The sequence below is a fragment of the Ambystoma mexicanum genome, chromosome 1p, assembly GCF_040938575.1.
Source record: "Ambystoma mexicanum isolate Mex_15411 chromosome 1p, UKY_AmexF1_1, whole genome shotgun sequence".
NCBI lineage: Eukaryota > Metazoa > Chordata > Amphibia > Caudata > Ambystomatidae > Ambystoma > Ambystoma mexicanum.
Genome location: NC_090921.1, coordinates 1,517,932,963 through 1,518,221,320, shown reverse-complemented (window position 1 = coordinate 1,518,221,320; position 288,358 = coordinate 1,517,932,963).

Genomic DNA, 288,358 nt, shown 5'->3' with positions numbered 1-288,358 from the left:
TCCTACGGCATGAGATGTCATATTCAACTCCTTCCCATTCCAATCCTGAGACCCTTCCTATAGCATGAGATTTGATATCCAACTCCTTCCCATTCCAATCCTGAGACCCTTCCTATAGCATGAGATGTGATGTCTCAATGCTTCTAATACCAAACCTGAGATCCTTCCTATAACATGAGATGTGATATCCAACTCCTTCCATTCCAATCCTGAGACCCTTCCTATAGCATGAGATGTGATATATCAATGCTTATACCAAACCTGAGACCCTTCCTATAGCATGAGATGTGATATCCAACTCCTTCCCATTCCAATCCTGAGACCCTTCCTATAGCCTGAGATGTGATATCCAATTCCTTCCCATTCCAATCCTGAGACCCTTCCTATAGCATGAGATGTGATATCTCAATGCTTATACCAAACCTGAGAGCCTACCTATAACATGAGATGTGATATCCAAGTCCATCCCATTCCAATCCTTAGACCCTTCCTACAGCATGCGATGTGATATCTCAATGATTCTAATACCAAACCAGAGACTCTTCCTATAACATGAGATGGGATATCCAACTCCTTCCCATTCCAATCCTGAGCCGCTTCCGATAGCAGAGATGTGATATCTCAATGCTTATACCAAACCTGAGACCCTTCCTATAACATGAGATGTGATATCCAACTCCTTCCCGTTCCAAACCTGAGACACTAACTATAGCATATGTGATATCCAACTCCTTCCCATTCCAAACATGAGACCCTTCCTATAGCAAGAAAGTAATATCCAACTCCTACCCATTCCAATCCTGAGACCCTTCCTATAGCAAGAGATGTGATATCCAAATCCTTCCCATTCCAATCCTGAGACCCTTCCTATAACATGAGATGTGATATCCAACTCCTTCCCATTCCAACCTGAGACACTTCCTATAGCATGAGAAGGGATATCCAACTCCTTCCCAATCCAATCCTGAGACCCTTCCGATAGCAGAGATGTGATATCTCAATGCTTATACCAAACCTGAGACCCTTCCTATGGCATGAGATGTGATATCCAACTCCTTGCCATTCAAATCCTGAGACCCTTCCTATAGCATGAGAAGGGATATCCAACTCCTTCCCAATCCAATCCTGAGACCCTTCCGATAGCAGCGACGTGATATCTCAATGCTTCTACCAAACCTGAGACCCTTCCTTTAGCATGAGATGTGATATCCAAATCCTTCACATTCCAATCCTGAGACCCTTCCTATAGCATGAGATGTGATATCTCAATGCTTCTAATACCAAACCTGAGATCCTTCCTATAACATGAGATGTGATATCCAATTCCTTCCCATTCCAAACCTGAGACCCTTCCTATTGGATGAGATGTGATATCCAACTCCTTCCCATTCCAACCCTGAGACCCTTCCTATAGCATGAGATGTGATGTCTCAATGCTTCTAATACCAAACCTGAGATCCTTCCTATAACATGAGATGTGATATCCAACTCCTTCCATTCGAATCCTGAGACCCGTCCTATAGCATGAGATGTGATATCTCAATGCTTATACCAAACCTGAGACCCTTCCTATAGCATGAGATGTGATATCCAACTGCTTCCCATTCCAATCCTGAGACCCTTCCTATAGCATGAGATGTGATATCTCAATGCTTCTAATACCAAACCTGAGATCCTTCCTCTAACATGAAATGTGATATCCAACTCCTTCCCTTTCCAAACCTAAGAGCCTATCTATAGCATGAGATGTGATATCCAAGTCCTTCACATTCCAACCCTTAGACCCTTCCTACAGCATGCAATATGATATCTCAATGATTCTAATAACAAACCTGAGACCCGTCCTATAACATGAGATGGGATATCCAACTCCTTCCCATTCCAATCCTGAGACACTTCCGATAGCAGAGATGTGATATCTCAATGCTTATACCAAACCTGAGACCCTTCCTATAACATGAGATGTGATATCCAAATCCTTCTCGTTCCAAACCTGAGACCCTTCCTTTAGCATGAGATGTGATATCCAGCTCCTTCCCATTCCAATTCTGAGACCCTTCCTATAGCATGAGATGTGATATCTCAATGCTTATACCAAACCTGAGAGCCTACCTATAGCATGAGATGTGATATCCAAGTCCATCCCATTCCAATCCTTAGACCATTCCTACAGCATACGATGTGATATCTCAATGATTCTAATACCAAACCAGAGACTCTTCCTATAACATGAGATGGGATATCCAACTCCTTCCCATTCCAATTCTGAGACCCTTCCTATACTATGAGACTTGATATCTCAATGCTTCTAATACCAAACCTGAGACCCGTAATATAACATGAGATGTGATATCCAAATCCTTCCCCTTCCAAACCTTAGACCCTTCCTTTATCATGAGATGTGATATCCAACTCCTTCCCATTCCAATCCTGAGACCCTTCCGATATCATGAGATGTGATATCTCAAAGCTTCTAATATCAAACTTGAGACCCTCCCTATAGCATGAGATGTGATATCCAAGTCCTTCCCATTCCAATCCTGAGACCCTTCCTATAGCATGAGATGTGATATCTCAATGCTTCTAATACCAAACCTGAGACCCTTCCTATAACATGAGATGGGAATATCCAACTCCTTCCCATTCCAATCTTCAGACCCTTCCGATAGCAGAGATGTGATATCTCAATGCTTATACCACACCTGAGATCCTTCCTATAACATGAGATGTGATATCCAACTCCTTCCCATTCCAATCCTGAGACACTTCCTATAGCATGAGATGTGATATCTCACTGCTTATACCAAACCTGAGACCCTTCCCATAGCAGATGTGATATCCAACTCCTTCCCATTCCAATCCTCAGACCCTTCCTATAGCATGAGATGTGATATCTCAATGCTTCTAATGTCAAACTTGAGACCCTACCTATAGCATGAGATGTGATATCCAAGTCCTTCCCATTCCAATCCTGGGACACTTCCTATAGCATGAGATGTGATATCTCAATGCTTCTAATACCAAACCTGAGACTCTTCCTATAACATGAGATGGGATATCCAACTCCTTCCAATTCCAATCCTGAGACCCTTTTGATAGCAGAGATGTGATATCTCAATGTTTATACCAAACCTGAGACCCTTCCTACGGCATGAGATGTCATATTCAACTCCTTCCCATTCCAATCCTGAGACCCTTCCTATAGCATGAGATTTGATATCCAACTCCTTCCCATTCCAATCCTGAGACCCTTCCTATAGCATGAGATGTGATGTCTCAATGCTTCTAATACCAAACCTGAGATCCTTCCTATAACATGAGATGTGATATCCAACTCCTTCCATTCCAATCCTGAGACCCTTCCTATAGCATGAGATGTGATATATCAATGCTTATACCAAACCTGAGACCCTTCCTATAGCATGAGATGTGATATCCAACTCCTTCCCATTCCAATCCTGAGACCCTTCCTATAGCCTGAGATGTGATATCCAATTCCTTCCCATTCCAATCCTGAGACCCTTCCTATAGCATGAGATGTGATATCTCAATGCTTATACCAAACCTGAGAGCCTACCTATAACATGAGATGTGATATCCAAGTCCATCCCATTCCAATCCTTAGACCCTTCCTACAGCATGCGATGTGATATCTCAATGATTCTAATACCAAACCAGAGACTCTTCCTATAACATGAGATGGGATATCCAACTCCTTCCCATTCCAATCCTGAGCCGCTTCCGATAGCAGAGATGTGATATCTCAATGCTTATACCAAACCTGAGACCCTTCCTATAACATGAGATGTGATATCCAACTCCTTCCAGTTCCAAACCTGAGACACTAACTATAGCATATGTGATATCCAACTCCTTCCCATTCCAAACATGAGACCCTTCCTATAGCAAGAAAGTAATATCCAACTCCTACCCATTCCAATCCTGAGACCCTTCCTATAGCAAGAGATGTGATATCCAAATCCTTCCCATTCCAATCCTGAGACCCTTCCTATAACATGAGATGTGATATCCAACTCCTTCCCATTCCAACCTGAGACACTTCCTATAGCATGAGAAGGGATATCCAACTCCTTCCCAATCCAATCCTGAGACCCTTCCGATAGCAGAGATGTGATATCTCAATGCTTATACCAAACCTGAGACCCTTCCTATGGCATGAGATGTGATATCCAACTCCTTGCCATTCAAATCCTGAGACCCTTCCTATAGCATGAGAAGGGATATCCAACTCCTTCCCAATCCAATCCTGAGACCCTTCCGATAGCAGCGACGTGATATCTCAATGCTTCTACCAAACCTGAGACCCTTCCTTTAGCATGAGATGTGATATCCAAATCCTTCACATTCCAATCCTGAGACCCTTCCTATAGCATGAGATGTGATATCTCAATGCTTCTAATACCAAACCTGAGATCCTTCCTATAACATGAGATGTGATATCCAATTCCTTCCCATTCCAAACCTGAGACCCTTCCTATTGGATGAGATGTGATATCCAACTCCTTCCCATTCCAACCCTGAGACCCTTCCTATAGCATGAGATGTGATGTCTCAATGCTTCTAATACCAAACCTGAGATCCTTCCTATAACATGAGATGTGATATCCAACTCCTTCCATTCGAATCCTGAGACCCGTCCTATAGCATGAGATGTGATATCTCAATGCTTATACCAAACCTGAGACCCTTCCTATAGCATGAGATGTGATATCCAACTGCTTCCCATTCCAATCCTGAGACCCTTCCTATAGCATGAGATGTGATATCTCAATGCTTCTAATACCAAACCTGAGATCCTTCCTCTAACATGAAATGTGATATCCAACTCCTTCCCTTTCCAAACCTAAGAGCCTATCTATAGCATGAGATGTGATATCCAAGTCCTTCACATTCCAACCCTTAGACCCTTCCTACAGCATGCAATATGATATCTCAATGATTCTAATAACAAACCTGAGACCCGTCCTATAACATGAGATGGGATATCCAACTCCTTCCCATTCCAATCCTGAGACACTTCCGATAGCAGAGATGTGATATCTCAATGCTTATACCAAACCTGAGACCCTTCCTATAACATGAGATGTGATATCCAAATCCTTCTCGTTCCAAACCTGAGACCCTTCCTTTAGCATGAGATGTGATATCCAGCTCCTTCCCATTCCAATCCTGAGACACTTCCGATAGCATGAGATGTGATATCTCAATGCTTCTAATATCAAAACTGAGACCCTCCCTATAGCATGATATGTGATATCTAAGTCCTTCCCATTCCAATCCTGAGACCCTCCCTATAGCATGAGATGTGATATCCAACTCCTTCCCATTCCAATCCTGAGACCCTTCCTATAGCATGAGATATGATATCTCAATACTTCTAATACCAAACGTGAGATCCTTCCGATAACATGAGATGTGATATCCAAATCCTTCCCCTTCCAAACCTGAGACCCTCCCTTTAGCATGAAATGTGATATCCAACTCCTTCCTATTCCAATCCTGAGACTCTTCTGATAGCATGAGATGTGATATCTCAATGCTTCTAATACCAAACCTGAGATCCTTCCGATAGCATGAGATGTGATATCTCAATGCTTCTAATACCAAACCTGAGATCCTTCCTATAACATGAGATGTGATATCCAAATCCTTCCCCTTCCAAACCTGAGACCCTCCCTTTAGCATGAGATGTGATATCTAACTCCTTCCCATTCCATTCCTGAGACCCTTCTGATTGCATGAGATGTGATATCTCAATGCCTCTAATACCAAACCTGAGATCCTACCTCTAACATGAAATGAGATATCCAACTCTTTCCCCTTCCAAACCTGAGAGCCTTCCTATAGCATGAGATGTGATATCCAAGTCCTTCCCATTCCAATACTGAGACCCTTCCTATAGCTTGAGATGTGATATCCAACTCCTTCCCATTCCAATTCTGAGACCCTTCCTATAGCATGAGATGTGATATCTCAATGCTTATACCAAACCTGAGAGCCTACCTATAGCATGAGATGTGATATCCAAGTCCATCCCATTCCAATCCTTAGACCCTTCCTACAGCATGCGATGTGAATATCTCAATGATTCTAATACCAAACCAGAGACTCTTCCTATAACATGAGATGGGATATCCAACTCCTTCCCATTCCAATTCTGAGACCCTTCCTATAGTATGAGACTTGATATCTCAATGCTTCTAATACCAAACCTGAGACCCGTAATATAACATGAGATGTGATATCCAAATCCTTCCCCTTCCAAACCTAGACCCTTCCTTTATCATGAGATGTGATATCCAACTCCTTCCCATTCCAATCCTGAGACCCTTCCAAACCTGAGACCCTTCCTATGGCATGAGATGTGATATCCAACTCCTTGCCATTCAAATCCTGAGACCCTTCCTATAGCATGAGAAGGGATATCCAACTCCTTCCCAATCCAATCCTGAGACCCCTCCGATAGCAGAGACGTGATATCTCAATGCTTCTACCAATCCTGAGACCCTTCCTTTAGCATGAGATGTGATATCCAAATCCTTCACATTCCAATCCTGAGACCCTTCCTATAGCATGAGATGTGATATCTCAATGCTTCTAATACCAAACCTGAGATCCTTCCTATAACATGAGATGTGATATCCAACTCCTTCCATTCCAATCCTGAGACCCGTCCTATAGCATGAGATGTGATATCTCAATGCTTATACCAAACCTGAGACCCTTCCTATAGCATGAGATGTGATATCCAACTACTTCCCATTCCAATCCTGAGACCCTTCCTATAGCATGAGATGTGATATCTCAATGCTTCTAATACCAAACCTGAGCTCCTTCCTCTAACATGAAATGTGATATCCAACTCCTTCCCTTTCCAAACCTAAGAGCCTATCTATAGCATGAGATGTGATATCCAAGTCCTTCCCGTTCCAATCCTTAGACCCTTCCTACAGCATGCAATATGATATCTCAATGATTCTAATAACAAACCTGAGACCTGTCCTATAGCATGAGATATGATATCCAAGTCCTTCCCATTCCAATCCTGAGACCCTTCCTATAACAATGAAATGTGATATCCAACTCCTTCCCATTCCAACCTGAGACCCTTCCTATAGCATGAGATGGGATATCCAACTTCTTCCAAATCCAATACTGATACCCTTCCGATAGCATGAGATGTGATATCCCAATGCTTCTACCAAACCTGAGACCCATACTATGGCATGAGATGTGATATCAAACTCCTTCCCATTCCAATCCTGAGACCCTTCCTATAGCTTGAGGTGTGATATCCAACTCCTTCCCATTCCAATTCTGAGACCCTTCTTATACCACGAGACTTGATATCTCAATGCTTCTAATACCAAACCTGAGACCCGTCCTATAACATGAGATGTGATATCCAAATCCTTCCCCTTCCAAACCTTAGACCCTTCCTTTATCATGAGATGTGGTATCCAACTCCTTCCCATTCCAATCCTGAGACCCTTCCGATATCATGAGATTTGTTATCTCAATGCTTCTAATATCAAACTTGAGACCCTCCCTATAGCATGAGATGTGACATCCAAGTCCTTCCCATTCCAATCCTGAGACCCTTCCTATAGCATGAGATGTGATATCTCTATGCTTCTAATACCAAACCTGAGACCCTTCCTATAACATGAGATGGGATATCCAACTCCTTCCCATTCCAATCTTGAGACCCTTCCGATAGCAGAGATGTGATATCTCAATGCTTATACCAAACATGAGACCCTTCCTATGGCCTGAGATGTCATATACAACTCCTTCCCATTCCAATCCTGAGACCCTTCCTTTAGCATGAGATGTGATATCTCAATGCTTATACCAAATCTGAGACCCTTCCTATAGCATGAGATGTGATATCCAAATCCTTCCCATTCCAATCCTGAGACCCTTCCTATAGCATGAGATGTGATATCTCAATGCTTATATCAAACCTGAGAGCCTACCTATAGCATGAGATGTGATATCCAAGTCCATCCTATTCCAATCCTTAGACCCTTCCTACAGCATGCTATGTGATATCTCAATGATTCTAATACCAAACAAGAGACTCTTACTATAACATGAGATGGGATATCCAACTCCTTCCCATTCCAATCCTGAGCCGCTTCCGATAGCAGAGATGTGATATCTCAATGCTTATAACAAACCTGAGACCCTTCCTATAACATGAGATGTGATATCCAACTCCTTCCCGTTCCAAACCTGAGACACTAACTATAGCATATGTGATATCCAACTCATTCCCATTCCAAACATGAGACCCTTCCTATAGCAAGAAAGTAAAATCCAACTCCTACCCATTCCAATCCTGAGACCCTTCCTATAGCAAGAGATGTGATATCCAAATCCTTCCCATTCCAATCCTGAGACCCTTCCTATAACATGAGATGTGATATCCAACTCCTTCCCATTCCAACCTGAGACACTTCCTATAGCATGAGAAGGGATATCCAACTCCTTCCCAATCCAATCCTGAGACCCTTCCGATAGCAGAGATGTGATATGTCAATGCTTATACCAAACCTGAGACCCTTCCTATGGCATGAGATGTGATATCCAACTCCTTGCCATTCAAATCCTGAGACCCTTCCTATAGCATGAGAAGGGATATCCAACTCCTTCCCAATCCAATCCTGAGACCCTTCCGATAGCAGAGACGTGATATCTCAATGCTTCTACCAAACCAGAGACCCTTCCTTTAGCATGAGATGTGATATCCAAATCCTTCACATTCCAATCCTGAGACCCTTCCTATAGCATGAGATGTGATATCTCAATGCTTCTAATACCAAACCTGAGATCCTTCCTATAACATGAGATGTGATATCCAATTCCTTCCCATTCCAAACCTGAGACCCTTCCTATTGGATGAGATGTGATATCCAACTCCTTCCCATTCCAACCCTGAGACCCTTCCTATAGCATGAGATGTGATGTCTCAATGCTTCTAATACCAAACCTGAGATCCTTCCTATAACATGAGATGTGATATCCAACTCCTTCCATTCCAATCCTGAGACCCGTCCTATAGCATGAGATGTGATATCTCAATGCTTATACCAAACCTGAGACACTTCCTATAGCATGAGATGTGATATCCTACTACTTCCCATTCCAATCCTGAGACCCTTCCTATAGCATGAGATGTGATGTCTCAATGCTTCTAATACCAAACCTGAGATCCTTCCTCTAACATGAAATGTGATATCCAACTCCTTCCCTTTCCAAACCTAAGAGCCTATCTATAGCATGAGATGTGATATCCAAGTCCTTCCCATTCCAACCCTTAGGCCCTTCCTACAGCATGCAATATGATATCTCAATGATTCTAATAACAAACCTGAGACCCGTCCTATAACATGAGATGGGATATCCAACTCCTTCCCATTCCAATCCTGAGACACTTCCGATAGCAGAGATGTGATATCTCAATGCTTATACCAAACCTGAGACCCTTCCTATAACATGAGATGTGATATCCAAATCCTTCCCGTTCCAAACCTGAGACCCTTCCTTTAGCATGAGATGTGATATCCAGCTCCTTCCCATTCCAATCCTGAGACACTTCCGATAGCATGAGATGTGATATCTCAATGCTTCTAATATCAAAACTGAGACCCTCCCTATAGCATGATATGTGATATCTAAGTCCTTCCCATTCCAATCCTGAGACCCTTCCTATAGCATGAGATATGATATCTCAATACTTCTAATACCAAACGTGAGATCCTTCCGATAACATGAGATGTGATATCCAAATCCTTCCCCTTCCAAACCTGAGACCCTCCCTTTAGCATGAGATGTGATATCCAACTCCTTCCCATTCCAATCCTGAGACCCTTCTGATAGCATGAGATGTGATATCTCAATGCTTCTAATACCAAACCTGAGATCCTTCCGATAGCATGAGATGTGATATCTCAATGGTTCTAATACCAAACCTGAGATCCTTCCTATAACATGAGATGTGATATCCAAATCCTTCCCCTTCCAAACCTGAGACCCTCCCTTTAGCATGAGATGTGATATCCAACTCCTTCCCATTCCAATCCTGAGACCCTTCCTATAGCATGAGATGTGATATCTCAATGCTTCTAATACCAAACCTGAGATCCTTCCTCTAACATGAAATGTGATATCCAACTCCTTCCCTTTCCAAACCTAAGAGCCTATCTATAGCATGAGATGTGATATCCAAGTCCTTCCCATTCCAACCCTTAGACCCTTCCTACAGCATGCAATATGATATCTCAATGATTCTAATAACAAACCTGAGACCCGTCCTATAACATGAGATGGGATATCCAACTCCTTCCCATTCCAATCCTGAGACACTTCCGATAGCAGAGATGTGATATCTCAATGCTTATACCAAACCTGAGACCCTTCCTATAACATGAGATGTGATATCCAAATCCTTCCCGTTCCAAACCTGAGACCCTTCCTTTAGCATGAGATGTGATATCCAGCTCCTTCCCATTCCAATCCTGAGACACTTCCGATAGCATGATATGTGATATCTCAATGATTCTAATATCAAAACTGAGACCCTCCCTATAGCATGATATGTGATATCTAAGTCCTTCCCATTCCAATCCTGAGACCCTTCCTATAGCATGAGATATGATATATCAATACTTCTAATACCAAACGTGAGATCCTTCCGATAACATGAGATGTGATATCCAAATCCTTCCCCTTCCAAACCTGAGACCCTCCCTTTAGCATGAGATGTGATATCCAACTCCTTCCCATTCCAATCCTGAGACCCTTCTGATAGCATGAGATGTGATATCTCAATGCTTCTAATACCAAACCTGAGATCCTTCCGATAGCATGAGATGTGATATCTCAATGGTTCTAATACCAAACCTGAGATCCTTCCTATAACATGAGATGTGATATCCAAATCCTTCCCCTTCCAAACCTGAGACCCTCCCTTTAGCATGAGATGTGATATCCAACTCCTTCCCATTCCATTCATGAGACCCTTCTGATAGCATGAGATGTGATATCTCAATGCCTCTAATACCAAACCTGAGATCCTACCTCTAACATGAAATGTGATATCCAACTCTTTCCCCTTCCAAACCTGAGAGCCTTCCTATAGCATGAGATGTGATATCCAAGTCCTTCCCATTCCAATCCTGAGACCCTTCCTATAGCTTGAGATGTGATATCCAACTCCTTCCCATTCCAATTCTGAGACCCTTCCTATACTCTGAGACTTGATATCTCAATGCTTCTAATACCAAACCTGAGACCCGTAATATAACATGAGATGTGATATCCAAATCCTTCCCCTTCCAAACCTTAGACCCTTCCTTTATCATGAGATGTGATATCCAACTCCTTCCCATTCCAATCCTGAGACCCTTCCGATATCATGAGATGTGATATCTCAAAGCTTCTAATATCAAACTTGAGACCCTCCCTATAGCATGAGAAGTGATATCCAAGTCCTTCCCATTCCAATCCTGAGACCCTTCCTATAGCATGAGATGTGATATCTCAATGCTTCTAATACCAAACCTGAGACCCTTCCTATAACATGAGATGGGAATATCCAACTCCTTCCCATTCCAATCCTGAGACCCTTCCGATAGCAGAGATGTGATATCTCAATGCTTATACCAAACCTGAGACCCTTCCTATGGCATGAGATGTGATATCCAACTCCTTGCCATTCAAATCCTGAGACCCTTCCTATAGCATGAGAAGGGATATCCAACTCCTTCCCAATCCAATCCTGAGACCCCTCCGATAGCAGAGACGTGATATCCAAATCCTTCACATTCCAATCCTGAGACCCTTCCTATAGCATGAGATGTGATATCTCAATGCTTCTAATACCAAACCTGAGATCCTTCCTATAACATGAGATGTGATATCCAATTCCTTCCCATTCCAAACCTGAGACCCTTCCTATTGGATGAGATGTGATATCCAACTCCTTCCCATTCCAACCCTGAGACCCTTCCTATAGCATGAGATGTGATGTCTCAATGCTTCTAATACCAAACCTGAGATCCTTCCTATAACATGAGATGTGATATCCAACTCCTTCCATTCCAATCCTGAGACCCGTCCTATAGCATGAGATGTGATATCTCAATGCTTATACCAAACCTGAGACCCTTCCTATAGCATGAGATGTGATATCCAACTACTTCCCATTCCAATCCTGAGACCCTTCCTATAGCATGAGATGTGATATCTCAATGCTTCTAATACCAAACCTGAGATCCTTCCTCTAACATGAAATGTGATATCCAACTCCTTCCCTTTCCAAACCTAAGAGCCTATCTATAGCATGAGATGTGATATCCAAGTCCTTCCCGTTCCAATCCTTAGACCCTTCCTACAGCATGCAATATGATATCTCCATGATTCTAATAACAAACCTGAGACCTGTCCTATAGCATGAGATATGATATCCAAGTCCTTCCCATTCCAATCCTGAGACCCTTCCTATAACATGAAATGTGATATCCAACTCCTTCCCATTCCAACCTGAGACCCTTCCTATAGCATGAGATGGGATATCCAACTTCTTCCAAATCCAATACTGATACCCTTCCGATAGCATGAGATGTGATATCCCAATGCTTCTACCAAACCTGAGACCCATACTATGGCATGAGATGTGATATCAAACTCCTTCCCATTCCAATCCTGAGACCCTTCCTATAGCTTGAGGTGTGATATCCAACTCCTTCCCATTCCAATTCTGAGACCCTTCTTATACCATGAGACTTGATATCTCAATGCTTCTAATACCAAACCTGAGACCCGTCCTATAACATGAGATGTGATATCCAAATCCTTCCCCTTCCAAACCCTAGACCCTTCCTTTATCATGAGATGTGGTATCCAACTCCTTCCCATTCCAATCCTGAGACCCTTCCGATATCATGAGATTTGTTATCTCAATGCTTCTAATATCAAACTTGAGACCCTCCCTATAGCATGAGATGTGACATCCAAGTCCTTCCCATTCCAATCCTGAGACCCTTCCTATAGCATGAGATGTGATATCTCTATGCTTCTAATACCAAACCTGAGACCCTTCCTATAACATGAGATGGGATATCCAACTCCTTCCCATTCCAATCCTGAGACCCTTCCGATAGCAGAGATGTGATATCTCAATGCTTATACCAAACATGAGACCCTTCCTATGGCCTGAGATGTCATATACAACTCCTTCCCATTCCAATCCTGAGACCCTTCCTTTAGCATGAGATGTGATATCTCAATGCTTATACCAAATCTGAGACCCTTCCTATAGCATGAGATGTGATATCCAAATCCTTCCCATTCCAATCCTGAGACCCTTCCTATAGCATGAGATGTGATATCTCAATGCTTATATCAAACCTGAGAGCCTACCTATAGCATGAGATGTGATATCCAAGTCCATCCCATTCCAATCCTTAGACCCTTCCTACAGCATGCGATGTGATATCTCAATGATTCTAATACCAAACCAGAGACTCTTACTATAACATGAGATGGGATATCCAACTCCTTCCCATTCCAATCCTGAGCCGCTTCCGATAGCAGAGATGTGATATCTCAATGCTTATACCAAACATGAGACCCTTCCTATAACATGAGATGTGATATCCAACTCCTTCCCGTTCCAAACCTGAGACACTAACTATAGCATATGTGATATCCAACTCCTTCCCATTCCAAACATGAGACCCTTCCTATAGCAAGAAAGTAATATCCAAATCCTTCCCATTCCAATCCTGAGACCCTTCCTATAACATGAGATGTGATATCCAACTCCTTCCCATTCAAATCCTGAGACCCTTCCTATAGCATGAGAAGGGATATCCAACTCCTTCCCAATCCAATCCTGAGACCCTTCCGATAGCAGAGATCTGATATCTCAATGCTTCTACCAAACCTGAGACCCTTCCTTTAGCATGAGATGTGATATCCAAATCCTTCACATTCCAATCCTGAGACCCTTCCTATAGCATGAGATGTGATATCTCAATGCTTCTAATACCAAACCTGAGATCCTTCCTATAACATGAGATGTGATATCCAATTCCTTCCCATTCCAAACCTGAGACCCTTCCTATTGGATGAGATGCGATATCCAACTCCTTCCCATTCCAACCCTGAGACCCTTCCTATAGCATGAGATGTGATGTCTCAATGCTTCTAATACCAAACCTGAGATCCTTCCTATAACATGAGATGTGATATCCAACTATTTCCATTCCAATCCTGAGACCCGTCCTATAGCATGAGATGTGATATCTCAATGCTTATACCAAACCTGAGACCCTTCCTATAGCATGAGATGTGATATCCAACTACTTCCCATTCCAATCCTGAGACCCTTCCTATAGCATGAGATGTGATATCTCAATGCTTCTAATACCAAACCTGAGATCCTACCTCTAACATGAAATGTGATATCCAACTCTTTCCCCTTCCAAACCTGAGAGCCTTCCTATAGCATGAGATGTGATATCCAAGTCCTTCCCATTCCAATCCTGAGACCCTTCCTATAGCTTGAGATGTGATATCCAACTCCTTCCCATTCCAATTCTGAGACCCTTCCTATACTCTGAGACTTGATATCTCAATGCTTCTAATACCAAACCTGAGACCCGTAATATAACATGAGATGTGATATCCAAATCCTTCCCCTTCCAAACCTGAGACCCTCCCTTTAGCATGAGATGTGATATCCAACTCCTTCCCATTCCATTCATGAGACCCTTCTGATAGCATGAGATGTGATATCTCAATGCCTCTAATACCAAACCTGAGATCCTACCTCTAACATGAAATGTGATATCCAACTCTTTCCCCTTCCAAACCTGAGAGCCTTCCTATAGCATGAGATGTGATATCCAAGTCCTTCCCATTCCAATCCTGAGACCCTTCCTATAGCTTGAGATGTGATATCCAACTCCTTCCCATTCCAATTCTGAGACCCTTCCTATACTCTGAGACTTGATATCTCAATGCTTCTAATACCAAACCTGAGACCCGTAATATAACATGAGATGTGATATCCAAATCCTTCCCCTTCCAAACCTTAGACCCTTCCTTTATCATGAGATGTGATATCCAACTCCTTCCCATTCCAATCCTGAGACCCTTCCGATATCATGAGATGTGATATCTCAAAGCTTCTAATATCAAACTTGAGACCCTCCCTATAGCATGAGATGTGATATCCAAGTCCTTCCCATTCCAATCCTGAGACCCTTCCTATAGCATGAGATGTGATATCTCAATGCTTCTAATACCAAACCTGAGACCCTTCCTATAACATGAGATGGGAATATCCAACTCCTTCCCATTCCAATCCTGAGACCCTTCCGATAGCAGAGATGTGATATCTCAATGCTTATACCAAACCTGAGACCCTTCCTATGGCATGAGATGTGATATCCAACTCCTTGCCATTCAAATCCTGAGACCCTTCCTATAGCATGAGAAGGGATATCCAACTCCTTCCCAATCCAATCCTGAGACCCCTCCGATAGCAGAGACGTGATATCCAAATCCTTCACATTCCAATCCTGAGACCCTTCCTATAGCATGAGATGTGATATCTCAATGCTTCTAATACCAAACCTGAGATCCTTCCTATAACATGAGATGTGATATCCAATTCCTTCCCATTCCAAACCTGAGACCCTTCCTATTGGATGAGATGTGATATCCAACTCCTTCCCATTCCAACCCTGAGACCCTTCCTATAGCATGAGATGTGATGTCTCAATGCTTCTAATACCAAACCTGAGATCCTTCCTATAACATGAGATGTGATATCCAACTCCTTCCATTCCAATCCTGAGACCCGTTCTATAGCATGAGATGTGATATCTCAATGCTTATACCAAACCTGAGACCCTTCCTATAGCATGAGATGTGATATCCAACTACTTCCCATTCCAATCCTGAGACCCTTCCTATAGCATGAGATGTGATATCTCAATGCTTCTAATACCAAACCTGAGATCCTTCCTCTAACATGAAATGTGATATCCAACTCCTTCCCTTTCCAAACCTAAGAGCCTATCTATAGCATGAGATGTGATATCCAAGTCCTTCCCGTTCCAATCCTTAGACCCTTCCTACAGCATGCAATATGATATCTCCATGATTCTAATAACAAACCTGAGACCTGTCCTATAGCATGAGATATGATATCCAAGTCCTTCCCATTCCAATCCTGAGACCCTTCCTATAACATGAAATGTGATATCCAACTCCTTCCCATTCCAACCTGAGACCCTTCCTATAGCATGAGATGGGATATCCAACTTCTTCCAAATCCAATACTGATACCCTTCCGATAGCATGAGATGTGATATCCCAATGCTTCTACCAAACCTGAGACCCATACTATGGCATGAGATGTGATATCAAACTCCTTCCCATTCCAATCCTGAGACCCTTCCTATAGCTTGAGGTGTGATATCCAACTCCTTCCCATTCCAATTCTGAGACCCTTCTTATACCATGAGACTTGATATCTCAATGCTTCTAATACCAAACCTGAGACCCGTCCTATAACATGAGATGTGATATCCAAATCCTTCCCCTTCCAAACCCTAGACCCTTCCTTTATCATGAGATGTGGTATCCAACTCCTTCCCATTCCAATCCTGAGACCCTTCCGATATCATGAGATTTGTTATCTCAATGCTTCTAATATCAAACTTGAGACCCTCCCTATAGCATGAGATGTGACATCCAAGTCCTTCCCATTCCAATCCTGAGACCCTTCCTATAGCATGAGATGTGATATCTCTATGCTTCTAATACCAAACCTGAGACCCTTCCTATAACATGAGATGGGATATCCAACTCCTTCCCATTCCAATCCTGAGACCCTTCCGATAGCAGAGATGTGATATCTCAATGCTTATACCAAACATGAGACCCTTCCTATGGCCTGAGATGTCATATACAACTCCTTCCCATTCCAATCCTGAGACCCTTCCTTTAGCATGAGATGTGATATCTCAATGCTTATACCAAATCTGAGACCCTTCCTATAGCATGAGATGTGATATCCAAATCCTTCCCATTCCAATCCTGAGACCCTTCCTATAGCATGAGATGTGATATCTCAATGCTTATATCAAACCTGAGAGCCTACCTATAGCATGAGATGTGATATCCAAGTCCATCCCATTCCAATCCTTAGACCCTTCCTACAGCATGCGATGTGATATCTCAATGATTCTAATACCAAACCAGAGACTCTTACTATAACATGAGATGGGATATCCAACTCCTTCCCATTCCAATCCTGAGCCGCTTCCGATAGCAGAGATGTGATATCTCAATGCTTATACCAAACATGAGACCCTTCCTATAACATGAGATGTGATATCCAACTCCTTCCCGTTCCAAACCTGAGACACTAACTATAGCATATGTGATATCCAACTCCTTCCCATTCCAAACATGAGACCCTTCCTATAGCAAGAAAGTAATATCCAAATCCTTCCCATTCCAATCCTGAGACCCTTCCTATAACATGAGATGTGATATCCAACTCCTTCCCATTCAAATCCTGAGACCCTTCCTATAGCATGAGAAGGGATATCCAACTCCTTCCCAATCCAATCCTGAGACCCTTCCGATAGCAGAGATATGATATCTCAATGCTTCTACCAAACCTGAGACCCTTCCTTTAGCATGAGATGTGATATCCAAATCCTTCACATTCCAATCCTGAGACCCTTCCTATAGCATGAGATGTGATATCTCAATGCTTCTAATACCAAACCTGAGATCCTTCCTATAACATGAGATGTGATATCCAATTCCTTCCCATTCCAAACCTGAGACCCTTCCTATTGGATGAGATGCGATATCCAACTCCTTCCCATTCCAACCCTGAGACCCTTCCTATAGCATGAGATGTGATGTCTCAATGCTTCTAATACCAAACCTGAGATCCTTCCTATAACATGAGATGTGATATCCAACTATTTCCATTCCAATCCTGAGACCCGTCCTATAGCATGAGATGTGATATCTCAATGCTTATACCAAACCTGAGACCCTTCCTATAGCATGAGATGTGATATCCAACTACTTCCCATTCCAATCCTGAGACCCTTCCTATAGCATGAGATGTGATATCTCAATGCTTCTAATACCAAACCTGAGATCCTTCCTCTAACATGAAATGTGATATCCAACTCCTTCCCTTTCCAAACCTTAGACCCTTCCTACAGCATGCAATATGATATCTCAATGATTCTAATAACAAACCTGAGACCCGTCCTATAGCATGAGATATGATATCCAAGTCCTTCCCATTCCAATCCTGAGACCCTTCCTATAACATGAAATGTGATATCCAACTCCTTCCCATTCCAACCTGAGACCCTTCCTATAGCATGAGATGGGATATCCAACTTCTTCCAAATCCAATACTGATACCCTTTCGATAGCATGAGATGTGATGTCCCAATGCTTCTACCAAACCTGAGACCCATACTATGGCATGAGATGTGATATCAAACTCCTTCCCATTCCAATCCTGAGACCCTTCCTATAGCTTGAGGTGTGATATCCAACTCCTTCCCATTCCAATTCTGAGACCCTTCTTATACCATGAGACTTGATAGCTCAATGCTTCTAATACCAAACCTGAGACCCTTCCTTTAGCATGAGATGTGATATCTCAATGCTTATACCAAATCTGAGACCCTTCCTATAGCATGAGATGTGATATCCAAATCCTTCCCATTCCAATCCTGAGACCCTTCCTATAGCATGAGATGTGATATCTCAATGCTTATATCAAACCTGAGAGCCTACCTATAGCATGAGATGTGATATCCAAGTCTATCCCATTCCAATCCTTAGACCCTTCCTACAGCATGCGATGTGATATCTCAATGATTCTAATACCAAACCAGAGACTCTTACTATAACATGAGATGGGATATCCAACTCCTTCCCATTCCAATCCTGAGCCGCTTCCGATAGCAGAGATGTGATATCTCAATGCTTATACCAAACATGAGACCCTTCCTATAACATGAGATGTGATATCCAACTCTTTCCCGTTCCAAACCTGAGACACTAACTATAGCATATGTGATATCCAACTCCTTCCCATTCCAAACATGAGACCCTTCCTATAGCAAGAAAGTAATATCCAAATCCTTCCCATTCCAATCCTGAGACCCTTCCTATAACATGAGATGTGATATCCAACTCCTTCCCATTCAAATCCTGAGACCCTTCCTATAGCATGAGAAGGGATATCCAACTCCTTCCCAATCCAATCCTGAGACCCTTCCGATAGCAGAGATCTGATATCTCAATGCTTCTACCAAACCTGAGACCCTTCCTTTAGCATGAGATGTGATATCCAAATCCTTCACATTCCAATCCTGAGACCCTTCCTATAGCATGAGATGTGATATCTCAATGCTTCTAATACCAAACCTGAGATCCTTCCTATAACATGAGATGTGATATCCAATTCCTTCCCATTCCAAACCTGAGGCCCTTCCTATTGGATGAGATGAGATATCCAACTCCTTCCCATTCCAACCCTGAGACCCTTCCTATAGCATGAGATGTGATGTCTCAATGCTTCTAATACCAAACCTGAGATCCTTCCTATAACATGAGATGTGATATCCAACTCCTTCCATTCCAATCCTGAGACCCGTCCTATAGCATGAGATGTGATATCTCAATGCTTATACCAAACCTGAGACCCTTCCTATAGCATGAGATGTGATATCCAACTACTTCCCATTCCAATCCTGAGACCCTTCCTATAGCATGAGATGTGATATCTCAATGCTTCTAATACCAAACCTGAGATCCTTCCTCTAACATGAAATGTGATATCCAACTCCTTCCCTTTCCAAACCTTAGACCCTTCCTACAGCATGCAATATGATATCTCAATGATTCTAATAACAAACCTGAGACCCGTCCTATAGCATGAGATATGATATCCAAGTCCTTCCCATTCCAATCCTGAGACCCTTCCTATAACATGAAATGTGATATCCAACTCCTTCCCATTCCAACCTGAGACCCTTCCTATAGCATGAGATGGGATATCCAACTTCTTCCAAATCCAATACTGATACCCTTCCGATAGCATGAGATGTGATGTCCCAATGCTTCTACCAAACCTGAGACCCATACTATGGCATGAGATGTGATATCAAACTCCTTCCCATTCCAATCCTGAGACCCTTCCTATAGCTTGAGGTGTGATATCCAACTCCTTCCCATTCCAATTCTGAGACCCTTCTTATACCATGAGACTTGATAGCTCAATGCTTCTTATACCAAACCTGAGACCCGTCCTATAACATGAGATGTGATATCCAAATCCTTCCCCTTCCAAACCTTAGACCGTTCCTTTATCATGAGATGTGGTATCCAACTCCTTCCCATTCCAATCCTGAGACCCTTCCGATATCATGAGATTTGTTATCTCAATGCTTCTAATATCAAACTTGAGACCCTCCCTATAGCATGAGATGTGACATCCAAGTCCTTCCCATTCCAATCCTGAGACCCTTCCTATAGCATGAGATGTGATATCTCTATACTTCTAATACCAAACCTGAGACCCTTCCTATAACATGAGATGGGATATCCAACTCCTTCCCATTCCAATCCTGAGACCCTTCCGATAGCAGAGATGTGATATCTCAATGCTTATACCAAACCTGAGACCCTTCCTATGGCCTGAGATGTCATATACAACTCCTTCCCATTCCAATCCTGAGACCCTTCCTTTAGCATGAGATGTGATATCTCAATGCTTGTACCAAATCTGAGACCCTTCCTATAGCATGAGATGTGATATCCAAATCCTTCCCATTCCAATCCTGAGACCCTTCCTATAGCATGAGATGTGATATCTCAATGCTTATACCAAACCTGAGAGCCTACAATCCTGAGACCCTTCCTTTAGCATGAAATGTGATATCTCAATGCTTATACCAAATCTGAGACCCTTCCTATAGCATGAGATGTGATATCCAAGTCCATCCCATTCCAATCCTTAGACCCTTCCTACAGCATGCGATGTGATATCTCAATGATTCTAATACCAAACCAGAGACTCTTACTATAACATGAGATGGGATATCCAACTCCTTCCCATTCCAATCCTGAGCCGCTTCCGATAGCAGAGATGTGATATCTCAATGCTTATACCAAACCTGAGACCCTTCCTATAACATGAGATGTGATATCCAACTCCTTCCCGTTCCAAACCTGAGACACTAACTATAGCATATGTGATATCCAAATCCTTCCCATTCCAAACATGAGACCCTTCCTATAGCAAGAAAGTAATATCCAACTCCTACCCATTCCAATCCTGAGACCCTTCCTATAGCAAGAGATGTGATATCCAAATCCTTCCCATTCCAATCCTGAGACCCTTCCTATAACATGAGATGTGATATCCAACTCCTTCCCATTCCAACCTGAGACACTTCCTATAGCATGAGAAGGGATATCCAACTCCTTCCCAATCCAATCCTGAGACCCTTCCGATAGCAGAGATGTGATATCTCAATGCTTATACCAAACCTGAGACCCTTCCTATGGCATGAGATGTGATATCCAACTCCTTGCCATTCAAATCCTGAGACCCTTCCTATAGCATGAGAAGGGATATCCAACTCCTTCCCAATCCAATCCTGAGACCCTTCCGATAGCAGAGACGTGATATCTCAATGCTTCTACCAAACCTGAGACCCTTCCTTTAGCATGAGATGTAATATCCAAATCCTTCACATTCCAATCCTGAGACCCTTCCTATAGCATGAGATGTGATATCTCAATGCTTCTAATACCAAACCTGAGACCCTTCCTATAACATGAGATGGGATATCCAACTCCTTCCCATTCCAATCCTGAGACCCTTCCGATAGCAGAGTTGTGATATCTCAATGCTTATACCAAACCTGAGAACCTTCCTATGGCCTGAGATGTCATATACAACTCCTTCCCATTCCAATCCTGAGACCCTTCCTTTAGCATGAGATGTGATATCTCAATGCTTATACCAAATCTGAGACCCTTCCTATAGCATGAGATGTGATATCCAAGTCCATCCCATTCCAAACCTGAGACACTAACTATAGCATATGTGATATCCAACTCCTTCCCATTCCAAACATGAGACCCTTCCTATAGCAAGAAAGTAATATCCAACTCCTACTCATTCCAATCCTGAGACCCTTCCTATAGCAAGAGATGTGATATCCAAATCCTTCCCATTCCAATCCTGAGACCCTTCCTATAACATGAGATGTGATATCCAACTCCTTCCCATTCCAACCTGAGACACTTCCTATAGCATGAGAAGGGATATCCAACTCCTTCCCAATCCAATCCTGAGACCCTTCCGATAGCAGAGATGTGATATCTCAATGCTTATACCAAACCTGAGACCCTTCCTATGGCATGAGATGTGATATCCAACTCCTTGCCATTCAAATCCTGAGACCCTTCCTATAGCATGAGATGTGATATCTCTATGCTTCTAATACCAAACCTGAGACCCTTCCTATAACATGAGATGGGATATCCAACTCCTTCCCATTCCAATCCTGAGACCCTTCCGATAGCAGAGATGTGATATCTCAATGCTTATACCAAACCTGAGAACCTTCCTATGGCCTGAGATGTCATATACAACTCCTTCCCATTCCAATCCTGAGACCCTTCCTTTAGCATGAGATGTGATATCTCAATGCTTATACCAAATCTGAGACCCTTCCTATAGCATGAGATGTGATATCCAATTCCTTCCCATTCCAATCCTGAGACCCTTCCTATAGCATGAGATGTGATATCTCAATGCTTATACCAAACCTGAGAGCCTACCTATAGCATGAGATGTGATGTCCAAGTCCATCCCATTCCAATCCTTAGACCCTTCCTACAGCATGCGATGTGATATCTCAATGATTCTAATACCAAACCAGAGACTCTTCCTATAACATGAGATGGGATATCCAACTCCTTCCCATTCCAATCCTGAGCCGCTTCTGATAGCAGAGATGTGATATCTCAATGCTTATACCAAACCTGAGACCCTTCCTATAACATGAGATGTGATATCCAACTCCTTCCCGTTCCAAACCTGAGACACTAACTATAGCATATGTGATATCCAACTCCTACCCATTCCAATCCTGAGACCCTTCCTATAGCAAGAGATGTGATATCCAAATCCTTCCCATTCCAATCCTGAGACCCTTCCTATAGCATGAGAAGGGATATCCAACTCCTTCCCAATCCAATCCTGAGACCCTTCCGATAGCAGAGATGTGATATCTCAATGCTTATACCAAACCTGAGACCCTTCCTATGGCATGAGATGTGATATCCAACTCCTTGCCATTCAAATCCTGAGACCCTTCCTATAGCATGAGATGTGATATCTCTATGCTTCTAATACCAAACCTGAGACCCTTCCTATAACATGAGATGGGATATCCAACTCCTTCCCATTCCAATCCTGAGACCCTTCCGATAGCAGAGATGTGATATCTCAATGCTTATACCAAACCTGAGAACCTTCCTATGGCCTGAGATGTCATATACAACTCCTTCCCATTCCAATCCTGAGACCCTTCCTTTAGCATGAGATGTGATATCTCAATGCTTATACCAAATCTGAGACCCTTCCTATAGCATGAGATGTGATATCCAATTCCTTCCCATTCCAATCCTGAGACCCTTCCTATAGCATGAGATGTGATATCTCAATGCTTATACCAAACCACCTGAGAGCCTACCTATAGCATGAGATGTGATATCCAAGTCCATCCCATTCCAATCCTTAGACCCTTCCTACAGCATGCGATGTGATATCTCAATGATTCTAATACCAAACCAGAGACTCTTCCTATAACATGAGATGGGATATCCAACTCCTTCCCATTCCAATCCTGAGCCGCTTCCGATAGCAGAGATGTGATATCTCAATGCTTATACCAAACCTGAGACCCTTCCTATAACATGAGATGTGATATCCAACTCCTTCCCGTTGCAAACCTGAGACACTAACTATAGCATATGTGATATCCAACTCCTTCCCATTCCAAACATGAGACCCCTCCTATAGCAAGAAAGTAATATCCAACTCCTACCCATTCCAATCCTGAGACCCTTCCTATAGCAAGAGATGTGATATCCAAATCCTTCCCATTCCAATCCTGAGACCCTTCCTATAACATGAATGAGATGTGCTATCCAACTCCTTCCCATTCCAACCTGAGACACTTCCTATAGCATGAGAAGGGATATCCAACTCCTTCCCAATCCAAACCTGAGACCCTTCCGATAGCAGAGATGTGATATCTCAATGCTTATACCAAACCTGAGACCCTTCCTATGGCATGAGTAATGGGGTTATAAAGCATTCTGAACACTATCTAGTGGAGCTCATTGGAAGGCTGTAGGAAGAGGAGAGAAGGCAGGGAACACGCATCTAAACCAGAGAGCAGGGAAGCGAGCATTTCAGCAGTATAAATTCAGCCTGTGAACAACACATTTTGACCCTCCTTTGTATGGGAGAAGAGTGGTTCAAAAGACCAGGATTCGACTGAACAAACGCACGAACAGAGTACAAAATGGGAATCCACCAGAATTCGCATTTACCAAAACGCGAGAAAAGTACATTTTCGAGCTGTTTCTGCTCGTTTTTAGCACGTTTCAATACGTCTAGCGGGTTACAGCTATATGTTGAATAATGGGGTTATAAAGCATTCTGAACACTATCTTGTGGAGCTCATTGGAAGGCTGTAGGAAGAGGAGAGAAGGCAGGGAACACGCATCTAAACCAGAGAGCTGGGAAGCGAGTACATGCAACGCGGAACGGTGCAGGGAGCAGGGACAGAAAGGATGAACGCCTATGAGGAGGAGCAGCTGGTAGTCAGCCTGCTCTGGAGAGGAGAATGTGATCACCAGGGGAGTGCAGCCTGTGAAGTAGAAGGGACGATGAACACAGGGCGACTGCATTAACAGATGGCAAATACACGTTCCAAAACAGTCAGGAAAGCTGATAATGCCTTGAAGATTTCAGCCGTATACATTCAGCCTGTGAACAGCAGTAGACGTTGACCCCCCCTTGTATGGGAGAACAGTGGTTAAAAACTTCAGGATTCAACAACAAACGCACGGACAGTACATACATGGGAACCCATCAGAATTAGCATTTACAAAAACGCGAGGAAAGTACATTTTCTAGCTGTTTTTGCTAGTTTACAGCACGTTTCAATACGTCTAGCGGGTTACGGCTATATGTTGAATAATGGGTGTTATAGAGCATTCTGAGCACTGTGTATCTTTTGGAGCTCATTTTTTGATTTGAAGACAGCGGGAAGAGGAGAGAAGGCAGGGAACACGCGTCTAAACCAGAGAGCTGGGAAGCGAGTACTTGCAACGCGAAAAGGGCAGAAAGGAAGAAGGCCTCTGAGAAGGAAAAGCGTCTAAGCCAGAGAGCAGGAAAGCGAGTGTTTGCATCGCGAAACTGTGCAGGGAGCAGGGACAGAAAGGGAGAACTCCTCTGAGGAGGAATAGCTGGCAGTTAGCCTTCTTTGGAGATGAGAACTTGATCACCACGGGAGAGGATTGTTGAGAGGGTTACAGAGGGGGAGGTCTGAGATCAGAAAATCCTGAGTATTCCCTGCAGTGTGTAGGGCCAGCGACATGAAGAGTTGCAGATCTCGTAAAAGTCCAGGTCAGGAAGCATACAGGTTCATGTTGAATTCTCCAAGTAGGCGGAGTTGAGTGGTAGGAGGCTAGGATGGAGAAGTCCATCCACTGAGAGAGGAAGGGGGTAGGCAAATAGCCAGGGTGAGCGAATGGCCAGGAGAGAATGCATGCAGACAAGGCATTCGTGACAGGAGTCGGCCTGCAAAGGAAATCAATTTACTACAGGAATCAAGGATAAGCATTGAGATAGCACATCTCATGCTATAGGGTCTCAGGATTGGAATGGGAAGGATTTAGATATCACATATGCTATAGGGAGGGTCTCAGTTTTGATATTAGAAGCATTAAGATATCACATCTCATGCTATCGGAAGTTACTCAGGATTGGAATGGGAAGGAGCTGGATATCACATCTCATGCTAAAGGAAGGGTCTCAGGTTTGGAACGGGAAGGAGTTGGATATCACATCTCATGTTATAGGAAGGGTCTCAGGTTTGGTATAAACATTGAGATATCACATCTCTGCTATCGGAAGTGTCTCAGGATTGGAATGGGAAGGAGTTGTATATCCCATCTCATGTTATAGGACGGGTCTCAGGTTTTTTATTAAAATCATTGAGATATCATATTGCATGCTGTAGGAAGGGTCTAAGGATTGGAATGGAAGGAGTTGGATATCACATCTCATGTTAAAGGAAGGATCTCAGGTTTGGTATTAGAAGCATTGAGACATCACATCTCATGCTATAGGAAGGGTCTCAGGATTGGAATGGGATGGAGTTGGATATCACATCTCATGCTATAGGAAGGGTCTCAGGATTGGAATGGGAAGGAGTTGGATATCACATCTCGTGTTATAGGAAGGGTCTCAGGTTTGGTATAAACATTGAGATATCACATCTCTGCTATCGGAAGTGTCTCAGGATTGGAATGGGAAGGAGTTGGATATCCCATCTCATGTTATAGGACGGGTCTCAGGTTTTTTATTAAAATCATTGAGATATCATATTGCATGCTGTAGGAAGGGTCTAAGGATTGGAATGGGACGGAGTTGGATATTCCCATCTCATGTTATAGGAAGGGTCTCAGGTTTGGTATTAGAAGCATTGAGATATCACATCTCATGCTATAGGAAGGGTCTCAGGATTGGAATGGGAAGGACTTGGATATCACATCTCATGCTATAGGGAGGGTCTCAAGTTTGATAGAAGCATTGAGATATCACATTTCATGATATCGGAAGGGTCTCAAGATTGGAATGGGAAGGAGTTGGATATCACATCTCATGATAAAGGAAGGGTCTAAGGTTTGGAAGGGGAAGGATTTGGATATCACATCTCATGTTATAGGACGGGTCTCAGGTTTGGTATTAGAAGCATTGAGATATCAAGTCTCATGGTATAGGAAGGGTCTCAGAATTGGAATGGGAAGGAGTTGGATATCACATTTCAAGCTATAGGAAGGGTCTCAGGATTAGAATGGGAAGGAGTTTGATATCACATCTCATGCCATAATATGGGTCTCAGGTTTGGTAGAAGCATTGGGTTATCACATCTCATGCTATCGGAAGGGTATCGGGATTGGATTTGGAAGGAGTTGGATATCCCATCTCATGCTATAGGAAGGGTCTCAGGTTGGAATGGGAAGGAGTTGGATATCACATCTCATGTTATAGGAAGGGTCTCAGGATTGGAATGGGAAGGACTTGGATATCACATCTCATGCTATAGGAAGGCTCTCAGGTTTGCAAGGGGAAAGAGTTGGATATTACATTTCATGTTAGAGGTAGGATCTCAGGTTTGGTATTAGAAGCATTGAGATATCACATCTCATGCTATCAGAAGGATCTCAGGTTTGGTATAGAAGCATTGAGATATCATATCTTATGCTATCAGAAGAGTCTCAGGATTGGAATGGGAAGGAGTTGGATATCACATCTCATGGTAAAGGGAGGGTCTCAGGTTTGGAAGATAAGGATTTGGATATCACATCTCATGTTATAGGAAGGATCTCAGGTTTGGTATTAGAAGTATTGAGATATCACATCTCATGCTATCGGAAGGATCTCAGGTTTGGTATAGAAGCATTGAGATATCATATCTTATGCTATCAGAAGGGTCTCAGGATTGGAATGGGAAGGAGTTGGATATCACATCTCATGCTATAGGGAGGGTCTCAAGTTTGATAGAAGCATTGAGATATCACATTTCATGATATCGGAAGGGTCTCAAGATTGGAATGGGAAGGAGTTGGATATCACATCTCATGATAAAGGAAGGGTCTAAGGTTTGGAAGGGGAAGGATTTGGATATCACATCTCATGTTATAGGACGGGTCTCAGGTTTGGTATTAGAAGCATTGAGATATCAAGTCTCATGGTATAGGAAGGGTCTCAGAATTGGAATGGGAAGGAGTTGGATATCACATTTCAAGCTATAGGAAGGGTCTCAGGATTAGAATGGGAAGGAGTTTGATATCACATCTCATGCCATAATATGGGTCTCAGGTTTGGTAGAAGCATTGGGTTATCACATCTCATGCTATCGGAAGGGTATCGGGATTGGATTTGGAAGGAGTTAGATATCCCATCTCATGCTATAGGAAGGGTCTCAGGTTGGAATGGGAAGGAAATGGATATCACATCTCATGTTATAGGAAGGGTCTCAGGATTGGAATGGGAAGGACTTGGATATCACATCTCATGCTATAGGAAGGCTCTCAGGTTTGCAAGGGGAAAGAGTTGGATATCACATTTCATGTTAGAGGTAGGATCTCAGGTTTGGTATTAGAAGCATTGAGATATCACATCTCATGCTATCAGAAGGATCTCAGGTTTGGTATAGAAGCATTGAGATATCATATCTTATGCTATCAGAAGAGTCTCAGGATTGGAATGGGAAGGAGTTGGATATCACATCTCATGGTAAAAGGAGGGTCTCAGGTTTGGAAGATAAGGATTTGGATATCACATCTCATGTTATAGGAAGGATCTCAGGTTTGGTATTAGAAGTATTGAGATATCACATCTCATGCTATCGGAAGGATCTCAGGTTTGGTATAGAAGCATTGAGATATCATATCTTATGCTATCAGAAGGGTCTCAGGATTGGAATGGGAAGGAGTTGGATATCACATCTCATGCTAAAGGGAGGGTCTCAGGTTTGGAAGGGGAAGGATTTGGATATCACATCTCATGTTATAGGATGGATCTCAGGTTTGGTATTAGAAGTATTGAGATATCACATCTCATGTTATCGGAAGGATCTCAGGTTTGGTATTAGAAGTATTTAGATATCACATCTCATGCTATAGGAAGGGTCTCAGGATTGGAATGGGAAGGACTTAGATATCACATATCATGCTATAGGGAGGGTCTCAGTTTTGATATTAGAAGCATTGAGATATCACATCTCATGCTATCGGAAGTGTCTCAGGATTGGAATGGGAAGGAGCTGGATATCACATCTCATGCTAAAGGAAGGGTCTCAGGTTTGGAACGGGAAGGAGTTGGATATCACATCTCATGTTATAGGAAGGGTCTCAGGTTTGGTATAAACATTGAGATATCACATCTCTGCTATCGGAAGTGTCTCAGGATTGGAATGGGAAGGAGTTGGATATCCCATCTCATGTTATAGGACGGGTCTCAGGTTTTTTATTAGAATCATTGAGATATCATATTGCATGCTGTAGGAAGGGTCTAAGGATTGGAATGCGAAGGACTTGGATATCACATCTCATGCTATAGATAGGCTCTCAGGTTTGGAAAGTGAAGGAGTTGGATATCACATTTCATGTTAGAGGAAGGATCTCAGGTTTGGTATTAGAGGCATTGAGATATCACATCTCAGGCTATAGGAAGGGTCTCAGGATTGGAATGGGAAGGAGTTGGATATCACATCTCATGCTATAGGAAGGGTTTCAGGTTTGGTATAAGCATTGAGATATCACATCTCATGCTATAGGAAGGGTCTCAGGATTGGAATGGAAGGAGTTGGATATCACATCTCATGTTATAGGAAGGATCTGAGGTTTGGTATTAGAAGCATTGAGACATCACATCTCATGCTATAGGAAGGGTCTCAGGATTGGAATGGGAAGGAGTTGGATATCAAATCTCATGCTATAGGAAGGGTCTCAGGATTGGAATGGGAAGGAGTTGAATATGACATCTCATGCCGTAGGAAGGGTCTCAGGTTTGGTATAAACATTGAGATATCACATCTCTGCTATCAAAAGGGTCTCAGGATTGGAATTGGAAGGAGTTGGATATCCCATCTCATGTTATAGGAAGAGTCTCAGGTTTGGTATTAGAAGCATTGAGATATCACATCTCATGCTTTAGGAAGTGTCTCAGGATTGGAATGGGAAGGACTTGGATATCACATCTCATGCTATAGGTAGGGTCTCAAGTTTGACATTAGAAGCATTGAGATATCACATCTCATGCTATAGGAAGGGTCTGAGGATTGGAATGGGAAGGAGTTGGATATCACATCTCCTGCTATGGGAAGGGTCTCAGGTTTGGTATAAGCAGTGAGATATCACATCTCATGCTATCGGAAGGGTCTCAAGATTGGAATGGGAAGGAGTTGGATATTCCCATCTCATGTTATAGGAAGGGTCTCAGGTTTGGTATTAGAAGCATTGAGATATCACATCTCATGCTATAGGAAGGGTCTCAGGATTGGAATGGGAAGGACTTGGATATCACATCTCATGCTATAGGGAGGGTCTCAAGTTTGATATTAGAAGCTTTGATATCACATCTCATGATATCGGAAGGGTCTCAGGATTGGAATGGGAAGGAGTTGGATATCACATCTCATGATAAAGGAAGGGTCTAAGGTTTGGAAGGGGAAGGATTTGGATATCACATCTCATGTTATATTACGGGTCTCAGGTTTGGTATTAGAAGCATTGAGATATCAAGTCTCATAGTATAGGAAGGGTCTCAGAATTGGAATGGGAAGGAGTTGGATATCCCATCTCATGTTATAGGAAGAGTCTCTGGTTTGGTATTAGAATCATTGAGATATCACATCGCATGCTGTAGGAAGGGTCTAAGGATTGGAATGGGATGGACTTGGATATCAAATCCCATGCTATAGGTAGGCTCTCAGGTTTGGTATAAGCATTGAGATATCACATCTCATGCTATAGGAAGGGTCTCAGAATTGGAATGGGAAGGAGTTGGATATCACATCTCAAGCTGTAGGAAGGGTCTCAGTATTGGAATGGGAAGGACTTGGATATCACATCTCATGCTATAGGAAGGCTCTCAGGTTTGGAAGGGGAAAGAGTTGGATATCTCATTTCATGTTAGAGGTAGGATCTCAGGTTTGGTATTAGAGGCATTGAGATATCACATCTCATGCTATCAGAAGGGTCTCAAGAATGGAATGGGAAGGAGTTAGATATCACATCTCATGCTAAAGGGAGGGTCTCAGGTTTGGAAGGGGAAGGATTTGGATATCACATCTCATGTTATAGGAAGGATCTCAGGTTTGGTATTAGAAGCATTGAGATATCACATCTCATGCTATCAGAAGAGTCTCAGGATTGGAATAGGAAGGAGTTGGATATCACATTTCATGCTAAAGGGAGGGTCTCAGGTTTGGAAGGGGAAGGATTTGGATATCACATCTCATGTTATCGGAAGGATCTCACGTTTGGTATTAGAAGTATTGAGATATCATATCTCATGCTATAGGAAGGGTCTCAGGATTGGAATGGGAAGGAGTTGGATATCACATCTCATGCTATAGGGAGGGTCTCAGGATTGGAATGGGAAGGACTTAGATATCACATATCATGCTATAGGGAGGGTCTCAGTTTTGATATTAGAAGCATTGAGATATCACATCTCATGCTATCGGAGGTGTCTCAGGATTGGAATGGGAAGGAGCTGGATATCACATCTCATGCTAAAGGAAGGGTCTCAGGTTTGGAACGGGAAGGATTTGGATATCACATCTCATGTTATAGGAAGGGTCTCAGGTTTGGTATAAGCATTGAGATATCACATCTCTGCTATCGGAAGTGTCTCAGGATTGGAATGGGAAGGAGTTGGATATCCCATCTCATGTTATAGGACGGGTCTCAGGTTTGTTATTAGAATCATTGAGATATCATATTGCATGCTGTAGGAAGGGTCTAAGGGTTGGAATGTGAAGGACTTGGATATCACATCTCATGCTATAGATAGGCTCTTAGGTTTGGAAAGGGAAGGAGTTGGATATCACATTTCATGTTAGAGGAAGGATCTCAGGTTTGGTATTAGAAGCATTGAGATATCACATCTCATGCTATAGGAAGGGTCTCAGGATTGGAATGGGAAGCAGTTGGATATCACATCTCATGCTATAGGAAGGGTCTCAGGTTTGGTATAAGCACTGAGATATCACATCTCATGCTATAGGACGGGTCTCAGGATTGGAATGGAAGGAGTTGGATATCACATCTCATGTTATAGGAAGGATCTCAGGTTTGGTATTAGACGCATTGAGACATCACATCTCATGCTATAGGAAGGGTCTCAGGGTTGGAATGGGAAGGAGTTGGATATCACATCTCATCCAATAGGAAGGGTCTCAGGTTTGGAATGGGAAGGAATTGGATATCACATCTCATGTTATAGGAAGGATCTCAGGTTTGGTATTAGAAGCATTGAGATATCACATCTCATGCTATAGGAAGGGTCTCAGGATTGGAATGGGAAGGACTTGGATATCACATCTCATGCTATAGGTAGGGTCTCAAGTTTGACATTAGAAGCATTGAGATATCACATCTCATGCTATAGGAAGGGTCTGAGGATTGGAATGGGAAGGAGTTGGATATCACATCTCCTGCTATGGGAAGGGTCTCAGGTTTGGTATAAGCAGTGAGATATCACATCACATGCTATAGGAAGTGTCTCAGGATTGGAATGGGAAGGAGTTGGATATCACATCTCATGTTATAGGAAGGATCTCAGGTTTGGTATAAGCATTGAGATATCACATCTCTGCTATCGGAAGGGTCTCAAGATTGGAATGGGAAGGAGTTGGATATTCCCATCTCATGTTATAGGAAGGGTCTCAGGTTTGGTATTAGAAGCATTGAGATATCACATCTCATGCTATAGGAAGGGTCTCAGGATTGGAATGGGAAGGACTTGGATATCACATCTCATGCTATAGGGAGGGTCTCAAGTTTGATATTAGAAGCTTTGAGATATCACATCTCATGATATCGGAAGGGTCTCAGGATTGGAATGGGAAGGAGTTGGATATCACATCTCATGATAAAGGAAGGGTCTAAGGTTTGGAAGGGGAAGGATTTGGATATCACATCTCATGTTATATTACGGGTCTCAGGTTTGGTATTAGAAGCATTGAGATATCAAGTCTCATAGTATAGGAAGGGTCTCAGAATTGGAATGGGAGGGAGTTGGATATCCCATCTCATGTTATAGGAAGAGTCTCTGGTTTGGTATTAGAATCATTGAGATATCACATCGCATGCTGTAGGAAGGGTCTAAGGATTGGAATGGGATGGACTTGGATATCACATCTCATGCTATAGGTAGGCTCTCAGGTTTGGTATAAGCATTGAGATATCACATCTCATGCTATAGGAAGGGTCTCAGAATTGGAATGGGAAGGAGTTGGATATCACATCTCAAGCTATAGGAAGGGTCTCAGTATAGGAATGGGAAGGACTTGGATATCACATCTCATGCTATAGGAAGGCTCTCAGGTTTGGAAGGGGAAAGAGTTGGATATCTCATTTCATGTTAGAGGTAGGATCTCAGGTTTGGTATTAGAGGCATTGAGATATCACATCTCATGCTATCAGAAGGGTCTCAGGAATGGAATGGGAAGGAGTTAGATATCACATCTCATGCTAAAGGGAGGGTCTCAGGTTTGGAAGGGGAAGGATTTGGATATCACATCTCATGTTATAGGAAGGATCTCAGGTTTGGTATTAGAAGCATTGAGATATCACATCTCATGCTATCGGAAGGATCTCAGGTTTGGTATTAGAAGCATTGAGATATCACATCTCATGCTATCAGAAGAGTCTCAGGATTGGAATAGGAAGGAGTTGGATATCACATTTCATGCTAAAGGGAGGGTCTCAGGTTTGGAAGGGGAAGGATTTGGATATCACATCTCATGTTATCGGAAGGATCTCACGTTTGGTATTAGAAGTATTGAGATATCATATCTCATGCTATAGGAAGGGTCTCAGGATTGGAATGGGAAGGAGTTGGATATCACATCTCATGCTATAGGGAGGGTCTCAGGATTGGAATGGGAAGGACTTAGATATCACATATCATGCTATAGGGAGGGTCTCAGTTTTGATATTAGAAGCATTGAGATATCACATCTCATGCTATCGGAAGTGTCTCAGGATTGGAATGGGAAGGAGCTGGATATCACATCTCATGCTAAAGGAAGGGTCTCAGGTTTGGAACGGGAAGGATTTGGATATCACATCTCATGTTATAGGAAGGGTCTCAGGTTTGGTATAAGCATTGAGATATCACATCTGTGCTATCGGAAGTGTCTCAGGATTGGAATGGGAAGGAGTTGGATATCCCATCTCATGTTATAGGACGGGTCTCAGGTTTGTTATTAGAATCATTGAGATATCATATTGCATGCTGTAGGAAGGGTCTAAGGGTTGGAATGTGAAGGACTTGGATATCACATCTCATGCTATAGATAGGCTCTTAGGTTTGGAAAGGGAAGGAGTTGGATATCACATTTCATGTTAGAGGAAGGATCTCAGGTTTGGTATTAGAAGCATTGAGATATCACATCTCATGCTATAGGAAGGGTCTCAGGATTGGAATGGGAAGCAGTTGGATATCACATCTCATGCTATAGGAAGGGTCTCAGGTTTGGTATAAGCATTGAGATATCACATCTCATGCTATAGGACGGGTCTCAGGATTGGAATGGAAGTAGTTGGATATCACATCTCATGTTATAGGAAGGATCTCAGGTTTGGTATTAGACGCATTGAGACATCACATCTCATGCTATAGGAAGGGTCTCAGGGTTGGAATGGGAAGGAGTTGGATATCACATCTCATCCAATAGGAAGGGTCTCAGGTTTGGAATGGAAGGAATTGGATATCACATCTCATGTTATAGGAAGGATCTCAGGTTTGGTATTAGAAGCATTGAGATATCACATCTCATGCTATAGGAAGGGTCTCAGGATTGGAATGTGAAGGATTTGGATATCACATCTCATGCTAAAGGAAGGGTCTCAGGTTTGGTAGAAGCATTGAGATATCACGTCGCTGCTATCGGAAGGGTCTCAGGATTGGATTGGGAAGGAGTTGGATATCCCTTCTCATGCTATAGGAAGGGTCTCAGGATTTGAATGGCAAGGAGTTGGATATCACATCTCATGCCATAGGAAGGGTCTCAGGTTTGGTATAAGCATTGAGATATCACATCTCTGCTATCGGAAGGGTCTCAGGCTTGGATTGGGAAGGAGTTGGATATCCCTTCTCATGCTATAGGAAGTGTCTCAGGTTGGAATGGGAAGGAGTTGGATATCACATCTCCTGCTATGGGAAGGGTCTCAGGTTTGGTATAAGCAGTGAGATATCACATCTCATGCTATAGGAAGTGTCTCAGGATTGGAATGGGAAGGAGTTGGATATCACATCTCATGTTATAGGAAGGATCTCAGGTTTGGTATAAGCATTGAGATATCACATCTCTGCTATCGGAAGGGTCTCAAGATTGGAATGGGAAGGAGTTGGATATTCCCATCTCATGTTATAGGAAGGGTCTCAGGTTTGGTATTAGAAGCATTGAGATATCACATCTCATGCTATAGGAAGGGTCTCAGGATTGGAATGGGAAGGACTTGGATATCGCATCTCATGCTATAGGGAGGGTCTCAAGTTTGATATTAGAAGCTTTGAGATATCACATCTCATGATATCGGAAGGGTCTCAGGATTGGAATGGGAAGGAGTTGGATATCACATCTCATGATAAAGGAAGGGTCTAAGGTTTGGAAGGGGAAGGATTTGGATATCACATCTCATGTTATATTACGGGTCTCAGGTTTGGTATTAGAAGCATTGAGATATCAAGTCTCATAGTATAGGAAGGGTCTCAGAATTGGAATGGGAAGGAGTTGGATATCCCATCTCATGTTATAGGAAGAGTCTCTGGTTTGGTATTATAATCATTGAGATATCACATTGCATGCTGTAGGAAGGGTCTAAGGATTGGAATGGGATGGACTTGGATATCACATCTCATGCTATAGGTAGGCTCTCAGGTTTGGTATAAGCATTGAGATATCACATCTCATGCTATAGGAAGGGTCTCAGAATTGGAATGGGAAGGAGTTGGATATCACATCTCAAGCTATAGGAAGGGTCTCAGTATTGGAATGGGAAGGACTTGGATATCACATCTCATGCTATAGGAAGGCTCTCAGGTTTGGAAGGGGAAAGAGTTGGATATCTCATTTCATGTTAGAGGTAGGATCTCAGGTTTGGTATTAGAGGCATTGAGATATCACATCTCATGCTATCAGAAGGGTCTCAGGAATGGAATGGGAAGGATTTGGATATCACATCTCATGTTATAGGAAGGATCTCAGGTTTGGTATTAGAAGCATTGAGATATCACATCTCATGCTATCGGAAGGATCTCAGGTTTGGTATTAGAGGCATTGAGATATCACATCTCATGCTAAAGGGAGGGTCTCAGGTTTGGAAGGGGAAGGATTTGGATATCACATCTCATGTTATAGGAAGGATCTCAGGTTTGGTATTAGAAGCATTGAGATATCACATCTCATGCTATCGGAAGGATCTCAGGTTTGGTATTAGAAGCATTGAGATATCACATCTCATGCCATCAGAAGAGTCTCAGGATTGGAATAGGAAGGAGTTGGATATCACATTTCATGCTAAAGGGAGGGTCTCAGGTTTGGAAGGGGAAGGATTTGGATATCACATCTCATGTTATCGGAAGGATCTCACGTTTGGTATTAGAAGTATTGAGATATCATATCTCATGCTATAGGAAGGGTCTCAGGATTGGAATGGGAAGGAGTTGGATATCACATCTCATGCTATAGGGAGGGTCTCAGGATTGGAATGGGAAGGACTTAGATATCACATATCATGCTATAGGGAGGGTCTCAGTTTTGATATTAGAAGCATTGAGATATCACATCTCATGCTATCGGAAGTGTCTCAGGATTGGAATGGGAAGGAGCTGGATATCACATCTCATGCTAAAGGAAGGGTCTCAGGTTTGGAACGGGAAGGATTTGGATATCACATCTCATGTTATAGGAAGGGTCTCAGGTTTGGTATAAGCATTGAGAAATCACATCTCTGCTATCGGAAGGGTCTCAGGATTGGATTGGGAAGGAGTTGGATATCCCTTCTCATGCTATAGGAAGGGTCTCAGGATTTGAATGGCAAGGAGTTGGATATCACATCTCATGCCATAGGAAGGGTCTCAGGTTTGGTATAAGCATTGAGATATCACATCTCTGCTATCGGAAGGGTCTCAGGCTTGGATTGGGAAGGAGTTGGATATCCCTTCTCATGCTATAGGAAGTGTCTCAGGTTGGAATGGGAAGGAGTTGGATATCACATCTCCTGCTATGGGAAGGGTCTCAGGTTTGGTATAAGCAGTGAGATATCACATCTCATGCTATAGGAAGTGTCTCAGGATTGGAATGGGAAGGAGTTGGATATCACATCTCATGTTATAGGAAGGATCTCAGGTTTGGTATAAGCATTGAGATATCACATCTCTGCTATCGGAAGGGTCTCAAGATTGGAATGGGAAGGAGTTGGATATTCCCATCTCATGTTATAGGAAGGGTCTCAGGTTTGGTATTAGAAGCATTGAGATATCACATCTCATGCTATAGGAAGGGTCTCAGGATTGGAATGGGAAGGACTTGGATATCACATCTCATGCTATAGGGAGGGTCTCAAGTTTGATATTAGAAGCTTTGAGATATCACATCTCATGATATCGGAAGGGTCTCAGGATTGGAATGGGAAGGAGTTGGATATCACATCTCATGATAAAGGAAGGGTCTAAGGTTTGGAAGGGGAAGGATTTGGATATCACATCTCATGTTATATTACGGGTCTCAGGTTTGGTATTAGAAGCATTGAGATATCAAGTCTCATAGTATAGGAAGGGTCTCAGAATTGGAATGGGAAGGAGTTGGATATCCCATCTCATGTTATAGGAAGAGTCTCTGGTTTGGTATTATAATCATTGAGATATCACATCGCATGCTGTAGGAAGGGTCTAAGGATTGGAATGGGATGGACTTGGATATCACATCTCATGCTATAGGTAGGCTCTCAGGTTTGGTATAAGCATTGAGATATCACATCTCATGCTATAGGAAGGGTCTCAGAATTGGAATGGGAAGGAGTTGGATATCACATCTCAAGCTATAGGAAGGGTCTCAGTATTGGAATGGGAAGGACTTGGATATCACATCTCATGCTATAGGAAGGCTCTCAGGTTTGGAATGGGAAAGAGTTGGATATCTCATTTCATGTTAAAGGTAGGATCTCAGGTTTGGTATTAGAGGCATTGAGATATCACATCTCATGCTATCAGAAGGGTCTCAGGAATGGAATGGGAAGGATTTGGATATCACATCTCATGTTATAGGAAGGATCTCAGGTTTGGTATTAGAAGCATTGAGATATCACATCTCATGCTATCGGAAGGATCTCAGGTTTGGTATTAGAGGCATTGAGATATCACATCTCATGCTAAAGGGAGGGTCTCAGGTTTGGAAGGGGAAGGATTTGGATATCACATCTCATGTTATAGGAAGGATCTCAGGTTTGGTATTAGAAGCATTGAGATATCACATCTCATGCTATCGGAAGGATCTCAGGTTTGGTATTAGAAGCATTGAGATATCACATCTCATGCCATCAGAAGAGTCTCAGGATTGGAATAGGAAGGAGTTGGATATCACATTTCATGCTAAAGGGAGGGTCTCAGGTTTGGAAGGGGAAGGATTTGGATATCACATCTCATGTTATCGGAAGGATCTCACGTTTGGTATTAGAAGTATTGAGATATCATATCTCATGCTATAGGAAGGGTCTCAGGATTGGAATAGGAAGTAGTTGGATATCACATCTCATGCTGTAGGTAGGGTCTCAGGATTGGAATGGGAAGGTCTTAGATATCACATATCATGCTATAGGGAGGGTCTCAGTTTTGATATTAGAAGCATTGAGATATCACATCTCATGCTATCGGAAGTGTCTCAGGATTGGAATGGGAAGGAGTTGGATATCACATCTCATGATAAAGGAAGGGTCTAAGGTTTGGAAGGGGAAGGATTTGGATATCACATCTCATGTTATATTACGGGTCTCAGGTTTGGTATTAGAAGCATTGAGATATCAAGTCTCATAGTATAGGAAGGGTCTCAGAATTGGAATGGGAAGGAGTTGGATATCCCATCTCATGTTATAGGAAGAGTCTCTGGTTTGGTATTATAATCATTGAGATATCACATCGCATGCTGTAGGAAGGGTCTAAGGATTGGAATGGGATGGACTTGGATATCACATCTCATGCTATAGGTAGGCTCTCAGGTTTGGTATAAGCATTGAGATATCACATCTCATGCTATAGGAAGGGTCTCAGAATTGGAATGGGAAGGAGTTGGATATCACATCTCAAGCTATAGGAAGGGTCTCAGTATTGGAATGGGAAGGACTTGGATATCACATCTCATGCTATAGGAAGGCTCTCAGGTTTGGAATGGGAAAGAGTTGGATATCTCATTTCATGTTAAAGGTAGGATCTCAGGTTTGGTATTAGAGGCATTGAGATATCACATCTCATGCTATCAGAAGGGTCTCAGGAATGGAATGGGAAGGATTTGGATATCACATCTCATGTTATAGGAAGGATCTCAGGTTTGGTATTAGAAGCATTGAGATATCACATCTCATGCTATCGGAAGGATCTCAGGTTTGGTATTAGAGGCATTGAGATATCACATCTCATGCTAAAGGGAGGGTCTCAGGTTTGGAAGGGGAAGGATTTGGATATCACATCTCATGTTATAGGAAGGATCTCAGGTTTGGTATTAGAAGCATTGAGATATCACATCTCATGCTATCGGAAGGATCTCAGGTTTGGTATTAGAAGCATTGAGATATCACATCTCATGCCATCAGAAGAGTCTCAGGATTGGAATAGGAAGGAGTTGGATATCACATTTCATGCTAAAGGGAGGGTCTCAGGTTTGGAAGGGGAAGGATTTGGATATCACATCTCATGTTATCGGAAGGATCTCACGTTTGGTATTAGAAGTATTGAGATATCATATCTCATGCTATAGGAAGGGTCTCAGGATTGGAATGGGAAGGAGTTGGATATCACATCTCATGCTATAGGGAGGGTCTCAGGATTGGAATGGGAAGGACTTAGATATCACATATCATGCTATAGGGAGGGTCTCAGTTTTGATATTAGAAGCATTGAGATATCACATCTCATGCTATCGGAAGTGTCTCAGGATTGGAATGGGAAGGAGCTGGATATCACATCTCATGCTAAAGGAAGGGTCTCAGGTTTGGAACGGGAAGGATTTGGATATCACATCTCATGTTATAGGAAGGGTCTCAGGTTTGGTATAAGCATTGAGATATCACATCTCTGCTATCGGAAGTGTCTCAGGATTGGAATGGGAAGGAGTTGGATATCCCATCTCATGTTATAGGACGGGTCTCAGGTTTGTTATTAGAATCATTGAGATATCATATTGCATGCTGTAGGAAGGGTCTAAGGGTTGGAATGTGAAGGACTTGGATATCGCATCTCATGCTATAGATAGGCTCTTAGGTTTGGAAAGGGAAGGAGTTGGATATCACATTTCATGTTAGAGGAAGGATCTCAGGTTTGGTATTAGAAGCATTGAGATATCACATCTCATGCTATAGGAAGGGTCTCAGGATTGGAATGGGAAGCAGTTGGATATCACATCTCATGCTATAGGAAGGGTCTCAGGTTTGGTATAAGCATTGAGACATCACATCTCATGCTATAGGAAGGGTCTCAGGGTTGGAATGGGAAGGAGTTGGATATCACATCTCATCCAATAGGAAGGGTCTCAGGTTTGGAATGGGAAGGAATTGGATATCACATCTCATGTTATAGGAAGGATCTCAGGTTTGGTATTAGAAGCATTGAGATATCACATCTCATGCTATAGGAAGGGTCTCAGGATTGGAATGTGAAGGATTTGGATATCACATCTCATGCTAAAGGAAGGGTCTCAGGTTTGGTAGAAGCATTGAGATATCACGTCGCTGCTATCGGAAGGGTCTCAGGATTGGATTGGGAAGGAGTTGGATATCCCTTCTCATGCTATAGGAAGGGTCTCAGGATTTGAATGGCAAGGAGTTGGATATCACATCTCATGCCATAGGAAGGGTCTCAGGTTTGGTATAAGCATTGAGATATCACATCTCTGCTATCGGAAGGTTCTCAGGATTGGATTGGGAAGGAGTTGGATATCCCTTCTCATGCTATAGGAAGTGTCTCAGGTTGGAATGGGAAGGAGTTGGATATCACATCTCATGTTATAGGAAGGGTCTCAGGATTGGAATGGGAAGGATTTGGATATCACATCTCTTGCTATAGGAAGGGTCTCAGGATTGGAATGGGTAGGAGTTGGATATTACTTTCTTGCTATAGGAAGGGTCTCATGTTTGGAATGGGAAGGAGTTGGATATCACATATGCTATAGTTAGTGTCTCAGGTTTGGAACGGGAAGGAGTTGGATATCACATCTCATGTTATAGGAAGGGTCTCAGGTTTGGTATAAGCATTGAGATATCACATCTCTGCTATCGGAAGCGGCTCAGGATTGGAATGGGAAGGAGTTGGATATCCCATCTCATGTTATAGGAAGAGTCTCTGGTTTGGTATTAGAATCATTGAGATATCACATCGCATGCTGTAGGAAGGGTCTAAGGATTGGAATGGGATGGACTTGGATATCACATCTCATGTTATAGGTAGGCTCTCAGGTTTGGTATAAGCATTGAGATATCACATCTCATGCTATAGGAAGGGTCTCAGGATTGGAATGGGAAGGAATTGGATATCACATCTCATGCTATAGGAAGGGTCTCAGATTTGGTATAAGCATTGAGATATCACATCTCATGCTAAAGGAAGGGTCTCAGGATTGGAATGGGAAGGAGTTGGATATCACATCTCATGCTAAAGGAAGGGTCTCAGGTTTGGTAGAAGCATTGAGATATCACATCTCATGCTATAGGAAGGGTCTCAGGATTGGAATGGGAAGGACTTAGATATCATATATCATGCTATAGGGAGGGTCTCAGTTTTGATATTAGAAGCATTGAGATATCACATCTCATGCTATCGGAAGTGTCTCAGGATTGGAATGGGAAGGAGCTGGATATCACATCTCATGCTAAAGGAAGGGTCTCAGGTTTGGAACGGGAAGGAGTTGGATATCACATCTCATGTTATAGGAAGGGTCTCAGGTTTGGTATAAACATTGAGATATCACATCTCTGCTATCGGAAGGGTCTCAGGATTGGAATGGGAAGGAGTTGGATATTCCCATCTCATGTAATAGGAAGGGTCTCAGGTTTGGTATTAGAAGCATTGAGATATCACATCTCATGCTATAGGAAGGGTCTCAGGATTGGAATGGGAAGGACTTGGATATCACATCTCATGCTATAGGGAGGGTCTCAAGTTTGATATTAGAAGCTTTGAGATATCACATCTCATGATATCGGAAGGGTCTCAGGATTGGAATGGGAAGGAGTTGGATATCACATCTCATGATAAAGGAAGGGTCTAAGGTTTGGAAGGGGAAGGATTTGGATATCACATCTCATGTTATATTACGGGTCTCAGGTTTGGTATTAGAAGCATTGAGATATCAAGTCTCAGAGTATAGGAAGGGTCTCAGAATTGGAATGGGAAGGATTTGGATATCACATCTCAAGCTATAGGAAGGGTCTCAGGATTGGAATGGGAAGGACTTGGATAACACATCTCATGCTATAGGAAGGCTCTCAGGTTTGGAAGGGGAAAGAGTTGGATATCACATTTCATGTTAGAGGTAGGATCTCAGGTTTGGTATTAGAGGCATTGAGATATCACATCTCATGCTATCAGAAGGGTCTCGGGAATGGAATGGGAAGGAGTTGGATATCACATCTCATGCTAAAGGGAGGGTCTCAGGTTTGGAAGGGGAAGGATTTGGATATCACATCTCATGTTATAGGAAGGATCTCAGGTTTGGTATTAGAAGCATTGAGATATCACATCTCATGCTATCGGAAGGATCTCAGGTTTGGTATTAGAAGCATTGAGATATCACATCTCATGCTATCAGAAGGGTCTCAGGATTGGAATGGGAAGGAGTTGGATATCACATCTCATGCTAAAGGGAGGGTCTCAGGTTTGGAAGGGGAAGGATTTGGATATCACATCTCATGTTATCGGAAGGATCTCACGTTTGGTATTAGAAGTATTGAGATATCATATCTCATGCTATAGGAAGGGTCTCAGGATTGGAATGGGAAGGAGTTGGATATCACATCTCATGTTATAGGAAGTGTCTCAGGATTGTAATGGGAAGGACTTGGATATCACATCTCATGCTATAGGTAGGGTCTCAAGTTTGATATTAGAAGCATTGAGATATCACATCTCATGCTATAGGAAGGGTCTGAGGATTGGAATGGGAAGGAGTTGGATATCACATCTCATGCTATGGGAAGGGTCTCAGGTTTGGTATAAGCAGTGAGATATCACATCTCATGCTATAGGAAGTGTCTCAGGATTGGAATGGGAAGGAGTTGGATATCACATCTCATGTTATAGGAAGGATCTCAGGTTTGGTATAAGCATTGAGATATCACATCTCTGCTACCGGAAGGGTCTCAGGATTGGAATGGGAAGGAGTTGGATATTCCCATCTCATGTTATAGGAAGGGTCTCAGGTTTGGTATTAGAAGCATTGAGATATCACATCTCATGCTATAGGAAGGGTCTCAGGATTGGAATGGGAAGGACTTGGATATCACATCTCATGCTATAGGGAGGGTCTCAAGTTTGATATTAGAAGCTTTGAGATATCACATCTCATGATATCGGAAGGGTCTCAGGATTGGAATGGGAAGGAGTTGGATATCACATCTCATGATAAAGGAAGGGTCTAAGGTTTGGAAGGGGAAGGATTTGGATATCACATCTCATGTTATATTACGGGTCTCACGTTTGTATTAGAAGCATTGAGATATCAAGTCTCATAGTATAGGAAGGGTCTCAGAATTGGAATGGGAAGGAGTTGGATATCACATCTCAAGCTATAGGAAGGGTCTCAGGATTGGAATGGGAAGGACTTGGATATCACATCTCATGCTATAGGAAGGTTCTCAGGTTTGGAAGGGGAAAGAGTTGGATATCACATTTCATGTTAGAGGTAGGATCTCAGGTTTGGTATTAGAGGCATTGAGATATCACATCTCATGCTATCAGAAGGGTCTCAGGAATGGAATGGGAAGGAGTTGGATATCACATCTCATGCTAAAGGGAGGGTCTCAGGTTTGGAAGGGGAAGGATTTGGATATCACATCTCATGTTATAGGAAGGATCTCAGGTTTGGTATTAGAAGCATTGAGATATCACATCTCATGCTATCGGAAGGATCTCAGGTTTGGTATTAGAAGCATTGAGATATCACATCTCATGCTATCAGAAGAGTCTCAGGATTGGAATAGGAAGGAGTTGGATATCACATCTCATGCTAAAGGGAGGGTCTCAGGATTGGAAGGGGAAGGATTTGGATATCACATCTCATGTTATCGGAAGGATCTCACGTTTGGTATTAGAAGTATTGAGATATCATATCTCATGCTATAGGAAGGGTCTCAGGATTGGAATGGGAAGGAGTTGGATATCACATCTCATGCTATAGGGAGGGTCTCAGGATTGGAATGGGAAGGACTTAGATATCACATATCATGCTATAGGGAGGGTCTCAGTTTTGATATTAGAAGCATTGAGATATCACATCTCATGCTATAGGAAGTGTCTCAGGATTGGAATGGGAAGGTGCTGGATATCACATCTCATGCTAAAGGAAGGGTCTCAGGTTTGGAACGGGAAGGGTTTGGATATCACATCTCATGTTATAGGAAGGGTCTCAGGTTTGGTATAAGCATTGAGATATCACATCTCTGCTATCGGAAGTGTCTCAGGATTGGAATGGGAAGGAGTTGGATATCCCATCTCATGTTATAGGACGGGTCTCAGGTTTGTTATTAGAATCATTGAGATATCATATTGCATGCTGTAGGAAGGGTCTAAGGGTTGGAATGGGAAGGACTTGGATATCACATCTCATGGTATAGATAGGCTCTTAGGTTTGGAAAGGGAAGGAGTTGGATATCACATTTCATGTTAGAGGAAGGATCTCAGGTTTGGTATTAGAAGCATTGAGATATCACATCTCATGCTATAGGAAGGGTCTCAGGATTGGAATGGGAAGCAGTTGGATATCATATCTCATGCTAAAGGGAGGGTCTCAGGTTTGGAAGGGGAAGGATTTGGATATCACATCTAATGTTATAGGAAGGATATCAGGTTTGGTATTAGAAGCATTGAGATATCACATCTCATGCTATCGGAAGGATCTCAGGTTTGGTATTAGAAGCATTGAGATATCACATCTCATGCTATCAGAAGAGTCTCAGGATTGGAATAGGAAGGAGTTGGATATCCCATCTCATGTTATAGGACGGGTCTCAGGATTGGAAGGGGAAGGATTTGGATATCACATCTCATGTTATCGGAAGGATCTCACGTTTGGTATTAGAAGTATTGAGATATCATATCTCATGCTATAGGAAGGGTCTCAGGATTGGAATGGGAAGGAGTTGGATATCACATCTCATGCTATAGGGAGGGTCTCAGGATTGGAATGGGAAGGACTTAGATATCACATTTCATGCTATAGGGAGGGTCTCAGTTTTGATATTAGAAGCATTGAGATATCACATCTCATGCTATAGGAAGTGTCTCAGGATTGGAATGGGAAGGTGCTGGATATCACATCTCATGCTAAAGGAAGGGTCTCAGGTTTGGAACGGGAAGGATTTGGATATCACATCTCATGTTATAGGAAGGGTCTCAGGTTTGGTATAAGCATTGAGATATCACATCTCTGCTATCGGAAGTGTCTCAGGATTGGAATGGGAAGGAGTTGGATATCCCATCTCATGTTATAGGACGGGTCTCAGGTTTGTTATTAGAATCATTGAGATATCATATTGCATGCTGTAGGAAGGGTCTAAGGGTTGGAATGGGAAGGACTTGGATATCACATCTCATGGTATAGATAGGCTCTTAGGTTTGGAAAGGGAAGGAGTTGGATATCACATTTCATGTTAGAGGAAGGATCTCAGGTTTGTTATTAGAATCATTGAGATATCACATCTCATGCTATAGGAAGGGTCTCAGGATTGGAATGGGAAGCAGTTGGATATCACATCTCATGCTATAGGAAGGGTCTCAGGTTTGGTATAAGCATTGAGATATCACATCTCATGCTATAGGACGGGTCTCAGGATTGGAATGGAAGGAGTTGGATATCACATCTCATGTTATAGGAAGGATCTCAGGCTTGGTATTAGAAGCATTGAGACATCACATCTCATGCTATAGGAAGGGTCTCAGGGTTGGAATGGGAAGGAGTTGGATATCACATCGCATCCAATAGGAAGGGTCTCAGGTTTGGAATGGGAAGGAATTGGATATCACATCTCATGTTATAGGAAGGATCTCAGGTTTGGTATTAGAAGCATTGAGATATCACATCTCATGCTATAGGAAGGGTCTCAGGATTGGAATGTGAAGGATTTGAATATCACATCTCATGCTAAAGGAAGGGTCTCAGGTTTGGTAGAAGCATTGAGATATCACGTCTCTGCTATCGGAAGGGTCTCAGGATTGGATTGGGAAGGAGTTGGATATCACATCTCATGCCATAGGAAGGGTCTCAGGTTTGGTATAAGCATTGAGATATCACATCTCTGCTATCGGAAGGGTCTCAGGATTGGATTGGGAAGGAGTTGGATATCCCTTCTCATGCTATAGGAAGTGTCTCAGGTTGGAATGGGAAGGAGTTGGATATCACATCTCATGTTATAGGAAGGGTCTCAGGATTGGAATGGGAAGGATTTGGATATCACATCTCTTGCTATAGGAAGGGTCTCAGGATTGGAATGGGTAGGAGTTGGATATTACTTTCTTGCTATAGGAAGTGTCTCATGTTTGGAATGGGAAGGAGTTGGATATCACATATGCTATAGTTAGTGTCTCAGGTTTGGAACGGGAAGGAGTTGGATATCACATCTCATGTTATAGGAAGGGTCTCAGGTTTGGTATAAGCATTGAGATATCACATCTCTGCTATCGGAAGCGGCTCAGGATTGGAATGGGAAGGAGTTGGATATCACATCTCATCCAATAGGAAGGGTCTCAGGTTTGGAATGGGAAGGAATTGGATATCACATCTCATGTTATAGGAAGGATCTCAGGTTTGGTATTAGAAGCATTGAGATATCACATCTCATGCTATAGGAAGGGTCTCAGGATTGGAATGTGAAGGATTTGGATATCACATCTCATGCTAAAGGAAGGGTCTCAGGTTTGGTAGAAGCATTGAGATATCACGTCTCTGCTATCGGAAGGGTCGCAGGATTGGATTGGGAAGGAGTTGGATATCCCTTCTCATGCTATAGGAAGGGTCTCAGGATTTGAATGGCAAGGAGTTGGATATCACATCTCATGCCATAGGAAGGGTCTCAGGTTTGGTATAAGCATTGAGATATCACATCTCTGCTATCGGAAGGGTCTCAGGATTGGATTGGGAAGGAGTTGGATATCCCTTCTCATGCTATAGGAAGTGTCTTAGGTTGGAATGGGAAGGAGTTGGATATCACATCTCATGTTATAGGAAGGGTCTCAGGATTGGAATGGGAAGGATTTGGATATCACATCTCTTGCTATAGGAAGGGTCTCAGGATTGGAATGGGTAGGAGTTGGATATTACTTTCTTGCTATAGGAAGGGTCTCATGTTTGGAATGGGAAGGAGTTGGATATCACATATGCTATAGTTAGTGTCTCAGGTTTGGAACGGGAAGGAGTTGGATATCACATCTCATGTTATAGGAAGGGTCTCAGGTTTGGTATAAGCATTGAGATATCACATCTCTGCTATCGGAAGCGGCTCAGGATTGGAATGGGAAGGAGTTGGATATCACATCTCATGTTATAGTAAGAGTCTCTGGTTTGGTATTAGAATTATTGAGATATCACATCGCATGCTGTAGGAAGGGTCTAAGGATTGGAATGGGATGGACTTGGATATCACATCTCATGCTATAGGTAGGCTCTCAGGTTTGGTATAAGCATTGAGATATCACATCTCATGCTATAGGAAGGGTCTCAGGATTGGAATGGGAAGGATTTGGATATCACATCTCATGCTATAGGAAGGGTCTCAGATTTGGTATAAGCATTGAGATATCACATCTCTGCTATCGGAAGGGTCTCAGGATTGGAATGGGAAGGAGTTGGATATCCCATCTCATGTTATAGGAAGGGTCTCAGGTTTGGTATTAGAAGCATAGAGATATCACATCTCATGCTATAGGAAGGGTCTCAGGATTGGAATGGGAAGGACTTGGATGTCACATCTCATGCTATAGGGAGGATCTCAAGTTTGATATTAGAAGCATTGAGATAACAAATCTCATGATATCGGAAGGGTCTCAGGATTGGAATGGGAAGGAGTTGGATACCACATCTCATGATAAAGGAAGGGTCTAAGGTTTGGAAGGGGAAGGATTTGGATATCACATCTCATGTTATAGGACGGGTCTCAGGTTTGGTATTAGAAGCATTGAGATATCAAGTCTCATGGTATAAGAAGGGTCTCAGAATTGGAATGGGAAGGAGTTGGATATCACACCTCAAGCTATAGGAAGGGTCTCAGGATTGGAATGGGAAGGAGTTTGATATCACATCTCATGCCATAGTATGGGTCTCAGGTTTGGTAGAAGCATTGGGATATCACATCTCATGCTATCGGAAGGGTATCAGTATTGGATTTTGAAGAAGTTGGATATCCCATCTCATGCTATAGGAAGGGTCTCAGGTTGGAATGGGAAGGAGTTGGATATCACATTTCATGTTATAGGAAGGGTCTCAGGATTGGAATGGGAAGGACTTGGATATCATATCTCATGCTATAGGACGGGTCTCAGGTTTGTTATTAGAATCATTGAGATATCATATTGCATGCTGTAGGAAGGGTCTAAGGATTGGAATAGGAAGGACCTGGATATCACATCTCATGCTATAGATAGGCTCTTAGGTTTGGAAAGGGAAGGAGTTGGATATCACATTTCATGTTAGAGGAAGGATCTCAGGTTTGGTATTAGAAGCATTGAGATATCACATCTCATGCTATAGGAAGGGTCTCAGGATTGGAATGGGAAGTAGTTGGATATCACATCTCATGCTATAGGAAGGGTCTCAGGTTTCGTATAAGCATTGCGATATCACATCTCATGCTATAGGACGGGTCTCAGGATTGGAATGGAAGGAGTTGGATATCACATCTCATGTTATAGGAAGGATCTCAGGTTTGGTATTAGAATCATTGAGACATCACATCTCATGCTATAGGAAGGGTCTCAGGGTTGGAATGGGAAGGAGTTGGATATCACAACTCATCCAATAGGAAGGGTCTCAGGTTTGGAATGGGAAGGAATTGGATATCACATCTCATGTTATAGGAAGGATCTCAGGTTTGGTATTAGAAGCATTGAGATATCACATCCCATGCTATAGGAAGGGTCTCAGGATTGGAATGTGAAGGATTTGGATATCACATCTCATGCTAAAGGAAGGGTCTCAGGTTTGGTAGAAGCATTGAGATATCACGTCTCTGCTATCGGAAGGGTCTCAGGATTGGATTGGGAAGGAGTTGGATATCCCTTCTCATGCTATAGGAAGGGTCTCAGGATTTGAATGGCAAGGAGTTGGATATCACATCTCATGCCATACGAAGGGTCTCAGGTTTGGTATAAGCATTGAGATATCACATCTCTGCTATCGGAAGGGTCTCAGGATTGGAATGGGAAGGAGTTGGATATTCCCATCTCATGTAATAGGAAGGGTCTCAGGTTTGGTATTAGAAGCATTGAGATATCACATCTCATGCTATAGGAAGGGTCTCAGGATTGGAATGGGAAGGACTTGGATATCACATCGCATGCTATAGGGAGGGTCTCAAGTTTGATATTAGAAGCTTTGAGATATCACATCTCATGATATCGGAAGGGTCTCAGGATTGGAATGGGAAGGAGTTGGATATCACATCTCATGATAAAGGAAGGGTCTAAGGTTTGGAAGGGGAAGGATTTGGATATCACATCTCATGTTATATTACGGGTCTCAGGTTTGGTATTAGAAGCATTGAGATATCAAGTCTCAGAGTATAGGAAGGGTCTCAGAATTGGAATGGGAAGGAGTTGGATATCACATCTCAAGCAATAGGAAGGGTATCAGGATTGGAATGGGAAGGACTTGGATATCAGATCTCATGCTATAGGAAGGCTCTCAGGTTTGGAAGGGGAAAGAGTTGGATATCACATTTCATGTTAGAGGTAGGATCTCAGGTTTGGTATTAGAGGCATTGAGATATCACATCTCATGCTATCAGAAGGGTCTCGGGAATGGAATGGGAAGGAGTTGGATATCACATCTCATGCTAAAGGGAGGGTCTCAGGTTTGGAAGGGGAAGGATTTGGATATCACATCTCATGTTATAGGAAGGATCTCAGGTTTGGTATTAGAAGCATTGAGATATCACATCTCATGCTATCGGAAGGATCTCAGGTTTGGTATTAGAAGCATTGAGATATCACATCTCATGCTATCAGAAGGGTCTCAGGATTGGAATGGGAAGGAGTTGGATATCACATCTCATGCTAAAGGGAGGGTCTCAGGTTTGGAAGGGGAAGGATTTGGATATCACATCTCATGTTATCGGAAGGATCTCACGTTTGGTATTAGAAGTATTGAGATATCATATCTCATGCTATAGGAAGGGTCTCAGGATTGGAATGGGAAGGAGTTGGATATCACATCTCATGCTATAGGAAGTGTCTCAGGATTGTAATGGGAAGGACTTGGATATCACATCTCATGCTATAGGTAGGGTCTCAAGTTTGATATTAGAAGCATTGAGATATCACATCTCATGCTATAGGAAGGGTCTGAGGATTGGAATGGGAAGGAGTTGGATATCACATCTCATGCTATGGGAAGGGTCTCAGGTTTGGTATAAGCAGTGAGATATCACATCTCATGCTATAGGAAGTGTCTCAGGATTGGAATGGGAAGGAGTTGGATATCACATCTCATGTTATAGGAAGGATCTCAGGTTTGGTATAAGCATTGAGATGTCACATCTCTGCTATCGGAAGGGTCTCAGGATTGGAATGGGAAGGAGTTGGATATTCCCATCTCATGTTATAGGAAGGGTCTCAGGTTTGGTATTAGAAGCATTGAGATATCACATCTCATGCTATAGGAAGGGTCTCAGGATTGGAATGGGAAGGACTTGGATATCACATCTCATGCTATAGGGAGGGTCTCAAGTTTGATATTAGAAGCTTTGAGATATCACATCTCATGATATCGGAAGGGTCTCAGGATTGGAATGGGAAGGAGTTGGATATCACATCTCATGATAAAGGAAGGGTCTAAGGTTTGGAAGGGGAAGGATTTGGATATCACATCTCATGTTATATTACGGGTCTCACGTTTGTATTAGAAGCATTGAGATATCAAGTCTCATAGTATAGGAAGGGTCTCAGAATTGGAATGGGAAGGAGTTGGATATCACATCTCAAGTTATAGGAAGGGTCTCAGGATTGGAATGGGAAGGACTTGGATATCACATCTCATGCTATAGGAAGGCTCTCAGGTTTGGAAGGGGAAAGAGTTGGATATCACATTTCATGTTAGAGGTAGGATCTCAGGTTTGGTATTAGAGGCATTGAGATATCACATCTCATGCTATCAGAAGGGTCTCAGGAATGGAATGGGAAGGAGTTGGATATCACATCTCATGCTAGAAGGAGGGTCTCAGGTTTGGAAGGGGAAGGATTTGGATATCACATCTCATGTTATAGGAAGGATCTCAGGTTTGGTATTAGAAGCATTGAGATATCACATCTCATGCTATCGGAAGGATCTCAGGTTTGGTATTAGAAGCATTGAGATATCACATCTCATGCTATCAGAAGAGTCTCAGGATTGGAATAGGAAGGAGTTGGATATCACATCTCATGCTAAAGGGAGGGTCTCAGGATTGGAAGGGGAAGGATTTGGATATCACATCTCATGTTATCGGAAGGATCGCACTTTTGGTATTAGAAGTATTGAGATATCATATCTCATGCTATAGGAAGGGTCTCAGGATTGGAATGGGAAGGAGTTGGATATCACATCTCATGCTATAGGAAGGGTCTCAGGATTGGAATGGGAAGGAGTTTGATATCACATCTCATGCCATAGTATGGGTCTCAGGTTTGGTAGAAGCATTGGGATATCACATCTCATGCTATCGGAAGGGTATCAGTATTGGATTTTGAAGAAGTTGGATATCCCATCTCATGCTATAGGAAGGGTCTCAGGTTGGAATGAGAAGGAGTTGGATATCACATTTCATGTTATAGGAAGGGTCTCAGGATTGGAATGGGAAGGACTTGGATATCATATCTCATGCTATAGGACGGGTCTCAGGTTTGTTATTAGAATCATTGAGATATCATATTGCATGCTGTAGGAAGGGTCTAAGGATTGGAATAGGAAGGACCTGGATATCACATCTCATGCTATAGATAGGCTCTTAGGTTTGGAAAGGGAAGGAGTTGGATATCACATTTCATGTTAGAGGAAGGATCTCAGGTTTGGTATTAGAAGCATTGAGATATCACATCTCATGCTATCGGAAGGGTCTCAGGATTGGATTGGGAAGGAGTTGGATATCCCTTCTCATGCTATAGGAAGGGTCTCAGGATTTGAATGGCAAGGAGTTGGATATCACATCTCATGCCATACGAAGGGTCTCAGGTTTGGTATAAGCATTGAGATATCACATCTCTGCTATCGGAAGGGTCTCAGGATTGGAATGGGAAGGAGTTGGATATTCCCATCTCATGTAATAGGAAGGGTCTCAGGTTTGGTATTAGAAGCATTGAGATATCACATCTCATGCTATAGGAAGGGTCTCAGGATTGGAATGGGAAGGACTTGGATATCACATCGCATGCTATAGGGAGGGTCTCAAGTTTGATATTAGAAGCTTTGAGATATCACATCTCATGATATCGGAAGGGTCTCAGGATTGGAATGGGAAGGAGTTGGATATCACATCTCATGATAAAGGAAGGGTCTAAGGTTTGGAAGGGGAAGGATTTGGATATCACATCTCATGTTATATTACGGGTCTCAGGTTTGGTATTAGAAGCATTGAGATATCAAGTCTCAGAGTATAGGAAGGGTCTCAGAATTGGAATGGGAAGGAGTTGGATATCACATCTCAAGCAATAGGAAGGGTATCAGGATTGGAATGGGAAGGACTTGGATATCAGATCTCATGCTATAGGAAGGCTCTCAGGTTTGGAAGGGGAAAGAGTTGGATATCACATTTCATGTTAGAGGTAGGATCTCAGGTTTGGTATTAGAGGCATTGAGATATCACATCTCATGCTATCAGAAGGGTCTCGGGAATGGAATGGGAAGGAGTTGGATATCACATCTCATGCTAAAGGGAGGGTCTCAGGTTTGGAAGGGGAAGGATTTGGATATCACATCTCATGTTATAGGAAGGATCTCAGGTTTGGTATTAGAAGCATTGAGATATCACATCTCATGCTATCGGAAGGATCTCAGGTTTGGTATTAGAAGCATTGAGATATCACATCTCATGCTATCAGAAGGGTCTCAGGATTGGAATGGGAAGGAGTTGGATATCACATCTCATGCTAAAGGGAGGGTCTCAGGTTTGGAAGGGGAAGGATTTGGATATCACATCTCATGTTATCGGAAGGATCTCACGTTTGGTATTAGAAGTATTGAGATATCATATCTCATGCTATAGGAAGGGTCTCAGGATTGGAATGGGAAGGAGTTGGATATCACATCTCATGCTATAGGAAGTGTCTCAGGATTGTAATGGGAAGGACTTGGATATCACATCTCATGCTATAGGTAGGGTCTCAAGTTTGATATTAGAAGCATTGAGATATCACATCTCATGCTATAGGAAGGGTCTGAGGATTGGAATGGGAAGGAGTTGGATATCACATCTCATGCTATGGGAAGGGTCTCAGGTTTGGTATAAGCAGTGAGATATCACATCTCATGCTATAGGAAGTGTCTCAGGATTGGAATGGGAAGGAGTTGGATATCACATCTCATGTTATAGGAAGGATCTCAGGTTTGGTATAAGCATTGAGATATCACATCTCTGCTATTGGAAGGGTCTCAGGATTGGAATGGGAAGGAGTTGGATATTCCCATCTCATGTTATAGGAAGGGTCTCAGGTTTGGTATTAGAAGCATTGAGATATCACATCTCATGCTATAGGAAGGGTCTCAGGATTGGAATGGGAAGGACTTGGATATCACATCTCATGCTATAGGGAGGGTCTCAAGTTTGATATTAGAAGCTTTGAGATATCACATCTCATGATATCGGAAGGGTCTCAGGATTGGAATGGGAAGGAGTTGGATATCACATCTCATGATAAAGGAAGGGTCTAAGGTTTGGAAGGGGAAGGATTTGGATATCACATCTCATGTTATATTACGGGTCTCACGTTTGTATTAGAAGCATTGAGATATCAAGTCTCATAGTATAGGAAGGGTCTCAGAATTGGAATGGGAAGGAGTTGGATATCACATCTCAAGTTATAGGAAGGGTCTCAGGATTGGAATGGGAAGGACTTGGATATCACATCTCATGCTATAGGAAGGCTCTCAGGTTTGGAAGGGGAAAGAGTTGGATATCACATTTCATGTTAGAGGTAGGATCTCAGGTTTGGTATTAGAGGCATTGAGATATCACATCTCATGCTATCAGAAGGGTCTCAGGAATGGAATGGGAAGGAGTTGGATATCACATCTCATGCTAAAAGGAGGGTCTCAGGTTTGGAAGGGGAAGGATTTGGATATCACATCTCATGTTATAGGAAGGATCTCCGGTTTGGTATTAGAAGCATTGAGATATCACATCTCATGCTATCGGAAGGATCTCAGGTTTGGTATTAGAAGCATTGAGATATCACATCTCATGCTATCAGAAGAGTCTCAGGATTGGAATAGGAAGGAGTTGGATATCACATCTCATGCTAAAGGGAGGGTCTCAGGATTGGAAGGGGAAGGATTTGGATATCACATCTCATGTTATCGGAAGGATCGCACGTTTGGTATTAGAAGTATTGAGATATCATATCTCATGCTATAGGAAGGGTCTCAGGATTGGAATGGGAAGGAGTTGGATATCACATCTCATGCTATAGGGAGGGTCTCAGGATTGGAATGGGAAGGACTTAGATATCACATATCATGCTATAGGGAGGGTCTCAGTTTTGATATTAGAAGCATTGAGATATCACATCTCATGCTATAGGAAGTGTCTCAGGATTGGAATGGGAAGGTGCTGGATATCACATCTCATGCTAAAGGAAGGGTCTCAGGTTTGGAACGGGAAGGATTTGGATATCATATCTCATGTTATAGGAAGGGTCTCAGGTTTGGTATAAGCATTGAGATATCACATCTCTGCTATCGGAAGTGTCTCAGGATTGGAATGGGAAGGAGTTGGATATCCCATCTCATGTTATAGGACGGGTCTCAGGTTTGTTATTAGAATCATTGAGATATCACATCTCATGCTATAGGAAGGGTCTCAGGATTGGAATGGGAAGCAGTTGGATATCACATCTCATGCTATAGGAAGGGTCTCAGGTTTGGTATAAGCATTGAGATATCACATCTCATGCTATAGGACGGGTCTCAGGATTGGAATGGAAGGAGTTGGATATCACATCTCATGTTATAGGAAGGATCTCAGGTTTGGTATTAGAAGCATTGAGACATCACATCTCATGCTATAGGAAGGGTCTCAGGGTTGGAATGGGAAGGAGTTGGATATCACATCGCATCCAATAGGTAGGGTCTCAGGTTTGGAATGGGAAGGAATTGGATATCACATCTCATGTTATAGGAAGGATCTCAGGTTTGGTATTAGAAGCATTGAGATATCACATCTCATGCTATAGGAAGGGTCTCAGGATTGGAATGTGAAGGATTTAAATATCACATCTCATGCTAAAGGAAGGGTCTCAGGTTTGGTAGAAGCATTGAGATATCACGTCTCTGCTATCGGAAGGGTCTCAGGATTGGATTGGGAAGGAGTTGGATATCACATCTCATGCCATAGGAAGGGTCTCAGGTTTGGTATAAGCATTGAGATATCACATCTCTGCTATCGGAAGGGTCTCAGGATTGGATTGGGAAGGAGTTGGATATCCCTTCTCATGCTATAGGAAGTGTCTCAGGTTGGAATGGGAAGGAGTTGGATATCACATCTCATGTTATAGGAAGGGTCTCAGGATTGGAATGGGAAGGATTTGGATATCACATCTCTTGCTATAGGAAGGGTCTCAGGATTGGAATGGGTAGGAGTTGGATATTACTTTCTTGCTATAGGAAGTGTCTCATGTTTGGAATGGGAAGGAGTTGGATATCACATATGCTATAGTTAGTGTCTCAGGTTTGGAACGGGAAGGAGTTGGATATCACATCTCATGTTATAGGAAGGGTCTCAGGTTTGGTATAAGCATTGAGATATCACATCTCTGCTATCGGAAGCGGCTCAGGATTGGAATGGGAAGGAGTTGGATATCCCATCTCATGTTATAGGAAGAGTCTCTGGTTTGGTATTAGAATCATTGAGATATCACATTGCATGCTGTAGGAAGGGTCTAAGGATTGGAATGGGATGGACTTGGATATCACATCTCATGCTATAGGTAGGCTCTCAGGTTTGGTATAAGCATTGAGATATCACATCTCATGCTATAGGAAGGGTCTCAGGATTGGAATGGGAAGGAATTGGATATCACATCTCATGCTATAGGAAGGGTCTCAGATTTGGTATAAGCATTGAGATATCACATCTCATGCTAAAGGAAGGGTCTCAGGATTGGAATGGGAAGGAGTTGTATATGACATCTCAGGCCATAGGAAGGTTCTCAGGTTTGGTATAAGCATTGAGATATCACATCTCTGCTATCGGAAGGGTCTCAGGATTGGAATGGGAAGGAGTTGGATTTCCCATCTTATGTTATAGGAAGGGTCTCAGGTTTGGTATTAGAAGCATAGAGATATCACATCTCATGCTATAGGAAGGGTCTCAGGATTTGAATGGCAAGGAGTTGGATATCACATCTCATGCCATAGGAAGGGTCTCAGGTTTGGTATAAGCATTCAGATATCACATCTCTGCTATCGGAAGGGTCTCAGGATTGGATTGGGAAGGAGTTAGATATCCCTTCTCATGCTATAGGAAGTGTCTCAGGTTGGAATGGGAAGGAGTTGGATATCACATCTCATGTTATAGGAATGGTCTCAGGATTGGAATGGGAAGGACTTGGATGTCACATCTCATGCTATAGGGAGGGTCTCAAGTTTGATATTAGAAGCATTGAGATAACAAATCTCATGATATCGGAAGGGTCTCAGGATTGGAATGGGAAGGAGTTGGATATCACATCTCATGATAAAGGAAGGGTCTAAGGTTTGGAAGGGGAAGGATTTGGATATCACATCTCATGTTATAGGACGGGTCTCAGGTTTGGTATTAGAAGCATTGAGATATCACATCTCATGCTAAAGGAAGGGTCTCAGGATTGGAATGGGAAGGAGTTGTATATGACATCTCAGGCCATAGGAAGGTTCTCAGGTTTGGTATAAGCATTGAGATATCACGTCTCTGCTATCGGAAGGGTCTCAGGATTGGATTGGGAAGGAGTTGGATATCACATCTCATGCCATAGGAAGGGTCTCAGGTTTGGTATAAGCATTGAGATATCACATCTCTGCTATCGGAAGGGTCTCAGGATTGGATTGGGAAGGAGTTGGATATCCCTTCTCATGCTATAGGAAGTGTCTCAGGTTGGAATGGGAAGGAGTTGGATATCACATCTCATGTTATAGGAAGGGTCTCAGGATTGGAATGGGAAGGATTTGGATATCACATCTCTTGCTATAGGAAGGGTCTCAGGATTGGAATGGGTAGGAGTTGGATATTACTTTCTTGCTATAGGAAGTGTCTCATGTTTGGAATGGGAAGGAGTTGGATATCACATATGCTATAGTTAGTGTCTCAGGTTTGGAACGGGAAGGAGTTGGATATCACATCTCATGTTATAGGAAGGGTCTCAGGTTTGGTATAAGCATTGAGATATCACATCTCTGCTATCGGAAGCGGCTCAGGATTGGAATGGGAAGGAGTTGGATATCCCATCTCATGTTATAGGAAGAGTCTCTGGTTTGGTATTAGAATCATTGAGATATCACATTGCATGCTGTAGGAAGGGTCTAAGGATTGGAATGGGATGGACTTGGATATCACATCTCATGCTATAGGTAGGCTCTCAGGTTTGGTATAAGCATTGAGATATCACATCTCATGCTATAGGAAGGGTCTCAGGATTGGAATGGGAAGGAATTGGATATCACATCTCATGCTATAGGAAGGGTCTCAGATTTGGTATAAGCATTGAGATATCACATCTCATGCTAAAGGAAGGGTCTCAGGATTGGAATGGGAAGGAGTTGTATATGACATCTCAGGCCATAGGAAGGTTCTCAGGTTTGGTATAAGCATTGAGATATCACATCTCTGCTATCGGAAGGGTCTCAGGATTGGAATGGGAAGGAGTTGGATTTCCCATCTTATGTTATAGGAAGGGTCTCAGGTTTGGTATTAGAAGCATAGAGATATCACATCTCATGCTATAGGAAGGGTCTCAGGATTTGAATGGCAAGGAGTTGGATATCACATCTCATGCCATAGGAAGGGTCTCAGGTTTGGTATAAGCATTCAGATATCACATCTCTGCTATCGGAAGGGTCTCAGGATTGGATTGGCAAGGAGTTAGACATCCCTTCTCATGCTATAGGAAGTGTCTCAGGTTGGAATGGGAAGGAGTTGGATATCACATCTCATGTTATAGGAAGGGTCTCAGGATTGGAATGGGAAGGACTTGGATGTCACATCTCATGCTATAGGGAGGGTCTCAAGTTTGATATTAGAAGCATTGAGATAACAAATCTCATGATATCGGAAGGGTCTCAGGATTGGAATGGGAAGGAGTTGGATATCACATCTCATGATAAAGGAAGGGTCTAAGGTTTGGAAGGGGAAGGATTTGGATATCACATCTCATGTTATAGGACGGGTCTCAGGTTTGGTATTAGAAGCATTGAGATATCAAGTCTCATGGTATAAGAAGGGTCTCAGAATTGGAATGGGAAGGAGTTGGATATCACACCTCAAGCTATAGGAAGGGTCTCAGGATTGGAATGGGAAGGACTTGGATATCACATCTCATGCTATAGGGAGGGTCTCAAGTTTGATATTAGAAGCTTTGAGATATCACATCTCATGATATCGGAAGGGTCTCAGGATTGGAATGGGAAGGAGTTGGATATCACATCTCATGATAAAGGAAGGGTCTAAGGTTTGGAAGGGGAAGCATTTGGATATCACATCTCATGTTATATTACGGGTCTCACGTTTGTATTAGAAGCATTGAGATATCAAGTCTCATAGTATAGGAAGAGTCTCAGAATTGGAATGGGAAGGAGTTGGATATCACATCTCAAGCTATAGGAAGGGTCTCAGGATTGGAATGGGGAGGACTTGGATATCACATCTCATGCTATAGGAAGGCTCTCAGGTTTGGAAGGGGAAATAGTTGGATATCACATTTCATGTTAGAGGTAGGATCTCAGGTTTGGTATTAGAGGCATTGAGATATCACATCTCATGCTATCAGAAGGGTCTCAGGAATGGAATGGGAAGGAGTTGGATATCACATCTCATGCTAAAGGGAGGGTCTCAGGTTTGGAAGGGGAAGGATTTGGATATCACATCTCATGTTATAGGAAGGATCTCAGGTTTGGTATTAGAAGCATTGAGATATCACATCTCATGCTATCGGAAGGATCTCAGGTTTGGTATTAGAAGCATTGAGATATCACATCTCATGCTATCAGAAGAGTCTCAGGATTGGAATAGGAAGGAGTTGGATATCACATCTCATGCTAAAGGGAGGGTCTCAGGATTGGAAGGGGAAGGATTTGGATATCACATCTCATGTTATCGGAAGGATCTCACGTTTGGTATTAGAAGTATTGAGATATCATATCTCATGCTATAGGAAGGGTCTCAGGATTGGAATGGGAAGGAGTTGGATATCACATCTCATGCTATAGGGAGGGTCTCAGGATTGGAATGGGAAGGACTTAGATATCACATATCATGCTATAGGGAGGGTCTCAGTTTTGATATTAGAAGCATTGAGATATCACATCTCATGCTATAGGAAGTGTCTCAGGATTGGAATGGGAAGGTGCTGGATATCACATCTCATGCTAAAGGAAGGGTCTCAGGTTTGGAACGGGAAGGATTTGGATATCACATCTCAGGTTATAGGAAGGGTCTCAGGTTTGGTATAAGCACTGAGATATCACATCTCTGCTATCGGAAGTGTCTCAGGATTGGAATGGGAAGGAGTTGGATATCCCATCTCATGTTATAGGACGGGTCTCAGGTTTGTTATTAGAATCATTGAGATATCATATTGCATGCTGTAGGAAGGGTCTAAGGGTTGGAATGGGAAGGACTTGGATATCACATCTCATGCTATAGATAGGCTCTTAGGTTTGGAAAGGGAAGGAATTGGATATCACATTTCATGTTAGAGGAAGGATCTCAGGTTTGGTATTAGAAGCATTGAGATATCACATCTCATGCTATAGGAAGGGTCTCAGGATTGGAATGGGAAGCAGTTGGATATCACATCTCATGCTATAGGAAGGGTCTCAGGTTTGGTATAAGCATTGAGATATCACATCTCATGCTATAGGACGGGTCTCAGGATTGGAATGGAAGGAGTTGGATATCACATCTCATGTTATAGGAAGGATCTCAGGTTTGGTATTAGAAGCATTGAGACATCACATCTCATGCTATAGGAAGGGTCTCAGGGTTGGAATGGGAAGGAGTTGGATATCACATCTCATCCAATAGGAAGGGTCTCAGGTTTGGAATGGGAAGGAATTGGATATCACATCTCATGTTATAGGAAGGATCTCAGGTTTGGTATTAGAAGCATTGAGATATCACATCTCATGCTATAGGAAGGGTCTCAGGATTGGAATGTGAAGGATTTGGATATCACATCTCATGCTAAAGGAAGGGTCTCAGGTTTGGTAGAAGCATTGAGATATCACGTCTCTGCTATCGGAAGGGTCTCAGGATTGGATTGGGAAGGAGTTGGATATCACATCTCATGCCATAGGAAGGGTCTCAGGTTTGGTATAAGCATTGAGATATCACATCTCTGCTATCGGAAGGGTCTCAGGATTGGATTGGGAAGGAGTTGGATATCCCTTCTTATGCTATAGGAAGTGTCTCAGGTTGGAATGGGAAGGAGTTGGATATCACATCTCATGTTATAGGAAGGGTCTCAGGATTGGAATGGGAAGGATTTGGATATCACATCTCTTGCTATAGGAAGGGTCTCAGGATTGGAATGGGTAGGAGTTGGATATTACTTTCTTGCTATAGGAAGGGTCTCATGTTTGGAATGGGAAGGAGTTGGATATCACATATGCTATAGTTAGTGTCTCAGGTTTGGAACGGGAAGGAGTTGGATATCACATCTCATGTTATAGGAAGGGTCTCAGGTTTGGTATAAGCATTGAGATATCACATCTCTGCTATCGGAAGCGGCTCAGGATTGGAATGGGAAGGAGTTGGATATCCCATCTCATGCTATAGGAAGGGTCTCAGATTTGGTATAAGCATTGAGATATCACATCTCATGCTAAAGGAAGGGTCTCAGGATTGGAATGTGAAGGATTTGGATATCACATCTCATGCTAAAGGAAGGGTCTCAGGTTTGGTAGAAGCATTGAGATATCACGTCGCTGCTATCGGAAGGGTCTCAGGATTGGATTGGGAAGGAGTTGGATATCCCTTCTCATGCTATCGGAAGGGTCTCAGGATTGGATTGGGAAGGAGTTGAATATCCCTTCTCATGCTATAGGAAGTGTCTCAGGTTGGAATGGGAAGGAGTTGGATATCACATCTCATGTTATAGGAAGGGTCTCAGGATTGGAATGGGAAGGATTTGGATATCACATCTCTTGCTATAGGAAGGGTCTCAGGATTGGAATGGGTAGGAGTTGGATATTACTTTCTTGCTATAGGAAGGGTCTCATGTTTGGAATGGGAAGGAGTTGGATATCACATATGCTATAGTTAGTGTCTCAGGTTTGGAACGGGAAGGAGTTGGATATCACATCTCATGTTATAGGAAGGGTCTCAGGTTTGGTATAAGCATTGAGATATCACATCTCTGCTATCGGAAGCGGCTCAGGATTGGAATGGGAAGGAGTTGGATATCCCATCTCATGTTATAGGAAGAGTCTCTGGTTTGGTATTAGAATCATTGAGATATCACATCGCATGCTGTAGGAAGGGTCTAAGGATTGGAATGGGATGGACTTGGATATCACATCTCATGCTATAGGTAGGCTCTCAGGTTTGATATAAGCATTGAGATATCACATCTCATGCTATAGGAAGGGTCTCAGGATTGGAATGGGAAGGATTTGGATATCCCATCTCATGCTATAGGAAGGGTCTCAGATTTGGTATAAGCATTGAGAAATCACATCTCATGCTAAAGGAAGGGTCTCAGGATTGGAATGGGAAGGAGTTGTATATGACATCTCAGGCCATAGGAAGGTTCTCAGGTTTGGTATAAGCATTGAGATATCACATCTCTGCTATCGGAAAGGTCTCAGGATTGGAATGGGAAGGAGTTGGATATCCCATCTCATGTTATAGGAAGGGTCTCAGGTTTGGTATTAGAAGCATAGAGATATCACATCTCATGCTATAGGAAGGGTCTCAGGATTGGAATGGGAAGGACTTGGATGTCACATCTCATGCTATAGGGAGGGCCTCAAGTTTGATATTAGAAGCATTGAGATAACAAATCTCATGATATCGGAAGGGTCTCAGGATTGGAATGGGAAGGAGTTGGATATCACATCTCATGATAAAGGAAGGGTCTAAGGTTTGGAAGGGGAAGGATTTGGATATCACATCTCATGTTATAGGACGGGTCTCAGGTTTGGTATTAGAAGCATTGAGATATCAAGTCTCATGGTATAAGAAGGGTCTCAGAATTGGAATGGGAAGGAGTTGGATATCACACCTCAAGCTATAGGAAGGGTCTCAGGATTGGAATGGGAAGGAGTTTGATATCACATCTCATGCCATAGTATGGGTCTCAGGTTTGGTAGAAGCATTGGGATATCACATCTCATGCTATCGGAAGGGTATCAGTATTGGATTTGGAAGAAGTTGGATATCCCATCTCATGCTATAGGAAGGGTCTCAGGTTGGAATGGGAAGGAGTTGGATATCACATTTCATGTTATAGGAAGGGTCTCAGGATTGGAATGGGAAGGACTTGGATATCATATCTCATGCTATAGGACGGGTCTCAGGTTTGTTATTAGAATCATTGAGATATCATATTGCATGCTGTAGGAAGGGTCTAAGGATTGGAATGGGAAGGACCTGGATATCACATCTCATGCTATAGATAGGCTCTCAGGTTTGGAAAGGGAAGGAGTTGGATATCACATCTCATGTTATAGGATGGATCTCAGGTTTGGTATTAGAAGTATTGAGATATCACATCTCATGTTATCGGAAGGATCTCAGGTTTGGTATTAGAAGTATTGAGATATCACATCTCATGCTATAGGAAGGGTCTCAGGATTGGAATGGGAAGGAGTTGGATATCACATCTCATGCTAAAGGAAGGGTCTCAGGTTTGGTAGAAGCATTGAGATATCACATCTCATGCTATAGGAAGGGTCTCAGGATTGGAATGGGAAGGACTTAGATATCACATATCATGCTATAGGGAGGGTCTCAGTTTTGATATTAGAAGCATTGAGATATCACATCTCATGCTATCGGAAGTGTCTCAGGATTGGAATGGGAAGGAGCTGGATATCACATCTCATGCTAAAGGAAGGGTCTCAGGTTTGGAACGGGAAGGAGTTGGATATCACATCTCATGTTATAGGAAGGGTCTCAGGTTTGGTATAAACATTGAGATATCACATCTCTGCTATCGGAAGTGTCTCAGGATTGGAATGGGAAGGAGTTGGATATCCCATCTCATGTTATAGGACGGGTCTCAGGTTTGTTATTAGAATCATTGAGATATCATATTGCATGCTGTAGGAAGGGTCTAAGGGTTGGAATGTGAAGGACTTGGATATCACATCTCATGCTATAGATAGGCTCTTAGGTTTGGAAAGGGAAGGAGTTGGATATCACATTTCATGTTAGAGGAAGAATCTCAGGTTTGGTATTAGAAGCATTGAGATATCACATCTCATGCTAGTGGAAGGGTCTCAGGATTGGAATGGGGAGGAGTTGGATATCACATCTCATGCTATAGGAAGGGTCTCAGGTTTGGTATAAGCAATGAGATATCACATCTCATGCTATAGGACGGGTCTCAGGATTGGAATGGAAGGAGTTGGATATCACATCTCATGTTATAGGAAGGATCTCAGGTTTGGTATTAGAAGCATTGAGACATCACATCTCATGCTATAGGAAGGGTCTCAGGGTTGGAATGGGAAGGAGTTGGATATCACATCTCATCCAATAGGAAGGGTCTCAGGTTTGGAATGGGAAGGAATTGGATATCACATCTCATGTTATAGGAAGGATCTCAGGTTTGGTATTAGAAGCATTGAGATATCACATCTCATGCTATAGGAAGGGTCTCAGGATTGGAATGTGAAGGATTTGGATATCACATCTCATGCTAAAGGAAGGGTCTCAGGTTTGGTAGAAGCATTGAGATATCACGTCTCTGCTATCGGAAGGGTCTCAGGATTGGATTGGGAAGGAGTTGGATATCCCTTTTCATGCTATAGGAAGGGTCTCAGGATTTGAATGGCAAGGAGTTGGATATCACATCTCATGCCATAGGAAGGGTCTCAGGTTTGGTATAAGCATTGAGATATCACATCTCTGCTATCGGAAGGGTCTCAGGATTGGATTGGGAAGGAGTTGGATATCCCTTCTCATGCTATAGGAAGTGTCTCAGGTTGGAATGGGAAGGAGTTGGATATCACATCTCATGTTATAGGAAGGGTCTCAGGATTCGAATGTGAAGGAGTTGGATACCACATCTCATGATAAAGGAAGGGTCTAAGGTTTGGAAGGGGAAGGATTTGGATATCACATCTCATGTTATAGGACGGTCTCAGGTTTGGTATTAGAAGCATTGAGATATCAAGTCTCATGGTATAAGAAGGGTCTCAGAATTGGAATGGGAAGGAGTTGGATATCACACCTCAAGCTATAGGAAGGGTCTCAGGATTGGAATGGGAAGGAGTTTGATATCATATCTCATGCCATAGTATGGGTCTCAGGTTTGGTAGAAGCATTGGGATATCACATCTCATGCTATCGGAAGGGTATCAGTATTGGATTTGGACGAAGTTGGATATCCCATCTCATGCTACAGGAAGGGTCTCAGGTTGGAATGGGAAGGAGTTGGATATCACATTTCATGTTATAGGAAGGGTCTCAGGATTGGAATGGGAAGGACTTGGATATCATATCTCATGCTATAGGACGGGTCTCAGGTTTGTTATTAGAATCATTGAGATATCATATTGCATGCTGTAGGAAGGGTCTAAGGATTGGAATGGGAAGGACTTGGATATCACATCTCATGCTATAGGTAGGCTCTCAGGTTTGGAAAGGGAAGGAGTTCGATATCACATTTCATGTTAGAGGAAGGATCTCAGGTTTGGTATTAGAAGCATTGAGATATCACATCTCATGCTATAGGAAGGGTCTCAGGATTGGAATGGGAAGTAGTTGGATATCACATCTCATGCTATAGGGAGGGTCTCAGGTTTGGTATAAGCATTGAGATATCACATCTCATGCTATAGGACGGGTCTCAGGATTGGAATGGAAGGAGTTGGATATCACATCTCATGTTATAGGAAGGATCTCAGGTTTGGTATTAGAAGCATTGAGACATCACATCTCATGCTATAGGAAGGGTCTCAGGGTTGGAATGGGAAGGAGTTGGATATCACATCTCATCCAATAGGAAGGGTCTCAGGTTTGGAATGGGAAGGAATTGGATATCACATCTCATGTTATAGGAAGGATCTCAGGTTTGGTATTAGAAGCATTGAGATATCACATCTCATGCTATAGGAAGGGTCTCAGGATTGGAATGTGAAGGATTTGGATATCACATCTCATGCTAAAGGAAGGGTCTCAGGTTTGGTAGAAGCATTGAGATATCACGTCTCTGCTATCGGAAGGGTCTCAATACTTCTAATACCAAACCTGAGATCCTTCCGATAACATGAGATGTGATATCTCAATACTTCTAATACCAAACCTGAGATCCATCCTATAACATGAGATGTGATATCCAACTCCTTCCCTTTCCAAACCTAAGAGCCTATCTATAGCATGAGATGTGATATCCAGGTCCTTCCCATTCCAATCCTTAGACCCTTCCTACAGCATGCAATATGATATCTCAATGATTCTAATAACAAACCTGAGACCCGTCCTATTGCATGAGATATGATATCCAAGTACTTCCCATTCCAATCCTGAGACCCTTCCTATAACATGAAATGTGATATCCAACTCCTTCCCATTCCAACCTGAGACCCTTCCTATAGCATGAGATGGGATATCCAACTTCTTCCAAATCCAATACTGATACCCTTCCGATAGCATGAGATGTGATATCCCAATGCTTCTACCAAACCTGAGACCCATACTCTGGCATGAGATGTGATATCAAACTCCTTCCCATTCCAATCCTGAGACCCTTCGTATAGCTTGAGGTGTGATATCCAACTCCTTCCCATTCCAATTCTGAGACCCTTCTTATACCATGAGACTTGATATCTCAATGCTTCTAATACCAAACCTGAGACCCGTCCTATAACATGAGATGTGATATCCAAATCCTTCCCCTTCCAAACCTTAGACCCTTCCTTTATCATGAGATGTGATATCCAACTCCTTCCCATTCCAATCCTGAGACCCTTCCGATATCATGAGATTTGTTATCTCAATGCTTCTAATATCAAACTTGAGACCCTCCCTATAGCATGAGATGTGACATCCAAGTCCTTCCCATTCCAATCCTGAGACCCTTCCTATAGCATGAGATGTGATATCTCTATGCTTCTAATACCAAACCTGAGACCCTTCCTATAACATGAGATGGGATATCCAACTCCTTCCCATTCCAATCCTGAGACCTTTCCGATAGCAGAGATGTGATATCTCAATGCTTTTACCAAACCTGAGAACCTTCCTATGGCCTGAGATGTCATATACAACTCCTTCCCATTCCAATTCTGAGACCCTTCCTTTAGCATGAGATGTGATATCTCAATGCTTATACCAAATCTGAGACCCTTCCTATAGCATGAGATGTGATATCTCAATGCTTATACCAGACCTGAGAGCCTACCTATAACATGAGATGTGATATCCAAGTCCATCCCATTCCAATCCTTAGACCCTTCCTACAGCATGCGATGTGATATCTCAATGATTCTAATACCAAACCAGAGACTCTTCCTATAACATGAGATGGGATATCCAACTCCTTCCCATTCCAATCCTGAGCCGCTTCCGATAGCAGAGATGTGATATCTCAATGCTTATACCAAACCTGAGACCCTTCCTATAACATGAGATGTGATATCCAACTCCTTCCCGTTCCAAACCTGAGACACTAACTATAGCATATGTGATACCCACCTCCTTCCCATTCCAAACATGAGACCCTTCCTATAGCAAGAAAGTAATATCCAACTCCTACCCATTCCAATCCTGAGATCCTTCCTATAGCAAGAGATGTGATATCCAAATCCTTCCCATTCCAATCCTGAGACCCTTCCTATAACATGAGATGTGATATCCAACTCCTTCCCATTCCAACCTGAGACACTTCCTATAGCATGAGAAGGGATATCCAACTCCTTCCCAATCCAATCCTGAGACCGTTCTGATAGCAGAGATGTGATATCTCAATGCTTATACCAAACCTGAGACCCTTCCTATGGCATGAGATGTGATATCCAACTCCTTGCCATTCAAATCCTGAGACCCTTCCTATAGCATGAGAAGGGATATCCAACTCCTTCCCAATCCAATCCTGAGACCCTTCCGAAAGCAGAGACGTGATATCTCAATGCTTCTACCAAACCTGAGACCCTTCCTTTAGCATGAGATGTGATATCCAAATCCTTCACATTCCAATCCTGAGACCCTTCCTATAGCATGAGATGTGATATCTCAATGCTTCTAATACGAAACCTGAGATCCTTCCTATAACATGAGATGTGATATCCAATTCCTTCCCATTCCAAACCTGAGACTCTTCCTATTGGATGAGATGTGATATCCAACTCCTTCCCATTCCAACCCTGAGACCCTTCCTATAGCATGAGATGTGATGTCTCAATGCTTCTAATACCAAACCTGAGATCCTTCCTATAACATGAGATGTGATATCCAACTCCTTCCATTCCAATCCTGAGACCCGTCCTATAGCATGAGATGTGATATCTCAATGCTTATACCAAACCTGAGACCCTTCCTATAGCATGAGATGTGATATCCAACTGCTTCCCATTCCAATCCTGAGACCCTTCCTATAGCATGAGATGTGATATCTCAATGCTTCTAATACCAAACCTGAGATCCTTCCTCTATTATGAAATGTGATATCCAACTCCTTCCCTTTCCAAACCTAAGAGCCTATCTATAGCATAAGATGTGATATCCAAGTCCTTCACATTCCAACCCTTAGACCCTTCCTACAGCATGCAATATGATATCTCAATGATTCTAATAACAAACCTGAGACCCGTCCTATAACATGAGATGGGATATCCAACTCCTTCCCATTCCAATCCTGAGACACTTCCGATAGCAGAGATGTGATATCTCAATGCTTATACCAAACCTGAGACCCTTCCTATAACATGAGATGTGATATCCAAATCCTTCCCGTTCCAAACCTGAGACCCTTCCTTTAGCATGAGATGTGATATCCAGCTCCTTCCCATTCCAATCCTGAGACACTTCCGATAGCATGAGATGTGATATCTCAATGCTTCTAATATCAAAACTGAGACCCTCCCTATAGCATGATATGTGATATCTAAGTCCTTCCCATTCCAATCCTGAGACCCTCCCTATAGCATGAGATGTGATATCCAACTCCTTCCCATTCCAATCCTGAGCCCCTTCCTATAGCATGAGATATGATATCTCAATACTTCTAATACCAAACGTGAGATCCTTCCGATAACATGAGATGTGATATCCAAATCCTTCCCCTTCCAAACCTGAGACCCTCCCTTTAGCATGAGATGTGATATCCAACTCCTGCCCATTCCATTCCTGAGACCCTTCTGATAGCATGAGATGTGATATCTCAATGCCTCTAATACCAAACCTGAGATCCTACCTCTAACATGAAATGTGATATCCAACTCTTTCCCCTTCCAAACCTGAGAGCCTTCCTATAGCATGAGATGTGATATCCAAGTCCTTCCCATTCCAATCCTGAGACCCTTCCTATAGCTTGAGATGTGATATCCAACTCCTTCCCATTCCAATTCTGAGACCCTTCCTATACTATGAGACTTGATATCTCAATGCTTCTAATACCAAAGGTGAGACCCGTAATATAACATGAGATGTGATATCCAAATCCTTCCCCTTCCAAACCTTAGACCCTTCCTTTATCATGAGATGTGATATCCAACTCCTTCCCATTCCAATCCTGAGACCCTTCCGATATCATGAGATGTGATATCTCAAAGCTTCTAATATCAAACTTGAGACCCTCCCTATAGCATGAGATGTGATATCCAAGTCCTTCCCATTCCAATCCTGAGACCCTTCCTATAGCATGAGATGTGATATCTCAATGCTTCTAATACCAAACCTGAGACCCTTCCTATAACATGAGATGGGAATATCCGACTCCTTCCCATTCCAATCCTGAGACCCTTCCGATAGCAGAGATGTGATATCTCAATGCTTATACCAAACCTGAGATCCTTCCTATAACATGAGATGTGATATCCAACTCCTTCCCATTCCAATCCTGAGACACTTCCTATAGCATGAGATGTGATATCTCACTGCTTATACCAAACCTGAGACCCTTCCCATAGCATGAGATGTGATATCCAAGTCCTTCCCATTACAATCCTGAGACACTTCCTATAGCATGAGATGTGATATCCAACTCCTTCCCATTCCAATCCTGAGACCCTTCCTATAGCATGAGATATGATATCTCAATACTTCTAATACCAAACGTGAGATCCTTCCGATAACATGAGATGTGATATCCAAATCCTTCCCCTTCCAAACCTGAGACCCTCCTCCCAGGGAAACTAAAACTACCTCAGCCTCTATCCCCCTGGGAAATGAGTCTGAGGAGAAGGATGCTCCTGTAATCTCTTCTTCCTCGTAGGAGGAGAAGGCCAGATTAGCGGAGTGGACCCCCAAAGGTCTAACCTTACACCGGGGATCCCCCTTCACGTGGTCAGTTTCTCCACAAGCAAAACAAGATCCATTGGGTCTGTTTACATAGGGAGGCTTATTGTAAGACAGTGTGCTGATCAATAGAGTAGATACTCCAGCTCTTAGGGATAGTGGGTGCAGTCGAACTGTAGTGGATTCTACCTTGGTAGACTCAGAGGAAGTTGCCAGAGCTACTCTGATGCCCACTAAGTTGGCTGACGGCCCACTCCGTATGTTCCCAGTAATACCTGTAAATCTTACTTTAAATGGTACAGCAGTCAGGATTCCAGTGAGCATTCAGAGAAACGTCCCGGGAAAGGTCTTGTTAGGTAATGATCTCAGAGCTTTAGGGCTCATAGGAGACACTGCCGAAAGACCCTACACACGGTCTCAAGCACGGGCAGCATTGGCCAAGACCAATACGCCGCCCCAGCCGAAGGGGAAACCCAAGGCGAAAGGAGTCAACAAGTCAAGACGAGGGAAAGAGAATATTCCCCCGAGCTCGCCTACCACTGCGGTGGAGGAAGTTGGTCAATCGCCCGGGCCTGAGGAGGAGGTGGCGATGCCTGAAGTATTTGACCCCAACGACCATCCTGAACTAAAAGACTTGTTAGTTGAAGGAGGTCCTGATAGGGACGAATTCAGTAAAGGCCAACGTGAGTGCCCATCTCTGGAAGGCCTAAGGAGACAGGCCTGCTCCCAGCTTGAGGGTGAACCTCCTGGGACGCATAGGATTTATTGGGAAGGTGGACTCCTGTATAGTGAGCCCACAGAGTCTACAGAAGGAGACCATAGGAGGTTGGTGGTTCCCCTTGCTGTTAGGCCCTTCCTCCTGCAGTTGGCGCATGAAGTGCTCCTTGCTGGTCACCTTGGTATTAAGAGGACCAAGCAAAGGTTATCCATGCACTTCTACTGGCCCAAGATGGGGGTGCAAGTAGAAAGTCACTGCAGGAGTTGTGCCTCCTGCCAGTTATCTGGTAAGGTTGGCTCGACAATCCAAGCTCCGTTGGTACCGCTCCCAGTTGTGGGGGTACCATTTGAAAGGGTAGGGATCGACATCGTTGGTCCCCTTGACCCGCAAACATCCTCGGGCAATAGGTTTATCCTGGTGCTGGTCGACCATGCAACCAGATATCCTGAGGCCATCCCATTGAAAACTGTAACTGCCAAGTCAGTTGCAAAAGCTTTACTTGGCATATTTACTAGGGTTGGCTTCCCTAAAGAAGTTGTGTCAGATCGTGGCAGCAACTTTATGTCGAAGTATATGCAGGCTATGTGGAAAGAATGTGGGGTCACCTACAAGTTCTCTTCTGCATACCACCCCCAGACCAATGGTCTGGTGGAACGTTTCAACAGAACGTTAAAAAGCATGATTGGGGCTCTGGAGAAGCTTCAGAGAAGACAATGGGATCTTCTTTTACCATGCTTACTGTTTGCCTACCGAGAGGTACCACAGGAGGGTGTTGGCTTCAGCCCCTTCAAACTTCTGTTTGGTCATCCTGTACGGGGACCCTTAGCCATAGTCAAAGAGGGATGGGAGATGCCCACTCCCCCTGTTACTACCAACGTAGTTGATTATGTGCTAGGGCTCAGAAAACGGATGGTACTTCTGATGGGCTTGGCTAGTGATAAATTGAAGGCAGTACAAGCGCTGGTGAAACATTGGTACGACCAGAAAGCTTCCCTCATCAACTTTACACCTGGTCAGCAAGTCCTGATCATGAATCCCATAAGGCCTTGAGCTTTACAGGACAAATGGTCAGGCCCTTACACAGTGGTGGAGCCCCTGGGTGAGGTTAACTATTTAGTGGACCTTGGAAGGCCTGGACAGGCTCCAAAAGTGTTTCACGTGAATAGGCTGAAGGCTTTCGTCCCAAGAGTCGAAATCGCAGCACTGTTACTGGCTTCAGATGTTGAGGAAGAGGAGTCTGAACCTCTCCCCGACCTGTTCCAAAGCGGTCCTTCAGATAGCTCCTTTGAGGGTGTCCGAGTGGCCCCTCACCTGACTTCTGATCAGCAGGCTGAGGTGAAAAGTTTGCTTAGGCAGTTTTCCCCCGTTTTCACAGTCGCCTGGTTTGACACCTTGGTGCAAACATAACATAGACACAGGAGACAGTGTACCTACCAAAAGTAGGGGATACAGGATGTCAGACAAAGTACGGTCTTATATTAAGACCGAGGTCAACAAGATGTTAGACCTTGGGGTGATTGAACCCTCTAGTAGTCCTTGGTCCAGCCCTGTGGTTTTCGTTCCAAAGGCAGGCACTTCTGAATTGAGGTTCTGTGTGGATTACAGGGCTCTGAATGCTGTCACCAAGACAGATGCACACCCCTTGCCTCGAACAGATGAGCTGGTGGATACTTTGGGTGCCTCCAAGTACCTCAGCACGTTTGACCTCACTGCTGGCTATTGGCAAATAGCTTTAGCAGAACATGCCAAGGAGAAGACAGCGTTTTCTACTCCAGACGGCCTTTACCAATTCCGGGTAATGCCGTTCGGGTTGAAGAATGCACCTGCCACTTTCCAGAGGCTTGTGCATCATGTTTTGAATGGGTTGGACGAATTCTGTCTTGCATATCTGGACGATATAGCAGTTTTCAGTGCCACCTGACCATGTGAAACACCTCGGGATTGTGCTCCAGGCTCTTCAGAAAGCACACTTGACCATAAAGGCTAGTAAATGCCAGATTGGACAAGGCTCAGTGTTTTACCTTGGACATGAAGTAGGTGGAGGGAGGATACAGCCTCTACCCAGTAAAGTACAAGCAGTACAAGACTGGCCTACCCCCACTACACAAACCCAAGTGAGAGCCTTCTTAGGACTCACGGGGTATTACCGCAATTTTGTGGCAGACTATGGCACCATAGCTGCCCCTCTGACTGCCCTCACAACTCTGAAGAAACCCAAGAAGGTAACTTGGACCGACGAGTGTGAGAAGGCCTTCAATGGCTTAAAAGACTCCTTGTGCCAGGCCCCTGTCCTCAGGGCCCCTGATTATCAAAGACCTTTTATCGTGCAGACGGACGCCTCTGACACTGGGATAGGAGCTGTACTATCGCAATTAGATGAGAAGGGTAAGGAACACCCTATTGGTTTTATTAGTCGCCAGTTTAAGGACAGAGAGCTCAGATGGTCCACGGTAGAGAAAGAATGTTTCTCTGTTGTGTGGGCCCTAAGGAAGCTGAGGCCCTACCTCTATGGGACCCACTTCACTGTGCAAAATGACCATAAGCCCTTAAAGTGGCTAATAAACATGAAGGGGGAGAATCCAAAGTTGCTTAGGTGGTCCATAAGTCTACAAGGCTTCGACTTCACTATTGAGCATAGGCCAGGTGTCCAACATAGCAATGCTGATGGGTTGTGGAGAATGTTTAACCGACCTGAACAAGAGACTCATCCAGGGGTGGATTAGTTCCCCCTGTCCATAGTCTGGGAGGGGCGAGTGTTAGGAAAGATTTCGTAATTGTAGGTAATTTTCCTTCCATGTGGCAACCCCTAAACTTTTTGCTGTTGTTTTTCACCTTGTTCTCGACTTTGCCCGAGAAGTGCAGCCTTCTGCCGCACTCCTCTGGGCTTTCGCTCCTTTCTTAAGGGGAAACTGTCATGCCCTTAAGACAGTCAGTACCAGGAAACGCTGGTTTCCGTAGTTTCTTGTATCATGTTGCAGCTTTCGTGCAACATGACACAAGAGGGCACTGTAAGCTAAGTTACTGCTCTCTTGGGTCTCTAGCCTTCTACAGGCCCTAGATACTCTTTCAGGATTGTAACTGATCGGTGCAAGTGATTCACGGACGGGAATGGTGGCAGCGATCGTTTCTTGTGTTTTGAGATCCTTTCGGCGTGCTAAGCGCGTTTCTCGCGCTTAACCCAAAATGGTGGCCTAGATCCCAAAATAGCCAGACCACGAGGCTCCTTTGTCCTGTCCGCTGACCGTCTTGCTCCCTTCACCTTCCCCAGGTCGAGCCGACCTGGGGCCTTCCTTATTTGGGCATGTGCTTTCCCGCGAAACACAGATGCTTTCGCAGGCTTCTACATGTCTTGTGTGTGCCTCCAGGATGTGGGCTGGGATGTCTGGTCCCAATACACATCCTGGGTGCCAGAGAGTCTAGGGTGGTGTGAATGCCTGGGACCACCGTGGTCCGTGATAGGTCCACGAATGGTGTGAGTGTTGATGAGCGGATCTCCCATTGGGTCCCCTCCGTTTTGGCGCGAAGGGAACCGTGGATAAGAGGGGGCTGGAAACACCACTACCATGTCGATCTCCTGAGTTCTCACGAACGAAGGAATACAGGAGCCAAGTATTCTGCAACCATGAGGCTGAACCGAGGAATCGCTGGTGACCCGCTGAAGGACTGCTCCTCTGCACTGCTGTCGCCTTGTGAAACCCTTTTCACCTTTGATCGAACCAGAAGGCCTGTACTGGTACTTCGACCCTTGGAATAGCGGGGACAGCTATTCTCGGCATTTTCACCATCTCCTGCTAGTAAGCCTTCGGAAGCGTCTCTGGGCCATCCAGCAGACTGACCAGCCTACACAGGAGTCTTGCTCTGTAACCACCGCCAGGTTGTGTAGTATATCGAGTCCTTGTCACTCTCACATGATTCGTACACTTGGCGTTCCCAGGTCTGAAGTGAGTAGTGTTATTGCATGCTGTAGGAAGGGTCTAAGGATTGGAATGGGAAGGACTTGGATATCACATCTCATGCTATGGATAGGCTCTCAGGTTTGGAAAGGGAAGGAGTTGGATATCACATTTCATGTTAGAGGAAGGATCTCAGGTTTGGTATTAGAGGCATTGAGATATCACATCTCATGCTATAGGAAGGGTCTCAGGATTGGAATGGGAAGGAGTTGGATATCACATCTCATGCTAAAGGAAGGGTCTCAGGTTTAGTATAAGCATTGAGATATCACATCTCATGCTATAGGAAGGGTCTCAGGATTGGAATGGAAGGAGTTGGATTTCACATCTCATGTTATAGGAAGGATCTCAGGTTTGGTATTAGAAGCATTGAGACATCACATCTCATGCTATAGGAAGGGTCTCAGGATTGGAATGGGAAGGAGTTGGATATCACATCTCATGCTATAGGAAGGGTCTCAGGTTTGGTATAAGCATTGAGATATCACATCTCATGCTATAGGAAGGGTCTCACGATTGGAATGGGAAGGAGTTGTATATGACATCTCATGCCGTAGGAAGGGTCTCAGGTTTGGTATAAGCATTGAGATATCACATCTCTGCTATCGGAAGGGTCTCAGGATTGCAATGGGAAGGAGTTGGATATCCCATCTCATGTTATAGGAAGAGTCTCAGGTTTGGTATTAGAAGCATTGAGATATCACATCTCATGCTATAGGAAGTGTCTCAAGATTGGAATGGGAAGGACTTGGATATCACATCTCATGCTATAGGGAGGGTCTCAAGTTTGATATTAGAAGCATTGAGATATCACATCTCATGCTATAGGAAGGGTCTCAGGATTGGAATGGGAAGGAGTTGGATATCACATCTCATGCTATAGGAAGGGTCTCAGGTTTGGTATAAGCAGTGAGATATCACATCTCATGCTATAGGAAGTGTCTCAGGATTGGAATGGGAAGGAGTTGGATATCACATCTCATGTTATAGGAAGGATCTCAGGTTTGGTATAAGCATTGAGATATCACATGTTTGCTATCGGAAGGGTCTCAGGATTGGAATGGGAAGGAGTTGGATATTCCCATCTCATGTTATAGGAAGGGTCTCAGGTTTGGTATTAGAAGCATTGAGACATCACATCTCTTGCTATAGGAAGGGTCTCAGGATTGGAATGGGAAGGACTTGGATATCACATCTCATGCTATAGGGAGGGTCTCGAGTTTGATATTAGAAGCATTGAGATATCACATCTCATGATATCGGAAGGGTCTCAGGATTGGAATGGGAAGGAGTTGGATATCACATCTCATGATAAAGGAAGGGTCTAAGGTTTGGAAGGGGAAGGATTTGGATATCACATCTCATGTTATAGGACGGGTCTCAGGTTTGGTATTAGAAGCATTGAGATATCAAGTCTCATGGTATAGGAAGGGTCTCAGAATTGGAATGGGAAGGAGTTGGATATCACATCTCAAGCTATAGGAAGGGTCTCAGGATTGGAATGGGAAGGAGTTTGATATCACATCTCATGCCATAGTATGGGTCTCAGGTTTGGTATAAGCATTGGGATATCAAATCTCATGCTATCGGAAGGGTATCAGGATTGGAATTCCAAGGAGTTGGATATCCCATCTCATGCTATAGGAAGGGTCTCAGGTTGGAATGGGAAGGAGTTGGATATCACATCTCATGCTAAAGGGAGGGTCTCAGGTTTGGAAGGGGAAGGATTTGGATATCACATCTCATGTTATAGGAAGGATCTCAGGTTTGGTATAAGAAGCATTGAGATATCACATCTCATGCTATCGGAAGAATCTCAGATTTGGTATTAGAGGCATTGAGATATCACATCTCATGCTATCATAAGGGTCTCAGGATTGGAATGGGAAGGAGTTGGATATCACATCTCATGCTATAGGAAGGGTCTCAGGTTTGGAACGGGAAGGAGTTGGATATCACATCTCATGTTATAGGAAGAGTCTCAGGTTTGGTATAAGCATTGAGATATCAAATCTCTGCAATCGGAAGTGTCTCAGGATTGGGATGGGAAGGAGTTGGATATCACATCTCATGCTATAGGAAGGGTCTCAGGTTTGGAACGGGAAGGAGTTGGATATCCCATCTCATGTTATAGGACTGGTCTCAGGTTTGGTATTAGAAGCATTGAGATATCACATCTCTGCTATCGGAAGTGTCTCAGGATTGGAATGGGAAGGAGTTGGATATCATATCTCATGTTATAGGACGGGTCTCAGGTTTGTTATTAGAATCATTGAGATATCATATTGCATGCTGTAGGAAGGGTCTAAGGATTGGAATGGAAGGACTTGGATATCACATCTCATGCTATAGGTAGGCTCTCAGGTTTGGAAAGGGAAGGAGTTGGATATCACATTTAATGTTAGAGGAAGGATCTCAGGTTTGATATTAGAGCCATTGGATATCACATCTCATGCTATAGGAAGGGTCTCAGGATTGGAATGGGAAGGAGTTGGATATCACATCTCATGCTATAGGAAGGGTTTTAGGTTTGGTATAAGCATTGAGATATCACATCTCATGCTATAGGAAGGGTCTCAGGATTGGAATGGGAAGGATCTGTATATGACATCTCATGCCATAGGAAGGGTCTCAGGTTTGGTATTAGAAGCATTGAGATATCACATCTCATGCTATAGGAAGTGTCTCAGGATTGGAATGGGAAGGACTTGGATATCACATCTCATGCTATAGGAAGGGTCTCAGGTTTGGTATAAGCAGTGAGATATCACATCTCATGCTATAGGAAGTGTCTCAGGATTGGAATGGGAAGGAGTTGGATATCACATCCCATGTTATAGGAAGGATCTCAGGTTTGGTATAAGCATTGAGATATCACATGTTTGCTATCGGAAGGGTCTCAGGATTATAATGGGAAGGAGTTGGATATTCCCATCTCATGTTATAGGTAGGGTCTCAGGTTTGGTATTAGAAGCATTGAGACATCACATCTCATGCTGTAGGAAGGGTCTCAGGATTGGAATGGGAAGGACTTGGATATCACATCTCATGCTATAGGGAGGGTCTCGAGTTTGATATTAGAAGCATTGAGATATCACATCTCATGATATCGGAAGGGTCTCAGGATTGGAATGGGAAGGAGTTGGATATCACATCTCATGATAAAGGAAGGGTCTAAGGTTTGGAAGGGGAAGGATTTGGATATCACATCTCATGTTATAGGACAGGTCTCAGGTTTGGTATTAGAAGCATTGAGATATCAAGTCTCATGGTATAGGAAGGGTCTCAGAATTGGAATGGGAAGGAGTTGGATATCACATCTCGTTATAGGAAGGGTCTCAGGATTGGAATGGGAAGGAATTGGATATCATATCTCATGTTATAGGACCGGTCCCAGGTCTGGTATTAGAAGCATTGAGATATCACATCTCATGCTATAGGAGGAGTCTCAGGATTGGAATGGGAAGGAGTTGGATATCACGTTTCATGTTATACGAAGGGTCTCAGGATTGGAATGGGAAGGAGTTGAATATCACATCTCATGCTAAAGGAAGGGTATCAGGTTTGATAGAAGCATTGAGATATCACATCTCATGCTATAGGAAGGAACTCAGGATTGGAATGGGAAGGAGTTGGATATCACATCTAATGCCATAGGAAGGGTCATCAGGTTTGGTATAAGCATTGAGATATCACATCTCTGCTATCGGAAGGGTCTCAGGATAGGAATGGGGAGGACTTAGAATTCACATCTCATACTATAGGGAGGGTCTCAGTTTTGATATTAGAAGCATTGAGCTATCACATCTCATGCTATCGGAAGGGTCTCAGGATTGGAATCGGATGGAGTTGGATATCACATCTCAAGCTATCTCAGGATTGGAATGGGAAGGAGTTTGATATTTCATCTCAAGCTATAGGAAGGGTCTCAGGTTTGGAAAGGGAAGGATTTGGATTTCACATCTCATGTTATAGGATGGTTCTCATGTTTGGTTTTAGAAGCATTGAGATATCACATCTCATGCTATCGGAAGGGTCTCAGGTTTGGAATGGGAAGGAGTTGGATATCACTTCTCTGCTATCTGAAGGGTCTCAGGATTGGAATGGGAAGGAGTTGGATATCCCATCTCGTTATAGGAAGGGTCTCAGGTTTGGTATTAGAAGCAATGAGATATCACATCTCATGCTATAGGAAGGGTCTAAGGTTTGGAAGGGGACGGATTTGGGTATCACATCTCATGTTATAGGACCGGTCTCAGGTTTGGTATTTGAAGCATTGAGATATCAAGTCTCATGGTATAGGACGGGTCTCAGAATTGGAATGAGAAGGAGTTGGATATCACATCTCAAGCTATAGGAAGGGTCTCATGATTGGAATGGGAAGGAGTTGGATATCACATCTCATGTTATAGGAAGGGTCTCAGGATTGGAATGGGAAGGACTTGGATATCACATCTCATTCTATACGAAGGCTCTCAGGGTTGGAAGGGGAAGGAGTTGGATATCACATTTCATGTTAGAGGTAGGATCTCAGGTTTGGTTTTAGAGGCATTGAGATATCACATCTCATGCCATCAGAAGGGTCTCAGGATTGGAATGGGAAGGAGTTGGATATCAAATCTCATGCTAAAGGGATGGTCTAAGGTTTGGAAGGGGAGGGATTTGGACATCATATCTCATGTTATTGGAAGGATCTCAGGTTTGGTATTAGAAGCATTGAGATATCACATCTCATGCTATAGGAAGGGTCTCAGGATTGGAATGGGAAGGACTTGGATATCACATCTCATGCTATAGGAAGGGTCTCAGGAATGGAATGGAAAGGACTTGGATATCACATCTCATGATAAAGGAAGGGTCTAAGGTTTGGAAGGGGAAGGATTTGGATATAACATCTCATGTTATTGGACCGGTCTCAGGTTTGGTATTAGAAGCATTGAGATATCAAGTCTCATGGTATAGGACGGGAGTTTGATATCACATCTCATGCCATGGTATGGGTGTCAGGTTTTGTAGAAGCATTGGGATATCACATCTCATGCTATCGGAAGGGTATCAGGATTGGATTTGGAAGGAGTTGGATATCCCATCTCATGCTATAGGAAGGGTCTCAGGTTGGAATAGAAGGAGTTGGATATCACATCTCATGTTATAGGAAGGGTCTCAGGATTGGAATGGGAAGGACTTGGATATCACATCTTGTTAGGAAAGATTTCGTAATTGTAGGGAATTTTCCTTCCATGTGGCAACCCCTAAACTTTTTGCTATTGTTTTTAACCTTGTTCTTGACTTTGCCAGAGAAGTACAGCCTTCTGCCGCACTTCTCTGGGCTTTCGCTCCTTTTCTTACGGGGAAACTGACATGCCCTTAAGACAGTCAGTACCGGGGAACGCTGTTTCCCGTAGTTTCGTTTATCATGTTGCGGCTTTAGTGCAACATGACACAAGAGGGCACTATAAGCTAAGTTACAGCTCTCTTGGGTCTCTAGCCTTCTACGGGCCCTAGATACTCTTTTAGGATGGTATTTGATCGGTGCAAGTCATTCAGGGACTGGAATGGTGGCAGCGATCGTTTTGTTTATTTTGAGCTCCTTTTGGCGTTCTGAGCACGTTTTTCGCACTGAACCCAAAATGGTGGCCTGGCTCCCAAAATGGCCAGTCCACGAGGCTCCTTTGTCCTGTCCACTGACCGTCTTGCTCCCTTCACCTTCCCCAGGTCGGGCGACCCAGGGCCTTCCTTATTTGGGCATGTACTTTCCCGCGAAACGTGGTTGCTTTCGCGGGCTTCTACATGTCGTTTGTGTGCCTCCAGGGTGTGGGCTGGGATGTCTGGTCCCAATACACATCCTGGGTGCCAGAGAGTCTGGGGTGGTGTGAATGCCTGGGACCACCGTGGTCCGTGATTGGTCCACGTATGGTATGTGTGTTGATGTGCGGATCTCCCATTGGCTCCCCTCCGTTTTGGCGCGAAGGGAACCGTGGATAAGAGGGAGCTGGAAACACCACTACCATGTCGATCTCCTGAGTTCTCACGAACGAAGGAATACAGGAGCCAAGTATCCTGCAACCAAGAGGCTGGACCGAGGAATCGCTGGTGACCCGCTGAAGGAATCCTCCTTTGCACTGCTGTCGTCCTGTGAAACCCTTTCCTCCTTGGATCGAACCAGAAGGCCTGTACTGGTGCTTCGACCTTTGGAATAGCAGGAACAGCTATTCCCCGGCGACTTCATCATCTCCTGCCAAGTAAGCCTTCGGAAGTGTCTCTGGGCCATCCAGTTGACAGACCAGCTTACAAGGGAGTCCTGCTCTGTAACTGCCGCCAGGTTGTGTTGTATTTCGAGTCCTTGTCACTCTCCCACGCTTCGTACACTTGGCGTTCCCAAGTCTGAAGGGAGGAGTGTACATTTGGCTTGAATACACACGGCCGCTCCGTTGTCCTGCTGCGGCAACAAACTGTGCTGGTTTCGTCGATTGGGACGTCTTTTTGCTCTACACGACTTCGAGGCGTTCCCTGCTCTTCTGAACCTGCCAGCTGCTGAAACTAACGTGGAGAAGCCTGGGTCTGCTTGCTTCGGGGACCGGTGAGTAGTTTAGCTAGGATCTGGTTGCCCTCCTGCAGTATCCCATTGCTTTCCCTGCTGTGTAAAAACAGCACCCTTTTGGCCGTACTCGCGCTCTGCTTCTGCCCGCTGTGGAGGCTGCGCTTGAGTTGCGGAACCTGTTCTCCTTCTGCTGTGCACTAACCCGAACTGCCTGACTTCCTCCGAAGAGCTTCCCCTTTTGCCCGTTGGCACCGGCGTGGCAGGTACTTTGAGCACAAGGCTCCACTCTTCGCAGGGCTCGGACTTCCATCTAGTTAGGTGCCTCTGAAGGCGAACTGAGTCTAAAGCGTTATCGCACTGCCTGTTTTCCTTTCCTTTCAGGTGGACTACATATTTCGTGCTTTAAACGCTTGCGACTGTGTATTTGTATATATATTGTGTTGATATGGTATGTGTTGGTTTAATATTGTGATATTGTGATTTTCTCGCTACGGTCATTATTTTAAAGGCCTTAAAATAAATGTGTATCTATTTTTGATATAACAACTGTTTGGAGTAGTTTGTAAGCGCTCTTGCTTTGTGTGCTCATTGCGGGCTTTCAGTCACCCTCACCCCTCTTGAGACCTAGTCTTGACCGCCGCGATCGCTACCTTGATTGGTCTGGCTCGTCCAGAGGTTACCCTGTTCCAAGTAATTAGGTTGGCCTTCTGAACTTCTGCGCCACCAGGACAGAGTTCAGAAATCCGTCTTAACACATCTCATGCTGTAGGAAGGGTCTCAGGTTTGGAAAAGGAAGGAGTTGGATATCACATTTCATGTTAGAGGTAGGATCTCAGGTTTGGTATTAGAGGCATTGAGATATCACATCTCATGCTATCAGAAGGGTATCAGGATTGGAATGGGAAGGAGTTGGATATCACATCTCATGCTAAAGGGAGGGTCTCAGGTTTGGAATGGGAAGGATTTGGATATCACATCTCATGTTATAGGAAGGACCTTAGGTTTGGTATTAGAAGCATTGAGATATCACATCTCATGCTATAGGAAGGGTCTCGGGATTGGAATGGGAAGGAGTTGGATATCACATCTCATGTTATAGGAAGGATCTCAGGTTTGGTATTAGAAACATTGAGATATAACATCTCATGCTATAGGAAGGGTCTCAGGATTGGAATGGGAAGGAGTTGGATATCACATCTCATGCTATGGGAAGGGTCTCAGGTTTGGTATTAGAAGCATTGTGATATCACATCTCATGCTATAGGAAGGGTTTCAGGTTTGGTAGAAGCATTGAGATATCACATCTCATGCTATAGGAAGAGTCTCAGGTTTGGGAAGGGAAGGATTTGGATTTCACATCTCATGTTATAGGATGGTTCTCATGTTTGGTTTTTGAAGCATTGAGATATCACATCTCATGCTATCGGAAGGGTCTCAGGTTTGGAATGGGAAGGAGTTGGATATCACATCTCATGTTATAGGAAGGGTCTCAGGTTTGGAATGGGAAGGAGTTGGATATGACATCTCTTGTTATAGGGAGGGTCTCAGGATTTGAATGGTAAGGAGTTGGATATCACATCTCATGCTATAGGAAGGGTCTCAGGCTGGAATGGGAAGGAGTTGGATATCACATCTCATGTTATATACAGGAAGGGTCTCAGGATTGGAATGGGAAGGATTTGGATATCACATCTCTTGCTATAGGAAGGGTCTCAGGTTTTTTATTAGAAACATTGAGATATCACATCTCATGCTATAGGAAGGGTTTTAGGATTGGAATGGGAAGTATTTGGATATCACATCTCATGCTAAAGGAAGGGTCTCAGGTCTGGAATGGGAAGGAATTGGATATCACATCTCATGTTATAGGAAGGGTCTCAGGTTTTTTATTAGAAACATTGAGATATCACATCTCATGTTATAGGACGGTTCCCAGGTTTGGTATTAGAAGCATTGAGATATCACATCTCATGGTATAGGAAGGGTCTCAGGGTTGGAATGGGAAGGAGTTGGATATCACATCTCATGTTATAGGAAGGATCTCAGGTTTGGTATTAGAAGCATTGAGATATCACATCTCATGCTATAGGAAGGGTCTCAGGATTGGAATGTGAAGGATTTGGATATCACATCTCATGCTAAAGGAAGGGTCTCAGGTTTGGTAGAAGCATTGAGATATCACATCTCATGCTATAGGAAGGGTCTCAGGATTTGAATGGCAAGGAGTTGGATATCACATCTCATGTTATAGGAAGGATCTCAGGTTTGGTATTAGAAGCATTGAGATATCACATCTCATGCTATAGGAAGGGTCTCAGGATTGGAATGTGAAGGATTTGGATATCACATCTCATGCTAAAGGAAGGGTCTCAGGTTTGGTAGAAGCATTGAGATATCACATCTCATGCTATAGGAAGGGTCTCAGGATTTGAATGGCAAGGAGTTGGATATCACATCTCATGCCATAGGAAGGGTCTCAGGTTTGGTATAAGCATTGAGATATCACATCTCTGCTATCGGAAGGTTCTCAGGATTGGATTGGGAAGGAGTTGGATATCCCTTCTCATGCTATAGGAAGTGTCTCAGGTTGGAATGGGAAGGAGTTGAATATCACATCTCATGTTATAGGAAGGGTCTCAGGATTGGAATGGGAAGGATTTGGATATCACATCTCTTGCTATAGGAAGGGTCTCAGGATTGGAATGGGAAGGATTTGGATATTTCCCATTCCAATCCTGAGACCCTTCCTATAACATGAGATGTGATATCCAACTCCTTCCCATTCCAATCTGAGACACTTCCTATAGCATGAGAAGGGATATCCAACTCCTTCCCAATCCAATCCTGAGACCCTTCCGATAGCAGAGATGTGATATCTCAATGCTTATACCAAACCTGAGACCCTTCCTATGGCATGAGATGTGATATCCAACTCCTTGCCATTCAAATCATGAGACCCTTCCTATAGCATGAAAAGGGATATCCAACTCCTTCCCAATCCAATCCTGAGACCCTTCCGATAGCAGAGACGTGAAATCTCAATGCTTCTACCAAACCTGAGACCCTTCCTTTAGCATGAGATGTGATATCCAAATCCTTCACATTCCAATCCTGAGACCCTTCCTATAGCATGAGATTTGATATCTCAATGCTTCTAATACCAAACGTGAGATCCTTCCTATAACATGAGATGTGATATCCAAATCCTCCCCTTCCAAACCTGAGACCCTCCCTTTAGCATGAAATGTGATATCCAACTCCTTCCTATTCCAATCCTGAGACTCTTCTGATAGCATGAGATGTGATATCTCAATGCTTCTAATACCAAACCTGAGATCCTTCCGATAGCATGAGATGTGATATCTCAATGCTTCTAATACCAAACCTGAGATCCTTCCTATAACATGAGATGTCATATCCAAATCCTTCCCCTTCCAAACCTGAGACCCTCCCTTTAGCATGAGATGTGATATCTAACTCCTTCCCATTCCATTCCTGAGACCCTTCTGATAGCATGAGATGTGATATCTCAATGCCTCTAATACCAAACCTGAGATCCTACCTCTAACATGAAATGAGATATCCAACTCTTTCCCCTTCCAAACCTGAGAGCCTTCCTATAGCATGAGATGTGATATCCAAGTCCTTCCCATTTCAATACTGAGACCCTTCCTATAGCTTGAGATGTGATATCCAACTCCTTCCCATTCCAATTCTGAGACCCTTCCTATAGCATGAGATGTGATATCTCAATGCTTATACCAAACCTGAGAGCCTACCTATAACATGAGATGTGATATCCAAGTCCATCCCATTCCAATCCTTAGACCTTTCCTACAGCATGCGATGTGATATCTCAATGATTTTAATACCAAACCAGAGACTCTTCCTATAACATGAGATGGGATATCCAACTCCTTCCCATTCCAATTCTGAGACCCTTCCTATACTATGAGACTTGATATCTCAATGCTTCTAATACCAAACCTGAGACCCGTAATATAACATGAGATGTGATATCCAAATCCTTCCCCTTCCAAACCTTAGACCCTTCCTTTATCATGAGATGTGATATCCAACTCATTCCCATTCCAATCCTGAGACCCTTCCGATATCATGAGATGTGATATCTCAAAGCTTCTAATATCAAACTTGAGACCCTCCCTATAGCATGAGATTTGATATCCAAGTCCTTCCCATTCCAATCCTGAGACCCTTCCTATAGCATGAGATGTGATATCTCAATGCTTCTAATACCAAACCTGAGACCCTTCCTATAACATGAGATGGGAATATCCAACTCCTTCCCATTCCAATCTTGAGACCCTTCCGATAGCAGAGATGTGATATCTCAATGCTTATACCAAACCTGAGATCCTTCCTATAACATGAGATGTGATATCCAACTCCTTCCCATTCCAATCCTGAGACACTTCCTATAGCATGAGATGTGATATCTCACTGCTTATACCAAACCTGAGACCCTTCCCATAGCAGGAGATGTGATATCCAACTCATTCCCATTCCAATCCTCAGACCCTTCCTATAGCATGAGATGTGATATCTCAATGCTTCTAATGTCAAACTTGAGACCCTACCTATAGCATGAGATGTGATATCCAAGTCCTTCCCATTCCAATCCTGAGACACTTCCTATAGCATGAGATGTGATATCTCAATGCTTCTAATACCAAACCTGAGACTCTTCCTATAACATGAGATGGGATATCCAACTCCTTCCCATTCCAATCCCGAGACCCTTTTGATAGCAGAGATGTGATATCTCAATGTTTATACCAAACCTGAGACCCTTCCTACGGCATGAGATGTCATATTCAACTCATTCCCATTCCAATCCTGAGACCCTTCCTATAGCATGAGATTTGATATCCAACTCCTTCCCATTCCAATCCTGAGACCCTTCCTATAGCATGAGATGTGATGTCTCAATGCTTCTAATACCAAACCTGAGATCCTTCCTATAACATGAGATGTGATATCCAACTCCTTCCATTCCAATCCTGAGACCCTTCCTATAGCATGAGATGTGATATCTCAATGCTTATACCAAACCTGAGACCCTTCCTATAGCATGAGATGTGATATCCAACTCCTTCCCATTCCAATCATGAGACCCTTCCTATAGCATGAGATGTGATATCTCAATGCTTCTAATACCAAACCTGAGATCCTTCCTCTAACATGAAATGTGAGATCCAACTCCTTCCCTTTCCAAACCTAAGAGCCTATCTATAGCATGAGATGTGATATCCAAGTCCTTCACATTCCAACCCTTAGACCCTTCCTACAGCATGCAATATGATATCTCAATGATTCTAATAACAATCCTGAGACCCGTCCTATAACATGAGATGGGATATCCAACTCCTTCCCATTCCACTCCTGAGACACTTCCGATAGCAGAGATGTGATATCTCAATGTTTATACCAAACCTGAGACCCTTCGTATAACATGAGATGTGATATCCAACTCCTTCCCGTTCCAAACCTGAGACCCTTCCTTTAGCATGAGATGTGATATCCAGCTCCTTCCCATTCCAATCCTGAGACACTTCCGATCACATGAGATGTGATATCTCAATGCTTCTAATATCAAAACTGAGACCCTCCCTATAGCATGATATGTGATATCTAAGTCCTTCCCATTCCAATCCTGAGACCCTTCCTATAGCATGAGATGTGATATCTCAATGCTTCTACCAAACCTGAGACCCTTCCTTTAGCATGAGATGTAATATCCAACTCCTTCCCATTCCAATCCTGAGACCCTTCCTATAGCATGAGATGTGATATCTCAATACTTCTAATACCAAACCTGAGATCCATCCTATAACATGAGATGTGATATCCAACTCCTTCCCTTTCCAAACCTGAGAGCCGTTCTATAGCATGAGATGTGATATCCAGGTCCTTCCCATTCCAATCCTTAGACCCTTCCTACAGCATGCAATATGATATCTCAATGATTCTAATAACAAACCTGAGACCCGTCCTATAGCATGAGATATGATATCCAAGTCCTTCCCATTCCAATCCTGAGACCCTTCCTATAACATGAAATGTGATATCCAACTCCTTCCCATTCCAACCTGAGACCCTTCCTATAGCATGAGATGGGATATCCAACTTCTTCCAAATCCAATACTGATACCCTTCCGATAGCATGAGATGTGATATCCCAATGCTTCTACCAAACCTGAGACCCATACTATGGCATGAGATGTGATATCAAACTCCTTCCCATTCCAATCCTGAGACCCTTCCTATAGCTTGAGGTGTGATATCCAACTCCTTCCCATTCCAATTCTGAGACCCTTCTTATACCATGAGACTTGATATCTCAATGCTTCTAATATTAAACCTGAGACCCGTCCTATAACATGAGATGTGATATCCAAATCCTTCCCCTTCCAAACCTTAGACCCTTCCTTTATCATGAGATGTGATATCCAACTCCTTCCCATTCCAATCCTGAGACCCTCCGATATCATGAGATTTGTTATCTCAATGCTTCTAATATCAAACTTGAGACCCTCCCTATAGCATGAGATGTGACATCCAAGTCCTTCCCATTCCAATCCTGAGACCCTTCCTATAGCATGAGATGTGATATTTCTATGCTTCTAATACCAAACCTGAGACCCTTCCTATAACATGAGATGGGATATCCAACTCCTTCCCATTCCAATCCTGAGACCTTTCCGATAGCAGAGATGTGATATCTCAATGCTTATACCAAACCTGAGAACCTTCCTATGGCCTGAGATGTCATATACAACTCCTTCCCATTCCAATCCTGAGACCCTTCCTTTAGCATGAGATGTGATATCTCAATGCTTATACCAAATCTGAGACCCTTCCTATAGCATGAGATGTGATATCCAATTCCTTCCCATTCCAATCCTGAGACCCTTCCTATAGCATGAGATGTGATATCTCAATGCTTATACCAAACCTGAGAGCCTACCTATAACATGAGATGTGATATCCAAGTCCATCCCATTCCAATCCTTAGACCCTTCCTACAGCATGCGATGTGATATCTCAATGATTCTAATACCAAACCAGAGACTCTTCCTATAACATGAGATGGGATATCCAACTCCTTCCCATTCCAATCCTGAGCCGCTTCCGATAGCAGAGATGTGATATCTCAATGCTTATACCAAACCTGAGACCCTTCCTATAACATGAGATGTGATATCCAACTCCTTCCCGTTCCAAACCTGAGACACTAACTATAGCATATGTGATATCCAACTCCTTCCCATTCCAAACATGAGACCCTTCCTATAGCAAGAAAGTAATATCCAACTCCTACCCATTCCAATCCTGAGACCCTTCCTATAGCAAGAGATGTGATATCCAAATCCTTCCCATTCCAATCCTGAGACCCTTCCTATAACATGAGATGTGATATCCAACTCCTTCCCATTCCAATCCTGAGACACTTCCTATAGCATGAGATGTGATATCTCAATGCTTCTAATACCAAACCTGAGACTCTTCCTATAACATGAGATGGGATATCCAACTCCTTCCCATTCCAATCCTGAGACCCTTTTGATAGCAGAGATGTGATATCTCAATGTTTATACCAAACCTGAGACCCTTCCTACGTCATGAGATGTCATATTCAACTCCTTCCCATTCCAATCCTGAGACGCTTCCTATAGCATGAGATTTGATATCCAACTCCTTCCCATTCCAATCCTGAGACCCTTCCTATAGCATGAGATGTGATATCTCAATGCTTATACCAAACCTGAGACCCTTCCTATAGCATGAGATGTGATATCCAACTCCTTCCCATTCCAATCCTGAGACCCTTCCTATAGCATGAGATGTGATATCTCAATGCTTCTAATACCAAACCTGAGATCCTTCCTCTAACATGAAATGTGAGATCCAACTCCTTCCCTTTCCAAACCTAAGAGCCTATCTATAGCATGAGATGTGATATCCAAGTCCTTCACATTCCAACCCTTAGACCCTTCCTACAGCATGCAATATGATATCTCAATGATTCTAATAACAAACCTGAGACCCGTCCTATAACATGAGATGGGATATCCAACTCCTTCCCATTCCAATCCTGAGACACTTCCGATAGCAGAGATGTGATATCTCAATGTTTATACCAAACCTGAGACCCTTCCTATAACATGAGATGTGATATCCAACTCCTTCCCGTTCCAAACCTGACACCCTTCCTTTAGCATGAGATGTGATATCCAGCTCCTTCCCATTCCAATCCTGAGACACTTCCGATAGCATGAGATGTGATATCTCAATGCTTCTAATATCAAAACTGAGACCCTCCCTATAGCATGATATGTGATATCTAAGTCCTTCCCATTCCAATCCTGAGACCCTTCCTATAGCATGAGATGTGATATCTCAATGCTTCTACCAAACCTGAGACCCTTCCTTTAGCATGAGATGTGATATCCAACTCCTTCCCATTCCCATCCTGAAACCCTTCCTATAGCATGAGATGTGATATCTCAATACTTCTAATACCAAACCTGAGATCCTTCCGATAACATGAGATGTGATATCTCAATACTTCTAATACCAAACCTGAGATCCATCCTATAACATGAGATGTGATATCCAACACCTTCCCTTTCCAAACCTGAGAGCCGTTCTATAGCATGAGATGTGATATCCAGGTCCTTCCCATTCCAATCCTTAACCCTTCCTACAGCATGCAATATGATAACTCAATGATTCTAATAACAAACCTGAGACCCGTCCTATAGCATGAGATATGATATCCAAGTCCTTCCCATTCCAATCCTGAGACCCTTCCTATAACATGAAATGTGATATCCAACTCCTTCCCATTCCAACCTGAGACCCTTCCTATAGCATGAGATGGGATATCCAACTTCTTCCAAATCCAATACTGATACCCTTCCGATAGCATGAGATGTGATATCCCAATGCTTCTACCAAACCTGAGACCCATACTATGGCATGAGATGTGATATCAAACTCCTTCCCATTCCAATCCTGAGACCCTTCCTATAGCTTGAGGTGTGATATCCAACTCCTTCCCATTCCAATTCTGAGACCCTTCTTATACCATGAGACTTGATATCTCAATGCTTCTAATATTAAACCTGAGACCCGTCCTATAACATGAGATGTGATATCCAAATCCTTCCCCTTCCAAACCTTAGACCCTTCCTTTATCATGAGATGTGATATCCAACTCCTTCCCATTCCAATCCTGAAACCCTTCCTATAGCATGAGATGTGATATCTCAATACTTCTAATACCAAACCTGAGATCCTTCCGATAACATGAGATGTGATATCTCAATACTTCTAATACCAAACCTGAGATCCATCCTATAACATGAGATGTGATATCCAACTCCTTCCCTTTCCAAACCTGAGAGCCGTTCTATAGCATGAGATGTGATATCCAGGTCCTTCCCATTCCAATCCTTAACCCTTCCTACAGCATGCAATATGATATCTCAATGATTCTAATAACAAACCTGAGACCCGTCCTATAGCATGAGATATGATATCCAAGTCCTTCCCATTCCAATCCTGAGACCCTTCCTATAACATGAAATGTGATATCCAACTCCTTCCCATTCCAACCTGAGACCCTTCCTATAGCATGAGATGGGATATCCAACTTCTTCCAAATCCAATACTGATACCCTTCCGATAGCATGAGATGTGATATCCCAATGCTTCTACCAAACCTGAGACCCATACTATGGCATGAGATGTGATATCAAACTCCTTCCCATTCCAATCCTGAGACCCTTCCTATAGCTTGAGGTGTGATATCCAACTCCTTCCCATTCCAATTCTGAGACCCTTCGTATACCATGAGACTTGATATCTCAATGCTTCTAATATTAAACCTGAGACCCGTCCTATAACATGAGATGTGATATCCAAATCCTTCCCCTTCCAAACCTTAGACCCTTCCTTTATCATGAGATGTGATATCCAACTCCTTCCCATTCCAATCCTGAGACCCTTCCGATATCATGAGATTTGTTATCTCAATGCTTCTAATATCAAACTTGAGACCCTCCCTATAGCATGAGATGTGACATCCAAATCCTTCCCATTCCAATCCTGAGACCCTTCCTACAGCATGAGATGTGATATCTCTATGCTTCTAATACCAAACCTGAGACCCTTCCTATAACATGAGATGGGATATCCAACTCCTTCCCATTCCAATCCTGAGACCTTTCCGATAGCAGAGATGTGATATCTCAATGCTTATACCAAACCTGAGAACCTTCCTATGGCCTGAGATGTCATATACAACTCCTTCCCATTCCAATCCTGAGACCCTTCCTTTAGCATGAGATGTGATATCTCAATGCTTATACCAAATCTGAGACCCTTCCTATAGCATGAGATGTGATATCCAATTCCTTCCCATTCCAATCCTGAGACCCTTCCTATAGCATGAGATGTGATATCTCAATGCTTATACCAAACCTGAGAGCCTACCTATAACATGAGATGTGATATCCAAGTCTATCCCATTCCAATCCTTAGACCCTTCCTACAGCATGCGATGTGATATCTCAATAATTCTAATACCAAACCAGAGACTCTTCCTATAACATGAGATGGGATATCCAACTCCTTCCCACTCCAATCCTGAGCCGCTTCCGATAGCAGAGATGTGATATCTCAATGCTTATACCAAACCTGAGACCCTTCCTATAACATGAGATGTGATATCCAACTCCTTCCCGTTCCAAACCTGAGACACTAACTATAGCATATGTGATATCCAACTCCTTCCCATTCCAAACATGAGACCCTTCCTATAGCAAGAAAGTAATATCCAACTCCTACCCATTCCAATCCTGAGACCCTTCCTATAGCAAGAGATGTGATATCCAAATCCTTCCCATTCCAATCCTGAGACCCTTCCTATAACATGAGATGTGATATCCAACTCCTTCCCATTCCAACCTGAGACACTTCCTATAGCATGAGAAGGGATATCCAACTCCTTCCCAATCCAATCCTGAGACCCTTCCGATAGCAGAGATGTGATATCTCAATGCTTATACCAAACCTGAGACCCTTCCTATGGCATGAGATGTGATATCCAACTCCTTGCCATTCAAATCCTGAGACCCTTCCTATAGCATGAGAAGGGATATCCAACTCCTTCCCAATCCAATCCTGAGACCCTTCCGATAGCAGCGACGTGATATCTCAATGCTTCTACCAAACCTGAGACCCTTCCTTTAGCATGAGATGTGATATCCAAATCCTTCACATTCCAATCCTGAGACCCTTCCTATAGCATGAGATGTGATATCTCAATGCTTCTAATACCAAACCTGAGATCCTTCCTATAACATGAGATGTGATATCCAATTCCTTCCCATTCCAAACCTGAGACCCTTCCTATTGGATGAGATGTGATATCCAACTCCTTCCCATTCCAACCTTGAGACCCTTCCTATAGCATGAGATGTGATGTCTCAATGCTTCTAATACCAAACCTGAGATCCTTCCTATAACATGAGATGTGATATCCAACTCCTTCTATTCCAATCCTGAGACCCGTCCTATAGCATGAGATGTGATATCTCAAGGCTTATACCAAACCTGAGACCCTTCCTATAGCATGAGATGTGATATCCAACTGCTTCCCATTCCAATCCTGAGACCCTTCCTATAGCATGCAATATGATATCTCAATGATTCTAATAACAAACCTGAGACCCGTCCTATAGCATGAGATATGATATCCAAGTCCTTCGCATTCCAATCCTGAGACCCTTCCTATAACATGAAATGTGATATCCAACTCCTTCCCATTCCAACCTGAGACCATTCCTATAGCATGAGATGGGATATCCAACTTCTTCCAAATCCAATACTGATACCCTTCCGATAGCATGAGATGTGATATCCCAATGCTTCTACCAAACCTGAGACCCATACTATGGCATGAGATGTGATATCAAACTCCTTCCCATTCCAATCCTGAGACCCTTCCTATAGCTTGAGGTGTGATATCCAACTCCTTCCCATTCCAATTCTGAGACCCTTCTTATACCATGAGACTTGATATCTCAATACTTCTAATATTAAACCTGAGACCCGTCCTATAACATGAGATGTGATATCCAAATCCTTCCCCTTCCAAACCTTAGACCCTTCCTTTATCATGAGATGTGATATCCAACTCCTTCCCATTCCAATCCTGAGACCCTTCCGATATCATGAGATTTGTTATCTCAATGCTTCTAATATCAAACTTGAGACCCTCCCTATAGCATGAGATGTGACATCCAAGTCCTTCCCATTCCAATCCTGAGACACTTCCTATAGCATGAGATGTGATATCTCTATGCTTCTAATACCAAACCTGAGACCCTTCCTATAACATGAGATGGGATATCCAACTCCTTCCCATTCCAATCCTGAGACCTTTCCGATAGCAGAGATGTGATATCTCAATGCTTATACCAAACCTGAGAACCTTCCTATGGCCTGAGATGTCATATACAACTCCTTCCCATTCCAATCCTGAGACCCTTCCTTTAGCATGAGATGTGATATCTCAATGCTTATACCAAATCTGAGACCCTTCCTATAGCATGAGATGTGATATCCAATTCCTTCCCATTCCAATCCTGAGACCCTTCCTATAGCATGAGATGTGATATCTCAATGCTTATACCAAACCTGAGAGCCTACCTATAACATGAGATGTGATATCCAAGTCTATCCCATTCCAATCCTTAGACCCTTCCTACAGCATGCGATGTGATATCTCAATAATTCTAATACCAAACCAGAGACTCTTCCTATAACATGAGATGGGATATCCAACTCCTTCCCATTCCAATCCTGAGCCGCTTCCGATAGCAGAGATGTGATATCTCAATGCTTATACCAAACCTGAGACCCTTCCTATAACATGAGATGTGATATCCAACTCCTTCCCGTTCCAAACCTGAGACACTAACTATAGCATATGTGATATCCAACTCCTTCCCATTCCAAACATGAGACCCTTCCTATAGCAAGAAAGTAATATCCAACTCCTACCCATTCCAATCCTGAGACCCTTCCTATAGCAAGAGATGTGATATCCAAATCCTTCCCATTCCAATCCTGAGACCCTTCCTATAACATGAGATGTGATATCCAACTCCTTCCCATTCCAACCTGAGACACTTCCTATAGCATGAGAAGGGATATCCAACTCCTTCCCAATCCAATCCTGAGACCCTTCCGATAGCAGAGATGTGATATCTCAATGCTTATACCAAACCTGAGTCCCTTCCTATGGCATGAGATGTGATATCCAACTCCTTGCCATTCAAATCCTGAGACCCTTCCTATAGCATGAGAAGGGATATCCAACTCCTTCCCAATCCAATCCTGAGACCCTTCCGATAGCAGCGACGTGATATCTCAATGCTTCTACCAAACCTGAGACCCTTCCTTTAGCATGAGATGTGATATCCAAATCCTTCACATTCCAATCCTGAGACCCTTCCTATAGCATGAGATGTGATATCTCAATGCTTCTAATACCAAACCTGAGATCCTTCCTATAACATGAGATGTGATATCCAATTCCTTCCCATTCCAAACCTGAGACCCTTCCTATTGGATGAGATGTGATATCCAACTCCTTCCCATTCCAACCTTGAGACCCTTCCTATAGCATGAGATGTGATGTCTCAATGCTTCTAATACCAAACCTGAGATCCTTCCTATAACATGAGATGTGATATCCAACTCCTTCCATTCCAATCCTGAGACCCGTCCTATAGCAAGAGATGTGATATCTCAATGCTTATACCAAACCTGAGACCCTTCCTATAGCATGAGATGTGATATCCAACTGCTTCCCATTCCAATCCTGAAACCCTTCCTATAGCATGAGATGTGATATCTCAATGCTTCTAATACCAAACCTGAGATCCTTCCTCTAACATGAAATGTGATATCCAACTCCTTCCCTTTCCAAACCTAAGAGCCTATCTATAGCATGAGATGTGATATCCAAGTCCTTCACATTCCAACCCTTAGACCCTTCCTACAGCATGCAATATGATATCTCAATGATTCTAATAACAAACCTGAGACCCGTCCTATAACATGAGATGGGATATCCAACTCCTTCCCATTCCAATCCTGAGACACTTCCGATAGCAGAGATGTGATATCTCAATGCTTATACCAAACCTGAGACCCTTCCTATAACATGAGATGTGATATCCAAATCCTTCCCGTTCCAAACCTGAGACCCTTCCTTTAGCATGAGATGTGATATCCAGCTCCTTCCCATTCCAATCCTGAGACACTTCCGATAGCATGAGATGTGATATCTCAATGCTTCTAATATCAAAACTGAGACCCTCCCTATAGCATGATATGTGATATCTAAGTCCTTCCCATTCCAATCCTGAGACCCTCCCTATAGCATGAGATGTGATATCCAACTCCTTCCCATTCCAATCCTGAGACCCTTCCTATAGCATGAGATATGATATCTCCATACTTCTAATACCAAACGTGAGATCCTTCATATAACATGAGATGTGATATCCAAATCCTTCCCCTTCCAAACCTGAGACCCTCCCTTTAGCATGAAATGTGATATCCAACTCCTTCCTATTCCAATCCTGAGACTCTTCTGATAGCATGAGATGTGATATCTCAATGCTTCTAATACCAAACCTGAGATCCTTCCGATAGCATGAGATGTGATATCTCAATGCTTCTAATACCAAACCTGAGATCCTTCCTATAACATGAGATGTGATATCCAAATCCTTCCCCTTCCAAACCTGAGACCCTCCCTTTAGCATGAGATGTGATATCTAACTCCTTCCCATTCCATTCCTGAGACCCTTCTGATAGCATGAGATGTGATATCTCAATGCCTTTAATACCAAACCGGAGATCCTACCTCTAACATGAAATGAGATATCCAACTCTTTCCCCTTCCAAACCTGAGAGCCTTCCAATAGCATGAGATGTGATATCCAAGTCCTTCCCATTCCAATACTGAGACCCTTCCTATAGCTTGAGATGTGATATCCAACTCCTTCCCATTCCAATTCTGAGACCCTTCCTATAGCATGAGATGTGATATCTCAATGCTTATACCAAACCTGAGAGCCTACCTATAACATGAGATGTGATATCCAAGTCCATCCCATTCCATTCCTTAGACCCTTCCTATTGGATGAGATGTGATATCCAACTCCTTCCCATTCCAACCTTGAGACCCTTCCTATAGCATGAGATGTGATGTCTCAATGCTTCTAATACCAAACCTGAGATCCTTCCTATAACATGAGATGTGATATCCAACTCCTTCCATTCCAATCCTGAGACCCGTCCTATAGCATGAGATGTGATATCTCAAGGCTTATACCAAACCTGAGACCCTTCCTATAGCATGAGATGTGATATCCAACTGCTTCTCATTCCAATCCTGAGACCCTTCCTATAGCATGAGATGTGATATCTCAATGCTTCTAATACCAAACCTGAGATCCTTCCTCTAACATGAAATGTGATATCCAACTCCTTCCCTTTCCAAACCTAAGAGCCTATCTATAGCATGAGATGTGATATCCAAGTCCTTCACATTCCAACCCTTAGACCCTTCCTACAGCATGCAATATGATATCTCAATGATTCTAATAACAAACCTGAGACCCGTCCTATAACATGAGATGGGATATCCAACTCCTTCCCATTCCAATCCTGAGACACTTCCGATAGCAGAGATGTGATATCTCAATGCTTATACCAAACCTGAGACCCTTCCTATAACATGAGATGTGATATCCAAATCCTTCCCGTTCCAAACCTGAGACCCTTCCTTTAGCATGAGATGTGATATCCAGCTCCTTCCCATTCCAATCCTGAGACACTTCCGATTGCATGAGATGTGATATCTCAATGCTTCTAATATCAAAACTGAGACCCTCCCTATAGCATGATATGTGATATCTAAGTCCTTCCCATTCCAATCCTGAGACCCTCCCTATAGCATGAGATGTGATATCCAACTCCTTCCCATTCCAATCCTGAGACCCTTCCTATAGCATGAGATATGATATCTCAATACTTCTAATACCAAACGTGAGATCCTTCCGATAACATGAGATGTGATATCCAAATCCTTCCCCTTCCAAACCTGAGACCCTCCCTTTAGCATGAAATGTGATATCCAACTCCTTCCTATTCCAATCCTGAGACTCTTCTGATAGCATGAGATGTGATATCTCAATGCTTCTAATACCAAACCTGAGATCCTTCCGATAGCATGAGATGTGATATCTCAATGCTTCTAATACCAAACCTGAGATCCTTCCTATAACATGAGATGTGATATCCAAATCCTTCCCCTTCCAAACCTGAGACCCTCCCTTTAGCATGAGATGTGATATCTAACTCCTTCCCATTCCATTCCTGAGACCCTTCTGATAGCATGAGATGTGATATCTCAATGCCTCTAATACCAAACCTGAGATCCTACCTCTAACATGAAATGAGATATCCAACTCTTTCCCCTTCCAAGCCTGAGAGCCTTCCTATAGCATGAGATGTGATATCCAAGTCCTTCCCATTCCAATACTGAGACCCTTCCTATAGCTTGAGATGTGATATCCAACTCCTTCCCATTCCAATTCTGAGACCCTTCCTATAGCATGAGATGTGATATCTCAATGCTTATACCAAACCTGAGAGCCTACCTATAACATGAGATGTGATATCCAAGTCCATCCCATTCCAATCCTTAGACCCTTCCTACAGCATGCGATGTGATATCTCAATGATTCTAATACCAAACCAGAGACTCTTCCTATAACATGAGATGGGATATCCAACTCCTTCCCATTCCAATTCTGAGACCCTTCCTATACTATGAGACTTGATATCTCAATGCTTCTAATACCAAACCTGAGACCCGTAATATAACATGAGATGTGATATCCAAATCCTTCCCCTTCCAAACCTTAGACCCTTCCTTTATCATGAGATGTGATATCCAACTCCTTCCCATTCCAATCCTGAGACCCTTCCGATATCATGAGATGTGATATCTCAAAGCTTCTAATATCAAACTTGAGACCCTCCCTATAGCATGAGATGTGATATCCAAGTCCTTCCCATTCCAATCCTGAGACCCTTCCTATAGCATGAGATGTGATATCTCAATGCTTCTAATACCAAACCTGAGACCCTTCCTATAACATGAGATGGGAATATCCAACTCCTTCCCATTCCAATCTTGAGACCCTTCCGATAGCAGAGATGTGATATCTCAATGCTTATACCAAACCTGAGATCCTTCCTATAACATGAGATGTGATATCCAACTCCTTCCCATTCCAATCCTGAGACACTTCCTATAGCATGAGATGTGATATCTCACTGCTTATACCAAACCTGAGACCCTTCCCATAGCAGGAGATGTGATATCCAACTCATTCCCATTCCAATCCTCAGACCCTTCCTATAGAATGAGATGTGATATCTCAATGCTTCTAATGTCAAACTTGAGACCCTACCTATAGCATGAGATGTGATATCCAAGTCCTTCCCATTCCAATCCTGAGACACTTCCTATAGCATGAGATGTGATATCTCAATGCTTCTAATACCAAACTTGAGACTCTTCCTATAACATGAGATGGGATATCCAACTCCTTCCCATTCCAATCCTGAGACCCTTTTGATAGCAGAGATGTGATATCTCAATGTTTATACCAAACCTGAGACCCTTCCTACGGCATGAGATGTCATATTCAACTCCTTCCCATTCCAATCCTGAGACCCTTCCTATAGCATGAGATTTGATATCCAACTCCTTCCCATTCCAATCCTGAGACCCTTCCTATAGCATGAGATGTGATGTCTCAATGCTTCTAATACCAAACCTGAGATCCTTCCTATAACATGAGATCTGATACCCAACTCCTTCCATTCCAATCCTGAGACCCTTCCTATAGCATGAGATGTGATATCTCAATGCTTATACCAAACCTGAGACCCTTCCTATAGCATGAGATGTGATATCCAACTCCTTCCCATTCCAATCCTGAGACCCTTCCTATAGCATGAGATGTGATATCTCAATGCTTCTAATACCAAACCTGAGATCCTTCCTCTAACATGAAATGTGAGATCCAACTCCTTCCCTTTCCAAACCTAAGAGCCTATCTATAGCATGAGATGTGATATCCAAGTCCTTCACATTCCAACCCTTAGACCCTTCCTACAGCATGCAATATGATATCTCAATGATTCCAATAACAAACCTGAGACCCGTCCTATAACATGAGATGGGATATCCAACTCCTTCCCATTCCAATCCTGAGACACTTCCGATAGCAGAGATGTGATATCTCAATGTTTATACCAAACCTGAGACCCTTCCTATAACATGAGATGTGATATCCAACTCCTTCCCGTTCCAAACCTGAGACCCTTCCTTTAGCATGAGATGTGATATCCAGCTCCTTCCCATTCCAATCCTGAGACACTTCCGATAGCATGAGATGTGATATCTCAATGCTTCTAATATCAAAACTGAGACCCTCCCTATAGCATGATATGTGATATCTAAGTCCTTCCCATTCCAATCCTGAGACCCTTCCTATAGCATGAGATGTGATATCTCAATGCTTCTACCAAACCTGAGACCCTTCCTTTAGCATGAGATGTGATATCCAACTCCTTCCCATTCCAATCCTGAGACCCTTCCTATAGCATGAGATGTGATATCTCAATACTTCTAATACCAAACCTGAGATCCTTCCGATAACATGAGATGTGATATCTCAATACTTCTAATACCAAACCTGAGATCCATCCTATAACATGAGATGTGATATCCAACTCCTTCCCTTTCCAAACCTGAGAGCCGTTCTATAGCATGAGATGTGATAACCAGGTCCTTCCCATTCCAATCCTTAGACCCTTCCTACAGCATGCAATATGATATCTCAATGATTCTAATAACAAACCTGAGACCCGTCCTATAGCATGAGATATGATATCCAAGTCCTTCCCATTCCAATCCTGAGACCCTTCCTATAACACGAAATGTGATATCCAACTCCTTCCCATTCCAACCTGAGACCCTTCCTATAGCATGAGATGGGATATCCAACTTCTTCCAAATCCAATACTGATACCCTTCCGATAGCATGAGATGTGATATCCCAATGCTTCTACCAAACCTGAGACCCATACTATGGCATGAGATGTGATATCAAACTCCTTCCCATTCCAATCCTGAGACCCTTCCTATAGCTTGAGGTGTGATATCCAACTCCTTCCCATTCCAATTCTGAGACCCTTCTTATACCATGAGACTTGATATCTCAATGCTTCTAATATTAAACCTGAGACCCGTCCTATAACATGAGATGTGATATCCAAATCCTTCCCCTTCCAAACCTTAGACCCTTCCTTTATCATGAGATGTGATATCCAACTCCTTCCCATTCCAATCCTGAGACCCTTCCGATATCATGAGATTTGTTATCTCAATGCTTCTAATATCAAACTTGAGACCCTACCTATAGCATGAGATGTGACATCCAAGTCCTTCCCATTCCAATCCTGAGACCCTTCCTATAGCATGAGATGTGATATCTCTATGCTTCTAATACCAAACCTGAGACCCTTCCTATAACATGAGATGGGATATCCAACTCCTTCCCATTCCAATCCTGAGACCTTTCCGATAGCAGAGATGTGATATCTCAATGCTTATACCAAACCTGAGAACCTTCCTATGGCCTGAGATGTCATATACAACTCCTTCCCATTCCAATCCTGAGACCCTTCCTTTAGCATGAGATGTGATATCTCAATGCTTATACCAAATCTGAGACCCTTCCTATAGCATGAGATGTGATATCCAATTCCTTCCCATTCCAATCCTGTGACCCTTCCTATAGCATGAGATGTGATATCTCAATGCTTATAGCAAACCTGAGAGCCTACCTATAACATGAGATGTGATATCCAAGTCCATCCCATTCCAATCCTTAGACCCTTCCTACAGCATGCGATGTGATATCTCAATGATTCTAATACCAAACCAGAGACTCTTCCTATAACATGAGATGGGATATCCAACTCCTTCCCATTCCAATCCTGAGCCGCTTCCGATAGCAGAGATGTGATATCTCAATGCTTATACCAAACCTGAGACCCTTCCTATGACATGAGATGTGATATCCAACTCCTTCCCGTTCCAAACCTGAGACACTAACTATAGCATATGTGATATCCAACTCCTTCCCATTCCAAACATGAGACCCTTCCTATAGCAAGAAAGTAATATCCAACTCCTACCCATTCCAATCCTGAGACCCTTCCTATAGCAAGAGATGTGATGTCCAAATCCTTCCCATTCCAATCCTGAGACCCTTCCTATAACATGAGATGTGATATCCAACTCCTTCCCATTCCAACCTGAGACACTTCCTATAGCATGAGAAGGGATATCCGACTCATTCCCAATCCAACCATGAGACCCTTCCGATAGCAGAGATGTGATATCTTAATGCTTATACCAAACCTGAGACCCTTCCTATGGCATGAGATGTGATATCCAACTCCTTGCCATTCAAATCCTGAGACCCTTCCTATAGCATGAGAAGGGATATCCAACTCCTTCCCAATCCAATCCTGAGACCCTTCCGATAGCAGCGACGTGATATCTCATTGCTTCTACCAAACCTGAGACCCTTCCTTTAGCATGAGATGTGATATCCAAATCCTTCACATTCCAATCCTGAGACCCTTCCTATAGCATGAGATGTGATATCTCAATGCATCTAATACCAAACCTGAGATCCTTCCTATAACATGAGATGTGATATCCAATTCCTTCCCATTCCAAACCTGAGACCCTTCCTATAGCATGAGATGTGATGTCTCAATGCTTCTAATACCAAACCTGAGACCCTTCCTATTGGATGAGATGTGATATCCAACTCCTTCCCATTCCAACCCTGAGACCCTTCCTATAGCATGAGATGTGATGTCTCAATGCTTCTAATACCAAACCTGAGATCCTTCCTATAACATGAGATGTGATATCCAACTCCTTCCATTCCAATCCTGAGACCCGTCCTATAGCATGAGATGTGATATCTCAATGCTTATACCAAACCTGAGACCCTTCCTATAGCATGAGATGTGATATCCAACTGCTTCCCATTCCAATCCTGAGACCCTTCCTATAGCATGAGATGTGATATCTCAATGCTTCTAATACCAAACCTGAGATCCTTCCTCTAACATGAAATGTGATATCCAACTCCTTCCCTTTCCAAACCTAAGAGCCTATCTATAGCATGAGATGTGATATCCAAGTCCTTCACATTCCAACCCTTAGACCCTTCCTACAGCATGCAATATGATATCTCAATGATTCTAATAACAAACCTGAGACCCGTCCTATAACATGAGATGGGATATCCAACTCCTTCCCATTCCAATCCTGAGACACTTCCGATAGCAGAGATGTGATATCTCAATGCTTATACCAAACCTGAGACCCTTCCTATAACATGAGATGTGATATCCAAATCCTTCCCGTTCCAAACCTGAGACCCTTCCTACAGCATGAGATGTGATATCCAGCTCCTTCCCATTCCAATCCTGAGACACTTCCGATAGCATGAGATGTGATATCTCAATGCTTCTAATATCAAAACTGAGACCCTCCCTATAGCATGATATGTGATATCTAAGTCCTTCCCATTCCAATCCTGAGACCCTCCCTATAGCATGAGATGTGATATCCAACTCCTTCCCATTCCAATCCTGAGACCCTTCCTATAGCATGAGATGTGATATCTCAATGCTTCTACCAAACCTGAGACCCTTCCTTTAGCATGAGATGTGATATCCAACTCCTTCCCATTCCAATCCTGAGACCCTTCCTATAGCATGAGATGTGATATCTCAATACTTCTAATACCAAACCTGAGATCCTTCCGATAACATGAGATGTGATATCTCAATACTTCTAATACCAAACCTGAGATCCATCCTATAACATGAGATGTGATATCCAACTCCTTCCCTTTCCAAACCTGAGAGCCGTTCTATAGCATGAGATGTGATAACCAGGTCCTTCCCATTCCAATCCTTAGACCCTTCCTACAGCATGCAATATGATATCTCAATGATTCTAATAACAAACCTGAGACCCGTCCTATAGCATGAGATATGATATCCAAGTCCTTCCCATTCCAATCCTGAGACCCTTCCTATAACACGAAATGTGATATCCAACTCCTTCCCATTCCAACCTGAGGCCCTTCCTATAGCATGAGATGGGATATCCAACTTTTCCAAATCCAATACTGATACCCTTCCGATAGCATGAGATGTGATATCCCAATGCTTCTACCAAACCTGAGACCCATACTATGGCATGAGATGTGATATCAAACTCCTTCCCATTCCAATCCTGAGACCCTTCCTATAGCTTGAGGTGTGATATCCAACTCCTTCCCATTCCAATTCTGAGACCCTTCTTATACCATGAGACTTGATATCTCAATGCTTCTAATATTAAACCTGAGACCCGTCCTATAACATGAGATGTGATATCCAAATCCTTCCCCTTCCAAACCTTAGACCCTTCCTTTATCATGAGATGTGATATCCAACTCCTTCCCATTCCAATCCTGAGACCCTTCCGATATCATGAGATTTGTTATCTCAATGCTTCTAATATCAAACTTGAGACCCTACCTATAGCATGAGATGTGACATCCAAGTCCTACCCATTCCAATCCTGAGACCCTTCCTATAGCATGAGATGTGATATCTCTATGCTTCTAATACCAAACCTGAGACCCTTCCTATAACATGAGATGGGATATCCAACTCCTTCCCATTCCAATCCTGAGACCTTTCCGATAGCAGAGATGTGATATCTCAATGCTTATACCAAACCTGAGAACCTTCCTATGGCCTGAGATGTCATATACAACTCCTTCCCATTCCAATCCTGAGACCCTTCCTTTAGCATGAGATGTGATATCTCAATGCTTATACCAAATCTGAGACCCTTCCTATAGCATGAGATGTGATATCCAATTCCTTCCCATTCCAATCCTGTGACCCTTCCTATAGCATGAGATGTGATATCTCAATGCTTATAGCAAACCTGAGAGCCTACCTATAACATGAGATGTGATATCCAAGTCCATCCCATTCCAATCCTTAGACCCTTCCTACAGCATGCTATGTGATATCTCAATGATTCTAATACCAAACCAGAGACTCTTCCTATAACATGAGATGGGATATCCAACTCCTTCCCATTCCAATCCTGAGCCGCTTCCGATAGCAGAGATGTGATATCTCAATGCTTATACCAAACCTGAGACCCTTCCTATAACATGAGATGTGATATCCAACTCCTTCCCGTTCCAAACCTGAGACACTAACTATAGCATATGTGATATCCAACTCCTTCCCATTCCAAACATGAGACCCTTCCTATAGCAAGAAAGTAATATCCAACTCCTACCCATTCCAATCCTGAGACCCTTCCTATAGCAAGAGATGTGATATCCAAATCCTTTCCATTCCAATCCTGAGACCCTTCCTATAACATGAGATGTGATATCCAACTCCTTCCCATTCCAACCTGAGACACTTCCTATAACATGAGAAGGGATATCCGACTCCTTCCCAATCCAATCCTGAGACCCTTCCGATAGCAGAGATGTGATATCTCAATGCTTATACCAAACCTGAGACCCTTCCTATGGCATGAGATGTGATATCCAACTCCTTGCCATTCAAATCCTGAGACCCTTCCTATAGCATGAGAAGGGATATCCAACTCCTTCCCAATCCAATCCTGAGACCCTTCCGATAGCAGCGACGTGATATCTCATTGCTTCTACCAAACCTGAGACCCTTCCTTTAGCATGAGATGTGATATCCAAATCCTTCACATTCCAATCCTGAGACCCTTCCTATAGCATGAGATGTGATGTCTCAATGCTTCTAATACCAAACCTGAGATCCTTCCTATAACATGAGATATGATATCCAATTCCTTCCCATTCCAATCCTGAGACCCTTCCTATTGGATGAGATGTGATATCCAACTCCTTCCCATTCCAACCCTGAGACCCTTCCTATAGCATGAGATGTGATGTCTCAATGCTTCTAATACCAAACCTGAGATCCTTCCTATAACATGAGATGTGATATCCAACTCCTTCCATTCCAATCCTGAGACCCGTCCTATAGCATGAGATGTGATATCTCAATGCTTATACCAAACCTGAGACCCTTCCTATAGCATGAGATGTGATATCCAACTGCTTCCCATTCCAATCCTGAGACCCTTCCTATAGCATGAGATGTGATATCTCAATGCTTCTAATACCAAACCTGAGATCCTTCCTCTAACATGAAATGTGATATCCAACTCCTTCCCTTTCCAAACCTAAGAGCCTATCTATAGCATGAGATGTGATATCCAAGTCCTTCACATTCCAACCCTTAGACCCTTCCTACAGCATGCAATATGATATCTCAATGATTCTAATAACAAACCTGAGACCCGTCCTATAACATGAGATGGGATATCCAACTCCTTCCCATTCCAATCCTGAGACACTTCCGATAGCAGAGATCTGATATCTCAATGCTTATACCAAACCTGAGACCCTTCCTATAACATGAGATGTGATATCCAAATCCTTCCCGTTCCAAACCTGAGACCCTTCCTTTAGCATGAGATGTGATATCCAGCTCCTTCCCATTCCAATCCTGAGACACTTCCGATAGCATGAGATGTGATATCTCAATGCTTCTAATATCAAAACTGAGACCCTCCCTATAGCATGATATGTGATATCTAAGTCCTTCCCATTCCAATCCTGAGACCCTCCCTATAGCATGAGATGTGATATCCAACTCCTTCCCATTCCAATCCTGAGACCCTTCCTCTAGCATGAGATGTGATATCTCAATGCTTCTACCAAACCTGAGACCCTTCCTTTAGCATGAGATGTGATATCCAACTCCTTCCCATTCCAATCCTGAGACCCTTCCTATAGCATGAGATGTGATATCTCAATACTTCTAATACCAAACCTGAGATCCTTCCGATAACATGAGATGTGATATCTCAATACTTCTAATACCAAACCTGAGATCCATCCTATAACATGAGATGTGATATCCAACTCCTTCCCTTTCCAAACCTGAGAGCCGTTCTATAGCATGAGATGTGATAACCAGGTCCTTCCCATTCCAATCCTTAGACCCTTCCTACAGCATGCAATATGATATCTCAATGATTCTAATAACAAACCTGAGACCCGTCCTATAGCATGAGATATGATATCCAAGTCCTTCCCATTCCAATCCTGAGACCCTTCCTATAACACGAAATGTGATATCCAACTCCTTCCCATTCCAACCTGAGACCCTTCCTATAGCATGAGATGGGATATCCAACTTCTTCCAAATCCAATACTGATACCCTTCCGATAGCATGAGATGTGATATCCCAATGCTTCTACCAAACCTGAGACCCATACTATGGCATGAGATGTGATATCAAACTCCTTCCCATTCCAATCCTGAGACCCTTCCTATAGCTTGAGGTGTGATATCCAACTCCTTCCCATTCCAATTCTGAGACCCTTCTTATACCATGAGACTTGATATCTCAATGCTTCTAATATTAAACCTGAGACCCGTCCTATAACATGAGATGTGATATCCAAATCCTTCCCCTTCCAAACCTTAGACCCTTCCTTTATCATGAGATGTGATATCCAACTCCTTCCCATTCCAATCCTGAGACCCTTCCGATATCATGAGATTTGTTATCTCAATGCTTCTAATATCAAACTTGAGACCCTACCTATAGCATGAGATGTGACATCCAAGTCCTTCCCATTCCAATCCTGAGACCCTTCCTATAGCATGAGATGTGATATCTCTATGCTTCTAATACCAAACCTGAGACCCTTCCTATAACATGAGATGGGATATCCAACTCCTTCCCATTCCAATCCTGAGACCTTTCCGATAGCAGAGATGTGATATCTCAATGCTTATACCAAACCTGAGAACCTTCCTATGGCCTGAGATGTCATATACAACTCCTTCCCATTCCAATCCTGAGACCCTTCCTTTAGCATGAGATGTGATATCTCAATGCTTATACCAAATCTGAGACCCTTCCTATAGCATGAGATGTGATATCCAATTCCTTCCCATTCCAATCCTGTGACCCTTCCTATAGCATGAGATGTGATATCTCAATGCTTATAGCAAACCTGAGAGCCTACCTATAACATGAGATGTGATATCCAAGTCCATCCCATTCCAATCCTTAGACCCTTCCTACAGCATGCTATGTGATATCTCAATGATTCTAATACCAAACCAGAGACTCTTCCTATAACATGAGATGGGATATCCAACTCCTTCCCATTCCAATCCTGAGCCGCTTCCGATAGCAGAGATGTGATATCTCAATGCTTATACCAAACCTGAGACCCTTCCTATAACATGAGATGTGATATCCAACTCCTTCCCGTTCCAAACCTGAGACACTAACTATAGCATATGTGATATCCAACTCCTTCCCATTCCAAACATGAGACCCTTCCTATAGCAAGAAAGTAATATCCAACTCCTACCCATTCCAATCCTGAGACCCTTCCTATAGCAAGAGATGTGATATCCAAATCCTTTCCATTCCAATCCTGAGACCCTTCCTATAACATGAGATGTGATATCCAACTCCTTCCCATTCCAACCTGAGACACTTCCTATAGCATGAGAAGGGATATCCAACTCCTTCCCAATCCAATCCTGAGACCCTTCCGATAGCAGAGATGTGATATCTCAATGCTTATACCAAACCTGAGACCCTTCCTATGGCATGAGATGTGATATCCAACTCCTTGCCATTCAAATCCTGAGACCCTTCCTATAGCATGAGAAGGGATATCCAACTCCTTCCCAATCCAATCCTGAGACCCTTCCGATAGCAGCGACGTGATATCTCATTGCTTCTACCAAACCTGAGACCCTTCCTTTAGCATGAGATGTGATATCCAAATCCTTCACATTCCAATCCTGAGACCCTTCCTATAGCATGAGATGTGATGTCTCAATGCTTCTAATACCAAACCTGAGATCCTTCCTATAACATGAGATGTGATATCCAATTCCTTCCCATTCCAATCCTGAGACCCTTCCTATTGGATGAGATGTGATATCCAACTCCTTCCCATTCCAACCCTGAGACCCTTCCTATAGCATGAGATATGATGTCTCAATGCTTCTAATACCAAACCTGAGATCCTTCCTATAACATGAGATGTGATATCCAACTCCTTCCATTCCAATCCTGAGACCCGTCCTATAGCATGAGATGTGATATCTCAATGCTTATACCAAACCTGAGACCCTTCCTATAGCATGAGATGTGATATCCAACTGCTTCCCATTCCAATCCTGAGACCCTTCCTATAGCATGAGATGTGATATCTCAATGCTTCTAATACCAAACCTGAGATCCTTCCTCTAACATGAAATGTGATATCCAACTCCTTCCCTTTCCAAACCTAAGAGCCTATCTATAGCATGAGATGTGATATCCAAGTCCTTCACATTCCAACCCTTAGACCCTTCCTACAGCATGCAATATGATATCTCAATGATTCTAATAACAAACCTGAGACCCGTCCTATAACATGAGATGGGATATCCAACTCCTTCCCATTCCAATCCTGAGACACTTCCGATAGCAGAGATCTGATATCTCAATGCTTATACCAAACCTGAGACCCTTCCTATAACATGAGATGTGATATCCAAATCCTTCCCGTTCCAAACCTGAGACCCTTCCTTTAGCATGAGATGTGATATCCAGCTCCTTCCCATTCCAATCCTGAGACACTTCCGATAGCATGAGATGTGATATCTCAATGCTTCTAATATCAAAACTGAGACCCTCCCTATAGCATGATATGTGATATCTAAGTCCTTCCCATTCCAATCGTGAGACCCTCCCTATAGCATGAGATGTGATATCCAACTCCTTCCCATTCCAATCCTGAGACCCTTCCTATAGCATGAGATGTGATATCTCAATGCTTCTACCAAACCTGAGACCCTTCCTTTAGCATGAGATGTGATATCCAACTCCTTCCCATTCCAATCCTGAGACCCTTCCTATAGCATGAGATGTGATATCTCAATACTTCTAATACCAAACCTGAGATCCTTCCGATAACATGAGATGTGATATCTCAATACTTCTAATACCAAACCTGAGATCCATCCTATAACATGAGATGTGATATCCAACTCCTTCCCTTTCCAAACCTGAGAGCCGTTCTATAGCATGAGATGTGATAACCAGGTCCTTCCCATTCCAATCCTTAGACCCTTCCTACAGCATGCAATATGATATCTCAATGATTCTAATAACAAACCTGAGACCCGTCCTATAGCATGAGATATGATATCCAAGTCCTTCCCATTCCAATCCTGAGACCCTTCCTATAACACAAAATGTGATATCCAACTCCTTCCCATTCCAACCTGAGACAATTCCTATAGCATGAGATGGGATATCCAACTTCTTCCAAATCCAATACTGATACCCTTCCGATAGCATGAGATGTGATATCCCAATGCTTCTACCAAACCTGAGACCCATACTATGGCATGAGATGTGATATCAAACTCCTTCCCATTCCAATCCTGAGACCCTTCCTATAGCTTGAGGTGTGATATCCAACTCCTTCCCATTCCAATTCTGAGACCCTTCTTATACCATGAGACTTGATATCTCAATGCTTCTAATATTAAACCTGAGACCCGTCCTATAACATGAGATGTGATATCCAAATCCTTCCCCTTCCAAACCTTAGACCCTTCCTTTATCATGAGATGTGATATCCAACTCCTTCCCATTCCAATCCTGAGACCCTTCCGATATCATGAGATTTGTTATCTCAATGCTTCTAATATCAAACTTGAGACCCTACCTATAGCATGAGATGTGACATCCAAGTCCTTCCCATTCCAATCCTGAGACCCTTCCTATAGCATGAGATGTGATATCTCTATGCTTCTAATACCAAACCTGAGACCCTTCCTATAACATGAGATGGGATATCCAACTCCTTCCCATTCCAATCCTGAGACCTTTCCGATAGCAGAGATGTGATATCTCAATGCTTATACCAAACCTGAGAACCTTCCTATGGCCTGAGATGTCATATACAACTCCTTCCCATTCCAATCCTGAGACCCTTCCTTTAGCATGAGATGTGATATCTCAATGCTTATACCAAATCTGGACCCTTCCTATAGCATGAGATGTGATATCCAATTCCTTCCCATTCCAATCCTGTGACCCTTCCTATAGCATGAGATGTGATATCTCAATGCTTATAGCAAACCTGAGAGCCTACCTATAACATGAGATGTGATATCCAAGTCCATCCCATTCCAATCCTTAGACCCTTCCTACAGCATGCTATGTGATATCTCAATGATTCTAATACCAAACCAGAGACTCTTCCTATAACATGAGATGGGATATCCAACTCCTTCCCATTCCAATCCTGAGCCGCTTCCGATAGCAGAGATGTGATATCTCAATGCTTATACCAAACCTGAGACCCTTCCTATAACATGAGATGTGATATCCAACTCCTTCCCGTTCCAAACCTGAGACACTAACTATAGCATATGTGATATCCAACTCCTTCCCATTCCAAACATGAGACCCTTCCTATAGCAAGAAAGTAATATCCAACTCCTACCCATTCCAATCCTGAGACCCTTCCTATAGCAAGAGATGTGATATCCAAATCCTTTCCATTCCAATCCTGAGACCCTTCCTATAACATGAGATGTGATATCCAACTCCTTCCCATTCCAACCTGAGACACTTCCTATAGCATGAGAAGGGATATCCAACTCCTTCCCAATCCAATCCTGAGACCCTTCCGATAGCAGAGATGTGATATCTCAATGCTTATACCAAACCTGAGACCCTTCCTATGGCATGAGATGTGATATCCAACTCCTTGCCATTCAAATCCTGAGACCCTTCCTATAGCATGAGAAGGGATATCCAACTCCTTCCCAATCCAATCCTGAGACCCTTCCGATAGCAGCGACGTGATATCTCAATGCTTCTACCAAACCTGAGACCCTTCCTTTAGCATGAGATGTGATATCCAAATCCTTCACATTCCAATCCTGAGACCCTTCCTATAGCATGAAATGTGATATCTCAATGCTTCTAATACCAAACCTGAGATCCTTCCTATAACATGAGATGTGATATCCAATTCCTTCCCATTCCAAACCTGAGACCCTTCCTATTGGATGAGATGTGATATCCAACTCCTTCCCATTCCAACCCTGAGACCCTTCCTTTAGCATGAGATGTGATGTCTCAATGCTTCTAATACCAAACCTGAGATCCTTCCTATAACATGAGATGTGATATCCAACTCCTTCCATTCCAATCCTGAGACCCGTCCTATAGCATGAGATGTGATATCTCAATGCTTATACCAAACCTGAGACCCTTCCTATAGCATGAGATGTGATATCCAACTGCTTCCCATTCCAATCCTGAGACCCTATAGCATGAGATGTGATATCTCAATGCTTCTAATACCAAACCTGAGATCCTTCCTCTAACATGAAATGTGATATCCAACTCCTTCCCTTTCCAAACCTAAGAGCCTATCTATAGCATGAGATGTGATATCCAAGTCCTTCACATTCCAACCCTTAGACCCTTCCTACAGCATGCAATATGATATCTCAATGATTCTAATAACAAACCTGAGACCCGTCCTATAACATGAGATGGGATATCCAACTCCTTCCCATTCCAATCCTGAGACACTTCCGATAGCAGAGATGTGATATCTCAATGCTTATACCAAACCTGAGACCCTTCCTATAACATGAGATGTGATATCCAAATCCTTCCCGTTCCAAACCTGAGACCCTTCCTTTAGCATGAGATGTGATATCCAGCTCCTTCCCATTCCAATCCTGAGACACTTCCGATAGCATGAGATGTGATATCTCAATGCTTCTAATATCAAAACTGAGACCCTCCCTATAGCATGATATGTGATATCTAAGTCCTTCCCATTCCAATCCTGAGACCCTCCCTATAGCATGAGATGTGATATCCAACTCCTTCCCATTCCAATCCTGAGACCCTTCCTATAGCATGAGATATGATATCTCAATACTTCTAATACCAAACGTGAGATCCTTCCGATAACATGAGATGTGATATCCAAATCCTTCCCCTTCCAAACCTGAGACCCTCCCTTTAGCATGAAATGTGATATCCAACTCCTTCCTATTCCAATCCTGAGACTCTTCTGATAGCATGAGATGTGATATCTCAATGCTTCTAATACCAAACCTGAGATCCTTCCGATAGCATGAGATGTGATATCTCAATGCTTCTAATACCAAACCTGAGATCCTTCCTATAACATGAGATGTGATATCCAAATCCTTCCCCTTCCAAACCTGAGACCCTCCCTTTAGCATGAGATGTGATATCTAACTCCTTCCCATTCCATTCCTGAGACCCTTCTGATAGCATGAGATGTGATATCTCAATGCCTCTAATACCAAACCTGAGATCCTACCTCTAACATGAAATGAGATATCCAACTCTTTCCCCTTCCAAACCTGAGAGCCTTCCTATAGCATGAGATGTGATATCCAAGTCCTTCCCATTCCAATACTGAGACCCTTCCTATAGCTTGAGATGTGATATCCAACTCCTTCCCATTCCAATTCTGAGACCCTTCCTATAGCATGAGATGTGATATCTCAATGCTTATACCAAACCTGAGAGCCTACCTATAGCATGAGATGTGGTATCCAAGTCCATCCCATTCCAATCCTTAGACCCTTCCTACAGCATGCGATGTGATATCTCAATGATTCTAATACCAAACCAGAGACTCTTCCTATAACATGAGATGGGATATCCAACTCCTTCCCATTCCAATTCTGAGACCCTTCCTATACTATGAGACTTGATATCTCAATGCTTCTAATACCAAACCTGAGACCCGTAATATAACATGAGATGTGATATCCAAATCCTTCCCCTTCCAAACCTTAGACCCTTCCTTTATCATGAGATGTGATATCCAACTCCTTCCCATTCCAATCCTGAGACCCTTCCGATATCATGAGATGTGATATCTCAAAGCTTCTAATATCAAACTTGAGACCCTCCCTATAGCATGAGATGTGATATCCAAGTCCTTCCCATTCCAATCCTGAGACCCTTCCTATAGCATGAGATGTGATATCTCAATGCTTCTAATACCAAACCTGAGACCCTTCCTATAACATGAGATGGGAATATCCAACTCCTTCCCATTCCAATCTTCAGACCCTTCCGATAGCAGAGATGTGATATCTCAATGCTTATACCACACCTGAGATCCTTCCTATAACATGAGATGTGATATCCAACTCCTTCCCATTCCAATCCTGAGACACTTCCTATAGCATGAGATGTGATATCTCACTGCTTATACCAAACCTGAGACCCTTCCCATAGCAGATGTGATATCCAACTCCTTCCCATTCCAATCCTCAGACCCTTCCTATAGCATGAGATGTGATATCTCAATGCTTCTAATGTCAAACTTGAGACCCTACCTATAGCATGAGATGTGATATCCAAGTCCTTCCCATTCCAATCCTGAGACACTTCCTATAGCATGAGATGGGATATCCAACTCCTTCCAATTCCAATCCTGAGACCCTTTTGATAGCAGAGATGTGATATCTCAATGTTTATACCAAACCTGAGACCCTTCCTATGGCATGAGATGTCATATTCAACTCCTTCCCATTCCAATCCTGAGACCCTTCCTATAGCATGAGATTTGATATCCAACTCCTTCCCATTCCAATCCTGAGACCCTTCCTATAGCATGAGATGTGATGTCTCAATGCTTCTAATACCAAACCTGAGATCCTTCCTATAACATGAGATGTGATATCCAACTCCTTCCATTCCAATCCTGAGACCCTTCCTATAGCATGAGATGTGATATATCAATGCTTATACCAAACCTGAGACCCTTCCTATAGCATGAGATGTGATATCCAACTACTTCCCATTCCAATCCTGAGACCCTTCCTATAGCCTGAGATGTGATATCCAATTCCTTCCCATTCCAATCCTGAGACCCTTCCTATAGCATGAGATGTGATATCTCAATGCTTATACCAAACCTGAGAGCCTACCTATAACATGAGAGGTGATATCCAAGTCCATCCCATTCCAATCCTTAGACCCTTCCTACAGCATGCGATGTGATATCTCAATGATTCTAATACCAAACCAGAGACTCTTCCTATAACATGAGATGGGATATCCAACTCCTTCCCATTCCAATCCTGAGCCGCTTCCGATAGCAGAGATGTGATATCTCAATGCTTATACCAAACCTGAGACCCTTCCTATAACATGAGATGTGATATCCAACTCCTTCCCGTTCCAAACCTGAGACACTAACTATAGCATATGTGATATCCAACTCCTTCCCATTCCAAACATGAGACCCTTCCTATAGCAAGAAAGTAATATCCAACTCCTACCCATTCCAATCCTGAGACCCTTCCTATAGCAAGAGATGTGATATCCAAATCCTTCCCATTCCAATCCTGAGACCCTTCCTATAACATGAGATGTGATATCCAACTCCTTCCCATTCCAACCTGAGACACTTCCTATAGCATGAGAAGGGATATCCAACTCCTTCCCAATCCAATCCTGAGACCCTTCCGATAGCAGAGATGTGATATCTCAATGCTTATACCAAACCTGAGACCCTTCCTATGGCATGAGATGTGATATCCAACTCCTTGCCATTCAAATCCTGAGACCCTTCCTATAGCATGAGAAGGGATATCCAACTCCTTCCCAATCCAATCCTGAGACCCTTCCGATAGCAGCGACGTGATATCTCAATGCTTCTACCAAACCTGAGACCCTTCCTTTAGCATGAGATGTGATATCCAAATCCTTCACATTCCAATCCTGAGACCCTTCCTATTGGATGAGATGTGATATCCAACTCCTTCCCATTCCAACCCTGAGACCCTTCCTATAGCATGAGATGTGATGTCTCAATGCTTCTAATACCAAACCTGAGATCCTTCCTATAACATGAGATGTGATATCCAACTCCTTCCATTCGAATCCTGAGACCCGTCCTATAGCATGAGATGTGATATCTCAATGCTTATACCAAACCTGAGACCCTTCCTATAGCATGAGATGTGATATCCAACTGCTTCCCATTCCAATCCTGAGACCCTTCCTATAGCATGAGATGTGATATCTCAATGCTTCTAATACCAAACCTGAGATCCTTCCTATAACATGAGATGTGATATCCAATTCCTTCCCATTCCAAACCTGAGACCCTTCCTATTGGATGAGATGTGATATCCAAGTCCTTCACATTCCAACCCTTAGACCCTTCCTACAGCATGCAATATGATATCTCAATGATTCTAATAACAAACCTGAGACCCGTCCTATAACATGAGATGGGATATCCAACTCCTTCCCATTCCAATCCTGAGACACTTCCGATAGCAGAGATGTGATATCTCAATGCTTATACCAAACCTGAGACCCTTCCTATAACATGAGATGTGATATCCAAATCCTTCTCGTTCCAAACCTGAGACCCTTCCTTTAGCATGAGATGTGATATCCAGCTCCTTCCCATTCCAATCCTGAGACCCTCCCTATATCATGAGATGTGATATCCAACTCCTTCCCATTCCAATCCTGAGACCCTTCCTATAGCATGAGATATGATATCTCAATACTTCTAATACCAAACGTGAGATCCTTCCGATAAAATGAGATGTGATATCCAAATCCTTCCCCTTCCAAACCTGAGACCCTCCCTTTAGCATGAAATGTGATATCCAACTCCTTCCTATTCCAATCCTGAGACTCTTCTGATAGCATGAGATGTGATATCTCAATGCTTCTAATACCAAACCTGAGATCCTTCCGATAGCATGAGATGTGATATCTCAATGCTTCTAATAGCAAACCTGAGATCCTTCCTATAACATGAGATGTGATATCCAAATCCTTCCCATTCCATTCCTGAGACCCTTCTGATAGCATGAGATGTGATATCTCAATGCCTCTAATACCAAACCTGAGATCCTACCTCTAACATGAAATGAGATATCCAACTCTTTCCCCTTCCAAACCTGAGAGCCTTCCTATAGCATGAGATGTGATATCCAAGTCCTTCCCATTCCAATACTGAGACCCTTCCTATAGCTTGAGATGTGATATCCAACTCCTTCCCATTCCAATTCTGAGACCCTTCCTATAGCATGAGATGTGATATCTCAATGCTTATACCAAACCTGAGAGCCTACCTATAGCATGAGATGTGATATCCAAGTCCATCCCATTCCAATCCTTAGACCCTTCCTACAGCATGCGATGTGAATATCTCAATGATTCTATTACCAAACCAGAGACTCTTCCTATAACATGAGATGGGATATCCAACTCCTTCCCATTCCAATTCTGAGACCCTTCCTATACTATGAGACTTGATATCTCAATGCTTCTAATACCAAACCTGAGACCCGTAATATAACATGAGATGTGATATCCAAATCCTTCCCCTTCCAAACCTTAGACCCGTTCTTTATCATGAGATGTGATATCCAACTCCTTCCCATTCCAATCCTGAGACCCTTCCGATATCATGAGATGTGATATCTCAAAGCTTCTAATATCAAACTTGAGACCCTCCCTATAGCATGAGATGTGATATCCAAGTCCTTCCCATTCCAATCCTGAGACCCTTCCTATAGCATGAGATGTGATATCTCAATGCTTCTAATACCAAACCTGAGACCCTTCCTATAACATGAGATGGGAATATCCAACTCCTTCCCATTCCAATCTTGAGACCCTTCCGATAGCAGAGATGTGATATCTCAATGCTTATACCACACCTGAGATCCTTCCTATAACATGAGATGTGATATCCAACTCCTTCCCATTCCAATCCTGAGACACTTCCTATAGCATGAGATGTGATATCTCACTGCTTATACCAAACCTGAGACCCTTCCCATAGCAGGAGATGTGATATCCAACTCCTTCCCATTCCAATCCTCAGACCCTTCCTATAGCATGAGATGTGATATCTCAATGCTTCTAATGTCAAACTTGAGACCCTACCTATAGCATGAGATGTGATATCCAAGTCCTTCCCATTCCAATCCTGAGACACTTCCTATAGCATGAGATGTGATATCTCAATGCTTCTAATACCAAACCTGAGACTCTTCCTATAACATGAGATGGGATATCCAACTCCTTCCAATTCCAATCCTGAGACCCTTTTGATAGCAGAGATGTGATATCTCAATGTTTATACCAAACCTGAGACCCTTCCTACGGCATGAGATGTCATATTCAACTCCTTCCCATTCCAATCCTGAGACCCTTCCTATAGCATGAGATTTGATATCCAACTCCTTCCCATTCCAATCCTGAGACCCTTCCTATAGCATGAGATGTGATGTCTCAATGCTTCTAATACCAAACCTGAGATCCTTCCTATAACATGAGATGTGATATCCAACTCCTTCCATTCCAATCCTGAGACCCTTCCTATAGCATGAGATGTGATATCTCAATGCTTATACCAAGCCTGAGACCCTTCCTATAGCATGAGATGTGATATCCAACTCCTTCCCATTCCAATCCTGAGACGCTTCCTATAGCCTGAGATGTGATATCCAATTCCTTCCCATTCCAATCCTGAGACCCTTCCTATAGCATGAGATGTGATATCTCAATGCTTATACCAAACCTGAGAGCCTACCTATAACATGAGATGTGATATCCAAGTCCATCCCATTCCAATCCTTAGACCCTTCCTACAGCATGCGATGTGATATCTCAATGATTCTAATACCAAACCAGAGACTGTTCCTATAACATGAGATGGGATATCCAACTCCTTCCCATTCCAATCCTGAGCCGCTTCCGATAGCAGAGATGTGATATCTCAATGCTTATACCAAACCTGAGACCCTTCCTATAACATGAGATGTGATATCCAACTCCTTCCCGTTCCAAACCTGAGACACTAACTATAGCATATGTGATATCCAACTCCTTCCCATTCCAAACATGAGACCCTTCCTATAGCAAGAAAGTAATATCCAACTCCTACCCATTCCAATCCTGAGACCCTTCCTATAGCAAGAGATGTGATATCCAAATCCTTCCCATTCCAATCCTGAGACCCTTCCTATAACATGAGATGTGATATCCAACTCCTTCCCATTCCAACCTGAGACACTTCCTATAGCATGGGAAGGGATATCCAACTCCTTCACAATCCAATCCTGAGACCCTTCCGATAGCAGAGATGTGATATCTCAATGCTTATACCAAACCTGAGACCCTTCCTATGGCATGAGATGTGATATCCAACTCCTTGCCATTCAAATCCTGAGACCCTTCCTATAGCATGAGAAGGGATATCCAACTCCTTCCCATTCCAATTCTGAGACCCTTCCTATACTATGAGACTTGATATCTCAATGCTTCTAATACCAAACCTGAGACCCGTAATATAACATGAGATGTGATATCCAAATCCTTCCCCTTCCAAACCTAGACCCTTCCTTTATCATGAGATGTGATATCCAACTCCTTCCCTTTCCAATCCTGAGACCCTTCCAAACCTGAGACCCTTCCTATGGCATGAGATGTGATATCCAACTCCTTGCCATTCAAATCCTGAGACCCTTCCTATAGCATGAGAAGGGATATCCAACTCCTTCCCAATCCAATCCTGAGACCCCTCCGATAGCAGAGACGTGATATCTCAATGCTTCTACCAATCCTGAGACCCTTCCTTTAGCATGAGATGTGATATCCAAATCCTTCACATTCCAATCCTGAGACCCTTCCTATAGCATGAGATGTGATATCTCAATGCTTCTAATACCAAACCTGAGATCCTTCCTATAACATGAGATGTGATATCCAATTCCTTCCCATTCCAAACCTGAGACCCTTCCTATTGGATGAGATGTGATATCCAACTCCTTCCCATTCCAACCCTGAGACCCTTCCTATAGCATGAGATGTGATGTCTCAATGCTTCTAATACCAAACCTGAGATCCTTCCTATAACATGAGATGTGATATCCAACTCCTTCCATTCCAATCCTGAGACCTGTCCTATAGCATGAGATGTGATATCTCAATGCTTATACCAAACCTGAGACCCTTCCTATAGCATGAGATGTCATATCCAACTGCTTCCCATTCCAATCCTGAGACCCTTCCTATAGCATGAGATGTGATATCTCAATACTTCTAATACCAAACCTGAGATCCTTCCTCTAACATGAAATGTGATATCCAACTCCTTCCCTTTCCAAACCTAAGAGCCTATCTATAGCATGAGATGTGATATCCAAGTCCTTCACATTCCAACCCTTAGACCCTTCCTACAGCATGCAATATGATATCTCAATGATTCTAATAACAAACCTGAGACCCGTCCTATAACATGAGATGGGATATCCAACTCCTTCCCATTCCAATCCTGAGACACTTCCGATAGCAGAGATGTGATATCTCAATGCTTATACCAAACCTGAGACCCTTCCTATAACATGAGATGTGATATCCAAATCCTTCTCGTTCCAAACCTGAGACCCTTCCTTTAGCATGAGATGTGATATCCAGCTCCTTCCCATTCCAATCCTGAGACACTTCCGATAGCATGAGATGTGATATCTCAATGCTTCTAATATCAAAACTGAGACCCTCCCTATAGCATGATATGTGATATCTAAGTCCTTCCCATTCCAATCCTGAGACCCTCCCTATAGCATGAGATGTGATATCCAACTCCTTCCCATTCCAATCCTGAGACCCTTCCTATAGCATGAGATATGATATCTCAATACTTCTAATACCAAACGTGAGATCCTTCCGATAACATGAGATGTGATATCCAAATCCTTCCCCTTCCAAACCTGAGACCCTCCATTTAGCATGAAATGTGATATCCAACTCCTTCCTATTCCAATCCTGAGACTCTTCTGATAGCATGAGATGTGATATCTCAATGCTTCTAATACCAAACCTGAGATCCTTCCGATAGCATGAGATGTGATATCTCAATGCTTCTAATACCAAACCTGAGATCCTTCCTATAACATGAGATGTGATATCCAAATCCTTCCCCTTCCAAACCTGAGACCCTCCCTTTAGCATGAGATGTGATATCTAACTCCTTCCCATTCCATTCCTGAGACCCTTCTGATTGCATGAGATGTGATATCTCAATGCCTCTAATACCAAACCTGAGATCCTACCTCTAACATGAAATGAGATATCCAACTCTTTCCCCTTCCAAACCTGAGAGCCTTCCTATAGCATGAGATGTGATATCCAAGTCCTTCCCATTCCAATACTGAGACCCTTCCTATAGCTTGAGATGTGATATCCAACTCCTTCCCATTCCAATTCTGAGACCCTTCCTATAGCATGAGATGTGATATCTCAATGCTTATACCAAACCTGAGATCCTTCCTCTAACATGAAATGTGATATCCAACTCCTTCCCTTTCCAAACCTAAGAGCCTATCTATAGCATGAGATGTGATATCCAAGTCCTTCACATTCCAACCCTTAGACCCTTCCTACAGCCTGCAATATGATATCTCAATGATTCTAATAACAAACCTGAGACCCGTCCTATAACATGAGATGGGATATCCAACTCCTTCCCATTCCAATCCTGAGACACTTCCGATATCAGAGATGTGATATCTCAATGCTTATACCAAACCTGAGACCCTTCCTATAACATGAGATGTGATATCCAAATCCTTCTCGTTCCAAACCTGAGACCCTTCCTTTAGCATGAGATGTGATATCCAGCTCCTTCCCATTCCAATCCTGAGACACTTCCGATAGCATGAGATGTGATATCTCAATGCTTCTAATATCAAAACTGAGACCCTCCCTATAGCATGATATGTGATATCTAAGTCCTTCCCATTCCAATCCTGAGACCCTCCCTATAGCATGAGATGTGATATCCAACTCCTTCCCATTCCAATCCTGAGACCCTTCCTATAGCATGAGATATGATATCTCAATACTTCTAATACCAAACGTGAGATCCTTCCGATAACATGAGATGTGATATCCAAATCCTTCCCCTTCCAAACCTGAGACCCTCCCTTTAGCATGAAATGTGATATCCAACTCCTTCCTATTCCAATCCTGAGACTCTTCTGATAGCATGAGATGTGATATCTCAATGCTTCTAATACCAAACCTGAGATCCTTCCGATAGCATGAGATGTGATATCTCAATGCTTCTAATACCAAACCTGAGATCCTTCCTATAACATGAGATGTGATATCCAAATCCTTCCCCTTCCAAACCTGAGACCCTCCCTTTAGCATGAGATGTGATATCTAACTCCTTCCCATTCCATTCCTGAGACCCTTCTGATTGCATGAGATGTGATATCTCAATGCCTCTAATACCAAACCTGAGATCCTACCTCTAACATGAAATGAGATATCCAACTCTTTCCCCTTCCAAACCTGAGAGCCTTCCTATAGCATGAGATGTGATATCCAAGTCCTTCCCATTCCAATACTGAGACCCTTCCTATAGCATGAGATGTGATATCCAAGTCCATCCCATTCCAATCCTTAGACCCTTCCTACAGCATGCGATGTGAATATCTCAATGATTCTAATACCAAACCAGAGACTCTTCCTATAACATGAGATGGGATATCCAACTCCTTCCCATTCCAATTCTGAGACCCTTCCTATACTATGAGACTTGATATCTCAATGCTTCTAATACCAAACCTGAGACCCGTAATATAACATGAGATGTGATATCCAAATCCTTCCCCTTCCAAACCTAGACCCTTCCTTTATCATGAGATGTGATATCCAACTCCTTCCCATTCCAATCCTGAGACCCTTCCAAACCTGAGACCCTTCCTATGGCATGAGATGTGATATCCAACTCCTTGCCATTCAAATCCTGAGACCCTTCCTATAGCATGAGAAGGGATATCCAACTCCTTCCCAATCCAATCCTGAGACCCCTCCGATAGCAGAGACGTGATATCTCAATGCTTCTACCAATCCTGAGACCCTTCCTTTAGCATGAGATGTGATATCCAAATCCTTCACATTCCAATCCTGAGACCCTTCCTATAGCATGAGATGTGATATCTCAATGCTTCTAATACCAAACCTGAGATCCTTCCTATAACATGAGATGTGATATCCAATTCCTTCCCATTCCAAACCTGAGACCCTTCCTATTGGATGAGATGTGATATCCAACTCCTTCCCATTCCAACCCTGAGACCCTTCCTATAGCATGAGATGTGATGTCTCAATGCTTCTAATACCAAACCTGAGATCCTTCCTATAACATGAGATGTGATATCCAACTCCTTCCATTCCAATCCTGAGACCCGTCCTATAGCATGAGATGTGATATCTCAATGCTTATACCAAACCTGAGACCCTTCCTATAGCATGAGATGTGATATCCAACTACTTCCCATTCCAATCCTGAGACCCTTCCTATAGCATGAGATGTGATATCTCAATGCTTCTAATACCAAACCTGAGCTCCTTCCTCTAACATGAAATGTGATATCCAACTCCTTCCCTTTCCAAACCTAAGAGCCTATCTATAGCATGAGATGTGATATCCAAGTCCTTCCCGTTCCAATCCTTAGACCCTTCCTACAGCATGCAATATGATATCTCAATGATTCTAATAACAAACCTGAGACCTGTCCTATAGCATGAGATATGATATCCAAGTCCTTCCCATTCCAATCCTGAGACCCTTCCTATAACATGAAATGTGATATCCAACTCCTTCCCATTCCAACCTGAGACCCTTCCTATAGCATGAGATGGGATATCCAACTTCTTCCAAATCCAATACTGATACCCTTCCGATAGCATGAGATGTGATATCCCAATGCTTCTACCAAACCTGAGACCCATACTATGGCATGAGATGTGATATCAAACTCCTTCCCATTCCAATCCTGAGACCCTTCCTATAGCTTGAGGTGTGATATCCAACTCCTTCCCATTCCAATTCTGAGACCCTTCTTATACCATGAGACTTGATATCTCAATGCTTCTAATACCAAACCTGAGACCCGTCCTATAACATGAGATGTGATATCCAAATCCTTCCCCTTCCAAACCTTAGACCCTTCCTTTATCATGAGATGTGGTATCCAACTCCTTCCCATTCCAATCCTGAGACCCTTCCGATATCATGAGATTTGTTATCTCAATGCTTCTAATATCAAACTTGAGACCCTCCCTATAGCATGAGATGTGACATCCAAGTCCTTCCCATTCCAATCCTGAGACCCTTCCTATAGCATGAGATGTGATATCTCTATGCTTCTAATACCAAACCTGAGACCCTTCCTATAACATGAGATGGGATATCCAACTCCTTCCCATTCCAATCCTGAGACCCTTCCGATAGCAGAGATGTGATATCTCAATGCTTATACCAAACATGAGACCCTTCCTATGGCCTGAGATGTCATATACAACTCCTTCCCATTCCAATCCTGAGACCCTTCCTTTAGCATGAGATGTGATATCTCAATGCTTATACCAAATCTGAGACCCTTCCTATAGCATGAGATGTGATATCCAAATCCTTCCCATTCCAATCCTGAGACCCTTCCTATAGCATGAGATGTGATATCTCAATGCTTATATCAAACCTGAGAGCCTACCTATAGCATGAGATGTGATATCCAAGTCCATCCCATTCCAATCCTTAGACCCTTCCTACAGCATGCGATGTGATATCTCAATGATTCTAATACCAAACCAGAGACTCTTACTATAACATGAGATGGGATATCCAACTCCTTCCCATTCCAATCCTGAGCCGCTTCCGATAGCAGAGATGTGATATCTCAATGCTTATAACAAACCTGAGACCCTTCCTATAACATGAGATGTGATATCCAACTCCTTCCCGTTCCAAACCTGAGACACTAACTATAGCATATGTGATATCCAACTCATTCCCATTCCAAACATGAGACCCTTCCTATAGCAAGAAAGTAATATCCAACTCCTACCCATTCCAATCCTGAGACCCTTCCTATAGCAAGAGATGTGATATCCAAATCCTTCCCATTCCAATCCTGAGACCCTTCCTATAACATGAGATGTGATATCCAACTCCTTCCCATTCCAACCTGAGACACTTCCTATAGCATGAGAAGGGATATCCAACTCCTTCCCAATCCAATCCTGAGACCCTTCCGATAGCAGAGATGTGATATCTCAATGCTTATACCAAACCTGAGACCCTTCCTATGGCATGAGATGTGATATCCAACTCCTTGCCATTCAAATCCTGAGACCCTTCCTATAGCATGAGAAGGGATATCCAACTCCTTCCCAATCCAATCCTGAGACCCTTCCGATAGCAGAGACGTGACATCTCAATGCTTCTACCAAACCAGAGACCCTTCCTTTAGCATGAGATGTGATATCCAAATCCTTCACATTCCAATCCTGAGACCCTTCCTATAGCATGAGATGTGATATCTCAATGCTTCTAATACCAAACCTGAGATCCTTCCTATAACATGAGATGTGATATCCAATTCCTTCCCATTCCAAACCTGAGACCCTTCCTATTGGATGAGATGTGATATCCAACTCCTTCCCATTCCAACCCTGAGACCCTTCCTATAGCATGAGATGTGATGTCTCAATGCTTCTAATACCAAACCTGAGATCCTTCCTATAACATGAGATGTGATATCCAACTCCTTCCATTCCAATCCTGAGACCCGTCCTATAGCATGAGATGTGATATCTCAATGCTTATACCAAACCTGAGACACTTCCTATAGCATGAGATGTGATATCCAACTACTTCCCATTCCAATCCTGAGACCCTTCCTATAGCATGAGATGTGATGTCTCAATGCTTCTAATACCAAACCTGAGATCCTTCCTCTAACATGAAATGTGATATCCAACTCCTTCCCTTTCCAAACCTAAGAGCCTATCTATAGCATGAGATGTGATATCCAAGTCCTTCCCATTCCAACCCTTAGACCCTTCCTACAGCATGCAATATGATATCTCAATGATTCTAATAACAAACCTGAGACCCGTCCTATAACATGAGATGGGATATCCAACTCCTTCCCATTCCAATCCTGAGACACTTCCGATAGCAGAGATGTGATATCTCAATGCTTATACCAAACCTGAGACCCTTCCTATAACATGAGATGTGATATCCAAATCCTTCCCGTTCCAAACCTGAGACCCTTCCTTTAGCATGAGATGTGATATCCAGCTCCTTCCCATTCCAATCCTGAGACACTTCCGATAGCATGAGATGTGATATCTCAATGCTTCTAATATCAAAACTGAGACCCTCCCTATAGCATGATATGTGATATCTAAGTCCTTCCCATTCCAATCCTGAGACCCTTCCTATAGCATGAGATATGATATCTCAATACTTCTAATACCAAACGTGAGATCCTTCCGATAACATGAGATGTGATATCCAAATCCTTCCCCTTCCAAACCTGAGACCCTCCCTTTAGCATGAGATGTGATATCCAACTCCTTCCCATTCCAATCCTGAGACCCTTCTGATAGCATGAGATGTGATATCTCAATGCTTCTAATACCAAACCTGAGATCCTTCCGATAGCATGAGATGTGATATCTCAATGGTTCTAATACCAAACCTGAGATCCTTCCTATAACATGAGATGTGATATCCAAATCCTTCCCCTTCCAAACCTGAGACCCTCCCTTTAGCATGAGATGTGATATCCAACTCCTTCCCATTCCAATCCTGAGACCCTTCCTATAGCATGAGATGTGATATCTCAATGCTTCTAATACCAAACCTGAGATCCTTCCTCTAACATGAAATGTGATATCCAACTCCTTCCCTTTCCAAACCTAAGAGCCTATCTATAGCATGAGATGTGATATCCAAGTCCTTCCCATTCCAACCCTTAGACCCTTCCTACAGCATGCAATATGATATCTCAATGATTCTAATAACAAACCTGAGACCCGTCCTATAACATGAGATGGGATATCCAACTCCTTCCCATTCCAATCCTGAGACACTTCCGATAGCAGAGATGTGATATCTCAATACTTATACCAAACCTGAGACCCTTCCTATAACATGAGATGTGATATCCAAATCCTTCCCGTTCCAAACCTGAGACCCTTCCTTTAGCATGAGATGTGATATCCAGCTCCTTCCCATTCCAATCCTGAGACACTTCCGATAGCATGAGATGTGATATCTCAATGCTTCTAATATCAAAACTGAGACCCTCCCTATAGCATGATATGTGATATCTAAGTCCTTCCCATTCCAATCCTGAGACCCTTCCTATAGCATGAGATATGATATCTCAATACTTCTAATACCAAACGTGAGATCCTTCCGATAACATGAGATGTGATATCCAAATCCTTCCCCTTCCAAACCTGAGACCCTCCCTTTAGCATGAGATGTGATATCCAACTCCTTCCCATTCCAATCCTGAGACCCTTCTGATAGCATGAGATGTGATATCTCAATGCTTCTAATACCAAACCTGAGATCCTTCCGATAGCATGAGATGTGATATCTCAATGGTTCTAATACCAAACCTGAGATCCTTCCTATAACATGAGATGTGATATCCAAATCCTTCCCCTTCCAAACCTGAGACCCTCCCTTTAGCATGAGATGTGATATCCAACTCCTTCCCATTCCATTCATGAGACCCTTCTGATAGCATGAGATGTGATATCTCAATGCCTCTAATACCAAACCTGAGATCCTACCTCTAACATGAAATGTGATATCCAACTCTTTCCCCTTCCAAACCTGAGAGCCTTCCTATAGCATGAGATGTGATATCCAAGTCCTTCCCATTCCAATCCTGAGACCCTTCCTATAGCTTGAGATGTGATATCCAACTCCTTCCCATTCCAATTCTGAGACCCTTCCTATACTCTGAGACTTGATATCTCAATGCTTCTAATACCAAACCTGAGACCCGTAATATAACATGAGATGTGATATCCAAATCCTTCCCCTTCCAAACCTTAGACCCTTCCTTTATCATGAGATGTGATATCCAACTCCTTCCCATTCCAATCCTGAGACCCTTCCGATATCATGAGATGTGATATCTCAAAGCTTCTAATATCAAACTTGAGACCCTCCCTATAGCATGAGATGTGATATCCAAGTCCTTCCCATTCCAATCCTGAGACCCTTCCTATAGCATGAGATGTGATATCTCAATGCTTCTAATACCAAACCTGAGACCCTTCCTATAACATGAGATGGGAATATCCAACTCCTTCCCATTCCAATCTTGAGACCCTTCCGATAGCAGAGATGTGATATCTCAATGCTTATACCAAACCTGAGACCCTTCCTATGGCATGAGATGTGATATCCAACTCCTTGCCATTCAAATCCTGAGACCCTTCCTATAGCATGAGAAGGGATATCCAACTCCTTCCCAATCCAATCCTGAGACCCCTCCGATAGCAGAGACGTGATATCTCAATGCTTCTACCAATCCTGAGACCCTTCCTTTAGCATGAGATGTGATATCCAAATCCTTCACATTCCAATCCTGAGACCCTTCCTATAGCATGAGATGTGATATCTCAATGCTTCTAATACCAAACCTGAGATCCTTCCTATAACATGAGATGTGATATCCAATTCCTTCCCATTCCAAACCTGAGACCCTTCCTATTGGATGAGATGTGATATCCAACTCCTTCCCATTCCAACCCTGAGACCCTTCCTATAGCATGAGATGTGATGTCTCAATGCTTCTAATACCAAACCTGAGATCCTTCCTATAACATGAGATGTGATATCCAACTCCTTCCATTCCAATCCTGAGACCCGTCCTATAGCATGAGATGTGATATCTCAATGCTTATACCAAACCTGAGACCCTTCCTATAGCATGAGATGTGATATCCAACTACTTCCCATTCCAATCCTGAGACCCTTCCTATAGCATGAGATGTGATATCTCAATGCTTCTAATACCAAACCTGAGATCCTTCCTCTAACATGAAATGTGATATCCAACTCCTTCCCTTTCCAAACCTAAGAGCCTATCTATAGCATGAGATGTGATATCCAAGTCCTTCCCGTTCCAATCCTTAGACCCTTCCTACAGCATGCAATATGATATCTCCATGATTCTAATAACAAACCTGAGACCTGTCCTATAGCATGAGATATGATATCCAAGTCCTTCCCATTCCAATCCTGAGACCCTTCCTATAACATGAAATGTGATATCCAACTCCTTCCCATTCCAACCTGAGACCCTTCCTATAGCATGAGATGGGATATCCAACTTCTTCCAAATCCAATACTGATACCCTTCCGATAGCATGAGATGTGATATCCCAATGCTTCTACCAAACCTGAGACCCATACTATGGCATGAGATGTGATATCAAACTCCTTCCCATTCCAATCCTGAGACCCTTCCTATAGCTTGAGGTGTGATATCCAACTCCTTCCCATTCCAATTCTGAGACCCTTCTTATACCATGAGACTTGATATCTCAATGCTTCTAATACCAAACCTGAGACCCGTCCTATAACATGAGATGTGATATCCAAATCCTTCCCATTCCAATCCTGAGACCCTTCCGATATCATGAGATTTGTTATCTCAATGCTTCTAATATCAAACTTGAGACCCTCCCTATAGCATGAGATGTGACATCCAAGTCCTTCCCATTCCAATCCTGAGACCCTTCCTATAGCATGAGATGTGATATCTCTATGCTTCTAATACCAAACCTGAGACCCTTCCTATAACATGAGATGGGATATCCAACTCCTTCCCATTCCAATCCTGAGACCCTTCCGATAGCAGAGATGTGATATCTCAATGCTTATACCAAACATGAGACCCTTCCTATGGCCTGAGATGTCATATACAACTCCTTCCCATTCCAATCCTGAGACCCTTCCTTTAGCATGAGATGTGATATCTCAATGCTTATACCAAATCTGAGACCCTTCCTATAGCATGAGATGTGATATCCAAATCCTTCCCATTCCAATCCTGAGACCCTTCCTATAGCATGAGATGTGATATCTCAATGCTTATATCAAACCTGAGAGCCTACCTATAGCATGAGATGTGATATCCAAGTCCATCCCATTCCAATCCTTAGACCCTTCCTACAGCATGCGATGTGATATCTCAATGATTCTAATACCAAACCAGAGACTCTTACTATAACATGAGATGGGATATCCAACTCCTTCCCATTCCAATCCTCAGCCGCTTCCGATAGCAGAGATGTGATATCTCAATGCTTATACCAAACATGAGACCCTTCCTATAACATGAGATGTGATATCCAACTCCTTCCCGTTCCAAACCTGAGACACTAACTATAGCATATGTGATATCCAACTCCTTCCCATTCCAAACATGAGACCCTTCCTATAGCAAGAAAGTAATATCCAAATCCTTCCCATTCCAATCCTGAGACCCTTCCTATAACATGAGATGTGATATCCAACTCCTTCCCATTCAAATCCTGAGACCCTTCCTATAGCATGAGAAGGGATATCCAACTCCTTCCCAATCCAATCCTGAGACCCTTCCGATAGCAGAGATCTGATATCTCAATGCTTCTACCAAACCTGAGACCCTTCCTTTAGCATGAGATGTGATATCCAAATCCTTCACATTCCAATCCTGAGACCCTTCCTATAGCATGAGATGTGATATCTCAATGCTTCTAATACCAAACCTGAGATCCTTCCTATAACATGAGATGTGATATCCAATTCCTTCCCATTCCAAACCTGAGACCCTTCCTATTGGATGAGATGCGATATCCAACTCCTTCCCATTCCAACCCTGAGACCCTTCCTATAGCATGAGATGTGATGTCTCAATGCTTCTAATACCAAACCTGAGATCCTTCCTATAACATGAGATGTGATATCCAACTCCTTCCATTCCAATCCTGAGACCCGTCCTATAGCATGAGATGTGATATCTCAATGCTTATACCAAACCTGAGACCCTTCCTATAGCATGAGATGTGATATCCAACTACTTCCCATTCCAATCCTGAGACCCTTCCTATAGCATGAGATGTGATATCTCAATGCTTCTAATACCAAACCTGAGATCCTTCCTCTAACATGAAATGTGATATCCAACTCCTTCCCTTTCCAAACCTTAGACCCTTCCTACAGCATGCAATATGATATCTCAATGATTCTAATAACAAACCTGAGACCCGTCCTATAGCATGAGATATGATATCCAAGTCCTTCCCATTCCAATCCTGAGACCCTTCCTATAACATGAAATGTGATATCCAACTCCTTCCCATTCCAACCTGAGACCCTTCCTATAGCATGAGATGGGATATCCAACTTCTTCCAAATCCAATACTGATACCCTTCCGATAGCATGAGATGTGATGTCCCAATGCTTCTACCAAACCTGAGACCCATACTATGGCATGAGATGTGATATCAAACTCCTTCCCATTCCAATCCTGAGACCCTTCCTATAGCTTGAGGTGTGATATCCAACTCCTTCCCATTCCAATTCTGAGACCCTTCTTATACCATGAGACTTGATATCTCAATGCTTCTAATACCAAACCTGAGACCCGTCCTATAACATGAGATGTGATATCCAAATCCTTCCCCTTCCAAACCTTAGACCCTTCCTTTATCATGAGATGTGGTATCCAACTCCTTCCCATTCCAATCCTGAGACCCTTCCGATATCATGAGATTTGTTATCTCAATGCTTCTAATATCAAACTTGAGACCCTCCCTATAGCATGAGATGTGACATCCAAGTCCTTCCCATTCCAATCCTGAGACCCTTCCTATAGCATGAGATGTGATATCTCTATACTTCTAATACCAAACCTGAGACCCTTCCTATAACATGAGATGGGATATCCAACTCCTTCCCATTCCAATCCTGAGACCCTTCCGATAGCAGAGATGTGATATCTCAATGCTTATACCAAACCTGAGACCCTTCCTATGGCCTGAGATGTCATATACAACTCCTTCCCATTCCAATCCTGAGACCCTTCCTTTAGCATGAGATGTGATATCTCAATGCTTATACCAAATCTGAGACCCTTCCTATAGCATGAGATGTGATATCCAAATCCTTCCCATTCCAATCCTGAGACCCTTCCTATAGCATGAGATGTGATATCTCAATGCTTATACCAAACCTGAGAGCCTACAATCCTGAGACCCTTCCTTTAGCATGAAATGTGATATCTCAATGCTTATACCAAATCTGAGACCCTTCCTATAGCATGAGATGTGATATCCAAGTCCATCCCATTCCAATCCTTAGACCCTTCCTACAGCATGCGATGTGATATCTCAATGATTCTAATACCAAACCAGAGACTCTTACTATAACATGAGATGGGATATCCAACTCCTTCCCATTCCAATCCTGAGCCGCTTCCGATAGCAGAGATGTGATATCTCAATGCTTATACCAAACCTGAGACCCTTCCTATAGCAAGAAAGTAATATCCAACTCCTACCCATTCCAATCCTGAGACCCTTCCTATAGCAAGAGATGTGATATCCAAATCCTTCCCATTCCAATCCTGAGACCCTTACTATAACATGAGATGTGATATCCAACTCCTTCCCATTCCAACCTGAGACACTTCCTATAGCATGAGAAGGGATATCCAACTCCTTCCCAATCCAATCCTGAGACCCTTCCGATAGCAGAGATGTGATATCTCAATGCTTATACCAAACCTGAGACCCTTCCTATGGCATGAGATGTGATATCCAACTCCTTGCCATTCAAATCCTGAGACCCTTCCTATAGCATGAGAAGGGATATCCAACTCCTTCCTAATCCAATCCTGAGACCCTTCCGATAGCAGAGACGTGATATCTCAATGCTTCTACCAAACCTGAGACCCTTCCTTTAGCATGAGATGTAATATCCAAATCCTTCACATTCCAATCCTGAGACCCTTCCTATAGCATGAGATGTGATATCTCAATGCTTCTAATACCAAACCTGAGACCCTTCCTATAACATGAGATGGGATATCCAACTCCTTCCCATTCCAATCCTGAGACCCTTCCGATAGCAGAGATGTGATATCTCAATGCTTATACCAAACCTGAGAACCTTCCTATGGCCTGAGATGTCATATACAACTCCTTCCCATTCCAATCCTGAGACCCTTCCTTTAGCATGAGATGTGATATCTTAATGCTTATACCAAATCTGAGACCCTTCCTATAGCATGAGATGTGATATCCAAGTCCATCCCATTCCAAACCTGAGACACTAACTATAGCATATGTGATATCCAGCTCCTTCCCATTCCAAACATGAGACCCTTCCTATAGCAAGAAAGTAATATCCAACTCCTACCCATTCCAATCCTGAGACCCTTCCTATAGCAAGAGATGTGATATCCAAATCCTTCCCATTCCAATCCTGAGACCCTTCCTATAACATGAGATGTGATATCCAACTCCTTCCCATTCCAACCTGAGACACTTCCTATAGCATGAGAAGGGATATCCAACTCCTTCCCAATCCAATCCTGAGACCCTTCCGATAGCAGAGATGTGATATCTCAATGCTTATACCAAACCTGAGACCCTTCCTATGGCATGAGATGTGATATCCAACTCCTTGCCATTCAAATCCTGAGACCCTTCCTATAGCATGAGATGTGATATCTCTATGCTTCTAATACCAAACCTGAGACCCTTCCTATAACATGAGATGGGATATCCAACTCCTTCCCATTCCAATCCTGAGACCCTTCCGATAGCAGAGATGTGATATCTCAATGCTTATACCAAACCTGAGAACCTTCCTATGGCCTGAGATGTCTTATACAACTCCTTCCCATTCCAATCCTGAGACCCTTCCTTTAGCATGAGATGTGATATCTCAATGCTTATACCAAATCTGAGACCCTTCCTATAGCATGAGATGTGATATCCAATTCCTTCCCATTCCAATCCTGAGACCCTTCCTATAGCATGAGATGTGATATCTCAATGCTTATACCAAACCTGAGAGCCTACCTATAGCATGAGATGTGATATCCAAGTCCATCCCATTCCAATCCTTAGACCCTTCCTACAGCATGCGATGTGATATCTCAATGATTCTAATACCAAACCAGAGACTCTTCCTATAACATGAGATGGGATATCCAACTCCTTCCCATTCCAATCCTGAGCCGCTTCTGATAGCAGAGATGTGATATCTCAATGCTTATACCAAACCTGAGACCCTTCCTATAACATGAGATGTGATATCCAATTCCTTCCCATTCCAAACCTGAGACCCTTCCTATTGGATGAGATGCGATATCCAACTCCTTCCCATTCCAACCCTGAGACCCTTCCTATAGCATGAGATGTGATGTCTCAATGCTTCTAATACCAAACCTGAGATCCTTCCTATAACATGAGATGTGATATCCAACTCCTTCCATTCCAATCCTGAGACCCGTCCTATAGCATGAGATGTGATATCTCAATGCTTATACCAAACCTGAGACCCTTCCTATAGCATGAGATGTGATATCCAACTACTTCCCATTCCAATCCTGAGACCCTTCCTATAGCATGAGATGTGATATCTCAATGCTTCTAATACCAAACCTGAGATCCTTCCTCTAACATGAAATGTGATATCCAACTCCTTCCCTTTCCAAACCTTAGACCCTTCCTACAGCATGCAATATGATATCTCAATGATTCTAATAACAAACCTGAGACCCGTCCTATAGCATGAGATATGATATCCAAGTCCTTCCCATTCCAATCCTGAGACCCTTCCTATAACATGAAATGTGATATCCAACTCCTTCCCATTCCAACCTGAGACCCTTCCTATAGCATGAGATGGGATATCCAACTTCTTCCAAATCCAATACTGATACCCTTCCGATAGCATGAGATGTGATGTCCCAATGCTTCTACCAAACCTGAGACCCATACTATGGCATGAGATGTGATATCAAACTCCTTCCCATTCCAATCCTGAGACCCTTCCTATAGCTTGAGGTGTGATATCCAACTCCTTCCCATTCCAATTCTGAGACCCTTCTTATACCATGAGACTTGATATCTCAATGCTTCTAATACCAAACCTGAGACCCGTCCTATAACATGAGATGTGATATCCAAATCCTTCCCCTTCCAAACCTTAGACCCTTCCTTTATCATGAGATGTGGTATCCAACTCCTTCCCATTCCAATCCTGAGACCCTTCCGATATCATGAGATTTGTTATCTCAATGCTTCTAATATCAAACTTGAGACCCTCCCTATAGCATGAGATGTGACATCCAAGTCCTTCCCATTCCAATCCTGAGACCCTTCCTATAGCATGAGATGTGATATCTCTATACTTCTAATACCAAACCTGAGACCCTTCCTATAACATGAGATGGGATATCCAACTCCTTCCCATTCCAATCCTGAGACCCTTCCGATAGCAGAGATGTGATATCTCAATGCTTATACCAAACCTGAGACCCTTCCTATGGCCTGAGATGTCATATACAACTCCTTCCCATTCCAATCCTGAGACCCTTCCTTTAGCATGAGATGTGATATCTCAATGCTTATACCAAATCTGAGACCCTTCCTATAGCATGAGATGTGATATCCAAATCCTTCCCATTCCAATCCTGAGACCCTTCCTATAGCATGAGATGTGATATCTCAATGCTTATACCAAACCTGAGAGCCTACAATCCTGAGACCCTTCCTTTAGCATGAAATGTGATATCTCAATGCTTATACCAAATCTGAGACCCTTCCTATAGCATGAGATGTGATATCCAAGTCCATCCCATTCCAATCCTTAGACCCTTCCTACAGCATGCGATGTGATATCTCAATGATTCTAATACCAAACCAGAGACTCTTACTATAACATGAGATGGGATATCCAACTCCTTCCCATTCCAATCCTGAGCCGCTTCCGATAGCAGAGATGTGATATCTCAATGCTTATACCAAACCTGAGACCCTTCCTATAGCAAGAAAGTAATATCCAACTCCTACCCATTCCAATCCTGAGACCCTTCCTATAGCAAGAGATGTGATATCCAAATCCTTCCCATTCCAATCCTGAGACCCTTCCTATAACATGAGATGTGATATCCAACTCCTTCCCATTCCAACCTGAGACACTTCCTATAGCATGAGAAGGGATATCCAACTCCTTCCCAATCCAATCCTGAGACCCTTCCGATAGCAGAGATGTGATATCTCAATGCTTATACCAAACCTGAGACCCTTCCTATGGCATGAGATGTGATATCCAACTCCTTGCCATTCAAATCCTGAGACCCTTCCTATAGCATGAGAAGGGATATCCAACTCCTTCCCAATCCAATCCTGAGACCCTTCCGATAGCAGAGACGTGATATCTCAATGCTTCTACCAAACCTGAGACCCTTCCTTTAGCATGAGATGTAATATCCAAATCCTTCACATTCCAATCCTGAGACCCTTCCTATAGCATGAGATGTGATATCTCAATGCTTCTAATACCAAACCTGAGACCCTTCCTATAACATGAGATGGGATATCCAACTCCTTCCCATTCCAATCCTGAGACCCTTCCAATAGCAGAGATGTGATATCTCAATGCTTATACCAAACCTGAGAACCTTCCTATGGCCTGAGATGTCATATACAACTCCTTCCCATTCCAATCCTGAGACCCTTCCTTTAGCATGAGATGTGATATCTCAATGCTTATACCAAATCTGAGACCCTTCCTATAGCATGAGATGTGATATCCAAGTCCATCCCATTCCAAACCTGAGACACTAACTATAGCATATGTGATATCCAGCTCCTTCCCATTCCAAACATGAGACCCTTCCTATAGCAAGAAAGTAATATCCAACTCCTACCCATTCCAATCCTGAGACCCTTCCTATAGCAAGAGATGTGATATCCAAATCCTTCCCATTCCAATCCTGAGACCCTTCCTATAACATGAGATGTGATATCCAACTCCTTCCCATTCCAACCTGAGACACTTCCTATAGCATGAGAAGGGATATCCAACTCCTTCCCAATCCAATCCTGAGACCCTTCCGATAGCAGAGATGTGATATCTCAATGCTTATACCAAACCTGAGACCCTTCCTATGGCATGAGATGTGATATCCAACTCCTTGCCATTCAAATCCTGAGACCCTTCCTATAGCATGAGATGTGATATCTCTATGCTTCTAATACCAAACCTGAGACCCTTCCTATAACATGAGATGGGATATCCAACTCCTTCCCATTCCAATCCTGAGACCCTTCCGATAGCAGAGATGTGATATCTCAATGCTTATACCAAACCTGAGAACCTTCCTATGGCCTGAGATGTCTTATACAACTCCTTCCCATTCCAATCCTGAGACCCTTCCTTTAGCATGAGATGTGATATCTCAATGCTTATACCAAATCTGAGACCCTTCCTATAGCATGAGATGTGATATCCAATTCCTTCCCATTCCAATCCTGAGACCCTTCCTATAGCATGAGATGTGATATCTCAATGCTTATACCAAACCTGAGAGCCTACCTATAGCATGAGATGTGATATCCAAGTCCATCCCATTCCAATCCTTAGACCCTTCCTACAGCATGCGATGTGATATCTCAATGATTCTAATACCAAACCAGAGACTCTTCCTATAACATGAGATGGGATATCCAACTCCTTCCCATTCCAATCCTGAGCCGCTTCTGATAGCAGAGATGTGATATCTCAATGCTTATACCAAACCTGAGACCCTTCCTATAACATGAGATGTGATATCCAACTCCTTCCCGTTCCAAACCTGAGACACTAACTATAGCATATGTGATATCCAACTCCTTCCCATTCCAAACATGAGACCCTTCCTATAGCAAGAAAGTAATATCCAACTCCTACCCATTCCAATCCTGAGACCCTTCCTATAGCAAGAGATGTGATATCCAAATCCTTCCCATTCCAATCCTGAGACCCTTCCTATAACATGAGATGTGATATCCAACTCCTTCCCATTCCAACCTGAGACACTTCCTATAGCATGAGAAGGGATATCCAACTCCTTCCCAATCCAATCCTGAGACCCTTCCGATAGCAGAGATGTGATATCTCAATGCTTATACCAAACCTGAGACCCTTCCTATGGCATGAGATGTGATATCCAACTCCTTGCCATTCAAATCCTGAGACCCTTCCTATAGCATGAGATGTGATATCTCTATGCTTCTAATACCAAACCTGAGACCCTTCCTATAACATGAGATGGGATATCCAACTCCTTCCCATTCCAATCCTGAGACCCTTCCGATAGCAGAGATGTGATATCTCAATGCTTATACCAAACCTGAGAACCTTCCTATGGCCTGAGATGTCATATACAACTCCTTCCCATTCCAATCCTGAGACCCTTCCTTTAGCATGGGATGTGATATCTCAATGCTTATACCAAATCTGAGACCCTTCCTATAGCATGAGATGTGATATCCAATTCCTTCCCATTCCAATCCTGAGACCCTTCCTATAGCATGAGATGTGATATCTCAATGCTTATACCAAACCACCTGAGAGCCTACCTATAGCATGAGATGTGATATCCAAGTCCATCCCATTCCAATCCTTAGACCCTTCCTACAGCATGCGATGTGATATCTCAATGATTCTAATACCAAACCAGAGACTCTTCCTATAACATGAGATGGGATATCCAACTCCTTCCCATTCCAATCCTGAGCCGCTTCCGATAACAGAGATGTGATATCTCAATGCTTATACCAAACCTGAGACCCTTCCTATAACATGAGATGTGATATCCAACTCCTTCCCGTTCCAAACCTGAGACACTAACTATAGCATATGTGATATCCAACTCCTTCCCATTCCAAACATGAGACCCCTCCTATAGCAAGAAAGTAATATCCAACTCCTACCCATTCCAATCCTGAGACCCTTCCTATAGCAAGAGATGTGATATCCAAATCCTTCCCATTCCAATCCTGAGACCCTTCCTATAACATGAATGAGATGTGATATCCAACTCCTTCCCATTCCAACCTGAGACACTTCCTATAGCATGAGAAGGGATATCCAACTCCTTCCCAATCCAAACCTGAGACCCTTCCGATAGCAGAGATGTGATATCTCAATGCTTATACCAAACCTGAGACCCTTCCTATGGCATGAGATGTGATATCCAACTCCTTCCCAATCCAATCCTGAGACCCTTCCGATAGCAGAGGCGTGATATCTCAATGCTTCTACCAAACCTGAGACCCTTCCTTTAGCATGAGATGTGATATCCAAATCCTTCACATTCCAATCCTGAGACCCTTCCTATAGCATGAGATGTGATATCTCAATGCTTCTAATACCAAACCTGAGATCCTTCCTATAACATGAGATGTGATATCCAATTCCTTCCCATTCCAAACCTGAGGCCCTTCCTATTGGATGAGATGTGATATCCAACTCCTTCCCATTCCAACCCTGAGACCCTTCCTATAGCATGAGATGTGATGTCTCAATGCTTCTAATACCAAACCTGAGATCCTTCCTATAACATGAGATGTGATATCCAACTCCTTCCATTCCAATCCTGAGACCCGTCCTATAGCATGAGATGTGATATCTCAATGCTTATACCAAACCTGAGACCCTTCCTATAGCATGAGATGTGATATCCAATTGCTTCCCATTCCAATCCTGAGACCCTTCCTATAGCATGAGATGTGATATCTCAATGCTTCTAATACCAAACCTGAGATCCTTCCTCTAACATGAAATGTGATATCCAACTCCTTCCCTTTCCAAACCTAAGAGCCTATCTATAGCATGAGATGTGATATCCAAGTCCTTCCCATTCCAACCCTTAGACCCTTCCAACAGCATGCAATATGATATCTCAATGATTCTAATAACAAACCTGAGACCCGTCCTATAACATGAGATGGGATATCCAACTCCTTCCCATTCCAATCCTGAGACACTTCCGATAGCAGAGATGTGATATCTCAATGCTTATACCAAACCTGAGAACCTTCCTATGGCCTGAGATGTCATATACAACTCCTTCCCATTCCAATCCTGAGACCCTTCCTTTAGCATGAGATGTGATATCTCAATGCTTATACCAAATCTGAGACCCTTCCTATAGCATGATGTGATATCCAATTCCTTCCCATTCCAATCCTGAGACCCTTCCTATAGCATGAGATGTGATATCTCAATGCTTATACCAAACCTGAGAGCCTACCTATAGCATGAGATGTGATATCCAAGTCCATCCCATTCCAATCCTTAGACCCTTCCTACAGCATGCGATGTGATATCTCAATGATTCTAATACCAAACCAGAGACTCTTCCTATAACATTAGATGGGATATCCAACTCCTTCCCATTCCAATCCTGAGCCGCTTCCGATAGCAGAGATGTGATATCTCAATGCTTATACCAAACCTGAGACCCTTCCTATAACATGAGATGTGATATCCAACTCCTTCCCGTTCCAAACCTGAGACACTAACTATAGCATATGTGATATCTAACTCCTTCCCATTCCAAACATGAGACCCTTCCAATAGCAAGAAAGTAATATCCAACTCCTACCCATTCCAATCCTGAGACCCTTCCTATAGCAAGGGATGTGATATCCAAATCCTTCCCATTCCAATCCTGAGACCCTTCCTATAACATGAGATGTGATATCCAACTCCTTCCCATTCCAACCTGAGACACTTCCTATAGCATGAGAAGGGATATCCAACTCCTTCCCAATCCAATCCTGAGACCCTTCCGATAGCAGAGATGTGATATCTCAATGCTTATAACAAACCTGAGACCCTTCCTATGGCATGAGATGTGATATCCAACTCCTTGCCATTCAAATCCTGAGACTCTTCCTATAGCATGAGAAGGGATATCCAACTCCTTCCCAATCCAATCCTGAGACCCTTCCGATAGCAGAGACGTGATATCTCAATGCTTCTACCAAACCTGAGACCCTTCCTTTAGCATGAGATGTGATATCCAAATCCTTCACATTCCAATCCTGAGACCCTTCCTATAGCATGAGATGTGATATCTCAATGCTTCTAATACCAAACCTGAGATCCTTCCTATAACATGAGATGTGATATCCAATTCCTTCCCATTCCAAACCTGAGACCCTTCCTATTGGATGAGATGTGATATCCAACTCCTTCCCATTCCAACCCTGAGACCCTTCCGATAGCATGAGATGTGATGTCTCAATGCTTCTAATACCAAACCTGAGATCCTTCCTTATAACATGAGATGTGATATCCAACTCCTTCCATTCCAATCCTGAGACCCGTCCTATAGCATGAGATGTGATATCTCAATGCTTATACCAAACCTGAGACCCTTCCTATAGCATGAGATGTGATATCCAACTGCTTCCCATTCCAATCCTGAGACCCTTCCTATAGCATGAGATGTGATATCTCAATGCTTCTAATACCAAACCTGAGATCCTTCCTCTAACATGAAATGTGATATCCAATTCCTTCCCTTTCCAAACCTAAGAGCCTATCTATAGCATGAGATGTGATATCCAAGTCCTTCACATTCCAACCCTTAGACCCTTCCTACAGCATGCAATATGATATCTCAATGATTCTAATAACAAACCTGAGACCCGTCCTATAACATGAGATGGGATATCCAACTCCTTCCCATTCCAATCCTGAGACACTTCCGATAGCAGAGATGTGATATCTCAATGCTTATACCAAACCTGAGACCCTTCCTATAACATGAGATGTGATATCCAAATCCTTCCCGTTCCAAACCTGAGACCCTTCCTTTAGCATGAGATGTGATATCCAGCTCCTTCCCATTCCAATCCTGAGACACTTCCGATAGCATGAGATGTGATATCTCAATGCTTCTAATATTAAAACTGAGACCCTCCCTATAGCATGATATGTGATATCTAAGTCCTTCCCATTCCAATCCTGAGACCCTCCCTATAGCATGAGATGTGATATCCAACTCCTTCCCATTCCAATCCTGAGACCCTTCCTATAGCATGAGATATGATATCTCAATACTTCTAATACCAAACGTGAGATCCTTCCGATAACATGAGATGTGATATCCAAATCCTTCCCCTTCCAAACCTGAGACCCTCCCTTTAGCATGAGATGTGATATCCAACTCCTTCCTATTCCAATCCTGAGACTCTTCTGATAGCATGAGATGTGATATCTCAATGCTTCTAATACCAAACCTGAGATCCTTCCGATAGCATGAGATGTGATATCTCAATGCTTCTAATACCAAACCTGAGATCCTTCCTATAACATGAGATGTGATATCCAAATCCTTCCCCTTCCAAACCTGAGACCCTCCCTTTAGCATGAGATGTGATATCCAACTCCTTCCCATTCCAATCCTGAGACCCTTCCGATATCATGAGATGTGATATCTCAAAGCTTCTAATATCAAACTTGAGACCCTCCCTATAGCGTGAGATGTGATATCCAAGTCCTTCCCATTCCAATCCTGAGACCCTTCCTATAGCATGAGATGTGATATCTCAATGCTTCTAATACCAAACCTGAGACCCTTCCTATAACATGAGATGGGCATATCCAACTCCTTCCCATTCCAATCCTGAGACCCTTCCGATAGCAGAGATGTGATATCTCAATGCTTATACCAAACCTGAGATCCTTCCTATAACATGAGATGTCCTGAGACACTTCCTATAGCATGAGATGTGATATCTCACTGCTTATACCAAACATGAGACCCTTCCCATAGCATGAGATGTGATATCCAAGTCCTTCCCATTCCAATCCTGAGACACTTCCTATAGCATGAGATGTGATATCTCAATGCTTCTAATACCAAACCTGAGACTCTTCCTATAACATGAGATGGGGAATCCAACTCCTTCCCATTCCAATCCTGAGACCCTTTTGATAGCAGAGATGTGATATCTCAATGTTTATACCAAACCTGAGACCCTTCCTACGGCATGAGTTGTCATATTCAACTCCTTCCCATTCCAATCCTGAGACCCTTCCTATAGCATGAGATGTGATATCCAACTCCTTCCCATTCCAATCCTGAGACCCTTCCTATAGCATGAGATGTGATGTCTCAATGCTTCTAATACCAAACCTGATATCCTTCCTATAACATGAGATGTGATATCCAACTCCTTCCATTCCAATCCTGAGACCCTTCCTATAGCATGAGATTTGATATCTCAATGGTTCTACCAAACCTGAGACCCTTCCTATAGCATGAGATGTGATATCCAACTCCTTCCCATTCCAATCCTGAGACCCTTCCTATAGCCTGAGATGTGATATCTCAATGCCCCTAATACCAAACCTGAGATCCTTCCTCTAACATGAAATGTGATATCCAACTCCTTCACTTTCCAAACCTGAGAGCCTATCTATAGCATGAGATGTGAGATCTAAGTCCTTCCCATTCCAATCCTTAGACCCTTCCTACATCATGCAATATGATATCTCAATGATTCTAATAAAAATCCTGAGACCCGTCCTATAACATGAGATGGGATATTCAACTCCTTCCCATTCCAATCCTGAGACACTTCCGATAGCAGAGATGTGATATCTCAATGTTTATACCAAACCTGAGACCCTTCCTATAACATGAGATGTGATATCCAACTCCTTCCCGTTCCAAACCTGAGACCCTTCCTTTAGCATGAGATGTTATATCCAGCTCCTTCCCATTCCAATCCTGAGACACTTCCGATAGCATGAGATGTGATATCTCAATGCTTCTAATATCAAAACCGAGACCCTCCCTATAGCATGATATGTGATATCTAAGTCCTTCCCATTCCAATCCTGAGAGCCTTCCTATATCATGAGATGTGATACCTCAATGCTTCTACCAAACCTGAGACCCTTCCTTTAGCATGAGATCTGATATCCAACTCCTTCCCATTCCAATCCTGAGACCCTTCCTATAGCATGAGATGTGATATCTCAATACTTCTAATACCAAACCTGAGATCCTTCCGATAACATGAGATGTGATATCTCAATACTTCTAATACCAAACCTGAGATCCATCCTATAACATGAGATGTGATATCCAAATCCTTCCCCTTCCAAACCTGAGACCCTCCCTTTAGCATGAGATGTGATATCCAACTCCTTCCCATTCCAATCCTGAGACCCTTCTGATAGCATAAGATATATCTCAATGCTTCTATACCAAACCTGAGATCCTTCCGATAGCATGAGATGTGATATCTCAATACTTCTAATACCAAACCTGAGATCCTTCCTATAACATGAGATGTGATATCCAAATCCTTATCTTCCAAACCTGAGACCCTTCCTTTACCATGAGATGTGATATCCAACTCCTTCCCATTCCAATCCTGAGACTCTTCTGATAGCATAAGATATGATATCTCAATGCTTCTATACCAAACCTGAGATCCTTCTGATAGCATGAGATGTGATATCTCAATACTTCTAATACCAAACCTGAGATCCTACCTCTAACATGAAATGTGATATCCAACTCTTTCCCCTTGCAAACCTGAGAGCCTTCCTATAGCATGAGATGTGATATCCAAGTCCTTCCCATTCCAATCCTGAGACCCGTCCTATAACATGAGATGTGATATCCAACTCCTTCCCATTCCAACCTGAGACCCTTCCTATAGCATGAGATGGGATATCCAACTCCTTCCAAATCCAATCCTGATAACCTTCCGATAGCATGAGATGTGATATCTCAATACTTCTAATACCAAACCTGAGATCCTACCTCTAACATGAAATGTGATATCCAAATCCTTCCCCTTCCAAACCTTAGACCCTTCCTTTATCATGAGATGTGATATCCAACTCCTTCCCATTCCAATCTTGAGACCCTTCCGATATCATGAAATGTGATATCTCAATGCTTCTAATATCAAACTTGAGACCCTCCTTATAGCATGAGATGTGATATCCAAGTCCTTCCCATTCCAATCCTGAGACCCTTCCTATAGCATGAGATGTGATATCTCAATGCTTCTAATACCAAACCTGAGATCCTTCCTATATCATGAGATGGGAATATCCAATGTGATACCCAACTCCTTCCCATTCCAATCCTGAGACCCTTCCTATAGCATGAGATGTGATATCCAACTCCTTCCCATTCCAATCCTGAGACCCTTCCTATAGCCTGAGATGTGATATCTCAATGTTTATACCAAACCTGAGACCCTTCCTATAACATGAGATGTGATATCCAACTCCTTCCCGTTCCAAACCTGAGACCCTTCCTTTAGCATGAGATGTGATATCCAGCTCCTTCCCATTCCAATCCTGAGACACTTCCGATAGCATGAGATGTGATATCTCAATGCTTCTAATATCTAAACTGAGACCCTCCCTATAGCATGATATGTGATATCTAAGTCCTTCCCATTCCAATCTTGAGACCCTTCCTATAGCATGAGATGTGATATCTCAATGCTTAGCCTTGATTCCTGTAGTAAATTGATTTCCTTTGCAGGCCGACTCCTGTCACGAATGCCTTGTCTGCATGCATTCTCTCCTGGCCATTCTCTCACCGTGGCTATTTGCCTACCCCCTTCCTCTCTCAGTGGATGGACTTCTCCGTCCTAGCCTCCTACCACTCAACTCCGCCTACTTGGAGAATTCAACATGAACCTGTATGCTTCCTGACCTGGACTTTTACGAGATCTGCAACACTTCATGTCGCTGGCCCTACACACTGCAGGGAATACTCAGGATTTTCTGATCTCAGACCTCCCCCTCTGTAACCCTCTCAACAATCCTCTCCCGTGGTGATCAAGTTCTCATCTTCAAAGAAGGCTAACTGCAAGCTGTTCCTCCTCAGAGGAGTTCTCCCTTTCTGTCCCTGCTCCCTGCACCGTTTCGCGTTGCAAACACTCGCTTCCCTGCTCTCTTGTTTAGACGCTTTTCCTTCTCAGAGGCCTTCTTGCTTTCTGCCCTTTTCGCGTTGCAAGTACTCGCTTCCCAGCTCTCTGGTTTAGACGCGTGTTCCCTGCCTTCTCTCCTCTTCCCGCTGCCTTCAAATCAAAAAATGAGCTCCAAAAGATACACAGTGCTCAGAATGCTCTATAACACCCATTATTCAACATATAGCCGTAACCCGCTAGACGTATTGATACGTGCTGTAAACTAGCAAAAACAGCTAGAAAATGTACTTTCCTCGCGTTTTTGTAAATGCTAATTCTGATGGGTTCCCATGTATACTGTCCGTGCGTTTGTTGTCGAATGCTGAAGTTTTTAACCACTGTTCTCCCATACAAGGGGGGGGGGGGTCAACGTCTACTGCTGTTCATAGGCTGAATGTATACGGCTGAAATCTTCAAGGCATTATCAGCTTTCCTGACTGTTTTGGAACGTGTATTTGCCATCTGTTAATGCAGTCGCCCTGTGTTCATAGTCCCTTCTACTTTACAGGCTGCACTCCCCTGGTGATCACATTCTCCTCTCCAGAGCAGGCTGACTACCAGCTGCTCCTCCTCATAGGCGTTCATCCTTTCTGTCCCTGCTCCCTGCACCGTTTCGCGTTGCATGTACTCGCCAGTGGCGGCTGGTGAGTTTTAAAGCTGGTGGGGCGTAAATTTGCAAGGGTGAATTTAGTAGCGAGCGCGCAAAGCGCCCAAGCCCACCCCCCCCAAGGAGGGAGCAGGGGGGGGCTCTCCCGCCACGAAATTTTTGGAAAAATGGCCTACAAAATGTTCAATTTACTGTCCAAAAAACCCACCGAAATATGAAAAAAGCATTCGGTTTTACATATTAATGGTGGTACACTATTCTTACGTGTGCAAGTGTGATGGTGTATTTTACAGCAGCTTGTATTGAGAATAACTGGTACTATGGTGTAATGCATAACTTTTGCTGGCTGCTGGGATTATTATTACCTATTTTATGTGTATCAAGAAGCAAATGTAGTATTCCGACGAATATCTAACAGTGTGTCAATCATACGGCTGAAGCCAAACAAAGCCGAATGCTTGCTTCATTTATTAAATCCACGTTTAAAATTGAAATGTCACACTTCCTTAAAAAAAAAACACTGTTTTAAATGTGTTCCTATGATTTTTATTTCTTTACATTTTCATCAAACTATCATCCTGATTTAAAGTATATAAGCCATAGAAGAAAATAGTAACATACACACAGGGTCCACCTGTCTAAAAGCATGTTCATGTGCAAACCCAATGCTATTTAAAGTAGCAGGCTTCACAGACGCAAATTGCCAGATTGCAATAAACAGCACGGCAGTCGGGCATTGATATTTTCAATTGCCCTTGAGTATCACACACATACCAATAGCGGCAAAATGAGTTTCCCTCCTTCCTTTGAGCTCACATAACAGTACAAATGGTTTCTCTGGGTGCCCTGTTGGTAAGAACTAGCCTTTTCGTTGCGTGGCTATCAGGCCAGTTCAGTTCTGAAAATGATGGGTCTTGAACATTAGAGTTTGAGCACAGATTGAGCACTCTCAGTGGATATGATCATACGAGCAATATGATTTTAAATGATTAGTGTCCATTCACCTCCTAATAATAATAATAAAATAAAAAGCCCGGCCGTGTGGATTTGTGTACAACCACAACACCCTGCCGTATCTTAAGATTTCAGTGAATGCTGTTTCAGCAGCCATACCCCAGCGACATGCGCATGGGTTTACGGAGTAGCACACTCACCCTTGCCCTCTGTTCATTATAATATTTTTGGGAATTTATAAACACATGATTTTGCTGTGATCCCAGTGTCTGTTGCAGGTGGGCCCAGGCCTTGCTTTAACTACCACCGCTAAGCAGTAGTTTTCACCCCACTGCTTGAAGGTTAACTTGTAATTAGCCCACTTCTCAAGTTGGTTGAGAGTTTATGCAGAAATACTGCTGCTACTTGGTGAACATGCTCTGTTTAATGATTAGCCGCTCCCCGTCACATGCAGGTGAACTTAGTAGTTGGAGCGAGCGAAGGGGTTTGTAATCGGGTTGGTTTGATTGAACAATCGCTATGACTGTTTTCTGTCCCATAATGTGCTGGTCCCGTTTTTAAGAGCAGATCGCCATCACGCTCTTTGCCAGGAGTTTTTTTTTCCCCCCATTTCAAATCCAACGCATGATGTGGTATGTATAGGAAGGGTCTCAGAATTGGAATGGGAAGGATTTTGATATTAGAAGCATTGAGATAACAAATCTCATGATATCGGAAGGGTCTCAGGATTGGAATGGGAAGGAGTTGGATATCACATCTCATGATAAAGGAAGGGTCTAAGGTTTGGAAGGGGAAAGATTTGGATATCACATCTCATGTTATAGGACGGGTCTCAGGTTTGGTATTAGAAGCATTGAGATATCAAGTCTCATGGTATAGGAAGGGTCTCAGAATTGGAATGGGAAGGATTTCGGATATCACATCTCAAGCTATAGGAAGAGTCTCAGGATTGGAATGGGAAGGAGTTTGATATCACATCTCATGCCATAGTATGGTTCTCTGGTTTGGTAGAAGCATTGGGATATCACATCTCATGCTATTGGAAGGGTATCAGTATTGGATTTGGAAGGAGTTGGATATCCCATCTCATGCTATAGGAAGGGTCTCAGGTTGGAATGGGAAGGAGTTGGATATCACATTTCATGTTATAGGAAGGGTCTCAGGATTGGAATGGGAAAGAGTTGGATATCACATCTCAAGCTTTAGGAAGGGTCTCAGGTTTGGTATAAGCATTGAGATAGCACATCTCATGCTATAGGAAGGGTCTCAGGATTGGAATGGGAAGGAGTTGGATATCACATCTCATGTTATAGGAAAGATCTCAGGTGTGGTATTAGAAGCATTGAGACATCACATCTCATGTTATAGGAAGGGTCTCAGGATTGGAATGGGAAGAAGTTGGATATCACATCTCATGCTATAGGAAGGGTCTCAGGTTTGGAAGGGGAAGGAGTTGGATATCCAATCTCATGTTATAGGACTGGTCTCAGGTTTGGTATTAGAAGCATTGAGATATCACATCGCATGCTGTAGGAAGGTTCTCAGGTTTGGAATGGGGAGGAATTGGATATCACATCTCATGTCATAGGAAGGATCTCAGTTTTGGTATTAGAAGCATTGAGATATCACATCTCATGCTATAGGAATGGTCTCAGGATTGGAATGGGAAGGAGTTGGATATTACATTCTTGCTATAGGAAGGGTCTCATGTTTGGAATGGGAAGGAGTTGGATATCACATATGCTATAGGAAAGGTCTCAGGTTTGAAAAGGGAAGGAGTTGGATATCACATCTCATGTTATAGGAAGGGTCTCAGGTTTGTTATAAGCATTGAGATATCACATCTCTGCTATTGGAAGGGTATCAGTATTGGATTTGGAAGGAGTTGGATATCCCATCTCATGCTATAGGAAGGGTCTCAGGTTGGAATGGGAAGGAGTTGGATATCACATTTCATGTTATAGGAAGGGTCTCAGGATTGGAATGGGAAAGAGTTGGATATCACATCTCAAGCTTTAGGAAGGGTCTCAGGTTTGGTATAAGCATTGAGATAGCACATCTCATGCTATAGGAAGGGTCTCAGGATTGGAATGGGAAGGAGTTGGATATCACATCTCATGTTATAGGAAAGATCTCAGGTGTGGTATTAGAAGCATTGAGACATCACATCTCATGTTATAGGAAGGGTCTCAGGATTGGAATGGGAAGAAGTTGGATATCACATCTCATGCTATAGGAAGGGTCTCAGGTTTGGAAGGGGAAGGAGTTGGATATCCAATCTCATGTTATAGGACTGGTCTCAGGTTTGGTATTAGAAGCATTGAGATATCACATCGCATGCTGTAGGAAGGTTCTCAGGTTTGGAATGGGGAGGAATTGGATATCACATCTCATGTCATAGGAAGGATCTCAGTTTTGGTATTAGAAGCATTGAGATATCACATTTCATGCTATAGGAATGGTCTCAGGATTGGAATGGGAAGGAGTTGGATATTACATTTTTGCTATAGGAAGGGTCTCATGTTTGGAATGGGAAGGAGTTGGATATCACATATGCTATAGGAAGGGTCTCAGGTTTGAAAAGGGAAGGAGTTGGATATCACATCTCATGTTATAGGAAGGGTCTCAGGTTTGTTATAAGCATTGAGATATCACATCTCTGCTATCGGAAGTGTCTCAGGATTGGAATGGGAAGGTGTTGGATATCCCATCTCATGTTATAGGACGAGTCTCAGGTTTGTTATTAGAATCATTGAGATATCATATTGCATGCTGTAGGAAGGGTCTAAGGATTGGAATGGGAAGGACTTGGATATCACATCTCATGCTATAGGTAGGCTCTCAGGTTTGGAAAGGGAAGGAGTTCGATATCACATTTCATGTTAGAGGAAGGATCTCAGGTTTGGTATTAGAGGCATTGAGATATCACATATCATGCTATAGGAAGGGTCTCAGGATTGGAATGGGAAGGAGTTGGATATCACATCTCAAGCTTTAGGAAGGGTCTCAGGTTTGGTATAAGCATTGCGACAGCACATCTCATGCTATAGGAAGGGTCTCAGGATTGGAATGGGAAGGAGTTGGATATTACATCTCATGTTATAGGAAAGATCTCAGGTTTGGTATTAGAAGCATTGAGACATCACATCTCATGTTATAGGAAGGGTCTCAGGATTGGAATGGGAAGAAGTTGGATATCACATCTCATGCTATAGGAAGGGTCTCAGGTTTGGAAGGGGAAGGAGTTGGATATCCAATCTCATGTTATAGGACTGGTCTCAGGTTTGGTATTAGAAGCATTGAGATATCACATCGCATGCTGTAGGAAGGTTCTCAGGTTTGGTATTAGGAGCATTGAGACATCACATCTCATGCTATAGGAAGGGTCTCAGGATTGGAATGGGAAGGAGTTGGATATCACATCTCATGTTATAGGAAGGATCTCAGGTTTGGTATTAGAAGCATTGAGACATCACATCTCATGCTATACGAAGGGGCTCAGGATTGGAATTTGAAGGAGTTGGATATCACATCTCATGCTATAGGAAGGGTCTCAGATTTGGTATAAGCATTGAGATATCACATCTCATGATATAGGAAGGGTCTCAGGATTGGATTGGGAAGGAGTTGTATATGACATCTCAGGCCATAGGAAGGGTCTCAGGATTGGTATAAGCATTGAGATATCACATCTCTGCTATCGGAAGGGTCTCAGGATTGGAATGGGAAGGAGTTGGATATCCCATCTCATGATAAAGGAAGGGTCTAAGGTTTGGAAGGGGAAAGATTTGGATATCACATCTCATGTTATAGGACGGGTCTCAATTTTGATATTAGAAGCATTGAGATAACAAATCTCATGATATCGGAAGGGTCTCAGGATTGGAATGGGAAGGAGTTGGATATCACATCTCATGATAAAGGAAGGGTCTAAGGTTTGGAAGGGGAAAGATTTGGATATCACATCTCATGTTATAGGACGGGTCTCAGGTTTGGTATTAGAAGCATTGAGATATCAAGTCTCATGGTATAGGAAGGGTCTCAGAATTGGAATGGGAAGGATTTGGATATCACATCTCAAGCTATAGGAAGAGTCTCAGGATTGGAATGGGAAGGAGTTTGATATCACATCTCATGCCATAGTATGGTTCTCAGGTTTGGTAGAAGCATTGGGATATCACATCTCATGCTATTGGAAGGGTATCAGTATTGGATTTGGAAGGAGTTGGATATCCCATCTCATGCTATAGGAAGGGTCTCAGGTTGGAATGGGAAGGAGTTGGATATCACATTTCATGTTACAGGAAGGGTCTCAGGATTGGAATGGGAAGGAGTTGGATATCACATCTCAAGCTTTAGGAAGGGTCTCAGGTTTGGTATAAGCATTGAGATAGCACATCTCATGCTATAGGAAGGGTCTCAGGATTGGAATGGGAAGGAGTTGGATATCACATCTCATGTTATAGGAAAGATCTCAGGTTTGGTATTAGAAGCATTGAGACATCACATCTCATGTTATAGGAAGGGTCTCAGGATTGGAATGGGAAGAAGTTGGATATCACATCTCATGCTATAGGAAGGGTCTCAGGTTTGGAAGGGGAAGGAGTTGGATATCCAATCTCATGTTATAGGACTGGTCTCAGGTTTGGTATTAGAAGCATTGAGATATCACATCGCATGCTGTAGGAAGGTTCTCAGGTTTGGAATGGGGAGGAATTGGATATCACATCTCATGTCATAGGAAGGATCTCAGGTTTGGTATTACAAGCATTGAGATATCACATCTCATGCTATAGGAATGGTCTCAGGATTGGAATTGGAAGGAGTTGGATATTACATTCTTGCTATAGGAAGGGTCTCATGTTTGGAATGGGAAGGAGTTGGATATCACATATGCTATAGGAAGGGTCTCAGGTTTGAAACGGGAAGGAGTTGGATATCACATCTCATGTTATAGGAAGGGTCTCAGGTTTGGTATTAGAAGCATTGAGACATCACATCTCATGTTATAGGAAGGGTCTCAGGATTGGAATGGGAAGAAGTTGGATATCACATCTCATGCTATAGGAAGGGTCTCAGGTTTGGAAGGGGAAGGAGTTGGATATCCAATCTCATGTTATAGGACTGGTCTCAGGTTTGGTATAAGAAGCATTGAGATATCACATCTCATGCTAAAGGAAGGGTCTCAGGTTTGGAACGGGAAGGAGTTGGATATCACATCTCATGTTATAGGAAGGGTCTCAGGTTTGGTATAAGCATTGAGATATCACATCTCTGCTATCGGAAGTGTCTCAAGATTGGAATGGGAAGGACTTGGAAATCACATCTCATGCTATAGATAGGCTCTCAGGTTTGGAAAGGGAAGGAGTTGGATATCACATTTCATGTTAGAGGAAGGATCTCAGGTTTGGTATTAGAGGCATTGAGATATCACATCTCAGGCTATAGGAAGGGTCTCAGGATTGGAATGGGAAGGAGTTGGATATCACATCTCATGCTATAGGCAGGGTCTCAGGATTGGAATGGGAAGGAGTTGGATATCACATCTCATGCTATAGGAAGGGTCTCAGGTTTGGTATAAGCATTGAGATATCACATCTCGTGCTATAGGAAGGGTCTCAGGATTGGAATGGGAAGAAGTTGTATATGACATCTCATGCTATAGACAGGGTCTCAGGTTTGGAAAGGGAAGGAGATGGATATCACATTTCATGTTAGAGGTAGGATCTCAGGTTTGGTATTAGAGGCATTGAGATATCACATCTCATGCTATCAGAAGGGTCTCAGGATTGTAATGGGAAGGAGTTGGATATCACATCTCATGCTAAAGGGAGGGTCTCAGGTTTGGAAGGGGAAGGATTTGGAAATCACATCTCATGTTATAGGAAGGATCTCAGGTTTGGTATTAGAAGCATTGAGACATCACATCTCATGCTATAGGAAGGGTCTCAGGATTGGAATGGGAAGGAGTTGGATATCACATCTCATGCTATAGGAAGGGTCTCAGATTTGGTATAAGCATTGAGATATCACATCTCATGCTATAGGAAGGGTCTCAGGATTGGAATGGGAAGCAGTTGGATATCACATCTCAGGCCATAGGAAGGGTCTCAGGTTTGGTATAAGCATTGAGATATCACATCTCTGCTATCGGAAGGGTCTCAGGATTGGAATGGGCAGGAGTTGGATATCCCATCTCATGTTATAGGAAGAGTCTCAGGTTTGGTATTAGAAGCATTGAGATATCCCATCTCATGCTATAGGAAGGGTCTCAGGTTGGAATGGGAAGGAGTTGGATATCACATTTCATGTTATAGGAAGGGTCTCAGGATTGGAATTGGAAGGACTTGGCTATCATATCTCATGCTATAGGAAGGCTGTCAGGTTTGGAAGGGGAAGGAGTTGGATATCACATTTCATGTTAGAGGAACGATCTCAGGTTTGGTATTAGAGGCCTTGAGATATCACATCTCATGCTATAGGAAGGGTCTCAGGATTGGAATGGGAAGGAGTTGTATATGACATCTCAGGCCTTAGGAAGGGTCTCAGGTTTGGTATAAGCATTGAGATATCACATCTCATGCTATAGGAAGGGTCTCAGGATTGGAATGGGAAGGAGTTGGATATCACATCTCATGTTATAGGAAAGATCTCAGGTTTGTTATTAGAAGCATTGAGACATCACATCTCATGTTATAGGAAGGGTCTCAGGATTGGAATGGGAAGAAGTTGGATATCACATCTCATGCTATAGGAAGGGTCTCAGATTTGGTATAAGCATTGAGATATCACATCTCATGCTATAGGAAGGGTCTCAGGATTGGAATGGGAAGCAGTTGGATATCACATCTCAGGCCATAGGAAGGGTCTCAGGTTTGGTATAAGCATTGAGATATCACATCTCTGCTATCGGAAGGGTCTCAGGATTGGAATGGGAAGGAGTTGGATATCCCATCTCATGTTATAGGAAGAGTCTCAGGTTTGGTATTAGAAGCATTGAGATATCCCATCTCATGCTATAGGTAGGGTCTCAGGTTGGAATGGGAAGGAGTTGGATATCACATTTCATGTTATAGGAAGGGTCTCAGGATTGGAATTGGAAGGACTTGGCTATCATATCTCATGCTATAGGAAGGCTCTCAGGTTTGGAAGGGGAAGGAGTTGGATATCACATTTCATGTTAGAGGAACGATCTCAGGTTTGGTATTAGAGGCCTTGAGATATCACATCTCATGCTATAGGAAGGGTCTCAGGATTGGAATGGGAAGGAGTTGGATATCACATCTCAAGCTATAGGAACGGTCTCAGGTTTGGTATAAGCATTGTGATATCACATCTCATGCTATAGGAAGGGTCTCAGGATTGGAATGGGAAGAAGTTGGATATCACATCTCATGTTATAGGAAGGGTCTCAGGTTTGGTATAAGCATTGAGATATCACATCTCATGCTATAGGAAGGGTCTCAGGATTGGAATGGGAAGGAGTTGTATATGGCATCTCATGCCATAGGAAGGGTCTCAGGTTTGGTATAAGCTTTGAGATATCACATCACATGCTATAGGAAGGGTCTCAGGATTGTAATGGGAAGGACTTGGATATCACATCTCATGCTATAAGCAGGGTCTCAGGTTTGGAAAGGGAAGGAGATGGATATCACATTTCATGTTAGAGGTAGCATCTCAGGTTTGGTATTAGAGGCACTGAAATATCACATCTCATGCTATCAGAAGGGTCTCAGGATTGGAATGGGAAGGAGTTGGATATCACATCTCATGCTAAAGGGAGGGTCTCAGGTTTGGAAGGGGAAGGATTTGGAAATCACATCTCATGTTATAGGAAGGATCTCAGGTTTGGTATTAGAAGCATTGAGATATCACATCTCATGCTATCGGAAGTATCTCAGGTTTGGTATTAGAGGCATTGAGATATCACATCTCATGCTATCATAAGGGTCTCAGGATTGGAATGGGAAGGAGTTGGATATCACATCTCATGTTATAGGAAGGATCTCAGGTTTGGTATTAGAAGCATTGAGACATCGCATCTCATGCTATAGGAAGGGTCTCAGGATTGGAATGGCAAGGAGTTGGATATCACATCTCATGCTATAGGAAGGGTCTCAGATTTGGTATAAGCATTGAGATATCACATCTCATGCTATAGGAACGGTCTCAGGATTGGAATGGGAAGGAGTTGTATATGACATCTCAGGCCATAGGAAGGGTCTCAGGTTTGGTATAAGCATTGAGATATCACATCTCTACTATCGGAAGGGTCTCAGGATTGGAATGGGAAGGAGTTGGATATCCCATCTCATGTCATAGGAAGGGTCTCAGGTTTGGTATTAGAAGCATTGAGACATCACATCTCATGTTATAGGAAGAGTCTCAGGATTGGAATGGGAAGAAGTTGGATATCACATCTCATGCTATAGGAAGGGTCTCAGGTTTGGTATAAGCATTGAGATATCACATCTCATGCTATAGGAAGGGTCTCAGGATTGGAATGGGAAGGAGTTGTATATGACATCTCATGCCATAGGAAGGGTCTCAGGTTTGGTATAAGCATTGAGATATCACATCACATGCTATAGGAAGGGTCTCAGGATTGGAATGGGAAGGACTTTTGATATCACATCTCATGCTATAGGCAGGGTCTCAGGTTTGGAAAGGGAAGGAGATGGATATCACATTTCATGTTAGAGGTAGGATCTCAGGTTTGGTATTAGAGGCATTGAAATATCACATCTCATGCTATCAGAAGGGTCTCAGGATTGGAATGGGAAGGAGTTGGATATCACATCTCATGCTAAAGGGAGGGTCTCAGGTTTGGAAGTGGAAGGATTTGGAAATCACATCTGATGTTATAGGAAGGATCTCAGGTTTGGTACTAGAAGCATTGAGATATCACATCTCATGCTATCAGAAGTATCTCAGGTTTGGTATTAGAGGCATTGAGATATCACATCTCATGCTATCATAAGGGTCTCAGGATTGGAATGGGAAGGGGTTGGATATCACATCTCATGTTATAGGAAGGATCTCAGGTTTGGTATTAGAAGCATTGAGACATCACATCTCATGCTATAGGAAGGGTCTCAGGATTGGAATGGGAAGGAGTTGGATATCACATCTCATGCTATAGGAAGGGTCTCGGATTTGGTATAAGCATTGAGATATCACATCTCATGCTATAGGAAGGGTCTCAGGATTGGAATGGGAAGGAGTTGTATATGACAAATCAGGCCATAGGAAGGGTCTCAGGTTTGGTATAAGCATTGAGATATCACATCTCTGCTATCGGAAGGGTCTCAGGATTGGAATGGGAAGGAGTTGGATATCCCATCTCATGTTATAGGAAGGGTCTCAGGTTTGGTATTAGAAGCATTGAGATATCACATCTCATGCTATAGGAAGAGTCTCAGGATTGGAATGGGGAGGACTTGGATGTCACATCTCATGCTATAGGGAGGGTCTCAAGTTTGATATTAGAAGTATTGAGATAACAAATCTCATGATATCGGAAGGGTCTCAGGATTGGAATGGGAAGGAATTGGATATCACATCTCATGATAAAGGAAGGGTCTAAGGTTTGGAAGGGGAAGGATTTGGATATCACATCTCATGTTATAGGACGGGTCTCAGGTTTTGTATTAGAAGCATTGAGATATCAAGTCTCATGGTATAGGAAGGGTCTCAGAATTGGAATGGGAAGGAGTTGGATATCACATCTCAAGCTATAGGTAGGGTCTCAGGATTGGAATGGGAAGGGGTTTGATATCACATCTCATGCCATAGTATGGGTCTCAGGTTTGGTAGAAGCATTGGGATATCACATCTCATGCTATCGGAAGGGTATCAGTATTGGATTTGGAAGGAGTTGGATATCCCATCTCATGCTATAGTAAGGGTCTCAGGTTGGAATGGGAAGGAGTTGGATATCACATTTCATGTTATAGGAAGGGTCTCAGGATTGGATGGGAAGGACTTGGATATCATATCTCATGCTATAGGAAGGCTCTCAGGTTTGGAAGGGGAGGGAGTTGGATATCACATTTCATGTTAGAGGAAGGATCTCAGGTTTGGTATTAGAGGCCTTGAGATATCACATCTCATGCTATAGGAAGGGTCTCAGGATTGGAATGGGAAGGAGTTGGATATCACATCTCAAGCTATAGGAAGGGTCTCAGGTTTGGTATACGCATTGAGATATCACATCTCATGCTATAGGAAGGGTCTCAGGATTGGAATGGGAAGGAGTTGGATATTACATCTCATGTTATAGGAAAGATCTCATGTTTGGTATTAGAAGCATTGAGACATCACATCTCATGTTATAGGAAGGGTCTCAGGTTTGTTAAAAGCATTGAGATATCACATCTCTGCTATCGGAAGTGTCTCAGGATTGGAATGGGAAGGTGTTGGATATTCCATCTCATGTTATAGGACGAGTCTCAGGTTTGTTATTAGAATCATTGAGATATCATATTGCATGCTGTAGGAAGGGTCTAAGGATTGGAATGGGAAGGACTTGGATATCACATCTCATGCTATAGGTAGGCTCTCAGGTTTGGAAAGGGAAGGAGTTCGATATCACATTTCATGTTAGAGGAAGGATCTCAGGTTTGGTATTAGAGGCATTGAGATATCACATATCATGCTATAGGAAGGGTCTCAGGATTGGAATGGGAAGGAGTTGGATATCACATCTCAAGCTTTAGGAAGTGTCTCAGGTTTGGTATAAGCATTGCGATAGCACATCTCATGCTATAGGAAGGGTCTCAGGATTGGAATGGGAAGGAGTTGGATATCCAATCTCATGTTATAGGACTGGTCTCAGGTTTGGTATTAGAAGCATTGAGATATCACATCGCATGCTGTAGGAAGGTTCTCAGGTTTGGTATTAGAAGCATTGAGACATCACATCTCATGCTATAGGAAGGGTCTCAGGATTGGAATGGGAAGGAGTTGGATATCACATCTCATGTTATAGGAAGGATCTCAGGATTGGATTGGGAAGGAGTTGTATATCACATCTCATGTTATAGGAAGGGTCTCAGGATTGGATTGGGAAGGAGTTGTATATGACATCTCAGGCCATAGGAAGGGTCTCGGGATTGGTATAAGCATTGAGATATCACATCTCTGCTATCGGAAGGGTCTCAGGATTGGAATGGAAAGGAGTTGGATATCCCATCTCATGATAAAGGAAGGGTCTAAGGTTTGGAAGGGGAAAGATTTGGATATCACATCTCATGTTATAGGACGGGTCTCAATTTCCCCTTCCAAACCTGAGACCCTCCCTTTAGCTTGAGATGTGATATCCAACTCCTTCCCATTCCATTCCTGAGACCCTTCTGATAGCATGAGATGTGATATCTCAATACCTCTAATACCAAACCTGAGATCCTACCTCTAACATGAAATGTGATATCCAACTCTGTCCCCTTCCAAACCTGAGAGCCTTCCTATAGCATGAGATGTGATATCCAAGTCCTTCCCATTCCAATCCTGAGACCCTTCCTATAGCTTGAGATGTGATATCCAACTCCTTCCCATTCCAATTCTGAGACCCTTCCTATACTCTGAGACTTGATATCTCAATTTTGATATTAGAAGCATTGAGATACACATCTCATGCTATAGGAAGGGTCTGAGGATTGGAATGGGAAGGAGTTGGATATCACATCTCATGCTATGGGAAGGGTCTCAGGTTTGGTATAAGCAGTGAGATATCACATCTCATGCTATAGGGAGGGTCTCAGGATTGGAATGGGAAGGACTTAGATATCACATATCATGCTATAGGGAGGGTCTCAGTTTTGATATTAGAAGCATTGAGATATCACATCTCATGCTATCGGAAGTGTCTCAGGATTGGAATGGGAAGGTGCTGGATATCACATCTCATGCTAAAGGAAGGGTCTCAGGTTTGGAACGGGAAGGATTTGGATATCACATCTCATGTTATAGGAAGGGTCTAAGGTTTGGTATAAGCATTGAGATATCACATCTCTGCTATCGGAAGTGTCTCAGGATTGGAATGGGAAGGAGTTGGATATCCCATCTCATGTTATAGGACGGGTCTCAGGTTTGTTATTAGAATCATTGAGATATCATATTGCATGCTGTAGGAAGGGTCTAAGGGTTGAAATGGGAAGGACTTGGATATCACATCTCATGCTATAGATAGGCTCTTAGGTTTGGAAAGGGAAGGAGTTGGATATCACATTTCATGTTAGAGGAAGGATCTCAGGTTTGATATTAGAAGCATTGAGATATCACATCTCATGCTATAGGAAGGGTCTCAGGATTGGAATGGGAAGCAGTTGGATATCACATCTCATGCTATGGGAAGGGTCTCAGGTTTGGTATAAGCAGTGAGATATCCCTTCTCATGCTATAGGAAGTGTCTCAGGTTGGAATGGGAAGGAGTTGGATATCACATCTCATGTTATAGGAAGGGTCTCAGGATTGGAATGGGAAGGACTTGGATGTCACATCTCATGCTATAGGAAGGGTCTCAGGTTTGGTATAAGCATTGAGATATCACATCTCATGCTATAGGACGGGTCTCAGGATTGGAATGGAAGGAGTTGGATATCACATCTCATGTTATAGGAAGGATCTCAGGTTTGGTATTAGAAGCATTGAGACATCACATCTCATGCTATAGGAAGGGTCTCAGGGTTGGAATGGGAAGGAATTGGATATCACATCTCATGTTATAGGAAGAGTCTCTGGTTTGGTATTAGAATCATTGAGATATCACATCGCATGCTGTAGGAAGGGTCTAAGGATTGGAATGGAATGGACTTGGATATCACATCTCATCCAATAGGAAGGGTCTCAGGTTTGGAATGGGAAGGAATTGGATATCACATCTCATGTTATAGGAAGAGTCTCTGGTTTGGTATTAGAATCATTGAGATATCACATCGCATGCTGTAGGAAGGGTCTAAGGATTGGAATGGAATGGACTTGGATATCACATCTCATGCTATAGGTAGGCTCTCAGGTTTGGTATAAGCATTGAGATATCACATCTCATGCTATAGGAAGGGTCTCAGGATTGGAATGGGAAGGAATTGGATATCACATCTCATGCTATAGGAAGGGTCTCAGATTTGGTATAAGCATTGAGATATCACATCTCATGCTAAAGGAAGGGTCTCAGGATTGGAATGGGAAGGAGTTGTATTTGACATCTCAGGCCATAGGAAGGTTCTCAGGTTTGGTATAAGCATTGAGATATCACATCTCTGCTATCGGAAGGGTCTCAGGATTGGAATGGGAAGGAGTTGGATATCACATCTCATGTTATAGGAAGGGTCTCAGGTTTGGTATTAGAAGCATAGAGATATCACATCTCATGCTATAGGAAGGGTCTCAGGATTTGAATGGTAAGGAGTTGGATATCACATCTCATGCCATAGGAAGGGTCTCAGGTTTGGTATAAGCATTGAGATATCACATCTCTGCTATCGGAAGGGTCTCAGGATTGGATTGGGAAGGAGTTGGATATCCCTTCTCATGCTATAGGAAGTGTCTCAGGTTGGAATGGGAAGGAGTTGGATATCACATCTCATGTTATAGGAAGGGTCTCGGGATTGGAATGGGAAGGATTTGGATATCACATCTCTTGCTATAGGAAGGGTCTCAGGTTTGGAATGGGTAGGAGTTGGACATTACTTTCTTGCTATAGGAAGGGTCTCATGTTTGGAATGGGAAGGAGTTGGATATCACATATACTATAGTTAGTGTCTCAGGTTTGGAACGGGAACGAGTTGGATATCACATCTCATGTTATAGGAAGGGTCTCAGGTTTGGTATAAGCATTGAGATATCACATCTCTGCTATCGGAAGCGGCTCAGGATTGGAATGGGAAGGAATTGAATATCACATCTCATGCTATAGGAAGGGTCTCAGATTTGGTATAAGCATTGAGATATCACATCTCATGCTAAAGGAAGGGTCTCAGGATTGGAATGGGAAGGAGTTGTATATGACATCTCAGGCCATAGGAAGGTTCTCAGGTTTGGTATAAGCATTGAGATATCACAACTCTGCTATCGGAAGGGTCTCAGGATTGGAATGGGAAGGAGTTGGATATCCCATCTCATGTTATAGGAAGGGTCTCAGGTTTGGTATTAGAAGCATAGAGATATCACATCTCATGCTATAGGAAGGGTCTCAGGATTGGAATGGGAAGGACTTGGATGTCACATCTCATGCTATAGGGAGGGTCTCAAGTTTGATATTAGAATCATTGAGATAACAAATCTCATGATATCGGAAGGGTCTCAGGATTGGAATGGGAAGGAGTTGGATATCACATCTCATGATAAAGGAAGGGTCTAAGGTTTGGAAGGGGAAGGATTTGGATATCACATCTCATGTTATAGGACGGGTCTCAGGTTTGGTATTAGAAGCATTGAGATATCAAGTCTCATGGTATAAGAAGGGTCTCAGAATTGGAATGGGAAGGAGTTGGATATCACACCTCAAGCTATAGGAAGGGTCTCAGGATTGGAATGGGAAGGAGTTTGATATCACATCTCATGCCATAGTATGGGTCTCAGGTTTGGTAGAAGCATTGGGATATCACATCTCATGCTATCGGAAGGGTATCAGTATTGGATTTGGAAGAAGTTAGATATCCCATCTCATGCTATAGGAAGGGTCTCAGGTTGGAATGAGAAGGAGTTGGATATCACATTTCATGTTATAGGAAGGGTCTCAGGATTGGAATGGGAAGGACTTGGATATCATATCTCATGCTATAGGACGGGTCTCAGGTTTGTTATTAGAATCATTGAGATATCATATTGCATGCTGTAGGAAGGGTCTAAGGATTGGAATGGGAAGGACTTGGATATCACATCTCATGCTATAGATAGGCTCTTAGGTTTGGAAAGGGAAGGAGTTGGATATCACATTTCATGTTAGAGGAAGGATCTCAGGTTTGGTATTAGAAGCATTGAGATATCACATCTCATGCTATAGGAAGGGTCTCAGGATTGGAATGGGAAGTAGTTGGATATCACATCTCATGCTATAGGAAGGGTCTCAGGTTTGGTATAAGCATTGAGATATCACATCTCATGCTATAGGACGGGTCTCAGGATTGGAATGGAAGGAGTTGGATATCACATCTCATGTTATAGGAAGGATCTCAGGTTTGGTATTAGAAGCATTGAGACATCACATCTCATGCTATAGGAAGGGTCTCAGGGTTGGAATGGGAAGGAGTTGGATATCACATCTCATCCAATAGGAAGGGTCTCAGGTTTGGAATGGGAAGGAATTGGATATCACATCTCATGTTATAGGAAGGATCTCAGGTTTGGTATTAGAAGCATTGAGATATCACATCTCATGCTATAGGAAGGGTCTCAGGATTGGAATGTGAAGGATTTGGATATCACATCTCATGCTAAAGGAAGGGTCTCAGGTTTGGTAGAAGCATTGAGATATCACGTCTCTGCTATCGGAAGGGTCTCAGGATTGGATTGGGAAGGAGTTGGATATCCCTTCTCATGCTATAGGAAGGGTCTCAGGATTTGAATGGCAAGGAGTTGGATATCACATCTCATGCCATAGGAAGGGTCTCAGGTTTGGTATAAGCATTGAGATATCACATCTCTGCTATCGGAAGGGTCTCAGGATTGGAATGGGAAGGAGTTGGATATTCCCATCTCATGTTATAGGAAGGGTTTCAGGTTTGGTATTAGAAGCATTGAGATATCACATCTCATGCTATAGGAAGGGTCTCAGGATTGGAATGGGAAGGACTTGGATATCACATCTCATGCTATAGGGAGGGTCTCAAGTTTGATATTAGAAGCTTTGAGATATCACATCTCATGATATCGGAAGGGTCTCAGGATTGGAATGGGAAGGAGTTGGATATCACATCTCATGATAAAGGAATGGTCTAAGGTTTGGAAGGGGAAGGATTTGGATGGATATCACATCTCATGTTATATTACGGGTCTCAGGTTTGGTATTAGAAGCATTGAGATATCAAGTCTCAGAGTATAGGAAGGGTCTCAGAATTGGAATGGGAAGGAGTTGGATATCACATCTCAAGCTATAGGAAGGGTCTCAGGATTGGAATGGGAAGGACTTGGATATCACATCTCATGCTATAGGAAGGCTCTCAGGTTTGGAAGGGGAAAGAGTTGGATATCACATTTCATGTTAGAGGTAGGATCTCAGGTTTGGTATTAGAGGCATTGAGATATCACATCTCATGCTATCAGAAGGGTCTCAGGAATGGAATGGGAAGGAGTTGGATATCACATCTCATGCTAAAAGGAGGGTCTCAGGTTTGGAAGGGGAAGGATTTGGATATCACATCTCATGTTATAGGAAGTATCTCAGGTTTGGTAATAGAAGCATTGAGACATCACATCTCATGCTATCGGAAGGATCTCAGGTTTGGTATTAGAAGCATTGAGATATCACATCTCATGCTATCAGAAGGGTCTCAGGATTGGAATGGGAAGGAGTTGGATATCACATCTCATGCTAAAGGGAGGGTCTCAGGTTTGGAAGGGGAAGGATTTGGATATCACATCTCATGTTATCGGAAGGATCTCACGTTTGGTATTAGAAGTATTGAGATATCATATCTCATGCTATAGGAAGGGTCTCAGGATTGGAATGGGAAAGAGTTGGATATCACATCTCATGCTATAGGGAGTGTCTCAGGATTGGAATGGGAAGGACTTAGATATCACATATCATGCTATAGGGAGGGTCTCAGTTTTGATATTAGAAGCATTGAGATATCACATCTCATGCTATCGGAAGTGTCTCAGGATTGGAATGGGAAGGAGCTGGATATCACATCTCATGCTAAAGGAAGGGTCTCAGGTTTGGAACAGGAAGGATTTGGATATCACATCTCATGCTAAAGGAAGGGTCTCAGGTTTGGAACGGGAAGGATTTGGATATCACATCTCATGTTATAGGAAGGGTCTCAGGTTTGGTATAAGCATTGAGATATCACATCTCTGCTATCGGAAGTGTCTCAGGATTGGAATGGGAAGGAGTTGGATATCCCATCTCATGTTATAGGACGGGTCTCAGGTTTGTTATTAGAATCATTGAGATATCATATTGCATGCTGTAGGAAGGGTCTAAGGGTTGGAATGGGAAGGACTTGGATATCACATCTCATGCTATAGATAGGCTCTTAGGTTTGGAAAGGGAAGGAGTTGGATATCACATTTCATGTTAGAGGAAGGATCTCAGGTTTGGTATTAGAAGCATTGAGATATCACATCTCATGCTATAGGACGGGTCTCAGGATTGGAATGGAAGGAGTTGGATATCACATCTCATGTTATAGGAAGGATCTCAGGTTTGGTATTAGAAGCATTGAGACATCACATCTCATGCTATAGGAAGGGTCTCAGGGTTGGAATGGGAAGGAGTTGGATATCACATCTCATCCAATAGGAAGGGTCTCAGGTTTGGAATGGGAAGATATTGGATATCACATCTCATGTTATAGGAAGGATCTCAGGTTTGGTATTAGAAGCATTGAGATATCACATCTCATGCTATAGGAAGGGTCTCAGGATTGGAATGTGAAGGATTTGGATATCACATCTCATGCTAAAGGAAGGGTCTCAGGTTTGGTAGAAGCATTGAGATATCACGTCTCTGCTATCGGAAGGGTCTCAGGATTGGATTGGGAAGGAGTTGGATATCCCTTCTCATGCTATAGGAAGGGTCTCAGGATTTGAATGGCAAGGAGTTGGATATGACATCTCATGTTATAGGAAGGGTCTCAGGATTGGAATGGGAAGGATTTGGATATCACATCCCTTGCTATAGGAAGGGTCTCAGGATTGGAATGGGTAGGAGTTGGATATTACTTTCTTGCTATAGGAAGGGTCTCATGTTTGGAATGGGAAGGAGTTGGATATCACATATGCTATAGTTAGTGTCTCAGGTTTGGAACGGGAAGGAGTTGGATATCACATCTCATGATATAGGAAGGGTCTCAGGTTTGGTATAAGCATTGAGATATCACATCTCTGCTATAGGAAGCGGCTCAGGATTGGAATGGGAAGGAGTTGGATATCCCATCTCATGTTATAGTAAGAGTCTCTGGTTTGGTATTAGAATCATTGAGATATCACATTGCATGCTGTAGGAAGGGTCTAAGGATTGGAATGGGAAGGACTTGGATATCACATCTCATGCTATAGGTAGGCTCTCAGGTTTGGTATAAGCATTGAGATATCACATCTCATGCTATAGGAAGGGTCTCAGGATTGGAATGGGAAGGATTTGGATATCACATCTCATGCTATAGGAAGGGTCTCAGATTTGGTATAAGCATTGAGATATCACATCTCATGCTAAAGGAAGGGTCTCAGGATTGGAATGGGAAGGAGTTGTATATGACATCTCAGGCCATAGGAAGGGTCTCAGGTTTGGTATAAGCATTGAGATATCACATCTCTGCTATCGGAAGGGTCTCAGGATTGGAATGGGAAGGCGTTGGATATCCCATCTCATGTTATAGGAAGGGTCTCAGGTTTGGTATTAGAATCATAGAGATATCACATCTCATGCTATAGGAAGGTTCTCAGGATTGGAATGGGAAGGACTTGGATGTCACATCTCATGCTATAGGGAGGGTCTCAAGTTTGATATTAGAAGCATTGAGATAACAAATCTCATGATATCGGAAGGGTCTCAGGATTGGAATGGGAAGGAGTTGGATACCACATCTCATGATAAAGGAAGGGTCTAAGGTTTGGAAGAAGCATTGGGATATCACATCTCATGCTATCGGAAGGGTATCAGTATTGGATTTGGAAGAAGTTGGATATCCCATCTCATGCTATAGGAAGGGTCTCAGGTTGGAATGGGAAGAGGTTGGATATCACATTTCATGTTATAGGAAGGGTCTCAGGATTGGAATGGGAAGGACTTGGATATCCTATCTCATGCTATAGGACGGGTCTCAGGTTTGTTATTAGAATCATTGAGATATCATATTGCATGCTGTAGGAAGGGTCTAAGGATTGGAATGGGAAGGACTTGGATATCACATCTCATGCTATAGATAGGCTCTTAGGTTTGGAAAGGGAAGGAGTTGGATATCACATTTCATGTTAGAGGAAGGATCTCAGGTTTGGTATTAGAAGCATTGAGATATCACATCTCATGCTATAGGAAGGGTCTCAGGATTGGAATGGGAAGTAGTTGGATATCACATCTCATGCTATAGGAAGGGTCTCAGGATTGTAATGGGAAGGAGTTTGATATCACATCTCATGCCATAGTATGGGTCTCAGGTTTGGTATTATTAGCATTGAGATATCAAGTCTCATGGTATAAGAAGGGTCTCAGAATTGGAATGGGAAGGAGTTGGATATCACACCTCAAGCTGTAGGAAGGGTCTCAGGATTGGAATGGGAAGGAGTTTGATATCACATCTCATGCCATAATATGGGTCTCAGGTTTGGTAGAAGCATTGGGATATCACATCTCATGCTATCGGAAGGGTATCAGTATTGGATTTGGAAGAAGTTGGATATCCCATCTCATGCTATAGGAAGGGTCTCAGGTTGGAATGGGAAGGAGTTGGATATCACATTTCATGTTATAGGAAGGGTCTCAGGATTGGAATGGGAAGGACTTGGATATCACATCTCATGCTATAGATAGGCTCTTAGGTTTGGAAAGGGAAGGAGTTGGATATCACATTTCATGTTAGAGGAAGGATCTCAGGTTTGGTATTAGAAGCATTGAGATATCACATCTCATGCTATAGGAAGGGTCTCAGGATTGGAATGGGAAGTAGTTGGATATCACATCTCATGCTATAGGAAGGGTCTCAGGTTTGGTATAAGCATTGAGATATCACATCTCATGCTATAGGAAGGATCTCAGGTTTGGTATTAGAAGCATTGAGACATCACATCTCATGCTATAGGAAGGGTCTCAGGTTTGGAATGGGAAGGAATTGGATATCACATCTCATGTTATAGGAAGGATCTCAGGTTTGGTATTAGAAGCATTGAGATATCACATCTCATGCTATAGGAAGGGTCTCAGGATTGGAATGTGAAGGATTTGGATATCACATCTCATGCTAAAGGAAGGGTCTCAGGTTTGGTAGAAGCATTGAGATATCACGTCTCTGCTATCGGAAGGGTCTCAGGATTGGATTGGGAAGGAGTTGGATATCCCTTCTCATGCTATAGGAAGGGTCTCAGGATTTGAATGGCAAGGAGTTGGATATCACATCTCATGACATAGGAAGGGTCTCAGGTTTGGTATAAGCATTGAGATATCACATCTCTGCTATCGGAAGGGTCTCAGGATTGGAATGGGAAGGAGTTGGATATTCCCATCTCATGTTATAGGAAGGGTCTCAGGTTTGGTATTAGAAGCATTGAGATATCACATCTCATGCTATATGAAGGGTCTCAGGATTGGAATGGGAAGGACTTGGATATCACATCTCATGCTATAGGGAGGGTCTCAAGTTTGATATTAGAAGCTTTGAGATATCACATCTCATGATATCGGAAGGGTCTCAGGATTGGAATGGGAAGGAGTTGGATATCACATCTCATGATAAAGGAAGGGTCTAAGGTTTGGAAGGGGAAGGATTTGGATATCACATCTCATGTTATATTACGGGTCTCAGGTTTGGTATTAGAAGCATTGAGATATCAAGTCTCAGAGTATAGGAAGGGTCTCAGAATTGGAATGGGAAGGAGTTGGATATCACATCTCAAGCTATAGGAAGGGTCTCAGGATTGGAATGGGAAGGACTTGGATATCACATCTCATGCTATAGGAAGGCTCTCAGGTTTGGAAGGGGAAAGAGTTGGATATCACATTTCATGTTAGAGGTAGGATCTCAGGTTTGGTATTAGAGGCATTGAGATATCACATCTCATGCTATCAGAAGGGTCTCAGGAATGGAATGGGAAGGAGTTGGATATCACATCTCATGCTAAAGGGAGGGTCTCAGGTTTGGAAGGGGAAGGATTTGGATATCACATCTCATGCTAAAGGAAGGGTCTCAGGTTTGGTAGAAGCATTGAGATATCACGTCTCTGCTATCGGAAGGGTCTCAGGATTGGATTGGGAAGGAGTTGGATATCCCTTCTCATGCTATAGGAAGGGTCTCAGGATTTGAATGGCAAGGAGTTGGATATCACATCTCATGACATAGGAAGTGTCTCAGGTTTGGTATAAGCATTGAGATATCACATGTCTGCTATCGGAAGGGTCTCAGGATTGGAATGGGAAGGAGTTGGATATTCCCATCTCATGTTATAGGAAGGGTCTCAGGTTTGGTATTAGAAGCATTGAGATATCACATCTCATGCTATAGGAAGGGTCTCAGGATTGGAATGGGAAGGACTTGGATATCACATCTCATGATAAAGGAAGGGTCTAAGGTTTGGAAGGGGAAGGATTTGGATATCACATCTCATGTTATATTACGGGTCTCAGGTTTGGTATTAGAAGCATTGAGATATCAAGTCTCAGAGTATAGGAAGGGTCTCAGAATTGGAATGGGAAGGAGTTGGATATCACATCTCAAGCTATAGGAAGGGTCTCAGGATTGGAATGGGAAGGACTTGGATATCACATCTCATGCTATAGGAAGGCTCTCAGGTTTGGAAGGGGAAAGAGTTGGATATCACATTTCATGTTAGAGGTAGGATCTCAGGTTTGGTATTAGAGGCATTGAGATATCACATCTCATGCTATCAGAAGGGTCTCAGGAATGGAATGGGAAGGAGTTGGATATCACATCTCATGCTAAAGGGAGGGTCTCAGGTTTGGAAGGGGAAGGATTTGGATATCACATCTCATGTTATAGGAAGGATCTCAGGTTTGGTATTAGAAGCATTGAGATATCACATTTCATGCTATCGGAAGGATCTCAGGTTTGGTATTAGAAGCATTGAGATATCACATCTCATGCTATCAGAAGGGTCTCAGGATTGGAATGGGAAGGAGTTGGATATCACATCTCATGCTAAAGGGAGGGTCTCAGGTTTGGAAGGGGAAGGATTTGGATATCACATCTCATGTTTTCGGAAGGATCTCACGTTTGGTATTAGAAGTATTGAGATATCATATCTCATGCTATAGGAAGGGTCTCAGGATTGGAATGGGAAAGAGTTGGATATCACATCTCATGCTATAGGGAGTGTCTCAGGATTTGAATGGGAAGGACTTAGATATCACATATCATGCTATAGGGAGGGTCTCAGTTTTGATATTAGAAGCATTGAGATATCACATCTCATGCTATCGGAAGTGTCTCAGGATTGGAATGGGAAGGAGCTGGATATCACATCTCATGCTAATGGAAGGGTCTCAGGTTTGGAACGGGAAGGATTTGGATATCACATCTCATGTTATAGGAAGGGTCTCAGGTTTGGTATAAGCATTGAGATATCACATCTCTGCTATCGGAAGTGTCTCAGGATTGGAATGGGAAGGAGTTGGATATCCCATCTCATGTTATAGGACGGGTCTCAGGTTTGTTATTAGAATCATTGAGATATCATATTGCATGCTGTAGGAAGGGTCTAAGTGTTGGAATGGGAAGGACTTGGATATCACATCTCATGCTATAGATAGGCTCTTAGGTTTGGAAAGGGAAGGAGTTGGATATCACATTTCATGTTAGAGGAAGGATCTCAGGTTTGGTATTAGAAGCATTGAGATATCACATCTCATGCTATAGGAAGGGTCTCAGGATTGGAATGGGAAGTAGTTGGATATCACATCTCATGCTATAGGAAGGGCCTCAGGTTTGGTATAAGCATTGAGATATCACATCTAATGCTATAGGACGGGTCTCAGGATTGGAATGGAAGGAGTTGGATATCACATCTCATGTTATAGGAAGGATCTCAGGTTTGGTATTACAAGCATTGAGACATCACATCTCATGCTATAGGAAGGGTCTCAGGGTTGGAATGGGAAGGAGTTGGATATCACCTCTCATCCAATAGGAAGGGTCTCAGGTTTGGAATGGGAAGGAATTGGATATCACATCTTATGTTATAGGAAGGATCTCAGGTTTGGTATTAGAAGCATTGAGATATCACATCTCATGCTATAGGAAGGGTCTCAGGATTGGAATGTGAAGGATTTGGATATCACATCTCATGCTAAAGGAAGGGTCTCAGGTTTGGTAGAAGCATTGAGATATCACGTCTCTGCTATCGGAAGGGTCTCAGGATTGGATTGGGAAGGAGTTGGATATCCCTTCTCATGCTATAGGAAGGGTCTCAGGATTTGAATGGCAAGGAGTTGGATATCACATCTCATGCCATAGGAAGGGTCTCAGGTTTGGTATAAGCATTGAGATATCACATCTCTGCTATCGGAAGGGTCTCAGGATTGGATTGGGAAGGAGTTGGATATCCCTTCTCATGCTATAGGAAGTGTCTCAGGTTGGAATGGGAAGGAGTTGGATATCACATCTCATGTTATAGGAAGGGTCTCAGGTTTGGTATTAGAAGCATTGAGATATCAAGTCTCATGGTATAAGAAGGGTCTCAGAATTGGAATGGGAAGGAGTTGGATATCACACCTCAAGCTATAGGAAGGGTCTCATGATTGGAATGGGAAGGAGTTTGATATCACATCTCATGCCATAGTATGGGTCTCAGGTTTGGTAGAAGCATTGGGATATCACATCTCATGCTATCGGAAGGGTATCAGTATTGGATTTGGAAGAAGTTGGATATCCCATCTCATGCTATAGGAAGGGTCTCAAGTTGGAATGGGAAGGATTTGGATATCACATTTCATGTTATAGGAAGGGTCTCAGGATTGGAATGGGAAGGACTTGGATATCATATCTCATGCTATAGGACGGGTCTCAGGTTTGTTATTAGAATCATTGAGATATCATATTGCATGCTGTAGGAAGGGTCTAAGGATTGGAATGGGAAGGACTTGGATATCACATCTCATGCTATAGATAGGCTCTTAGGTTTGGAAAGGGAAGGAGTTGAATATCACATTTCATGTTAGAGGAAGGATCTCAGGTTTGGTATTAGAAGCATTGAGATATCACATCTCATGCTATGGGAAGGGTCTCAGGATTGGAATGGGAAGTAGTTGGATATCACATCTCATGCTATAGGAAGGGTCTCAGGTTTGGTATAAGCATTGAGATATCACATCTCTTGCTATAGGACGGGTCTCAGGATTGGAATGGAAGGAGTTGGATATCACATCTCATGTTATAGGAAGGATCTCAGGTTTGGTATTAGAAGCATTGAGACATCACATCTCATGCTATAGGAAGGGTCTCAGGGTTGGAATGGGAAGGAGTTGGATATCACATCTCATCCAATAGGAAGGGTCTCAGGTTTGGAATGGGAAGGAATTGGATATCACATCTCATGTTATAGGAAGGATCTCAGGTTTGGTATTAGAAGCATTGAGATATCACATCTCATGCTATAGGAAGGGTCTCAGGATTGGAATGTGAAGCATTTGGATATCACATCTCATGCTAAAGGAAGGGTCTCAGGTTTGGTAGAAGCATTGAGATATCACGTCTCTGCTATCGGATGGGTCTCAGGATTGGATTGGGAAGGAGTTGGATATCCCTTCTCATGCTATAGGAAGGGTCTCAGGATTTGAATGGCAAGGAGTTGGATATCACATCTCATGACATAGGAAGGGTCTCAGGTTTGGTATAATCATTGAGATATCACATCTCTGCTATCGGAAGGGTCTCAGGATTGGAATGGGAAGGAGTTGGATATTCCCATCTCATGTTATATTACGGGTCTCAGGTTTGGTATTAGAAGCATTGAGATATCAAGTCTCAGAGTATAGGAAGGGTCTCAGAATTGGAATGGGAAGGAGTTGGATATCACATCTCAAGCTATAGGAAGGGTCTCAGGATTGGAATGGGAAGGACTTGGATATCACATCTCATGCTATAGGAAGGCTCTCAGGTTTGGAAGGGGAAAGAGTTGGATATCACATTTCATGTTAGAGGTAGGATCTCAGGTTTGGTATTAGAGGCATTGAGATATCACATCTCATGCTATCAGAAGGGTCTCAGGAATGGAATGGGAAGGAGTTGGATATCACATCTCATGTTATAGGAAGGATCTCAGGTTTGGTATTAGAAGCATTGAGATATCACATTTCATGCTATCGGAAGGATCTCAGGTTTGGTATTAGAAGCATTGAGATATCACATCTCATGCTATCAGAAGGGTCTCAGGATTGGAATGGGAAGGAGTTGGATATCACATCCTATACTAAAGGGAGGGTCTCAGGTTTGGAAGGGGAAGGATTTGGATATCACATATCATGTTATAGGAAGGGTCTCAGGTTTGGTATAAGCATTGAGATATCATATCTCATGCTATAGGAAGGGTCTCAGGATTGGAATGGGAAAGAGTTGGATATCACATCTCATGCTATAGGGAGTGTCTAAGGATTTGAATGGGAAGGACTTAGATATCACATATCATGCTATAGGGAGGGTCTCAGTTTTGATATTAGAAGCATTGAGATATCACATCTCATGCTAATGGAAGGGTCTCAGGTTTGGAACGGGAAGGATTTGGATATCACATCTCATGTTATAGGAAGGGTCTCAGGTTTGGTATAAGCATTGAGATATCACATCTCTGCTATCGGAAGTGTCTCAGGATTGGAATGGGAAGGAGTTGGATATCCCATCTCATGTTATAGGACGGGTCTCAGGTTTGTTATTAGAATCATTGAGATATCATATTGCATGCTGTAGGAAGGGTCTAAGGGTTGGAATGGGAAGGACTTGGATATCACATCTCATGCTATAGATAGGCTCTTAGGTTTGGAAAGGGAAGGAGTTGGATATCACATTTCATGTTAGAGGAAGGATCTCAGGTTTGGTATTAGAAGCATTGAGATATCACATCTCATGCTATAGGAAGGGTCTCAGGATTGGAATGGGAAGTAGTTGGATATCACATCTCATGCTATAGGAAGGGCCTCAGGTTTGGTATAAGCATTGAGATATCACATCTAATGCTATAGGACGGGTCTCAGGATTGGAATGGAAGGAGTTGGATATCACATCTCATGTTATAGGAAGGATCTCAGGTTTGGTATTACAAGCATTGAGACATCACATCTCATGCTATAGGAAGGGTCTCAGGGTTGGAATGGGAAGGAGTTGGATATCACCTCTCATCCAATAGGAAGGGTCTCAGGTTTGGAATGGGAAGGAATTGGATATCACATCTTATGTTATAGGAAGGATCTCAGGTTTGGTATTAGAAGCATTGAGATATCACATCTCATGCTATAGGAAGGGTCTCAGGATTGGAATGTGAAGGATTTGGATATCACATCTCATGCTAAAGGAAGGGTCTCAGGTTTGGTAGAAGCATTGAGATATCACGTCTCTGCTATCGGAAGGGTCTCAGGATTGGATTGGGAAGGAGTTGGATATCCCTTCTCATGCTATAGGAAGGGTCTCAGGATTTGAATGGCAAGGAGTTGGATATCACATCTCATGCCATAGGAAGGGTCTCAGGTTTGGTATAAGCATTGAGATATCACATCTCTGCTATCGGAAGGGTCTCAGGATTGGATTGGGAAGGAGTTGGATATCCCTTCTCATGCTATAGGAAGTGTCTCAGGTTGGAATGGGAAGGAGTTGGATATCACATCTCATGTTATAGGAAGGGTCTCAGGTTTGGTATTAGAAGCATTGAGATATCAAGTCTCATGGTATAAGAAGGGTCTCAGAATTGGAATGGGAAGGAGTTGGATATCACACCTCAAGCTATAGGAAGGGTCTCATGATTGGAATGGGAAGGAGTTTGATATCACATCTCATGCCATAGTATGGGTCTCAGGTTTGGTAGAAGCATTGGGATATCACATCTCATGCTATCGGAAGGGTATCAGTATTGGATTTGGAAGAAGTTGGATATCCCATCTCATGCTATAGGAAGGGTCTCAAGTTGGAATGGGAAGGATTTGGATATCACATTTCATGTTATAGGAAGGGTCTCAGGATTGGAATGGGAAGGACTTGGATATCATATCTCATGCTATAGGACGGGTCTCAGGTTTGTTATTAGAATCATTGAGATATCATATTGCATGCTGTAGGAAGGGTCTAAGGATTGGAATGGGAAGGACTTGGATATCACATCTCATGCTATAGATAGGCTCTTAGGTTTGGAAAGGGAAGGAGTTGAATATCACATTTCATGTTAGAGGAAGGATCTCAGGTTTGGTATTAGAAGCATTGAGATATCACATCTCATGCTATGGGAAGGGTCTCAGGATTGGAATGGGAAGTAGTTGGATATCACATCTCATGCTATAGGAAGGGTCTCAGGTTTGGTATAAGCATTGAGATATCACATCTCATGCTATAGGACGGGTCTCAGGATTGGAATGGAAGGAGTTGGATATCACATCTCATGTTATAGGAAGGATCTCAGGTTTGGTATTAGAAGCATTGAGACATCACATCTCATGCTATAGGAAGGGTCTCAGGGTTGGAATGGGAAGGAGTTGGATATCACATCTCATCCAATAGGAAGGGTCTCAGGTTTGGAATGGGAAGGAATTGGATATCACATCTCATGTTATAGGAAGGATCTCAGGTTTGGTATTAGAAGCATTGAGATATCACATCTCATGCTATAGGAAGGGTCTCAGGATTGGAATGTGAAGGATTTGGATATCACATCTCATGCTAAAGGAAGGGTCTCAGGTTTGGTAGAAGCATTGAGATATCACGTCTCTGCTATCGGAAGGGTCTCAGGATTGGATTGGGAAGGAGTTGGATATCCCTTCTCATGCTATAGGAAGGGTCTCAGGATTTGAATGGCAAGGAGTTGGATATCACATCTCATGACATAGGAAGGGTCTCAGGTTTGGTATAAGCATTGAGATATCACATCTCTGCTATCGGAAGGGTCTCAGGATTGGAATGGGAAGGAGTTGGATATTCCCATCTCATGTTATAGGAAGGGTCTCAGGTTTGGTATTAGAAGCATTGATATATCACATCTCATGCTATAGGAAGGGTCTCAGGATTGGAATGGGAAGGACTTGGATATCACATCTCATGCTATAGGGAGGGTCTCAAGTTTGATATTAGAAGCTTTGAGATATCACATCTCATGATATCGGAAGGGTCTCAGGATTGGAATGGGAAGGAGTTGGATATCACATCTCATGATAAAGGAAGGGTCTAAGGTTTGGAAGGGGAAGGATTTGGATATCACATCTCATGTTATATTACGGGTCTCAGGTTTGGTATTAGAAGCATTGAGATATCAAGTCTCAGAGTATAGGAAGGGTCTCAGAATTGGAATGGGAAGGAGTTGGATATCACATCTCAAGCTATAGGAAGGGTCTCAGGATTGGAATGGGAAGGACTTGGATATCACATCTCATGCTATAGGAAGGCTCTCAGGTTTGGAAGGGGAAAGAGTTGGATATCACATTTCATGTTAGAGGTAGGATCTCAGGTTTAGTATTAGAGGCATTGAGATATCACATCTCATGCTATCAGAAGGGTCTCAGGAATGGAATGGGAAGGAGTTGGATATCACATCTCATGCTAAAGGGAGGGTCTCAGGTTTGGAAGGGGAAGGATTTGGATATCACATCTCATGCTAAAGGAAGGGTCTCAGGTTTGGTAGAAGCATTGAGATATCACGTCTCTGCTATCGGAAGGGTCTCAGGATTGGATTGGGAAGGAGTTGGATATCCCTTCTCATGCTATAGGAAGGGTCTCAGGATTTGAATGGCAAGGAGTTGGATATCACATCTCATGACATAGGAAGGGTCTCAGGTTTGGTATAAGCATTGAGATATCACATCTCTGCTATCGGAAGGGTCTCAGGATTGGAATGGGAAGGAGTTGGATATTCCCATCTCATGTTATAGGAAGGGTCTCAGGTTTGGTATTAGAAGCATTGAGATATCACATCTCATGCTATAGGAAGGGTCTCAGGATTGGAATGGGAAGGACTTGGATATCACATCTCATGATAAAGGAAGGGTCTAAGGTTTGGAAGGGGAAGGATTTGGATATCACATCTCATGTTATATTACGGGTCTCAGGTTTGGTATTAGAAGCATTGAGATATCAAGTCTCAGAGTATAGGAAGGGTCTCAGAATTGGAATGGGAAGGAGTTGGATATCACATCTCAAGCTATAGGAAGGCTCTCAGGTTTGGAAGGGGAAAGAGTTGGATATCACATTTCATGTTAGAGGTAGGATCTCAGGTTTGGTATTAGAGGCATTGAGATATCACATCTCATGCTATCAGAAGGGTCTCAGGAATGGAATGGGAAGGAGTTGGATATCACATCTCATGCTAAAGGGAGGGTCTCAGGTTTGGAAGGGGAAGGATTTGGATATCACATCTCATGCTAAAGGAAGGGTCTCAGGTTTGGTAGAAGCATTGAGATATCACGTCTCTGCTATCGGAAGGGTCTCAGGATTGGATTGGGAAGGAGTTGGATATCCCTTCTCATGCTATAGGAAGGGTCTCAGGATTTGAATGGCAAGGAGTTGGATATCACATCTCATGACATAGGAAGGGTCTCAGGTTTGGTATAAGCATTGAGATATCACATCTCTGCTATCGGAAGGGTCTCAGGATTGGAATGGGAAGGAGTTGGATATTCCCATCTCATGTTATAGGAAGGGTCTCAGGTTTGGTATTAGAAGCATTGAGATATCACATCTCATGCTATAGGAAGGGTCTCAGGATTGGAATGGGAAGGACTTGGATATCACATCTCATGATAAAGGAAGGGTCTAAGGTTTGGAAGGGGAAGGATTTGGATATCACATCTCATGTTATATTACGGGTCTCAGGTTTGGTATTAGAAGCATTGAGATATCAAGTCTCAGAGTATAGGAAGGGTCTCAGAATTGGAATGGGAAGGAGTTGGATATCACATCTCAAGCTATAGGAAGGGTCTCAGGATTGGAATGGGAAGGACTTGGATATCACATCTCATGCTATAGGAAGGCTCTCAGGTTTGGAAGGGGAAAGAGTTGGATATCACATTTCATGTTAGAGGTAGGATCTCAGGTTTGGTATTAGAGGCATTGAGATATCACATCTCATGCTATCAGAAGGGTCTCAGGAATGGAATGGGAAGGAGTTGGATATCACATCTCATGTTATAGGAAGGATCTCAGGTTTGGTATTAGAAGCATTGAGATATCACATTTCATGCTATCGGAAGGATCTCAGGTTTGGTATTAGAAGCATTGAGATATCACATCTCATGCTATCAGAAGGGTCTCAGGATTGGAATGGGAAGGAGTTGGATATCACATCTCATGCTAAAGGGAGGGTCTCAGGTTTGGAAGGGGAAGGATTTGGATATCACATATCATGTTTTCGGAAGGATCTCACGTTTGGTATTAGAAGTATTGAGATATCAAGTCTCAGAGTATAGGAAGGGTCTCAGAATTGGAATGGGAAGGAGTTGGATATCACATCTCAAGCTATAGGAAGGGTCTCAGGATTGGAATGGGAAGGACTTGGATATCACATCTCATGCTATAGGAAGGCTCTCAGGTTTGGAAGGGGAAAGAGTTGGATATCACATTTCATGTTAGAGGTAGGATCTCAGGTTTGGTATTAGAGGCATTGAGATATCACATCTCATGCTATCAGAAGGGTCTCAGGAATGGAATGGGAAGGAGTTGGATATCACATCTCATGCTAAAGGGAGGGTCTCAGGTTTGGAAGGGGAAGGATTTGGATATCACATCTCATGTTATAGGAAGGATCTCAGGTTTGGTATTAGAAGCATTGAGATATCACATTTCATGCTATCGGAAGGATCTCAGGTTTGGTATTAGAAGCATTGAGATATCACATCTCATGCTATCAGAAGGGTCTCAGGATTGGAATGGGAAGGAGTTGGATATCACATCTCATGCTAAAGGGAGGGTCTCAGGTTTGGAAGGGGAAGGATTTGGATATCACATCTCATGTTTTCGGAAGGATCTCACGTTTGGTATTAGAAGTATTGAGATATCATATCTCATGCTATAGGAAGGGTCTCAGGATTGGAATGGGAAAGAGTTGGATATCACATCTCATGCTATAGGGAGTGTCTCAGGATTGGAATGGGAAGGACTTAGATATCACATATCATGCTATAGGGAGGGTCTCAGTTTTGATATTAGAAGCATTGAGATATCACATCTCATGCTATCGGAAGTGTCTCAGGATTGGAATGGGAAGGAGCTGGATATCACATCTCATGCTAATGGAAGGGTCTCAGGTTTGGAACGGGAAGGATTTGGATATCACATCTCATGTTATAGGAAGGGTCTCAGGTTTGGTATAAGCATTGAGATATCACATCTCTGCTATCGGAAGTGTCTCAGGATTGGAATGGGAAGGAGTTGGATATCCCATCTCATGTTATAGGACGGGTCTCAGGTTTGTTATTAGAATCATTGAGATATCATATTGCATGCTGTAGGAAGGGTCTAAGGGTTGGAATGGGAAGGACTTGGATATCACATCTCATGCTATAGATAGGCTCTTAGGTTTGGAAAGGGAAGGAGTTGGATATCACATTTCATGTTAGAAGAAGGATCTCAGGTTTGGTATTAGAAGCATTGAGATATCACATCTCATGCTATAGGAAGGGTCTCAGGATTGGAATGGGAAGTAGTTGGATATCACATCTCATGCTATAGGAAGGGACTCAGGTTTGGTATAAGCATTGAGATATCACATCTAATGCTATAGGACGGGTCTCAGGATTGGAATGGAAGGAGTTGGATATCACATCTCATGTTATAGGAAGGATCTCAGGTTTGGTATTACAAGCATTGAGACATCACATCTCATGCTATAGGAAGGGTCTCAGGATTGGAATGTGAAGGATTTGGATATCACATCTCATGCTAAAGGAAGGGTCTCAGGTTTGGTATAAGCATTGAGATATCACGTCTCTGCTATCAGAAGGGTCTCAGGATTGGATTGGGAAGGAGTTGGATATCCCTTCTCATGCTATAGGAAGGGTCTCAGGATTTGAATGGCAAGGAGTTGGATATCACATCTCATGCCATAGGAAGGGTCTCAGGTTTGGTATAAGCATTGAGATATCACATCTCTGCTATCGGAAGGGTCTCAGGATTGGATTGGGAAGGAGTTGGATATCCCTTCTCATGCTATAGGAAGTGTCTCAGGTTGGAATGGGAAGGAGTTGGATATCACATCTCATGTTATAGGAAGGGTCTCAGGTTTGGTATTAGAAGCATTGAGATATCAAGTCTCATGGTATAAGAAGGGTCTCAGAATTGGAATGGGAAGGAGTTGGATATCACACCTCAAGCTATAGGAAGGGTCTCATGATTGGAATGGGAAGGAGTTTGATATCACATCTCATGCCATAGTATGGGTCTCAGGTTTGGTAGAAGCATTGGGATATCACATCTCATGCTATCGGAAGGGTATCAGTATTGGATTTGGAAGAAGTTGGATATCCCATCTCATGCTATAGGAAGGGTCTCAGGTTGGAATGGGAAGGAGTTGGATATCACATTTCATGTTATAGGAAGGGTCTCAGGATTGGAATGGGAAGGACTTGGATATCATATCTCATGCTATAGGACGGGTCTCAGGTTTGGTATTAGAAGCATTGAGATATCACATCTCATGCTATAGGAAGGGTCTCAGGATTGGAATGTGAAGGATTTGGATATCACATCTCATGCTAAAGGAAGGGTCTCAGGTTTGGTATAAGCATTGAGATATCACGTCTCTGCTATCAGAAGGGTCTCAGGATTGGATTGGGAAGGAGTTGGATATCCCTTCTCATGCTATAGGAAGGGTCTCAGGATTTGAATGGCAAGGAGTTGGATATCACATCTCATGCCATAGGAAGGGTCTCAGGTTTGGAATAAGCATTGAGATATCACATCTCTGCTATCGGAAGGGTCTCAGGATTGGATTGGGAAGGAGTTGGATATCCCTTCTCATGCTATAGGAAGTGTCTCAGGTTGGAATGGGAAGGAGTTGGATATCACATCTCATGTTATAGGAAGGGTCTCAGGTTTGGTATTAGAAGCATTGAGATATCAAGTCTCATGGTATAAGAAGGGTCTCAGAATTGGAATGGGAAGGAGTTGGATATCACACCTCAAGCTAAAGGAAGGGTCTCATGATTGGAATGGGAAGGAGTTTGATATCACATCTCATGCCATAGTATGGGTCTCAGGTTTGGTAGAAGCATTGGGATATCACATCTCATGCTATCGGAAGGGTATCAGTATTGGATTTGGAAGAAGTTGGATATCCCATCTCATGCTATAGGAAGGGTCTCAGGTTGGAATGGGAAGGAGTTGGATATCACATTTCATGTTATAGGAAGGGTCTCAGGATTGGAATGGGAAGGACTTGGATATCATATCTCATGCTATAGGACGGGTCTCAGGTTTGTTATTAGAATCATTGAGATATCATATTGCATGCTGTAGGAAGGGTCTAAGGATTGGAATGGGAAGGACTTGGATATCACATCTCATGCTATAGATAGGCTCTTAGGTTTGGAAAGGGAAGGAGTTGAATATCACATTTCATGTTAGAGGAAGGATCTCAGGTTTGGTATTAGAAGCATTGAGATATCACATCTCATGCTATGGGAAGGGTCTCAGGATTGGAATGGGAAGTAGTTGGATATCACATCTCATGCTATAGGAAGGGTCTCAGGTTTGGTATAAGCATTGAGATATCACATCTCATGCTATAGGACGGGTCTCAGGATTGGAATGGAAGGAGTTGGATATCACATCTCATGTTATAGGAAGGATCTCAGGTTTGGTATTAGAAGCATTGAGACATCACATCTCATGCTATAGGAAGGGTCTCAGGGTTGGAATGGGAAGGAGTTGGATATCACATCTCATCCAATAGGAAGGGTCTCAGGTTTGGAATGGGAAGGAATTGGATATCACATCTCATGTTATAGGAAGGATCTCAGGTTTGGTATTAGAAGCATTGAGATATCACATCTCATGCTATAGGAAGGGTCTCAGGATTGGAATGTGAAGGATTTGGATATCACATTTCATGCTAAAGGAAGGGTCTCAGGTTTGGTAGAAGCATTGAGATATCATGTCTCTGCTATCGGAAGGGTCTCAGGATTGGATTGGGAAGGAGTTGGATATCCCTTCTCATGCTATGGGAAGGGTCTCAGGATTTGAATGGCAAGGAGTTGGATATCACATCTCATGCCATAGGAAGGGTCTCATGTTTGGTATAAGCATTGAGATATCACATCTCTGCTATCGGAAGGGTCTCAGGATTGGAATGGGAAGGAGTTGGATATTCCCATCTCATGTTATAGGAAGGGTCTCAGGTTTGGTATTAGAAGCATTGAGATATCACATCTCATGCTATAGGAAGGGTCTCAGGATTGGAATGGGAAGGACTTGGATATCACATCTCATGCTATAGGGAGGGTCTCAAGTTTGATATTAGAAGCTTTGAGATATCACATCTCATGATATCGGAAGGGTCTCAGGATTGGAATGGGAAGGAGTTGGATATCACATCTCATGATAAAGGAAGGGTCTAAGGTTTGGAAGGGGAAGGATTTGGATATCACATCTCATGTTATATTACGGGTCTCAGGTTTGGTATTAGAAGCATTGAGATATCAAGTCTCAGAGTATAGGAAGGGTCTCAGAATTGCAATGGGAAGGAGTTGGATATCACATCTCAAGCTATCGGAAGGGTCTCAGGATTGGAATGGGAAGGACTTGGATATCACATCTCATGCTATAGGAAGGCTCTCAGGTTTGGAAGGGGAAAGAGTTGGATATCACATTTCATGTTAGAGGTAGGATCTCAGGTTTGGTATTAGAGGATTTGAGATATCACATCTCATGCTATCAGAAGGGTCTCAGGAATGGAATGGGAAGGAGTTGGGTATCACATCTCATGCTAAAGGGAGGGTCTCAGGTTTGGAAGGGGAAGGATTTGGATATCACATCTCATGTTATAGGAAGGATCTCAGGTTTGGTATTAGAAGCATTGAGATATCACATCTCATGCTATCGGAAGGATCTCAGGTTTGGTATTAGAAGCATTGAGATATCACATCTCATGCTATCAGAAGGGTCTCAGGATTGGAATGGGAAGGAGTTGGATATCACATCTCATGCTAAAGGGAGGGTCTCAGGTTTGGAAGGGGAAGGATTTGGATATCACATCTCATGTTATCGGAAGGATCTCACGTTTGGTATTAGAAGTATTGAGATATCATATCTCATGCTATATGAAGGGTCTCAGGATTGGAATGGGAAAGAGATGGATATCAAATCTCATGCTTTAGGGAGTGTCTCAGGATTGGAATGGGAAGGACTTAGATATCACATATCATGCTATAGGGAGGGTCTCAGTTTTGATATTAGAAGCATTGAGATATCACATCTCATGCTATCGGAAGTGTCTCAGGATTGGAATGGGAAGGAGCTGGATATCACATCTCATGCTAAAGGAAGGGTCTCAGGTTTGGAACGGGAAGGATTTGGATATCACATCTCATGCTAAAGGAAGGGTTTCAGGTTTGGAACGGGAAGGATTTGGATATCACATCTCATGTTATAGGAAGGGTCTGAGGTTTGGTATAAGCATTGAGATATCACATCTCTGCTATCGGAAGGGTCTAAGGGTTGGAATGGGAAGGACTTGGATATCACATCTCATGCTATAGATAGGCTCTTAGGTTTGGAAAGGGAAGGAGTTGGATATCACATTTCATGTTAGAGGAAGGATCTCAGGTTTGGTATTAGAAGCATTGAGATATCACATCTCATGCTATAGGAAGGGTCTCAGGATTGGAATGGGAAGTAGTTGGATATCACATCTCATGCTATAGGAAGGGTCTCAGGTTTGGTATAAGCATTGAGATATCACATCTCATGCTATAGGACGGGTCTCAGGATTGGAATGGAAGGAGTTGGATATCACATCTCATGTTATAGGAAGGATCTCAGGTTTGGTATTAGAAGCATTGAGACATCACATCTCATGCTATAGGAAGGGTCTCAGGGTTGGAATGGGAAGGAGTTGGATATCACATCTCATCCAATAGGAAGGGTCTCAGGTTTGGAATGGGAAGGAATTGGATATCACATCTCATGTTATAGGAAGGATCTCAGGTTTGGTATTAGAAGCATTGAGATATCACATCTCATGCTATAGGAAGGGTCTCAGGATTGGAATGTGAAGGATTTGGATATCACATCTCATGCTAAAGGAAGGGTCTCAGGTTTGGTAGAAGCATTGAGATATCACGTCTCTGCTATCGGAAGGGTCTCAGGATTGGATTGGGAAGGAGTTGGATATCCCTTCTCATGCTATAGGAAGTGTCTCAGGTTGGAATGGGAAGGAGTTGGATATCACATCTCATGTTATAGGAAGGGTCTCAGGATTGGAATGGGAAGGATTTGGATATCACATCTCTTGCTATAGGAAGGGTCTCAGGATTGGAATGGGTAGGAGTTGGATATTACTTTCTTGCTATAGGAAGGGTCTCATGTTTGGAATGGGAAGGAGTTGGATATCACATATGCTATAGTTAGTGTCTCAGGTTTGGAACGGGAAGGAGTTGGATATCACATCTCATGTTATAGGAAGGGTCTCAGGTTTGGTATAAGCATTGAGATATCACATCTCTGCTATCGGAAGCGGCTCAGGATTGGAATGGGAAGGAGTTGGATATCCCATCTCATGTTATAGTAAGAGTCTCTGGTTTGGTATTAGAATCATTGAGATATCACATTGCATGCTGTAGGAAGGGTCTAAGGATTGGAATGGGATGGACTTGGATATCACATCTCATGCTAGAGGTAGGCTCTCAGGTTTGGTATAAGCATTGAGATATCACATCTCATGCTATAGGAAGGGTCTCAGGATTGGAATGGGAAGGATTTGGATATCACATCTCATGCTATAGGAAGGGTCTCAGATTTGGTATAAGCATTGAGATATCACATCTCATGCTAAAGGAAGGGTCTCAGGATTGGAATGGGAAGGAGTTGGATATCCCATCTCATGTTATAGGAAGGGTCTCAGGTTTGGTATTAGAAGCATAGAGATATCACATCTCATGCTATAGGAAGGGTCTCAGGATTGGAATGAGAAGGACTTGGATGTCACATTTCATGCTATAGGGAGGGTCTCAAGTTTGATATTAGAAGCATTGAGATAACAAATCTCATGATATCGGAAGGGTCTCAGGATTGGAATGGGAAGGAGTTGGATACCACATCTCATGATAAAGGAAGGGTCTAAGGTTTGGAAGGGGAAGGATTTGGATATCACATCTCATGTTATAGGACGGGTCTCAGGTTTGGTATTAGAAGCATTGAGATATCAAGTCTCATGGTATAAGAAGTGTCTCAGAATTGGAATGGGAAGGAGTTGGATATCACACCTCAAGCTATAGGAAGGGTCTCAGGATTGGAATGGGAAGGAGTTTGATATCACATCTCATGCCATAGTATGGGTCTCAGGTTTGGTAGAAGCATTGGGATATCACATCTCATGCTATCGGAAGGGTATCAGTATTGGATTTGGAAGAAGTTGGATATCCCATCTCATGCTATAGGAAGGGTCTCAGGTTGGAATGGGAAGGAGTTGGATATCACATTTCATGTTATAGGAAGGGTCTCAGGATTGGAATGGGAAGGACTTGGATATCATATCTCATGCTATAGGACGGGTCTCAGGTTTGTTATTAGAATCATTGAGATATCATATTGCATGCTGTAGGAAGGGTCTAAGGATTGGAATGGGAAGGACTTGGATATCACATCTCATGCTCTTAGGTTTGGAAAGGGAAGGAGTTGGATATCACATTTCATGTTAGAGGAAGGATCTCAGGTTTGGTATTAGAAGCATTGAGATATCACATCTCATGCTATAGGAAGGGTCTCAGGTTTGGTATAAGCATTGAGATATCACATCTCATGCTATAGGACGGGTCTCAGGATTGGAATGGAAGGAGTTGGATATCACATCTCATGTTATAGGAAGGATCTCAGGTTTGGTATTAGAAGCATTGAGACATCACATCTCATGCTATAGGAAGGGTCTCAGGGTTGGAATGGGAAGGAGTTGGATATCACATCTCATCCAATAGGAAGGGTCTCAGGTTTGGAATGGGAAGGAATTGGATATCACATCTCATGTTATAGGAAGGATCTCAGGTTTGGTATTAGAAGCATTGAGATATCACATCTCATGCTATAGGAAGGGTCTCAGGATTGGAATGTGAAGGATTTGGATATCACATCTCATGCTAAAGGAAGGTTCTCAGGTTTGGTAGAAGCATTGAGATATCACGTCTCTGCTATCGGAAGAGTCTCAGGATTGGATTGGGAAGGAGTTGGATATCCCTTCTCATGCTATAGGAAGGGTCTCAGGATTTGAATGGCAAGGAGTTGGATATCACATCTCATGCCATAGGAAGGGTCTCAGGTTTGGTATAAGCATTGAGATATCACATCTCTGCTATCGGAAGGGTCTCAGGATTGGAATGGGAAGGAGTTGGATATTCCCATCTCATGTTATAGGAAGGGTCTCAGGTTTGGTATTAGAAGCATTGAGATATCACATCTCATGCTATAGGAAGGGTCTCAGGATTGGAATGGGAAGGACTTGGATATCACATCTCATGCTATAGGGAGGGTCTCAAGTTTGATATTAGAAGCTTTGAGATATCACATCTCATGATATCGGAAGGGTCTCAGGATTGGAATGGGAAGGAGTTGGATATGACATCTCATGATAAAGGAAGGGTCTAAGGTTTGGAAGGGGAAGGATTTGGATATCACATCTCATGTTATATTACGGGTCTCAGGTTTGGTATTAGAAGCATTGAGATATCAAGTCTCAGAGTATAGGAAGGGTCTCAGAATTGGAATGGGAAGGAGTTGGATATCACATCTCAAGCTATAGGAAGGGTCTCGGGATTGGAATGGGAAGGACTTGGATATCACATCTCATGCTATAGGAAGGCTCTCAGGTTTGGAAGGGGAAAGAGTTGGATATCACATTTCATGTTAGAGGTAGGATCTCAGGTTTGGTATTAGAGGCATTGAGATATCACATCTCATGCTATCAGAAGGGTCTCAGGAATGGAATGGGAAGGAGTTGGATATCACATCTCATGCTAAAGGGAGGGTCTCAGGTTTGGAAGGGGAAGGATTTGGATATCACATCTCATGTTATAGGAAGGATCTCAGGTTTGGTATTAGAAGCATTGAGATATCACATCTCATGCTATCGGAAGGATCTCAGGTTTGGTATTAGAAGCATTGAGATATCACATCTCATGCTATCAGAAGGGTCTCAGGATTGGAATGGGAAGGAGTTGGATATCACATCTCATGCTAAAGGGAGGGTCTCAGGTTTAGAAGGGGAAGGATTTGGATATCACATCTCATGTTATCGGAAGGATCTCACGTTTGGTATTAGAAGTATTGAGATATCATATCTCATGCTATAGGAAGGGTCTCAGGATTGGAATGGGAAAGAGTTGGATATCACATCTCATGCTATAGGGAGTGTCTCAGGATTGGAATGGGAAGGACTTAGATATCACATATCATGCTATAGGGAGGGTCTCAGTTTTGATATTAGAAGCATTGAGATATCACATCTCATGCTATCGGAAGTGTCTCAGGATTGGAATGGGAAGGAGCTGGATATCACATCTCATGCTAAAGGAAGGGTCTCAGGTTTGGAACGGGAAGGATTTGGATATCACATCTCATGTTATAGGAAGGGTCTCAGGTTTGGTATAAGCATTGAGATATCACATCTCTGCTATCGGAAGTGTCTCAGGATTGGAATGGGAAGGAGTTGGATATCCCATCTCATGTTATAGGACGGGTCTCAGGTTTGTTATTAGAATCATTGAGATATCATATTGCATGCTGTAGGAAGGGTCTAAGGGTTGGAATGGGAAGGACTTGGATATCACATCTCATGCTATAGATAGGCTCTTAGGTTTGGAAAGGGAAGGAGTTGGATATCACATTTCATGTTAGAAGAAGGATCTCAGGTTTGGTATTAGAAGCATTGAGATATCACATCTCATGCTATAGGAAGGGTGTCAGGATTGGAATGGGAAGTAGTTGGATATCACATCTCATGCTATAGGAAGGGACTCAGGTTTGGTATAAGCATTGAGATATCACATCTAATGCTATAGGACGGGTCTCAGGATTGGAATGGAAGGAGTTGGATATCACATCTCATGTTATAGGAAGGATCTCAGGTTTGGTATTACAAGCATTGAGACATCACATCTCATGCTATAGGAAGGGTCTCAGGATTGGAATGTGAAGGATTTGGATATCACATCTCATGCTAAAGGAAGGGTCTCAGGTTTGGTATAAGCATTGAGATATCACGTCTCTGCTATCAGAAGGGTCTCAGGATTGGATTGGGAAGGAGTTGGATATCCCTTCTCATGCTATAGGAAGGGTCTCAGGATTTGAATGGCAAGGAGTTGGATATCACATCTCATGCCATAGGAAGGGTCTCAGGTTTGGTATAAGCATTGAGATATCACATCTCTGCTATCGGAAGGGTCTCAGGATTGGATTGGGAAGGAGTTGGATATCCCTTCTCATGCTATAGGAAGTGTCTCAGGTTGGAATGGGAAGGAGTTGGATATCACATCTCATGTTATAGGAAGGGTCTCAGGTTTGGTATTAGAAGCATTGAGATATCAAGTCTCATGGTATAAGAAGGGTCTCAGAATTGGAATGGGAAGTAGTTGGATATCACACCTCAAGCTATAGGAAGGGTCTCATGATTGGAATGGGAAGGAGTTTGATATCACATCTCATGCCATAGTATGGGTCTCAGGTTTGGTAGAAGCATTGGGATATCACATCTCATGCTATCGGAAGGGTATCAGTATTGGATTTGGAAGAAGTTGGATATCCCATCTCATGCTATAGGAAGGGTCTCAGGTTGGAATGGGAAGGAGTTGGATATCACATTTCATGTTATAGGAAGGGTCTCAGGATTGGAATGGGAAGGACTTGGATATCATATCTCATGCTATAGGACGGGTCTCAGGTTTGGTATTAGAAGCATTGAGATATCACATCTCATGCTATAGGAAGGGTCTCAGGATTGGAATGTGAAGGATTTGGATATCACATCTCATGCTAAAGGAAGGGTCTCAGGTTTGGTATAAGCATTGAGATATCACGTCTCTGCTATCAGAAGGGTCTCAGGATTGGATTGGGAAGGAGTTGGATATCCCTTCTCATGCTATAGGAAGGGTCTCAGGATTTGAATGGCAAGGAGTTGGATATCACATCTCATGCCATAGGAAGGGTCTCAGGTTTGGAATAAGCATTGAGATATCACATCTCTGCTATCGGAAGGGTCTCAGGATTGGATTGGGAAGGAGTTGGATATCCCTTCTCATGCTATAGGAAGTGTCTCAGGTTGGAATGGGAAGGAGTTGGATATCACATCTCATGTTATAGGAAGGGTCTCAGGTTTGGTATTAGAAGCATTGAGATATCAAGTCTCATGGTATAAGAAGGGTCTCAGAATTGGAATGGGAAGGAGTTGGATATCACACCTCAAGCTAAAGGAAGGGTCTCATGATTGGAATGGGAAGGAGTTTGATATCACATCTCATGCCATAGTATGGGTCTCAGGTTTGGTAGAAGCATTGGGATATCACATCTCATGCTATCGGAAGGGTATCAGTGTTGGATTTGGAAGAAGTTGGATATCCCATCTCATGCTATAGGAAGGGTCTCAGGTTGGAATGGGAAGGAGTTGGATATCACATTTCATGTTATAGGAAGGGTCTCAGGATTGGAATGGGAAGGACTTGGATATCATATCTCATGCTATAGGACGGGTCTCAGGTTTGTTATTAGAATCATTGAGATATCATATTGCATGCTGTAGGAAGGGTCTAAGGATTGGAATGGGAAGGACTTGGATATCACATCTCATGCTATAGATAGGCTCTTAGGTTTGGAAAGGGAAGGAGTTGAATATCACATTTCATGTTAGAGGAAGGATCTCAGGTTTGGTATTAGAAGCATTGAGATATCACATCTCATGCTATGGGAAGGGTCTCAGGATTGGAATGGGAAGTAGTTGGATATCACATCTCATGCTATAGGAAGGGTCTCAGGTTTGGTATAAGCATTGAGATATCACATCTCATGCTATAGGACGGGTCTCAGGATTGGAATGGAAGGAGTTGGATATCACATCTCATGTTATAGGAAGGATCTCAGGTTTGGTATTAGAAGCATTGAGACATCACATCTCATGCTATAGGAAGGGTCTCAGGGTTGGAATGGGAAGGAGTTGGATATCACATCTCATCCAATAGGAAGGGTCTCAGGTTTGGAATGGGAAGGAATTGGATATCACATCTCATGTTATAGGAAGGATCTCAGGTTTGGTATTAGAAGCATTGAGATATCACATCTCATGCTATAGGAAGGGTCTCAGGATTGGAATGTGAAGGATTTGGATATCACATTTCATGCTAAAGGAAGGGTCTCAGGTTTGGTAGAAGCATTGAGATATCATGTCTCTGCTATCGGAAGGGTCTCAGGATTGGATTGGGAAGGAGTTGGATATCCCTTCTCATGCTATAGGAAGGGTCTCAGGATTTGAATGGCAAGGAGTTGGATATCACATCTCATGCCATAGGAAGGGTCTCAGGTTTGGTATAAGCATTGAGATATCACATCTCTGCTATCGGAAGGGTCTCAGGATTGGAATGGGAAGGAGTTGGATATTCCCATCTCATGTTATAGGAAGGGTCTCAGGTTTGGTATTAGAAGCATTGAGATATCACATCTCATGCTATAGGAAGGGTCTCAGGATTGGAATGGGAAGGACTTGGATATCACATCTCATGCTATAGGGAGGGTCTCAAGTTTGATATTAGAAGCTTTGAGATATCACATCTCATGATATCGGAAGGGTCTCAGGATTGGAATGGGAAGGAGTTGGATATCACATCTCATGATAAAGGAAGGGTCTAAGGTTTGGAAGGGGAAGGATTTGGATATCACATCTCATGTTATATTACGGGTCTCAGGTTTGGTATTAGAAGCATTGAGATATCAAGTCTCAGAGTATAGGAAGGGTCTCAGAATTGCAATGGGAAGGAGTTGGATATCACATCTCAAGCTATAGGAAGGGTCTCAGGATTGGAATGGGAAGGACTTGGATATCACATCTCATGCTATAGGAAGGCTCTCAGGTTTGGAAGGGGAAAGAGTTGGATATCACATCTCATGCTAAAGGGAGGGTCTCAGGAATGGAATGGGAAGGAGTTGGGTATCACATCTCATGCTAAAGGGAGGGTCTCAGGTTTGGAAGGGGAAGGATTTGGATATCACATCTCATGTTATAGGAAGGATCTCAGGTTTGGTATTAGAAGCCTTGAGATATCACATCTCATGCTATCGGAAGGATCTCAGGTTTGGTATTAGAAGCATTGAGATATCACATCTCATGCTATCAGAAGGGTCTCAGGATTGGAATGGGAAGGAGTTGGATATCACATCTCATGCTAAAGGGAGGGTCTCAGGTTTGGAAGGGGAAGGATTTGGATATCACATCTCATGTTATCGGAAGGATCTCACGTTTGGTATTAGAAGTATTGAGATATCATATCTCATGCTATATGAAGGGTCTCAGGATTGGAATGGGAAAGAGATGGATATCAAATCTCATGCTTTAGGGAGTGTCTCAGGATTGGAATGGGAAGGACTTAGATATCACATATCATGCTATAGGGAGGGTCTCAGTTTTGATATTAGAAGCATTGAGATATCACATCTCATGCTATCGGAAGTGTCTCAGGATTGGAATGGGAAGGAGCTGGATATCACATCTCATGCTAAAGGAAGGGTCTCAGGTTTGGAACGGGAAGGATTTGGATATCACATCTCATGCTAAAGGAAGGGTTTCAGGTTTGGAACGGGAAGGATTTGGATATCACATCTCATGTTATAGGAAGGGTCTGAGGTTTGGTATAAGCATTGAGATATCACATCTCTGCTATCGGAAGGGTCTAAGGGTTGGAATGGGAAGGACTTGGATATCACATCTCATGCTATAGATAGGCTCTTAGGTTTGGAAAGGGAAGGAGTTGGATATCACATTTCATGTTAGAGGAAGGATCTCAGGTTTGGTATTAGAAGCATTGAGATATCACATCTCATGCTATAGGAAGGGTCTCAGGATTGGAATGGGAAGTAGTTGGATATCACATCTCATGCTATAGGAAGGGTCTCAGGTTTGGTATAAGCATTGAGATATCACATCTCATGCTATAGGACGGGTCTCAGGATTGGAATGGAAGGAGTTGGATATCACATCTCATGTTATAGGAAGGATCTCAGGTTTGGTATTAGAAGCATTGAGACATCACATCTCATGCTATAGGAAGGGTCTCAGGGTTGGAATGGGAAGGAGTTGGATATCACATCTCATCCAATAGGAAGGGTCTCAGGTTTGGAATGGGAAGGAATTGGATATCACATCTCATGTTATAGGAAGGATCTCAGGTTTGGTATTAGAAGCATTGAGATATCACATCTCATGCTATAGGAAGGGTCTCAGGATTGGAATGTGAAGGATTTGGATATCACATCTCATGCTAAAGGAAGGGTCTCAGGTTTGGTAGAAGCATTGAGATATCACGTCTCTGCTATCGGAAGGGTCTCAGGATTGGATTGGGAAGGAGTTGGATATCCCTTCTCATGCTATAGGAAGTGTCTCAGGTTGGAATGGGAAGGAGTTGGATATCACATCTCATGTTATAGGAAGGGTCTCAGGATTGGAATGGGAAGGAGTTGGATATTACTTTCTTGCTATAGGAAGGGTCTCATGTTTGGAATGGGAAGGAGTTGGATATCACATATGCTATAGTTAGTGTCTCAGGTTTGGAACGGGAAGGAGTTGGATATCACATCTCATGTTATAGGAAGGGTCTCAGGTTTGGTATAAGCATTGAGATATCACATCTCTGCTATCGGAAGCGGCTCAGGATTGGAATGGGAAGGAGTTGGATATCCCATCTCATGTTATAGTAAGAGTCTCTGGTTTGGTATTAGAATCATTGAGATATCACATTGCATGCTGTAGGAAGGGTCTAAGGATTGGAATGGGATGGACTTGGATATCACATCTCATGCTAGAGGTAGGCTCTCAGGTTTGGTATAAGCATTGAGATATCACATCTCATGCTATAGGAAGGGTCTCAGGATTGGAATGGGAAGGATTTGGATATCACATCTCATGCTATAGGAAGGGTCTCAGATTTGGTATAAGCATTGAGATATCACATCTCATGCTAAAGGAAGGGTCTCAGGATTGGAATGGGAAGGAGTTGGATATCCCATCTCATGTTATAGGAAGGGTCTCAGGTTTGGTATTAGAAGCATAGAGATATCACATCTCATGCTATAGGAAGGGTCTCAGGATTGGAATGAGAAGGACTTGGATGTCACATTTCATGCTATAGGGAGGGTCTCAAGTTTGATATTAGAAGCATTGAGATAACAAATCTCATGATATCGGAAGGGTCTCAGGATTGGAATGGGAAGGAGTTGGATACCACATCTCATGATAAAGGAAGGGTCTAAGGTTTGGAAGGGGAAGGATTTGGATATCACATCTCATGTTATAGGACGGGTCTCAGGTTTGGTATTAGAAGCATTGAGATATCAAGTCTCATGGTATAAGAAGTGTCTCAGAATTGGAATGGGAAGGAGTTGGATATCACACCTCAAGCTATAGGAAGGGTCTCAGGATTGGAATGGGAAGGAGTTTGATATCACATCTCATGCCATAGTATGGGTCTCAGGTTTGGTAGAAGCATTGGGATATCACATCTCATGCTATCGGAAGGGTATCAGTATTGGATTTGGAAGAAGTTGGATATCCCATCTCATGCTATAGGAAGGGTCTCAGGTTGGAATGGGAAGGAGTTGGATATCACATTTCATGTTATAGGAAGGGTCTCAGGATTGGAATGGGAAGGACTTGGATATCATATCTCATGCTATAGGACGGGTCTCAGGTTTGTTATTAGAATCATTGAGATATCATATTGCATGCTGTAGGAAGGGTCTAAGGATTGGAATGGGAAGGACTTGGATATCACATCTCATGCTCTTAGGTTTGGAAAGGGAAGGAGTTGGATATCACATTTCATGTTAGAGGAAGGATCTCAGGTTTGGTATTAGAAGCATTGAGATATCACATCTCATGCTATAGGAAGGGTCTCAGGTTTGGTATAAGCATTGAGATATCACATCTCATGCTATAGGACGGGTCTCAGGATTGGAATGGAAGGAGTTGGATATCACATCTCATGTTATAGGAAGGATCTCAGGTTTGGTATTAGAAGCATTGAGACATCACATCTCATGCTATAGGAAGGGTCTCAGGGTTGGAATGGGAAGGAGTTGGATATCACATCTCATCCAATAGGAAGGGTCTCAGGTTTGGAATGGGAAGGAATTGGATATCACATCTCATGTTATAGGAAGGATCTCAGGTTTGGTATTAGAAGCATTGAGATATCACATCTCATGCTATAGGAAGGGTCTCAGGATTGGAATGTGAAGGATTTGGATATCACATCTCATGCTAAAGGAAGGTTCTCAGGTTTGGTAGAAGCATTGAGATATCACGTCTCTGCTATCGGAAGAGTCTCAGGATTGGATTGGGAAGGAGTTGGATATCCCTTCTCATGCTATAGGAAGGGTCTCAGGATTTGAATGGCAAGGAGTTGGATATCACATCTCATGCCATAGGAAGGGTCTCAGGTTTGGTATAAGCATTGAGATATCACATCTCTGCTATCGGAAGGGTCTCAGGATTGGAATGGGAAGGAGTTGGATATTCCCATCTCATGTTATAGGAAGGGTCTCAGGTTTGGTATTAGAAGCATTGAGATATCACATCTCATGCTATAGGAAGGGTCTCAGGATTGGAATGGGAAGGACTTGGATATCACATCTCATGCTATAGGGAGGGTCTCAAGTTTGATATTAGAAGCTTTGAGATATCACATCTCATGATATCGGAAGGGTCTCAGGATTGGAATGGGAAGGAGTTGGATATGACATCTCATGATAAAGGAAGGGTCTAAGGTTTGGAAGGGGAAGGATTTGGATATCACATCTCATGTTATATTACGGGTCTCAGGTTTGGTATTAGAAGCATTGAGATATCAAGTCTCAGAGTATAGGAAGGGTCTCAGAATTGGAATGGGAAGGAGTTGGATATCACATCTCAAGCTATAGGAAGGGTCTCGGGATTGGAATGGGAAGGACTTGGATATCACATCTCATGCTATAGGAAGGCTCTCAGGTTTGGAAGGGGAAAGAGTTGGATATCACATTTCATGTTAGAGGTAGGATCTCAGGTTTGGTATTAGAGGCATTGAGATATCACATCTCATGCTATCAGAAGGGTCTCAGGAATGGAATGGGAAGGAGTTGGATATCACATCTCATGCTAAAGGGAGGGTCTCAGGTTTGGAAGGGGAAGGATTTGGATATCACATCTCATGTTATAGGAAGGATCTCAGGTTTGGTATTAGAAGCATTGAGATATCACATCTCATGCTATCGGAAGGATCTCAGGTTTGGTATTAGAAGCATTGAGATATCACATCTCATGCTATCAGAAGGGTCTCAGGATTGGAATGGGAAGGAGTTGGATATCACATCTCATGCTAAAGGGAGGGTCTCAGGTTTAGAAGGGGAAGGATTTGGATATCACATCTCATGTTATCGGAAGGATCTCACGTTTGGTATTAGAAGTATTGAGATATCATATCTCATGCTATAGGAAGGGTCTCAGGATTGGAATGGGAAAGAGTTGGATATCACATCTCATGCTATAGGGAGTGTCTCAGGATTGGAATGGGAAGGACTTAGATATCACATATCATGCTATAGGGAGGGTCTCAGTTTTGATATTAGAAGCATTGAGATATCACATCTCATGCTATCGGAAGTGTCTCAGGATTGGAATGGGAAGGAGCTGGATATCACATCTCATGCTAAAGGAAGGGTCTCAGGTTTGGAACGGGAAGGATTTGGATATCACATCTCATGTTATAGGAAGGGTCTCAGGTTTGGTATAAGCATTGAGATATCACATCTCTGCTATCGGAAGTGTCTCAGGATTGGAATGGGAAGGAGTTGGATATCCCATCTCATGTTATAGGACGGGTCTCAGGTTTGTTATTAGAATCATTGAGATATCATATTGCATGCTGTAGGAAGGGTCTAAGGGTTGGAATGGGAAGGACTTGGATATCACATCTCATGCTATAGATAGGCTCTTAGGTTTGGAAAGGGAAGGAGTTGGATATCACATTTCATGTTAGAGGAAGGATCTCAGGTTTGGTATTAGAAGCATTGAGATATCACATCTCATGCTATAGGAAGGGTCTCAGGATTGGAATGTGAAGGATTTGGATATCACATCCCATGCTAAAGGAAGGGTCTCAGGTTTGGTAGAAGCATTGAGATATCACGTCTCTGCTATCGGAAGGGTCTCAGGATTGGATTGGGAAGGAGTTGGATATCCCTTCTCATGCTATAGGAAGGGTCTCAGGATTTGAATGGCAAGGAGTTGGATATCACATCTCATGCCATAGGAAGGGTCTCAGGTTTGGTATAAGCATTGAGATATCACATCTCTGCTATCGGAAGGGTCTCAGGATTGGATTGGGAAGGAGTTGGATATCCCTTCTCATGCTATAGGAAGTGTCTCAGGTTGGAATGGGAAGGAGTTGGATATCACATCTCATGTTATAGGAAGGGTCTCAGGTTTGGTATTAGAAGCATTGAGATATCAAGTCTCATGGTATAAGAAGGGTCTCAGAATTGGAATGGGAAGGAGTTGGATATCACACCTCAAGCTATAGGAAGGGTCTCATGATTGGAATGGGAAGGAGTTTGATATCACATCTCATGCCATAGTATGGGTCTCAGGTTTGGTAGAAGCATTGGGATATCACATCTCATGCTATCGGAAGGGTATCAGTATTGGATTTGGAAGAAGTTGGATATCCCATCTCATGCTATAGGAAGGGTCTCAGGTTGGAATGGGAAGGAGTTGGATATCACATTTCATGTTATAGGAAGGGTCTCAGGATTGGAATGGGAAGGACTTGGATATCATATCTCATGCTATAGGACGGGTCTCAGGTTTGTTATTAGAATCATTGAGATATCATATTGCATGCTGTAGGAAGGGTCTAAGGATTGGAATGGGAAGGACTTGGATATCACATCTCATGCTATAGATAGGCTCTTAGGTTTGGAAAGGGAAGGAGTTGAATATCACATTTCATGTTAGAGGAAGGATCTCAGGTTTGGTATTAGAAGCATTGAGATATCACATCTCATGCTATGGGAAGGGTCTCAGGATTGGAATGGGAAGTAGTTGGATATCACATCTCATGCTATAGGAAGGGTCTCAGGTTTGGTATAAGCATTGAGATATCACATCTCATGCTATAGGACGGGTCTCAGGATTGGAATGGAAGGAGTTGGATATCACATCTCATGTTATAGGAAGGATCTCAGGTTTGGTATTAGAAGCATTGAGACATCACATCTCATGCTATAGGAAGGGTCTCAGGGTTGGAATGGGAAGGAGTTGGATATCACATCTCATCCAATAGGAAGGGTCTCAGTTTTGGAATGGGAAGGAATTGGATATCACATCTCATGTTATAGGAAGGATCTCAGGTTTGGTATTAGAAGCATTGAGATATCACATCTCATGCTATAGGAAGGGTCTCAGGATTGGAATGGGAAGTAGTTGGATATCACATCTCATGCTATAGGAAGGGCCTCAGGTTTGGTGTAAGCATTGAGATATCACATCTAATGCTATAGGACGGGTCTCAGGATTGGAATGGAAGGAGTTGGATATCACATCTCATGTTATAGGAAGGATCTCAGGTTTGGTATTACAAGCATTGAGACATCACATCTCATGCTATAGGAAGGGTCTCAGGGTTGGAATGGGAAGGAGTTGGATATCACCTCTCATCCAATAGGAAGGGTCTCAGGTTTGGAATGGGAAGGAATTGGATATCACATCTTATGTTATAGGAAGGATCTCAGGTTTGGTATTAGAAGCATTGAGATATCACATCTCATGCTATAGGAAGGGTCTCAGGATTGGAATGTGAAGGATTTGGATATCACATCTCATGCTAAAGGAAGGGTCTCAGGTTTGGTAGAAGCATTGAGATATCACGTCTCTGCTATCGGAAGGGTCTCAGGATTGGATTGGGAAGGAGTTGGATATCCCTTCTCATGCTATAGGAAGGGTCTCAGGATTTGAATGGCAAGGAGTTGGATATCACATCTCATGCCATAGGAAGGGTCTCAGGTTTGGTATAAGCATTGAGATATCACATCTCTGCTATCGGAAGGGTCTCAGGATTGGATTGGGAAGGAGTTGGATATCCCTTCTCATGCTATAGGAAGTGTCTCAGGTTGGAATGGGAAGGAGTTGGATATCACATCTCATGTTATAGGAAGGGTCTCAGGTTTGGTATTAGAAGCATTGAGATATCAAGTCTCATGGTATAAGAAGGGTCTCAGAATTGGAATGGGAAGGAGTTGGATATCACACCTCAAGCTATAGGAAGGGTCTCATGATTGGAATGGGAAGGAGTTTGATATCACATCTCATGCCATAGTATGGGTCTCAGGTTTGGTAGAAGCATTGGGATATCACATCTCATGCTATCGGAAGGGTATCAGTATTGGATTTGGAAGAAGTTGGATATCCCATCTCATGCTATAGGAAGGGTCTCAAGTTGGAATGGGAAGGATTTGGATATCACATTTCATGTTATAGGAAGGGTCTCAGGATTGGAATGGGAAGGACTTGGATATCATATCTCATGCTATAGGACGGGTCTCAGGTTTGTTATTAGAATCATTGAGATATCATATTGCATGCTGTAGGAAGGGTCTAAGGATTGGAATGGGAAGGACTTGGATATCACATCTCATGCTATAGATAGGCTCTTAGGTTTGGAAAGGGAAGGAGTTGAATATCACATTTCATGTTAGAGGAAGGATCTCAGGTTTGGTATTAGAAGCATTGAGATATCACATCTCATGCTATGGGAAGGGTCTCAGGATTGGAATGGGAAGTAGTTGGATATCACATCTCATGCTATAGGAAGGGTCTCAGGTTTGGTATAAGCATTGAGATATCACATCTCATGCTATAGGACGGGTCTCAGGATTGGAATGGAAGGAGTTGGATATCACATCTCATGTTATAGGAAGGATCTCAGGGTTGGTATTAGAAGCATTGAGACATCACATCTCATGCTATAGGAAGGGTCTCAGGGTTGGAATGGGAAGGAGTTGGATATCACATCTCATCCAATAGGAAGGGTCTCAGGTTTGGAATGGGAAGGAATTGGATATCACATCTCATGTTATAGGAAGGATCTCAGGTTTGGTATTAGAAGCATTGAGATATCACATCTCATGCTATAGGAAGGGTCTCAGGATTGGAATGTGAAGGATTTGGATATCACATCTCATGCTAAAGGAAGGGTCTCAGGTTTGGTAGAAGCATTGAGATATCACGTCTCTGCTATCGGAAGGGTCTCAGGATTGGATTGGGAAGGAGTTGGATATCCCTTCTCATGCTATAGGAAGGGTCTCAGGATTTGAATGGCAAGGAGTTGGATATCACATCTCATGACATAGGAAGGGTCTCAGGTTTGGTATAAGCATTGAGATATCACATCTCTGCTATCGGAAGGGTCTCAGGATTGGAATGGGAAGGAGTTGGATATTCCCATCTCATGTTATAGGAAGGGTCTCAGGTTTGGTATTAGAAGCATTGATATATCACATCTCATGCTATAGGAAGGGTCTCAGGATTGGAATGGGAAGGACTTGGATATCACATCTCATGCTATAGGGAGGGTCTCAAGTTTGATATTAGAAGCTTTGAGATATCACATCTCATGATATCGGAAGGGTCTCAGGATTGGAATGGGAAGGAGTTGGATATCACATCTCATGATAAAGGAAGGGTCTAAGGTTTGGAAGGGGAAGGATTTGGATATCACATCTCATGTTATATTACGGGTCTCAGGTTTGGTATTAGAAGCATTGAGATATCAAGTCTCAGAGTATAGGAAGGGTCTCAGAATTGGAATGGGAAGGAGTTGGATATCACATCTCAAGCTATAGGAAGGGTCTCAGGATTGGAATGGGAAGGACTTGGATATCACATCTCATGCTATAGGAAGGCTCTCAGGTTTGGAAGGGGAAAGAGTTGGATATCACATTTCATGTTAGAGGTAGGATCTCAGGTTTGGTATTAGAGGCATTGAGATATCACATCTCATGCTATCAGAAGGGTCTCAGGAATGGAATGGGAAGGAGTTGGATATCACATCTCATGCTAAAGGGAGGGTCTCAGGTTTGGAAGGGGAAGGATTTGGATATCACATCTCATGCTAAAGGAAGGGTCTCAGGTTTGGTAGAAGCATTGAGATATCACGTCTCTGCTATCGGAAGGGTCTCAGGATTGGATTGGGAAGGAGTTGGATATCCCTTCTCATGCTATAGGAAGGGTCTCAGGATTTGAATGGCAAGGAGTTGGATATCACATCTCATGACATAGGAAGGGTCTCAGGTTTGGTATAAGCATTGAGATATCACATCTCTGCTATCGGAAGGGTCTCAGGATTGGAATGGGAAGGAGTTGGATATTCCCATCTCATGTTATAGGAAGGGTCTCAGGTTTGGTATTAGAAGCATTGAGATATCACATCTCATGCTATAGGAAGGGTCTCAGGATTGGAATGGGAAGGACTTGGATATCACATCTCATGATAAAGGAAGGGTCTAAGGTTTGGAAGGGGAAGGATTTGGATATCACATCTCATGTTATATTACGGGTCTCAGGTTTGGTATTAGAAGCATTGAGATATCAAGTCTCAGAGTATAGGAAGGGTCTCAGAATTGGAATGGGAAGGAGTTGGATATCACATCTCAAGCTATAGGAAGGGTCTCAGGATTGGAATGGGAAGGACTTGGATATCACATCTCATGCTATAGGAAGGCTCTCAGGTTTGGAAGGGGAAAGAGTTGGATATCACATTTCATGTTAGAGGTAGGATCTCAGGTTTTTTATTAGAGGCATTGAGATATCACATCTCATGCTATCAGAAGGGTCTCAGGAATGGAATGGGAAGGAGTTGGATATCACATCTCATGTTATAGGAAGGATCTCAGGTTTGGTATTAGAAGCATTGAGATATCACATTTCATGCTATCGGAAGGATCTCAGGTTTGGTATTAGAAGCATTGAGATATCACATCTCATGCTATCAGAAGGGTCTCAGGATTGGAATGGGAAGGAGTTGGATATCACATCTCATGCTAAAGGGAGGGTCTCAGGTTTGGAAGGGGAAGGATTTGGATATCACATATCATGTTTTCGGAAGGATCTCACGTTTGGTATTAGAAGTATTGAGATATCAAGTCTCAGAGTATAGGAAGGGTCTCAGAATTGGAATGGGAAGGAGTTGGATATCACATCTCAAGCTATAGGAAGGGTCTCAGGATTGGAATGGGAAGGACTTGGATATCACATCTCATGCTATAGGAAGGCTCTCAGGTTTGGAAGGGGAAAGAGTTGGATATCACATTTCATGTTAGAGGTAGGATCTCAGGTTTGGTATTAGAGGCATTGAGATATCACATCTCATGCTATCAGAAGGGTCTCAGGAATGGAATGGGAAGGAGTTGGATATCACATCTCATGCTAAAGGGAGGGTCTCAGGTTTGGAAGGGGAAGGATTTGGATATCACATCTCATGTTATAGGAAGGATCTCAGGTTTGGTATTAGAAGCATTGAGATATCACATTTCATGCTATCGGAAGGATCTCAGGTTTGGTATTAGAAGCATTGAGATATCACATCTCATGCTATCAGAAGGGTCTCAGGATTGGAATGGGAAGGAGTTGGATATCACATCTCATGCTAAAGGGAGGGTCTCAGGTTTGGAAGGGGAAGGATTTGGATATCACATCTCATGTTTTCGGAAGGATCTCACGTTTGGTATTAGAAGTATTGAGATATCATATCTCATGCTATAGGAAGGGTCTCAGGATTGGAATGGGAAAGAGTTGGATATCACATCTCATGCTATAGGGAGTGTCTCAGGATTGGAATGGGAAGGACTTAGATATCACATATCATGCTATAGGGAGGGTCTCAGTTTTGATATTAGAAGCATTGAGATATCACATCTCATGCTATCGGAAGTGTCTCAGGATTGGAATGGGAAGGAGCTGGATATCACATCTCATGCTAATGGAAGGGTCTCAGGTTTGGAACGGGAAGGATTTGGATATCACATCTCATGTTATAGGAAGGGTCTCAGGTTTGGTATAAGCATTGAGATATCACATCTCTGCTATCGGAAGTGTCTCAGGATTGGAATGGGAAGGAGTTGGATATCCCATCTCATGTTATAGGACGGGTCTCAGGTTTGTTATTAGAATCATTGAGATATCATATTGCATGCTGTAGGAAGGGTCTAAGGGTTGGAATGGGAAGGACTTGGATATCACATCTCATGCTATAGATAGGCTCTTAGGTTTGGAAAGGGAAGGAGTTGGATATCACATTTCATGTTAGAGGAAGGATCTCAGGTTTGGTATTAGAAGCATTGAGATATCACATCTCATGCTATAGGAAGGGTCTCAGGATTGGAATGGGAAGTAGTTGGATATCACATCTCATGCTATAGGAAGGGACTCAGGTTTGGTATAAGCATTGAGATATCACATCTAATGCTATAGGACGGGTCTCAGGATTGGAATGGAAGGAGTTGGATATCACATCTCATGTTATAGGAAGGATCTCAGGTTTGGTATTACAAGCATTGAGACATCACATCTCATGCTATAGGAAGGGTCTCAGGATTGGAATGTGAAGGATTTGGATATCACATCTCATGCTAAAGGAAGGGTCTCAGGTTTGGTATAAGCATTGAGATATCACGTCTCTGCTATCAGAAGGGTCTCAGGATTGGATTGGGAAGGAGTTGGATATCCCTTCTCATGCTATAGGAAGGGTCTCAGGATTTGAATGGCAAGGAGTTGGATATCACATCTCATGCCATAGGAAGGGTCTCAGGTTTGGTATAAGCATTGAGATATCACATCTCTGCTATCGGAAGGGTCTCAGGATTGGATTGGGAAGGAGTTGGATATCCCTTCTCATGCTATAGGAAGTGTCTCAGGTTGGAATGGGAAGGAGTTGGATATCACATCTCATGTTATAGGAAGGGTCTCAGGTTTGGTATTAGAAGCATTGAGATATCAAGTCTCATGGTATAAGAAGGGTCTCAGAATTGGAATGGGAAGGAGTTGGATATCACACCTCAAGCTATAGGAAGGGTCTCATGATTGGAATGGGAAGGAGTTTGATATCACATCTCATGCCATAGTATGGGTCTCAGGTTTGGTAGAAGCATTGGGATATCACATCTCATGCTATCGGAAGGGTATCAGTATTGGATTTGGAAGAAGTTGGATATCCCATCTCATGCTATAGGAAGGGTCTCAGGTTGGAATGGGAAGGAGTTGGATATCACATTTCATGTTATAGGAAGGGTCTCAGGATTGGAATGGGAAGGACTTGGATATCATATCTCATGCTATAGGACGGGTCTCAGGTTTGGTATTAGAAGCATTGAGATATCACATCTCATGCTATAGGAAGGGTCTCAGGATTGGAATGTGAAGGATTTGGATATCACATCTCATGCTAAAGGAAGGGTCTCAGGTTTGGTATAAGCATTGAGATATCACGTCTCTGCTATCAGAAGGGTCTCAGGATTGGATTGGGAAGGAGTTGGATATCCCTTCTCATGCTATAGGAAGGGTCTCAGGATTTGAATGGCAAGGAGTTGGATATCACATCTCATGCCATAGGAAGGGTCTCAGGTTTGGAATAAGCATTGAGATATCACATCTCTGCTATCGGAAGGGTCTCAGGATTGGATTGGGAAGGAGTTGGATATCCCTTCTCATGCTATAGGAAGTGTCTCAGGTTGGAATGGGAAGGAGTTGGATATCACATCTCATGTTATAGGAAGGGTCTCAGGTTTGGTATTAGAAGCATTGAGATATCAAGTCTCATGGTATAAGAAGGGTCTCAGAATTGGAATGGGAAGGAGTTGGATATCACACCTCAAGCTAAAGGAAGGGTCTCATGATTGGAATGGGAAGGAGTTTGATATCACATCTCATGCCATAGTATGGGTCTCAGGTTTGGTAGAAGCATTGGGATATCACATCTCATGCTATCGGAAGGGTATCAGTATTGGATTTGGAAGAAGTTGGATATCCCATCTCATGCTATAGGAAGGGTCTCAGGTTGGAATGGGAAGGAGTTGGATATCACATTTCATGTTATAGGAAGGGTCTCAGGATTGGAATGGGAAGGACTTGGATATCATATCTCATGCTATAGGACGGGTCTCAGGTTTGTTATTAGAATCATTGAGATATCATATTGCATGCTGTAGGAAGGGTCTAAGGATTGGAATGGGAAGGACTTGGATATCACATCTCATGCTATAGATAGGCTCTTAGGTTTGGAAAGGGAAGGAGTTGAATATCACATTTCATGTTAGAGGAAGGATCTCAGGTTTGGTATTAGAAGCATTGAGATATCACATCTCATGCTATGGGAAGGGTCTCAGGATTGGAATGGGAAGTAGTTGGATATCACATCTCATGCTATAGGAAGGGTCTCAGGTTTGGTATAAGCATTGAGATATCACATCTCATGCTATAGGACGGGTCTCAGGATTGGAATGGAAGGAGTTGGATATCACATCTCATGTTATAGGAAGGATCTCAGGTTTGGTATTAGAAGCATTGAGACATCACATCTCATGCTATAGGAAGGGTCTCAGGGTTGGAATGGGAAGGAGTTGGATATCACATCTCATCCAATAGGAAGGGTCTCAGGTTTGGAATGGGAAGGAATTGGATATCACATCTCATGTTATAGGAAGGATCTCAGGTTTGGTATTAGAAGCATTGAGATATCACATCTCATGCTATAGGAAGGGTCTCAGGATTGGAATGTGAAGGATTTGGATATCACATTTCATGCTAAAGGAAGGGTCTCAGGTTTGGTAGAAGCATTGAGATATCACGTCTCTGCTATCGGAAGGGTCTCAGGATTGGATTGGGAAGGAGTTGGATATCCCTTCTCATGCTATAGGAAGGGTCTCAGGATTTGAATGGCAAGGAGTTGGATATCACATCTCATGCCATAGGAAGGGTCTCAGGTTTGGTATAAGCATTGAGATATCACATCTCTGCTATCGGAAGGGTCTCAGGATTGGAATGGGAAGGAGTTGGATATTCCCATCTCATGTTATAGGAAGGGTCTCAGGTTTGGTATTAGAAGCATTGAGATATCACATCTCATGCTATAGGAAGGGTCTCAGGATTGGAATGGGAAGGACTTGGATATCACATCTCATGCTATAGGGAGGGTCTCAAGTTTGATATTAGAAGCTTTGAGATATCACATCTCATGATATCGGAAGGGTCTCAGGATTGGAATGGGAAGGAGTTGGATATCACATCTCATGATAAAGGAAGGGTCTAAGGTTTGGAAGGGGAAGGATTTGGATATCACATCTCATGTTATATTACGGGTCTCAGGTTTGGTATTAGAAGCATTGAGATATCAAGTCTCAGAGTATAGGAAGGGTCTCAGAATTGCAATGGGAAGGAGTTGGATATCACATCTCAAGCTATAGGAAGGGTCTCAGGATTGGAATGGGAAGGACTTGGATATCACATCTCATGCTATAGGAAGGCTCTCAGGTTTGGAAGGGGAAAGAGTTGGATATCACATTTCATGTTAGAGGTAGGATCTCAGGTTTGGTATTAGAGGATTTGAGATATCACATCTCATGCTATCAGAAGGGTCTCAGGAATGGAATGGGAAGGAGTTGGGTATCACATCTCATGCTAAAGGGAGGGTCTCAGGTTTGGAAGGGGAAGGATTTGGATATCACATCTCATGTTATAGGAAGGATCTCAGGTTTGGTATTAGAAGCATTGAGATATCACATCTCATGCTATCGGAAGGATCTCAGGTTTGGTATTAGAAGCATTGAGATATCACATCTCATGCTATCAGAAGGGTCTCAGGATTGGAATGGGAAGGAGTTGGATATCACATCTCATGCTAAAGGGAGGGTCTCAGGTTTGGAAGGGGAAGGATTTGGATATCACATCTCATGTTATCGGAAGGATCTCACGTTTGGTATTAGAAGTATTGAGATATCATATCTCATGCTATATGAAGGGTCTCAGGATTGGAATGGGAAAGAGATGGATATCAAATCTCATGCTTTAGGGAGTGTCTCAGGATTGGAATGGGAAGGACTTAGATATCACATATCATGCTATAGGGAGGGTCTCAGTTTTGATATTAGAAGCATTGAGATATCACATCTCATGCTATCGGAAGTGTCTCAGGATTGGAATGGGAAGGAGCTGGATATCACATCTCATGCTAAAGGAAGGGTCTCAGGTTTGGAACGGGAAGGATTTGGATATCACATCTCATGCTAAAGGAAGGGTCTCAGGTTTGGAACGGGAAGGATTTGGATATCACATCTCATGTTATAGGAAGGGTCTGAGGTTTGGTATAAGCATTGAGATATCACATCTCTGCTATCGGAAGGGTCTAAGGGTTGGAATGGGAAGGACTTGGATATCACATCTCATGCTATAGATAGGCTCTTAGGTTTGGAAAGGGAAGGAGTTGGATATCACATTTCATGTTAGAGGAAGGATCTCAGGTTTGGTATTAGAAGCATTGAGATATCACATCTCATGCTATAGGAAGGGTCTCAGGATTGGAATGGGAAGTAGTTGGATATCACATCTCATGCTATAGGAAGGGTCTCAGGTTTGGTATAAGCATTGAGATATCACATCTCATGCTATAGGACGGGTCTCAGGATTGGAATGGAAGGAGTTGGATATCACATCTCATGTTATAGGAAGGATCTCAGGTTTGGTATTAGAAGCATTGAGACATCACATCTCATGCTATAGGAAGGGTCTCAGGGTTGGAATGGGAAGGAGTTGGATATCACATCTCATCCAATAGGAAGGGTCTCAGGTTTGGAATGGGAAGGAATTGGATATCACATCTCATGTTATAGGAAGGATCTCAGGTTTGGTATTAGAAGCATTGAGATATCACATCTCATGCTATAGGAAGGGTCTCAGGATTGGAATGTGAAGGATTTGGATATCACATCTCATGCTAAAGGAAGGGTCTCAGGTTTGGTAGAAGCATTGAGATATCACGTCTCTGCTATCGGAAGGGTCTCAGGATTGGATTGGGAAGGAGTTGGATATCCCTTCTCATGCTATAGGAAGTGTCTCAGGTTGGAATGGGAAGGAGTTGGATATCACATCTCATGTTATAGGAAGGGTCTCAGGATTGGAATGGGAAGGATTTGGATATCACATCTCTTGCTATAGGAAGGGTCTCAGGATTGGAATGGGTAGGAGTTGGATATTACTTTCTTGCTATAGGAAGGGTCTCATGTTTGGAATGGGAAGGAGTTGGATATCACATATGCTATAGTTAGTGTCTCAGGTTTGGAACGGGAAGGAGTTGGATATCACATCTCATGTTATAGGAAGGGTCTCAGGTTTGGTATAAGCATTGAGATATAACATCTCTGCTATCGGAAGCGGCTCAGGATTGGAATGGGAAGGAGTTGGATATCCCATCTCATGTTATAGTAAGAGTCTCTGGTTTGGTATTAGAATCATTGAGATATCACATTGCATGCTGTAGGAAGGGTCTAAGGATTGGAATGGGATGGACTTGGATATCACATCTCATGCTAGAGGTAGGCTCTCAGGTTTGGTATAAGCATTGAGATATCACATCTCATGCTATAGGAAGGGTCTCAGGATTGGAATGGGAAGGATTTGGATATCACATCTCATGCTATAGGAAGGGTCTCAGATTTGGTATAAGCATTGAGATATCACATCTCATGCTAAAGGAAGGGTCTCAGGATTGGAATGGGAAGGAGTTGGATATCCCATCTCATGTTATAGGAAGGGTCTCAGGTTTGGTATTAGAAGCATAGAGATATCACATCTCATGCTATAGGAAGGGTCTCAGGATTGGAATGAGAAGGACTTGGATGTCACATTTCATGCTATAGGGAGGGTCTCAAGTTTGATATTAGAAGCATTGAGATAACAAATCTCATGATATCGGAAGGGTCTCAGGATTGGAATGGGAAGGAGTTGGATACCACATCTCATGATAAAGGAAGGGTCTAAGGTTTGGAAGGGGAAGGATTTGGATATCACATCTCATGTTATAGGACGGGTCTCAGGTTTGGTATTAGAAGCATTGAGATATCAAGTCTCATGGTATAAGAAGTGTCTCAGAATTGGAATGGGAAGGAGTTGGATATCACACCTCAAGCTATAGGAAGGGTCTCAGGATTGGAATGGGAAGGAGTTTGATATCACATCTCATGCCATAGTATGGGTCTCAGGTTTGGTAGAAGCATTGGGATATCACATCTCATGCTATCGGAAGGGTATCAGTATTGGATTTGGAAGAAGTTGGATATCCCATCTCATGCTATAGGAAGGGTCTCAGGTTGGAATGGGAAGGAGTTGGATATCACATTTCATGTTATAGGAAGGGTCTCAGGATTGGAATGGGAAGGACTTGGATATCATATCTCATGCTATAGGACGGGTCTCAGGTTTGTTATTAGAATCATTGAGATATCATATTGCATGCTGTAGGAAGGGTCTAAGGATTGGAATGGGAAGGACTTGGATATCACATCTCATGCTCTTAGGTTTGGAAAGGGAAGGAGTTGGATATCACATTTCATGTTAGAGGTAGGATCTCAGGTTTGGTATTAGAGGCATTGAGATATCACATCTCATGCTATCAGAAGGGTCTCAGGAATGGAATGGGAAGGAGTTGGATATCACATCTCATGTTATAGGAAGGATCTCAGGTTTGGTATTAGAAGCATTGAGATATCACATTTCATGCTATCGGAAGGATCTCAGGTTTGGTATTAGAAGCATTGAGATATCACATCTCATGCTATCAGAAGGGTCTCAGGATTGGAATGGGAAGGAGTTGGATATCACATCTCATGCTAAAGGGAGGGTCTCAGGTTTGGAAGGGGAAGGATTTGGATATCACATATCATGTTTTCGGAAGGATCTCACGTTTGGTATTAGAAGTATTGAGATATCAAGTCTCAGAGTATAGGAAGGGTCTCAGAATTGGAATGGGAAGGAGTTGGATATCACATCTCAAGCTATAGGAAGGGTCTCAGGATTGGAATGGGAAGGACTTGGATATCACATCTCATGCTATAGGAAGGCTCTCAGGTTTGGAAGGGGAAAGAGTTGGATATCACATTTCATGTTAGAGGTAGGATCTCAGGTTTGGTATTAGAGGCATTGAGATATCACATCTCATGCTATCAGAAGGGTCTCAGGAATGGAATGGGAAGGAGTTGGATATCACATCTCATGCTAAAGGGAGGGTCTCAGGTTTGGAAGGGGAAGGATTTGGATATCACATCTCATGTTATAGGAAGGATCTCAGGTTTGGTATTAGAAGCATTGAGATATCACATTTCATGCTATCGGAAGGATCTCAGGTTTGGTATTAGAAGCATTGAGATATCACATCTCATGCTATCAGAAGGGTCTCAGGATTGGAATGGGAAGGAGTTGGATATCACATCTCATGCTAAAGGGAGGGTCTCAGGTTTGGAAGGGGAAGGATTTGGATATCACATCTCATGTTTTCGGAAGGATCTCACGTTTGGTATTAGAAGTATTGAGATATCATATCTCATGCTATAGGAAGGGTCTCAGGATTGGAATGGGAAAGAGTTGGATATCACATCTCATGCTATAGGGAGTGTCTCAGGATTGGAATGGGAAGGACTTAGATATCACATATCATGCTATAGGGAGGGTCTCAGTTTTGATATTAGAAGCATTGAGATATCACATCTCATGCTATCGGAAGTGTCTCAGGATTGGAATGGGAAGGAGCTGGATATCACATCTCATGCTAATGGAAGGGTCTCAGGTTTGGAACGGGAAGGATTTGGATATCACATCTCATGTTATAGGAAGGGTCTCAGGTTTGGTATAAGCATTGAGATATCACATCTCTGCTATCGGAAGTGTCTCAGGATTGGAATGGGAAGGAGTTGGATATCCCATCTCATGTTATAGGAAGGGTCTCAGGTTTGTTATTAGAATCATTGAGATATCATATTGCATGCTGTAGGAAGGGTCTAAGGGTTGGAATGGGAAGGACTTGGATATCACATCTCATGCTATAGATAGGCTCTTAGGTTTGGAAAGGGAAGGAGTTGGATATCACATTTCATGTTAGAGGAAGGATCTCAGGTTTGGTATTAGAAGCATTGAGATATCACATCTCATGCTATAGGAAGGGTCTCAGGATTGGAATGGGAAGTAGTTGGATATCACATCTCATGCTATAGGAAGGGACTCAGGTTTGGTATAAGCATTGAGATATCACATCTAATGCTATAGGACGGGTCTCAGGATTGGAATGGAAGGAGTTGGATATCACATCTCATGTTATAGGAAGGATCTCAGGTTTGGTATTACAAGCATTGAGACATCACATCTCATGCTATAGGAAGGGTCTCAGGATTGGAATGTGAAGGATTTGGATATCACATCTCATGCTAAAGGAAGGGTCTCAGGTTTGGTATAAGCATTGAGATATCACGTCTCTGCTATCAGAAGGGTCTCAGGATTGGATTGGGAAGGAGTTGGATATCCCTTCTCATGCTATAGGAAGGGTCTCAGGATTTGAATGGCAAGGAGTTGGATATCACATCTCATGCCATAGGAAGGGTCTCAGGTTTGGTATAAGCATTGAGATATCACATCTCTGCTATCGGAAGGGTCTCAGGATTGGATTGGGAAGGAGTTGGATATCCCTTCTCATGCTATAGGAAGTGTCTCAGGTTGGAATGGGAAGGAGTTGGATATCACATCTCATGTTATAGGAAGGGTCTCAGGTTTGGTATTAGAAGCATTGAGATATCAAGTCTCATGGTATAAGAAGGGTCTCAGAATTGGAATGGGAAGGAGTTGGATATCACACCTCAAGCTATAGGAAGGGTCTCATGATTGGAATGGGAAGGAGTTTGATATCACATCTCATGCCATAGTATGGGTCTCAGGTTTGGTAGAAGCATTGGGATATCACATCTCATGCTATCGGAAGGGTATCAGTATTGGATTTGGAAGAAGTTGGATATCCCATCTCATGCTATAGGAAGGGTCTCAGGTTGGAATGGGAAGGAGTTGGATATCACATTTCATGTTATAGGAAGGGTCTCAGGATTGGAATGGGAAGGACTTGGATATCATATCTCATGCTATAGGACGGGTCTCAGGTTTGGTATTAGAAGCATTGAGATATCACATCTCATGCTATAGGAAGGGTCTCAGGATTGGAATGTGAAGGATTTGGATATCACATCTCATGCTAAAGGAAGGGTCTCAGGTTTGGTATAAGCATTGAGATATCACGTCTCTGCTATCAGAAGGGTCTCAGGATTGGATTGGGAAGGAGTTGGATATCCCTTCTCATGCTATAGGAAGGGTCTCAGGATTTGAATGGCAAGGAGTTGGATATCACATCTCATGCCATAGGAAGGGTCTCAGGTTTGGAATAAGCATTGAGATATCACATCTCTGCTATCGGAAGGGTCTCAGGATTGGATTGGGAAGGAGTTGGATATCCCTTCTCATGCTATAGGAAGTGTCTCAGGTTGGAATGGGAAGGAGTTGGATATCACATCTCATGTTATAGGAAGGGTCTCAGGTTTGGTATTAGAAGCATTGAGATATCAAGTCTCATGGTATAAGAAGGGTCTCAGAATTGGAATGGGAAGGAGTTGGATATCACACCTCAAGCTAAAGGAAGGGTCTCATGATTGGAATGGGAAGGAGTTTGATATCACATCTCATGCCATAGTATGGGTCTCAGGTTTGGTAGAAGCATTGGGATATCACATCTCATGCTATCGGAAGGGTATCAGTATTGGATTTGGAAGAAGTTGGATATCCCATCTCATGCTATAGGAAGGGTCTCAGGTTGGAATGGGAAGGAGTTGGATATCACATTTCATGTTATAGGAAGGGTCTCAGGATTGGAATGGGAAGGACTTGGATATCATATCTCATGCTATAGGACGGGTCTCAGGTTTGTTATTAGAATCATTGAGATATCATATTGCATGCTGTAGGAAGGGTCTAAGGATTGGAATGGGAAGGACTTGGATATCACATCTCATGCTATAGATAGGCTCTTAGGTTTGGAAAGGGAAGGAGTTGAATATCACATTTCATGTTAGAGGAAGGATCTCAGGTTTGGTATTAGAAGCATTGAGATATCACATCTCATGCTATGGGAAGGGTCTCAGGATTGGAATGGGAAGTAGTTGGATATCACATCTCATGCTATAGGAAGGGTCTCAGGTTTGGTATAAGCATTGAGATATCACATCTCATGCTATAGGACGGGTCTCAGGATTGGAATGGAAGGAGTTGGATATCACATCTCATGTTATAGGAAGGATCTCAGGTTTGGTATTAGAAGCATTGAGACATCACATCTCATGCTATAGGAAGGGTCTCAGGGTTGGAATGGGAAGGAGTTGGATATCACATCTCATCCAATAGGAAGGGTCTCAGGTTTGGAATGGGAAGGAATTGGATATCACATCTCATGTTATAGGAAGGATCTCAGGTTTGGTATTAGAAGCATTGAGATATCACATCTCATGCTATAGGAAGGGTCTCAGGATTGGAATGTGAAGGATTTGGATATCACATTTCATGCTAAAGGAAGGGTCTCAGGTTTGGTAGAAGCATTGAGATATCACGTCTCTGCTATCGGAAGGGTCTCAGGATTGGATTGGGAAGGAGTTGGATATCCCTTCTCATGCTATAGGAAGGGTCTCAGGATTTGAATGGCAAGGAGTTGGATATCACATCTCATGCCATAGGAAGGGTCTCAGGTTTGGTATAAGCATTGAGATATCACATCTCTGCTATCGGAAGGGTCTCAGGATTGGAATGGGAAGGAGTTGGATATTCCCATCTCATGTTATAGGAAGGGTCTCAGGTTTGGTATTAGAAGCATTGAGATATCACATCTCATGCTATAGGAAGGGTCTCAGGATTGGAATGGGAAGGACTTGGATATCACATCTCATGCTATAGGGAGGGTCTCAAGTTTGATATTAGAAGCTTTGAGATATCACATCTCATGATATCGGAAGGGTCTCAGGATTGGAATGGGAAGGAGTTGGATATCACATCTCATGATAAAGGAAGGGTCTAAGGTTTGGAAGGGGAAGGATTTGGATATCACATCTCATGTTATATTACGGGTCTCAGGTTTGGTATTAGAAGCATTGAGATATCAAGTCTCAGAGTATAGGAAGGGTCTCAGAATTGCAATGGGAAGGAGTTGGATATCACATCTCAAGCTATAGGAAGGGTCTCAGGATTGGAATGGGAAGGACTTGGATATCACATCTCATGCTATAGGAAGGCTCTCAGGTTTGGAAGGGGAAAGAGTTGGATATCACATTTCATGTTAGAGGTAGGATCTCAGGTTTGGTATTAGAGGATTTGAGATATCACATCTCATGCTATCAGAAGGGTCTCAGGAATGGAATGGGAAGGAGTTGGGTATCACATCTCATGCTAAAGGGAGGGTCTCAGGTTTGGAAGGGGAAGGATTTGGATATCACATCTCATGTTATAGGAAGGATCTCAGGTTTGGTATTAGAAGCATTGAGATATCACATCTCATGCTATCGGAAGGATCTCAGGTTTGGTATTAGAAGCATTGAGATATCACATCTCATGCTATCAGAAGGGTCTCAGGATTGGAATGGGAAGGAGTTGGATATCACATCTCATGCTAAAGGGAGGGTCTCAGGTTTGGAAGGGGAAGGATTTGGATATCACATCTCATGTTATCGGAAGGATCTCACGTTTGGTATTAGAAGTATTGAGATATCATATCTCATGCTATATGAAGGGTCTCAGGATTGGAATGGGAAAGAGATGGATATCAAATCTCATGCTTTAGGGAGTGTCTCAGGATTGGAATGGGAAGGACTTAGATATCACATATCATGCTATAGGGAGGGTCTCAGTTTTGATATTAGAAGCATTGAGATATCACATCTCATGCTATCGGAAGTGTCTCAGGATTGGAATGGGAAGGAGCTGGATATCACATCTCATGCTAAAGGAAGGGTCTCAGGTTTGGAACGGGAAGGATTTGAATATCACATCTCATGCTAAAGGAAGGGTCTCAGGTTTGGAACGGGAAGGATTTGGATATCACATCTCATGTTATAGGAAGGGTCTGAGGTTTGGTATAAGCATTGAGATATCACATCTCTGCTATCGGAAGGGTCTAAGGGTTGGAATGGGAAGGACTTGGATATCACATCTCATGCTATAGATAGGCTCTTAGGTTTGGAAAGGGAAGGAGTTGGATATCACATTTCATGTTAGAGGAAGGATCTCAGGTTTGGTATTAGAAGCATTGAGATATCACATCTCATGCTATAGGAAGGGTCTCAGGATTGGAATGGGAAGTAGTTGGATATCACATCTCATGCTATAGGAAGGGTCTCAGGTTTGGTATAAGCATTGAGATATCACATCTCATGCTATAGGACGGGTCTCAGGATTGGAATGGAAGGAGTTGGATATCACATCTCATGTTATAGGAAGGATCTCAGGTTTGGTATTAGAAGCATTGAGACATCACATCTCATGCTATAGGAAGGGTCTCAGGGTTGGAATGGGAAGGAGTTGGATATCACATCTCATCCAATAGGAAGGGTCTCAGGTTTGGAATGGGAAGGAATTGGATATCACATCTCATGTTATAGGAAGGATCTCAGGTTTGGTATTAGAAGCATTGAGATATCACATCTCATGCTATAGGAAGGGTCTCAGGATTGGAATGTGAAGGATTTGGATATCACATCTCATGCTAAAGGAAGGGTCTCAGGTTTGGTAGAAGCATTGAGATATCACGTCTCTGCTATCGGAAGGGTCTCAGGATTGGATTGGGAAGGAGTTGGATATCCCTTCTCATGCTATAGGAAGTGTCTCAGGTTGGAATGGGAAGGAGTTGGATATCACATCTCATGTTATAGGAAGGGTCTCAGGATTGGAATGGGAAGGATTTGGATATCACATCTCTTGCTATAGGAAGGGTCTCAGGATTGGAATGGGTAGGAGTTGGATATTACTTTCTTGCTATAGGAAGGGTCTCATGTTTGGAATGGGAAGGAGTTGGATATCACATATGCTATAGTTAGTGTCTCAGGTTTGGAACGGGAAGGAGTTGGATATCACATCTCATGTTATAGGAAGGGTCTCAGGTTTGGTATAAGCATTGAGATATCACATCTCTGCTATCGGAAGCGGCTCAGGATTGGAATGGGAAGGAGTTGGATATCCCATCTCATGTTATAGTAAGAGTCTCTGGTTTGGTATTAGAATCATTGAGATATCACATTGCATGCTGTAGGAAGGGTCTAAGGATTGGAATGGGATGGACTTGGATATCACATCTCATGCTAGAGGTAGGCTCTCAGGTTTGGTATAAGCATTGAGATATCACATCTCATGCTATAGGAAGGGTCTCAGGATTGGAATGGGAAGGATTTGGATATCACATCTCATGCTATAGGAAGGGTCTCAGATTTGGTATAAGCATTGAGATATCACATCTCATGCTAAAGGAAGGGTCTCAGGATTGGAATGGGAAGGAGTTGGATATCCCATCTCATGTTATAGGAAGGGTCTCAGGTTTGGTATTAGAAGCATAGAGATATCACATCTCATGCTATAGGAAGGGTCTCAGGATTGGAATGAGAAGGACTTGGATGTCACATTTCATGCTATAGGGAGGGTCTCAAGTTTGATATTAGAAGCATTGAGATAACAAATCTCATGATATCGGAAGGGTCTCAGGATTGGAATGGGAAGGAGTTGGATACCACATCTCATGATAAAGGAAGGGTCTAAGGTTTGGAAGGGGAAGGATTTGGATATCACATCTCATGTTATAGGACGGGTCTCAGGTTTGGTATTAGAAGCATTGAGATATCAAGTCTCATGGTATAAGAAGTGTCTCAGAATTGGAATGGGAAGGAGTTGGATATCACACCTCAAGCTATAGGAAGGGTCTCAGGATTGGAATGGGAAGGAGTTTGATATCACATCTCATGCCATAGTATGGGTCTCAGGTTTGGTAGAAGCATTGGGATATCACATCTCATGCTATCGGAAGGGTATCAGTATTGGATTTGGAAGAAGTTGGATATCCCATCTCATGCTATAGGAAGGGTCTCAGGTTGGAATGGGAAGGAGTTGGATATCACATTTCATGTTATAGGAAGGGTCTCAGGATTGGAATGGGAAGGACTTGGATATCATATCTCATGCTATAGGACGGGTCTCAGGTTTGTTATTAGAATCATTGAGATATCATATTGCATGCTGTAGGAAGGGTCTAAGGATTGGAATGGGAAGGACTTGGATATCACATCTCATGCTCTTAGGTTTGGAAAGGGAAGGAGTTGGATATCACATTTCATGTTAGAGGAAGGATCTCAGGTTTGGTATTAGAAGCATTGAGATATCACATCTCATGCTATAGGAAGGGTCTCAGGTTTGGTATAAGCATTGAGATATCACATCTCATGCTATAGGACGGGTCTCAGGATTGGAATGGAAGGAGTTGGATATCACATCTCATGTTATAGGAAGGATCTCAGGTTTGGTATTAGAAGCATTGAGACATCACATCTCATGCTATAGGAAGGGTCTCAGGGTTGGAATGGGAAGGAGTTGGATATCACATCTCATCCAATAGGAAGGGTCTCAGGTTTGGAATGGGAAGGAATTGGATATCACATCTCATGTTATAGGAAGGATCTCAGGTTTGGTATTAGAAGCATTGAGATATCACATCTCATGCTATAGGAAGGGTCTCAGGATTGGAATGTGAAGGATTTGGATATCACATCTCATGCTAAAGGAAGGTTCTCAGGTTTGGTAGAAGCATTGAGATATCACGTCTCTGCTATCGGAAGAGTCTCAGGATTGGATTGGGAAGGAGTTGGATATCCCTTCTCATGCTATAGGAAGGGTCTCAGGATTTGAATGGCAAGGAGTTGGATATCACATCTCATGCCATAGGAAGGGTCTCAGGTTTGGTATAAGCATTGAGATATCACATCTCTGCTATCGGAAGGGTCTCAGGATTGGAATGGGAAGGAGTTGGATATTCCCATCTCATGTTATAGGAAGGGTCTCAGGTTTGGTATTAGAAGCATTGAGATATCACATCTCATGCTATAGGAAGGGTCTCAGGATTGGAATGGGAAGGACTTGGATATCACATCTCATGCTATAGGGAGGGTCTCAAGTTTGATATTAGAAGCTTTGAGATATCACATCTCATGATATCGGAAGGGTCTCAGGATTGGAATGGGAAGGAGTTGGATATGACATCTCATGATAAAGGAAGGGTCTAAGGTTTGGAAGGGGAAGGATTTGGATATCACATCTCATGTTATATTACGGGTCTCAGGTTTGGTATTAGAAGCATTGAGATATCAAGTCTCAGAGTATAGGAAGGGTCTCAGAATTGGAATGGGAAGGAGTTGGATATCACATCTCAAGCTATAGGAAGGGTCTCGGGATTGGAATGGGAAGGACTTGGATATCACATCTCATGCTATAGGAAGGCTCTCAGGTTTGGAAGGGGAAAGAGTTGGATATCACATTTCATGTTAGAGGTAGGATCTCAGGTTTGGTATTAGAGGCATTGAGATATCACATCTCATGCTATCAGAAGGGTCTCAGGAATGGAATGGGAAGGAGTTGGATATCACATCTCATGCTAAAGGGAGGGTCTCAGGTTTGGAAGGGGAAGGATTTGGATATCACATCTCATGTTATAGGAAGGATCTCAGGTTTGGTATTAGAAGCATTGAGATATCACATCTCATGCTATCGGAAGGATCTCAGGTTTGGTATTAGAAGCATTGAGATATCACATCTCATGCTATCAGAAGGGTCTCAGGATTGGAATGGGATGGAGTTGGATATCACATCTCATGCTAAAGGGAGGGTCTCAGGTTTAGAAGGGGAAGGATTTGGATATCACATCTCATGTTATCGGAAGGATCTCACGTTTGGTATTAGAAGTATTGAGATATCATATCTCATGCTATAGGAAGGGTCTCAGGATTGGAATGGGAAAGAGTTGGATATCACATCTCATGCTATAGGGAGTGTCTCAGGATTGGAATGGGAAGGACTTAGATATCACATATCATGCTATAGGGAGGGTCTCAGTTTTGATATTAGAAGCATTGAGATATCACATCTCATGCTATCGGAAGTGTCTCAGGATTGGAATGGGAAGGAGCTGGATATCACATCTCATGCTAAAGGAAGGGTCTCAGGTTTGGAACGGGAAGGATTTGGATATCACATCTCATGTTATAGGAAGGGTCTCAGGTTTGGTATAAGCATTGAGATATCACATCTCTGCTATCGGAAGTGTCTCAGGATTGGAATGGGAAGGAGTTGGATATCCCATCTCATGTTATAGGACGGGTCTCAGGTTTGTTATTAGAATCATTGAGATATCATATTGCATGCTGTAGGAAGGGTCTAAGGGTTGGAATGGGAAGGACTTGGATATCACATCTCATGCTATAGATAGGCTCTTAGGTTTGGAAAGGGAAGGAGTTGGATATCACATTTCATGTTAGAGGAAGGATCTCAGGTTTGGTATTAGAAGCATTGAGATATCACATCTCATGCTATAGGAAGGGTCTCAGGATTGGAATGTGAAGGATTTGGATATCACATCTCATGCTAAAGGAAGGGTCTCAGGTTTGGTAGAAGCATTGAGATATCACGTCTCTGCTATCGGAAGGGTCTCAGGATTGGATTGGGAAGGAGTTGGATATCCCTTCTCATGCTATAGGAAGGGTCTCAGGATTTGAATGGCAAGGAGTTGGATATCACATCTCATGCCATAGGAAGGGTCTCAGGTTTGGTATAAGCATTGAGATATCACATCTCTGCTATCGGAAGGGTCTCAGGATTGGATTGGGAAGGAGTTGGATATCCCTTCTCATGCTATAGGAAGTGTCTCAGGTTGGAATGGGAAGGAGTTGGATATCACATCTCATGTTATAGGAAGGGTCTCAGGTTTGGTATTAGAAGCATTGAGATATCAAGTCTCATGGTATAAGAAGGGTCTCAGAATTGGAATGGGAAGGAGTTGGATATCACACCTCAAGCTATAGGAAGGGTCTCATGATTGGAATGGGAAGGAGTTTGATATCACATCTCATGCCATAGTATGGGTCTCAGGTTTGGTAGAAGCATTGGGATATCACATCTCATGCTATCGGAAGGGTATCAGTATTGGATTTGGAAGAAGTTGGATATCCCATCTCATGCTATAGGAAGGGTCTCAGGTTGGAATGGGAAGGAGTTGGATATCACATTTCATGTTATAGGAAGGGTCTCAGGATTGGAATGGGAAGGACTTGGATATCATATCTCATGCTATAGGACGGGTCTCAGGTTTGTTATTAGAATCATTGAGATATCATATTGCATGCTGTAGGAAGGGTCTAAGGATTGGAATGGGAAGGACTTGGATATCACATCTCATGCTATAGATAGGCTCTTAGGTTTGGAAAGGGAAGGAGTTGAATATCACATTTCATGTTAGAGGAAGGATCTCAGGTTTGGTATTAGAAGCATTGAGATATCACATCTCATGCTATGGGAAGGGTCTCAGGATTGGAATGGGAAGTAGTTGGATATCACATCTCATGCTATAGGAAGGGTCTCAGGTTTGGTATAAGCATTGAGATATCACATCTCATGCTATAGGACGGGTCTCAGGATTGGAATGGAAGGAGTTGGATATCACATCTCATGTTATAGGAAGGATCTCAGGTTTGGTATTAGAAGCATTGAGACATCACATCTCATGCTATAGGAAGGGTCTCAGGGTTGGAATGGGAAGGAGTTGGATATCACATCTCATCCAATAGGAAGGGTCTCAGGTTTGGAATGGGAAGGAATTGGATATCACATCTCATGTTATAGGAAGGATCTCAGGTTTGGTATTAGAAGCATTGAGATATCACATCTCATGCTATAGGAAGGGTCTCAGGATTGGAATGTGAAGGATTTGGATATCACATCTCATGCTAAAGGAAGGGTCTCAGGTTTGGTAGAAGCATTGAGATATCACGTCTCTGCTATCGGAAGGGTCTCAGGATTGGATTGGGAAGGAGTTGGATATCCCTTCTCATGCTATAGGAAGGGTCTCAGGATTTGAATGGCAAGGAGTTGGATATCACATCTCATGACATAGGAAGGGTCTCAGGTTTGGTATAAGCATTGAGATATCACATCTCTGCTATCGGAAGGGTCTCAGGATTGGAATGGGAAGGAGTTGGATATTCCCATCTCATGTTATAGGAAGGGTCTCAGGTTTGGTATTAGAAGCATTGAGATATCACATCTCATGCTATAGGAAGGGTCTCAGGATTGGAATGGGAAGGACTTGGATATCACATCTCATGCTATAGGGAGGGTCTCAAGTTTGATATTAGAAGCTTTGAGATATCACATCTCATGATATCGGAAGGGTCTCAGGATTGGAATGGGAAGGAGTTGGATATCACATCTCATGATAAAGGAAGGGTCTAAGGTTTGGAAGCGGAAGGATTTGGATATCACATCTCATGTTATATTACGGGTCTCAGGTTTGGTATTAGAAGCATTGAGATATCACGTCTCAGAGTATAGGAAGGGTCTCAGAATTGGAATGGGAAGGAGTTGGATATCACATCTCAAGCTATAGGAAGGGTCTCAGGATTGGAATGGGAAGGACTTGGATATCACATCTCATGCTATAGGAAGGCTCTCAGGTTTGGAAGGGGAAAGAGTTGGATATCACATTTCATGTTAGAGGTAGGATCTCAGGTTTGGTATTAGAGGCATTGAGATATCACATCTCATGCTATCAGAAGGGTCTCAGGAATGGAATGGGAAGGAGTTGGATATCACATCTCATGCTAAAGGGAGGGTCTCAGGTTTGGAAGGGGAAGGATTTGGATATCACATCTCATGCTAAAGGAAGGGTCTCAGGTTTGGTAGAAGCATTGAGATATCACGTCTCTGCTATCGGAAGGGTCTCAGGATTGGATTGGGAATGAGTTGGATATCCCTTCTCATGCTATAGGAAGGGTCTCAGGATTTGAATGGCAAGGAGTTGGATATCACATCTCATGACATAGGAAGGGTCTCAGGTTTGGTATAAGCATTGAGATATCACATCTCTGCTATCGGAAGGGTCTCAGGATTGGAATGGGAAGGAGTTGGATATTCCCATCTCATGTTATAGGAAGGGTCTCAGGTTTGGTATTAGAAGCATTGAGATATCACATCTCATGCTATAGGAAGGGTCTCAGGATTGGAATGGGAAGGACTTGGATATCACATCTCATGATAAAGGAAGGGTCTAAGGTTTGGAAGGGGAAGGATTTGGATATCACATCTCATGTTATATTACGGGTCTCAGGTTTGGTATTAGAAGCATTGAGATATCAAGTCTCAGAGTATAGGAAGGGTCTCAGAATTGGAATGGGAAGGAGTTGGATATCACATCTCAAGCTATAGGAAGGGTCTCAGGATTGGAATGGGAAGGACTTGGATATCACATCTCATGCTATAGGAAGGCTCTCACGTTTGGAAGGGGAAAGAGTTGGATATCACATTTCATGTTAGAGGTAGGATCTCAGGTTTGGTATTAGAGGCATTTAGATATCACATCTCATGCTATCAGAAGGGTCTCAGGAATGGAATGGGAAGGAGTTGGATATCACATCTCATGCTAAAGTGAGGGTCTCAGGTTTGTAAGGGGAAGGATTTGGATATCACATCTCATGTTATAGGAAGGATCTCAGGTTTGGTATTAGAAGCATTGAGATATCACATTTCATGCTATCGGAAGGATCTCAGGTTTGGTATTAGAAGCATTGAGATATCACATCTCATGCTATCAGAAGGGTCTCATGATTGGAATGGGAAGGAGTTGGATATCACATCTCATGCTAAAGGGAGGGTCTCAGGTTTGGAAGGGGAAGGATTTGGATATCACATATCATGTTTTCGGAAGGATCTCACGTTTGGTATTAGAAGTATTGAGATATCAAGTCTCAGAGTATAGGAAGGGTCTCAGAATTGGAATGGGAAGGAGTTGGATATCACATCTCAAGCTATAGGAAGGGTCTCAGGATTGGAATGGGAAGGACTTGGATATCACATCTCATGCTATAGGAAGGCTCTCAGGTTTGGAAGGGGAAAGAGTTGGATATCACATTTCATGTTAGAGGTAGGATCTCAGGTTTGGTATTAGAGGCATTGAGATATCACATCTCATGCTATCAGAAGGGTCTCAGGAATGGAATGGGAAGGAGTTGGATATCACATCTCATGCTAAAGGGAGGGTCTCAGGTTTGGAAGGGGAAGGATTTGGATATCACATCTCATGTTATAGGAAGGATCTCAGGTTTGGTATTAGAAGCATTGAGATATCACATTTCATGCTATCGGAAGGATCTCAGGTTTGGTATTAGAAGCATTGAGATATCACATCTCATGCTATCAGAAGGGTCTCAGGATTGGAATGGGAAGGAGTTGGATATCACATCTCATGCTAAAGGGAGGGTCTCAGGTTTGGAAGGGGAAGGATTTGGATATCACATCTCATGTTTTCGGAAGGATCTCACGTTTGGTATTAGAAGTATTGAGATATCATATCTCATGCTATAGGAAGGGTCTCAGGATTGGAATGGGAAAGAGTTGGATATCACATCTCATGCTATAGGGAGTGTCTCAGGATTGGAATGGGAAGGACTTAGATATCACATATCATGCTATAGGGAGGGTCTCAGTTTTGATATTAGAAGCATTGAGATATCACATCTCATGCTATCGGAAGTGTCTCAGGATTGGAATGGGAAGGAGCTGGATATCACATCTCATGCTAATGGAAGGGTCTCAGGTTTGGAACGGGAAGGATTTGGATATCACATCTCATGTTATAGGAAGGGTCTCAGGTTTGGTATAAGCATTGAGATATCACATCTCTGCTATCGGAAGTGTCTCAGGATTGGAATGGGAAGGAGTTGGATATCCCATCTCATGTTATAGGACGGGTCTCAGGTTTGTTATTAGAATCATTGAGATATCATATTGCATGCTGTAGGAAGGGTCTAAGGGTTGGAGTGGGAAGGACTTGGATATCACATCTCATGCTATAGATAGGCTCTTAGGTTTGGAAAGGGAAGGAGTTGGATATCGCATTTCATGTTAGAGGAAGGATCTCAGGTTTGGTATTAGAAGCATTGAGATATCACATCTCATGCTATAGGAAGGGTCTCAGGATTGGAATGGGAAGTAGTTGGATATCACATCTCATGCTATAGGAAGGGCCTCAGGTTTGGTATAAGCATTGAGATATCACATCTAATGCTATAGGACGGGTCTCAGGATTGGAATGGAAGGAGTTGGATATCACATCTCATGTTATAGGAAGGATCTCAGGTTTGGTATTACAAGCATTGAGACATCACATCTCATGCTATAGGAAGGGTCTCAGGGTTGGAATGGGAAGGAGTTGGATATCACCTCTCATCCAATAGGAAGGGTCTCAGGTTTGGAATGGGAAGGAATTGGATATCACATCTTATGTTATAGGAAGGATCTCAGGTTTGGTATTAGAAGCATTGAGATATCACATCTCATGCTATAGGAAGGGTCTCAGGATTGGAATGTGAAGGATTTGGATATCACATCTCATGCTAAAGGAAGGGTCTCAGGTTTGGTATAAGCATTGAGATATCACGTCTCTGCTATCAGAAGGGTCTCAGGATTGGATTGGGAAGGAGTTGGATATCCCTTCTCATGCTATAGGAAGGGTCTCAGGATTTGAATGGCAAGGAGTTGGATATCACATCTCATGCCATAGGAAGGGTCTCAGGTTTGGTATAAGCATTGAGATATCACATCTCTGCTATCGGAAGGGTCTCAGGATTGGATTGGGAAGGAGTTGGATATCCCTTCTCATGCTATAGGAAGTGTCTCAGGTTGGAATGGGAAGGAGTTGGATATCACATCTCATGTTATAGGAAGGGTCTCAGGTTTGGTATTAGAAGCATTGAGATATCAAGTCTCATGGTATAAGAAGGGTCTCAGAATTGGAATGGGAAGGAGTTGGATATCACACCTCAAGCTATAGGAAGGGTCTCATGATTGGAATGGGAAGGAGTTTGATATCACATCTCATGCCATAGTATGGGTCTCAGGTTTGGTAGAAGCATTGGGATATCACATCTCATGCTATCGGAAGGGTATCAGTATTGGATTTGGAAGAAGTTGGATATCCCATCTCATGCTATAGGAAGGGTCTCAGGTTGGAATGGGAAGGAGTTGGATATCACATTTCATGTTATAGGAAGGGTCTCAGGATTGGAATGGGAAGGACTTGGATATCATATCTCATGCTATAGGACGGGTCTCAGGTTTGTTATTAGAATCATTGAGATATCATATTGCATGCTGTAGGAAGGGTCTAAGGATTGGAATGGGAAGGACTTGGATATCACATCTCATGCTATAGATAGGCTCTTAGGTTTGGAAAGGGAAGGAGTTGAATATCACATTTCATGTTAGAGGAAGGATCTCAGGTTTGGTATTAGAAGCATTGAGATATCACATCTCATGCTATGGGAAGGGTCTCAGGATTGGAATGGGAAGTAGTTCGATATCACATCTCATGCTATAGGAAGGGTCTCAGGTTTGGTATAAGCATTGAGATAGCACATCTCATGCTATAGGACGGGTCTCAGGATTGGAATGGAAGGAGTTGGATATCACATCTCATGTTATAGGAAGGATCTCAGGTTTGGTATTAGAAGCATTGAGACATCACATCTCATGCTATAGGAAGGGTCTCAGGGTTGGAATGGGAAGGAGTTGGATATCACATCTCATCCAATAGGAAGGGTCTCAGGTTTGGAATGGGAAGGAATTGGATATCACATCTCATGTTATAGGAAGGATCTCAGGTTTGGTATTAGAAGCATTGAGATATCACATCTCATGCTATAGGAAGGGTCTCAGGATTGGAATGTGAAGGATTTGGATATCACATCTCATGCTAAAGGAAGGGTCTCAGGTTTGGTAGAAGCATTGAGATATCACGTCTCTGCTATCGGAAGGGTCTCAGGATTGGATTGGGAAGGAGTTGGATATCCCTTCTCATGCTATAGGAAGGGTCTCAGGATTTGAATGGCAAGGAGTTGGATATCACATCTCATGCCATAGGAAGGGTCTCAGGTTTGGTATAAGCATTGAGATATCACATCTCTGCTATCGGAAGGGTCTCAGGATTGGAATGGGAAGGAGTTGGATATTCCCATCTCATGTTATAGGAAGGGTCTCAGGTTTGGTATTAGAAGCATTGAGATATCACATCTCATGCTATAGGAAGGGTCTCAGGATTGGAATGGGAAGGACTTGGATATCACATCTCATGCTATAGGGAGGATCTCAAGTTTGATATTAGAAGCTTTGAGATATCACATCTCATGCTATAGGAAGGGTCTCAGGATTGGAATGGGAAGGACTTGGATATCACATCTCATGCTATAGGGAGGGTCTCAAGTTTGATATTAGAAGCTTTGAGATATCACATCTCATGATATCGGAAGGGTCTCAGGATTGGAATGGGAAGGAGTTGGATATCACATCTCATGATAAAGGAAGGGTCTAAGGTTTGGAAGGGGAAGGATTTGGATATCACATCTCATGTTATATTACGGGTCTCAGGTTTGGTATTAGAAGCATTGAGATATCAAGTCTCAGAGTATAGGAAGGGTCTCAGAATTGCAATGGGAAGGAGTTGGATATCACATCTCAAGCTATAGGAAGGGTCTCAGGATTGGAATGGGAAGGACTTGGATATCACATCTCATGCTATAGGAAGGCTCTCAGGTTTGGAAGGGGAAAGAGTTGGATATCACATTTCATGTTAGAGGTAGGATCTCAGGTTTGGTATTAGAGGCATTGAGATATCACATCTCATGCTATCAGAAGGGTCTCAGGAATGGAATGGGAAGGAGTTGGATATCACATCTCATGCTAAAGGGAGGGTCTCAGGTTTGGAAGGGGAAGGATTTGGATATCACATCTCATGTTATAGGAAGGATCTCAGGTTTGGTATTAGAAGCATTGAGATATCACATTTCATGCTATCGGAAGGATCTCAGGTTTGGTATTAGAAGCATTGAGATATCACATCTCATGCTATCAGAAGGGTCTCAGGATTGGAATGGGAAGGAGTTGGATATCACATCTCATGCTAAAGGGAGGGTCTCAGGTTTGGAAGGGGAAGGATTTGGATATCACATCTCATGTTTTCGGAAGGATCTCACGTTTGGTATTAGAAGTATTGAGATATCATATCTCATGCTATAGGAAGGGTCTCAGGATTGGAATGGGAAAGAGTTGGATATCACATCTCATGCTATAGGGAGTGTCTCAGGATTGGAATGGGAAGGACTTAGATATCACATATCATGCTATAGGGAGGGTCTCAGTTTTGATATTAGAAGCATTGAGATATCACATCTCATGCTATCGGAAGTGTCTCAGGATTGGAATGGGAAGGAGCTGGATATCACATCTCATGCTAATGGAAGGGTCTCAGGTTTGGAACGGGAAGGATTTGGATATCACATCTCATGTTATAGGAAGGGTCTCAGGTTTGGTATAAGCATTGAGATATCACATCTCTGCTATCGGAAGTGTCTCAGGATTGGAATGGGAAGGAGTTGGATATCCCATCTCATGTTATAGGACGGGTCTCAGGTTTGTTATTAGAATCATTGAGATATCATATTGCATGCTGTAGGAAGGGTCTAAGGGTTGGAGTGGGAAGGACTTGGATATCACATCTCATGCTATAGATAGGCTCTTAGGTTTGGAAAGGGAAGGAGTTGGATATCGCATTTCATGTTAGAGGAAGGATCTCAGGTTTGGTATTAGAAGCATTGAGATATCACATCTCATGCTATAGGAAGGGTCTCAGGATTGGAATGGGAAGTAGTTGGATATCACATCTCATGCTATAGGAAGGGCCTCAGGTTTGGTATAAGCATTGAGATATCACATCTAATGCTATAGGACGGGTCTCAGGATTGGAATGGAAGGAGTTGGATATCACATCTCATGTTATAGGAAGGATCTCAGGTTTGGTATTACAAGCATTGAGACATCACATCTCATGCTATAGGAAGGGTCTCAGGGTTGGAATGGGAAGGAGTTGGATATCACCTCTCATCCAATAGGAAGGGTCTCAGGTTTGGAATGGGAAGGAATTGGATATCACATCTTATGTTATAGGAAGGATCTCAGGTTTGGTATTAGAAGCATTGAGATATCACATCTCATGCTATAGGAAGGGTCTCAGGATTGGAATGTGAAGGATTTGGATATCACATCTCATGCTAAAGGAAGGGTCTCAGGTTTGGTATAAGCATTGAGATATCACGTCTCTGCTATCAGAAGGGTCTCAGGATTGGATTGGGAAGGAGTTGGATATCCCTTCTCATGCTATAGGAAGGGTCTCAGGATTTGAATGGCAAGGAGTTGGATATCACATCTCATGCCATAGGAAGGGTCTCAGGTTTGGTATAAGCATTGAGATATCACATCTCTGCTATCGGAAGGGTCTCAGGATTGGATTGGGAAGGAGTTGGATATCCCTTCTCATGCTATAGGAAGTGTCTCAGGTTGGAATGGGAAGGAGTTGGATATCACATCTCATGTTATAGGAAGGGTCTCAGGTTTGGTATTAGAAGCATTGAGATATCAAGTCTCATGGTATAAGAAGGGTCTCAGAATTGGAATGGGAAGGAGTTGGATATCACACTTCAAGCTATAGGAAGGGTCTCATGATTGGAATGGGAAGGAGTTTGATATCACATCTCATGCCATAGTATGGGTCTCAGGTTTGGTAGAAGCATTGGGATATCACATCTCATGCTATCGGAAGGGTATCAGTATTGGATTTGGAAGAAGTTGGATATCCCATCTCATGCTATAGGAAGGGTCTCAGGTTGGAATGGGAAGGAGTTGGATATCACATTTCATGTTATAGGAAGGGTCTCAGGATTGGAATGGGAAGGACTTGGATATCATATCTCATGCTATAGGACGGGTCTCAGGTTTGTTATTAGAATCATTGAGATATCATATTGCATGCTGTAGGAAGGGTCTAAGGATTGGAATGGGAAGGACTTGGATATCACATCTCATGCTATAGATAGGCTCTTAGGTTTGGAAAGGGAAGGAGTTGAATATCACATTTCATGTTAGAGGAAGGATCTCAGGTTTGGTATTAGAAGCATTGAGATATCACATCTCATGCTATGGGAAGGGTCTCAGGATTGGAATGGGAAGTAGTTGGATATCACATCTCATGCTATAGGAAGGGTCTCAGGTTTGGTATAAGCATTGAGATAGCACATCTCATGCTATAGGACGGGTCTCAGGATTGGAATGGAAGGAGTTGGATATCACATCTCATGTTATAGGAAGGATCTCAGGTTTGGTATTAGAAGCATTGAGACATCACATCTCATGCTATAGGAAGGGTCTCAGGGTTGGAATGGGAAGGAGTTGGATATCACATCTCATCCAATAGGAAGGGTCTCAGGTTTGGAATGGGAAGGAATTGGATATCACATCTCATGTTATAGGAAGGATCTCAGGTTTGGTATTAGAAGCATTGAGATATCACATCTCATGCTATAGGAAGGGTCTCAGGATTGGAATGTGAAGGATTTGGATATCACATCTCATGCTAAAGGAAGGGTCTCAGGTTTGGTAGAAGCATTGAGATATCACGTCTCTGCTATCGGAAGGGTCTCAGGATTGGATTGGGAAGGAGTTGGATATCCCTTCTCATGCTATAGGAAGGGTCTCAGGATTTGAATGGCAAGGAGTTGGATATCACATCTCATGCCATAGGAAGGGTCTCAGGTTTGGTATAAGCATTGAGATATCACATCTCTGCTATCGGAAGGGTCTCAGGATTGGAATGGGAAGGAGTTGGATATTCCCATCTCATGTTATAGGAAGGGTCTCAGGTTTGGTATTAGAAGCATTGAGATATCACATCTCATGCTATAGGAAGGGTCTCAGGATTGGAATGGGAAGGACTTGGATATCACATCTCATGCTATAGGGAGGGTCTCAAGTTTGATATTAGAAGCTTTGAGATATCACATCTCATGATATCGGAAGGGTCTCAGGATTGGAATGGGAAGGAGTTGGATATCACATCTCATGATAAAGGAAGGGTCTAAGGTTTGGAAGGGGAAGGATTTGGATATCACATCTCATGTTATATTACGGGTCTCAGGTTTGGTATTAGAAGCATTGAGATATCAAGTCTCAGAGTATAGGAAGGGTCTCAGAATTGCAATGGGAAGGAGTTGGATATCACATCTCAAGCTATAGGAAGGGTCTCAGGATTGGAATGGGAAGGACTTGGATATCACATCTCATGCTATAGGAAGGCTCTCAGGTTTGGAAGGGGAAAGAGTTGGATATCACATTTCATGTTAGAGGTAGGATCTCAGGTTTGGTATTAGAGGATTTGAGATATCACATCTCATGCTATCAGAAGGGTCTCAGGAATGGAATGGGAAGGAGTTGGATATCACATCTCATGCTAAAGGGAGGGTCTCAGGTTTGGAAGGGGAAGGATTTGGATATCACATCTCATGTTATAGGAAGGATCTCAGGTTTGGTATTAGAAGCATTGAGATATCACATCTCATGCTATCGGAAGGATCTCAGGTTTGGTATTAGAAGCATTGAGATATCACATCTCATGCTATCAGAAGGGTCTCAGGATTGGAATGGGAAGGAGTTGGATATCACATCTCATGCTAAAGGGAGGGTCTCAGGTTTGGAAGGGGAAGGATTTGGATATCACATCTCATGTTATCGGAAGGATCTCACGTTTGGTATTAGAAGCATTGAGATATCATATCTCATGCTATATGAAGGGTCTCAGGATTGGAATGGGAAGGACTTAGATATCACATATCATGCTATAGGGAGGGTCTCAGTTTTGATATTAGAAGCATTGAGATATCACATCTCATGCTATCGGAAGTGTCTCAGGATTGGAATGGGAAGGAGCTGGATATCACATCTCATGCTAAAGGAAGGGTCTCAGGTTTGGAACGGGAAGGATTTGGATATCACATCTCATGCTAATGGAAGGGTCTCAGGTTTGGAACGGGAAGGATTTGGATATCACATCTCATGTTATAGGAAGGGTCTCAGGTTTGGTATAAGCATTGAGATATCACATCTCTGCTATCGGAAGGGTCTAAGGGTTGGAATGGGAAGGACTTGGATATCACATCTCATGCTATAGATAGGCTCTTAGGTTTGGAAAGGGAAGGAGTTGGATATCACATTTCATGTTAGAGGAAGGATCTCAGGTTTGGTATTAGAAGCATTGAGATATCACATCTCATGCTATAGGAAGGGTCTCAGGATTGGAATGGGAAGTAGTTGGATATCACATCTCATGCTATAGGAAGGGTCTCAGGTTTGGTATAAGCATTGAGATATCACATCTCATGCTATAGGACGGGTCTCAGGATTGGAATGGAAGGAGTTGGATATCACATCTCATGTTATAGGAAGGATCTCAGGTTTGGTATTAGAAGCATTGAGACATCACATCTCATGCTATAGGAAGGGTCTGAGGGTTGGAATGGGAAGGAGTTGGATATCACATCTCATCCAATAGGAAGGGTCTCAGGTTTGGAATGGGAAGGAATTGGATATCACATCTCATGTTATAGGAAGGATCTCAGGTTTGGTATTAGAAGCATTGAGATATCACATCTCATGCTATAGGAAGGGTCTCAGGATTGGAATGTGAAGGATTTGGATATCACATCTCATGCTAAAGGAAGGGTCTCAGGTTTGGTAGAAGCATTGAGATATCACGTCTCTGCTATCGGAAGGGTCTCAGGATTGGATTGGGAAGGAGTTGGATATCCCTTCTCATGCTATAGGAAGGGTCTCAGGATTTGAATGGCAAGGAGTTGGATATCACATCTCATGCCATAGGAAGGGTCTCGGGTTTGGTATAAGCATTGAGATATCACATCTCTGCTATCGGAAAGGGTCTCAGGATTGGATTGGGAAGGAGTTGGATATCCCTTCTCATGCTATAGGAAGTGTCTCAGGTTGGAATGGGAAGGAGTTGGATATCACATCTCATGTTATAGGAAGGGTCTCAGGATTGGAATGGGAAGGATTTGGATATCACATCTCTTGCTATAGGAAGGGTCTCAGGATTGGAATGGGTAGGAGTTGGATATTACTTTCTTGTTATAGGAAGGGTCTCATGTTTGGAATGGGAAGGAGTTGGATATCACATATGCTATAGTTAGTGTCTCAGGTTTGGAACGGGAAGGAGTTGGATATCACATCTCATGTTATAGGAAGGGTCTCAGGTTTGGTATAAGCATTGAGATATCACATCTCTGCTATCGGAAGCGGCTCAGTATTGGAATGGGAAGGAGTTGGATATCCCATCTCATGTTATAGTAAGAGTCTCTGGTTTGGTATTAGAATCATTGAGATATCACATTGCATGCTGTAGGAAGGGTCTAAGGATTGGAATGGGATGGACTTGGATATCACATCTCATGCTATAGGTAGGCTCTCAGGTTTGGTATAAGCATTGAGATATCACATCTCATGCTATAGGAAGGGTCTCAGGATTGGAATGGGAAGGATTTGGATATCGCATCTCATGCTATAGGAAGGGTCTCAGATTTGGTATAAGCATTGAGATATCACATCTCATGCTAAAGGAAGGGTCTCAGGATTGGAATGGGAAGGAGTTGGATATCCCATCTCATGTTATAGGAAGGGTCTCAGGTTTGGTATTAGAAGCATAGAGATATCACATCTCATGCTATAGGAAGGGTCTCAGGATTGGAATGAGAAGGACTTGGATGTCACATTTCATGCTATAGGGAGGGTCTCAAGTTTGATATTAGAAGCATTGAGATAACAAATCTCATGATATTGGAAGGGTCTCAGGATTGGAATGGGAAGGAGTTGGATACCACATCTCATGATAAAGGAAGGGTCTAAGGTTTGGAAGGGGAAGGATTTGGATATCACATCTCATGTTATAGGACGGGTCTCAGGTTTGGTATTAGAAGCATTGAGATATCAAGTCTCATGGTATAAGAAGTGTCTCAGAATTGGAATGGGAAGGAGTTGGATATCACACCTCAAGCTATAGGAAGGGTCTCAGGATTGGAATGGGAAGGAGTTTGATATCACATCTCATGCCATAGTATGGGTCTCAGGTTTGGTAGAAGCATTGGGATATCACATCTCATGCTATCGGAAGGGTATCAGTATTGGATTTGGAAGAAGTTGGATATCCCATCTCATGCTATAGGAAGGGTCTCAGGTTGGAATGGGAAGGAGTTGGATATCACATTTCATGTTATAGGAAGGGTCTCAGGATTGGAATGGGAAGGACTTGGATATCATATCTCATGCTATAGGACGGGTCTCAGGTTTGTTATTAGAATCATTGAGATATCATATTGCATGCTGTAGGAAGGGTCTAAGGATTGGAATGGGAAGGACTTGGATATCACATCTCATGCTATAGATAGGCTCTTAGGTTTGGAAAGGGAAGGAGTTGGATATCACATTTCATGTTAGAGGAAGGATCTCAGGTTTGGTATTAGAAGCATTGAGATATCACATCTCATGCTATAGGAAGGGTCTCAGGTTTGGTATAAGCATTGAGATATCACATCTCATGCTATAGGACGGGTCTCAGGATTGGAATGGAAGGAGTTGGATATCACATCTCATGTTATAGGAAGGATCTCAGGTTTGGTATTAGAAGCATTGAGACATCACATCTCATGCTATAGGAAGGGTCTCAGGGTTGGAATGGGAAGGAGTTGGATATCACATCTCATCCAATAGGAAGGGTCTCAGGTTTGGAATGGGAAAGAATTGGATATCACATCTCATGTTATAGGAAGGATCTCAGGTTTGGTATTAGAAGCATTGAGATATCACATCTCATGCTATAGGAAGGGTCTCAGGATTGGAATGTGAAGGATTTGGATATCACATCTCATGCTAAAGGAAGGTTCTCAGGTTTGGTAGAAGCATTGAGATATCACGTCTCTGCTATCGGAAGAGTCCCAGGATTGGATTGGGAAGGAGTTGGATATCCCTTCTCATGCTATAGGAAGGGTCTCAGGATTTGAATGGCAAGGAGTTGGATATCACATCTCATGCCATAGGAAGGGTCTCAGGTTTGGTATAAGCATTAAGATATCACATCTCTGCTATCGGAAGGGTCTCAGGATTGGAATGGGAAGGAGTTGGATATTCCCATCTCATGTTATAGGAAGGGTCTCAGGTTTGGTATTAGAAGCATTGAGATATCACATCTCATGCTATAGGAAGGGTCTCAGGATTGGAATGGGAAGGACTTGGATATCACATCTCATGCTATAGGGAGGGTCTCAAGTTTGATATTAGAAGCTTTGAGATATCACATCTCATGATATCGGAAGGGTCTCAGGATTGGAATGGGAAGGAGTTGGATATCACATCTCATGATAAAGGAAGGGTCTAAGGTTTGGAAGGGGAAGGATTTGGATATCACATCTCATGTTATATTACGGGTCTCAGGTTTGGTATTAGAAGCATTGAGATATCAAGTCTCAGAGTATAGGAAGGGTCTCAGAATTGGAATGGGAAGGAGTTGGATATCACATCTCAAGCTATAGGAAGGGTCTCAGGATTGGAATGGGAAGGACTTGGATATCACATCTCATGCTATAGGAAGGCTCTCAGGTTTGGAAGGGGAAAGAGTTGGATATCACATTTCATGTTAGAGGTAGGATCTCAGGTTTGGTATTAGAGGCATTGAGATATCACATCTCATGCTATCAGAAGGGTCTCAGGAATGGAATGGGAAGGAATTGGATATCACATCTCATGCTAAAGGGAGGGTCTCAGGTTTGGAAGGGGAAGGATTTGGATATCACATCTCATGTTATAGGAAGGATCTCAGGTTTGGTATTAGAAGCATTGAGATATCACATCTCATGCTATCGGAAGGATCTCAGGTTTGGTATTAGAAGCATTGAGATATCACATCTCATGCTATCAGAAGGGTCTCAGGATTGGAATGGGAAGGAGTTGGATATCACATCTCATGCTAAAGGGAGGGTCTCAGGTTTAGAAGGGGAAGGATTTGGATATCACATCTCATGTTATCGGAAGGATCTCACGTTTGGTATTAGAAGTATTGAGATATCATATCTCATGCTATAGGAAGGGTCTCAGGATTGGAATGGGAAAGAGTTGGATATCACATCTCATGCTATAGGGAGTGTCTCAGGATTGGAATGGGAAGGACTTAGATATCACATATCATGCTATAGGGAGGGTCTCAGTTTTGATATTAGAAGCATTGAGATATCACATCTCATGCTATCGGAAGTGTCTCAGGATTGGAATGGGAAGGAGCTGGATATCACATCTCATGCTAAAGGAAGGGTCTCAGGTTTGGAACGGGAAGGATTTGGATATCACATCTCATGTTATAGGAAGGGTCTCAGGTTTGGTATAAGCATTGAGATATCACATCTCTGCTATCGGAAGTGTCTCAGGATTGGAATGGGAAGGAGTTGGATATCCCATCTCATGTTATAGGACGGGTCTCAGGTTTGTTATTAGAATCATTGAGATATCATATTGCATGCTGTAGGAAGGGTCTAAGGGTTGGAATGGGAAGGACTTGGATATCACATCTCATGCTATAGATAGGCTCTTAGGTTTGGAAAGGGAAGGAGTTGGATATCACATTTCATGTTAGAGGAAGGATCTCAGGTTTGGTATTAGAAGCATTGAGATATCACATCTCATGCTATAGGAAGGGTCTCAGGATTGGAATGGGAAGTAGTTGGATATCACATCTCATGCTATAGGAAGGGTCTCAGGTTTGGTATAAGCATTGAGATATCACATCTAATGCTATAGGACGGGTCTCAGGATTGGAATGGAAGGAGTTGGATATCACATCTCATTTTATAGGAAGGATCTCAGGTTTGGTATTAGAAGCATTGAGACATCACATCTCATGCTATAGGAAGGGTCTCAGGGTTGGAATGGGAAGGAGTTGGATATCACCTCTCATCCAATAGGAAGGGTCTCAGGTTTGGAATGGGAAGGAATTGGATATCACATCTTATGTTATAGGAAGGATCTCAGGTTTGGTATTAGAAGCATTGAGATATCACATCTCATGCTATAGGAAGGGTCTCAGGATTGGAATGTGAAGGATTTGGATATCACATCTCATGCTAAAGGAAGGGTCTCAGGTTTGGTAGAAGCATTGAGATATCACGTCTCTGCTATCGGAAGGGTCTCAGGATTGGATTGGGAAGGAGTTGGATATCCCTTCTCATGCTATAGGAAGGGTCTCAGGATTTGAATGGCAAGGAGTTGGATATCACATCTCATGCCATAGGAAGGGTCTCAGGTTTGGTATAAGCATTGAGATATCACATCTCTGCTATCGGAAGGGTCTCAGGATTGGATTGGGAAGGAGTTGGATATCCCTTCTCATGCTATAGGAAGTGTCTCAGGTTGGAATGGGAAGGAGTTGGATATCACATCTCATGTTATAGGAAGGGTCTCAGGTTTGGTATTAGAAGCATTGGGATATCAAGTCTCATGGTATAAGAAGGGTCTCAGAATTGGAATGGGAAGGAGTTGGATATCACACCTCAAGCTATAGGAAGGGTCTCAGGATTGGAATGGGAAGGAGTTTGATATCACATCTCATGCCATAGTATGGGTCTCATGTTTGGTAGAAGCAGAGGGATATCACATCTCATGCTATCGGAAGGGTATCAGTATTGGATTTGGAAGAAGTTGGATATCCCATCTCATGCTATAGGAAGGGTCTCAGGTTGGAATGGGAAGGAGTTGGATATCACATTTCATGTTATAGGAAGGGTCTCAGGATTGGAATGGGAAGGACTTGGATATCATATCTCATGCTATAGGACGGGTCTCAGGTTTGTTATTAGAATCATTGAGATATCATATTGCATGCTGTAGGAAGGGTCTAAGGATTGGAATGGGAAGGACTTGGATATCACATCTCATGCTATAGATAGGCTCTTAGGTTTGGAAAGGGAAGGAGTTGGATATCACATTTCATGTTAGAGGAAGGATCTCAGGTTTGGTATTAGAAGCATTGAGATATCACATCTCATGCTATAGGAAGGGTCTCAGGATTGGAATGGGAAGTAGTTGGATATCACATCTCATGCTATAGGAAGGGTCTCAGGTTTGGTATAAGCATTGAGATATCACATCTCATGCTATAGGACGGGTCTCAGGATTGGAATGGAAGGAGTTGGATATCACATCTCATGTTATAGGAAGGATCTCAGGTTTGGTATTAGAAGCATTGAGACATCACATCTCATGCTATAGGAAGGGTCTCAGGGTTGGAATGGGAAGGAGTTGGATATCACATCTCATCCAATAGGAAGGGTCTCAGGTTTGGAATGGGAAGGAATTGGATATCACATCTCATGTTATAGGAAGGATCTCAGGTTTGGTATTAGAAGCATTGAGATATCACATCTCATGCTATAGGAAGGGTCTCAGGATTGGAATGTGAAGGATTTGGATATCACATCTCATGCTAAAGGAAGGGTCTCAGGTTTGGTAGAAGCATTGAGATATCACGTCTCTGCTATCGGAAGGGTCTCAGGATTGGATTGGGAAGGAGTTGGATATCCCTTCTCATGCTATAGGAAGGGTCTCGGGATTTGAATGGCAAGGAGTTGGATATCACATCTCATGCCATAGGAAGGGTCTCAGGTTTGGTATAAGCATTGAGATATCACATCTCTGCTATCGGAAGGGTCTCAGGATTGGAATGGGAAGGAGTTGGATATTCCCATCTCATGTTATAGGAAGGGTCTCAGGTTTGGTATTAGAAGCATTGAGATATCACATCTCATGCTATAGGAAGGGTCTCAGGATTGGAATGGGAAGGACTTGGATATCACATCTCATGCTATAGGGAGGGTCTCAAGTTTGATATTAGAAGCTTTGAGATATAACATCTCATGATATCGGAAGGGTCTCAGGATTGGAATGGGAAGGAGTTGGATATCACATCTCATGATAAAGGAAGGGTCTAAGGTTTGGAAGGGGAAGGATTTGGATATCACAATTCATGTTATATTACGGGTCTCAGGTTTGGTATTAGAAGCATTGAAATATCACATCTCATGCTATCGGAAGTGTCTCAGGATTGGAATGGGAAGGAGCTGGATATCACATCTCATGCTAAAGGAAGGGTCTCAGGTTTGGAACGGGAAGGATTTGGATATCACATCTCATGCTAAAGGAAGGGTCTCAGGTTTGGAACGGGAAGGATTTGGATATCACATCTCATGTTATAGGAAGGGTCTCAGGTTTGGTATAAGCATTGAGATATCACATCTCTGCTATCGGAAGTGTCTCAGGATTGGAATGGGAAGGAGTTGGATATCCCATCTCATGTTATAGGGAGGGTCTCAGGTTTGGAAGGGGAAGGATTTGGATATCACATCTCATGTTATAGGAAGGATCTCAGGTTTGGTATTAGAAGCATTGAGATATCACATCTCATGCTATCGGAAGGATCTCAGGTTTGGTATTAGAAGCATTGAGATATCACATCTCATGCTATCAGAAGGGTCTCAGGATTGGAATGGGAAGGAGTTGGATATCACATCTCATGCTAAAGGGAGGGTCTCAGGTTTGGAAGGGGAAGGATTTGGATATCACATCTCATGTTATCGGAAGGATCTCACGTTTGGTATTAGAAGTATTGAGATATCATATCTCATGCTATATGAAGGGTCTCAGGATTGGAATGGGAAAGAGTTGGATATCACATCTCATGCTTTAGGGAGTGTCTCAGGATTGGAATGGGAAGGACTTAGATATCACATATCATGCTATAGGGAGGGTCTCAGTTTTGATATTAGAAGCATTGAAATATCACATCTCATGCTATCGGAAGTGTCTCAGGATTGGAATGGGAAGGAGCTGGATATCACATCTCATGCTAAAGGAAGGGTCTCAGGTTTGGAACGGGAAGGATTTGGATATCACATCTCATGCTAAAGGAAGGGTCTCAGGTTTGGAATGGGAAGGATTTGGATATCACATCTCATGTTATAGGAAGGGTCTCAGGTTTGGTATAAGCATTGAGATATCACATCTCTGCTATCGGAAGTGTCTCAGGATTGGAATGGGAAGGAGTTGGATATCCCATCTCATGTTATAGGACGGGTCTCAGGTTTGTTATTAGAATCATTGAGATATCATATTGCATGCTGTAGGAAGGGTCTAAGGGTTGGAATGGGAAGGACTTGGATATCACATCTCATGCTATAGATAGGCTCTTAGGTTTGGAAAGGGAAGGAGTTGGATATCACATTTCATGTTAGAGGAAGGATCTCAGGTTTGTTATTAGAAGCATTGAGATATCACATCTCATGCTATAGGAAGGGTCTCAGGATTGGAATGGGAAGTAGTTGGATATCACATCTCATGCTATAGGAAGGGTCTCAGGTTTGATATAAGCATCGAGATATCACATCTCATGCTATAGGACGGGTCTCAGGATTGGAATGGAAGGAGTTGGATATCACATCTCATGTTATAGGAAGGATCTCAGGTTTGGTATTAGAAGCATTGAGAAATCACATCTCATGCTATAGGAAGGGTCTCAGGGTTGGAATGGGAAGGAGTTGGATATCACATCTCATCCAATAGGAAGGGTCTCAGGTTTGGAATGGGAAGGAATTGGATATCACATCTCATGTTATAGGAAGGATCTCAGGTTTGGTATTAGAAGCATTGAGATATCACATCTCATGCTATAGGAAGGGTCTCAGGATTGGAATGTGAAGGATTTGGATATCACATCTCATGCTAAAGGAAGGGTCTCAGGTTTGGTAGAAGCATTGAGATATCACGTCTTCCTATAACATGAAATGTGATATCCAACTCCTTCCCATTCCAACCTGAGACCCTTCCTATAGCATGAGATGGGATATCCAACTTCTTCCAAATCCAATACTGATACCCTTCCGATAGCATGAGATGTGATATCCCTCTGCTTCTACCAAACCTGAGACCCATACTATGGCATGAGATGTGATATCAAACTCCTTCCCATTCCAATCCTGAGACCCTTCCTATAACATGAGATGTGATATCCAACTCCTTCCCATTCCAACCTGAGACACTTCCTATAGCATGAGAAGGGATATCCAACTCCTTCCCAATCCAATCCTGAGACCCTTCCGATAGCAGAGATGTGATATCTCAATGCTTATACCAAACCTGAGACCCTTCCTATGGCATGAGATGTGATATCCAACTCCTTGCCATTCAAATCCTGAGACCCTTCCTATAGCATGAGAAGGGATATCCAACTCCTTCCCAATCAAATCCTGAGACCCTTCCGATAGCAGAGACGTGATATCTCAATGCTTCTACCAAACCTGAGACCCTTCCTTTAGCATGAGATGTGATATCCAAATCCTTCACATTCCAATCCTGAGACCCTTCCTATAGCATGAGATGTGATATCTCAATGCTTCTAATACCAAACCTGAGATCCTTCCTATAACATGAGATGTGATATCCAATTCCTTCCCATTCCAAACCTGAGACCCTTCCTATTGGATGAGATGTGATATCCAACTCCTTCCCATTCCAACCCTGAGACCCTTCCTATAGCATGAGATGTGATGTCTCAATGCTTCTAATACCAAACCTGAGATCCTTCCTATAACATGAGATGTGATATCCAACTCCTTCCATTCCAATCCTGAGACCCGTCCTATAGCATGAGATGTGATATCTCAATGCTTATATCAAACCTGAGACCCTTCCTATAGCATGAGATGTGATATCCAACTACTTCCCATTCCAATCCTGAGACCCTTCCTATAGCATGAGATGTGATATCTCAATGCTTCTAATAACAAACCTGAGATCCTTCCTCTAACATGAAATGTGATATCCAACTCCTTCCCTTTCCAAACCTAAGAGCCTATCTATAGCATGAGATGTGATATCCAAGTCCTTCCCATTCCAACCCTTAGACCCTTCCTACAGCATGCAATATGATATCTCAATGATTCTAATAACAAACCTGAGACCCGTCCTATAATATGAGATGGGATATCCAACTCCTTCCCATTCCAATCCTGAGACACTTCCGATAGCAGAGATGTGATATCTCAATGCTTATACCAAACCTGAGACCCTTCCTATAACATGAGATGTGATATCCAAATCCTTCCCATTCCAAACCTGAGACCCTTCCTTTAGCATGAGATGTGATATCCAAATCCTTCCCGTTCCAAACCTGAGACCCTTCCTTTAGCATGAGATGTGATATCCAGCTCCTTCCCATTCCAATCCTGAGACACTTCCGATAGCATGAGATGTGATATTTCAATGCTTCTAATATCAAAACTGAGACCCTCCCTATAGCATGATATGTGATATCTAAGTCCTTCCCATTCCAATCCTGAGACACTCCCTAAAGCATGAGATGTGATATCCAACTCTTTCCCATTCCAATCCTGAGACCCTTCATATAGCATGAGATATGATATCTCAATACTTCTAATACCAAACGTGAGATCCTTCCGATAACATGAGATGTGATATCCAAATCCTTCCCCTTCCAAACCTGAGACCCTCCCTTTAGCATGAGATGTGATATCCAACTCCTTCCCATTCCAATCCTGAGACCCTTCTGATAGCATGAGATGTGATATCTCAATGCTTCTAATACCAAACCTGAGATCCTTCCGATAGCATGAGATGTGATATCTCAATGCTTCTAATACCAAACCTGAGATCCTTCCTATAACATGAGATGTGATATCCAAATCCTTCCCCTTCCAAACCTGAGACCCTCCCTTTAGCATGAGATGTGATATCCAACTCCTTCCCATTCCATTCCTGAGACCCTTCTGATAGCATGAGATGTGATATCTCAATGCCTCTAATACCAAACCTGAGATCCTACCTCTAACATGAAATGTGTATCCAGCTCTTTCCCCTTCCAAACCTGAGAGCCTTCCTATAGCATGAGATGTGATATCCAAGTCCTTCCCATTCCAATCCTGAGACCCTTCCTATAGCTTGAGATGTGATATCCAACTCCTTCCCATTCCAATTCTGAGACCCTTCCTATACTCTGAGACTTGCTATCTCAATGCTTCTAATACCAAACCTGAGACCCGTAATATAACATGAATTGTGATATCCAAATCCTTCCCCTTCCAAACCTTAGACCCTTCCTTTATCATGAGATGTGATATCCAACTCCTTCCCATTCCAATCCTGAGACCCTTCCGATATCATGAGATGTGATATCTCAAAGCTTCTAATATCAAACTTGAGACCCTCCCTATAGCATGAGATGTGATATCCAAGTCCTTCCCATTCCAATCCTGAGACCCTTCCTATAGCATGAGATGTGATATCTCAATGCTTCTAATACCAAACCTGAGACCCTTCCTATAACATGAGATGGGAATATCCAACTCCTTCCCATTCCAATCCTGAGACCCTTCCGATAGCAGAGATGTGATATCTCAATGCTTATACCAAACCTGAGACCCTTCCTATGGCATGAGATGTGATATCCAACTCCTTGCCATTCAAATCCCGAGACCCTTCCTATAGCATGAGAAGGGATATCCAACTCCTTCCCAATCCAATCCTGAGACCCTTCCGATAGCAGAGACGTGATATCTCAATGCTTCTACCAAACCTGAGACCCTTCCTTTAGCATGAGATGTGATATCCAAATCCTTCACATTCCAATCCTGAGACCCTTCCTATAGCATGAGATGTGATATCTCAATGCTTCTAATACCAAACCTGAGATCCTTCCTATAACATGAGATGTGATATCCAATTCCTTCCCATTCCAAACCTGAGACCCTTCCTATTGGATGAGATGTGATATCCAACTCCTTCCCATTCCAACCCTGAGACCCTTCCTATAGCATGAGATGTGATGTCTCAATGCTTCTAATACCAAACCTGAGATCCTTCCTATAACATGAGATGTGATATCCAACTCATTCCATTCCAATCCTGAGACCCGTCCTATAGCATGAGATGTGATATCTCAATGCTTATACCAAACCTGAGACTCTTCCTATAGCATGAGATGTGATATCCAACTACTTCCCATTCCAATCCTGAGACCCTTCCTATAGCATGAGATGTGATATCTCAATGCTTCTAATACCAAACCTGAGATCCTTCCTCTAATATGAAATGTGATATCCAACTCCTTCCCTTTCCAAACCTAAGAGCCTATCTATAGCATGAGATGTGATATCCAAGTCCTTCCCATTCCAATCCTTAGACCCTTCCTACAGCATGCAATATGATATCTCAATGATTCTAATAACAAACCTGAGACCCGTCCTATAGCATGAGATATGATATCCAAGTCCTTCCCATTCCAATCCTGAGACCCTTCCTATAACATGAAATGTGATATCCAACTCCTTCCCATTCCAACCTGAGACCCTTCCTATAGCATGAGATGGGATATCCAACTTCTTCCAAATCCAATACTGATACCCTTCCGATAGCATGAGATGTGATATCCCTCTGCTTCTACCAAACCTGAGACCCATACTATGGCATGAGATGTGATATCAAACTCCTTCCCATTCCAATCCTGAGACCCTTCCTATAGCTTGAGGTGTGATATCCAACTCCTTCCCATTCCAATTCTGAGACCCTTCTTATACCATGAGACTTGATATCTCAATGCTTCTAATACCAAACCTGAGACCCTTCCTATAACATGAGATGTGATATCCAACTCCTTCCCATTCCAACCTGAGACACTTCCTATAGCATGAGAAGGGATATCCAACTCCTTCCCAATCCAATCCTGAGACCCTTCCGATAGCAGAGATGTGATATCTCAATGCTTATACCAAACCTGAGACCCTTCCTATGGCATGAGATGTGATATCCAACTCCTTGCCATTCAAATCCTGAGACCCTTCCTATAGCATGAGAAGGGATATCCAACTCCTTCCCAATCCAATCCTGAGACCCTTCCGATAGCAGAGACGTGATATCTCAATGCTTCTACCAAACCTGAGACCCTTCCTTTAGCATGAGATGTGATATCCAAATCCTTCACATTCCAATCCTGAGACCCTTCCTATAGCATGAGATGTGATATCTCAATGCTTCTAATACCAAACCTGAGATCCTTCCTATAACATAAGATGTGATATCCAATTCCTTCCCATTCCAAACCTGAGACCCTTCCTATTGGATGAGAGGTGATATCCAACTCCTTCCCATTCCAACCCTGAGACCCTTCCTATAGCATGAGATGTGATGTCTCAATGCTTCTAATACCAAACCTGAGATCCTTCCTATAACATGAGATGTGATATCCAACTCCTTCCATTCCAATCCTGAGACCCGTCCTATAGCATTAGATGTGATATCTCAATGCTTATACCAAACCTGAGACCCTTCCTATAGCATGAGATGTGATATCCAACTACTTCCCATTCCAATCCTGAGACCCTTCCTATAGCATGAGATGTGATATCTCAATGCTTCTAATACCAAACCTGAGATCCTTCCTCTAACATGAAATGTGATATCCAACTCCTTCCCTTTCCAAACCTAAGAGCCTATCTATAGCATGAGATGTGATATCCAAGTCCTTCCCATTCCAACCCTTAGACCCTTCCTACAGCATGCAATATGATATCTCAATGATTCTAATAACAAACCTGAGACCCGTCCTATAACATGAGATGGGATATCCAACTCCTTCCCATTCCAATCCTGAGACACTTCCGATAGCAGAGATGTGATATCTCAATGCTTATACCAAACCTGAGACCCTTCCTATAACATGAGATGTGATATCCAAATCCTTCCCGTTCCAAACCTGAGACCCTTCCTTTAGCATGAGATGTGATATCCAGCTCCTTCCCATTCCAATCCTGAGACACTTCCGATAGCATGAGATGTGATATCTCAATGCTTCTAATATCAAAACTGAGATCCTCCCTATAGCATGATATGTGATATCTAAGTCCTTCCCATTCCAATCCTGAGACACTCCCTATAGCATGAGATGTGATATCCAACTCTTTCCCATTCCAATCCTGAGACCCTTCCTATAGCATGAGATATGATATCTCAATACTTCTAATACCAAACGTGAGATCCTTCCGATAACATGAGATGTGATATCCAAATCCTTCCCCTTCTAAACCTGAGACCCTCCCTTTAGCATGAGATGTGATATCCAACTCCTTCCCATTCCAATCCTGAGACCCTTCTGATAGCATGAGATGTGATATCTCAATGCTTCTAATACCAAACCTGAGATCCTTCCGATAGCATGAGATGTGATATCTCAATGCTTCTAATACCAAACCTGAGATCCTTCCTATAACATGAGATGTGATATCCAAATCCTTCCCCTTCCAAACCTGAGACCCTCCCTTTAGCATGAGATGTGATATCCAACTCCTTCCCATTCCATTCCTGAGACCCTTCTGATAGCATGAGATGTGATATCTCAATGCCTCTAATACCAAACCTGAGATCCTACCTCTAACATGAAATGTGATATCCAACTCTTTCCCCTTCCAAACCTGAGAGCCTTCCTATAGCATGAGATGTGATATCCAAGTCCTTCCCATTCCAATCCCGAGACCCTTCCTATAGCTTGAGATGTGATATCCAACTCCTTCCCATTCCAATTCTGAGACCCTTCCTATACTCTGAGACTTGATATCTCAATGCTTCTAATACCAAACCTGAGACCCGTAATATAACATGAGATGTGATATCCAAATCCTTCCCCTTCCAAACCTTAGACCCTTCCTTTATCATGAGATGTGATATCCAACTCCTTCCCATTCCAATCCTGAGACCCTTCCGATATCATGAGATGTGATATCTCAAAGCTTCTAATATCAAACTTGAGACCCTCCCTATAGCATGAGATGTGATATCCAAGTCCTTCCCATTCCAATCCTGAGACCCTTCCTATAGCATGAGATGTGATATCTCAATGCTTCTAATACCAAACCTGAGACCCTTCCTATAACATGAGATGGGAATATCCAACTCCTTCCCATTCCAATCCTGAGACCCTTCCGATAGCAGAGATGTGATATCTCAATGCTTATACCAAACCTGAGACCCTTCCTATGGCATGAGATGTGATATCCAACTCCTTGCCATTCAAATCCTGAGACCCTTCCTATAGCATGAGAAGGGATATCCAACTCCTTCCCAATCCAATCCTGAGACTCTTCCGATAGCAGAGACGTGATATCTCAATGCTTCTACCAAACCTGAGAACCTTCCTTTAGCATGAGATGTGATATCCAAATCCTTCACATTCCAATCCTGAGACCCTTCCTATAGCATGAGATGTGATATCTCAATGCTTCTAATACCAAACCTGAGATCCTTCCTATAACATGAGATGTGATATCCAATTCCTTCCCATTCCAAACCTGAGACCCTTCCTATTGGATGAGATGTGATATCCAACTCCTTCCCATTCCAACCCTGAGACCCTTCCTATAGCATGAGATGTGATGTCTCAATGCTTCTAATACCAAACCTGAGATCCTTCCTATAACATGAGATGTGATATCCAACTCCTTCCATTCCAATCCTGAGAACCGTCCTATAGCATGAGATGTGATATCTCAATGCTTATACCAAACCTGAGACCCTTCCTATAGCATGAGATGTGATATCTCAATGCTTCTAATACCAAACCTGAGATCCTTCCTCTAACATGAAATGTGATATCCAACTCCTTCCCTTTCCAAACCTAAGAGCCTATCTATAGCATGAGATGTGATATCCAAGTCCTTCCCATTCCAATCCTTAGACCCTTCCTACAGCATGCAGTATGATATCTCAATGATTCTAATAACAAACCTGAAACCCGTCCTATAGCTTGAGATATGATATCCAAGTCCTTCCCATTCCAATCCTGAGACCCTTCCTATAACATGAAATGTGATATCCAACTCCTTCCCATTCCAACCTGAGACCCTTCCTATAGCATGAGATGAGATATCCAACTTCTTCCAAATCCAATACTGATACCCTTCCGAAAGCATGAGATGTGATATCCCAATGCTTCTACCAAACCTGAGACCCATACTATGGCATGAGATGTGATATCAAACTCCTTCCCATTCCAATCCTGAGACCCTTCCTATAGCTTGAGGTGTGATATCCAACTCCTTCCCATTCCAATTCTGAGACCCTTCTTATACCATGAGACTTGATATCTCAATGCTTCTAATACCAAACCTGAGACCCGTCCTATAACATGAGATGTGATATCCAAATCCTTCCCCTTCCAAACCTTAGACCCTTCCTTTATCATGAGATGTGGTATCCAACTCCTTCCCATTCCAATCCTGAGACCCTTCCGATATCATGAGATTTGTTATCTCAATGCTTCTAATATCAAACTTGAGACCCTCCCTATAGCATGAAATGTGACATCCAAGTCCTTCTCATTCCAATCCTGAGACCCTTCCTATAGCATGAGATGTGATATCTCTATGCTTCTAATACCAAACCTGAGACCCTTCCTATAACATGAGATGGGATATCCAACTCCTTCCCATTCCAATCCTGAGACCCTTCCTTTAGCATGAGATGTGATATCTCAATGCTTATACCAAATCTGAGACCCTTCCTATAGCATGAGATGTGATATCCAAATCCTTCCCATTCCAATCCTGAGACCCTTCCTATAGCATGAGATGTGATATCTCAATGCTTATACCAAACCTGAGAGCCTACCTATAGCATGAGATGTGATATCCAAGTCCATCCCATTCCAATCCTTAGACCCTTCCTACAGCATGCAATGTGATATCTCAATGATTCTAATACCAAACCAGAGACTCTTACTATAACATGAGATGGGATATCCAACTCCTTCCCATTCCAATCCTGAGCCGCTTCCGATAGCAGAGATGTGATATCTCAATGCTTATACCAAACCTGAGACCCTTCCTATAACATGAGATGTGATATCCAACTCCTTCCCGTTCCAAACCTGAGACACTAACTATAGCATATGTGATATCCAACTCCTTCCCATTCCAAACATGAGACCCTTCCTATAGCAAGAAAGTAATACCCAACTCCTACCCATTCCAATCCTGAGACCCTTCCTATAGCAAGAGATGTGATATCCAAATCCTTCCCATTCCAATCCTGAGACCCTTCCTATAACATGAGATGTGATATCCAACTCCTTCCCATTCCAACCTGAGACACTTCCTATAGCATGAGAAGGGATATCCAACTCCTTCCCAATCCAATCCTGAGACCCTTTCCGATAGCAGAGATGTGATATCTCAATGCTTATACCAAACCCGAGACCCTTCCTATGGCATGAGATGTGATATCCAACTCCTTGCCATTCAAATCCTGAGACCCTTCCTATAGCATGAGAAGGGATATCCAACTCCTTCCCAATCCAATCCTGAGACCCTTCCGATAGCAGAGACGTGATATCTCAATGCTTCTACCAAACCTGAGACCCTTCCTTTAGCATGAGATGTGATATCCAAATCCTTCACATTCCAATCCTGAGACCCTTCCTATAGCATGAGATGTGATATCTCAATGCTTCTAATACCAAACCTGAGATCCTTCCTATAACATGAGATGTGATATCCAATTCCTTCTCATTCCAAACCTGAGACCCTTCCTATTGGATGAGATGTGATATCCAACTCCTTCCCATTCCAACCCTGAGACCCTTCCTATAGCATGAGATGTGATGTCTCAATGCTTCTAATACCAAACCTGAGATCCTTCCTATAACATGAGATGTGATATCCAACTCCTTCCATTCCAATCCTGAGACCCGTCCTATAGCATGAGATGTGATATCTCAATGCTTATACCAAACCTGAGACCCTTCCTATAGCATTAGATGTGATATCCAACTACTTCCCATTCCAATCCTGAGACCCTTCCTATAGCATGAGATGTGATATCTCAATGCTTCTAATACCAAACCTGAGATCCTTCCTCTAACATGAAATGTGATATCCAACTCCTTCCCTTTCCAAACCTAAGAGCCTATCTATAGCATGAGATGTGATATCCAAGTCCTTCCCATTCCAACCCTTAGACCCTTCCGATAGCAGAGATGTGATATCTCAATGCTTATACCAAACCTGAGACCCTTCCTATAACATGAGATGTGATATCCAAATCCTTCCCGTTCCAAACCTGAGACCCTTCCTTTAGCATGAGATGTGATATCCAAATCCTTCCCGTTCCAAACCTGAGACCCTTCCTTTAGCATGAGATATGATATCCAGCTCCTTCCCATTCCAATCCTGAGACACTTCCGATAGCATGAGATGTGATATCTCAATGCTTCTAATATCAAAACTGAGACCCTCCCTATAGCATGATATGTGATATCTAAGTCCTTCCCATTCCAATCCTGAGACACTCCCTAAAGCATGAGATGTGATATCCAACTCTTTCCCATTCCAATCCTGAGACCCTTCATATAGCATGAGATATGATATCTCAATACTTCTAATACCAAACGTGAGATCCTTCCGATAACATGAGATGTGATATCCAAATCCTTCCCCTTCCAAACCTGAGACCCTCCCTTTAGCATGAGATGTGATATCCAACTCCTTCCCATTCCAATCGTGAGACCCTTCTGATAGCATGAGATGTGATATCTCAATGCTTCTAATACCAAACCTGAGATCCTTCCGATAGCATGAGATGTGATATCTCAATGCTTCTAATACCAAACCTGAGATCCTTCCTATAACATGAGATGTGATATCCAAATCCTTCCCCTTCCAAACCTGAGACCCTCCCTTTAGCATGAGATGTGATATCCAACTCCTTCCCATTCCATTCCTGAGACCCTTCTGATAGCATGAGATGTGATATCTCAAATCCTCTAATACCAAACCTGAGATCCTACCTCTAACATGAAATGTGATATCCAACTCTTTCCCCTTCCAAACCTGAGAGCCTTCCTATAGCATGAGATGTGATATCCAAGTCCTTCCCATTCCAATCCTGAGACCCTTCCTATAGCTTGAGATGTGATATCCAACTCCTTCCCATTGCAATTCTGAGACCCTTCCTATACTCTGAGACTTGATATCTCAATGCTTCTAATACCAAACCTGAGACCCGTAATATAACATGAGATGTGATATCCAAATCCTTCCCCTTCCAAACCTTAGACCCTTCCTTTATCATGAGATGTGATATCCAACTCCTTCCCATTCCAATCCTGAGACCCTTCCGATATCATGAGATGTGATATCTCAAAGCTTCTAATATCAAACTTGAGACCCTCCCTATAGCATGAGATGTGATATCCAAGTCCTTCCCATTCCAATCCTGAGACCCTTCCTATAGCATGAGATGTGATATCTCAATGCTTCTAATACCAAACCTGAGACCCTTCCTATAACATGAGATGGGAATATCCAACTCCTTCCCATTCCAATCCTGAGACCCTTCCGATAGCAGAGATGTGATATCTCAATGCTTATACCAAACCTGAGACCCTTCCTATGACATGAGATGTGATATCCAACTCCTTGCCATTCAAATCCTGAGACCCTTCCTATAGCATGAGAAGGGATATCCAACTCCTTCCCAATCCAATCCTGAGACCCTTCCGATAGCAGAGACGTGATATCTCAATGCTTCTACCAAACCTGAGACCCTTCCTTTAGCATGAGATGTGATATCCAAATCCTTCACATTCCAATCCTGAGACCCTTCCTATAGCATGAGATGTGATATCTCAATGCTTCTAACACCAAACCTGAGATCCTTCCTATAACATGAGATGTGATATCCAATTCCTTCCCATTCCAAACCTGAGACCCTTCCTATTGGATGAGATGTGATATCCAACTCCTTCCCATTCCAACCCTGAGACCCTTCCTATAGCATGAGATGTGATGTCTCAATGCTTCTAATACCAAACCTGAGATCCTTCCTATAACATGAGATGTGATATCCAACTCCTTCCATTCCAATCCTGAGACCCGTCCTATAGCATGAGATGTGATATCTCAATGCTTATACCAAACCTGAGACCCTTCCTATAGCATGAGATGTGATATCCAACTACTTCCCATTCCAATCCTGAGACCCTTCCCATAGCATGAGATGTGATATCTCAATGCTTCTAATACCAAACCTGAGATCCTTCCTCTAACATGAAATATGATATTCAACTCCTTCCCTTTCCAAACCTAAGAGCCTATCTATAGCATGAGATGTGATATCCAAGTCCTTCCCATTCCAATCCTTAGACCCTTCCTACAGCATGCAATATGATATCTCAATGATTCTAATAACAAACCTGAGACCCGTCCTATAGCATGAGATATGATATCCAAGTCCTTCCCATTCCAATCCTGAGACCCTTCCTATAACATGAAATGTGATATCCAACTCCTTCCCATTCCAACCTGAGACCCTTCCTATAGCATGAGATGGGATATCCAACTTCTTCCAAATCCAATACTGATACCCTTCTGATAGCATGAGATGTGATATCCCAATGCTTCTACCAAACCTGAGACCCATACTATGGCATGAGATGTGATATCAAACTCCTTCCCATTCCAATCATGAGACCCTTCCTATAGCTTGAGGTGTGATATCCAACTCCTTCCCATTCCAATTCTGAGACCCTTCTTATACCATGAGACTTGATATCTCAATGCTTCTAATACCAAACCTGAGACCCTTCCTATAACATGAGATGTGATATCCAACTCCTTCCCATTCCAACCTGAGACACTTCCTATAGCATGAGAAGGGATATCCAACTCCTTCCCAATCCAATCCTGAGACCCTTCCGATAGCAGAGATGTGATATCTCAATGCTTATACCAAACCTGAGACCCTTCCTATGGCATGAGATGTGATATCCAACTCCTTGCCATTCAAATCCTGAGACCCTGCCTATAGCATGAGAAGGGATATCCAACTCCTTCCCAATCCAATCCTGAGACCCTTCCGATAGCAGAGACGTGATATCTCAATGCTTATACCAAACCTGAGACCCTTCCTTTAGCATGAGATGTGATATCCAAATCCTTCACATTCCAATCCTGAGACCCTTCCTATAGCATGAGATGTGATATCTCAATGCTTCTAATACCAAACCTGAGATCCTTCCTATAACATAAGATGTGATATCCAATTCCTTCCCATTCCAAACCTGAGACCCTTCCTATTGGATGAGAGGTGATATCCAACTCCTTCCCATTCCAACCCTGAGACCCTTCCTATAGCATGAGATGTGATGTCTCAATGCTTGTAATACCAAACCTGAGATCCTTCCTATAACATGAGATGTGATATCCAACTCCTTCCATTCCAATCCTGAGACCCGTCCTATAGCATTAGATGTGATATCTCAATGCTTATACCAAACCTGAGGCCCTTCCTATAGCATGAGATGTGATATCCAACTACTTCCCATTCCAATCCTGAGACCCTTCCTATAGCATGAGATGTGATATCTCAATGCTTCTAATACCAAACCTGAGATCCTTCCTCTAACATGAAATGTGATATCCAACTCCTTCCCTTTCCAAACCTAAGAGCCTATCTATAGCATGAGATGTGATATCCAAGTCCTTCAGATTCCAACCCTTAGACCCTTCCTACAGCATGCAATATGATATCTCTATGATTCTAATAACAAACCTGAGACCCGTCCTATAACATGAGATGGGATATCCAACTCCTTCCCATTCCAATCCTGAGACACTTCCGATAGCAGAGTTGTGATATCTCAATGCTTATACCAAACCTGAGACCCTTCCTATAACATGAGATGTGATATCCAAATCCTTCCCGTTCCAAACCTGAGACCCTTCCATTAGCATGAGATGTGATATCCAGCTCCTTCCCATTCCAATCCTGAGACACTTCCGATAGCATGAGATGTGATATCTCAATGCTTCTAATATCAAAACTGAGACCCTCCCTATAGCATGATATGTGATATCTAAGTCCTTCCCATTCCAATCCTGAGACACTCCCTATAGCATGAGATGTGATATCCAACTCTTTCCCATTCCAATCCTGAAACCCTTCCTATAGCATGAGATATGATATCTCAATACTTCTAATACCAAACGTGAGATCCTTCCGAAAACATGAGATGTGATATCCAAATCCTTCCCCTTCCAAACCTGAGACCCTCCCTTTAGCATGAGATGTGATATCCAACTCCTTCCCATTCCAATCCTGAGACCCTTCTGATAGCATGAGATGTGATATCTCAATGCTTCTAATACCAAACCTGAGATCCTTCCGATAGCATGAAATGTGATATCTCAATGCTTCTAATACCAAACCTGAGATCCTTCCTATAACATGAGATGTGATATCCAAATCCTTCCCCTTCCAAACCTGAGACCCTCCCTTTAGCATGAGATGTGATATCCAACTCCTTACCATTCCATTCCTGAGACCCTTCTGATAGCATGAGATGTGATATCTCAATGCCTCTAATACCAAACCTGAGATCCTACCTCTAACATGAAATGTGATATCCAACTCTTTCCCCTTCCAAACCTGAGAGCCTTCCTATAGCATGAGATGTGATATCCAAGTCCTTCCCATTCCAATCCTGAGACCCTTCCTATAGCTTGAGATGTGATATCCAACTCCTTCCCATTCCAATTCTGAGACCCTTCCTATACTCTGAGACTTGATATCTCAATACTTCTAATACCAAACGTGAGATCCTTCCGAAAACATGATATGTGATATCCAAATCCTTCCCCTTCCAAACCTGAGACCCTCCCTTTAGCATGAGATGTGATATCCAACTCCTTCCCATTCCAATCCTGAGACCCTTCTGATAGCATGAGATGTGATATCTCAATGCTTCTAATACCAAACCTGAGATCCTTCCGATAGCATGAAATGTGATATCTCAATGCTTCTAATACCAAACCTGAGATCCTTCCTATAACATGAGATGTGATATCCAAATCCTTCCCCTTCCAAACCTGAGACCCTCCCTTTAGCATGAGATGTGATATCCAACTCCTTCCCATTCCATTCCTGAGACCCTTCTGATAGCATGAGATGTGATATCTCAATGCCTCTAATACCAAACCTGAGATCCTACCTCTAACATGAAATGTGATATCCAACTCTTTCCCCTTCCAAACCTGAGAGCCTTCCTATAGCATGAGATGTGATATCCATGTCCTTCCCATTCCAATCCTGAGACCCTTCCTATAGCTTGAGATGTGATATCCAACTCCTTCCCATTCCAATTCTGAGACCCTTCCTATACTCTGAGACTTGATATCTCAATGCTTCTAATACCAAACCTGAGACCCGTAATATAACATGAGATGTGATATCCAAATCCTTCCCCTTCCAAACCTTAGACCCTTCCTTTATCATGAGATGTGATATCCAAGTCCTTCCCATTCCAATCCTGAGACCCTTCCTATAGCATGAGATGTGATATCTCAATGCTTCTAATACCAAACCTGAGACCCTTCCTATAACATGAGATGGGAATATCCAACTCCTTCCCATTCCAATCCTGAGACCCTTCCGATAGCAGAGATGTGATATCTCAATGCTTATACCAAACCTGAGACCCTTCCTATGTCATGAGATGTGATATCCAACTCCTTGCCATTCAAATCCTGAGACCCTTCCTATAGCATGAGAAGGGATATCCAACTCCTTCCCAATCCAATCCTGAGACCCTTCCGATAGCAGAGACGTGATATCTCAATGGTTCTACCAAACCTGAGACCCTTCCTTTAGCATGAGATGTGATATCCAAATCCTTCCCCTTCCAAACCTGAGACCCTCCCTTTAGCATGAGATGTGATATCCAACTCCTTCCCATTCCATTCCTGAGACCCTTCTGATAGCATGAGATGTGATATCTCAATGCCTCTAATACCAAACCTGAGATCCTACCTCTAACATGAAATGTGATATCCAACTCTTTCCCATTCCAAACCTGAGAGCCTTCCTATAGCATGAGATGTGATATCCAAGTCCTTCCCATTCCAAACCTGAGACCCTTCCTATAGCTTGAGATGTGATATCCAACTCCTTCCCATTCCAATTCTGAGACCCTTCCTATACTCTGAGACTTGATATCTCAATGCTTCTAATACCAAACCTGAGACCCGTAATATAACATGAGATGTGATATCCAAATCCTTCCCCTTCCAAACCTTAGACCCTTCCTTTATCATGAGATGTGATATCCAACTCCTTCCCATTCCAATCCTGAGACCCTTCCGATATCATGAGATGTGATATCTCAAAGCTTCTAATATCAAACTTGAGACCCTCCCTATAGCATGAGATGTGATATCCAAGTCCTTCCCATTCCAATCCTGAGACCCTTCCAATAGCATGAGATGTGATATCTCAATGCTTCTAATACCAAACCTGAGACCCTTCCTATAACATGAGATGGGAATATCCAACTCCTTCCCATTCCAATCCTGAGACCCTTCCGATAGCAGAGATGTGATATCTCAATGCTTATACCAAACCTGAGACCCTTCCTATGTCATGAGATGTGATATCCAACTCCTTGCCATTCAAATCCTGAGACCCTTCCTATACAATGAGAATGGATATCCAACTCCTTCCCAATCCAATCCTGAGACCCTTCCGATAGCAGAGACGTGATATCTCAATGCTTCTACCAAACCTGAGACCCTTCCTTTAGCATGAGATGTGATATCCAAATCCTTCACATTCCAATCCTGAGACCCTTCCTATAGCATGAGATGTGATATCTCAATGCTTCTAATACCAAACCTGAGATCCTTCCTATAACATGAGATGTGATATCCAATTCCTTCCCATTCCAAACCTGAGACCCTTCCTATTGGATGAGATGTGATATCCAACTCCTTCCCATTCCAACCCTGAGACCCTTCCTATAGCATGAGATGTGATGTCTCAATGCTTCTAATACCAAACCTGAGATCCTTCCTATAACATCAGATGTGATATCCAACTCCTTCCATTCCAATCCTGAGACCCGTCCTATAGCATGAGATGTGATATCTCAATGCTTATACCAAACCTGAGACCCTTCCTATAGCATGAGATGTGATATCCAACTACTTCCCATTCCAATCCTGAGACCCTTCCCATAGCATCAGATGTGATATCTCAATGCTTCTAATACCAAACCTGAGATCCTTCCTCTAACATGAAATGTGATATTCAACTCCTTCCCTTTCCAAACCTAAGAGCCTATCTATAGCATGAGATGTGATATCCAAGTCCTTCCCATTTCAATCCTTAGACCCTTCCTACAGCATGCAATATGATATCTCAATGATTCTAATAACAAACCTGAGACCCGTCCTATAGCATGAGATATGATATCCAAGTCCTTCCCATTCCAATCCTGAGACCCTTCCTATAACATGAAATGTGATATCCAACTCCTTCCCATTCCAACCTGAGACCCTTCCTATAGCATGAGATGGGATATCCAACTTCTTCCAAATCCAATACTGATACCCTTCCGATAGCATGAGATGTGATATCCCAATGCTTCTACCAAACCTGAGACCCTTCCTATGGCATGAGATGTGATATCAAACTCCTTCCCATTCCAATCATGAGACCCTTCCTATAGCTTGAGGTGTGATATCCAACTCCTTCCCATTCCAATTCTGAGACCCTTCTTATACCATGAGACTTGATATCTCAATGCTTCTAATACCAAACCTGAGACCCTTCCTATAACATGAGATGTGATATCCAACTCCTTCCCATTCCAACCTGAGACACTTCCTATAGCATGAGAAGGGATATCCAACTCCTTCCCAATCCAATCCTGAGACCCTTCCGATAGCAGAGATGTGATATCTCAATGCTTATACCAAACCTCAGACCCTTCCTATGGCATGAGATGTGATATCCAACTCCTTGCCATTCAAATCCTGAGACCCTTCCTATAGCATGAGAAGGGATATCCAACTCCTTCCCAATCCAATCCTGAGACCCTTCCGATAGCAGAGACGTGATATCTCAATGCTTCTACCAAACCTGAGACCCTTCCTTTAGCATGAGATGTGATATCCAAATCCTTCACATTCCAATCCTGAGACCCTTCCTATAGCATGAGATGTGATATCTCAATGCTTCTAATACCAAACCTGAGATCCTTCCTATAACATAAGATGTGATATCCAATTCCTTCCCATTCCAAACCTGAGACCCTTCCTATTGGATGAGAGGTGATATCCAACTCCTTCCCATTCCAACCCTGAGACCCTTCCTATAGCATGAGATGTGATGTCTCAATGCTTGTAATACCAAACCTGAGATCCTTCCTATAACATGAGATGTGATATCCAACTCCTTCCATTCCAATCCTGAGACCCGTCCTATCGCATTAGATGTGATATCTCAATGCTTATACCAAACCTGAGGCCCTTCCTATAGCATGAGATGTGATATCCAACTACTTCCCATTCCAATCCTGAGACCCTTCCTATAGCATGAGATGTGATATCTCAATGCTTCTAATACCAAACCTGAGATCCTTCCTCTAACATGAAATGTGATATCCAACTCCTTCCCTTTCAAACCTAAGAGCCTATCTATAGCATGAGATGTGATATCCAAGTCCTTCCCATTCCAACCCTTAGACCCTTCCTACAGCATGCAATATGATATCTCAATGATTCTAATAACAAACCTGAGACCCGTCCTATAACATGAGATGGGATATCCAACTCCTTCCCATTCCAATCCTGAGACACTTCCGATAGCAGAGATGTGATATCTCAATGCTTATACCAAACCTGAGACCCTTCCTATAACATGAGATGTGATATCCAAATCCTTCCCGTTCCAAACCTGAGACCCTTCCATTAGCATGAGATGTGATATCCAGCTCCTTCCCATTCCAATCCTGAGACACTTCCGATAGCATGAGATGTGATATCTCAATGCTTCTAATATCAAAACTGAGACCCTCCCTATAGCATGATATGTGATATCTAAGTCCTTCCCATTCCAATCCTGAGACACTCCCTATAGCATGAGATGTGATATCCAACTCTTTCCCATTCCAATCCTGAGACCCTTCCTATAGCATGAGATATGATATCTCAATACTTCTAATACCAAACGTGAGATCCTTCCGAAAACATGAGATGTGATATCCAAATCCTTCCCCTTCCAAACCTGAGACCCTCCCTTTAGCATGAGATGTGATATCCAACTCCTTCCCATTCCAATCCTGAGACCCTTCTGATAGCATGAGATGTGATATCTCAATGCTTCTAATACCAAACCTGAGATCCTTCCGATAGCATGAAATGTGATATCTCAATGCTTCTAATACCAAACCTGAGATCCTTCCTATAACATGAGATGTGATATCCAAATCCTTCCCCTTCCAAACCTGAGACCCTCCCTTTAGCATGAGATGTGATATCCAACTCCTTCCCATTCCATTCCTGAGACCCTTCTGATAGCATGAGTTGTGATATCTCAATGCCTCTAATACCAAACCTGAGATCCTACCTCTAACATGAAATGTGATATCCAACTCTTTCCCCTTCCAAACCTGAGAGCCTTCCTATAGCATGAGATGTGATATCCAAGTCCTTCCCATTCCAATCCTGAGACCCTTCCTATAGCTTGAGATGTGATATCCAACTCCTTCCCATTCCAATTCTGAGACCCTTCCTATACTCTGAGACTTGATATCTCAATACTTCTAATACCAAACGTGAGATCCTTCCGAAAACATGATATGTGATATCCAAATCCTTCCCCTTCCAAACCTGAGACCCTCCCTTTAGCATGAGATGTGATATCCAACTCCTTCCCATTCCAATCCTGAGACCCTTCTGATAGCATGAGATGTGATATCTCAATGCTTCTAATACCAAACCTGAGATCCTTCCGATAGCATGAAATGTGATATCTCAATGCTTCTAATACCAAACCTGAGATCCTTCCTATAACATGAGATTTGATATCCAAATCCTTCCCCTTCCAAACCTGAGACCCTCCCTTTAGCATGAGATGTGATATCCAACTCCTTCCCATTCCATTCCTGAGACCATTCTGATAGCATGAGATGTGATATCTCAATGCCTCTAATACCAAACCTGAGATCCTACCTCTAACATGAAATGTGATATCCAACTCTTTCCCCTTCCAAACCTGAGAGCCTTCCTATAGCATGAGATGTGATATCCATGTCCTTCCCATTCCAATCCTGAGACCCTTCCTATAGCTTGAGATGTGATATCCAACTCCTTCCCATTCCAATTCTGAGACCCTTCCTATACTCTGAGACTTGATATCTCAATGCTTCTAATACCAAACCTGAGACCCGTAATATAACATGAGATGTGATATCCAAATCCTTCCCCTTCCAAACCTTAGACCCTTCCTTTATCATGAGATGTGATATCCAAGTCCTTCCCATTCCAATCCTGAGACCCTTCCTATAGCATGAGATGTGATATCTCAATGCTTCTAATACCAAACCTGAGACCCTTCCTATAACATGAGATGGGAATATCCAACTCCTTCCCATTCCAATCCTGAGACCCTTCCGATAGCAGAGATGTGATATCTCAATGCTTATACCAAACCTGAGACCCTTCCTATGTCATGAGATGTGATATCCAACTCCTTGCCATTCAAATCCTGAGACCCTTCCTATAGCATGAGAAGGGATATCCAACTCCTTCCCAATCCAATCCTGAGACCCTTCCGATAGCAGAGACGTGATATCTCAATGCTTCTACCAAACCTGAGACCCTTCCTTTAGCATGAGATGTGATATCCAAATCCTTCCCCTTCCAAACCTGAGACCCTCCCTTTAGCATGAGATGTGATATCCAACTCCTTCCCATTCCATTCCTGAGACCCTTCTGATAGCATGAGATGTGATATCTCAATGCCTCTAATACCAAACCTGAGATCCTACCTCTAACATGAAATGTGATATCCAACTCTTTCCCATTCCAAACCTGAGAGCCTTCCTATAGCATGAGATGTGATATCCAAGTCCTTCCCATTCCAAACCTGAGACCCTTCCTATAGCTTGAGATGTGATATCCAACTCCTTCCCATTCCAATTCTGAGACCCTTCCTATACTCTGAGACTTGATATCTCAATGCTTCTAATACCAAACCTGAGACCCGTAATATAACATGAGATGTGATATCCAAATCCTTCCCCTTCCAAACCTTAGACCCTTCCTTTATCATGAGATGTGATATCCAACTCCTTCCCATTCCAATCCTAAGACCCTTCCGATATCATGAGATGTGATATCTCAAAGCTTCTAATATCAAACTTGAGACCCTCCCTATAGCATGAGATGTGATATCCAAGTCCTTCCCATTCCAATCCTGAGACCCTTCCAATAGCATGAGATGTGATATCTCAATGCTTCTAATACCAAACCTGAGACCCTTCCTATAACATGAGATGGGAATATCCAACTCCTTCCCATTCCAATCCTGAGACCCTTCCGATAGCAGAGATGTGATATCTCAATACTTATACCAAACCTGAGACCCTTCCTATGTCATGAGATGTGATATCCAACTCCTTGCCATTCAAATCCTGAGACCCTTCCTATAGCATGAGAATGGATATCCAACTCCTTCCCAATCCAATCCTGAGACCCTTCCGATAGCAGAGACGTGATATCTCAATGCTTCTACCAAACCTGAGACCCTTCCTTTAGCATGAGATGTGATATCCAAATCCTTCACATTCCAATCCTGAGACCCTTCCTATAGCATGAGATGTGATATCTCAATGCTTCTAATACCAAACCTGAGATCCTTCCTATAACATGAGATGTGATATCCAATTCCTTCCCATTCCAAACCTGAGACCCTTCCTATTGGATGAGATGTGATATCCAACTCCTTCCCATTCCAACCCTGAGACCCTTCCTATAGCATGAGATGTGATGTCTCAATGCTTCTAATACCAAACCTGAGATCCTTCCTATAACATCAGATGTGATATCCAACTCCTTCCATTCCAATCCTGAGACCCGTCCTATAGCATGAGATGTGATATCTCAATGCTTATACCAAACCTGAGACCCTTCCTATAGCATGAGATGTGATATCCAACTACTTCCCATTCCAATCCTGAGACCCTTCCCATAGCATCAGATGTGATATCTCAATGCTTCTAATACCAAACCTGAGATCCTTCCTCTAACATGAAATGTGATATTCAACTCCTTCCCTTTCCAAACCTAAGAGCCTATCTATAGCATGAGATGTGATATCCAAGTCCTTCCCATTCCAATCCTTAGACCCTTCCTACAGCATGCAATACGATATCTCAATGATTCTAATAACAAACCTGAGACCTGTCCTATAGCATGAGATATGATATCCAAGTCCTTCCCATTCCAATCCTGAGACCCTTCCTATAACATGAAATGTGATATCCAACTCCTTCCCATTCCAACCTGAGACCCTTCCTATAGCATGAGATGGGATATCCAACTTCTTCCAAATCCAATACTGATACCCTTCCGATAGCATGAGATGTGATATCCCAATGCTTCTACCAAACCTGAGACCCATACTATGGCATGAGATGTGATATCAAACTCCTTCCCATTCCAATCATGAGACCCTTCCTATAGCTTGAGGTGTGATATCCAACTCCTTCCCATTCCAATTCTGAGACCCTTCTTATACCATGAGACTTGATATCTCAATGCTTCTAATACCAAACCTGAGACCCTTCCTATAACATGAGATGTGATATCCAACTCCTTCCCATTCCAACCTGAGACACTTCCTATAGCATGAGAAGGGATATCCAACTCCTTCCCAATCCAATCCTGAGACCCTTCCGATAGCAGAGATGTGATATCTCAATGCTTATACCAAACCTGAGACCCTTCCTATGGCATGAGATGTGATATCCAACTCCTTGCCATTCAAATCCTGAGACCCTTCCTATAGCATGAGAAGGGATATCCAACTCCTTCCCAATCCAATCCTGAGACCCTTCCGATAGCAGAGACGTGATATCTCAATGCTTCTACCAAACCTGAGACCCTTCCTTTAGCATGAGATGTGATATCCAAATCCTTCACATTCCAATCCTGAGACCCTTCCTATAGCATGAGATGTGATATCTCAATGCTTCTAATACCAAACCTGAGATCCTTCCTATAACATAAGATGTGATATCCAATTCCTTCCCATTCCAAACCTGAGACCCTTCCTATTGGATGAGAGGTGATATCCAACTCCTTCCCATTCCAACCCTGAGACCCTTCCTATAGCATGAGATGTGATGTCTCAATGCTTGTAATACCAAACCTGAGATCCTTCCTATAACATGAGATGTGATATCCAACTCCTTCCATTCCAATCCTGAGACCCGTCCTATAGCATTAGATGTGATATCTCAATGCTTATACCAAACCTGAGGCCCTTCCTATAGCATGAGATGTGATATCCAACTACTTCCCATTCCAATCCTGAGACCCTTCCTATAGCATGAGATGTGATATCTCAATGCTTCTAATACCAAACCTGAGATCCTTCCTCTAACATGAAATGTGATATCCAACTCCTTCCCTTTCCAAACCTAAGAGCCTATCTATAGCATGAGATGTGATATCCAAGTCCTTCCCATTCCAACCCTTAGACCCTTCCTACAGCATGCAATATGATATCTCAATGATTCTAATAACAAACCTGAGACCCGTCCTATAACATGAGATGGGATATCCAACTCCTTCCCATTCCAATCCTGAGACACTTCCGATAGCAGAGATGTGATATCTCAATGCTTATACCAAACCTGAGACCCTTCCTATAACATGAGATGTGATATCCAAATCCTTCCCGTTCCAAACCTGAGACCCTTCCATTTAGCATGAGATGTGATATCCAGCTCCTTCCCATTCCAATCCTGAGACACTTCCGATAGCATGAGATGTGATATCTCAATGCTTCTAATATCAAAACTGAGACCCTCCCTATAGCATGATATGTGATATCTAAGTCCTTCCCATTCCAATCCTGAGACACTCCCTATAGCATGAGATGTGATATCCAACTCTTTCCCATTCCAATCCTGAGACCCTTCCTATAGCATGAGATATGATATCTCAATACTTCTAATACCAAACGTGAGATCCTTCCGAAAACATGAGATGTGATATCCAAATCCTTCCCCTTCCAAACCTGAGACCCTCCCTTTAGCATGAGATGTGATATCCAACTCCTTCCCATTCCAATCCTGAGACCCTTCTGATAGCATGAGATGTGATATCTCAATGCTTCTAATACCAAACCTGAGATCCTTCCGATAGCATGAAATGTGATATCTCAATGCTTCTAATACCAAACCTGAGATCCTTCCTATAACATGAGATGTGATATCCAAATCCTTCCCCTTCCAAACCTGAGACCCTCCCTTTAGCATGAGATGTGATATCCAACTCCTTCCCATTCCATTCCTGAGACCCTTCTGATAGCATGAGATGTGATATCTCAATGCCTCTAATACCAAACCTGAGATCCTACCTCTAACATGAAATGTGATATCCAACTCTTTCCCCTTCCAAACCTGAGAGCCTTCCTATAGCATGAGATGTGATATCCAAGTCCTTCCCATTCCAATCCTGAGACCCTTCCTATAGCTTGAGATGTGATATCCAACTCCTTCCCATTCCAATTCTGAGACCCTTCCTATACTCTGAGACTTGATATCTCAATACTTCTAATACCAAACGTGAGATCCTTCCGAAAACATGATATGTGATATCCAAATCCTTCCCCTTCCAAACCTGAGACCCTTCCTTTAGCATGAGATGTGATATCCAACTCCTTCCCATTCCAATCCTGAGACCCTTCTGATAGCATGAGATGTGATATCTCAATGCTTCTAATACCAAACCTGAGATCCTTCCGATAGCATGAAATGTGATATCTCAATGCTTCTAATACCAAACCTGAGATCCTTCCTATAACATGAGATGTGATAACCAAATCCTTCCCCTTCCAAACCTGAGACCCTCCCTTTAGCATGAGATGTGATATCCAACTCCTTCCCATTCCATTCCTGAGACCGTTCTGATAGCATGAGATGTGATATCTCAATGCCTCTAATACCAAACCTGAGATCCTACCTCTAACATGAAATGTGATATCCAACTCTTTCCCCTTCCAAACCTGAGAGCCTTCCTATAGCATGAGATGTGATATCCAAGTCCTTCCCATTCCAATCCTGAGACCCTTCCTATAGCTTGAGATGTGATATCCAACTCCTTCCCATTCCAATTCTGAGACCCTTCCTATACTCTGAGACTTGATATCTCAATGCTTCTAATACCAAACCTGAGACCCGTAATATAACATGAGATGTGATATCCAAATCCTTCCCCTTCCAAACCTTAGACCCTTCCTTTATCATGAGATGTGATATCCAAGTCCTTCCCATTCCAATCCTGAGACCCTTCCTATAGCATGAGATGTGATATCTCAATGCTTCTAATACCAAACCTGAGACCCTTCCTATAACATGAGATGGGAATATCCAACTCCTTCCCATTCCAATCCTGAGACCCTTCCGATAGCAGAGATGTGATATCTCAATGCTTATACCAAACCTGAGACCCTTCCTATGTCATGAGATGTGATATCCAACTCCTTGCCATTCAAATCCTGAGACCCTTCCTATAGCATGAGAAGGGATATCCAACTCCTTCCCAATCCAATCCTGAGACCCTTCCGATAGCAGAGACGTGATATCTCAATGCTTCTACCAAACCTGAGACCCTTCCTTTAGCATGAGATGTGATATCCAAATCCTTCCCCTTCCAAACCTGAGACCCTCCCTTTAGCATGAGATGTGATATCCAACTCCTTCCCATTCCATTCCTGAGACCCTTCTGATAGCATGAGATGTGATATCCAAGTCCTTCCCATTCCAATCCTGAGACCCTTCCGATATCATGAGATGTGATATCTCAAAGCTTCTAATATCAAACTTGAGACCCTCCCTATAGCATGAGATGTGATATCCAAGTCCTTCCCATTCCAATCCTGAGACCCTTCCTATAGCATGAGATGTGATATCTCAATGCTTCTAATACCAAACCTGAGACCCTTCCTATAACATGAGATGGGAATATCCAACTCCTTCCCATTCCAATCCTGAGACCCTTCCGATAGCAGAGATGTGATATCTCAATGCTTATACCAAACCTGAGACCCTTCCTATGTCATGAGATGTGATATCCAACTCCTTGCCATTCAAATCCTGAGACCCTTCCTATAGCATGAGAAGGGATATCCAACTCCTTCCCAATCCAATCCTGAGACCCTTCTGATAGCAGAGACGTGATATCTCAATGCTTCTACCAAACCTGAGACCCTTCCTTTAGCATGAGATGTGATATCCAAATCCTTCACATTCCAATCCTGAGACCCTTCCTATAGCATGAGATGTGATATCTCAATGCTTCTAATACCAAACCTGAGATCCTTCCTATAACATGAGATGTGATATCCAATTCCTTCCCATTCCAAACCTGAGACCCTTCCTATAGCATGAGATGTGATGTCTCAATGCTTCTAATACCAAACCTGAGATCCTTCCTATAGCATGAGATGTGATATCTCAATGCTTATACCAAACCTGAGACCCTTCCTATAGCATGAGATGTGATATCCAACTACTTCCCATTCCAATCCTGAGACCCTTCCTATAGCATGAGATGTGATATCTCAATGCTTCTAATACCAAACCTGAGATCCTTCCTCTAACATGAAATGTGATATCCAACTCCTTCCCTTTCCAAACCTAAGAGCCTATCTATAGCATGAGATGTGATATCCAAGTCCTTCCCATTCCAATCCTGAGACCCTTCCTATAACATGAAATGTGATATCCAACTCCTTCCCATTCCAACCTGAGACCCTTCCTATAGCATGAGATGGGATATCCAACTTCTTCCAAATCCAATACTGATACCCTTCCGATAGCATGAGATGTGATATCCCAATGCTTCTACCAAACCTGAGACCCATACTATGGCATGAGATGTGATATCAAACTCCTTCCCATTCCAATCCTGAGACCCTTCCTATAGCTTGAGGTGTGATATCCAACTCCTTCCCATTCCAATTCTGAGACCTTTCTTATACCATGAGACTTGATATCTCAATGCTTCTAATACCAAACCTGAGACCCATACTATGGCATGAGATGTGATATCAAACTCCTTCCCATTACAATCCTGAGACCCTTCCTATAGCATGAGATGTGATATCCAACTACTTCCCATTCCAATCCTGAGACCCTTCCTATAGCATGAGATGTGATATCTCAATGCTTCTAATACCAAACCTGAGATCCTTCCTCTAACATGAAATGTGATATCCAACTCCTTCCCTTTCCAAACCTAAGAGCCTATCTATAGCATGAGATGTGATATCCAAGTCCTTCCCATTCCAATCCTTAGACCCTTCCTACAGCATGCAATATGATATCTCAATGATTCTAATAACAAACCTGAGACCCGTCCTATAGCATGAGATATGATATCCAAGTCCTTCCCATTCCAATCCTGAGACCCTTCCTATAACATGAAATGTGATATCCAACCTCTTCCCATTCCAACCTGAGACCCTTCCTATAGCATGAGATGGGATATCCAACTTCTTCCAAATCCAATACTGATACCCTTCCGATAGCATGAGATGTGATATCCCAATGCCTCTTCCAAACCTTAGACCCTTCCTTTATCATGAGATGTGGTATCCAACTCCTTCCCATTCCAATCCTGAGACCCTTCCGGTATCATGAGATTTGTTATCTCAATGCTTCTAATATCAAACTTGAGACCCTCCCTATAGCATGAGATGTGACATCCAAGTCCTTCCCATTCCAATCCTGAGAACCTTCCTATAGCATGAGATGTGATATCTCTATGCTTCTAATACCAAACCTGAGACCCTTCCTATAACATGAGATGGGATATCCAACGCCTTCCCATTCCAATCCTGAGACCCTTCCGATAGCAGAGATGTGATATCTCAATGCTTATACCAAACCTGAGACCCTTCCTATGGCCTGAGATGTCATATACAACTCCTTCCCATTCCAATCCTGAGACCCTTCCTTTAGCATGAGATGTGATATCTCAATGCTTATACCAAATCTGAGACCCTTCCTATAGCATGAGATGTGATATCCAAATCCTTCCCATTCCAATCCTGAGACCCTTCCTATAGCATGAGATGTGATATCTCAATGCTTATACCAAACCTGAGAGCCTACCTATAGCATGAGATGTGATATCCAAGTCCATCCCATTCCAATCCTTAGACCCTTCCTACAGCATGCAATGTGATATCTCAATGATTCTAATACCAAACCAGAGACTCTTACTATAACATGAGATGGGATATCCAACTCCTTCCCATTCCAATCCTGAGCCGCTTCCTATAGCAGAGATGTGATATCTCAATGCTTATACCAAACCTGAGACCCTTCCTATATCATGAGATGTGATATCCAACTCCTTCCCGTTCCAAACCTGAGACACTAACTATAGCATATGTGATATCCAACTCCTTCCCATTCCAAACATGAGACCCTTCCTATAGCAAGAAAGTAATATCCAACTCCTACCCATTCCAATCCTGAGACCCTTCCTATAGCAAGAGATGTGATATCCAAATCCTTCCCATTCCAATCCTGAGACCCTTCCTATAACATGAGATGTCATATCCAACTCCTTCCCATTCCAACCTGAGACACTTCCTATAGCATGAGAAGGGATATCCAACTCCTTCCCAATCCAATCCTGAGACCCTTCCGATAGCAGAGATGTGATATCTCAATGCTTATACCAAACCTGAGACCCTTCCTATGGCATGAGATGTGATATCCAACTCCTTGCCATTCAAATCCTGAGACCCTTCCTATAGCATGAGAAGGGATATCCAACTCCTTCCCAATCCAATCCTGAGACCCTTCCGATAGCAGAGACGTGATATCTCAATGCTTCTACCAAACCTGAGACCCTTCCTTTAGCATGAGATGTGATATCCAAATCCTTCACATTCCAATCCTGAGACCCTTCCTATAGCATGAGATGTGATATCTCAATGCTTCTAATACCAAACCTGAGATCCTTCCTATAACATGAGATGTGATATCCAATTCCTTCCCATTCCAAACCTGAGACCCTTCCTATTGGATGAGATGTGATATCCAACTCCTTCCCATTCCAACCCTGAGACCCTTCCTATAGCATGAGATGTGATGTCTCAATGCTTCTAATACCAAACCTGAGATCCTTCCTATAACATGAGATGTGATATCCAACTCCTTCCATTCCAATCCTGAGACCCGTCCTATAGCATGAGATGTGATATCTCAATGCTTCTAATACCAAACCTGAGATCCTTCCTCTAACATGAAATGTGATATCCAACTCCTTCCCTTTCCAAACCTAAGAGCCTATCTATAGCATGAGATGTGATATCCAAGTCCTTCCCATTCCAACCCTTAGACCCTTCCTACAGCATGCAATATGATATCTCAATGATTCTAATAACAAACCTGAGACCCGTCCTATAACATGAGATGGGATATCCAACTCCTTCCCATTCCAATCCTGAGACACTTCCGATAGCAGAGATGTGATATCTCAATGCTTATACCAAACCTGAGACCCTTCCTATAACATGAGATGTGATATCCAAATCCTTCCCGTTCCAAACCTGAGACCCTTCCTTTAGCATGAGATGTGATATCCAAATCCTTCCTGTTCCAAACCTGAGACCCTTCCTTTAGCATGAGATGTGATATCCAGCTCCTTCCCATTCCAATCCTGAGACACTTCCGATAGCATGAGATGTGATATCTCAATGCTTCTAATATCAAAACTGAGACCCTCCCTATAGCATGATATGTGATATCTAAGTCCTTCCCATTCCAATCCTGAGACACTCCCTATAGCATGAGATGTGATATCCAACTCTTTCCCATTCCAATCCTGAGACCCTTCCTATAGCATGAGATATGATATCTCAATACTTCTAATACCAAACGTGAGATCCTTCCGATAACATGAGATGTGATATCCAAATCCTTCCCCTTCCAAACCTGAGACCCTCCCTTTAGCATGAGATGTGATATCCAACTCCTTCCCATTCCAATCCTGAGACCCTTCTGATAGCATGAGATGTGATATCTCAATGCTTCTAATACCAAACCTGAGATCCTTCCGATAGCATGAGATGTGATATCTCAATGCTTCTATTACCAAACCTGAGATCCTTCCTATAACATGAGATGTGATATCCAAATCCTTCCCCTTCCAAACCTGAGACCCTCCCTTTAGCATGAGATGTGATATCCAACTCCTTCCCATTCCATTCCTGAGACCCTTCTGATAGCATGAAATGTGATATCTCAATGCCTCTAATACCAAACCTGAGATCCTACCTCTAACATGAAATGTGATATCCAACTCTTTCCCCTTCCAAACCTGAGAGCCTTCCTATAGCATGAGATGTGATATCCAAGTCCTTCCCATTCCAATCCTGAGACCCTTCCTATAGCTTGAGATGTGATATCCAACTCCTTCCCATTCCAATTCTGAGACCCTTCCTATACTCTGAGACTTGTATAGCATGAGATGTGATATCCAAGTCCTTCCCATTCCAATCCTGAGACCCTTCCTATAGCTTGAGATGTGATATCCAACTCCTTCACATTCCAATTCTGAGACCCTTCCTATACTATGAGACTTGATATCTCAATGCTTCTAATACCAAACCTGAGACCCGTAATATAACATGAGATGTGATATCCAAATCCTTCCCCTTCCAAACCTTAGACCCTTCCTTTATCATGAGATGTGATATCCAACTCCTTCCCATTCCAATCCTGAGACCCTTCCGATATCATGAGATGTGATATCTCAAAGCTTCTAATATCAAACTTGAGACCCTCCCTATAGCATGAGATGTGATATCCAAGTCCTTCCCATTCCAATCCTGAGACCCTTCCTATAGCATGAGATGTGATATCTCAATGCTTCTAATACCAAACCTGAGACCCTTCCTATAACATGAGATGGGAATATCCAACTCCTTCCCATTCCAATCCTGAGACCCTTCCGATAGCAGAGATGTGATATCTCAATGCTTATACCAAACCTGAGATCCTTCCTATAACATGAGATGTGATATCCAACTCCTTCCCATTCCAATCCTGAGACACTTCCTATAGCATGAGATGTGATATCTCACTGCTTATACCAAACCTGAGACCCTTCCCATAGCATGAGATGTGATATCCAACTCCTTCCCATTCCAATCCTCAGACCCTTCCTATAGCATGAGATGTGATATCTCAATGCTTCTAATATCAAACTTGAGACCCTACCTATAGCATGAGATGTGATATCCAAGTCCTTCCCATTCCAATCCTGAGACACTTCCTATAGCATGAGATGTGATATCTCAAAGCTTCTAATATCAAACTTGAGACCCTCCCTATAGCATGAGATGTGATATCCAAGTCCTTCCCATTCCAATCCTGAGACCCTTCCTATAGCATGCGATGTGATATCTCAATGATTCTAATACCAAACCAGAGACTCTTACTATAACATGAGATGGGATATCCAACTCCTTCCCATTCCAATCCTGAGCCGCTTCCGATAGCAGAGATGTGATATCTCAATGCTTATACCAAACCTGAGACCCTTCCTATAACATGAGATGTGATATCCAACTCCTTCCCGTTCCAAACCTGAGACACTAACTATAGCATAAGTGATATCCAACTCCTTCCCATTCCAAACATGAGACCCTTCCTATAGCAAGAAAGTAATATCCAACTCCTACCCATTCCAATCCTGAGACCCTTCCTATAGCAAGAGATGTGATATCCAAATCCTTCCCATTCCAATCCTGAGACCCTTCCTATAACATGAGATGTGATATCCAACTCCTTCCCATTCCAACCTGAGACACTTCCTATAGCATGAGAAGGGATATCCAACTCCTTCCCAATCCAATCCTGAGACCCTTCCGATAGCAGAGATGTGATATCTCAATGCTTATACCAAACCTGAGACCCTTCCTATGGCATGAGATGTGATATCCAACTCCTTGCCATTCAAATCCTGAGACCCTTCCTATAGCATGAGAAGGGATATCCAACTCCTTCCCAATCCAATCCTGCGTCCCTTCCGATAGCAGAGACGTGATATCTCAATGCTTCTACCAAACCTGAGACCCTTCCTTTAGCATGAGATGTGATATCCAAATCCTTCATATTCCAATCCTGAGACCCTTCCTATAGCATGAGATGTGATATCTCAATGCTTCTAATACCAAACCTGAGATCCTTCCTCTAACATGAAATGTGATATCCAACTCCTTCCCTTTCCAAACCTAAGAGCCTATCTATAGCATGAGATGTGATATCCAAGTCCTTCCCATTCCAATCCTTAGACCCTTCCTACAGCATGCAATATGATATCTCAATGATTCTAATAACAAACCTGAGACCCGTCCTATAGCATGAGATATGATATCCAAGTCCTTCCCATTCCAATCCTGAGACCCTTCCTATAACATGAAATGTGATATCCAACTCCTTCCCATTCCAACCTGAGACCCTTCCTATAGCATGAGATGGGATATCCAACTTCTTCCAAATCCAATACTGATACCCTTCCGATAGCATGAGATGTGATATCCCAATGCTTCTACCAAACCTGAGACCCATACTATGGCATGAGATGTGATATCAAACTCCTTCCCATTCCAATCCTGAGACCCTTCCTATAGCTTGAGGTGTGATATCCAACTCCTTCCCATTCCAATTCTGAGACCCTTCTTATACCATGAGACTTGATATCTCAATGCTTCTAATACCAAACCTGAGACCCGTAATATAACATGAGATGTGATATCCATCCAAATCCTTCCCCTTCCAAACCTTAGACCATTCCTTTATCATGAGATGTGATATCCAACTCCTTCCCATTCCAATCCTGAGACCCTTCCGATATCATGAGATGTGATATCTCAAAGCTTCTAATATCAAACTTGAGACCCTCCCTATAGCATGAGATGTGATATCCAAGTCCTTCCCATTCCAATCCTGAGACCCTTCCTATAGCATGAGATGTGATATCTCAATGCTTCTAATACCAAACCTGAAACCCTTCCTATAACATGAGATGGGAATATCCAACTCCTTCCCATTCCAATCCTGAGACCCTTCCGATAGCAGAGATGTGATATCTCAATGCTTATACCAAACCTGAGACCCTTCCTATGGCATGAGATGTGATATCCAACTCCTTGCCATTCAAATCCTGAGACCCTTCCTATAGCATGAGAAGGGATATCCAACTCCTTCCCAATCCAATCCTGAGACCCTTCCGATAGCAGAGACGTGATATCTCAATGCTTCTACCAAACCTGAGACCCTTCCTTTAGCATGAGATGTGATATCCAAATCCTTCACATTCCAATCCTGAGACCCTTCCTTTAGCATGAGATGTGATATCTCAATGCTTCTAATACCAAACCTGAGATCCTTCCTATAACATGAGATGTGATATCCAATTCCTTCCCATTCCAAACCTGAGACCCTTCCTATTGGATGAGATGTGATATCCAACTCCTTCCCATTCCAACCCTGAGACCCTTCCTATAGCATGAGATGTGATGTCTCAATGCTTCTAATACCAAACCTGAGATCCTTCCTATAACATGAGATGTGATATCCAACTCCTTCCATTCCAATCCTGAGACCCGTCCTATAGCATGAGATGTGATATCTCAATGCTTATACCAAACCTGAGACCCTTCCTATAGCATGAGATGTGATATCCAACTACTTCCCATTCCAATCCTGAGACCCTTCCTATAGCATGAGATGTGATATCTCAATGCTTCTAATACCAAACCTGAGATCCTTCCTCTAACATGAAATGTGATATCCAACTCCTTCCCTTTCCAAACCTAAGAGCCTATCTATAGCATGAGATGTGATATCCAAGTCCTTCCCATTCCAATCCTTAGACCCTTCCTACAGCATGCAATATGATATCTCAATGATTCTAATAACAAACCTGAGACCCGTCCTATAGCATGAGATATGATATCCAAGTCCTTCCCATTCCAATCCTGAGACCCTTCCTATAACATGAAATGTGATATCCAACTCCTTCTCATTCCAACCTGAGACCCTTCCTATAGCATGAGATGGGATATCCAACTTCTTCCAAATCCAATACTGATACCCTTCCGATAGCATGAGATGTGATATCCCAATGCTTCTACCAAACCTGAGACCCATACTATGGCATGAGATGTGATATCAAACTCCTTCCCATTCCAATCCTGAGACCCTTCCTATAGCTTGAGGTGTGATATCCAACTCCTTCCCATTCCAATTCTGAGACCCTTCTTATACCATGAGACTTGATATCTCAATGCTTTTAATACCAAACCTGAGACCCGTCCTATAACATGAGATGTGATATCCAAATCCTTCCCCTTCCAAACCTTAGACCCTTCCTTTATCATGAGATGTGATATCCAACTCCTTCCCATTCCAATCCTGAGACCCTTCCGATATCATGAGATTTGTTATCTCAATGATTCTAATATCAAACTTGAGACCCTCCCTATAGCATGAGATGTGACATCCAAGTCCTTCCCATTCCAATCCTGAGACCCTTCCTATAGCATGAGATGTGATATCTCTATGCTTCTAATACCAAACCTGAGACCCTTCCTATAACATGAGATGGGATATCCAACTCCTTCCCATTCCAATCCTGAGACCCTTCCGATAGCAGAGTTGTGATATCTCAATGCTTATACCAAACCTGAGAACCTTCCTATGGCCTGAGATGTCATATACAACTCCTTCCCATTCCAATCCTGAGACCCTTCCTTTAGCATGAGATGTGATATCTCAATGCTTATACCAAATCTGAGACCCTTCCTATAGCATGAGATGTGATATCCAATTCCTTCCCATTCCAATCCTGAGCCGCTTCCGATAGCAGAGATGTGATATCTCAATGCTTATACCAAACCTGAGACCCTTCCTATAACATGAGATGTGATATCCAACTCGTTCCCGTTCCAAACCTGAGACACTAACTATAGTATATGTGATATCCAACTCCTTCCCATTCCAAACATGAGACCCTTCCTATAGCAAGAAAGTAATATCCAACTCCTACCCATTCCAAACCTGAGACCCTTCCTATAGCAAGAGATGTGATATCCAAATCCTTCCCATTCCAATCCCGAGACCCTTCCTATAACATGAGATGTGATATCCAACTCCTTCCCATTCCAACCTGAGACACTTCCTATAGCATGAGAAGGGATATCCAACTCCTTCCCAATCCAATCCTGAGACCCTTCCGATAGCAGAGATGTGATATCTCAATGCTTATACCAAACCTGAGACCCTTCCTATGGCATGAGATGTGATATCCAACTCCTTACCATTCAAATCCTGAGACCCTTCCTATAGCATGAGATGTGATATCTCTATGCTTCTAATACCAAACCTGAGACCCTTCCTATAACATGAGATGTGATATCCAACTCCTTCCCATTCCAATCCTGAGACCCTTCCGATAGCAGAGATGTGATATCTCAATGCTTATACCAAACCTGAGAACCTTCCTATGGCCTGAGATGTCAAATACAACTCCTTCCCATTCCAATCCTGAGACCCTTCCTTTAGCATGAGATGTGATATCTCAATGCTTATACCAAATCTGAGACCCTTCCTATAGCATGAGATGTGATATCCAATTCCTTCCCATTCCAATCCTGAGACCCTTCCTATAGCATGAGATGTGATATCTCAATGCTTATACCAAACCTGAGAGCCTACCTATAGCATGAGATGTGATATCCAAGTCCATTCCATTCCAATCCTTAGACCCTTCCTACAGCATGCGATGTGATATCTCAATGATTCTAATACCAAACCAGAGACTCTTCCTATAACATGAGATGTGATATCCAATTCCTTCCCATTCCAAACCTGAGACCCTTCCTATTGGATGAGATGTGATATCCAAGTCCATTCCATTCCAATCCTTAGACCCTTCCTACAGCATGCGATGTGATATCTCAATGATTCTAATACCAAACCAGAGACTCTTCCTATAACATGAGATGTGATATCCAATTCCTTCCCATTCCAACCCTGAGACCCTTCCTATAGCATGAGATGTGATGTCTCAATGCTTCTAATACCAAACCTGAGATCCTTCCTATAACATGAGATGTGATATCCAACTCCTTCCATTCCAATCCTGAGACCCGTCCTATAGCATGAGATGTGATATCTCAATGCTTATACCAAACCTGAGACCCTTCCTATAGCATGAGATGTGACATCCAAGTCCTTCCCATTCCAATCCTGAGACCCTTCCTATAACATGAGATGTGATATCCAACTCCTTCCCATTCCAACCTGAGACACTTCCTATAGCATGAGAAGGGATATCTCACTGCTTATACCAAACCTGAGACCCTTCCCATAGCATGAGATGTGATATCCAACTGCTTCCCATTCCAATCCTGAGACCCTTCCTATAGCATGAGATGTGATATCTCAATGCTTCTAATATCAAACCTGAGATCCTTCCTCTAACATGAAATGTGATATCCAACTCCTTCCCTTTCCAAACCTAAGAGCCTATCTATAGCATGAGATGTGATATCTAAGTCCTTCCCATTTCAACCCTTAGACCCTTCCTACAGCATGCAATATGATATCTCAATGATTCTAATAACAAACCTGAGACCCGTCCTATAACATGAGATGGGATATCCAACTCCTTCCCATTCCAATCCTGAGACCCTTCCTTTAGCATGAGATGTGATATCCAGCACCTTCCCATTCCAATCCTGAGACACTTCCGATAGCATGAGATGTGATATCTCAATGCTTCTAATATCAAAACTGAGACCCTCCCTATAGCATGATATGTGATATCTAAGTCCTTCCCATTCCAATCCTGAGACCCTCCCTATAGCATGAGATGTGATATCTCACTGCTTATACCAAACCTGAGACCCTTCCCATAGCATGAGATGTGATATCCAACTCCTTCCCATTCCAATCCTCAGACCCTTCCTATAGCATGAGATGTGTATCTCAATGCTTCTAATATCAAAATTGAGATATCAAGTCTCAGAGTATAGGAAGGGTCTCAGAATTGGAATGGGAAGGAGTTGGATATCACATCTCAAGCTATAGGAAGGGTCTCAGGATTGGAATGGGAAGGACTTGGATATCACATCTCATGCTATAGGAAGGCTCTCAGGTTTGGAAGGGGACAGAGTTGGATATCACATTTCATGTTAGAGGTAGGATCTCAGGTTTGGTATTAGAGGTATTGAGATATCACATCTCATGCTATCAGAAGGGTCTCAGGAATGGAATGGGAAGGAGTTGGATATCACATCTCAAGCTAAAGGGAGGGTCTCAGGTTTGGAAGGGGAAGGATTTGGATATCACATCTCATGTTATAGGAAGGATCTCGGGTTTGGTATTAGAAGCATTGAGATATCACATCTCATGCTATCGGAAGGATCTCAGGTTTGGTATTAGAAGCATTGAGATATCACATCTCATGCTATCAGAAGGGTCTCAGGATTGGAATGGGAAGGAGTTGGATATCACATCTCATGCTAAAGGGAGGGTCTCAGGTTTGGAAGGGGAAGGATTTGGATATCACATCTCATGTTTTCGGAAGGATCTCATGTTTGGTATTAGAAGTATTGAGATATCATATCTCATGCTATAGGAAGAGTCTCAGGATTGGAATGGGAAGGAGTTGGATATCACAACTCATGCTATAGGAAGTGTCTCAGGATTGGAATGGGAAGGACTTGGATATCACATCTCATGCTATAGGTAGGGTCTCAAGTTTGATATTAGAAGCATTGAGATATCACATCTCATGCTATAGGAAGGGTCTGAGGATTGGAATGGGAAGGAGTTGGATATCACATCTCATGCTATGGGAAGGGTCTCAGGTTTGGTATAAGCAGTGAGATATCACATCTCATGCTATAGGAAGTGTCTCAGGATTGGAATGGGAAGGAGTTGGATATCACATCTCATGTTATAGGAAGGATCTCAGGTTTGGTATAAGCATTGACATATCACATCTCTGCTATCGGAAGGGTCTCAGGAGTGGAATGGGAAGGAGTTGGATATTCCCATCTCATGTTATAGGAAGGGTCTCAGGTTTGGTATTAGAAGCATTGAGATATCACATCTCATGCTATAGGAAGGGTCTCAGGATTGGAATGGGAAGGACTTGGATATCACATCTCATGCTATAGGGAGGGTCTCAAGTTTGATATTAGAAGCTTTGAGATATCACATCTCATGATATCGGAAGGGTCTCAGGATTGGAATGGGAAGGAGTTGGATATCACATCTCATGATAAAGGAAGGGTCTAAGGTTTGGAAGGGGAAGGATTTGGATATCACATCTCATGTTATATTACGGGTCTCAGGTTTGGTATTAGAGGCTTTGAGATATCACATTTCATGCTATCAGAAGGGTCTCAGGAATGGAATGGGAAGGAGTTGGATATCACATCTCATGCTAAAGGGAGGGTCTCAGGATTGGAAGGGGAAGGATTTGGATATCACATCTCATGTTATAGGAAGGATCTCAGGTTTGGTATTAGAAGCATTGAGATATCACATCTCATGCTATCGGAAGGATCTCAGGTTTGGTATTAGAAGCATTGAGATATCACATCTCATGCTATCAGAAGAGTCTCAGGATTGGAATAGGAAGGAGTTGGATATCACATCTCATGCTAAAGGGAGGGTCTCAGGTTTGGAAGTGGAAGGATTTGGATATCACATCTCATGTTATCGGAAGGATCTCACGTTTGGTATTAGAAGTATTGAGATATCATATCTCATGCTATAGGAAGGGTCTCAGGATTGGAATGGGAAGGAGTTGGATATCACATCTCAAGCTATAGGGAGGGTCTCAGGATTGGAATGGGAAGGACTTAGATATCACATATCATGCTATAGGGAGGGTCTCAGTTTTGATATTAGAAGCATTGAGATATCACATCTCATGCTATCGGAAGTGTCTCAGGATTGGAATGGGAAGGTGCTGGATATCACATCTCATGCTAAAGGAAGGGTCTCAGGTTTGGAACGGGAAGGATTTGGATATCACATCTCATGTTATAGGAAGGGTCTCAGGTTTGGTATAAGCATTGAGATATCACATCTCTGCTATAGGAAGTGTCTCAGGATTGGAATGGGAAGGAGTTGGATATCCCATCTCATGTTATAGGACGGGTCTCAGGTTTGTTATTAGAATCATTGAGATATCATATTGCATGCTGTAGGAAGGGTCTAAGGGTTGGAATGGGAAGGACTTGGATATCACATCTCATGCTATAGATAGGCTCTTAGGTTTGGAAAGGGAAGGAGTTGGATATCACATTTCATGTTAGAGGAAGGATCTCAGGTTTGGTATTAGAAGCATTGAGATATCACATCTCATGCTATAGGAAGGGTCTCAGGATTGGAATGGGAAGCAGTTGGATATCACATCTCATGCTATAGGAAGGGTCTCAGGTTTGGTATAAGCATTGAGATATCACATCTCATGCTATAGGACGGGTCTCAGGATTGGAATGGAAGGAGTTGGATATCACATCTCATGTTATAGGAAGGATCTCAGGTTTGGTATTAGAAGCATTGAGACATCACATCTCATGCTATAGGAAGGGTCTCAGGGTTGGAATGGGAAGGAGTTGGACATCACATCTCATCCAATAGGAAGGGTCTCAGGTTTGGAATGGGAAGGAATTGGATATCACATCTCATGTTATAGGAAGGATCTCAGGTTTGGTATTAGAAGCATTGAGATATCACATCTCATGCTATAGGAAGGGTCTCAGGATTGGAATGTGAAGGATTTGGATATCACATCTCATGCTAAAGGAAGGGTCTCAGGTTTGGTAGAAGCCTTGAGATATCACGTCTCTGCTATCGGAAGGGTCTCAGGATTGGATTGGGAAGGAGTTGGATATCACATCTCATGCCATAGGAAGGGTCTCAGGTTTGGTATACGCATTGAGATATCACATCTCTGCTATCGGAAGGGTCTCAGGACTGGATTGGGAAGGAGTTGGATATCCCTTCTCATGCTATAGGAAGTGTCTCAGGTTGGAATGGGAAGGAGTTGGATATCACATCTCATGTTATAGGAAGGGTCTCAGGATTGGAATGGGAAGGATTTGGATATCACATCTCTTGCTATAGGAAGGGTCTCAGGATTGGAATGGGTAGGACTTGGATATTACTTTCTTGCTATAGGAAGGGTCTCATGTTTGGAATGGGAAGGAGTTGGATATCACATATGCTATAGTTAGTGTCTCAGGTTTGGAACGGGAAGGAGTTGGATATCACATCTCATGTTATAGGAAGGGTCTCAGGTTTGTTATAAGCATTGAGATATCACATCTCTGCTATTGGAAGCGGCTCAGGATTGGAATGGGAAGGAGTTGGATATCCCATCTCATGTTATAGGAAGAGTCTCTGGTTTGGTATTAGAATCATTGAGATATCACATCGCATGCTGTAGGAAGGGTCTAAGGATTGGAATGGGATGGACTTGGATATCACATCTCATGCTATAGGTAGGCTCTCAGGTTTGGTATAAGCATTGAGATATCACATCTCATGATATAGGAAGGGTCTCAGGATTGGAATGGGAAGGAATTGGATATCACATCTCATGCTATAGGAAGGGTCTCAGATTTGGTATAAGCATTGAGATATCACATCACATGCTAAAGGAAGGGTCTCAGGATTGGAATGGGAAGGAGTTGTATATGACATCTCAGGCCATAGGAAGGTTCTCAGGTTTGGTATAAGCATTGAGATATCACATCTCTGCTATCGGAAGGGTCTCAGGATTGGAATGGGAAGGAGTTGGATATCCCATCTCATGTTATAGGAAGGGTCTCAGGTTTGGTATTAGAAGCATAGAGATATCACATCTCATGCTATAGGAAGGGTCTCAGGATTTGAATGGCAAGGAGTTGGATATCACATCTCATGCCATAGGAAGGGTCTCAGGTTTGGTATAAGCATTGAGATATCACATCTCTGCTATCGGAAGGGTCTCAGGATTGGATTGGGAAGGAGTTGGATATCCCTTCTCATGCTATAGGAAGGGTCTCAGGTTGGAATGGGAAGGAGTTGGATATCACATCTCATGTTATAGGAAGGGTCTCAGGATTGGAATGGGAAGGATTTGGATATCACATCTCTTGCTATAGGAAGGGTCTCAGGATTGGAATGGGTAGGAGTTGGATATTACTTTCTTGCTATAGGAAGGGTCTCATGTTTGGAATGGGAAGGAGTTGGATATCACATATGCTATAGTTAGTGTGTCAGGTTTGGAACGGGAAGGAGTTGGATATCACATCTCATGTTATAGGAAGGGTCTCAGGTTTGGTATAAGCATTGAGATATCACATCTCTGCTATCGGAAGCGGCTCAGGATTGGAATGGGAAGGAGTTGGATATCCCATCTCATGTTATAGGAAGAGTCTCTGGTTTGGTATTAGAATCACTGAGATATCAGATCTCATGCTATAGGAAGGGTCTCAGGATTGGAATGGGAAGGACTTGGATGTCACATCTCATGCTATAGGGAGGGTCTCAAGTTTGATATTAGAAGCATTGAGATAACAAATCTCATGATATCGGAAGGGTCTCAGGATTGGAATGGGAAGGAGTTGGATATCACATCTCATGATAAAGGAAGGGTCTAAGGTTTGGAAGGGGAAGGATTTGGATATCACATCTCATGTTATAGGACGGGTCTCAGGTTTGGTATTAGAAGCATTGAGATATCAAGTCTCATGGTATAAGAAGGGTCTCAGAATTGGAATGGGAAGGAGTTGGATATCACACCTCAAGCTATAGGAAGGGTCTCAGGATTGGAATGGGAAGGAGTTTGATATCACATCTCATGCCATAGTATGGGTCTCAGGTTTGGTAGAAGCATTGGGATATCACATCTCATGCTATCGGAAGGGTATCAGTATTGGATTTGGAATAAGTTGGATATCCCATCTCATGCTATAGGAAGGGTCTCAGGTTGGAATGGGAAGGAGTTGGATATAACATTTCATGTCATAGGAAGGGTCTCAGGATTGGAATGGGAAGGACTTGGATATCATGAGATGTGATATCCAACTACTTCCCATTCCAATCCTGAGACCCTTCCTATAGCATGAGATGTGATATCTCAATGCTTCTAATACCAAACCTGAGCTCCTTCCTCTAACATGAAATGTGATATCCAACTCCTTCCCTTTCCAAACCTAAGAGCCTATCTATAGCATGAGATGTGATATCCAAGTCCTTCCCGTTCCAATCCTTAGACCCTTCCTACAGCATGCAATATGATATCTCAATGATTCTAATAACAAACCTGAGACCTGTCCTATAGCATGAGATATGATATCCAAGTCCTTCCCATTCCAATCCTGAGACCCTTCCTATAACATGAAATGTGATATCCAACTCCTTCCCATTCCAACCTGAGACCCTTCCTATAGCATGAGATGGGATATCCAACTTCTTCCAAATCCAATACTGATACCCTTCCGATAGCATGAGATGTGATATCCCAATGCTTCTACCAAACCTGAGACCCATACTATGGCATGAGATGTGATATCAAACTCCTTCCCATTCCAATCCTGAGACCCTTCCTATAGCTTGAGGTGTGATATCCAACTCCTTCCCATTCCAATTCTGAGACCCTTCTTATACCATGAGACTTGATATCTCAATGCTTCTAATACCAAACCTGAGACCCGTCCTATAACATGAGATGTGATATCCAAATCCTTCCCCTTCCAAACCTTAGACCCTTCCTTTATCATGAGATGTGGTATCCAACTCCTTCCCATTCCAATCCTGAGACCCTTCCGATATCATGAGATTTGTTATCTCAATGCTTCTAATATCAAACTTGAGACCCTCCCTATAGCATGAGATGTGACATCCAAGTCCTTCGCATTCCAATCCTGAGACCCTTCCTATAGCATGAGATGTGATATCTCTATGCTTCTAATACCAAACCTGAGACCCTTCCTATAACATGAGATGGGATATCCAACTCCTTCCCATTCCAATCCTGAGACCCTTCCGATAGCAGAGATGTGATATCTCAATGCTTATACCAAACATGAGACCCTTCCTATGGCCTGAGATGTCATATACAACTCCTTCCCATTCCAATCCTGAGACCCTTCCTTTAGCATGAGATGTGATATCTCAATGCTTATACCAAATCTGAGACCCTTCCTATAGCATGAGATGTGATATCCAAATCCTTCCCATTCCAATCCTGAGACCCTTCCTATAGCATGAGATGTGATATCTCAATGCTTATATCAAACCTGAGAGCCTACCTATAGCATGAGATGTGATATCCAAGTCCATCCCATTCCAATCCTTAGACCCTTCCTACAGCATGCGATGTGATATCTCAATGATTCTAATACCAAACCAGAGACTCTTACTATAACATGAGATGGGATATCCAACTCCTTCCCATTCCAATCCTGAGCCGCTTCCGATAGCAGAGATGTGATATCTCAATGCTTATAACAAACCTGAGACCCTTCCTATAACATGAGATGTGATATCCAACTCCTTCCCGTTCCAAACCTGAGACACTAACTATAGCATATGTGATATCCAACTCATTCCCATTCCAAACATGAGACCCTTCCTATAGCAAGAAAGTAATATCCAACTCCTACCCATTCCAATCCTGAGACCCTTCCTATAGCAAGAGATGTGATATCCAAATCCTTCCCATTCCAATCCTGAGACCCTTCCTATAACATGAGATGTGATATCCAACTCCTTCCCATTCCAACCTGAGACACTTCCTATAGCATGAGAAGGGATATCCAACTCCTTCCCAATCCAATCCTGAGACCCTTCCGATAGCAGAGATGTGATATCTCAATGCTTATACCAAACCTGAGACCCTTCCTATGGCATGAGATGTGATATCCAACTCCTTGCCATTCAAATCCTGAGACCCTTCCTATAGCATGAGAAGGGATATCCAACTCCTTCCCAATCCAATCCTGAGACCCTTCCGATAGCAGAGACGTGATATCTCAATGCTTCTACCAAACCAGAGACCCTTCCTTTAGCATGAGATGTGATATCCAAATCCTTCACATTCCAATCCTGAGACCCTTCCTATAGCATGAGATGTGATATCTCAATGCTTCTAATACCAAACCTGAGATCCTTCCTATAACATGAGATGTGATATCCAATTCCTTCCCATTCCAAACCTGAGACCCTTCCTATTGGATGAGATGTGATATCCAACTCCTTCCCATTCCAACCCTGAGACCCTTCCTATAGCATGAGATGTGATGTCTCAATGCTTCTAATACCAAACCTGAGATCCTTCCTATAACATGAGATGTGATATCCAACTCCTTCCATTCCAATCCTGAGACCCGTCCTATAGCATGAGATGTGATATCTCAATGCTTATACCAAACCTGAGACACTTCCTATAGCATGAGATGTGATATCCAACTACTTCCCATTCCAATCCTGAGACCCTTCCTATAGCATGAGATGTGATGTCTCAATGCTTCTAATACCAAACCTGAGATCCTTCCTCTAACATGAAATGTGATATCCAACTCCTTCCCTTTCCAAACCTAAGAGCCTATCTATAGCATGAGATGTGATATCCAAGTCCTTCCCATTCCAACCCTTAGACCCTTCCTACAGCATGCAATATGATATCTCAATGATTCTAATAACAAACCTGAGACCCGTCCTATAACATGAGATGGGATATCCAACTCCTTCCCATTCCAATCCTGAGACACTTCCGATAGCAGAGATGTGATATCTCAATGCTTATACCAAACCTGAGACCCTTCCTATAACATGAGATGTGATATCCAAATCCTTCCCGTTCCAAACCTGAGACCCTTCCTTTAGCATGAGATGTGATATCCAGCTCCTTCCCATTCCAATCCTGAGACACTTCCGATAGCATGAGATGTGATATCTCAATGCTTCTAATATCAAAACTGAGACCCTCCCTATAGCATGATATGTGATATCTAAGTCCTTCCCATTCCAATCCTGAGACCCTTCCTATAGCATGAGATATGATATCTCAATACTTCTAATACCAAACGTGAGATCCTTCCGATAACATGAGATGTGATATCCAAATCCTTCCCCTTCCAAACCTGAGACCCTCCCTTTAGCATGAGATGTGATATCCAACTCCTTCCCATTCCAATCCTGAGACCCTTCTGATAGCATGAGATGTGATATCTCAATGCTTCTAATACCAAACCTGAGATCCTTCCGATAGCATGAGATGTGATATCTCAATGGTTCTAATACCAAACCTGAGATCCTTCCTATAACATGAGATGTGATATCCAAATCCTTCCCCTTCCAAACCTGAGACCCTCCCTTTAGCATGAGATGTGATATCCAACTCCTTCCCATTCCAATCCTGAGACCCTTCCTATAGCATGAGATGTGATATCTCAATGCTTCTAATACCAAACCTGAGATCCTTCCTCTAACATGAAATGTGAGATCCAACTCCTTCCCTTTCCAAACCTAAGAGCCTATCTATAGCATGAGATGTGATATCCAAGTCCTTCCCATTCCAACCCTTAGACCCTTCCTACAGCATGCAATATGATATCTCAATGATTCTAATAACAAACCTGAGACCCGTCCTATAACATGAGATGGGATATCCAACTCCTTCCCATTCCAATCCTGAGACACTTCCGATAGCAGAGATGTGATATCTCAATACTTATACCAAACCTGAGACCCTTCCTATAACATGAGATGTGATATCCAAATCCTTCCCGTTCCAAACCTGAGACCCTTCCTTTAGCATGAGATGTGATATCCAGCTCCTTCCCATTCCAATCCTGAGACACTTCCGATAGCATGAGATGTGATATCTCAATGCTTCTAATATCAAAACTGAGACCCTCCCTATAGCATGATATGTGATATCTAAGTCCTTCCCATTCCAATCCAGAGACCCTTCCTATAGCATGAGATATGATATCTCAATACTTCTAATACCAAACGTGAGATCCTTCCGATAACATGAGATGTGATATCCAAATCCTTCCCCTTCCAAACCTGAGACCCTCCCTTTAGCATGAGATGTGATATCCAACTCCTTCCCATTCCAATCCTGAGACCCTTCTGATAGCATGAGATGTGATATCTCAATGCTTCTAATACCAAACCTGAGATCCTTCCGATAGCATGAGATGTGATATCTCAATGGTTCTAATACCAAACCTGAGATCCTTCCTATAACATGAGATGTGATATCCAAATCCTTCCCCTTCCAAACCTGAGACCCTCCCTTTAGCATGAGATGTGATATCCAACTCCTTCCCATTCCATTCATGAGACCCTTCTGATAGCATGAGATGTGATATCTCAATGCCTCTAATACCAAACCTGAGATCCTACCTCTAACATGAAATGTGATATCCAACTCTTTCCCCTTCCAAACCTGAGAGCCTTCCTATAGCATGAGATGTGATATCCAAGTCCTTCCCATTCCAATCCTGAGACCCTTCCTATAGCTTGAGATGTGATATCCAATTCCTTCCCATTCCAATTCTGAGACCCTTCCTATACTCTGAGACTTGATATCTCAATGCTTCTAATACCAAACCTGAGACCCGTAATATAACATGAGATGTGATATCCAAATCCTTCCCCTTCCAAACCTTAGACCCTTCCTTTATCATGAGATGTGATATCCAACTCCTTCCCATTCCAATCCTGAGACCCTTCCGATATCATGAGATGTGATATCTCAAAGCTTCTAATATCAAACTTGAGACCCTCCCTATAGCATGAGATGTGATATCCAAGTCCTTCCCATTCCAATCCTGAGACCCTTCCTATAGCATGAGATGTGATATCTCAATGCTTCTAATACCAAACCTGAGACCCTTCCTATAACATGAGATGGGAATATCCAACTCCTTCCCATTCCAATCTTGAGACCCTTCCGATAGCAGAGATGTGATATCTCAATGCTTATACCAAACCTGAGACCCTTCCTATGGCATGAGATGTGATATCCAACTCCTTGCCATTCAAATCCTGAGACCCTTCCTATAGCATGAGAAGGGATATCCAACTCCTTCCCAATCCAATCCTGAGACCCCTCCGATAGCAGAGACGTGATATCTCAATGCTTCTACCAATCCTGAGACCCTTCCTTTAGCATGAGATGTGATATCCAAATCCTTCACATTCCAATCCTGAGACCCTTCCTATAGCATGAGATGTGATATCTCAATGCTTCTAATACCAAACCTGAGATCCTTCCTATAACATGAGATGTGATATCCAATTCCTTCCCATTCCAAACCTGAGACCCTTCCTATTGGATGAGATGTGATATCCAACTCCTTCCCATTCCAACCCTGAGACCCTTCCTATAGCATGAGATGTGATGTCTCAATGCTTCTAATACCAAACCTGAGATCCTTCCTATAACATGAGATGTGATATCCAACTCCTTCCATTCCAATCCTGAGACCCGTCCTATAGCATGAGATGTGATATCTCAATGCTTATACCAAACCTGAGACCCTTCCTATAGCATGAGATGTGATATCCAACTACTTCCCATTCCAATCCTGAGACCCTTCCTATAGCATGAGATGTGATATCTCAATGCTTCTAATACCAAACCTGAGATCCTTCCTCTAACATGAAATGTGATATCCAACTCCTTCCCTTTCCAAACCTAAGAGCCTATCTATAGCATGAGATGTGATATCCAAGTCCTTCCCGTTCCAATCCTTAGACCCTTCCTACAGCATGCAATATGATATCTCCATGATTCTAATAACAAACCTGAGACCTGTCCTATAGCATGAGATATGATATCCAAGTCCTTCCCATTCCAATCCTGAGACCCTTCCTATAACATGAAATGTGATATCCAACTCCTTCCCATTCCAACCTGAGACCCTTCCTATAGCATGAGATGGGATATCCAACTTCTTCCAAATCCAATACTGATACCCTTCCGATAGCATGAGATGTGATATCCCAATGCTTCTACCAAACCTGAGACCCATACTATGGCATGAGATGTGATATCAAACTCCTTCCCATTCCAATCCTGAGACCCTTCCTATAGCTTGAGGTGTGATATCCAACTCCTTCCCATTCCAATTCTGAGACCCTTCTTATACCATGAGACTTGGTATCTCAATGCTTCTAATACCAAACCTGAGACCCGTCCTATAACATGAGATGTGATATCCAAATCCTTCCCATTCCAATCCTGAGACCCTTCCGATATCATGAGATTTGTTATCTCAATGCTTCTAATATCAAACTTGAGACCCTCCCTATAGCATGAGATGTGACATCCAAGTCCTTCCCATTCCAATCCTGAGACCCTTCCTATAGCATGAGATGTGATATCTCTATGCTTCTAATACCAAACCTGAGACCCTTCCTATAACATGAGATGGGATATCCAACTCCTTCCCATTCCAATCCTGAGACCCTTCCGATAGCAGAGATGTGATATCTCAATGCTTATACCAAACATGAGACCCTTCCTATGGCCTGAGATGTCATATACAACTCCTTCCCATTCCAATCCTGAGACCCTTCCTTTAGCATGAGATGTGATATCTCAATGCTTATACCAAATCTGAGACCCTTCCTATAGCATGAGATGTGATATCCAAATCCTTCCCATTCCAATCCTGAGACCCTTCCTATAGCATGAGATGTGATATCTCAATGCTTATATCAAACCTGAGAGCCTACCTATAGCATGAGATGTGATATCCAAGTCCATCCCATTCCAATCCTTAGACCCTTCCTACAGCATGCGATGTGATATCTCAATGATTCTAATACCAAACCAGAGACTCTTACTATAACATGAGATGGGATATCCAACTCCTTCCCATTCCAATCCTGAGCCGCTTCCGATAGCAGAGATGTGATATCTCAATGCTTATACCAAACATGAGACCCTTCCTATAACATGAGATGTGATATCCAACTCCTTCCCGTTCCAAACCTGAGACACTAACTATAGCATATGTGATATCCAACTCCTTCCCATTCCAAACATGAGACCCTTCCTATAGCAAGAAAGTAATATCCAAATCCTTCCCATTCCAATCCTGAGACCCTTCCTATAACATGAGATGTGATATCCAACTCCTTCCCATTCAAATCCTGAGACCCTTCCTATAGCATGAGAAGGGATATCCAACTCCTTCCCAATCCAATCCTGAGACCCTTCCGATAGCAGAGATCTGATATCTCAATGCTTCTACCAAACCTGAGACCCTTCCTTTAGCATGAGATGTGATATCCAA